This window comes from Lontra canadensis, unplaced genomic scaffold (genome assembly GCF_010015895.1).
Source record: "Lontra canadensis isolate GAN:19392208 unplaced genomic scaffold, GSC_riverotter_1.0 scaffold116, whole genome shotgun sequence".
NCBI lineage: Eukaryota > Metazoa > Chordata > Mammalia > Carnivora > Mustelidae > Lontra > Lontra canadensis.
Genome location: NW_022631110.1, coordinates 2,865,861 through 3,154,218, shown reverse-complemented (window position 1 = coordinate 3,154,218; position 288,358 = coordinate 2,865,861). Strand labels below are relative to the sequence as shown.

General features: G+C 44.6%; 3 protein-coding genes across 13 annotated transcripts; all 3 read left to right on the top strand.

Moving 5' to 3' along the window:
* The first annotated feature begins 36,458 nt into the window (after positions 1 to 36,458).
* LOC116857009 (hsc70-interacting protein-like) lies at positions 36,459 to 37,731 on the top strand. Its single transcript, XM_032840821.1, has one exon. The coding sequence runs from the start codon at positions 36,494 to 36,496 to the stop codon at positions 37,601 to 37,603; it is 1,110 nt and encodes a 369-aa protein (XP_032696712.1). The 5' UTR covers positions 36,459 to 36,493; the 3' UTR covers positions 37,604 to 37,731.
* A 29,515-nt stretch (positions 37,732 to 67,246) lies between these two features.
* ADGRG2 (adhesion G protein-coupled receptor G2) lies at positions 67,247 to 199,537 on the top strand. Of its 7 annotated transcripts, none has more exons than XM_032840803.1 (29): positions 67,247 to 67,290; positions 116,250 to 116,296; positions 129,472 to 129,590; positions 152,714 to 152,749; positions 155,330 to 155,368; positions 155,482 to 155,505; positions 157,006 to 157,044; positions 158,959 to 159,000; positions 161,225 to 161,278; positions 164,730 to 164,782; positions 165,622 to 165,677; positions 168,601 to 168,640; positions 169,136 to 169,173; positions 170,448 to 170,542; positions 171,045 to 171,111; positions 177,476 to 177,864; positions 179,588 to 179,759; positions 179,959 to 180,115; positions 180,999 to 181,142; positions 182,150 to 182,272; positions 182,921 to 182,966; positions 183,087 to 183,190; positions 184,732 to 184,853; positions 186,414 to 186,682; positions 189,321 to 189,420; positions 189,972 to 190,255; positions 192,429 to 192,530; positions 194,132 to 194,284; positions 197,789 to 199,537. In XM_032840803.1, exons 3-29 carry the CDS (start codon positions 129,473 to 129,475, stop codon positions 197,971 to 197,973), a joined length of 3,051 nt encoding a protein of 1,016 aa, XP_032696694.1. In that variant the 5' UTR covers positions 67,247 to 67,290; positions 116,250 to 116,296; position 129,472; the 3' UTR covers positions 197,974 to 199,537. The 7 variants fall into 7 exon arrangements, with proteins under 7 accessions (XP_032696694.1, XP_032696696.1, XP_032696700.1 ...); XM_032840805.1 differs by lacking the exon at positions 67,247 to 67,290 and adding an exon at positions 113,105 to 113,138; XM_032840809.1 differs by lacking the exon at positions 67,247 to 67,290 and having other exon boundaries at positions 116,242 to 116,296; positions 177,476 to 177,581; positions 177,681 to 177,864.
* Positions 199,538 to 204,137: 4,600 nt separating this feature from the next.
* Positions 204,138 to 279,454, top strand: PHKA2 (phosphorylase kinase regulatory subunit alpha 2). 5 transcript variants are annotated; one of them, XM_032840734.1, is made up of 33 exons: positions 204,138 to 204,596; positions 228,198 to 228,356; positions 231,551 to 231,598; positions 232,476 to 232,644; positions 234,564 to 234,646; positions 237,140 to 237,220; positions 238,359 to 238,457; positions 240,434 to 240,580; positions 242,067 to 242,120; positions 242,722 to 242,844; positions 245,821 to 245,916; positions 247,756 to 247,863; positions 249,627 to 249,705; positions 252,834 to 252,968; positions 253,625 to 253,734; positions 254,873 to 255,017; positions 255,273 to 255,351; positions 259,304 to 259,467; positions 260,251 to 260,430; positions 263,924 to 264,012; positions 265,202 to 265,335; positions 265,748 to 265,904; positions 266,692 to 266,771; positions 267,198 to 267,276; positions 267,383 to 267,512; positions 268,057 to 268,158; positions 270,325 to 270,443; positions 271,634 to 271,663; positions 273,232 to 273,285; positions 275,112 to 275,282; positions 277,295 to 277,348; positions 277,903 to 278,103; positions 278,904 to 279,454. In XM_032840734.1, the coding sequence occupies exons 1-33, from the start codon at positions 204,519 to 204,521 to the stop codon at positions 279,285 to 279,287; spliced, it is 3,921 nt and encodes a 1,306-aa protein (XP_032696625.1). In that variant the 5' UTR covers positions 204,138 to 204,518; the 3' UTR covers positions 279,288 to 279,454. The 5 variants fall into 5 exon arrangements, with proteins under 5 accessions (XP_032696625.1, XP_032696628.1, XP_032696629.1 ...); XM_032840737.1 differs by having other exon boundaries at positions 278,670 to 279,017; XM_032840738.1 differs by having other exon boundaries at positions 277,903 to 278,107; positions 278,674 to 279,017.
* Positions 279,455 to 288,358: the final 8,904 nt, after the last annotated feature.

Genomic DNA, 288,358 nt, shown 5'->3' with positions numbered 1-288,358 from the left:
AGCTTTGCAAAGCATTTTTTTTTTATTTTTTTTAAGACTTTATTTATTTATTTGACAGAGATCACAAGTAGGCAGAGAGAGAGAGAGAGAAAGAGAACCAGGCTCCCCACTGAGCAGAGAGCCCGATGTGGAACTCGATCCCAGGATCCTGGGATCATGATCCTGACCAGAGCTGAAGGCAGAGGCTTTAACCCACTGAGCCACCCAGGTGCCCCTGCAAAGCATTTTTATCACTTCTGTTCTCACTCAAGCCCTCATGGGCTGGGAGGGTGGGTAAAAACAATACATTTGCTAAAAACAAAACAAAACAAAACAGCAACAAAAAACAATACATTTGCTATCCTCTGATGTTGTAGGCACACATGACTGTGTTGTCACACCACCAAGCCATGGGACTGACTTAAAGCAGACAACTGATCAGCTGGTTTCAGAACCACATGGAGAGAACCCAGTGGTAGGTTATGCAGCAATGATCCATGTTGGGCATTTTGCAGTTAATCAAGCTGAATGGGACTAAAACAATAGGTAACTTTCATCAAGCAGTTTTACTGTGTCAGCTAGTATTCTTTCAGACTCCCTTTAAAGTCTTTACTATCCCCATTTTTCAGGTGAGCAAACTGAGGTTAAATGACTTACATCATCTTAAGTCAAGGTCAGATAGTTAGAGATGAAGCAATGTTAGGGTCTGAAACCAGGTGATGTGGTACCTCAAGTTTCTCTATCTAAGGTTAAAGTAGCAGAAAGGGAGCTACTACTTTTTGTTTTTTAATAAAAGTAAGGGAAATGGTGAACTATGAAATTACAATTCAAAGAAAGTCAGGTACACCTGGATGGCTCAGTCCGTTAAGCGTCTGACTCTTCAGCCCAGGTCTTGACCTCAGTGTTGTAAGTTTGAGCCCTGCATTAGGCTCCACGCTGGGTGTGGAGCCTGTTTAAAAACAAAAATAAAAATGAAACAAAGAAAGTCACCTACAGATCTCCCGTATTAGAGTAATGAAAACACTAAATGTTCTAGATCTGCCAAGACACTGGAATGACTTAGGTGAAAATTGTGAAGTTGTATTATTTCTGTCTTGGGTCTACAAGATCTTGGCAAAAAAACGTAATCCAAGAGAGAGATTCAGTGGGAACCATTTGCTTTTCCCTCTCTGCAGACGCCACATTCTTTAAGTGACAAGAAAGATCTAAAAGGGAGCGGACTCCACAAAACTAAATAGTGGATGTCAATCTGAATGTGACCAGTCTTTTGGAATCGCCTGAAACTCTCCAATGAATAGGAACGGGAATTTTCTTCTTGCCTGCTAGTCCTCCACCAGCTGATGCCTTATCCCCAGTCTCTCTTAGCCAGTGTGCTTCTAGGAGCTGGATGGAGCACCCTTAAAGAAATGGGGTTCCTCTACCTCACTACTTCCGATTATTAATATTAATCAACAAATTTGGGAAGGTTTCTGTAATCTGTAAAACATGGGCCAATTATAAGAGAGAAACTGAGAGAAAGACAGAGAGAGTGAGAGAGAGAGAAGATATGAAGTGACCTTGAAGGTCCTTGGGAGTGTACCACCATTAGAAAGGCTTTTAAAAACCAATCACTAATTCAATATGATTAATTCTTTTAAAGCAGCTTGTAGAGTGTTTCCTGAGCAGAACTGGAGGTAACTTGAAACGAAGTAAATAAACCACAGCTCTTGTGCTGACATTTTAAAGAGAAAAAAACAATTGCTAAAAATGTCCATCCAATTTCCAGTACTTATTCCAGTCATTAGAAACAGGGAATGTGTTTATTGATCTAAAGTTGCTCAAACAGTATTTTCTTTATTCAAACGGATTTAGTCGGAGGGAAATTCAAGAGTTTGTCTCACAAGAGAGAAAGAGGAGGAGAGAAGGATTCTTCAGGTGAGAAGCTGTTGTTGTGTCTCAACCCTAGGAGCAGCCCGCTTCAAGGGGATAACGGGTGTTCTAATTGCAGCCAAGCCAGTTTGCCTCTAATCATGACTAGTGCAGCTTTTAGGTCCTTGAGACTCAAAGTAGATCTGGAATTTGCTACACCAGCATCATCTGGACACGCTTCCTAAACGTAGACTCTCAGGCCACACCCCAGATCTAAATGAATCAGAATCTGCATTTAAACAAGACGTTCCACGATCCCCCTCCATATTAGTGTTCGAGAAGCTCTGGTGGAGGCAAACACGAATGGTTATTGACACATCTGATAGAGAAGAGAGCTGGTTAAGCAAAGGAGAAAATGCTACGTGATGAAAGCATCATTCTTCAAAGATGTATTGGCGGTGATAAACTTACCCGCAGTCCACTAATCCAGCCTTGAAGTAGAAACCCAGGGGGCCCTATGGCCACAGGGTCCAATGGATGAACACAAAAGCTGCGTGTGAGCTTGTTAAGTGATACCCAAAATGCCAAGTAGAGGAGGACTTCAAAGGACAAATCTTAATCTAATTATTATACAGAAATGATTTAAAAGCATTTTTAACGGCTACGGTTACCAGCCACACGGAGCTTGCCAAGGCGGTAGGAACCCTAAGGACTACGATGGATTTGGTCTCGGAGGGACAGAGTTTGGGGAAATTCAGCTAGAGTAAACAGCGAGTTTCTGTCAGCCTAGGCAAAGATGCCATCTCAGAAGACTGATGTGACACATCTGGACCAGCTTTGGCAGCCACGGTGCTAAACTGTTCTGGGTGGGTGGGGGGAAGGCTGTGTGAAAACGTTCACACCCACAGCATAATTGGGATAATTTCCCTCCACTCGTCTTTATTTGGTATCAAGTGGCCCCATTTCATTTCTCTCTTTCGAGAGTTTTGTTCAACTGCCCTGTAAGAGAAAAATTGTTCTTCCCACCTTGCCGTGTGCGCTCCCCTCCAACACCCAATTGCTTATTTCGAGGCTTTATCTGGAATTGGCGAGAAGGGACTCCTCCCGCAGGATGAAGCAGGGCAGGCACTGGCTGAGGCTGCAGAAATACTGGGCAAAAAATTGACAAAGGAGGAGCAGCAGGTGGCTCTGTCCGTTAAGCGTGGGGCTTTTGATATCACCGGGGGGTCGTGGGCGCAGGGTCGGGGGATAGGGCTCAGCGTCTGCCCAGCAAGGCGTCTGCGGAGATCTTCTCCCTCTGCCCCGCCCCCTGCCTGCTCACGCATGCGCACACGCGTGCTCTCCTCTCTCGAATCTTTTAAAAAATAATAAAAATAAAAATAGACAAAGGACCCATATCTCTAACCCTTCAGTTGACCATACAGGCTTGCCAACTGGAAAATCCTCCACAGGGGGCCCCTTTTGCCTCCGGCAAACTCAGCACAAATCTCTGCAGCAAATTCACTTTAGAAATTTTTTTATGAAAGAGAAAGCGTGCGTGTTTTAAAACCAAGGGGGAAAAATATTTTCCTTTCCTGAAGCAAATGCACATTTTATTCTTTGGAAAACACTGAGCACTTTCATTTAAAAATTCCTGACTATAGTGACACTTTGCTTGTCTTTTCAGGCCATCTTAGAACAAGGGTTTAAAATAAAACGGACTACGCGAGGCAATACTTTTTTTAAATGCTGAAACTGGTGTTTAGTTTTGCGGGGTTGATGGAGACGGGCTTGGGCTTGAGAAATACAAACCTAACTTTCATTCTAGTCGAGGGACAACCTCGAAGAGGCAAACAAAAACTGCCTCAAGGTAATTCATTGGCGCCAACCTGGGATCTTCCTGGTGCAAAGGTAGTTGTCGTTACCGTCCATTTACCTGCTGGAGTGCCCTTTGCATTTGAGGAGCAAAGAAGTGATAGTGTTACCATGTTTGCAAAACTATGAGGGAAACGCAGATAAATTAATTTATAGCCACCTTCACAGCAAAGAGCACATTTGTGGGAGCATCTGGAGGCTGCTGTTTGCACAGTCGGTTAACAATTCACAAGGTATGGTAGGTTGCCTCCGGGAGGGTCCCCAGGAATCCCCCGATATTGTGCAATCCTTTCCCCTGGAGTGGTGGCCTGCCTGAGCAGTGACTTGCTTCTGATGAACAGAGTAGTGCTCAATAGATGATGACTTGAGACTTGGTGGTAAAGGGCAGTGAGGCCTCTCTCTCTGCTTCCTCCCTCTCCCCCTCTCTCCCTCATTCACCATCACCATTACCATCATCTGCTGGCTCGGGGGCTGCCAGGTGTGAGCGGCCCTGTGGAGAGGTCTGCACAACTGGCCAACTGCCTGGTAAGTGTTCTTGGAAGAGGCTTCTCTGGCCTCCTCAAGTCTCAGATGCCTGTTGTCCCAGCTGACAACCCGAGGGTAGCCTTGTGAGAGACCATGAGCCGGAACCATGCAGCCAAACCATCCATTTGCTGATTCTTTACTCACAGGAACTGTGAGATAATAAATGTTCACTGTTTTAAGATGCTAACTTTTGGGGTGACTGGCTACACAGCGGTGCATAACTAACACATAGGGGTATTAGTTTTTTTCTAGATGATTCAGCTTGTTATTTATTGAGAAACTAGCACAGGCCAGACACTGCCTAAGCAGAGGTTAAAGATCCACTGAACATAAGAAACCTATATTAAGGCACTCTTTGTTTCTGGGCATTATATACAAGCATACAGAGAAGGATTTTACCCTTGGAAATGTGTGTTTGTGGTAGTTATCTTTGGAAATTCAACCTACCACCTATGGTTACTACTATCAATTTGCTATTTATATATTCATGGCTCAATAAATACTCGTAGATTGAATGCTTCTCTATAAATTGTGCGTACTTATGTGCTTTGAAAATGGAGATGACACTACAAGCCTCTGTCCCTGCCATGGACTGAATACTTGTGTCTCTACCCCCCCCACCCTCCCCGATTAATATAGTGAAACCTAACTGCCAAGATGATGCTATAAGGAGACAGGGCCATGAGAGGCAATTAGGTCACGAGGGTGGGAGCCCTGGTGCATGGGATTAATGCCAGTATAATAGAAACCCCAGAGAGCTCCTTAACCTCTTCTACCGTGGGAGGGCACAGGGAGAAGACAGCCATTATGACCTAGGAAGTGGGTTCTCACCAGATACCGAATCTGCTGGCACCTCGATGTCAGACTTCACAGCCTCCAGAACTGTACGAAATAAATTCCTGCTGTTTATAAGCCACCCTGTCTAGACTATTGTGTTATAGCAGCCTGAATGGATCAAGACACTCCTTTACCTCATATAGCCACTCAATCACTAGGTCTTTCCAAATTCTCCTTTCTGAGCATCATTCATGTTCTTTCCTCTTCGCCGTCTCTTTTCCACTGTTTTAAATCAGACCATTTCACGAGCAGCAGTGCCTTACTTTCTTGGTACCCCTGACTCTAGTCTTGCTGCCGTCCCCTCACAGTCTCCCCACACTGCCAACGAAGGCATTTTTCTAATATTCAAATCCTATTCTGTTTTCATCCTTCTTAGAACCACTAGATAGTTCTTAAATTTTTGTATGGATTTGTGAGAGCTCCCTGTCCTGATATCTGCTTTTATCTCCCACCATTTCTCCTATTGCCCTTTATACTTCAGGAATATGGAATGATTTATAATCTCCTGAATGTGTTCATCAGGCCTCTGTGTTTTAGTCCATGCTATTTCTATTGCCTAGAACATTGGTTTGTCTACTGTTAGTGGAGAACTCTCATTCCCTACTACTGAGTTTCCTTTCCATGTGAAGGGACTTTTTAAAAAATATATGTTGTTTATTTATTCGAGAGAGACACAAGCTGGGGGTGGGGCAGAAGGACAGGGAAGAGCAGGGAGCAGGGGGCCCAACATGGGGCTCGATCCCAGACCCTGAGATCATGACCTGAGCCAAAGTCAGATGCTTAACGGACTGAGCCGCCCAGGAGCCCCTCCGTGTAAAGGAACTTCTATTAGTATAACACTCCTGTGCTCTCTCCACCCCTGGGGTTGGGGAGGAGTTATTTACCTGATTAATGAGTTTGGGAAGGATGAATTGAACTGACCCAAGCCAATCTGACCTTTTTTTTTTTTTTAAGATTCTATTTATTTATTTGACAGAGAGAGATCACAAGTAGGCAGAGAGGCAGGCAGAGAGAGAGGGGGAAGCAGAGAGCAGAGAGCCGGATGCGGGGCTCGATCCCAGGACCCTGAGATCATGCCCTGAGCTGAAGGCAGCGGCTTTAACCCACTGAGCCACCCAGGTGCCCCCAATCAGGCCATTCTTTAGTGGTCAGGTTCCTTTGGTTCTAGCTGAGAGAAGTAGAAAGGTGAAATATACATCACTGCCACCACAACTTAGCTACTACATGGCCTATTATAATGAAAGCAAGTCTTGGGACACCTAAGTGGCTCCGTCAGTTAAGTGTCTGCCTTTGACTCAGGTCATGATCTCAGGGTGGTGGAATCGAGCCCCAAGTTGGGCTCCCTGCTGGGCGGGGAAATCTGTTCTCCCTTTTCCCCCACTTGTGCTCTCTCTCTCTCAAACAAATAAATTAAATCGTTATTTAAAAAAAGTCTTACACCAAATCCTAGCAGATGTCTATGTATCAGCAAGTAGACACAAAAACAGTCATGCCTCATGTTCTTGTAAACTTGTGCGGAAGTTCCATTCTCGGTCCTTACACATTCCAACAAGCACCTCACAGGAAAGACTCACTCTTAAGATGAATACAACAAAATTCTGAGGATGGGACTGGCCAGTCCTACGGTTTATCTCCAACTGAGTTCTCAGTGAAAAGGTGGGCATAGAACCAAGGAGGCTTTAGACCCAGGGCACTGTTCTAACAATATCAGACTGCTCGGCTTGCCAGATTCTTATACCTCATTTGTGCAAAAGCAGAAAAGCAGTTGGGCCAGTATCATCTTTCTAATCTGTCATATAAATATCTACAATCAGTCATTTCATCGATGAAAAATTATTTCTAATGTATTTGTTAACAAATCCTCTGGATATAGCTTTAGATAACAATATTTGTAGTACTTAAACCTGTTAGGAATGTGCATTCCTGAATAGGTGTTTTTTTTTTTAAGATCTTATTTATTTATTTGACAGACAGAGATTACAAGTAGGCAGAGAGGCAGGCAGAGAGAGAGGAGGAAGCAGGCTCCCTGCTGAGCAGAGAGCCCGATGTGGGGCTCGATCCCAGGACTCTGAGATCATGACCTGAGCTGAAGGCAGAGGCTTTAACCCACTGAGCCACCCAGGCGCCCCCTGAATAGGTGTTTAAATGTAACCAGCCACCTCTAGGGATTACAGTTCATTTATGCATCTCTCTGTTTATACCATATAGGCAATAATGGACATGCTTCATCCAATCACTACTTCTTGGAAGCAAGCTGCTCCCAGGGAGCCCCCATTCTCTTCCAAACTCCAGAGGCAAGCTCTGTCCCTGCAGCGGGCAGGTCTGCCTTGGTCCAGGGATGCTGGGTGGGTGGGTCCGTCTAATTCTGGGATTCAGCATTGGGAAGGCTGCTTGTTGGCAGGTGTAAGCCACATTCTCCAACATCCATTGTGCCAGGGATAAAGTTAATATTTTGGTCTTTAACTGCCAACTTCTTTGTCTTACTTTACAAGGAATTCAGATCTTAAGCTGGGGGAAATTATTGACTGGCCTCTTTCAAACACTCTAACTCCAAACTGACGTGCTCCTGGCCCCCTCTGAGAAGCCTTTCATGAGTCCTCCGGGGAAACCTATGATCTCCTGCCTATCGACTTTCTTCTACCTCCATTCCACCTGAAAAAGCAGGCCCTGCCTCCACATTTCTGTATCCCCAGCGTCTGACAGAAACCTGCTACAGGGTAGGTACTCAGTGAATGTTTGTTTAATGAATGAGTCATTGTTAGCGGCTCCTCAAGGGGCTTTTTAAGAGGATTGGTCAATGGCTGTGACCTCATTAACAACCTGCTTGAAACAACTGAGATAGCCAACCTCCGATGATTCAGACAAACACAAAGAATTTCCTAGAAACAATGTCTCCCACAACTTTAGGCTTTGTTGATTTAACGTTTGTTTCCATATTTGTCTTTTCCATTATTCATTTAATAACAACTATATATATTTTTTCACCTGCAAAAGGTAGATACAGCATGTGAACTTAACCATTTATTCAATTGTGCCTGGGGCCTGGACGAGGATGAGGCCAGTGAGGCACTCACCTCAGGAGGGAAATTTAAGGGAGAGGGGAGGAGACACCAAAAAATTCAATAATCAAGAAAAATATATTTTAATGTAATAATCTTAAGAAATCAAATTAACGCAAAAAATCCATGATGATTACTAAAATATTTGTTTGTTTACTTATTTATTTTTTTTAGAGATTGCACATGCATGAGTGGGGAGTGGTGTGGAAGGGGCAGAGGGAGAGGGAGAGAAAGAATCTTAAGCAGGCTCCCCGCCCAGTACAGAGCCAGATGTAGGGCTCAGTCTCACAACCTTGAGATCATGACCTGAGTTGAAATCAAGAGTCAGACCCTCATCCAACTGAGCCACGCAGGCGTCCTAAAATATCAATATTTTCAAGTCTGGATCACTACCTCTGATCTTTCCTTTTGCCTCAGGCGCCAACATTGCTCGGCAGGGCATTGCTACTGACCTTGATTTTAATTTTTCAAAAACCATTGCATTAAAGTATTATCCATCTTGATTGTTGAGGCTTTTTTTTTTTTTTTTGAGCCCTCTTAAATTTTGCTCTGTGGGTGAGTGCCTCCATCTCCTCACCTAAGCCCTGGTCCTGTCACATACATTGAGTGAATGTCTGTCCTTTGCTAGATACACACTGTCAGGACATAGCAGCCTTTTCTTTCAAGGAGCTCACAGCTTCGTTTGGAAAAACAAGAGAGTAAGCAGAAATTAATTCGGACTGTGTGAAAGTGTTGGGACAGAGCTACACAATGAAAGCAATGAGATCAGATGCGATCATATGTACAAAAATCCCAGCATCTCCTCCCAAGCTAGATGCCCTGGGTTCAAGCCCTGAGTCTGCCGGCTATAACTAGCCACGTAATCTTGCACAACCTATCCTCGAACTTCCGTGTCCTTTGCTTTCCTCATTTGTAAGAGCGAGAATAATAATCATGCCTACTTCCTAGGGCTGTGGGGACGAACTAAGCTAAGCCACCTTGAGTCCTGAGAATGGAACCTGGCATGTGATGAAAAGTCAACCTTATTAGCTATAACTAGAAAAGGCTCGTTTTGCAGCATGGAGAAGCTGTAACAGATAAAAATGAAAGCACAATCTCTTCTAGGCAAGCTGGTAGGGATTATGGTGATTTTTATCTTTGTCTGACTGATCACTTCCTGTCCCAAACCACTTTTCGTTAGTGCCAGGTGAGCAGGAAAAGCTCCTTTCATCTTTGGCAGTTCTTCCAAATTCAGTAGACTATGACTGGATAATTTGGAAAGTTAATGGACAATTTCTGGCTTAAGTACAAATATACAAGTCCTCATCATTTTTTTCCCTGAGCCTTTGATACAAAGAACAACAGGTGGACGCTGTAATATTCCCCTCTTAGAATATACAAGGAGAGGCATCTGGGTGGCTCAGTGGGTTAAGGCCTCTGCCTTTGGCTCAGGTCACGATCTCAGGGTCCTGGGATCGAGCCCCGCATTGGGCTCTCTGCTCAGCGGGGGGCCTGCCCCCCCCCCACGCCTGCCTCTCTGCCTACTTGTGATCTCTCTCTGTCAAATAAATGAATAAAATCTCTCTCTAAAAAAAAAGAATATACAAGGAGTCTTTTATTCACATTGTTTCAGAGGGAGACTGATATGAGCCCTTTGAGGTGGGTAGAAGTGGCTTTCTAGCACCTTACGAAATCCTGTGAACAGAAACACAAAGTCAAACTGTGAAGAACACTTCTACTTTTTATTGAACTGAAGAAGTACAAGAAGATAATTTGCTTTTTCAGCTTATCAAGACTCCACAACCTCTAGTTTGGGCCAACTGGATGTTCTGAGGGGGTCTAAAAAGGCACAATTTCTGCTTCCCAAATTTTTTACTATAAGCCTGTCTACTCTGGTGTTGTAAAAAGGTCCCACTATCTAAAAAGTACTTCTGTTTTCCCAATTATCTAGAAATCTAAATAGGGACTGAGTGATAGATAAGGTTTATGAATTGTTATTAATATTATTAACTGTGATAATAGCATTGTGGGATATAAGACAATCTTTTCCTTCCTTCCTTCCTTTTGAGATGCACATTAAAGTGAAAGGACGCGAGATATGCTTTAGAGAAAACTTGGTGGAAAAAAGAAAAGGTGTGGGGTACTGGATAAAACAAGAATAGCAAAATATTGGTTGTTGAATCTGGGGTAAGTACAAAGTGACCACTTGTAGTCTCCACTTGTATGTAGTTTTGGAATTTTTCCCAATAAAAAGCACATTTTTCTGTTTTTAGGCACTGGTTTTCAATCTTGCCTTGGCCAGCTGGGCAACAGGCTGGCACTCTCTCTTCCTCAAAGGTGTAAGGTGGTTTCTCCTGACTGTGGAGGACAGGTGTGGCTGAGATAAGGACCCCTCCGCCCAGGAAGCGACCAGCGGGGCCCTAGGCAGAGGAAGGGGCTCTCAGAGTGGCCAGAATTCCTGCACGGGTAACCTACCACCCCGAGCAGTCTTATCTATCTACCCTAGGGTGCTGTTCAGATCATCACCTCGTCTTTGAGAACCCAGTGGAGAAAAAACACCGGTTCCAGATTGTTCCCATTAAGATGTAAATATCTCCTGGGAGCGGTTAACTCAGGAACTATTATGAACACTTAACACCTCAGGTGTTTCAGTAATGAGCTCTGGTGACTCTGACAGCTCAGTGACACCTCCCTCAGCTGCTGAGTGAGTTTTAGACCCTGGCTGAGACAGGGAGACAGACAGAGGGCGGTAAGGCCCTGGGGGGGGGGGGGGTGGGGGGATGGGTGTGGGGGGGCAGCCAGGAAGCTGGTTGCTGGGCTCCAGAATGAGGAGGTCTGAAAGGAAGAGGGAAGAAAGAAACCCAGAAGTTAGAGCCTGGTGGTGGTAGTGGGAGGATTCATGGGCAGGGGTGTCCCTGGGAAACCCAAAAGGAAAAAGTCACACCTCTGATCTGCCTCAGAAGCAAGCTTCTTCTAGGCACCACATAGCTCTGTGGTGTAATAGTTCCAAACGTAGAAGGGATTTGTTGAAAACCTGCCTAGGGCTTCTTTATATACACCTGAAATTAACCAAGTTGTAAAAGAACTGTGCTCAGGGGAATAGTTACTTTGAATCAAATACCCCAGGTGAATTTTTACCCCTTTGTCATAATTTCACTGAGACCCACAGGTGGTGGGAGGCACACCAGCTCTGGACTGATCTCCTTTAGAGATTTTCTTTTGATATAAGGAAGGAATACACTTCTAGCCCTTCAAGCCCCCGTTGTTTTTTATTTCAGTAATTCACTACTGAGCTGGATCCTAACTGATTCAGAATTCTACCAAGACTGGGAAGATCCTGGGGTTGAGTCCAGCTCTGAGGCTGCACCAGACACTTTGAAGTGAGTCAGGGAAGCTGAGGTCTTTCTAAGCCAAAGGACACAAACAAAGTCCACAAGGTCTCGGGAATTGGAATGAGCCCAAAAGGAGCAAACGGAAGGTTGGGGGGTAAGCTAAGAGTCCCTTCTATACCTTGCCTTATTAAGCACAGTGCATGAAGGTAGTTTGCCTTAAAGGTAGAGAGGGTAGGAAAGAGATTAGAAGGTAGGATTGTAAAGACTTTATGACCAATTAGGCCTCAGAGGTGAGGAGAAGGAAGAGTGAAGGAAGGATCACCCTAGATTTCTGGCTTGGGAACCTGGATGGATAATGCGCCATTTTGAGGGAGGGCACTCAGGGGAGAGAGAAATTTAGAGAGAAGATAATGTTTGGAGAGGTAAGTTTTGGACCTGTTGGGTTAATGTGCTCGGGAGACCCAAGTGGAGATGTTCATTAAGCTGTTGGGTCTAGAATGCACCAAAAAAATAGCAGGACTAGAAAAGTCAATCCAGATTAGTCCGTGGTGGCTGGGATTTGGTGGCCAGGGTGTGTTGAGGTTGATTAGGAGATTGTGTGGGATGAGAAGACCCCAGCTGACAGATTACCAATATCTAAGTATAGGAAAAAAGACGAGAAATAGAATGGGAAGAAGTGGCAAGAGAAGAGGACAGAAGACAAGTGGGATGGTATGTTCTAGAATCCAAGGGAAAAAAGAATTTCAAAAAGAGTCACAAGTAATGTGAGACAACCCACACAAATGTCTAATATAGCAAATGCTGTTCACGCCAAGCCCATATTCCCATAGCCCTTACTAGTATAAGCAGCCACACTTCCAAGTACCAGACCCGCATCCCTTTGATTCTGGACTTCTTCTGGCTTCCAGAGCCCGCTCTGCCCACTGACAGCAGGCTGGGAGTGCCAGGGAGTTAAGGCACACCGCTCCCCCTAAGCAACCTTCCACCCATGATTGACAGAAGTTGGTGTATGACTTACTCCATCATCTTGACCTGTGGGCGACAGAACTCTGAGATGCATGTTCTATGCCATTTCCCAGAGTTCCCTGGAGGGAGAGTAAACTCTGGCTGCCCATAGCACTAACTGGTGTGATAACGCACACTCTTGTTGAAGCCCTTCCCTTATATTTTCACTTCTTTGCTCCTTTACCTATATTTCCTGGGCTCATCTCCCAAATAAACTACTTATGCTGAAATTCTTGTCTCAGAATTTGCTGCCAGGGAACCCAAAATAAGATATCTAGAAAGATAAGGCCTGAGAAACATCCACTGGATCAGACAGTCCATTTGATTGGTGACTTGAATGAGGTATTTGCAAAGGGGCCTGATGCCGCATTTCAGGGAGGTAAGAAATTAATGGGAGAAGAATGGTGAAGAAAGCAAGCCAGAAGCTAAGTTACCAACAGAAGACGCATAGTCATGACATTGTTTCAGTTCAATATGATTTCATCCCCCTCCCTAACAGGACCCTCATAGTTTGGGGGCTGTCCTTTCTCCCACTCTGTCTTGTATTGGAGAGCGGTCGTGCCTGGCTGCCCCAGTAGAAGTTAACAGGCCAGCTCCCTCACCCTGATTTAGGCTAGACCTAGGCTAGATCATGGGATACCCTCACCCGGGTCTTTGAAACCTCAAGAATTTGAAGACTGGTTAGGGACCGCTCAGTGTTAACCAGGGTTTTCCAAGCCTTCTTTTTGTCTCCCAAATCCTTGCAACAAATTAACTTTTGTTCAAGATTGCCAGAGGCAGTCTCCACCGCCAAGAATCCTGATTAATACAAGAGGGCTCTAAACTTTGGCACAGTGAGAGCAATTTGTTCCTACTCTGATTTTTTCTTTTTTTATGATTTATAATCTAAAGCTAGTTTTGTTGTACTTTAGTGTTTTTCTCTTTTTTCCAGCTTTATTGAGAGATGATTGACATGTAATGTTGTGTGAATATATATTGTGAAATGATGATCACAATAAGGTTAGTTAACACAACCGTCACCTCTCCCGATTACCTTTTGTGTTGTCTGTGTGTGTGTGTGTCTGTGTGTGGTGAGAATATTTGTGATTTACTCTTAGCAACTTTTAAGTATATAATACAGTATTATTAACTATAGTCACTAGGCTCTGATTAGAGCCCCAGAAATTATTTATCTTATACCTGTAAGTTTGTACCCCTTGACCAACATCTCCCCATTTCTCCCACCCTCCGTAGCCCTTGGCAACCACCATGCTATACTGTTTCTGTGAGGTCAGCTTTTTTAGATTCCACGCGTAAGTGAAGTCATACAGTATGTGTCTTTCATTGTCTGATACATTTCACTTAGCATAATGCCCTCAAGGTCCATCCGTGTTGTCACAAATCGTAGTATTTCATATATATATATATATAAAATCACATCTTCTTTACCCATTCACCATCCATCAGTGGACACTTAGGTTATTTCCATATCTTAGTTATTATTAACACTGTTGCCTGAACATGGGGTGCAGATATCTCTTTGAGATAGTGATTTAATTTCCTTTAGATAGATACCCAAATGTCAGATTGCTGGGTCATAGGGTAGTTACTTTTTTTTAATATCTTGAGGATCCTCCATATTGTTTGCCATAGTGGCTCTACGAATTTACATTCCTACCAGTATTGCAAAAGGGTTCCCTCTTCATATCCTGGAAACACTGTTATCTCTGGTCTTTTTGATAATAGTCATTCTGACATGTGTGACGTAATATCTCATTGTGGCTTTGATTTGCATTTCCCTGATGATTTATGATGTTGAGCATCTTTTCATGTACCTGTCTTCTTTGGGAAAATATCTGTTTGGGTATTTTGCCCATTTTTAAATCAGATTATTTGTTTTTTTATGCAATTGAATTGTATGAATTACTTATATATTTTGCATGTTGACCCCTTATCAGATATTTTGCAAATATTTTCTCCCATTCCACAGGTTGTCTTACCATTTTGTTGCTTCTTTCTTTCTTTTTTTAAGATTTTATTTATTTGGGGCGCCTGAGTGGCTCAGTGGGTTAAAGCCTCTGCCTCCAGCTCAGGTCCTGATCCCAGGGTCCTGGGATAGAGGCCCGCATCTGGCTCTCTGCTCGGCAGGGAGCCTGCTTCCTCCCTCTCTCTCTCTATACCTGCCTCTCCGCCTACTTGTGATCTCTGTCTTTCAAAGAAATAAATAAAATCTTAAAAAAAAAGATTTTATTTATTTATTTAACAGAGAGAGAGATCTCAAGTAGGCGGAGAGGCAGGCAGAGAGAGAGAGGAAGGGAAGCAGGCCCCCTGCCGAGCAGAGAGCCTGATACGGGACTCGATCCCAAGACCGTGAGATCAGGACTTGAGCCGAAGGCAGAGGCTTAACCCACTGAGTCACCCAGGTGCCCCTATTTCTTTTGCTGTGCAGAAGTTTTATAGTTTGATATAGTCCCACTTGTTTATTTTTGTTTTTTATCCTGTTGTTTTGTTGCCTATACTTTTGGTGTTCTATCCAAAAAATTCCTTGCTAAGGCCAATGTCAAGGAGGTTTTCCCCTATGTTTTCTTCTAGGAGTTTTGTGGTTTCAGGTCTTACATTTAAGTCCTTAATCCATTTTAAATTAGTTTTTGTGTATGGCATAAGATAGGGGTATAATTTCATTCTTTTGCATGTGAATATCCAGTTTTCCCAACACCACTTATTGAAGAGACTACTCAGATTTTTTTTCTTTTTCTTTTTTAAAGATTTTATTTATTTATTTGACAGAGAGAGAGAAAAAGAGAGAGTACAAGCAGGCGAAGTGTCAGGCAGAGGGAGAGGGTGAAGCAGACTTCCCACTGAGCAGGGAGCCCGATGTGAAACTCAATCCCAGGACACTGGGATCATGACCTGAACTGAAGGCAGACACTTAACGACTGAGCTACCCAGGCCCCCTTCTATTTAATTTTTCATATGATGGTTGAAGTTCATGGAACCGACTTCATAATCCACTACTGGACTCCAGTGTGCCATTTGAAAACACTGAATGAGGAACTGTACGAAGCCATGTGGTTTGAGAGTTGGAGAGAAGAGGGGTGATGTGGGAGTGCCAGGCTTCAGACACAGGCAGAGATGAAGGCTGTATCAGTCCTCTCGGGCTGCTTTAACAAAGTACCACAGACTGGGTAGCTTAAACGACAGGAATTTATTTTCTCACAGTTCTGGAGGCTGAAAGTCCACATCAAGGTGCCAACGGGGTTGTTTCCTGCCAAGACCTTTCTCCTTGGCTTGCAGATGACTGCCATCTTGCTGTCTATTCATAGGGTTGCCCATCTGGTACCTCTTCCTCTTATAATGATACCAGTCATAAGGGAGGAGGGCCCCACCCTAACAGCATCATTTAAACTTAATCACCTCCTTAAAGACCTTAACTACAGTTTAATATGGTCACATTCTGAGGTACAAGTGGTTGGGATTTTAACAGGCATTAACTGGGAACCCAATTCAACGCATAACAGAGAGAGGACAGGAGGGCATGAGCCTCGATGGTCTTCAAGGCGTAGAGTAACGGTGAGGCTGTGAGTGTTGGAGGAGGAGGGTGGCTCTTGTTGGCGGCACTCAGAGTTTGGGGGCCCCTCTTCTCTCCCACTCTTGGAGATTTAAAGGCCAGCAATGTACTTGCCCTTGGCTTATCAATATCTGGTCTCCATTTCAAGCTGGAAGTGTTTTGTTGTAGTGTTGTTTTAAGATGGTAGAAGCATGAATGTGTTTATGTGCTGGCGTAAGGAGCCTATGAGAATTTTAAAAAATTGCTTTTTTGGAGGATTTTAATGATTTTATTAACACAAATGTGACGTGCACAGAAGTTGTCTGTTTATTCGTTTTCTTTACTGCGCTGTTGGCATTGGGACTGGTGACTCGGATGGCCAGCTGGGCTACTCTTTCCACAATGGCTTTGTGGTTCTTACAGGAGACACTGTGAGCAATCTCCGCACAGTGAGATTTGTCACACGCCAGTGGCACCTCAAGCTCCTTGACATGGTGGACTAGGGACTTCCAGAAGCCACTGGGCCTCATGTGCTTTGCTTTCTTGTCACTCCCATAACCACTTTTGGGCATCGAGATCTGGCCCTTGACTCTTTTGCATACCCTGTTGTCGATGCCTCTTGTTTTCACCTGTTGCACTTAATTTTGACACATTGGTCACGGTGGTGCCAGATAACTTCTTGGTCCTCATATATATATATATATATATATACATATACATACACACACATATATATGTATATGTATGTATATATATATTTTTAAAAGATTTTATTTATTTATTTGACAGACAGAGATCACAAGTAGGCAGAGAGGCAGGCAGAGAGAGAGGAAGGGAAGCAGGCTCCCCGCTGAGCAGAGACCCCAATGCGGGGCTTGATCCCAGGACGCTGGGATCATGACCTGAGCGGAAGGCAGAGGCTTTAACCCACTGAGCCACCCAGGCGCCCCTTGGTCCTCTTTTTTAATGATCTTGGGCTTCACCAGCGGTCTGAGGGCAGCCATGATGCTGAATAGGAGACGGCTGCCACCTCTGTAGGCAGCGCCAAGGAAGACAAAAATTACTTTTCTTTGTTAGCTATTCAAGCTACAGCAAATGAAACAATTTGGGGATTGGGAGATGAAGGGAAACAAAAATTCAGGGAGGAGAAATTGTACCATAAAGCTGGAGATGCTGATGGCTGTGCCCCAAATCTTTTGGTTCTTATATATTTAATAAGTACCTATGAGATACACTGTACCTTTATGTTTAGGCAGAGGGGAAGAAGTGAATGCAATTAAAACCATAATTGTGGGTGCCTGGGTGGCTCAGTGGGTTAAAGCCTCTGCCTTCAGCTCAGATCGTGATCCCAGGGTCCTGGCATCGAGCCCCGCATCAGGCTCTCTGCTCAGCACGGAGCCTGCTTCCCTTCCTCTCTCTCTGCCTGCCTCTCTGCCTACTTGTGATCTCTGTCTGTCAAATAAATAAATAAAATCCTTTAAAAAAAAAAAAACCATAATTGCAATAATAGTTGAATGGAAAAAACATGCATTATTTTGACTTTGTGCAAAGCAACAATACAAAACTTAATATGTGTGTGGTAATGGTTTTTAGATGAAAGAAAAAATGAGAGCATAAATATGTTACAAATAAATTACTGCTTTAGAGTGAGAAGAAGTTGATTAGGTTCAAGTAGCAGATTCTGAATTTAGACTCTAAATGTATATGCTTGCTTATACTCATATCTAACAAAATCCTCACAGTTGCACTTGGCTTATAGATCAATGTTTGATTCAAGGTTCACTTCCAAATGAGAACTGAAAGTTCTTTTGCAACTGGACAGGGAGGCTGTCTAGTCTCAATAAGCTATTTTGAGAACATTTGAAGACCAGAACAGCATTTTCTTTGCAAACATTAATTTGCCACATCATGCAAAATTATTCCTCTTGGACCACCTGTATCAGGATGGTACCATCTCAGTTTTCCAGATACAAAACAGCTCAATTCTCTCTCTGAGGCTGCATAAAAGCACCAGTGGCCCAAGCTGGTGCCAAATTAAGCAGTCCACTGGTTCTCATCCAACACAGCTAAACCAGATGGGCCACTTCAGTGACTTCCAGGCCAATTCCATCTATTTTTCAACCACATTTAATAGATTTGTGCATTGCCTGCCTTTTAGGAGGGAGAAAAAGAGCACATTTTAAATACCTCCCTTTTGTAAGTATAAAATAATACCTCCAAGTTCATAGAAAATGGAAAAGAAATAAAAATGAAATATAGGGCATTCATAACCCTGCTTTAAGGCTCTGACATATTTTTTTTTCCAAAATCTGGAAGGCATTTTTTTTAAGGATTTTATTTATTTATTTGACAGACAGAGATCACCAAGTAGGCAGAGAGGCAGGCAGAGAGAGGAGGAAGCAGGCTCCCTGCTGAGCAGAGAGCCCTATGCGGGGCTCAATCCCAGGACCCCGGGATCATGACCTGAGCCGAAGCAGAGGCTTTAACCCACTCTAATGAAAATCGTCTTCTGTATACACAGATTTTTTTCATCCTTCATTACTTGATTAAGATTATATCCAACACAATTCCTATTCTACTTTAAACTCTTCCCAAGCATTACTTTCATGGCTACTAGATATTTCTTTGTATGAATCCAGTAGAAAGAGGGAGACAGCTCCCTCTTTCTTAAGCTGAGAAGGTAGTCCAAAAACAAGCCAAGGTAGATGAGTGATATGTCAAAAGGCCAAGATGGTCATCAGGACAAGAGCCCAAGAGAAGGTCCAAAGCTGGTGGTTGATAAGCCATGGTGAAGAATGTCAGGGAGGAGAGACTTTGTTCTACTTCTCTCAGAATCTCTCTCTCTCTCTCTTTTTTTTTTTTTTAGATTTTTAATTATTTGTCAGAGAGAGAGAGATTGAGCACAAACATAAATTGAGAAATTGAATGGCAGGCAAAGGGAGAAGCAGGCTCCCCGCTGACCAAGGAGCCCAATGGAGGGCTCCATCCCAGGACCCCAGGATCCTGACCAAAGCCAAAGACAGATGCTTAACCAACTGAGCCACCCAGGCACCCCTTCTCTCTTGGAATCTCAAGCTATGTTGCTGAAGCCACTTTATCACACCAAGTGCTTTCTTCTCTAGGATCAATTATTTTTCAGGGGCCTTATGATCTCTCCCTACAAGCTGGCTTATGTTGGCATCCTCTTTCTCCCTACCAAGTCTTCCTGTATAATCTAAACTCCAGCTGTGGGCTTGAGTTAATGCTTTTTCTGCTCCAGTACCCATGTGTATGAGTAAATTCAGACCTATACTCCAAGGATGGGAACATGCCACATATTTGCATTTCTATTCTGGCCCAACCAGGGCCTCTGCTGCAATGATTTAGCTGTTCTCCTGGAAAGGGAGTTTAGAGCATTTCATGATTATAAATAATACTGTAATAGCATCTTTTTTAAAAAAGATTTTATTTATTTATTTGAGAGAGAATGAGTGAGACAGAGCATGAGAGAGGAGAATGTCAGAGGGAGAAGCAGACTCCCCAAGAAGCTGGGAGCCCGATGCGGGACTTGATCCTGGAAGTCCGGGATCATGACCTGAGCCGAAGGCAGTCGCTCAACCAACTGAGCCACCCAGGTGCCCCTGTAATAGCATCTTTTTGCATTAATCTCTGGTAGTCACCCACATCTCAGGTAATTTCTTTCAGGAAGATTCCTAAAAGTGGAATCTCACAGTCCAAAGGTATAAACTTTATTTTTTTTAGACAGATAGAGGGAGAGTGCATGTGCACATGAGCAGGGGTTAGGGGAGTGGGGCAGAGAGAGAGAGGGAGAGAATCTTAAGCAGACCCCGATGCCCAGCTCAGAGCCTGCTCCAGGGCTCGATCTCACCACCCTGAGATCATGACCTGAGCTGAAATCAAGAGTTGGACACTTAACCAACTGAGCCACCAAGGCACCCCCAAAGGTATAAACATCTTAAAGGGTCTTGATACATAACACTAATTGCTTTCCACCAAGGTGGTTCCAGCATTCACTCCCACCTGCCACATGGGACAGAAGAAAAGGCACATCTTGGAATACGTTCCTGTGTTTCTTAGGGTAGGAAGTGTGGTGGCTGTACTGACTGCTGGAGGTACAGGCAGAAGCCTTGGTTTAAATTCTGACTTGCCAACTATGTGACCTTGGTGGGTCACTCACTAAGACCTGGTTTCTTCATATGTTTACCAGGACTTATGACACCTTCCCAAAGACGATTGGAATGAATATGTGAGAAACTGCACATAGAAGGCTTAATTGACATCCCCTTTCATCTCCGCTTGGAGACTAATCCTGGAACAGAATGAGAGTTTAGAATTTAATGGCCAATAATGGTCTAATGGACAACGTTTCCCAGTCACTTTCACCAGAGCTAGGTAAGTGAGAACAGTTCTCTTCCTTCCTTTCCTGTTTTTTTCTTTGTGACTGACCAGGCATGGAGGGTGGAAGTGGGGGCTTACTCAGAACCCCCAGACAACACGGCCCCAACACTGCCGGCCCTGCTTCCCAGATGTGGAGGGCCTTGCCAACCCACCTTGGTAGAATAATAAGCCACATGGCGAATGCAAAACTTTGGACTAATATTTCTATTTTACAAATGGTTCCACAGTTTTGAATTCAGCTGAACACCACACTTGCCAACAATAGCAAAGTAAGAATACAATTCAGCACCTCATTAATCCCAACATTATTACGTGTGTGGTTTTCATTTCACATTAATATTTATTTATCTCGAAAGAAAGCCAGAACCAAGTTAGGCATGTTATAGTCATCCAGCCTTAAGGTCAGGAAGGAAGGGAAGAGACAGGAGTTTCTGGGGGAAGCAAAGACTACAGCTGACTTTAGTCCATGTCCTGTTGGGTAACACTCATTGATCATTTTTTAAGGCCTTAAAAAATTAGGTGAATTTTTGGACCAACTAAACTAAAATTATGAGCTGCTTGAACAAATTTAGAGTAGCCTCTGAGCCTTCGAATCTACCTACCTATTCATTCCCAGCAAGTACAACTTCAAATCATGATAGCTTGTTAGTAGCATCTTAGCTCTAGAGTGGATCTCAGGCACAACCTTCTGGTTTTTCAGATAAGGAAGCTGAGACTCAGAGAAGTTTCCTGACTTGTTCAATGTCACCTGAGCTCTTAAAGGCAGAGCCAGGCTACAGCTGAGGCCTGTTACGTTGCTCAGTCCAACATAACATACTCCTTCCTTCTGTCTCTGCATCTGTGAAATATTTATTATTACAGTTCCTATTGTGACTTCAAAACAGAAGAGCGATTGGAAAATCAGGGGTTTAATTTTCCTGGAATTAAAGTTAATTCCAGTATAAGAAAGTGCAGTAGGGCTCACTCAGTAGAGCATGCAACTCTTGATCCCATGTTGGGTGTACAGCCTACAAGAAGGGAAAAAAAAGGAAGGAAGGAAGGAAGGAAGGAAGGAAGGAAGGAAGGAAGGAAGGAAAAAGAAAAGAAGGAAGGGAGGGAAGGAAGGAAGGAACTACAGTAGGGCATTCACATGCAACGTTTCCTTCTAACGGAACTGATAGGAGCCCTGTATCTGGAATGAGAGAACTGGGGGAGGGGAGGGAAAGCTGTTGCTAATCTATTTACAGAAAATGTGTAAATGCAAAAAGTACTTTGAAGTTCTTTTAAGTAGGATAAAGATACAAATATAATACCCAGCTGACTGTTCTCACCTTCCCTTAAGCTTTTGGATTCTACAAATAATTAGAATCTACGAGCAGGATAGGTCAGCAGAGCCCCCTACACATTTAAGGGTTTGTGGGTCAAAGGCTAGGAAGGGGTATGGGCCAGATAAGGAGAGGGGTATGGATTTTGTTGTTCCTACTCAGAACATGGGGTAATAGTAGAGGATTTGGAGCAGGGGGAGCAATACATCTGCCCATTGCTTTAGGAGGAAGGAAGATCTAAGAGCAATGTGTGGTAACAAAGGGGGAGAAGAGATTGCAAGCCCAAACCAGTTGGCAGATGTATAAAACCATCAAAGAGAGAAGCAGGAAAGACCTCACCTGACTTGCAGAACTAGGAATTATCTTAGTTTGGGATCCTTCCAGAAGCAGACCCGGAGGATTTAAGTACAAATAGTTTCTTTGAGAGGTGATCCCAGGGAACACTGGTTGAGGAGAGGAGAAACAGGGAAAGAAACGAAGACAGTAATGGGTGTGTTAGCAAGCCAGTTTCTAGTGTGGGTGACTAGAGCTCAATCAAACTGTGAAACTCTGGAAGACAGAAGAGAGCATGCACCAGAGTTTTACCCTCAAGGAACCAGAACAAGGATTTACTCACCAATTCCCCAACCGCCCTTGCTTTAGAACTGCTTCCAGAAACACTAACTGGGGCTTGCCTTGCCTATAAGCCCAATGTACTCCAACAAAAAAGATGTTCTCAGGAACAGAGTCACTGGAATCCATGGGGGAAGGGTCAATGTCAAGGGAACATGGGTAGAGCACTAACAGTCTGATATGCAGACACTTGTTTCTCTCTGGAGCTACTCAAGCAGTCCTGGATCCTGTCAACAGGACTTAGTACTCTACGAGTAACTGGGTGGGAAGACCTCTGACCCTACCTCTGAGCACCTTGTGCATTGTTGCCTGTGCCTGATTAGAGTTTTTAACCAATGCCCCTTTTAAAATTCTCCTCCACAGTACAAATTTACTTGAGGAACTAATGATGAGTGTGCTATGCATCTTTTAGGCAATTATATTTTTAAAACACTTCTCTAATGAGATTACAGAAGACTGGGAATTATAGTAATGAAAGTATTAGGCATGTGATACCCAAGGTAGGAAAGAAAAACATATGAACTCAACTTGTCTTAACTTACTTCAGTGAAGCTGGCAACAAGCAAGCTATCCATCTCCATCATTTACTAGAATTAATACGAAGTCCGTCTAGGGTTCTATCCAGAATAGACATTTGCCAGGACTTCAAATTGGAAGCCATTTTGAAATCAAAACCAGCATGACATATTTTCTTTTCAGAACTACATGACTCAAAATTGAAGAAATTTGAGGAATTTCTGGAAAATTCCATAATGGGTTAGTGACGATTTCCTTCAAGAAGAGAGAAGCAACTTTCTTAGGGAAATGATAAGTGGCTTACATTTGCGAACCTTAAAACTGATCTTTTTGTCCTCTTTCAGTTAGTTTATTAAGGGGATAGGGGTGGGAAAGTGCTAACGGCTCCCAGGATAGATTTTTGAGTGCTGAGGTCCACCCAGTGAACTCCAGAGCCAAGTAACCAACCCTTGAAAATACATTTACATCATGGAAGTAGAAACGCCAAACCCCAGATGGCCTTCATGAGAGGGAATAAACGTAAAGCCCAGGATGAAAACGTGGCATCTCTGGGTGAGACAGCTTTTCCTTCATTTTCCTTTGCCCCTTTGCTTTGATCACAGACCTTTGCATACCTCAGGATTTGGTCTAGAAGGCAGGAGGCAGCTCCAGTTACTTGTACACCCAGTTGGAGGTGCTGAGGGGCTGACCCAGATCTGAACGAATCCATTTCCTTGAAACTAGTGGATATTCATGGAGCCCCTAGTAAGAGCAGGGAACCGAGTCAGAGCTTATGCAGTTTGTAAATATGTCTGCCCTGGAAGACCTTAGAATCTGGTAGGGGAAATTAGACTCACAGATAAGACGAGGATTAAATGCTTCCCCCCTGTTTCAATTTCCCTTCATACTTCTAATGGTTTAAACGATTATAACAGGAACTCATTTGCAGAACACGCTCAGTAGTCTAGACTCTATGAGGTAATTATTATTACTATCCTATTTTAGAGATGTAGAAACCAAGGCATTGGCTCAAGTTCACACAGCCAGTTAGTGGTGGAGCTGGGATTCAAATCCAAGCAATCTGGGGTCAGAGTCCACATTCTTAACAACTGTACTATCTACCACACAGCAATTTTTTAATATTAAATTGTTCGTGTACACAGCTGTTTCCCAGTTACTCCAGAAAATTCTATGAGGTAAGAGACTTGTGTTTTTATTCTTGTGTTCTAGCACTTGGCACAGAATCTGGTCCTGGAAGATTCTCGATAAATACTTATTGAACGAATGAATGAATGATCTGGAAGCACAGGTGAGACTGTGGCTGTTTAGAGAAGGAAAAAAATGACATTTATTCACAGGTATGAAGGAAGGCGGCGCGGAAGAAGTAGCATTTAGTCTACCTCAACTGGTCGGTAGGACCCAGGGTGGTGGAGAGATGTTTTTCAATTCTATGAGGAAAATGCAGACCTTTGGTCACTTGGGAAGTAACTGGCTGGTTGGAGGGTCTGAGGCGTGTGACCTAACAGGCCTGCTCACAGGAAGGAATGGAGATCCCATTGCCAAGTGCCTAGAGTCATGGGTCCGTCTGTCATGTTGGATGTAGAGATTTCTTAAAAAAAAAAAAAAAGAGCCTGGTTTAGGGATTTACAACTCTGTAAGGTTGATACAGGGGGTGGGGGGACTATTGGGGTTCTGCTTGGTTGTTTACCACTCTGGTGCCAAATGTGGATTGTGTGAGCTCCTGTGGAGAGCTGACTCTCTCAGTGTTAAATGGCTGGCCGTGTGTGCGTAGGAAGCGGCAGGGAAAGGAACTGGAAAATCCCAGGCACAGAACATAGGCTACCTAGTTTGAATTCCCTATTTGATGACATCCCAGCTTGGCAGGATCTGTAAACCCAGGCTGGGTAGCTGGAGAGAACTAGAGGCACTTACCCAGAATCTTAAAATCTTCACCTCCACGGTCCCACTGTCCGACAGCATCCTCCCTCCCCCGCCATCCACAGCAACCCTTTCAGAACTTCACAGCACCCTTTGAGTCGTCTACACCGGTAGGTGACATCCCCACACAGCTCAGGGAATACAGATGCCCAGCAGAAAGCCCTCTCCTTCGCGCTTCCCGCCCAGGTCCCACACATTCCCTCTCTCCCTCCCTCCCAGCCTTCCCTCCATTTCTGACAGGGGATGTCCACCTTCCATCCACCTGGGCAGGGGTACGCCCCCCCTTCCAGTGCTTCAGTCACCGAATTCTCCTGAATTTTCAACCCCCACAGCTCCCCCTGCCTTTTCTTGTCTAGGGTTAAACACTTTCCAATCGAGCCCTCTTATCAATCCCTTTCTTATCTCACCACTGCCCATTTGTTTCCTTCTCACCTCCCATCCATTATTCAAATCACTGTGATTTTTCTTCAGTCCCCCAGCAAGCACTCACCCTAAGGCAGTGAAGGGCCTCCTGGCCAAACCCAATTCACACCACTGCACTGGCAACTGCCTCCTTTTCAGAGCTCTCCTCCCTTGACTCTCCTCCTGTCCCTCCAGATCTTTGCTTGCTCTTTCTTTGTCTTCTTCATGGGCTTCCTGTGGTAGCCTCCTCTCTCCTTAAATATTGCTGTTCCCGAGGGCCCTGCCCTCAATCTTTCCCTCACTCTCCTCCTCTCACTTCTGCTCCTTTCTCTGCATGCCCCCACCCCTGACTTCCTTGCCTCCACTTTCCTCTTTCCCTCCCTCTCCCCACCCAGTCTTTTCTCCATAGATCTTGAGTCCATTCCCAAGATTTCAACTACCAGCCATATTTATTTTTTGTTTTGTTTTGTTTTGTCTTTAACTACCACCCATATTTAAGGGGCCCGCTCTCTGGAAATCTATATTCTCCTGCCTGGAACACTCTCCTGAAGTCCAGACCCATGGAGTCCAGATCCATCTGGACGTTCTCCATGGATATACCCATGCTCAGCATGTCTGACACTGAACTGAACTTCCACAAAATTCTCTCTCTCCTCCTCAGTCTCCCTTCTTGAGGAATAGTGCTAGTGCCCAGCCAGTACCCCAGGCCAGAAAACCCAGAAACCTGGCAGTCTTTCTTGATGACTCCCTCTCTTTCCCACCTACGTACATTGAGCCACCAATGTCTAGAGGGTCTACCAGTCCCCTCTGTCATTTTGACCCCCACTCTCCATAGCTTCTTTTCTGGCCTGGATCCCAGCATTGATCATTGAGCCGGCTGTCAAGGACTCTTGGAAATGGACATCTGGTTATATCATTCCTCTGCTTTCCATCTTTATGTGGTCCCAAATGGCCCTCACGATGAAATCCAAACCTCTCACTATGACCTCTGAGGCCTCTCGTCTCTGCCTAGCCCAAAGAGGCCACACTTGCCTGCTTCCCTCCTCACTCCCCTGCCATTGTTTCTACCTGAAATGCTCTCACTCCTTTTCTTCCTCACTTCCCATTCTTCAAACTTGATATCCTCTGGGAAGTCTTCTCCAGCCTTTCTCTCCTTCCCCCCTCCCCAACTAGGCCAGGGGCTCCCCATCCTGCCTACAGCATCCATGCCCATTTCCAGGGTGATACTCAGCACCCCGCACAGTTCCCTTGTCTGTCCTCCACCATCGGTCTATGTGTAACTTGACTTTCTTAACTTGTGTACTGTAGCGGCAAGTACAACACTTGACACATACCCCATTGTTAGATCCATGCAAGAAAAATCCCAGACACCGTGCTTAGACACCACTGTCAGGAGGAATCCAGGGCTCAGCCTGGCACAGCGTGCTCTGTGACCGAAAACATTTACTCTCATGACTCATCCTGTTCAGGCTCCAGGGAAATGCTTCTGCACACCTCTCACCCCACGTCCTTCACATAAAAGGCATCTGTGTCCCACCGCTGGAAGAGTTCGTGGTTGTGCAGCAATCTACCTAGAAAAACAGCTATAGCATTGGAGTACGGAGAAGATTTCAGTTGTGGAAGTGCTTGGATAAGAGAAAACCCAAGTCAATCCATTCACGTTTTTGTCACGTGGAATGAATGTACTAGATCCTTTCGTAACGAGGTATCTCTCCCAGTACATCCCAGGCATCCACTTTTCCCCTTCCCTTCTTGTTACAAGTTGGAGTTGCAAAGATACTCATGAATTACTGGTTGTACACAGTAGCTGGCAGACATTTTGCAATATTGAACAATTCATTAGTCTTAACTTTGTGTGTGTGTGCGCGTGTGTGTATAGGCAGATGAAAAATGTGTGAAGCATGAATCATACTGAGTCCTTATATTGGCAAGGCTGAATTGCACTTTCTTTGTGGAGCACTCTGTTCTTTAGAAAAACCATTATTTTATTATTATCCTCAAATCACTTAGTTGCAATGACTTCTAAATAATTCCATTCATGTGCTGGTTTGTTATTAGTACATTTTTTAAAAAAATCTTATTTATTTATTTGACAGAGAGAGACAGCGAGAGAGAGAACACAAGCAGGAGGAGTGGGAGAGGGAGAAGCAGGCTTCCCGCTGAGTGGCAGGAAGCCCGATGTGGGGCTCAATGAGGGGCTTGGTGCAGGGCTCGATCCCAGGACCCTGGGATCATGACCTGAGCCGAAGGCAGATGCTTAACTGAGCCACCCAGGCGCCCCTTGTTGTTAGTACATTGTAACGTGCATGTGGTTAGTGTGCAATGTGTTGATATTAATAAATTCAAGAGTTTTTAGAGAATGGAGAAACAATAAAATCTGGTAAGTTTCTTAATGTTCTTTTAAAACATCTTCAACATGAATCTTTTTGAATCTGAAAGAAAACAAAGAAACAATTTCAATAATGAACTACAGCTTGTTACATCTTCTAGTAGTGATGAAAATCACAAACAGCCTGAAACATCCTTTGATATCGTGCAAGAATCCCAAGTTCAAAGTAAAATAATTTGTAATTCTACAATTAAAAACCAGCTTGACTGGACGCCTGGGTAGCTCAGTTGGTTAAGCATCTGCCTTAGGCTCAGATCATGATCACAGGGATAGAGTCCAGCTTCCAACCACTTCTCTCTCTGCCTGCTGCACTCACACCCTCCCCCCCTCGGCTTGTGCTCTCTCTCTGTGGCAAATAAATAAATAAAATCTTCAAAACAAAAAAACCAGCTTGACTATTTCAACAAAAAATACCAGTAGCCTATTATTTCTAATGACATAAATGTTAGATGCAAATGGACTCAAAGTTGTATCGCTAAAATCTGAAAGCGCCAAACATGTGTTTTTGTCAAAATGGCAGTCATGCTCTATTCAAACTCATGGTTCAGGAGAAAAGTTCGTCATTATCAATGAGGAAAATTTTGAAATAATATCAAGAATTATTCCCTAAATAAAGCTTTTGAAATAGTAAAAGTGTCCCCCAAATATTCTATCAAAATATCAAAAAAGCAAATGAAAAACATCTGGGAAACACCATGAGAATTTTAAACAATGTTACTGTGTAGTTAAAAGTAATCAAGCTTTTTCAGGAAGGGAACTTTTATGAGAACCTCAAGGAAAGAATAATATTGATATGAGCATATCAATGCAATCAAGGCTCTAAGCTCTTCTTATTATAAAACTGATCTAGTAAAATGAGGAAATAATTCTCAAGAAAACATATGAAACAGAGACATAAATCTCAATAATCATCTAAGAAAAAAAAATCATCTAAGATTCTCCAACTATTTTTCATAAAAGCATTTTAATAATGTATTTAAATTATAAAATTCAAGTCTGAATAGAGTTTAATGTGTATTGTTGATATTATAGAACCAAAAGGAGTAATAATATTAAACTCTATTGTTGGTGCTTCCGAAGAATGATTTAAATGACAACTATTTACCAAAAAAAGCTTATTGCCTGATAAAAAGAAAGGAGCTTCAGCTAAAATTTTAAGAAACTTTCTGGATATTTTAATTTGGAAGTAAGTCACTGCATTCAGTTATCTTTGAATGTTGCAATAAAAACATAAATCGGTAAAATCTGGCTGATTTTGTATGGCCTACGAACTACAGAAGAAAAATATTTTGTAACACATGAAAATCACATAAAATTCAAATTCCCATGTTTATAAATAAAGTTTTATTGGAACCCAGCTACACCCATTTATTTACATGTTATCCAAGGCTGTTTTCCCGCTACAAAGCAGAGCTGAATATTTACTACTGACGCTCTGTGTCCTGCAAAGCCTAAAATATTTATCATTTGGCTCAGTACAGAAGAAGCTTAACAACCTCTGAAGCAGAACATTTAAAATCCTTTCTCCATAAATTTTATAATGTACTACCATACCAAAAATAATAATTGAAAAGAATTAAATGAAACAGCTGAAAATCTGGGGGTGCCTGGCTGGCTCAGTTGGTGAAATGTGCTACTCTTAATCTCAGGGTTGTGAGTTCAAGCCCCATGTTGGATATAGAGATTACTTAAAAATAAAAATTGGGGGTGCCTGGGTGACTCAGTCCTTTAAGTGTCTGCCTTTGGTTCTGGTCATGGTCCTGGGGTTCTGGGATCGAGTCCTACATTGGGCTCCCCGCTCAGTGGGGAGCCTGCTTCTCTCTCTCCTACTTCCCCTGCTTGTGTTCTCTGTCTCTGTCTCTGTCTCTCTCTCTCTCTCTCTGTCAAATAAATAAATAAATTCCTTAAAAATAAATAATAAAAATAAAAATTGGGTCACGTGGGTGGCTCAGTCAGTTAAGCATCCAACTCTTAATTTTAGCTCAGATCATGATCTCAGTGTCATGAGATCAAGCCCCTCAGTGTGTCGGGCTCCCGGCTTAGCAGGGAATCTGCTTTAATATTCTGTCTCTCCCTCTCCCTTTGCCTCCCCAGTCCATGTTCCTGTTTTCTCTCTCTTTAAAATAAAACGAAAGCTTTAAAAATAAATAAATTTTAAAAATTAAAATTAATATATAAATTTTTTTTAATCAGCTGAAAATCTGGAAATTGAAGTAATGAACATAAGAATATTTGGATCTCCTGAAGCAGTCTGTAGGATTAGAAGCTGTAAAAGCAGTTTGGGGACAATATCTAGCCTTGTACAGTCACTTTCATAGAAATTATTAAATAGGATTAATTAAATATTTGGAAAATATAACATTTTTAAGAGATTTGGCTTAATCAATGGTATTCTTCCTAAGATGTCAATAACTTTTATCAGCTCTCCAAGAAAGAAATATTTTGATATTAAAGCTGGCACATTAATATGATGAAGGCAAAAAGTTACTGAGTATATAAAACAAAATAAATCAGGGGCACCTGGGTGGCTCAGTGGGTTAAAGCCTCTGCCTTCAGCTCAGTGGGTTAAAGCCTCTGCCTTCAGCTCAGGTCATGATCTCAAGGTCCTGGGATGGAGCCCTGCATTGGGCTTTCTGCTCAGCAGGGAGCCTGCTTCCTCTCTCCCTGCCTGCCTCTCTGCCTACTTGTGATCTCTGTCTGCCAAATAAATAAATAAACTATTAAAAAAAAACAAAATAAAGTATTAAAAGATATTATTAGAAATGGAGAATAAGAACATACCCTTTGCAACTAAACAATGATGAATTCCAAGAAGTAATACTATTCATGTGCTTTAAAAATTATTTAAAAATTGATTTGTTGCTCAATGACAAACACGAAGGAAAAAAACACATAATATTGAAATCGAAAATTTGACCAAACAATGTCTGTGAATGTCTTTGGATTGAAGGAGAACAAAATTTTAAAAAATAAAACAGCCAGGGCGCCTGGGTGGCTCAGTGGGTTAAGCCTCTGCCTTCGGCTCAGGTCATGATCTCAGGGTCCTGGGATCGAGCCCCACATCGGGCTCTCTGCTTAGCGGAGAGCCTGCTTCCCCCTCTCTCTCTGCCTGCCTCTCTGCCTACTTGTGATCTCTGTCCGTCAACTAAATAAAATCTTCAAAAAATAAAAAAGAATAAAACAACCAATTTTATATAAAATTACAATAAGTGATTTTCAGCACTCAGTCATGAAGACAAGAAAGACGTTGAATCTATAAAATTCTCAAACAGAGCAATAAGAGCCAGGAAGTCTTCCAATGTCAATGCTATAGGTTCAGCACAAGCTGAAAGAAGCATCAGCACTATGACAAATATGATATTAAGATAAATTATCTATGAATTGAGACTACAAGCTACCTAATGACTCTCAAGTTAATGGCGTAGCTGTTAGCCGAATTTGATGTTTCTCCCTGCACCAAATCACCACTCCCTTGGAGGCACTATTTGGCAGTAACAGACCATGTGAAACAAAAGATGACATAAAGATTTTCTAAAACTCAACAAATAACAGAAACTGTTAAAACTATTTGACAAATGATTTTTTTAAAAGATTTATTTATTTGAGAAAGAATGAGCGAGGGAGCACTGGATCGACAGAGGGGCAGAGAGAGAGAATCTCTAACAGACTCCCCATTTCCTGCAGAGCCCGACACTGGGGCTCCCTCTCGCCACCCCGAGGTCACCATCGGAGCCAAAATCAAGAGCCAGATGCTCAACCAACCGAGCCCCTCAGGTGCCCCTTGATGAATGATTTAGAAAGAAGTTTTATAATATATAAACATATAGAGTTAGAGAATAAAAGGATTATATACAGTTAATTTTTGATTAATATATAGTATGTATCAATATATCCAAATGTCTCTATCTCCATCTACAGATGTTGTATTTCTGTATCTGCATCTCTATATTACATACCTGTTGTTAAGTATTCTGACCATTGCCCTTGGGCATGACTCACATTTCATGCTGGTGTTCTGTCCTGGCTTCACCTTTTGGATGGCACACATGGAATTGACTTCCCAGCTCTGACCTTGGCTCCAGGAAGGAACTATTCTGGTTCTCCCCAGCAGCTGGCTGCACTGCCTCAGACTGCCTTGAGTCACACCCCTTTTAGTTCAGCCCAGGCCTGGGGAAGCTTCCTTCCCTGGCACAGCCAGTGGCGAGCATTACCACTTATCTTGCCTCTGTCAGTCTCAGCACGGCCTGGGTAGTTCAAGGGAGACCGTTCACTCTCATTCTGCATCTATCAAAACTTGCTGCCCGGGAAGCAGCCAGACTCCTGGCCAATATGCTCTTTTCCCTAGGGCCATTTTTATTTCATGTCTTGACTTCAGTTGCAGAAGGAAAAGCTTTATTCCTTTGCAGAAGAATTTCAGGCATCAGAGGCAGCTGGGGAAGAATTTTGGGAGCTGAAGAATTTCGAATGCTAATGTTTTATGAGTCCTTCTGCAAATCAAAAGAGAAAAAACTTGGACTTTTAACATATGATTTTTCCAGAGGGGGAAAGAAAAGTTCCCCTGCCTTCTTTGGTTTCTGTTTTATCACTGAATGGATCATGTGAGTACACAGGCTTAGATGAGATGAAGTTACTGTCTGATACATCACTTGTTATGTTATAAGATATAAAGTTATGAAGTTTCATAGCAAAAGACAGCTCATGGATGCCTGGGCGGTTCAGTTGATTAAGCCTCTGCCTTTGACTCAGGTCATGATCTCTGGATCCTGGGATCCAGTCCTGCATTTGGCTCCCTGCTCAGCTGGGAGCCTACTTCTCCCTCTCTCTCTCTGCGCCTCCCTCTGCTTGTGCTCTCGCACACGTGCTATCGCCCTATAAAACAAAAAGATAAAATATTAAGGAAAAAAAATGAGAGCTTAAAAAGATATCTGTGTAAGCCAGTTCTCAGAATCACGTTCAAGAGGTCTTAGATCTTTTTTTTTTTTTAATTAAGCTCTATCCCAACATGGGGCTCAAACTCAGAACCCTAAGATCAAGAGTTGCGTGGTGTACCTACTGAGCCAGCCAGGCACCGCAGGAGGTTTTAAATCTTTTTTTAAAGATTTTATTTATTCATTTGCCAGAGAAAGACACAGTGAGAAAGGGAACAGAAGCAGGGGGACTGGGAGAGGGAGAAGCAGGGGGACTGGGAGAGGGAGAAGCAGGCTTCCCACAGAACAGGGAGCCCCATGCGGGTCTTGATCCCAGGACCCCGGAATCATGACCTGAGCAGAAGAGAGATGCTTAATGAGCCACCCATGTGCCCCAGGAGGTTTTAAATCTTAACATCCATTGATCAACTGAATTTGATGATGAATTTGATGCTACCTCTATGCCAGGTATTGTATTGAGAATTACACACTCGGGGCGCCTGGGTGGTTCAGTGGGTTAAGCCTCTGCCTTCAGCTCAGGTCATGATCTCAGGGTCCTGAGATGGAGCCCTGCATCAGGCTCTCGCACTGCAGGGACCCTGCTTCCTCCTCTCTCTCTCTGCCTGCCTCTCTGCCTACTTGTGATCTCTCGCTGTCGAATAAAGAAAAATCTTTATTTAAAAAAAAAAAAAAAGAATTACACAAGCGCTGGAGTGGAATGCCGCTGCCTCCCTTGCCAATGACAGCCTCTGTAAGTCATCCCCTCGCCCGACTCCAGCTCTCACTGGGAGCTGGAAACACCACTTGTTTCTCCTCTTCTTTCCAGCCCAGGAGTCCTAAGAGCTTCCCACTGCTGCTGGTCTCTGTGTGTCCTGACATCTCTTGCTGGTTCCTTCAACCCTGTCCACACTTATATAAATGCGTCTTCCTTGAATTATCTCCACAGATACCAGCCCAGTGCGCTTTCTGTTTCCTGCTGGAACTCTGACTAATACTTTAAATCTGCCAAAGATCCTGGTCCATTTAATTTCTTTACTTAATACCTTCTAAATGCTATGTTTTTGTTTGTTTTGAAATGGCTGTTTGGCTTTGTTTGAAGAGAACTAACTGGTCTTAACGCATGAAGTTACCTGTTTCTCAGGTGGGCATGGATTCATTTGACCTTCAGGTGTAGAAACCGTCTCCTATAGCCATATACACATATTTAGGGATCTCAACCCTCTTCATGGGATTACTACTTCTTATTCACAAAGGTGTAATTAAAAAGTCTCAAGGTCTGGTGTTCCGTGTGACACAGCACACATTATAGTAACTGGCAAGTGATTTTTATCCCTTTATTTTATTTTTTTAAGATTTTATTTATTTGGGGCGCCTGGTAGCTCAGTCAGTTAAGCAGCTGGCTGCCTTCGGCTCAGGTCTTGATCCCAGGGTCCTGGGATCAAGCCCCACATTGGGCTCCCTGCTCAGTGGGAAGCCTGCTTCTCCTTCTCCCTCTCTCTGCCTGCCACTCCCCCGCTTGTGTGCTTTCTCTGTCTGTCAAATAAATAAAATCTTTAAAAAAACAAAGATTTTACTTATTTGTCAGAGAGACAGAGAGCAGAAGCAGGGGGAGTGGCAGGCAGAGCTGGGGGAGGGGGGAGCAGGGTCCCCACTGAGCAAGGAGCCCAGAACCCTGAGAACATGACCTGAGCGGAAGGCAGCCACTTAACAGACTGAGCCTCTCAGTTGTCCCAATTTTTATCCCGTTAAACCAAAATAAACATTTGGGGGCATTTCTGGAAAATGTGATTAGGCAACTTACAGCAAGATGCTAGTCATGGCTTTAGCAAGGTCTGTGTGGAGAAGAACTTTCTTTATTGGCAGCTCAAAGGGTTCAACAGCTCAGTTGCATTCTTGGGAAAACGTGACTATTTATGATATAATTTCATATCATATATGGATAAATGTTCTTCTTCTTAAAAAAAATTTTTTTAAGTAATCTCTACTCTCTATGTGGGGCTTGAACTCCCAACCCAGAGAATAAAGTCACATGCTATAAGGTCTGAGGCCTGCCAGGTGCCCCAGGGATAAATGTTCTTGGGTTTAGGCAAATTAATATGATTTTAAAGTAAGAGCAGATATTGGAAATAGAGACTCAAGTTGCAGCTTCGCACTGGCTCCCAATTTCTTAGAGGTTAAGTAGGAAAATATATTTAGAAGCTTGTCCTGGTATCTGTCAATATCCTTGGGCATAACTTGATATCAAATGATGTGTAAGACAACCACACATAATAGATTTTAAATATCACATAAACGTAATCCAATTTTCCTTTTCCCAACCCTCATGATTCATATTTTCTTAGCCACTGGAATTCTTACGTATAGTTTCCAAGTTGATAGGGTTGTCTTTTTCTTAATGGTAGTGTGACTAAGCAGAGATAGTTTGTGGGTAGAACTCTGTTGCTCCAGGCACCAACTTAGCACCTGGACATGCTCGGCCCTGGGAATGCACATGTGAAGATAGCTGTGACTTTATCAAAGTCCAATTCTAGGTTCTAATTTCCGCAGCTCAAGCCCAGGAAACAAACAGATAACACAGGTTGTAAAAAGGCATAAGTCTGTGTTGTATTTTTAGAAAAGTATGGGATTTTTATCCAAACCAATCAACTTGTTAATTAAACATCTATATACTTATTTTAGAGTATTCTTTTTTATTTTTTGCACTTAATCATTTAAATAAATGATTGCCTAAGACAGTAGCATTTTAGGGGCGCCTGGTGGCTCAGTAGGTTAAAGCCTCTGCCTTCGGCTCAGGTCATGATCCCAGGGTCCTGGGATCGAGCCCCGAATCAGGCTGTCTGCTCAACAGGGAGCAGCCCCCTCCGCACCCTCCACCTCTCTGCCTACTTGTGATCTCTGTCTGTCAAATAAATAAATAAAATCTTTAAAAAAAAAAAGTAGGATTTTAAATGTTATCTTACAGGTCAAAGAACATTGCAGAGTTGCTAAGGTAGAAAATAATTACAGGGGCGCCTGGGTGGCTCAGTGGGTTAAGGCCGCTGCCTTCGGCTCTGGTCATGATCCCAGGGTCCTGGGATTGAGCCCCGCATCAGGCTCTCTGCTCAGCGGGGGGCCTGCTTTCCTTCCTCCTCTCTCTCTGCCTGCCTCTCTGCCTACTTGTGATCTCTGTCTGTCAAATAAATAAATAGAATCTTAAAAAAAAAAGAAAATAATTATAAAACACAGCTGTTAATTTTATAGATATTAGGTTACATTAGAGAGGGGATCTCAAAGTCTCAAAGAAAATCTAAGACCTCAAAATCCTATCTGCTGATTTCTGCCTGAAACTTTGGGATAGAATCTCCTTTTAGGTTAAACTCTCAATGCCTATTGAAATGCAAATACCATCATGGGAAGGTGGTAGTTTGTACTAGATTTGGCTGCAAGTAACAGAAAACCCAAAATAGCAGTGCTCAAACACAGGAGTTGACTTTTACCTCATATATAATACTTTTTGAAGGAGGTAGTTCATTTTTTTTTTAAGATTTTTAAATTTATTCATTAAAGAGAGAGACTGAGCATAAGCAAGGGGTTAGGGTCAGAGGGAGAGGGAGAAGCAGACTCTCTGCTAAGCGGGGAGCTAGACTTGGGGCTCCATCCCGGGACTCTGGGATCATGACCTGAGCTTAACCAACTGAGCCACCCAGGAGCCTAAAGAAGGTAGTTCAGTGTTGGGAAGGAAGTCCTGTGGTCATCAAGAACCCAGTCTCCTTTAGTCTTTTTACTTCACCATCTTAAGCACATGCATTCTGCCTCCAAGTTCCACTCAGGGTCCAAGATGGCTGCTGGAGCTCAAGCCTTATATGCACCTGCGTGGCTCAGTTGGCTCAAGCATCTGCCTTCAGCTCAGGTCATGATCCCCCACTCCGCAGGAAGTCTGCTTCTCCCTCTCCCTCTGCTGCTCCCCCTGCTTGTGCTTTCTCTCTGGCTCTCTCTCAAGTAAATAAATAAATCTTTAAAAAATAAAAAATAAAAATAAAAAAGACAAAATTCGGAGCTAGTACCCGCGCCTGGAATCCGGTCACAACCTCAGCCGCGCCTGCCGCCTGCCACTGCCTCCGGACCATGGACCCCCGCAAAGTGAGCGAGCTTCGGGCTTTCGTGAAAATGTGTAAGCAGGATCCGAGCGTTCTGCACACCGAGGAAATGCGTTTCCTGCGGGAGTGGGTGGAGAGCATGGGGGGTAAAATACCACCTGCCACTCATAAAACTAAATCAGAAGACAGTATCAAGGAAGAAAAACCAGATAGTAAGAAGGCGGAGGAAAACATAAAGACAGATGAACCATCAAGTGAGGAGAGTGATCTAGAAATTGACAATGAAGGTGTGATTGAACCAGATACCGATGCCCCTCAAGAAATGGGAGATGAAAATGTAGAGATAACCGAGGAAATGATGGATCAGGCAAATGATAAAAAAGTGGCTGCCATTGATGCCCTAAATGATGGTGAACTACAGAAAGCCATTGACTTGTTCACAGATGCCATCAAACTAAATCCTCGCTTGGCCATTCTGTATGCCAAGAGAGCCAGTGTCTTCATCAAATTACAGAAGCCAAATGCTGCCATTCGAGACTGTGACAGAGCTATTGAAATAAACCCCGATTCAGCTCAGCCTTATAAGTGGCGTGGGAAAGCACATAGACTTCTGGGCCATTGGGAAGAAGCAGCACATGATCTTGCCCTTGCTTGTAAACTGGATTATGATGAAGATGCTAGTGCAATGCTGAAAGAAGTTCAACCGAGGGCCCAGAAAATTGCTGAACATCGGAGAAAATATGAGCGAAAACGTGAAGAGCGAGAGATCAAAGAAAGAATAGAAAGGGTTAAGAAGGCTCGGGAAGAACATGAGAGAGCCCAGAGGGAGGAAGAAGCCAGACGACAATCAGGAGCTCAGTATGGCTCTTTCCCAGGTGGCTTTCCTGGGGGAATGCCTGGTAATTTTCCTGGAGGAATGCCTGGAATGGCAGGGGGGATGCCTGGAATGGCAGGAATGCCTGGGCTCAATGAAATTCTTAGTGATCCGGAAGTTCTTGCAGCCATGCAGGATCCAGAAGTTATGGTGGCCTTCCAGGATGTGGCCCAGAACCCAGCGAATATGTCAAAATATCAGAGCAACCCAAAGGTTATGAATCTCATCAGTAAATTATCAGCCAAATTTGGAGGTCAAGCATAATGCCCTCATGACAAATAAAGCCCTTGCTGAAGGAAAAGCAACTTCGATCACCTAATGGATGTCGCAATAATACAAACCAGTGTACCTCCAACCTTCTCATGAAGAAAGCTGGGGTGCTGTGAAGAGAATCCCTACCCCTCTGCTCCCCATGCAACTGAAACATTCTGCAATTGTTGCCATTAGGGTATTCATTCAGATAATGTTTTCCTACTAGGAACTACAAACTTTAAACACTTTTTAAACCTTAAAAATATTTAAAAACATATTAAAAGGGTGTGTTAGTCCCTACATTTTTCTTTAAAAAAAAAAAAAAAGACAAAATTCACAAAGCATACAGTTCACCTATTAAAGTGTAAAACTCCTTGTTTTTACATATTCACAGAATTGTGCAACTGGTCACCATTATAAATTTTAGAACATATCATCACGGTAAAAACTAAACTGCATACCCACTAGCAATTAGTTCCCGTTTTCCCTCTTTGCTTCTCTCAGCCCTAAGCAACCACTAATCTACTTTCTGTCTCTATAGATTTGCCTATTCTAGACATTTTGGATAAATGAAAATATGCAATATACAGTATGTAGCCTTTTACGACTGACTTTCTTCACTTAGCGTCATGTTTTCAGGGATCATCCATGTTGTAGCATGTCCTAGTCCCCTGTACCTTTTCATGGCCAAGTAATGCTTTATCCACTCATTTTGTTTATCCACTCATCAGTTGATGGACATCCGGGCCCTTTCTACTTTTGGGCTATTATTAATAATGCTACTATAAACATTCATGTGCAAGTTATTGTGTGGATTTATGTTTTCATTTCTCTTAGGTATATACCAAAGAGTAAAACTGCCTGATCATATGATAACTCTACATGAAACTTTTTGAGAAACTGCTGCACTAGTTTTCCAAAACAGCTGCGCCATTTGCCATTCCCACCGGTGGTATAGGAGGGTTCCAGTTACTTGATATTCTACTCACAGTTATTATTATCTATCCTATTAAGTTGAGCCATCCTATGTGAGTGTGAAATGGTATCTCATTGGGGTTTCAATTTCCATTTCCTTGGTGACTAAGGATGATGGGCAAATTTTTATGTGCTTATCATTGGTCATTTGTGTATCTTTGGAAAGATGTCTATTCAGATCATTTTTTAATTGGGTTATCTTTTTATTATTGGGTTTAAGAGTTTTATATATTTGGGGCGCCTGGGTGGCTCAGTGGGTTAAAGCCTCTGCCTTCGGCTCAGGTCATGATCCTAGGGTCCTGGGATCAAGCCCCACATCAGGCTCTCTGCTAAGCGGGGACCCTCCCTCTCCCTCACTCTCTGCTTGCCTCTCTGCCTGCTTGTGGTCTCTGTCAAATAAATAAATTTTTTTAAAAAGGAGTTTTCTGTATCTTCTAGATACAAATCTCTTGTCAGATTGAGGGGACCAGGATTTGCCATCCCAAAATATGCATCTTTGACATACTGATTATTTGGGGCTGATTATTTTTGAGAGACTGCAGACCTAGGAGAACATCTGGAATCAGAGTGGAAGTTGCCTTTTTTTCTTTTTTCAAAGATTTTATTTATTTATTTGACAGAGAGAGAGAGAGCACGAGTGAGAGTGCACAAACTGGGGGTGGGGGCGGCAGGCAGAGGGAGAGGGAGAAGCAGGCTCCCAGCTGAGCAGAGAGCCCAGTTGGGTGGGGGGGTGGATCCGGGGACTCTGGGATCCTGACCTGAATGGAAGGCAGACACTTAACTGACTGAGCCACCCTGGGGCCCTGGAAATTGCCCTTTTATAAGAAACATTTACATGTATAAGGGAAATCTCCATCTGTAAGGGTGTTTCCTTCTCTGTACCAGGAAGAGAAGGATGACTAAATCTCTAGAAACTCTTATCATCGGACAAGGTAAGGACTTGGGTCTGCATAACAACATTACCCTTGTTTACTGTGCTTTTCCTGGTCACCTCCCATTACCGCATCTTCCCACTGACAGCCCTCCCCCACCAACATCTTTTGTCTTTAGCTGAAGATGTTATTTATTTTAAGGTGGTTGATCCAGCCATTTCTAGGAGTTACTCAGTTGTCTTGGGTTTCTCCTATGTGTACAGGAGGCATAAATGTTATTAAATGTCTGTTTGTTTTCCTCCTGTTAATCTATTTTTTATTACAGAGGGGTCTCAGCCCTCTGTAGAAGGGTAGAGGGAAAATTATTTTTCCTCCCCTACACAAATATTTTCTATTGCTCTGTAAGTTGTCTTATTATTTTCTTTCTTTCCTTTTTTTTAAAGATTTGTTTATTTGTATTTGAGAGAGAGAGAGAGCACGAGCAGGGAGAGAAGCAGAGGGAGAAGCAGGCTCCCCACAGAGCAGGGAGCCTGATGAGGGACTTGATCCCAGGACTCTGGGATCATGACCTGAGCTGAAGGCAGACACTTAACAGACTGAGCCACCCAGATGCTCCTCAATTTGTTCTTCTGTTGCTTTTGCTTTTAGTATCATAACTAAGAGCCATTGCTTAATCCAAGATAAGAAAGATTTAGGCCTATGAATTCTTCCCGAGTTTTATAGTTTTTGCTCTTATATTTATGTCTTTCATCATTTTCAGTTAGTTTTTGTATATAGTGCAGAGTAGGGATACAACTTAATTCTTTTGCGTGTGGGTATCCAGCAGTCTTGGCACCACTGATTGAAAAGACTATTCCTTTTTTTTTTTTTAAGATTTTATTTATTTATTTGACAGAGATCACAAGTAGGCAGAGAGGCAGACCAGGGTGAGGGGGGAGCAGGCTCCCTGCTGAGCAGAGAGGCCCACGTGGGGACTCGATCCCAGGACCTTGAGATCATGACCTGAGCTGAAGGCAGAGGCTTAACCCACTGAGCCACCCAGGCTCCCGTGAAAAGACTATTCTTGCTCTGTTGAGTTATTTTGGCACCTTTATTGAAAACCAGTTGACTATAAATGTGAGAATTTATTTCTGGTCTCAAATTAATTCTATTCCATGAATCTATACATCTGTCCTTATGCCAGCACCACACTATCTTGATTAATGAAGCTTCGTAGTAGGTTTTGAAATTGGTAAGTTTGAGTGTAAATTCATTGTTCTTTTGTTTCTTATGCTTTTTTCAAGATGGTGTTATCTATTCTGAGTCCCTTTCATGTCCATATGAATTTTAGGAACAGCTTGTCAATTTCTCTAAAAAAAGGCAGCTTAGATTTTGGTAAGAGTGCATTGAATCTGTTTGGAAACTACAGCCATCATAACAATATTGGTTCTTCTGAATAAGGATATCTGCCCATTTATTTGGGTCTTTAACTTCTTTCTACAATGTTTTGCATTTTAGAATATAAATTTTGAATCTTTAATTTTATTCCTGTGTTTTATTCTATTTGATGCTATTGTAAAAGAAGTTTCTTATTAAATTTCATTTTCTGATTGTTCATTTTTTTTAAAGATTTTATTTATTTATTTGACAGATAGAGATCACAAGTGGGTAGAGAGAAAAGCAGAAAGATTGGGGGTGGGAAGCAGGCTCCCTTTTGAGCAGAGAGCCGGATGCGGGACTTGATCCCAGGACCCTGAGAACACGACCCGAGCTGAAGGCAGAGGCTTAACCCACTGAGCCACCCAGGTGCCCCTGATTGTTCATTGTAAGTATACAGAATTACAACTCATTCAGGGTGCCTGGGTGTGTCAGTTGTTAAGTGTCTGCCTTTGGCTCAGGTCGTGGTCTCGAGGTCCTGGGATTAAGCCCCGTGTGGGGCTCCCTGCTTGACGGGAAGCCCACTTCTCCCTCTCCCACTCCCCCTCTTGTGTTCCCTCTCTTGCTGTGTCTCTCTCTGTCAAATAGATAAAGTCTCAAAAAAAAAGAAATATAACTTATTTTTGTATATTGATTTTATATTATGAAACCTTTTAAAATTTTTCATTTTATTATTTATTTATTTATTTGAAAAAAGATTTTATTTATTTATTTGGCAGAGATCACAAGTAAGCAGAGAGGCAGGCAGAGAGAGAGAGAGAGAGAGGAGGAAGCACACTCCCCACTTGAGCAGAGAGCTTGATGCATGGCTCTATCCGAGGCCCCTGAGACTATGACCCGGGCAGAAGACAGAGGCTTAACCCACTGAGCCACCCAGATGCCCCCATTTTATTTATTTTTTAAAGGCAAAGTTTTTTTTTTAAAGGCTTATTTATTTATTTATTTGAGAACGAGAAATCACTCGAGGAGGGGGAGGAGCAGAGGGGAAGAGAGAGATAGAATCTTAAGCAGACTCCCTGCTGACGGTGGAGCAGATGTGGAGCTTGATCCCATGACCCTGAGATCATAACCTGAGCCGAAATCAAGTCACATGCTTAACAGACTGAGCCACCCAGAAGCCCCAAACCTTTTTTTTTTTTAAGATTTTACTTTATTTTTGTGTTTCTTTTTTGTTTGTTATTGTTATTTGGTATGTTTTAAGTAAACTCTACCCCAGATATTGGGCTCAAGCTCAGTCTCATGATCCTGAAATTGAGTTTCATGCTGTATTGACTGAGCCAGCCAGGCGTCCCATATCCTAAAATCTTTTTAACTGGTTTATGGGTTCTAGCAGATTATAGAGGATTATTTGGAATTTTCTATATGTACGGTCATGTTTCTGTAAATAGAGACAGTTTACTACCTCTTTCCTGGTCTGGCTGCCTTTTATTTTTATTCATTTATTTTGCCTAAATTTCCATGGCTAGAACCTCCAGCGCAATGTTGAAGTATTGAGAGCAGATATCCTTGTCTTGTGCCTGATTTTAGGGGAAGCCATTAAGTATAATGTTAACTGTGGGTTTTCCACAGATGCTCTTTTTTTTTTTTAAAGATTTTATTATTAATTTGACAGAGACCACAAGTAGGCAGAGAGGCAGGCAGAGAGAGAGGAGGAAGCAGGCTCCCTGCGGAGCAGAGAGCCCGATTCGGGGCTCGATCCCTGGACCCTGAGATCCTGACCTGAGCCAAAGGCAGAGGCTCTAACTCACTGAGCCACCCAGGCGCCCCTCACATATGTTTTTTATCAGACTGAGAACATTCTCTTATATTCCTAGTTTGCTGAATGCTTGTATCATGAAGAGGTGTTGAATGATTTTGATGATTTTTCTGCCTCTTTTGAGATGATTATGTGGTTGTTTGTCATTATTTTATTAATATACTGGGTTAGAATAATTAATTTTTTAAAAAAGATTTTATTTATTTGACAGAGAGCACAAGCAGGGGAACAGCAGGCAGAGGGAGAGGGAGAAGCAGGCTCTGCACTGAGCAAGGAGCCTGACATGACGCTCCATCCCAGGACCCTGAGATCATGACCTGAGCTGAAGGCAGACCCTAACCAACTGGGTCATCCAGGTAACCCAGAGTAATTAATTTTTGCATGTTAATGAACCTGCATTCCTGTGATAAACTGCTCCTTGTTGTGGTAATATAATACCTTTTTTATGTTGCTGGATTTGTATTTTTTGATTTTTATGTCTGTATTTATGATAGATAGTACTCTGTACATTTTTTTTCCTTATGATTTTTTTTAAATTTTTTATTTCTTTTCAGCGTAACAGTATTCATTGTTTTTGCACCACACCCAGTGCTCCATGCAATCCGTGCCCTCTCCAATACCCACCACCTGGCTCCCCCAACCTCCCACCCCCCGCCCCTTCAAAACCCTCAGATTGTTTTTCAGAGTCCATAGTCTCTCATGGTTCACCTCCCCTTCCAATTTCCCTCAACTCTCTTCTCCTCTCCATCTCTCCTTGTTCTCCATGCTATTTGTTATGCTCCACAAATAAGTGAAACCATATGATAATTGACTCTCTCTGCTTGACTTATTTCACTCAGCATAATCTCTTCCAGTCCCGTCCATGTTGCTACAAAAGTTGGGTATTCATCCTTTCTGATGGAGGCATAATACTCCATAGTGTATATGGACCACATCTTCCTTATCCATTCGTCCGTTGAAGGGCATCTTGGTTCTTTCCACAGTTTGGCGACCGTGGCCATTGCTGCTATAAACATTGGGGTACAGATGGCCCTTCTTTTCACTACATCTGTATCTTTGGGGTAAATACCCAGTAGTGCAATGGCAGGGTCATAGGGAAGCTCTATTTTTAATTTCTTGAGGAATCTCCACATTGTTCTCCAAGGTGGCTGCACCAACTTGCATTCCCACCAACAGTGTAAGAGGGTTCCCCTTTCTCCACATCTTCTCCAACACATGTTGTTTCCTGTCTTGCTAATTTGGGCCATTCTAACTGGTGTAAGGTGGTATCTCAATGTGGTTTTAATTTGAATCTCCCTGATGGCTAGTGATGATGAACATTTTTTCATGTGTCTGATAGCCATTTGTATGTCTTCATTGGAGAAGTGTCTGTTCATTCCTTATGATATCTTAGTTTAATTTTGTTATCAGGGTAATTCTGGCTTCATATATTGAGTTGGGAATTTTTTGGAAGAGTGTGTGAAGAATTGGTATCAGTTCCTCTCTCAGTTCTTGGTAGAATTCACCAGTGAAACCATCTGGTCCTGGATTTTTCTTTGTGGGTAGGGTTTTTGTGTTTGATTTTTTGTTTCATTTTGTTTTACTTATTCAGCCTCATGTTATGAGTGGCTTACATTTTTTATTTCTTCTTTAAGCTGAAATGTAATTGACATCTAGTTCTTGAGTCAGTTTAAGCAGTTTGTGCCTTTCTACAAATTTGTCCATTTTACTTAAGTTATTAATTTGTTGGTATATAATTGTTTGTAGTATTCCTTTATAATCATCCTTATTTATTTAAAGTCGATATAATGTCCCCTCTTTTATTTCTGATTTCCTTAATTTTATTTTATTTTATTATTATTATTTTTAGCAATTTGATTTTTTTTAAAGATTTTATTTCTTTATTTGACAGAGAGAGAGAGACAGCGAGAGAGGAACATGAGTAGGGAGAGTGGGAGAAGGAGAAGCAGGCTTCCCGCTGAGCAGGGAGCCCAATGTGGGGCTCGATCGCAGGCCCCTAGGGTCATGACCTCAGCCGAAGGCAGATGCTTAACGACTGAGCCACCCAGGCGCCCCATGATTTCAGTAATTTGAGTCTCTTTTTTTCTTGGTCTATGTAACTAAAGATTAGTCAACTTTTGTTGATCTTGTCAAAGAACAAACTTTTATTTTCTCTATTGTTCTTCTATTTTATTAATTCATGCCCTAATATTTGTTATTTCAATGTTTTCTTTTATAGATGAAAAAACTGTGACTCTAAGAGACAAAGAGCTTTGTCCTAAAATATTAACTCATGGTGCCCCTGGGTGGCTCATCAGTTGGGTGTCTGCCTTCAGTTCAGGTCATGATTACAGGGTCCTGGGATGGAGCCCCAAATTGGGTTCTCTGCTTGGCAGGGAGCCTGCTTCTCCCTCTCCCTCTGCTGCTCCTCCTGCTTGTGCTCTCTGGATCTCTCTCTCTCTCTCTCTGTCAAATAAACACAGAACATCTTAAAAAGAGAAGAAAAGAAAAGAAATTAACTCGTACATTTCATCCTTCCTTTTAAACATAAGTCTTAAGCTTTGGAAGAATAAAATGCATCAAGTATCAAGGTTCAAGATGCACCATTAAGGGTTTTCATGTAACTCTGTCCACCATAGTTAATTAACCCTGTATGAATGAGTGTGTTAGAGAGTGACTAGTTGGTCACTAAAACTAGATCCTCTCCCTCCTGGGTGCCTAGGTAGAATACATTTCCCAGCCTCCCTGCAGTTAGGTGGCCATATAACACTAGCCTAGCCAATAAAATGCAAGCTAAAAGACAAATGCACCATTCAGACCTGTCCCAGAAATACCCAATCTCTTCTCTCCTTTCCTACCATCTGCAGGGTGGATGTTGCCCTCAGGGCATTCTTGAAAGTCCTAGATTGAAGATGGTAGAGTCTTTCTTACTGGTTGTGTCTACTTTATTCAACAATAGTCAAGAGACATGTAACCAAGTTCCTTGGGGATTTTTGTTATAAAGAAAGAATTGAAACTTTCTAGAATTCAATCTAGAATTTAGATGACTCTAAACACTGTAGATGCAAAGTCCTCACACTTGAGTCTGCTGTAGCTGCTGTGTGCCTGAATCTTTAAAATCTGCATGGTGTTTTAGGAGGTTTAAAGGGCTGTCATATATTATCTCATTTAATCCCAAAAGCAGTCTTAGAATATAACATCAGTGAAAATGGCAAATGTGTATGTGCTGGTCACCTTCTAATCCCCAGCATCTCCCACAGTATCTGGCACATTACGTACTCAGTAAAAACCTGCTGAATGAATGGATAGGCAAACTTGAGTAGGCTGAGAGCATGGAAAGAGAGGTTTACAAGAACCCATCAGCAGTTTAAACTACAGTTCTTATGTCTAGAGCAATATTGAATGTAAAATATTAGTGCCTTGTACATGTAGGCATTCAATAATATAAATCATTTATATATATATAATATGTATGTGTTATATATATCATACATTCCATATTATATATAATAATATTAAATAGTTTAATATAGTATAATTTTACTAAATTATTTACATAAATATATGTTTCTCATCATAATTGGCATTAGAATAACTTTAGAACTTGACTGTATAGCTAGAGTAAGCCTGACAAATACACAGAATCCAGTAAGAGGCATTTCAGTGTTTCAGCCTTCTGAGCTAGGATAACATTTGGTAGAAGAGTGAAGTTGTAACTAGATTGGGTAAATCCAATCAGATGCATCTCAGATTTTCTGACTTATCAGATGAAAAAGGCAAAAGCAGTTACATATGTAAGTAAACCTTGACTTGAATTTACTCAGGGGATTCTGAGAGCAAAACTAACCACACTTTTGGGATCTGAACTTGGAGTTGCCCACTGAGATAGCCACTATGAAAAACTATGTGTGTAGCAGGAGGCACTGTAAGGCAGCTTGGGTTGTAAGAAAGATGCCTCTGAACGTCTGTAGATCCAATTCTCACATTCTGATCAAATCTCAGCCAAGGTAACCTCAAAATTCACTTGGGGAGTAACTCCAAATCGCTTGTGACCATGTAATTCTCTTCTTCTTTTTCTTTCTTTCTTTTTTTTTTAAGATTTTATTTATTTATTTGACGGACAAAGATCACAAATAGGCAGAGAGGCAGGCAGAGAGAGGAGGAAGCAGGCTCCCTGCTGAACAGAGAGCCCCATGTGGGGCTCGATCCCAGGACCCCGGGATCATGACCTGAGCCGAAGGCAGAGGCTTCAACCCACTGAGCCACCCAGGTGCCCCTCTTCTTCTTTTTCTTCTTCTCTTAAATGGGAGTATAGTTGATATGTGATGTGTTATTAGTTTCAGGTGTACAGCATAGTGATTCAACAAGTTTATAGGTCACGCTGTGCTCACCACAAGGGTAGCTCCCACCTATCCTCAGGCAACATTATTACAAAACCATTGACGATAGTCCCTGTGCTGTACCTTTCATCTCCGTGATTTATTCATTCCATAACTGGAAGCCTGTACCTCCCACTCCCCTTCACCCCTTCTGTCCATCCCCCCACCTCTGGCAATAATCAGATTGCTCTCTGTATTTGTGGGTTTGTTTTTGCCTTTTCTTTGTTTATTTATTTGTTTTGTTTTTTACATTCCACATTTAAATAAAACCATGTGGTATTTGCCTGTCTCTGACTTATTTCACTCAGCCTAATACCCTCTAGGTCCATCTGTATTGTCACAAATGGCAAAATCTCATTCTTTGTAAAGGCTGAGTACTATTCCCTTGTGTGTGTGTGTGTGTGTGTGTGTGTGTGCATGCCACAGTTCTTTATCCATTCAATGATTGATGGACACTTGGTTGGGTTCATACTTGTATCCTTTTTTTTTTCTTTTTTAAGATTTTATCTATTTATTTGAGAGAGAGACAGCAAGAGAGAGCATGAGAGGGGAGAAGGCCAGAGGGAGAAGCAGACTCCCCGAGGAGCTGGGAGCTGCATGTGGGACTCAATCCAGGGGTTCCCGGATCATGACCTGAGCCAAAGGCAGTCGCCCAACCAACTGAGCCACCCAGGCACCCCATACTTGTATCCTTATATACTTGTCTCCTTGCCTTTAACCCAGGGTATCTCCCCCTTGGCACTATTGATACTTTGTACTGTGGGACTCTTCCTTGTGAGGGACTATCCTACACATTGTAGGATTATTTAGCAACATTCCTACTCCCTACCCACTAGATGCCAGCAGAACTCCTCCATCCCAGTTGTCACCAAAAAGATATATATTTCTGGACATCGGCAAATGTGCCCTGGGAGGCAAAAATCACCCTTTACTGAGAACCACTGCTTTAACCCTAAGAAGATTTATGGTTAAGTATAGAGATAGATGAATAAATCAAACCCATAGTATTAGTATTTTTGCATTATGTGTGGGAATTCTCCGTATGTATCTACTTGGAAATGTTTAAGGTAATTTTGAATATTTAATTATCGAATAGATTAGCTTTTATGTTTCTGATTTAAAGTATGTACAGGAGAAATTGATTTAGGCTTGAGATGATCAGCTTACCAAGTTTGCAAACAGTGTTAGTGATGAGGTGGTGGAATACAGGTGAGGTTCGGTGGGGTGGAGTCTGGAGCTGATGACCAAGAAAGAATTCTCGAGATGTATTTGGTGCAAAATGGTGGTTTATTAAAACATGGGAGCAAGACCCATAGGCAGAAAGAGCTGCTGCCCCAGGGTTGTGAGAGGTAGCTGATTGTATACTTGGGAGTTGGGGAAGATAAGGAAAAGGGAGGTTTCAAAAAGATTTTTGTATGCTAGAGAAGGCTCACAGGATACAGGAGGCCTTGCTATTGTCAAGTTAGGTTGTTTACCCCCTTGTAAGGCATTAACAGTGAGATGGTTGGGAGCTTCCAGGAGGAGCAGTACAGGCAGCTCGCATCAAGTATCTGTCAATGGGCTGCAGATTATAAGGTCATTAAACTGTATCTATGTTCTTTTCTGGAAGGAAGGCCCTTGATAGAAATGCTTTGTTCTTGTAAATTGCTAAGATTTGGGTAAACTGAGGGAGTCCCATGTCTTGTAGGATTGTGATCTCTATAAGTAAACTATTTGTTGGGGTGCCTGGGTGGCTCAGTGGGTTAAGCCTCTGCCGTGAGCTCAGGTCATGATTTCCCGGTCCTGGGATTGAACCCCAAGATGGGCTCTCTGCTCATCAGGGAACCTGCTTCCCACCACCCCACCCACCCACCCCCGCCTCTCTGCCTACTTGTGATCTCTTTCTCTCTGTCAAATAAATAAATAAATAAATAAAATCTTTTTTTTTTCTTTCAAAAAGTTAACTATTTGTTTTTCCTTTAAGATACCCAGGAGTGCCTGAGGAATGTCACATATATCCCATCTCGGGGGTAGGAGGTTGTGGGATGTCAGCTTCTGCTTTGTCCTCAGCTTGCCTTCTGTTCCCTCATCATTAGAACATTTGAAAGGACTTACTTAGAAGTTTTTTTTATTACATTTCTTAGAATCAGTGGCATTCATGAGGAACTTGTTTGGTAGGAAACAACTGATTCACTTAAACAGAAAATAAAATATGTTAGATGTATAAAATTGGTTTAAAAGTATTTAAAAGGACTTCATTAACAAATTGTAAAAGTCCCTGTAAAATTATTGATAAAAGGCCGTTATATTTATAAAGAAAACAAGATTTGTAAGTTTAACTTAAAAGCTTAAGAAAGGGGCACCTGGGTGGCTCAGTGGGTTAAAGTCTCTGCCTTTGGCTCAGGTCAAGATCCCAGGGTCCTGGGATCAAGCCCCACATCAGGCTCTCTGCTCAGCAGGGAACCTCCTTCCTCCTCCCTCTCTGCCTGCCTCTCTGCCTACTTGTGATCAGTCTGTCAAATAAATAAATATTTAAAAGCTTAAGAAAGATGTTTTTAAGTTTTAAATTTTGTTAATTTAATGTGAATGGACTATTAGTTCCAAGAACCAAATTAGCCTCTGAATAATGTTTTCTGTGTGCAAAAGCCGTCCTTGAGGACACAAAAAAACCTCACACTGACAGCAAGAAGTTAGTTGCCTCATAAGGGGTGTGACAGATGCTTTTATACATGGTCCCTGGTGGCTCTGAGGAACAGTCTTATGTCCTTGCAAGGACCTATTTAGAAACTGTCCCTGCTCCCCTTCCCCCAGGGGATTTACTTGGAGACAAGTCCCAGAAACCAGCTTCCGGTAACAAAGCCCAGATACAAAGGTAGGTCAGGCCAGGTGGAGACATCCGATGAGTGTGGGGGGGGATGCAGACTGTATCCCTGGTTACCAAGGAGTATGGGCCCCGCCCTTTGGGCACTAATCCCAATCAAGGTGTAATAGGCTGGTTCAAATGTCTACTAGGGTAAATTGTAACTCAATTGGTCCTAGCATCACTGTGGAGTTTCCTGTGTGTGTTACAATCTCATTGGCCACCTGTGCGTGGCCAGCCCGACCGCACGGCCTTTGCCCTTAAAAGCTAGTCTGTGAAACAGAGAAGGGTCGCCCTCTCTTGTAAGAGGTGTGTCCCCAAACGTTCAGTTAGATTCTTGATGCTTGGTCGAAATAAAGCTTTGCTTGACCTTCGCTTTATATCAGTCTCGCTCCTTTACTCATGGACCCATTATTGGGGCATAACATATGGGGGCTCGTCCGGGATTAAACGACGAGAACTGAGCCAGCATCAGAATTTCTGGGAAAAGCCTCGAGGTAAGATCTCACAGATTTTACTCAGTGGGATCTGCCGATCTGCAGATGCTCTGTGAGATCGGTCGGTCTGTCTGGGTGGAGCTCCGGGTATAGCCCACTGGGGTGAAGCTGGACGCGGCCATGCTCCCCAGGGCTGGAGAGGATGCGGGGACGCCCCTTCCCTCCACTGGTAGATCACCAGGGGGTTCGAGTCCCCCTAGACAGTCAGGGAGTTTGGGTCCCCCTAGGTGGTCACCTAGGTGGTCAGGGGGTTCGAGTCCCCCTAGGCAGCCATGGGGTTCGAGTCTCCCCAGGTGCTCACCGGGGGTTTGAGTCACCCTAGGCAGCCAGGGTTCGAGTCCCCCTGGACGGCCAGAAGTTCAAAAAGTCCCCTCCGGAGGCAGGTTCTGGGTAAGAACTGCTGGGCCTGCAGTTGTCTTTGTCTTGTCATTTTGTTATCTGCTGTGCTGTTTGTTGTGTTTGATGGAATGGGGCAAACAGAGAGTAAGTGGACTCTGACTCTTAATGGCTATAACTGGAGCCAACTAGGGGTAGTCTAACTCAAGACAGAGACTTTAAGGAATATTCCCAAGCAGCTGCCGAAACAACTTTGTTTCGGGGACATTCCTTGCCCTCTCTGTCCTGACGGAGACTGCCTAGCTCCTCCCCCTTGCTGGCGGGAAAGCATGGTGTGGGCTCCTCTCTTGGAGCTGGTGAGCCCTGGAACTGGGAACCCTTCCTCTGCCTTCTGGTGGCACCTTGTTCTGTTCTTCACTGTCAGGAAACAAGAAGAGCGCCCCCTGGACCTAACACCCCCCCCCAACTCCGGATCTTCCCACCTGGGTCTCAGGTAAATATTCGAAGTGGAGTGGGCCCAGGTGGAACGTAAATCAGTATTTGAACTAAGTTAAGTTTGTTGAGTTAATTAGGATAAACATGTCTTTTGAGTTAACAGTAGTAAATGTGAAACTTCAGAGTTTTTACTTAAGGTCAAAAAAGTCTGTGTTGAAATCTGTTAGCAAAGAGATGACTAGAACTGATGGCTAATTGTCTGTCTCAAAATTTTAATGGGTAATTGTTAAAGTAGCTTTCAAAGTCTTTGCTAACCTGAAACTTCAACCAAATGGGATAAAATGCTAGAGCGCTGGTTGCTGGAACTAGGTTTGTGCTTTTGAAACCGGTTGGTAAACATGTTTTGTGCTTAACTGATTGATAAATTTGCCATCTAAAGAATTCTGTTGTAACAGTTCACAATTGGTTTATATTTAATCTTCAGTAGAGGTTAAGGTATTTCTAAGAGTACAAAATTCTGCTAAGTGTAATTAAGGCTGATGGAAATAAGGGAAACAACTCTGTAGAAAAGTAGGAAATATGTAAAAAGGAGAGAAAAATACCAGATCCTGTTTGAATAAGAAAGAAAAACAGTCCCAGGGCCATTGTCTGATGAGCTAGATCCATTCCTAAAGAATGGAAGGGGAGACCCCGTAGGGGGAGGTGTCCAACCAGTTTAAATCTGAAGAGTGCCTGATCGTGTGAATGTGTCTGTATGGCTCCACCGCTTCAGCTACGGAGTCTGAGCAGGTTGCACCCTGAGTCTCACGGGGTGTCATATGGCATAACGGTCATCTACTCCACGGAATAGCCTGGTCCGGGGTTTATACGGACAGACATTAGCTAAGACGCTCCTAAGTTCCCATGAGGGACGCGAGCAGGACAGCATCTGAAAGATCCCCCTCCCTTTGTCTGCGACATCATTCATGATGGGAGGGAAACCCAGAAAACTCATATCTTAAGACTGCACGCTTAAAAATAAAAAATTAAAAAAAAAAAAAAAGGAAAGACACTGGTATAGAAAAGCTGGTTTTCTCTCTGTTTAAAAGGGCAAAGTTTTCTTCAGTTAATTGAAATGTAAATGGTTTTCTCTTTGCCTGCCCAGAGTTGTTAATGAGATCTCTTTGGCTCATAAGGCTTCCTTGATATGCTAAGTTACCCACGGAGTACTGCTAAACCAATGACAAACCTTGGGTTACATTTTGTAGCTACTCTAGAGGTTCTATACAGTTCCTAGAGTTTAATGTTTTGATAAGGGTCATCACTTGATTTTTAACCATATCTATTCTGAGTTTTTGTCATTTGTAACTGTTTTAATTCTCTTGTAAGATTAATTCCGCCTTAAAGAAAATTCATATGGGAAGACTTTGATATGTTAAAATCCTGGGAACTGAAATGGGTAAAGATTTACGGAAGTAAGGGCTACATTCAGACTAAACCAGAATTAGTAACATGGGACTAGATGAATTGAAAGGTTGTAATGTTGTGTCTCTTAATGTTTTAAACATGACTGGTTCTGTAATGTTTGCTCCTCTAGACTAGGGAAACTTTTTCTTAAGTTACCTGTAACTTATAGAGATGTAAAGGTGTTCATTTGTAAACGAATCAAGACATTCAACTTTTCTCTCTATCTGAACCCCCTGAAACCAAAAGGGCTCAATAAGTATTCTTCCTTGGCAATCGGTCATTTGCATAAGTTCAATAAGAATCTGTTCTCCTTGTAACAGGACAGCATTGGAAACACTGGTTATTTTACTAAGGCTTTGACTGGAACGTCATATTTGAAAAGACTCAGATATGAGCTTAAAGGAGCTAAGGTTGACTTTATAAAACCTGGAGCCGTAAAGCCCCTTGGAACTGTTGGCCTGATACCTTGCTTACAGAGTTCCCAGCAGCCTGACCAGGTGAGTAAAGAATGTCACACCCTGGTAGGAGGAGGAGCCTCAGATTACTTTGGGTACCTCAGGGAGAGGAATTCGCCCAAATCGACAGGTATTGCAGGCATGTCTGATGGCAAGTACATGGCTTGGCTTCTGGCCCAGAGAGGCTACTAAAAGTTCAACCTAGAGATTCCTTATAAAAAGTTCCAGCAAAGCAGATTCTAAAAGATCTATATGATTACTCACTGTTCTTGCTGACCTTACGTAAATAATTAGGCCAAGTTTGTTAAAACTGGACTTGTTTTTCAAACGAGTTAGTCCTGATTTGGCTATCTCTGGAAATGAGGGTTATTTTAGAGAGAAAAATTATGTTTTAATAACATGGCTTTATGGGTGTTAAATTCTAGATTATATTGTTATTACATGTTTATTTACCTAAGCTAGACAATTTAAGGTAAACTTCAGAGAAGTTGCACGATAACTCGTGTAAATGATCTTGCTTTTGCCAGTCAGTCAGCCCCAGATATAAGGAGGAAACTTCAGAAAATTGAAGGATTTGAAAGGAAGAATCTGACTGAGTTAGTGGGAATAGTAGAGATAGCTGCTGAGGACTATGGGTCTTGCTTGCAGGGGATGAGAGCTCTGTTACAGACTGCAGGGAAAAGGGTATCAGGTGTCAGCAATGAAAACACAGCTTTGTAAGAGCCATGCCACTTACTTAGGCTTTGGTCTCCATGAGGGAGTTTCTTGGGACGTTGGGCTACTGCAGGCTGTGGATACCGCAGTTCGCGGAGATGGCGCAACCTCTCTATGAACTGACTAAGGGAGGACTCACTATGGTAGAGTGGACAGCTGAGGCAGTAGTAGCATTTCGGGAATTACAAACAGCCTTACTGAGTGCCCCAGCATTGGCCATCCCAGACGTTACCAAGCCCTTCCACTTGTATGTGGATGGAAAGACAGGAGTGATTGAAGGAGTTTTGACTCAGACTCTGGAGCCTTGGCAAAGGCCAATAGCCTATCTTAGCAAGAAACTAGATCCAGTAGCAGCTGGGTTCCCCCTTGCCTCCGCAGAATTTCTGCCACGGCCTTCCTGGTCAAGGATGCAAGTATATTTACAGAAGTGGACTAAATTAGACTATAAAGGAGATTGGGCTAAGACTAGAAGAAAATTAGTAAGCCAAATACATCAGGGCACTCATTTGGAGACATGCAAGTTTAAAGAGCTTATGGGCAAGCAGTTCTAGGTTTCTAAATTTGGGCGTATAGCTCAAGATGTGGTTGATAGATGTGTTCAATGTCAGGTGGTAAATGTGGGAAAAACTAAAATGGGAAGAGAGAAAAGAGATAGAGGTTTGGGTTACCTCTTGCGATTGGGTCAGACAATGACCCTGCATTTGTGAGTTCAGTCTCACAGGTATTGGCCAAAGCCATGGGCACTAATTGGAAACTACATTGTGCCTACCAGCCCCGGAGCTCGGGGCAAGTAGAAAGAATGAATTGGACTCTTGAAGAGACCTTGACAAAGTTAATTCTGGAGACTGGTGGTGGATGGGTAGATCTTCCCTTCACCCTCCTCAGGGCGCGGTGTACACCCTACTTAAATAAGGTGACCCCATTTAAAATAATGTTCGGGAGACACCCCCCTCTGCCCTCGATTACAAGAGGTTGCTCTAGCAGAAATGACTGATCAGTCTGTATTCCAGTCACTGCAGGCATTACAGTCTGTCTTAAAGGGAGCCCATGCAGGGATCCGGACTCCCCACACTGGGCTGGAGACGGAGGTGGAACCACATCCTCGCCAACCTAGGGACTTAGTTTGGATGCGCTGCCGTCAAGTGGGAGGCATGGATCCTCGCTGGAAGGGACCGTTTACTGTCATCCTGACCACCCCCATGGCAATAAAAGTAGACGGCGTCAGGACCTGGATTCATGCGGGTCACATCAAATGAGCCAAGGACGAGATCGCCCCCCGAAAGGTGGATGCCGCTGCCCATGGACCCCGCTGATCATGGACTAAAACTGAGACTCAAAACACAATGTGTTCATTAAATTCATTGTTGGCCCTGCTGTTAAGATATAGGCGGGAGGTATAAGCAATTGCGAATAAAAAAGGGGGGCGCTTAACTTACTGTTTCTGATGAAAGGAGGAGGGGGGCTCTGCACAACCTTAGGAGAGAAATACTGTTTCTGGGTAAATCATACTGGAGTCATTAAAACAGTCTAGCAGCGGTTAAAAGGAGGGTATACAACTGGCTAAAAAGTCAAAGATTTGACTAGTCTCCAAAGAAAAGGGGGGAATGTAAGGACCTATTCAGAAACTGTCCCTGCTCCCCTTCCCCCAGGGGATTTACTTGGAGACAAGTCCCGGAAACCAGCTTCAGGTAACAAAGCCCAGATACAAAGGTGGGTCAGGCCAGATGGAGACATCCAATTAGGAAAGTACCTCCCTAACCACCCAAAATTGTGGGCCCTGCCTTTTGGGTGCCAGTTCTGACCAGAGTGATAGGCTAGTTCAAATAACTACTATAGGGTGAATTGTAATTCAACTGGCCACCTGTGTGTGGCCGGGCTCAACCACATGGCCTTTACTGTATAAAAGTTAGTCTGTGAGACTGGGAGGCGTCGCCTCTTTGCAAGAGACGGCCCTGGCTGGTCAGTTTGATTCTCGATGCTTGGCGTGAAATAAAGCTTTGCTTGACCTTCGCTTTGTATCAGTCTCGTCCTTTTGTCCACAGACCCTTTCACATAGGATCACCAATTTTGGAGATTCTGGGTTCCCTAAGAAAAGTTGACAATATTCATGAAATGATTCATCCATTTACTCAAACAAAATTTGTTCATCACCTGCCATGTGCTAGGTCCCAGATCCTGAGAATACAGCAATGAACATGACAGAGACAGCAGTTACATCTGAGAAAGGTGCTGCCCATCCTAACGCTCTAGATCTTAACTTCAAGAGAAGGCACATGACATAGGCTTAGCCAATCATAACACTTCATCCTCCTTACCATACAGTGGTCCAAGCCAGGCCAATGAGAACCTGTCCCTGGCATTATTATCTGCCAAACCGGAAGTTCTCTTTCTTCTCTGTGATTGTTACCTGGGCTGATGAAGGGTCTAGCCATGCCTCATGCCGCTTAATATGGAAGAAGTCCTGTGCAGAAAGATGAGATTGGAGCTATTGAGAGAGGGAGAGAACGAAAGGGAAAGAGAGAGGGACAGGGCACCTGGGTGGCTCAGTGGGTTAAGCCGCTGCCTTCGGCTCGGGTCATGATCTCAGGGTCCTGGGATCGAGCCCCACATTGGGCTCTCTGCTCAGCAGGGAGCCTGCTTCCCTCTCTCTCTCTCTCTGCCTGCCTCTCTGCCTGCTTGTGATCTCTGTCTGTCAGGTAGATGGATAGAATCTTTAAAAAAAAAAAAAAGGGAAAGAGAGAGGGGGCAGGGAAATCTGATGACATAATTTGAATTCCTGTATGCAGAATCCACTCCACCTCTGTCTTTCCCAGATATGTGAGCTGATAGATTCCCTTTTCTTTTTCATTTTTCCCCTTTTCTTACTTAAGCTAATTTGAGTCAAGTTTCTGTCATTTGCAACCAAGAGAGCCCTGACTCAGACTTACAGACTCATTATATGAACAAGTACATAAACCTCACAGTTCGTCTAATACTGTGACTCTCAAAGTGGGGTCCCTGAGCCAGAACCTTGGGGCCACTGACAACAGGTTAGAGATACAAATCCTGGAATTCTACCCCCACAACTTCCTCAATCAGTAAGTGTGAAGGGAGAGTCCAGCCATCAGTTTTAATAGGCCCTCCAGATAATTTTGATCCGTACTGAAATCTGAAAAACTCTGTCCTAATATGTCTCTTTCCATGAGATGGGAAAACAGAAGCTCAGAAATGGGAGGTAACTTGCTAAAGATTATCAAACTATTTAAAAGTGGCCTCATACCCTCATAGTAATCCAAGGGCTATAGGGTTTGGAAAAGGAAGGTCACTTGGAGTTTTGGGGGAAGTAACACATGGATTGGCAAATAGGAGGGGGAAAATATTTTGGGTCAAATAATACAGTACGGTTGGAAACACTTGCTGTGTGTTTCCACAGGAGTTTGGAGAATATTTTACTCATCTTGGCTCCCCAGCTGAGCCAACAACAATGTGTTAAAGCTCCATGGCCAATGGCAGGAATCCAGGAGAGTCCTTTTTATGTGCCAGCAAAGAGGAATTTCTTAGAAAAGCTACAGAAATTATGCTACTATCACATTTCACGTTGTGGAGTGAGGGAATGAAGAAGTTGAAGCAAAAAACAAGGGACGACAGTTTTTCCCCAGTCCCACCTCTCCAGATGGGAGAAAAGGGTTTTATCGTTATTCTGGCCAGGGAAGAAGTTCCTCGGAGGGAAACTGGGCACCTAACCTGGTGACTTGGAGAACAACTTGCGTTTCTTGAACTTTCTTTTTCAGGTGGAGGGAGAGATCAGCAGCGTTCCACAGTGTCCCTGGAAACTATTTAGTACCTTACTTTCCGATGATTTGTCCAGCCTGCCCTGGGGACTTGGTCTATCCAGAGGCAAACCTAAGAGAAGAAAGGCCTTGGCACCAATGTTTCTGAAGCCTTTCTTAGTCTCTCCTTTGCTACTCGTGAGTAGACAGATGGTCATAGAAGGTAGTAGAGCAAAGGATCAAGGGAGGTTGCTGGTACTAACAATTGTAGAGAGGACAAGCTTTTATAGTCACTATATACTTTTCCTTTGGTACATCTACTCGGGCAAGGCCAATGCCCTCTAGGAAGATACCTGTTAAAAAAAACAAAAGCATCACCTCCTCTCATATAAACCCGTGATTCACACATTCATTCCTCCATCCGTTCGCTTGTTCATTCATTATTTGTTGGATGCAACCACGTGCCAGGCAGAGGTCTAGGCACTGGAGACACAGCAACAGAAATAGTAACAAGCCAAGATGAAACATCCTTGACCTTATGGAGGTTGCTTTCTGTTTTTTGGGGGGAGACAGTTAATAAACAACACAAGAAAGTAACATAAGTTGGTTGGCAGGGCACCTGGGTGGCTCAGTGGGTTAAGCCTCTGCCTTCGGCTCAGGTCATGATCTCAGGGTTCTGGGATCGAGGCCCTCATCGGGCTCTCTGCTCAGCAGGGAGCCTGCCTCTCTGCCTACTTGTGATCTCTCTCTCTCTGTCAAATAAATAAATAAAATCTTTAAAAAAAAAGAAGTTGGTTAGCAATTAGGGCTATGGAGAAAAAAATAAAGCAGGGAAAGAGCAGAGAGAGAGAGGGAGAGAGCTGGGTGTGGTGAAAGAGGAAATTAAAAAATGTAAATAAATAAGGTAGTCAGGGAAGGCCTCACTGGAATCCAGTGTGGTCCTTGTCATCAGTCCTTGGGAAAGACCTCTTGAAGCTAGAAAAGACCCTGAGAAAAAGATTCAAACTATTAATTAAGAAATAACACGAGGGGCACCTGGGTGGCTCAGTGGATTAATGCCTCTGCCTTCGGCTCAGGTCATGATCTTAGGGTCCTGGGATCGAGCCCCGCATCGGGCTCTCCGCTCAGCGGGGAGCCTGCTTCCCTTCCTCTCTCTTTCTGCCTGCCTCTCTGCCTACTTGTGATCTCTGTCAAATAAATAAAATCTTAAAAAGAAAAGAAAAGAAATAACGGCGAGCGGCACCTGGCTGCTTCTGTCCATGGAGCATGTGATTCTTGATCTTAGGGTTGTAAGTTCAAGCCCCACGTTGGGTGTAGAGATGACTTGAGAATCTTAAAAAGAAAAGAAAGAAAAGAAATAACTACTGATAACTACTGTTGTATAGACAAATGTCACCAAATATTCCATACAGTTAGGCTGGAGTCATAGGACTAATACTGGTCAATGAATTATGAGCATCAATGACATGATCACTTCTGGGCTGTGGCATTTAAAAGCCCAGGTGCCTCCTTTCCCCTCTTCTTCCCTGCCTCTGCCATCTTGGTGACACATGTTCCTGACGGTTTCCCTTGAAGATGGAGGAGGGTATCCTGTCCTGCCTCAGACTTCACATGAGGGAGAAATACACCTTTATGAAGTTAAGCCATCGAATTTAGGGTTGTCACTGCGGCCCGGCCTAACTTCACCTGACAAACACATCTACTACACCCAGATTCAGAGGTGAACACTCTAGGAGAAAAAGGAAATACCAGGGCATGCTCTTAAGGAACTTCTATTCCAACTGGCAACTACAACTGCAACTTAGCTTCAAAGTTCAAGGCCATGAGTCATCAGAGCTTAATGAATGTGCAAACAATGAGGATTTGGGAATTCAGGGGAGGGAAGGACAGCTCAAGCTGCCTGGCACCCTGGGGATGGGCAAATAACTGTAGAATTCATAGAAGGAAGGGCAGGGGAGGCTTTGAAGAACTTGCTCTTGAGAGAAGAGTAGGATTCAAAGAAACAGAGCATGAGGAAAGACAATTTGGGGGAGAAGTAGAGCAAGTGCAAAGAAAAAGTTATGGAAATGGGGCAAGGCACATTCTAGGTGGAGTGTGCAGGGATTCTGATCAGAACTGAGGATTCACATAGAAGACCAAGGTTGAGGAAAGATCCCAACTGGGCTATGAATGACCAGTGAAGGATTCTGAGCTGGATTCTGCAGATGGTAGGGAATGCTGGGGACCGGTCTAAGGAGTCATTTGGGCTGTTCACAGTTGCAACAAAGGGGAGTCTGTTAGGATGTTCCATACATTGCATGTAGCTATGGGAGGTCTGAAACAGGGAAAGGGGGTGTACTGTCTTCTCCAGAGTGAGGTCCATGGACAAGCAGCATCAGCATTGCTTAGTAGAAGTGCAAACTCTCAGGTCCCACCCCAGACCTACTGAAATAGAATTTGCATTTTAACAAAATCCTCAAGCGATGCTTGCACATTAAAGTTGGAGGAACGATAGTTTGGCAGACAGCAGCTGATGATCCGCCCTCAACCCATTCTTCTCTCCGCCTAGTTTCTTTTAGGCATTCATCCGTCCTCCATGCAGCTCATGTGATTCAGGGTACACGGATCCTTCCCCCAGCTGTAGAGTTAGTCTTGTGGATCTACCCCTCGGTTCTCTAAGTGTGGTTCCCGGCATCATTTGGGAACTTGTTGGAAATGTACAATCAGAGAAGTAAATTCTCAGGCCCCATCCAAGATTACTGCATCAGAAATCCTGTGGCTGTCAGCCCTGCAATCTGTATTTTGGTAAGCTCTCCAGGTGATTCTGATTCAGGCTTATATTTGAGAACCGCTTGTCCTCACCAGTCATGCTGATCACATTCCCGACGAGAGTGATTGGTTCCTGAATTCAGGCTTAAGCCGATCAGTTTCTGGCGTTCTCCGGGCAGCTGAATCAGTCCAGAGACAGTCATATGACCTAAGCTGGCTCCATCGGACTAAAGAAAAGGCTATTTATGTTGTTGTTTTGTTTTTTGTTTTTGTTTTTTCCTTTCCTTCCTTCCCTTATGCCTCCTGATGGGCACAGGCGAGGTAGCCCGTTGCCGCCTTTGCTGCTGATTGCCAGCATACAACCACGAGAGAAACCAGGCTGAGGGCAGAGCTCAAAGGATCACAGCGAAGAGGAGCCAGAATCCTTGCACTGTGCATCTGATCTTCCTGTTTCCTGAAATAACACATTTTCTTATGGTTTTGTGGATTTGTGGTTTCTTATACTTACGGCCAAAAACGTTATAACTACAGGTAAGGTCAAGGAAGTATGGGGCCAATGGGCATACCAAAAATATTCTAGGATGAAGGATGTATTTACTTACAATTTTTTATTTTTGTATTTACTTGTATTTACTTACAATTTTTACAATTTACTTACAATTTTTTTTTCACTAAGTTCCCCAAAACTAGATCCAGGTAGATTAACTGTTGTAACCTGTGAACAGCAACTTAGGACAAATAAAATGGAGGATTACTTCATGCAGAGGATCTCCAACTGGAGAATTGGCTACAAATAAATAGTTATTTTTATTTTAATTTTTAATTTTAATTTTTAATTTTTTAAAAAAGATTTTACTTGTTTATTTGACAGACAGAGATCACAAGTAGGCAGAGAGGCAGGCAGAGGGGAGGAGGAAGCAGGCTCCCCGCTGAGCAAAGAGTCCGACTCGGGGCTTGATCCCAGGACCCTGGGATCATGACCTGAGTCGAAGACAGAGGCTTTAACCCACTGAGCCACCGAGGTGCCCCCAAACAGTTATTTTTAAATGGGAGGGGGACTTATGGTGTCTTCTTAGGTGAAATGAAAAAAAAAAAAAAAAGGAGTCATATACGAGATGAGCCTGAAACATACCGTGGTTCCAGAAAGGAAGGAAGTGCTCAAAAAAGGAATGGACACAGGAACCGACCTGAAAGAACTGACAAGTGATCGACAAGCCAAGAGAGTTTGACAACAAAATGGTAACATTGGATTATAACCCAAAGGCTAAAATAATTATCCATGAGTCCATAGTGATATAAATAAATTGAATAATTGAATACGTAAAGTAACAGGAGAGAAGGCATAGCTCTTCCCTATAGAAGAATCCCAGTGAATGCATGTAGACGCTATGGGGGAAAGAGGAAGCTACCATGAGCACACCACAGTGGTCACTCTCGTGAACATGACCCACGGATGGTTGTTAACATTAATAAGAGAAGGTTTGAGGAGAAACAGGGTATTGGCACAGTCTCAAAGTATCTTCCCCAAGAGGGAACATGGACGTGTAAGACAGACTAGGGGGCTCTAGGGGTGTGTCTGTCCTGAGTTTTCTCCTGAAATATGCCCTGTGGTTTCAGAGACAGGTAAACCAGAGACTCGGTTTAAAATTGCGTGGCTGGCAGGCACCTTGCTGGTTCAGGCTTGATCTCGGGCTTGGGGGTTCGAGCCCCACATTGGGTGTAGGGATAACAAAAATAAAACTGTTAAGAAAGAAAGAAATTGCACAGCCAGAACCTCATGCGTCCTTCCAAGAAACAAACAGGGCCATCTTTGTTCAGAGAACTTTAGTCACGGCTGAGCTGAAGGTGGCCTGGCCCAGAGACTTGTTCCCTGTGTCACTTCGGAAGAGATGGGCTCATTCCCATCCCCCTCCCCGGTCTCTACCCCAAGGCCCCGGATTGCTCATTGTTGCCAGGGCTGTGATGAGTTACACAAGCTAATGCCAGCGTGCAGATCTACTGGGGTGCGTTTAGTTTCCTCTTGATTCTGGGACTATTTGTGTTGGCACGGCGCCATGCTCAGCTCTTCCCAAGTTGGGACACATTCTCAGAAAGGGCTGGTCCCACCATCCTCATCTTGCTAGAGGCCAAAGTCTGGTTTCATTTTTCATTAAACTGCTATTTGTAACTTTCATCGAACAGAATGACAACATGTCCAACTGTCTTCATTCAGTATTCTCACAGGAGAGAGACTTTTGCCTCCCATGAGAACATGTGATTTATTTATCTCCTCCATTGTGCAATCGGTTCACCATCATGACAACTAACGCAATGTTCTAGAGAAAAATTTTGCTGTATCACATGGTGACATCACTCACATCGGCAGTGATTGGCTTTTCACCTAGATCCACCAAAGCCTACACTACAGGGATGGAATGGTGGGACCAGGGGCTTCTCTGCTTTGACTTTGAGTGCCTGGGGGCTGGGATCACGTCTTGCTCACCTTCATCTGCCCAGGGGTCAGCCATGGTAGGTATGGTAGTATTTCTACCTCTCCACTTCCTGGGTCCTTAAGAGACTACATGCCCGGCCTTTTGTGCCCGGGGTCAGCTCTGAGAACGGTTCCAGCTGATGAGTAGGGAGCAGAAGCGTTGCAGATCAAGCCTGGGCTGAAGCTTGTGGTCCAGGCGCTCTTACCCTTCTAACTGAGAAACCAGGAACATTTAAGAGAAGGCCCCTCAGTCAGCCTGGGTCCCTGAGCGACTGTGGTAAGTAGAGCTCTCCCTTCTAACTTATAATGAACACACAGCATGAGTAAGACATAAACGGTTGTTATGTGAACTGTGGAGATTTTGAGTTGTTTGTTACTGCAGCAAAACGTAGGCTACGCTCACTGACACTGTAGGCCTAAAATAGATATTTGTTACTGAATGGATGAATGATTTAAGCCAGAAAGGCCTTCTGAACAGTGGTAGCTCTAGAATTTCTAGAAAGGAGAAATTCAGTACTGGTAATCAGGTGACACTTGTGTGGGAAGTAGGGGCCATGTTGGCTAGAGGACTTTTCATGTTTCGTTCATATAGTACACTGGTTTTGTTAGATGCCTTTTATTTGGAGTGTTGGAATGTTGATGAGGTTATGAGGAGCCCAAAATACCCCAAAGCAGTCCTTGGCACTATCACTAGAGTTTAGACTGAACTTGTCACCTCCTATGTGTTTTATAGATGGGGAAACTGAGACCCAGACTCAGTGTGGTGTGGTTTCCCGATTCTCTATCTAGTGCTTTTTTTTTTAAGATTTTATTTATTTATTTGACAGAGAGAGATCACAAGTAGGCAGAGACGCAGGCAGAGAGAGAGGAGGCTCCCTAGAGAGCAGAGAGCCCGATGCGGGGCTCAATCCCAGGACCCCGGGATCATGACCTGAGCCAAAGGCAGAGACTTAACCCACTGAGCCACCCAGGTGCCCCTCTACCTAGTGTTTTTGCCACCCCAACATTGTACCTTTTGTACCTGGCCTTTAGACAGCAGGAGCTTGAGAGTCACACTCTGACTGGTTCTACTTCTGGCTCTACCACTTACTAGCTGTGGGTCTTGGGAGAGGCTGCTTAATCTCTCTGTGCCTCAGTTTCTTCAGCTAGACAATCCCGAGTGGGTTGCCATGAAGATTTGGTAACAAACTATAGAGTAGGGAAGGACCTGACATGCCTGGCATGTAGCAAGTATAACGTTCATCCCCATCAAGGCCATTATCGTTGTTGTGGTTTCTCATCCCACCATCTTGACTTACCCCCAAGTCCCATGTTCTCTTTGTGCTCATTTCCCTTGGAAAATAATAAATCTGTTAGAGACCATTGCGTGGTATCTTTGTAGACTATTTGGCCCCAGGGGAAGTTGCAATTGAAGTTTTTTTTTTAATAAAGATTTTATTTATTTATTTGACAGATAGAGATCACAAGTAGGCAGAGAGGCAGGCAGAGAGAGGAGGAAGCAGGCTCCCTGCTAAGCAGAGAGCCCCGATGTGGCGGGGGGGGGGGGGGGGGGGGCTCGATCCCAGGACGCTGGAATCATGACTGGAGCCAAAGACAGAGGCTTTAATACACTGAGCCACCCTGCAGTTGAAGTTCTAAGGAAAGAACTGGGCCTTGAGCCCTGGTGAGCTGTCCTTTTCTGCCACCTCCCTCTGCTGAGAGCCCATACTCCGGGGTCCACCAGAGGGAGGGGACAAGGAGAACGAGGACTTGTGCCCTCCCTACTCAGGCTCTGCCATGTCTCCTGAAGGACTGATGCTGGGGCTCAAACTCTATCACGGGCTCAAATATCCTGTGGGGCAAGATCCAAATCGCCCACTCTCCAGTCGCTGGGACGGCAGCCTCTGGGTTGTGCTCCCATAGATTTAAGATTGGACTGCAGATCGTGGGCACCCTCAGCCTTCCTCCTGTCACCAGAGAGTGCCCGCGGAGGTGTGTGACCAGGGCCCTTCTCACCGAAGGGGCAGAGTGCCCCTTGGCTGGAGCGCCGGCCACCTCTTCAGTCCCAGCCTCTTTCTTCTTCCTTCAGTCAGGATGGCAGAGTTATGTTGACCCGACAGCGTGTGCCAAGGGGAATAGAATTTCGGCTGAAAGTGCATCAAAATCTGAATTTTAATTTCAGGCAAAGGAGTCTCTTCTCTCATTTTTGTGTTTTAGACATACTTCCTTCGAGTGTCCTTTTTTTTTTTTTTTAAACAGCAAGGTTGTTTAAAGGAAAAGCATATTTATTCTGGCATCACACTTACTTTAGAAATTTAAGCATCTTTTAATATGATGTAGACAGACTTGAAGTCCTTTCTTGAAGTAAAACCTACATAGGGAAAGTGCGCATATCACAGGCGAGCAGCTCGATGAATTTTCACAAACCTAATACATCTACGGAAGTTAACACCGAGATAAAGAAACAAGACATCACCTTCTTATCCCTCTTGTAACTCCCGCCAGTCACTAACTTCTCCAAGTCCGCTAATCTGATTGTTGGTTTGGCCTGTTTTACACTTTGCATAAACGGAATCACATCATGTGCATGCTTTCATGTCTGATTTCCTCTGCTCAGTATCGTTTATGAATTCCGTCTGTCCTCAATCGTTCACGCTTTCTCCTCGCTGTTTGGCATTCCGTTTTGTGACTATACCACCGAAAATTTTCAATCCATTCTACTGCTGATGGACATTTGAGTAGCTTTCAATCTAGGGCTATTAAAAAGACCCTGCTTTGAACACTCTTGTTCATATCCTTTGGCAAACATACGCACTCCTTTCTGTTGGGTATACACCTAGAAGGGCAATTGCCGGCCGTGGGGTTAGTTGTATGCCCAGTTTCAATCGATTCTGCCAAATGGTAGTGTATGAGATTTTTGGCGGCTCTGCATAATATGAAGTCTATTTTCTAGTAAGTCGAAGATATACAAGTGTTAAGTTAATGCAAACAGAAACAATTAAGTCCTTTGGCATATCATTAAACCCGTTTATTTTTATTTTATTTTATTTTTTATAAACATATATTTTTTCCCCAGGGGTACAGGTCTGTGAATCGCCAGGTTTACACACTTCACAGCACTCACCATAGCACATACCCTCCCCAATGTCCATCACCCCACCCCCCTCTCCCAACCCCCTCCCCCCAGCATCCTAAACCCCTTTATTGAAACTGTTTCCCCCCTTATCATAATTGTGCCTCCGACTTGTCATGTAACCTGGGTGAGTTTCCTGACCTCTACTCTCTCTTAATCCAACCAGTCAAAAGTCTCTCTCAAAACACTTTCCATTCATTTATCCACCTAGAATGTTGTGAGTGTTAATAAGCTGGCGTTTGCAAAACAAATTCAACCCCTCCCGGAAACCTGAGTCCCTCTTAACCTGGGGCAGAGGATGTGTTCTGCAGACCTGCATTTTATAAACACCTTCTCCAGAGCTGTGAATGCAATTCAGACTAGAATCTTGTTTTGGTGGTAAAGAACAATGGAATATTCTCCTGCGGGTTTTAACAAAGGAGAATGGTACCTTTAAAGTGATAAAGCGTTTTGCAAATATAGGAACTATTTGACTATAAAGGGTAGGGTGGAAGTGAATGGTTGGGCAGCAGTGGAAGGAAGCAGGGAGGGAATTCAGAGTGCTTATTTCCACCCCCACCCCCACCCCTCCCAGTCTCTGTTTCTACAAGTAATTAGAATTGTACAACCGGGTCCAGGCCCTTAGTCCTCCATTTTCCCATCTGTAACATGGGGTACTTCGACAAGCTGGTTAGGTGATTTGTAAGTCCTATCTAGATTTAGTTCTTAACTCTGTGAACGTGCACAGGGAGAAGATGCTAACAGAAATGATAGAAGGGACCAGAGACAACTCACTCCATATACTCTCCAGCACACACGCACACACTCAGCAAGTAGAGTGCTGGGGATCCCAGTTTCTAGGTATCCGGTGTAACCTGTCATTCACCAAATAGCCGTGGACCTAAAACCTTTCCCAGAGAATTTTCCTTTTACGGATCTCTCCGAATCCCCCTCCAGTGGTTCGACATTATGATCTCTGCATTGGGAATCCTGTGGCAGAGGGGAGACCTGGGGCTCCCACCCATCACAGTGCACGGCGCCGATAACAGTGAACCAGGCATTTGGGTACCAGGGCGACCCCTAAAGGTGAGAGGATGGGTTTGGAGGTTTGGTGGGTCTCCAAGGAGCGCGCCGGACCCGCCGCCGGGCATCCGAGGGTCGCGCGGTCCGGGGAGTCTCGAAGCGTCGCGGGGGCCTCTGCAGGGGTGGGGTGGACCGCCCAGCCCGCGGGCCGCGATTCTCTCCCCGCCCCCCTGCCCCGAGCTCCCCGCCGGGCTTTGGCCGGCTGCGCCACTGGCTCACGCCCTCCTCCCCTCGGCGCCCCGCCCGCTCCCCACCTCCGAGTCCGGCCTCCGCGCCCAGCCTCGCCGCCGCCGAGCGCCGGACGCGCCACGCCGCGCTGGGCTGCTGGAGAGCAGGAGGGCGAGCGGTCCCGGAGCGGCGGGGGCGGCGCCCAGCCCGCGGGAAGGGGGAGGGACGCGGCCGGAGGGAAAAGGAGGGCCGGAGGGCGCCAGCGGCCAGCGGGTCTGCCGGGATTGGCAGGTAAGCGCGCAGCGCCGGGGTGAGGCTGTTCCTCGGGCTCCTGAGACCCAGCCCGGGAGCCGATGGCGGTTGCGGGCAGCTCGGGCGGAGCGCCTGGACCTGGAGGGCGACGGGACAGCGGGGCGAACGCTCCCTCCGCCCCGCTTCGGCTCTGAGTCGGAGCCGGGACCGCCCTGTGAGGCAGAGGCCGAGCCCCGGGGGCCGGCACCCCGACCGTGGGAGAGTGTGCGCCACGGGAGAAGGGGCTCCGGCGGCGCGTTCTCGGAGGGGTGAGGGGGACGGCGTGTGTATCTAAAAGCTTCAAACGGACTCCAACTCTCCCCGCCCATCCGGGAGACGGACTCACGCATCTCTTTCGCGCGGACGGCCCTCGAAACCAGACCCTTGGGGGACTCAGTTTACCGCTCCGGCCGTGGGGTGCGTTGGAGCTTGCGGAGCGCGAACGCGCCGCGGACCCCAGACGGCACAGCGCGGCGCGGCGCGGTCTGGCGGGACCCAGAGCAGGTGGCGGGGGCGGGGGGCGCGGCGGGATGCAGCTGCAGCTCGAATCCTGGGAGTGAGCATGGAGAGCAAGGAGGAGGCTGGAGGTCTCGGGCGAGCGCTTTCCGGCTGGGACTCGCCCTTTCGAGACTCCAGAACTATATACAAGGTGAGGAGGAGATGGGCTTTGCCCGCGTCAGATGAGGCAGGAGGCAGAGGTTTTCCGTGGCTGCCTGGATAGTGACACTTCTTAGTTTGTACTCTCCACGAATCCCTTGGGACTCTTGCTAAACTGCAGATTCTGATTCGGTAGGTCTGGGGTGGGACCCGACAGCCTGCATTTCTAACAAGCCCCCACGTGATGCTGATGCTTGGGCTCCATGGACCACATTTTCTACGGTAGGCACAGCAGAAGTACTTTCTGTCCAACAGGCTGAAAACCTAAGAAAGTGAGAGACGGGAGGAAGAAGTCCTAAGACTTTACCAGTACCAGCTCCACCCCAAACACACACATGAAAATTATTGCTACGCGTAAAGAAGCGAAGTGCTTTACTTACTAGCTTACTACCCAAATACATTATCTGTGGGTCGAGCTGGCTTCGTGGGCATGCAACCTGTATTTTGGTCTTCACGCTTTGCTGTCGCTGTTGAAATTCTTAGTCATTTTTTGAGCGAGGGGCTTCGCATTTTCATTCTGCCCTGGGGCTCACAAATTATGTAGTGAATCCTAATAGTCCCCGTTGGCAGAAGTAGCACCTGTTTCTTTGATCAGGGTTAGAAGCTGGTGGGTGATGGAGAGTGAAGGTTTATTAAGCCAAAGTCTAGCCGAATGTTGCCGTTCCTCCCGTCTTTCTTCCTTTCTCTTTGGCTATTTTAAGAGATAAGCCTGGGAGTGTAACCTCGGTTATACATGGTATGCCAATATGTATTGCTTTATTAATATTAATAACTAATGGTTTATTAAGAGCTTTGTTATTAATAGGCAATACAGTTTTAAGTTCGACCTCATAATTATGTAAATTAAGTGACAAAATATGTGTTATTCCCAAAGTATTTGGGGAGACCTGTTCAGTGTCTCAGAGTTTTGCTTAGTTAAGATCTGAAACGAGCTGGACATTGCTTGGTTTGGCTGCTTTTACAGCTCAAATGCAAATCTAGAAAACAAAAAGTGGCCAAATTTTGTAGCTGTTCAGGGGTATTGTTTTACAGGGCCTCAGCGCGATGCCAAGCCCTGATCGGATTCCCACCGCTTTTACATTCTCACATCCCTGCAAGGTGACTTTCCTTAAAAGGGGGATAGAGCAGATTCTGCTATAGAAAAACACTGAAGGAATGCAGCGTGTTTTCCGTGTGAGTAATTCTTGCCCACAGACTCCAGGTGTGTTTGATTTTCTAGAAAAAAAATGGTTGGAAACACAGAAAAGAAAAAGAAGCTGAACTTTAATTATGGATTTGATTTTGTTCAGGGGGAGAAAACATCTTGAGAACTGGAATTTCATTGGCAGGTTGGGCAGGGAAAGGAGAGCTGCTGTGTTTTTAGTACCATGAACAGCCTTCCAGAAATGGCAAAGTGAGTTTGCTCAGGTGTTAGGGAGCCGGTTAAGAAGCTGCTTTTGTGTGGCCTATGGGTTGGTTCCAGGGGCTCTGGTGTGGTTGTGGCGTGGCTGAGTCTGATTTGGGACTCAGAGGGGGACATCACTACATAGGTTCCTGGTGCTTTCACTGCTCACGAGAAACTGACAAACACATTTTTCCATTTTGCGACCTGAGAGTGCCAAGTCCCTTTCAAATACTCCCTACAAGTTGGGAAGAGCACCCTTAACAAAAAAAAAAAAAAAAAAAAAAAAAAGGTTATATGTTAATAATTTGGAAGCTAGAAATGAGATTCCACCTTTAGCAAAAACCTAGGAGCTGCTTTTGAGGCCTTGCTGAGAAAGGCCTTCCCTACCCCAGATAGAGGGCAAAAAATTCTTTTAAAATGTGTATGGTGGGGTGCTGGGTGGCTCAGTGGGTTAAAGCCTCTGCCTTCGGCTCAGGTCATGATCCCAGGGTCCTGGGATCGAGCCCTGCTTTGGGCTCTCTGCTCAGCGGGGAGCCTGCTTCCCCCTCTCTCTCTGCCTGCCTCTCAGCCTACTTGTGATCTGTCAAGTAAACAAATAAAATCTTAAAAATAAATAAATAAAATGTGTATGGTTTTAAAAATATGTGGGTCTTTAATCCACATGGAACTTGTTTTGGGAACATGGTATGAGGTGGGGGGGCACTGGAAATTAAGAAATGGGCTTAACATTTGGTAAAAATTAAAATAAATTCTCTCAATCAAATAAGAGTCTCTGAACACTCTGTTCCATTTTATAAATCTAGTTAATTAATTCTTGAGTTGACTCCATGTTTTTGAGATTGAGGCATAATTTATGTATAACAATATTCACCATCTTTGTGTACAGTTTTAAAAGTTTTGACAGATTCATATGGCCATCTAATGAGCACCACAGCAAGACAGAAGAATTTGGTCACTCCAGAAAATTCCTTTTTGACCCTCTGTAGTCAGCTGCCTCCACCACACTCAGCCCCTGGCAACCATTGATTTACTTTCTGTTGCTGTAACTTTATCTTTTCCAGAATGCCCAGCGACTGGATTCATACATGATGTGGCCTTCTGCGCGTGGCTTCTTTCACCTCACGTAATGCATTTGAGATTTCTCAGTGTCGCATGAATCAGTAATGTGTTCCTTTTTATTGCTGAGTACTATTCCACAGTTTATCCATTCCCTGACTTTCTGTGCTTATGGATAGGGCCACTGTGAACGTTCACAGACAGCTTCCTGTGTGAACATACACTTTCATTCAGGTAAATACCTCCAAATAGGATTGCCGCTGAGTTATATGGTAAATCTAACTTTGTAAGAAATGGCCAGACTTTCCCCAAGCGGCTACATGCCAGCGCACTGCCGCCGGCCATGTAGGAGAGGTCCAGCTACGTGGGCTGCCCCCCCGGCACTTGGTATTGTCAGTTTGATTTTTGTCTTAGCCGTTCCAGTGGGTTTGTGGTGGCCGCGCTCTGTGGTTTCAGTTTGCGCTTCCCTAATGACTAGTGATGTTGAGCATCTTTTCATGTGCTTTTTGGTCATTTGTATATCTTATGAAATGTCTGTTTTTCTAGATTGTATTGGCTGAGTGAGTCATGAGAGCTCTGCATATATCATATATCTGGATACAGGTCAGATATCTATTGCAAACATTTTCTTTAAGTCTGTGGCTTGCCTTTGCATTTTCTTTCTTTTTGTGATGTGAGAACTCTTAACTTGAGAGCTACTCTCTTAAATTTTTAAGTGTATAGTAGAGCACTGTTCACTATAGGTGTCATGTCAAGTGGCCAATCTAGTAGAATGGATTCATTGTGCACAGCTGAAGCTTTATGCCCATTGAATGCTAACTCCCCATTTCCCCCTCCCCCAGCCCCCGGCAACCACCATCCTACCCTTTGTTTCTATGAGTTTGACTATTTTATTTGACTTATACATCATAAAAGTGGAATTAATGATGTTTTTTGAAGAGTAGAAGATTTCTTTTTTTTAAATAAGAATAGCTTTGATCTTTTTTTTTAAGATTTTATTTATTTGACAGGTAGAGATCACAAGTAGGCAGAGAGGCAGGCCAAGAGAGAGAGAGGAGGAAGCAGGCTTCCCTGCTGAGCAGAGAGTCCGATGCGGGGCTCGATCCCAGGACCCTGAGATCATGACCTGAGCCAAAGGCAGAGGCTTTAACCCACTGAGCCACCCAGGTGCCCCAGAGTAGAAGATTTCAATTTGATAAAGTCTAATTTATCAGGTTTTGTTCCTTCTGTAGATAGCAGTTTTAGTAACCTGATAAATCTTTGTCTACTTCACCTTTACCAGGATTTTTTCTGGACATTTTATCGTTTTATCTTTTTATGGCTTCATTTCGGTTAACTTTTGTGAGGGTCAAGATTCACTTTTGTTCATATAGATAGCCGTCCTTCCAATACGATTTGTTGAAAAGACCATACTTACCTCCTTGTATTCCCTTGGTCCCTTTGTCAAAAATTAATTGACTGTATATGTGTGGGTTTGTTTATTTATTTATGTATTTATTTTAGAGACAGGGTGGGAGGGGGTATGGTGTGATAGAGAGGGGAGGAGAGAGAGGGAGAGAGGGAGAGAGAGAAGAGCATCTTAAGCAGGCTCCACGCCCAGTGCAGCCTGACATGGGGCTCGATCTCACAACCCTGAGATTATGACCTGAGCCAAAATCAAGAGTCGGACGCTTAACTGACTGAGCCCCCCAGGTGCCCCTGTGTGCATTTATTTTTTAATTCTTTTCTGTTCCATTCATCTGTATGTCTGGCCTCATGCCTATACTACATTGTAGGTCTTACACATTCTTGCAAGGTGAATTCCTAGATTGTTTTGTGGGTATACTTTTTATTGCTTTTAGAAATTGTATCATTTATTCCCATTTCATTTTATACTTCCAGTACTCTTGTGTAGAGTAGAAAGGTTATTTATTTTTTCGTAGGTCCATCCATATTCAAGCCATGCTACTGAATTTTTATTAGTTCAAAGTTCTTCTAGTGAGTTTTCTTGGATTTTTAAGGTAGACAATCAAACTTTCTGGAAATGAAACAATATAGGGATTTCCCCTCCTCACTCCCCATATTTTCTCTCATTTTACTTGCTTGCCTTAGTGGCTAGGCTTCCTTCTAGGGCACTGTTGAGGAGTATCTGATTTGGGTGGGAATGAGTCTGACGCTTTCCTACTGGGTATTGTGCTTGCTCTAACGTTCTGGTCCTTATTCTTACTATTGTCAGGAAGTTTCTTTGCATTTGGAGCTTCTAAACGTCTCAAGTTTTTTTTTTTTTTTTAAAGATTTTATTTATTTATTTGACAGACAGAGATGACAAGTAGGCGGCGCAACAGGCAGAGAGAGGGGGGGAAGCCGGCTCCCTGCTGAGCAGAGAGCCTGAAGTGGAGCTCGATCCCAGGACCCTGGGATCATGACCTGGGCGGAAGGCAGAGGCTTAACCCACTGAGCCACCCAGGCGCCCCTAAACATCTCAAGTTTAATTTTAAAATTTCGTGTTCTGCTTAGATTCTTTTTTTCCATTGAAAAAGCCTAACAGTTTAGAGGTGAGTCACTCTTCCCAGCTTCTACAGAGGGTCATATTTTGATCTCCCTGGAGGTGAAGGTTAAAGTGTAATACAAGTCAGTTGTTTCATTTAGACTATGAAGATACTACCTTTGGAGCTTTTTATAATGTCCTCATTTGGGAGGATGCCAGGTACAGCAAGAAAGGGAGAAAATAAAGGGACAGATTATATAACCTACTTATGAATAAATAAGCTAACTTTTGGTAGTGTTTTCAAACTTTCTTGCCCGCCATCCATAGTGAGAAGTATGTTTTACATCTCAGCCTAGTATGAACCTACCTATATAAGATTGAAATAGGATCTTACAAAGTCTTATGCATTTTTGGCTTTGTGCAGTGTCCTCTGGACAGTTTCATTTTCCTTCCGTCTGTTCTATTTCATCTAAAAATGATGATCATTTCCCTGTAAGTGGATGCAACACTCTTTCATAAAACACTGGTTTATAAACCTGTCCCTTTAGTGTCTAAGCCCCCCGACTGCTGCCCGATGTCCTAGACAGATTTATTTCATATCAGGTCCTGCTGTGCTGCAAAGTGAGACATTTCACTCTTGAATTACTGCGTTACCTCTAAACCAGCGTCCACCCTTCACCCCAAAGAACAGCTTGCAAATGCAGCCTCTGGAAACCCACTGCCCCAAACCCTCTAATAACCTCTACCACACTTCAAATAAGACCCCGGTTCCTTACTGTAGCCTCTGAGGCCCTATGTGGCCTTCACCCTCATTCTCACACTTCCCCCAAACAGACGGGCGCGTCTGCTGTGCTGCCCTTACAGAGCACCATTTCGTCAAATGTTCACATAACTTGTTGCCATCCTTCCAAAACAACATTCCCTGCTAACCGCTGTGAATGGTCTGTTAATGGCCATCCCCACATCCTGCTTTTGTTTTCTGCCTAACGACTTGTTATCTGCAATTGTATCATTTAATTATTGGTTCACGGATTCCTTGTCTTCTTTCCCCTGCTGAAATATAAATTCCCAGAGAGCGAGGATTTTGTGTGTCTTGCTCAGTGCTGTGTTCTCAGGACCTAGAATGGGGGATATGGTAGGTGCTCAATAAGTATTGGTCAACCGGATGAATGAGGCTGCCTGGAATCTAGAAGAAATCAGGCCACTAATCCTAAGAGAATTTCAATGTACTCTCTGCTTTTCTGTTCCATTTTAGTATAGCACTTTCTGTTGGTTAAGGATGGAGTATATTCTAATATAAGCTGTTCGTTAATCAACAGACATCTGGTGTCTACTGCATTTCTGATTCTTCGATGGTAATAAGGATAGTTTAATAGCTAATATTTAATGAGCAGGCACTGGTCTTCCTGCTTTACACATATTCACTCATTTAATCCTTCCAACTTCTTGAGGCACGTGCGCTATCATTTTACAGATGAGGAAACCGAGGCATAAGAGGTTAAGTAATGTGGCCAAGGACATAAGAAAGGTAACTAATGGATCTAGGCTTTGAACACAAACCACGTGATTTCAGAGCCTACACAGTGCTCATGGCAACAGGGAGCATACACAGTTCCTAACTTTTATCAACACGTCATGTTTATGGCCTTTATTCTCTTACAGAGCGTTTTTTTTTTTTTTCCTAAAGATTTTTATTTATTTATTTGACAGACAGAGATCACAAGTAGGCAGAGAGGGGTGGGGGAAGCAGACTCCCTGCTGAGCAGAGAGCCCGATGCGGGGCTTGATCCCAGGACCCTGGGATCATGACCTGAGCTGAAGGCAGAGGCTTTTACCCACTGAGCCACCCAGGCGCCCCATTACGGAGTGGTTCTTCACCAGGGCCAATTTTGCCTTACTGGAGACATTTTGCGAATTTTGCCTGTTGTGACTGGCAGAGGTGGGGGTGCTACCGACATCTAGTGGGTAGGGGCCAGGATGTTGTTAAACATCCCATGATGCACGGGACCCCCGCCCCCCATAATCCCCCACCGAGAATGATCTGCCCCCAAAGCCCACAGTGTTGGACTTGAGAAATCCTGCCTTAACACAGTAGTTCTGAAAGCTGGCTGCCCGCTCATATCACTTGGGGAGTTTTCAGAATCCATACGGATGTCTAGGTCCAGGTCCCAACCTTAGCAAACCTCGACGGCGCTTTCAGCAATGCCCAGCAAGCCTACTCTGCCTGGGTGGTAGGTTTCCTTGTCTCTTCGCCAAAACAGCTGTTTGGCCCCTTTTATTGTGTCAGTCCTCCTACACCAGCTGTTGACCCAGCCTCCTTAGATCCTCCGCCCAAACTCCCAACATGCCCACATTCGTACAGATGGTAACTACTCATGGTGCTCCCCACTGGTGCTGTGAAACCGAATGAAACTTGCCTGGTGTGTCAGAGACTGGCTGCTTTTCTGGGCTCTAGACCTCTTACCCTCTTTGCCTTCTCAAGGACATATTCTTCCCCTCCCACCTTTTAAAAGCTTCTTATGTGGAAGGGCACAGGACTGGCTGAGTCAGTAGAGTAGAGCACTCGACTCTTAATCTCAAGGTCATGAGTTCAAGCCCCACTTCGAGTGTGGCACCTACTTAAATAAATCAAAGCTTTTTATTTGGAAATAATTTCAAACCTTGTAAGTCAGTTGCAGAAATAAAAATTGTACAGCGAACACCCATGTGCCCCTTGTCCAGATTCCTCTCTTCTTACCCAGTTGCTCTCTCCTCTGCACTCCTGCGCGCCCACATCCCCTGTCTGAGCTGTTTGATGGTGTTAAATGCAGCGTGGCCTTTACTCCTAGGCCCTCCGGAATGGGTTTCTGAAGAATAAGAATATTTGCTTACATAAGCACAGCTCTGCTGTCAACTTCGGTAAACTTAACATGGATATTATGCTGTTACCTAATCTGCTATTTATTTTTGTCTGTTTGTTTACCTACTCTGCTGTTGATCTTCCAAGTTAGACAATGGACAGGATAACATCCTTTATAGCATTTTTTTCCTTCTGGCACAGGATTTGCCCGAGGGGTGTTGACAGTGGTCTCCTCTCTTAGCATCTTTTAGTCTGGAATGTTTCCACAGCCTTTCTTTGTCTTTTATGACATTGGCAGTGTGGGGAAGGAAAAGTAATTTTTCCTCTACAAACCCCCCCTCCCTTCCAATACAAGGCAGATTAACAAGAGAAAAACAAAGAACTTGAATAACATGTGCACCTGGGACAGCTGAGTAACTCTGTGAAATGGCCCAAGTCACCACCTTAAACACCATCTCCAACTAAGGCCCAGAGGAAATTTGGGGGCGGAGGGCGGAGAGGTGGTTGTGGGAGGTGAGCAGGCAAAGCCCAGTAAACAGGAGTAGGACTGTGATGCAGATTTAAGTCCTGCCTTCTCCGTTGGGGAGAGATCCTAGAGATCTAGAGTCACCCCCCTCTTCCTGGGGCAGAGAGGAAGACACCCTTAAAGATGGACATTTCCCTTATACGTGTAAATGTCTCCTACAAAAGGGTAATGTTGGTGGGTTTTCTGAGCTTCTCTTGCATCTGCTTTTCTTAGAAATAATCAGTTTAAAATCATCCTTAGGCCAAAGAAGCCCGTTTTGGGGGTGGCAGATGCTTCTCCCCTTCAGCATTTAGGATGCATGCAGACCATCTCCCTGTATTTTTAAGAAACATTGGTCGATTTGGGTTTGTTTGATGTTTCTTGTGGTTAGATACAGATGATGCATCTTGGGTCAGAATACCACATAGGTGATATTATGTCCTCAGGGTATCACATCTGGAGGCCCACAGTCCCCAGAATCTGGTGCCTAAATGGGGTATCTCGATCGAATGGGGGCTGGCCAATGTGGGGCCACAATCAGGTGGAGGCCAATGGTGCAGGAGGTGAAAGGGTTCACTTGAGGCAGAGCGAAGGAGATAGAAGTTTACTGGCTACACCCAGGGGGTGGTGGGCAGGACAGCAGAGGGGAGGCTGTCTGCAGTGAGGCAGTGGGTGGGGGCTGTTTTTAAAGGGGGAAGATGACGAGGTATGGAGACATATGGAACTTTCCCCTCTTCTGGGAACTGTGCCTAGTTGTAAGTAGCCCATTGGCTAGTTAGGGCCTAGGGGTATTTTGAGGTGCGTGGCCTGATGGGCCTGTTGCATGCAGCGAGGACGTCACTGTGGCCCTGTCTGCATCCTGTTGCTCAAGCCTCTTTGCCTAAAAGTGGCCTCCACGCAGATGTCCCTCTTCCTCTTTGGCGATGTTAATTTTGATCACCTGGTCAAGGTGTTGTCTAATTTCTCCAGTGTGTGGTTACTCTTAGTCATCTGGGGGAAGACACAGATAGCCCGCTTCTCATCAGTATTTCTCTCTAGATTTAGCATTCAGTGGTGATTTTTGCCTGATCCAATCCTTAATATGCCTGAAAATAATGAGTTTCCAACTCTGATATTCTCTCCATATTTACCAGTTGGCCCTCACCAAGACCCCTTCCTCCCTTCCCCATTTATTTTTTATTTATGTATTTATTATTGGTATAGACTCCAGAATTCCTATTTTTTCAGTGATTTGTAATTCATTACTGTACTTAATTGTTTTTGTTCTCATGTTGTTAAGGATGTAATTCTTAATCCTGTCCCCCTCATTCTTTCCTGCTTCAGTGCACCCCTCTCTCTTGTCTGGATCATTTCCATTAGCTCACAGTCATGTTCTAATAGAGAATATCTCTTTTGTCTCCACAGCCCCGTCCTGTCGTCTCCCCATTACTAGTCACCCCTTCTCAGAGGAGCCTCTTAAAAAACTGTACATACTTCATCACCACACATTCATCCCCTGTCTGATCTAATCAGGGTCCTGTCCTGATTCTCAGTGGACGCCATGTTGCCAAATACGGCAGCCGCCATTTCTCTGACTGACTGTGCTTGACTCTGCAGTGGCATTTGAGAAGTCGGTCATCCCCTCCTTCCATGAACACCTCCTCCTTGTGGCTTCCATCGTTCTACATTGTCTTGTACTACACTTTCCACTCTATCTGGTAACTCATTCTAAGCCTTCATTTCAGACTCCTCCTCCTCTGCTCAACCTACAAAGGCTGGTGTCCCTCTAGGGCTGGGGACGCCTTTTCTTCTCTTTACAGCCTCTCCTTAGATGACCCCACCAGTCTCATGGCTTTGCATTTCATCCAGGTGCCAGTGCCTGCAGCCATGACCTTTCCTACCACTCAAGGGTCACTGATCCATATTTTTAAAAACGTTGTATATACTCTTCCCCTCTCCCAACTTCACTGACGTATGATTGCCGAATAGGAATTGTGCACGCTTAAGGTGTATAATTTGCTGTTTTGTTGTAGGTATACATTGTGAAGTAATCACCACACTCAAGTTAACTAACATCCACCACCATACACCTTTGTTTTAGTGTGTGTGTGAACAGTTAGGATCTACCCTTTTAGCAGACTTCAAGTATACAGTACATAGTGTTATCTGGAGTCACCACGCTGTACACTGGACTCCGGAACTCATTCATTTGCACTGATTTTAGAACGTGAACTCCAGCCTTCTTAGCATGGCATTCATCCCGCACTAACCTCTGTGAGATTAAAATGTAGAGTCGATCTCATTGTCTCAGAAAATATCTGCGATTTTTATACTGGCTCAAAAATATCATTGAGAAATATTACAAAACAATGATGATAAATTGACCAGTTCTAAGAATGTTGAAAGTTTTGGGGGTAACTTAAAACATGAAAAGGCTCAGAAATGAGAAATGGGAGCTGTAGAAATGAAAAAGGGGGAAGAAAGCACAGAAAAAGTTATGCCTTAAACACCTTGTGTTTTTGAAATATTAAAATTTAAAAAAAATCTTGAAACAAAAAGACTTACTAATCCACATGGATATCTAATTGTAGTCCCGAACTCCATGTTTCCTCAAACTCCTCCTTTCCAAAGCAAAATCCTGATTCTCTACCACCACCCCCCCCCCCGCCACCAGCGCTCCAGACCAAACCTGATTCTCTCCCCATGTCTGTCTATGGCACCACCATCCACCCACTTGCCCAAGCCCCAAGCCTACAAATTTCATGCCCCACATCCAAAGCTCATCAGCAAATCTTGTCAATTTGGCTCCCAAAGTATATCCCAGGTGTTCCGGCTTCTTTCTGCCTTCACTCTGTGTCAGTCTGCTACCATCTCGTTCTTGGATAATTGCAGTGGCTTCCTATAATCCATTTTCCATACAGCAGCTAGAGAATCTTTTTAGAAGCATTAAGTGGCTGTCACTCCCTTACTGTTCACCTGTCTGTGTTGAGGACCACTATCCTTTTCATTCGTCCAGCCCATCAAGCTCCTTTTGGTCTTTTGTACTAACTCTTGGCCCTGGAATGTTCTCTTTGTCCCCTCCCCAATCTTTCTATGGCTGGTTTCTCATCATTTATATCTCAGTTTAAATATCACCTATGATCACTTGATCTAGAATAGCCAACATGTTACCCTCTGTATCCTTCTCCTCTTACTTTAATTCTCAACATTGCACTTTATCATTCTATTCGTTTTCTTATTCGTGTATTTCCCTCTCCTTTTCTCCTTCAGCTAGAATGTGAGCAGGAATGACACTTTATCTGTAGTGCCTAGAACAGTATTTGGTATATAGTAGGTATTCAATAAATATTTGATGTATGAATGATACACTGAAATTGCCTAACATAATTTCCAACACTTTGAAGACAGAAAATGTTCTTTTTCTAACATGAGTGTCCATCTTCTTCTGGGGCTAAGTCCAGAAGCTTCTGGTGAGAACAGTGATTTGATAAACAGATGCATATGTGTTAGGATCCTAATTATTAGAGTTTCCAGACAAAGGGGAATTACATTTTACCAAGGAGGGGGAACAAAACAGTGCTAGAATTCCAGGAATCAACAGTGTCAACATTTTTCAGTGTGGGACTTTCCTGGCCTTCCTCACTGTAAGACTAGGTCTCAGATTTTTAAGTTGACGTGTTTGGGGTGCCTCAGTAGCCCAGTCAGTTAAGCATCTGACTCTTGATTTTAGCTCAGGTCATGATCTCAGGGTGGTGAGACAGAGCCCCGTGTTGGGCTCTGCGCTCAGTGTGGAATCTGCTGGCGATTCTCTCTCTCCCTCCCCATCCTCTTTCTCTCTCTCTCTCAAATAATAAATAAAACAGATCTTTGAAGAATTGACATGTTTACCTTGGCATTTAGACCTGTGAATTTTCTAAACCCTCTGGATATTCGTGAATTGAATATGTGGGAGAGGGAGAGAAAGATTGGGAGGATATGTGCTGAAGTAGTTTCCCTTTTAGGCATTGTTTGAAGATTCGCTGTGGGTCTTTTGTAAACTCTTGTAGTTCTGTATGGTACTAAAGGTTCCAGGAAAAATCAGTACCAATAAACTCTACTAGTGATTTTGTTATACAGATGATTAAATTTTTGATAGAATGTATCACATATTTTAGGCTATTTGGAGAAACCATTACCCTTGACCCAGTAGGATTTACATTCTTTAAGTGAATCGATGCTCATTGTCCTCATTGTTCATACATGAGTCTGCAGCTGTGTACCGTTAGTCACTCTTGTGATATTTGTCACCTATGCATCATTATTAGTCATTTTCTTTGACTCATCAGCATCCATCTTTAGTGAGAGGAGACAAGTGTGTCAGGTACCATTTCATGGATATGGATATATTGGGTCTTACCTTTTTTTTTTTTTTTCTGACTCATTTGTGAAAATGGATTAAGTGTATATACATATATTTTTAATTTGTTATTATTTTTAAAGATTTATTTATTTTAGAGAGAGAGAACAAGAGAGGACACAAACGGGGAGGACCAGAGAGAGAGAATCTCAAGGAGACTCCCCGCTGAGCATAGAGCTGGATGCAGGATTTGATCGCATAGCCCTGAGATCATCATAACCTGAACCGAAGTCAAGAGTTGGCTGCTAAACTGACTGAGCCACCCAGGCACCCTTACATATATTTTTAAAATTCAACTTTTTTTTTAAGATTTTATTTTTTTTTTAAGATTTTATTTATTTATTTGACAGACAGAGATCACAAGTAGGCAGAGAGGCAGGCAGAGAGAGAGGAGGAAGCGGGCTCCCCGCTGAGCAGAGAGCCCAATGCGGGGCTCGATCCCAGGACACTGGGATCATGACCTGAGCCGAAGGCAGAGGCTTTATCCCACCGAGCCACCCAGGTGCCCCTAAAATTCAACTTTAAATTGAAACACACATTATATGTATTATAAATGAGCAGCTCAGTGACTTTTCACAAACTGCACACACCTGCTACCAGCCCCCCACATGAAGAATTAGTACATGAGCAGCAACGGAAAGCCCCCTTCCATGTCTCCTTCTGGTCACTGCATCCCCAAATTAACTGCTCTTCTCATTCAGATGTTACAGATTGATTTTGCCCATTCTCGAATTTCATATATATGGTACCACCCAGAACATCTGACTGTCTTCACTCAGTGATTGTGAGATTCATCTGTATTGTTGTGTGCACTCAAGTTGCCATATTCTGTTATGACTGTACCACGATTTATCCTTCCTGCTGTCAGTGGACCATTGACTTGTTTGGTCTTAGGCTTTTATAAATAGTGCTGTGAGAAACACTCTTGGACATATCTTTTGATGAACACATGTGTGCATTACTATCTAGTAAATACCATAGGGGAGGAAAATAATTTCCTGTCTACACTTTGAGGAGAGACTGAGACCTCCCCTGCTCCTCACTGGAGTAAAAGACAGATTAACAGGAGAAAAACAAATTTAGTAACATGTATACCTCCTGCCTGCATGGCAGAAACACAGGAAAACTGAGTAACTCCCCCAAATTGTGCAAGACATCATCTTAAATGCCATCTCCAGCTAAAGACAAAAGAAGATGTTGGGGTGGTGGGGAGTCAGTTATGGGGGGTTACCAAGAAAACCACAATGGACAAGGGTAAGGTTGTTATGCAGCTCTAAGTCCTTACCTTCTCCATTGATAAGAGTTTCTAGAGATTGGGGTATATTCCTGGTACTGGAAGGGAAACTCCCTTACAAATTGATATTGCCTTTATAAATGTAGATGTGTCTTACAAAAGGGTAACTTGGGTTTTCAGAACTCCTCCTGTGTCTGCTGTTTCTTAAAAATAATCAGCCTTGGGGCGCCTGGGTGGCTCAGTGGGTTAAAGCCTCTGCCTTCGGCTCAGGTTATGATCCCAGGGTCCTGGGATCGAGCCCCACATCGGGTTCTCTGCTCAGCAGGGAGCCTGCTTCTCTCTCTCTGCCTGCCTCTCTGCCTACTTGTGATCTCTCTCTGTCAAATAAATAAATAAAATCTTTAAAAAAAAAATCAGCCTCAAAGTAATCCTTATGCCAAACAGGCACATTTTGGGGTGTCCTATTCTGCTTCCCTTAAATACATAAAAGAATGCTTTAAATACATAGTTAACCCTTGAACAATGTGGGTTTTTGAACTGTGCATGTCCACTTAATATGTGGGTTTTTTACAATATAGTACTGCAAATGTGTTTTCCTTTTGATTTTCTTTCTTTTTTTTTTTTTAAAGATTTTATTTATTTATTTGAGAGAGAGAGAGAGAGAGAGAGAGTGAGAGACCATGAACAGGGGAAGAGGTAGAGGGAGAAACAGGCTCCCTACCGAGCAGGGAGCCCAACATGGGCTCATTCCCAGGATCCTGGGATCATGACCCCAGCTGACGGGAGATGTTTAACTTGCTGGGTCTCCCAGGTGCCCTGATTTTCTTTTCTTTTCTTTTTTTTTTTTTTTTAAAGATTGATTTATTTATTTGAGAAAGCGGGAGCAGGGGGAGGGGTGCCGTGGGGAAAAGAGAGAGAGAGAGAGAATGAATATCCAGCAGACTGCTGGCTGGGTTCACAGCCTGACACAGGGCTCGATCCCACAACCCAGACCTCATGAAATCCAGCTCTGAAATCAAGAGCTGGATGCTTAACCAACTGAGCCACCCAGGCATACCACCACCCCCTTATCATTTTCTTAATTTTTTTTTCTCAGCCCACTTTATTGTAAGAATACAGTATATAATTCAATATAGCATACAAAATATGTGCTAATTGACCGCTTATGTTATTGGTAAAGTTTTGGATCAACAGCTAGCTATTAGTCATTAAATTTTGGGATAGTCAAAAAATTATATGCAGACTATCAGCTGTGTGTGTGGGGGGGAGAGGAGGGCCAAATACCCCTAAGCCAGGCATTATTCAAGGGGTAACCATTTCTAATCATTTTCACAGTTGTCAGTTATTTTTTCCTCTGCATGCTGTTAGGATTAGTAGCCACCTTTGGACATACACGTCTGTATCCGTATACAATATTGAAGCTTTTTATTTGTAACTTGAATTCAGTTTTGGCATCAGTTGTTTTTCTTCTTTTTTTTTTCTAAGAAGCCTGTTTCTGTGCTCACTTATTCCCTTACTATCTATATGCAGTGTCATTTAAAAAAAAATCCCAAGAATTTTTGGCGTGCTCTTTCTTTTCCTAATGCACGCGCGCACACACACACACACACACACACACACACATTTTGAAATGAAAAACACTCCTGAAACTGTTGAACGTGTTTTGCAAATGTTGAGGCAAAGGTTTACCCACTTGAATAGACTTGGAATGGTACAGGCTTATTAAGCACTGATTCCTAATTTTGCCAAGAATAAAAAAGGAAGGATGAGCAGAAAGAAGTAATTGAAAGTTTTTGGAAAACTAAAGTTTGCTTTATTTTGTTGCAATTACACCCAGGTCGGCAGGTTTTGCCCCGAGTTTCTTCCACTGTCCCAAGTTGCATTAACTTCCTCCCTTCAGCAGATCTGAAGTTTATTCCACAAATTGGAGAGAGCGAATATAGACTGAAGGCACTTGCCTTCTACTTGATTTTGGCGGGAGACACAGACATTGAATGAGCTCTGTACGGAGAAGTGTTCGCGAACAGTGTTATCTGTAGCAGTGCTTTCCAAACGTACAAACTAATCACCTGCAGATGCTGATTCTGTAGCTCTGGGATGGGGCTGGAGATTTGGGGGAGAGAGGACCACACTGAATAGCGAGGCTTTGGAGCACAGTTGGGGATTATGTGGAACCTTTGTCCATTGCCCATTTGCAGATGATGAACATGCTGGCCCAAGTGCCTCTCGGCTAGTCCTTACAGTGCTGGCCCGAGAACCAGCTCTGCACAGTCCCTTTCAGAGGGGTAGACAAAGCCAGTGCTCTTTGAATGCTTCTTTTATCCTCCAGTAGAAATTAACCTCCCTCATCTGGTCTCTTCTCAAATGTTCCAGACACCCAAAGAGAAACTGCTGAATGCCTCAAACACACACCAAACCAAAACACACACACACACACACACAGTCACGCACACTCGAAATCCCAGCTGCCGACCTGAAGAGAGGTGTGAAGCAGGGCAGGCATAAAACCAAGCTCTTCTCTCCTGGCTTCAACATCTCGTACTTCCTCATTCGTTCCCCAGAGACCGGGTGTCTATGTCGACATCCCCGGCCCCCCAGCTGCTTTGGTGCACAGCAGCCCCCTTCCAGGTGGCAGCTGTGCATTTCCCTGCCCCAAGCGCACTCTGCCTGCCCCTGGGGGTGGGGGTGGGGGCCTTGGGAGAGCCAGGGAATTAACACTCCCCATCCCACTCCTCGAGCCACCTTCCACCCATGCCTGATGACAGTCGTAGATAAACAGTCCAGCTCCTTCGCCCGTAGGTGGGATAACGGAGACAGAAGCGCGTTCTCCACTGGCCCCCCGAGTTTGCCAGGATTGAGGTTCAGTTGACCCAGACAGTAACAGGAAATGCACCCGTATTCCCGGATTCCTGCTCCCGTCTCACTTCCCCATTCTCCTGTTCACTGGGATCACATCCTAAGTCAACTAACTACATGCCCTCGAATCCTTCCGCAGTCACCTCCTGGAGGAACCCCAACTATGGCAAGGTTCTTCGAGGCCAGGAGTCAGGAAGTACTTTCGTTTGTTTTAATAAAACTCCCATTACAAGAAGACAGCATGGGAACCCCATGGGGTTCACTCAAGGAGGTTTCACCAGGGCCTAGTTCTTTTGTTGGCCTGGCACTAACCATTTCCATGGCTGGAAATACACCCAATCATGGAGAGAATGCGTCTGTGTTTCTGGGCTGGTTGGGGATCATGTCTGCAGAGCTCTTGACTACATCATATGGCCCCCACAAACCTCATCCTAGCTGTATCCTCCTCCATGCTCCTCTCCCTGTGATTTTCTGTTGTGGGCTCTCTCTCCAGTCCCTTGGACAAGAAACTCTTTTTTGGACCTTCCTTTTACCGTGAGGGCCCTGGATGTTAAATTTCAAGGATGTACCCACACCTGTTTCCCAAGCTTTGCATCAAGGATCTGTGTTCCTTCTAGCCACGCCTTCAGCTGCTCCCCCCGCTCCCCAAACTGGATTTGGGTCTGAGCCTTAGTGTAATTCAATCTCACAAGGTATGTGATGACCCGGCCTTTCCCCCTCAAGACCTTGTAAGCAGAATCTCCCTTTCTGTGGCTCCTTGCCTCGTTGGAACTCACAACGTGCAGGGATGCTCGGGAGGGTAGCCTGACTGCCGCTCTGGACTGGATTTCTCAAAATCTTGCTGTACCTCTGCCAGGGGCTGCTGCCTACCAGGGGAACACCCTGTATTTGTTTGGGCCTCCTGGGGTTCCCTTAGTCCTTTAGATTTAATATTTTAAGGGTACATGCTACATCAACAGGGCTAGCTTTGTTTGTTTATATAAGTAATTTTTAAGATTTTTTTTAATTAAAAAAATTTTTTTAAAGATTTTACTTATTTATTTGACAGAGGAAGATCACAAGTAGACAGAGAGAGAGAGAGAAGCAGGCTCCCCGCTGAGCAAAGAGCCCGATACGGGGCTTGATCCCAGGACCCCGAGACCATGACCTGAGCTGAAGGCAGCGGCTTAACCCACTGAGCCACCCAGGTGCCCCTAATTAAAAATTTAAAAAAAAAAAATTTTTATTGTGTTCAGGTAGCCAACATAGAGTACATCATTAGTTTTTGATGTAGTGTTCAGTGATTCATGAGTTGCATGTAATACCCAGTGCTCATCACCACACTGTGCCCTCCTTAATGCCCATCACCCAGTTGCCCCATCCCACCCACCCCCTTCTGTAACCCTCAGTTTATTTCCTGGAGTCTAGAGTCTCTCATGGTTTCTCTCCCTCTCTGATTTCTGTCTATTTTTAAGATTTTTATTTATTAGAGAGACAGAGAGAAGAACATGAACAGGGGGAGGAGAGGGAGAAACAGGCTCCTCAGGAGCAGGGAACCTGACATGGGGCTCGATCCCAGGACCTTGGCATCATGACCTGAGCCAAAGCAGACGGATGCCTAACTGACTGAGCCACTTGGGAGCAGGGCTCCCTTTAACATAAACATTTGTAAAAACATCAAGGAAGGATGGCTAGGCGACTACTTCCCTGTGACTTTAGGCTCTCTTCTTGGCTTGCCAACTGCCACCTTCTTGCTGTACCCTCACATGGTGGTGGGGGAGGTGGAAGTTTGAGAGAAAGAGAGATCTTTCTCTCATAAAGCCACACCCAACTGGGTTAGGGCCCCACCCTTATGAGTTCATTTAACATAATTATCTCCTAAAGAGCCTATCTTCAGATACAGTCACGGGGGGGGGTGGGGGAGGAGGGGGGGGGGGGGGTTGGGGCTTCAACATAAGAATTTTGAAGGTACACAGTCCAGTCCGTAGCAAAAACTGTGCCCAGCTCCACCCATCCCCGCCACCTCAGCATTTCTCCTATTCATCTCAAAGGATCCTGAAATTTCACAATTAGGGAGTCTTTCTTTGGTTTAAAGAATTGTTAAAATGTAAATGGACATAGCATTTGATTTATGTGCTTTGCTGTGAAGTCTTCTAAGAGCAGGTAGGGGCTCAAAAAGTATGAGGTCACAGGACACCTATAGACTAGGGATGGGCCCCACCGAGAGGACAGAAAGGGTACTAAAAATGAAGTTGGTTTTCTCCAAGCAGTGTCTGTCCATTGATTTTTGCCAAGGCTTGTTCAAGTCCTCAGAATTATTTTCTTATTGGTTCCTGTAAAATAACCTTAAGATAAGAGAATTGAGTATTTGACCCTGCTTTCTTGGATGTGTGAGTGATTTGATAGATACTGACTTTTATTTATTTATATATTATTATTTTTTAATTTAGAGAGAGAGAGAGAGAGAGTGAGAATGTGGGAGGGGCCTGAGAAGCAGAGGGAGAGAGAGAGAAAGAGAATGTTAAGTAGTCTACTTCCCCAGTGTGGAGCTAGACTTGGGGCTCAACACAGGGCTCGATCTCAAGACCTTGAGATCATGACCTGAGCCAAAGTCGAGCATCAGTCGCCTGACTGAGCTACTCAGGTGCCCCAAAAGACACTGTCTTTTAAAGAAGGAGTTCTATTGACTCTGTGCAAAGGGAGAAGTGGAAGTACAACTTGGCATTGGCTTATCCAGCCTTCTATCAACACGGACATTCTATTAGCCAGAAAATTATGTCTGATGACAATAGATGTTTTCATAAGGCCTCTTACGTGCTCCTGGAGTCTAAAGTACTTTTTGAGTTATTGAAGATTAAATTATGTATGGGATGATTGTCATATTAACTGTGGTTTTGATGATCTTTGTTAATGTTTGTTACTAAATGGTAATCCTTTATTTATTTTTTAAAAGATTTTATTTATTTATTTATTTAAGAGAGCGAGAAAGCACAAGGGCAGAGGGAGAAGCAGGCTCCCCACAGAACAGGGAGCCCAATGTGGGGATCCATCCCAGGACCCTGGGATCATGACCTGAGCTGAAGGCAGACAATTAACCAACTGAGCCACCCAGGTGGCCCTAAATGGTAACCCTTTATTAACCAGGATATTTCCACTTCGATAGTCCAGTTTCCTCCCTGGCTAGAACCAAAATGGTACCTGAGGTGAACTTCCCTTCTTTTGGGTTATTGCTGGGGTCAGCTGCTTATGGAAAATTGGCTCAGGTCCTCAGAACACTGTGTATATCAGTCAGGCACATGGCTGTGACTGCTATGTGGCCTTTGCTCCTTTGGGGACCCACTGGGGCGGGTCAGTGCTGGTTCAATTCTGCTGAGGAAACTGCATAGAATTCTATCTCCTTTGGACCTGCTCCATCAATGGTGTCATCAGGAGGTCCTCAACCCTGGCCATCCACTAGTCTTAAAAAAGTGCACAGAAGTCAGCACTATCCTGAAATTGGTGTTTATCTTCTCATCATATATTTCCTCACACTTATCCTACATAGGTATACTTCCCTAAACAAAAGAGAATGCTACTTGTGTGCTTTTAAGCTTTATTTTTTAAAAAATGTTTTATTTATTTATTTGATATAGACACAGCAAGAGAGGGAACGCAAGTGGGGGGTGGGGTGGGAGAGGGAGAAGCAAGCCTCTCGCTGAGCAGGGAACCTGACACAGGGCTCGATCCCAAGACCCCAGGATTAGGACCTGATCCGAAGGCAGATGCTTAACAAATGAGCCACCCAGGCACCCCACTTTTTTTTTTTTAAAGATTTTATTTATTTATTTGACAGACAGAGATCACAGGTAGGCAGAGAGGCAGGCAGAGAGAGGAAGTGAAGCAGGCTCCCTGCTGAGCAGAGAGCCTGATGCGGGGCTCTATCCCAGGACCCTGGGACCATGACCTGAGCCGAAGGCAGAGGCTTTAACCCACTGAGCTACCCAGGCGCCCCCAGGCACCCCACTTTTAAACTTTATATTTTGGTATTTTTTTTACTGTCCCATTCTCTGCAGTTTTCATTTTCAAACATGTTTTGTGAGCTATATCCTCATTATGTGTAGCTCTAGGTCATTTCTGTTTCTCTGCTCTGTGTTACTCTGTTATGTAAATATGTATTGATACATTCTTCTATTGATGGTCATTTAGGTTGTTTCAGATTTTGTTATTAAAAATGAAGCTGCTGGAGCACCTGGGTGACTCAGTGGGTTAACCCTCTGCCTTCGGCTCAGGTCATGATCTCGGGGTCCTGGGATCGAGCCCTGCGTCGGGCTCTCTGCTCATCGGGGAACCTGCTTCCTCCTCTCTCTCTGCCTGCCTCTCTGCCTACTTGTGATCTCTCTCTGTCAAATAAATGAATAAAATATTTTTTAAAAATGAAGCTACTATGAACAGCCTTGAACATATTTCCTTGTATTGATATATGAATGTTTCTCTAGACATTATATTTAGAAATGGAAGTTCTGGATGGTAGGATATATGCCTCTTCACCTGTACTAGATATTGCCAGATTACTTTCCTAAGCAACAGAATCCTTGCCAACACTTAGCATAGTTAGACTTTTGAATATTGCTAAGATGTAGGTACGATATTGTATATCTTTTGGGTTTTTTTTTTAAAGATTTTATTTATTTATTTGACAGACAGAGATCACAAGTAGGCAGAGAAGCAGGCAGAGAGGAGGAAGCGGGCTCCCTGCTGAGCAGAGAGCCCGATGCGGGGCTCGATCCCAGGACCCCAGGATCATGACCTGAGCCGAAAGCGGAGGCTTTAACCCACTGAGCCACCCAGGCGCCCCTGTCTTTTGGTTTTGATTTGCATTTCTTTTTTCTAAATATTTTATTTATTTCTTTGACTAAGAGAGAGAAAGAGAAAGAATAAGCAGAGGGAGAGGGAGCCTGTTATGGGGCTCGATCCCAGAACCCTGGGATCATGACCTGAGCTGAAGGTAGACACTTAGCCAACTGAGCCACCCAGGTGCCCCTTAATTTGTATTTCTTGAGTACCATTGTTCACTGGCTGTTTCAGCTTCATCTTTATGAAATTTTGGTTCCAGTTTTTTTGCCTATGTTCTATCAGGTTGTTAGTATTTTTTGTATTGATCTGTAGACGGTCTTTATTCTGGAAATTAATTTTTTGTGATATGTGTAATTGACAGTGACCCCCAGGCTGTGGCTTATTTTGTCACTTTTTATGGTGTGTTCTGATAAAGTTCTTACTTTTAATGTAGTTTCTGCTTTTTTTTTCTTTTATGATTGATTTGCTCTTTTTCTTTTCTTTTTTTTTTTTTAAAGATTTTATTTATTTATTTGACAGACAGATCACAAGCAGGCAGAGAGGCAGGCAGAGAGAGAGGAGGAAGCAGGCTCCCTGCTGAGCAGAGAGCCGGATGCGGGACTCGATCCCGGGATCCCGGGACCATGACCTGAGCCGAAGGCAGAGGCTTTAACCCACTGAGCCACCCAGGCGCCCCTGATTTGCTCTTTCTGTGTTCCTCTCCTGAATATCTAAATATATTGTTCTGTATTGTCTACTAAAAGTTTTAAATGTTGGCTTTTACACTGCACTGTCTAACTGAAATTGAGGGACGAATCTGGATTGTTCTTCATTTGGAAACCAGTTGTTCCAGGATCCTTGCCCTCCTGAGCTGCTTTTACCCTCGTACTTCCTTTATTAACCAAGTGCCCTTATATGTGTGAATCTGCTTCTGGGTTTGCCCAAATTTGCCTTCCCTGCTGTATTTGTCTAATTGTGAGAGAATACTACACTGCCTTGATTGCTACAGCTTTCTAATGAGTCTTGGTGTCTGGTAGTTGAAGGCTTCCTTTCTTGTTCTTCTTTGTTAAGTCGTCTTGGGCATGCTTTTATGTATACACCTTAGAATCACCATAGAGTTCCATGAAGAACCTCATTAAGATGTGAGTGAAACTGCCTTGAATTTGTAGCATTATACATTTTTTTAAAAGATTTTATGTTTTTTTAATTCATTTTTGATAGAGAGAGACACAGCAAGAGAGGAAACACAAGCATGGGAGCAGCAGAGGGAGAGGGAGAAGCAGGCTTCCCACCTTCCAGGGAGCCCAACGTGGGGCTCGATCCCTGGACCCTGGGATCATGACCTGAGCTCAAGGCAGACACTGAGCCACCCAGGCGCCCAAGATTTTATCTTTAAGTCGTCTGCACACCAAAATTGGGGCTCAAACTTACAACCCTGAGATCAAGAGTCACACGCCCACATGCCTCTGTGGCATTAGACGTTTTTTCCAAAATTACTTTGACATAGATAATCTCATCTGCACCTTGCAACCACTTGGGAGGTAGGTTAATATTATCCCCATTTCTCAGAAGAGGAAACATACTACAGAAATTAAATGCCTTGGCCACGGCTCACAAAGATTGTCAACAGCAGAGCCAGGGCTTTTTTTTTTTTTTTTAAGATTTTATTTTATTTATTTGACAGACAGAGATCACAAGTAGGCAGAGAGAGGAAGAAGCAGGCTCCCTGTTGAGCAGAGAGCCTGATGCGGGGCTTGATCTCAGGACCCTGGGATCATGACCTGAGCCGAAAGCAGAGGCTTTAATCCACTGAGCCACCCAGGCGCCCCTTTTTTTTTTAACTTTTTCTTTTTGTCTCCCCTTTTTTGGTTGAGAAATAATTCATATACCATAAAATTCACCCTTTTAAAGTGTATCATTCAATGATACTTTTTTATCATTCAATGAACTTTTTTAAAGTTCTATTTTGTAAGTAATTTCTACACCCAACATGGGGCTCGAACTCACAGCTCTGAGATCGAGTCGCATGCTCTTCCGAATGAGCCAGCCAGGTCCCTGCAATTCAGTCTTTTTTAAGTGTATTCACAGGGTTGTGTAACTCTCACCACCATCTAATTCCAGAACATTTTCATTACCTTAAAGAGAAGCCCTGACTCATTAGCAAGCACTCTCCATACCCTGCCCGCCCCCGCCCCAATTCTCCCGCCTCAGCCCCTGGCAATCACTCATCTACTTTTTGTCTCTAAGGATTTGCCTATTCTGGACATTTCAGATCAGTGGAGTCATGCAGCGTATGGCCTTCTGTGTCTGGCTTCTTTTCTCTTCGCAGCATGTTTTCTAGGGTCCTCCCTGTCATGAATCAGAACCTCATTCCTTGTTCTTTTCCTTCTTCAGTTTTTCCTTTCCTTATTCTCATCTTCTTCTTTTTTTTTTTTTAAAGATTTTATTTATTTATTTGACAGAGAGAGATCACAAGTAGGCAGAGAGGCAGGCAGAGAGAGAGGGGGAAGCAGGCTCCCCGCTGAGCAGAGAGCCCGATGCGGGGCTCGATCCCAGGACCCTGGGATCATGACCTGAGCCGAAGGCAGAGGCTTTAACCCACTGAGCCCCCCAGGCGCCCCATCTCATTCTCATCTTCTTTCCTTTTTCTTTCTATTCCTTTCCTTCATTCCTTCAGTCCTTCAGCCAAGTCCTTTGACTCTGGGTGCAGCTCCTTTCACAGTTGCCATATTAAACCAATCAGTAAGTGGAAATTTATTTCTTCAAGAAGTTAAAGGCCACAGTGAAGTGATCACTCATGAGCCGAACAGCAGAGTCCTTTAGCCTCCCCGTGTGCTTGCAGGGTGCGCCAGAGTAGGGGGTCAGCGGCAGAGCTCTTTTAGAAGCATCTTGCCAGTTTGTTTGCTCTTTGCCAGGCCACACTTTCGCTAAACAGCGTGCCTGGGCAGCTGAATACTCTTCGGGTCGTGAGCTGTGCACGAGACACGCACACTTGCTTTGGGCGCTGCGCAGTAGCACTTTCTTCCCGAGAACATCGGGTATCGCCTTCAGTGCTGCCGTAGAGCTTGGTTCGAAATTCAGGTGTGAAGCGCCTCCTGCAAATAATCCTCTCTGTAGGGGCTCCTGGGTGGCTCAGTGGGTTAAGCCTCTGCCTTCGGCTCGGGTCACGATCTCAGGGTCCTGGGATCGAGCCCTGCATCGGGCTCTCTGCTCATCAGGGAACCTGCTTCACTTTCCCTCTCTGCCTGCCTCTGCCTACTTGTGATCTCTGTCTGTCAAATAAATAAATAAAATCTTAAAAAATATATATTAAAAAAAAAGAATCTTCTCTGTAAAAACGTGCCTGTTCAGTGAAGCGGCATTTTGCTGTTAACTGGAACCATGAGCTTGAACTGAACTATGAAGAACAAGCAGAACAGATGACAGCACCACTTGCCAAGACCTGAGCCAAGCTAAGGACAAATGTGTGTGTTTCCTTGCACGGTCCGCTGAAGCGATTGCTCACTGCTCCCGAGATGGCTCCCTGTGAGCAACTGACGTGCATTTGCTAGGGTTGGGGGAGAGGAGGGTTTACACACACACACACACTCACAATCAGTTGAGCTCCAACAAACCTCCAGCTATTCTCTTAACTAAACCTAAATCAAGCCAAGAATTCATTCAGATTTTAACTAGCTGTTTTGGAGATCCTTCTGGAAGGCTTCAGTTCCTCCAAATGTTCACAACCCACAAAACTGGTTTTGGAAGTACAGGTTTCTCGTGCTGTCCGAAAGCAGAGCATGCCCGTGAAACCTTTTATACGTCAAAGTGGTGTAAAGCCGAAAGGGGAAAAGCAGCTAGCATGACAGAAAGTGAAGTGGTGGAACTTTCTTGGAAACCGGAATCCTGTTATTTCCTTTTGCCTGCGAGGAACAGCAAACGAGTTGGAGTTGAGTTACAGTAGTTTTTCTTCCCCTAGGCTTTCAGATATTCCTTATTTCTTTTTTTTCACTTGCCGTGGATTTGCCCTTTCCCCCAATAATATGTCCAACTTCTTCAAAATCGCTGTGTTCCTTCATCCATGCTTTCTTTCAACAAATACTGATAAAGTTCCTACTATGTGCCAGGTACTGGGGACTCAACAGTGAGCCAAGCAGACAAAACCTCTGCCTTCAAAAAGCTTATTTTCTAGTGGGGGACGCAGATAATAAATAAGTAAAATAGACATTATGTTAGATGGTGGAGGAAAATGAATCAGAAAAGAGGCACAAGGAGCATGAGGGATTGCAGTTGTAAATAGCATTTCTCTAGATCAGGGGTTGGCTAATTATAATGGCCTGTGGCCCTCTACATGTTTCTGTAAATAAAGTTTTATTGGCACCAGCCACACCCATTCATTTACGGCTTGTCGTGACTGCTCTCTTGCTACAGGAGTAGAGTTCAGTAGTTGCAAATAGAGACCAGATGGACTGCAAAGCTTAAAATATTTACTATCCGGACTTTTAGAGAAAATATGTACTATCTGGCCTTTTAGAGAAAATATTTACTATCTGGCCCTTTGCAGAAAAGATGCTATTTTTATATGTTACAACTTTTTAGAATTCATGTCCATGGTGTGCTCTTTAGCTTCCAAACATTTCCACAAATGCTGCCTCATCTGCGCATTGCACTGGTGTCGTGAGGTGCGTGTCAGTAGCTTTGTTTTATGGGTGACTGACCCGTGCTTGGGGAGGTTACTGCAGTTGTCTGGGGCTGCAGACCTTGTCAGGTGATGGTGTTTGACTCTAAAAGCTGGTGCTTTTTCCGGCTTAATTTCCTGCTCCTGATGATAAACACGACCTAGGTTTTAAACACCAAGAGCTTCCTAGCTTACAAAACACAGAAAGGCGATACAGAAAGGGCATGAAGAATGAGGGCTCTGCAGATTGGCCATCCAGATTCAAATCCTCACTCTACAACTTACCTCTGTGGCCGTTACTTACCTTTTTTAGATTTTAGTTATTTGACAGAGCTTGAGAGCACAAGCAGGGGGAGTGGAAGAGGGAGAAGCAGGCTCCCCACTAAGCAGGGAGCCCGGTGTGGGCTCGATCCCAGGGTCCAGGAACATGACCTGAGCCGAAGGCCCACGCTTAACCAACTGAGCCACCCAGACAAGTTATTTAACTTCTCTGTGCTTTGCCTCAGTTTCCTTTTCTATAAAGCAGTTATAATTAATTGTATGCCTTCTGGGTGGCATAGTGATACCTTTGCCTGAAGCAGCCCTGATTTAGGCCTGTTTTCTCTGCATTAATAGCATCTCCTTTTCCTCGTCAGCACCCCAGTGTGGACAGTAAATTATGTATGTTCCCTTACTAGGATTGCTGCAGGGATTGAGTTAGTACGGACACAGCACTTAGGATCCTGCATTCACTAGACGCTGGCTGTTGTGTATTTCAGCGCCGTGCCAACCCATCACTTCATTTTCCTGGGACTCTCTTGGCTCCCTTAGGTCCAGGCTGATTCGGGTCAGAAGTAATGCTGCGTGTCTGGGGAGATCACCACGCAGGGAGCCTGCTTCCAGGGCCCCGGGAATTCTGTCTGCAGCGCTCAGCCCCCAGCGAGCCTCCAGGCATCTTTTGCAGTCCACCTCTCAAAAACTGTCTTCCCTGCCGCATCCACTTTATACCCCTCCCTGGCTTTGATTTTCTACTTGAGACTTACTCCTAATAACGTGTAGATTTAAATGAACAGTTAATAATGTTTTTAGTGTAGTTTCGTTTTGCTGTTACTGGGATAAGACCCCCTCCCCTGAAATACACTATTCCTGGTTTGTTTGTTTTTAAGATTTTATTTATTTATTTGACAGAGAGAGGGAGACAGTGAGAGAGGGAACACAAGCAGTGGGAGTGGGAGAGGGAGAAGCAGACTTTCGGCTGAGCAGGGAGCCCGACGCGGGACCTGATCCCAGGACCCTGGGATCATGACCCGAGCGAAGGCAGATGCTTAACTGATGGAGCCACCCAGGTGCTCTGACTTTCTTTATAATATGGAGCAAGTTGCACATTCTCTTGCTGTCCCCATCTCCTCTAGGACTGTGATCCATCTGCTGTGTTGGTTCGCAGTGCTCTTTAAAACCTGTCATTGTTGCATATATTTGTCTATTTCCATTTTTATTTGAGTGCCCCACTGGCATGTAACTTCCAGAAGGGCACAGTTGTATCTGTCTTGCTTACTGGTGTGTTCCTAGTGTGTCAGGGAGTGCCCGGCATGTGATATTTACTCACTAAATATTTGTTGAATGGGAAGGCTCCTGAGGAGGGCCTTGCACACTTGCCCTCCGTGCAGTGTGGCTGTCCTCCACCAGCATCAGGGTGGGGACGACCCCATGGGCTGTGCAAGAGTGAAGCCCCCCACAGTGGCCCTGGCCCCTCAAATACACTTCTCTTCTAGTCTCCGAATGTCTTTAGCGAATGACAAAGTCCACAATTCGACCATCAGAGTGGGTTTAAAGTGCCAGTGCCTTTGGAGTCGGGCAGCTCGTTAGGCTTTCACACTCGGGGTGGAGAGTGGATGTCGGCTACGTTCTGGGGGGGGGTGGGGGAGGGGGGGCGGGGGGGGGGGGGATGGTCCGGGAGGAAAGCGTGCAGACAGGGCAGCGGGCCCACCGCTGACAGCCTCTTCTGGAGAAGCACATGTGCTTTCCCCCAAGCCCAGGCGTGTGACGCAGTTCGCGGGGTGCCGACACACCCCAGCAGTTACAGCCCTTTCGCACCCTGAGCTGATATCCTTGAGCACGTGCTGTGAGCCGGGTTCTACGCTGAGCGCTTTTCCTGTATTTACTCACTCTTGCATACGAGGACTTCAGGACACAAATACAGTGATTATCCCTGGTTTACGGGTAAGGAATCCGAGGTAGAGAGGCGTTGCCTATCCGTGACCACTGCGTCCTGCGACTTGAGATAGGCTGACATTAAATACTGAGCATCCTTCTCATGACGCAGTGAAAGCATCTTGCTGTCTCCCTGTACCTCCCTTTTTACTGCAATATCCTACATGTGAAAATGCTTTGTCAAGTTTGTCCGTAATTTGGCATTATTACTATAGAATAACTAAAGGCAGCTTATAATACTTCTGAACGTGAGTTTTAACAGCGTACACATGTTTTTACTTGCATGAGCATACTACCTCTTTATTCAGGCAAGATCATTTTTTATATCAAGTGTTACTTTTCAATCCATTTTTTTTAAAGATTTTATTTATTTATTTATTTTAGAGAGAGAATGAGCAGGGGGAGGGTAGGAACAGAGGGAGAGGGAGAAGCAGACTTCCCGCTGAGCAGAGAGCCCAGTGTGGGGCTCGATCCCAGGACCCTGGGATCATGACCTGAGCCGAAGGCAGACACTTAATGACTGAGCCACCCAGGCGCCCCTCAATCTATATTTCTAACTATAACGACAGTAACTACTCTTTATTGAACAATTGTTATGTGTTAGGGGTTGTTTTAGCTGTTTTTCTTTTTTTAAGACATATGGCCTTAGAACATGAGCACAGGAGCAGGAGTACAGAGGGAGAGGGAAGGAGACTGTCAAGCAGATGCAGCGCTTGCTCTCACCACCCTGCAATCAGGACCTGAGAGGAGTGAAACCAGGAGCCCCCTAGCCGTTGTTTATGTGTTTATACATTTATGTGTCCCAGCAAGTGTGAGATGAGCACTACTGGTAGTCTCTCCGTTGTACAGATGTGGAAACTGAGGTGTAGAGAGAGACTGACTGACTTGCCTGTTCTAGGGGCAGCCACGGTGGCATCTTGAGAATTCAAAGGCAGAGGCTCATGTCCCTTGAAACGACTGCCATTTACTTCATGAGTGGGCATGGTGACCTTTTTTCACTATGGTTAACATTTCTTGACAGTTTACAGGGAGTTAGTAAGTTAGTGAATATTCCTGATGAAGCCCACCAGCTATAAACTGACTTTGCCGTTTTGGTCCATTTCCTTTCAACCTGACCCTTTCCAAGAAGAACCTGGGAGACTGTCTGAAATACTGTTTTGTATTCACCCTGAACTATTTTTACTGTAAGATTTTCCATCCACCTCCGAGACTAACCTGGGTGACTGTTACACTTCAGATGAGAGAAATAATGTTTGCTTTTCCCCTCTGCATCGTATTCATCTCTCTTGTTGAGTCACTACTTTTACCAGTAGAAGGTTTTTGGCATTCCATATGCTGACGAGCAAAGTGTGGATTATTATTGGTCAACGTCTGGATGCAGAAGGACTTGGAATTGCTTCCTTTGGAGAGTGGCCTTTCTGCAGTCAAGTTTACCGACCCCTCCTAAGAGTTCAAGGTCAATTGGGGAGCCTGGGTGGCTCAGTTGTTCAGCATCTGCCTTCGGCTTACGTCATGATCCTGGGGTCCTGGGATCGAGCCCTACATCAGGCTCCCTGATCTCTGGGGCACCTGCTTCTTCCTCTCCCAGTCCCCCTGCTTGGGTTCCTTCTCTCGCAGTCTCTGTCAAATAAATAAATAAAATCTTAAAAAAAAAAAGGGGGGAGTTCGAGGTCAAACTAGATGGCACATCTGTTACCACACTGCTTTCTCTGCAGTGTATTAAAGTGACTTACAGACCTTTTAACCAGTGGGCTCAGTGCATCTCACATTTCATGGAGACTTTGGGGTCTCTCTGGTGGTAGGTGATTAACTTTGAAAGTCGCTTCATTCATGACTTACGCTCCCATTTTCCCCAAATATCTGGGGAGTTTAGACTCGTACTGCAAGGGAAAAAAAGTAATACTCCCACTTGGAACACCTCAGTTTTGGAAAAATCATTAAAAAAATACTGTGAAGCCACCCATGCTGCATCAGTGCTGGAGGGTCATTTGGGAAAAGGCAGTGTTCAGACACTTGTGGGAGGTAGGATTTTTATGGGCTATTTGTGTGTCCAGTTTCGCAGTCTAGAGAGGACTCCATTGGGGCTGTCAATGAAAACCATTGAACCTGTCAAGTTGTTTGCCAGCTCTCCTGGAAAAACACACCGACAAAATCACAGCACTGGGTGGGTCAAAGAGGATAGTACTAAAAAAAGAAGAAAATGGATGGCCTGCTCTGGTGTGAGGCCAGGGCTTGGTGCCACAGCCAAGTTCACTGGTGAGAGAGGAGTTTCCACCATCGCCGGCTTTCCCCACCCTATCTTACACCATCCAGTCTGCAAAAATAACTCCACTTCCGGAAGAGCCAAGTAGTCATTTGAGGGCCCCATGAGCAAAAGGTAGTGTTGATGCTTTGAGAGACATCCTGATGAGGGAGGAAACAAAATAAAACTAGAAGGCCAGTCTCAAATGGGAGATTTTCCTGGATGGGCAAGAGCTGCTTGACTTCCAGTTTCTTTTTTTTTTTTTAAAGATTTTATTTATTTATTTGACAGAGATCACAAGTAGGCAGAGCAGCAGACAGAGAGAGAGGGGGAAGCAGGCTCCCCGCTGAGCAGAGAGCCCGATGTGGGGCTCAATCCCAGGACCCTGGGATCATGACCTGAGTCGAAGGCAGAGGCTTTAACCCACTGAGCCACCCAGGCTCCCCGACTTCCAGTTTCTAAGGAGCAGCCAAGCAGACCTGTACTATAGGCAAGGCCCCTCCTTGGGAATCTCTTCCCCATCCCTCTTCTTTTGCCCTCTCCACGTCAACAGGATGTTCCCATTTCAATGCTCCTGTGTTGTCCATGGCTAACCCTGCTGGGCCCTCCCCAATCATTGGTGCCTGTGGTATCCCTAGTCACCATCGAAGCTGACATGATCAGATGAGTCACACTTACCTGTTGGTGACCATAGTAGTTGAGATTAGTGTTCTGTAATGGGTTGCAAGGCCTTACAAAAGAGTCCTTGAGAGGTGGTGTTTCAGACAGCAGTTAAGAACTAAGAACTTTTAGGGTAGGAGAGGAGTCCTGCTCCAGGCAGTATTTTACACACCTTCCAGATCGCTGTCATCTTCAGTCTCTCTGATATGTACATCTTGGCGTCCTCACAGCAGTGTTCCTGTGACTGTGAGCATGTGGTATGACACCATTGATCCATGCGGAGGAGCTGCCTAGAGATGTTTCTTCCCTTCTCAGAACATGTCCCTCTGTCCTTTCCCTGTGCAAACACACACTAGCCTCCATTTTGAAGAGTCTTAACTGGAAGCCACAATTAACTGCAGATGATGTGATCAGCTGTCCAAGGCAGCTGAAAGGACAAGTGGAGGGGTGACGGCTGGGGTTGGTGAGGTGGAAGTCATGGGTGACCTTCATAGGAGTGGCCCAGAAGCCTGACTGAAATCCATTCAAGAGATGCTGGAGGAGAGAAGTGGGGAGACTGAGTATGGCCCCTAAGTGGGTTCTGTTTAAGGACTAGCTTAGGAAAATCTTCGCTTCCTTGAAGGACTTAAATTTTTTTTTTTATTTTTGAATAATCTCTATACCCAATGTGGGGCTCGAACTCACAACCCTGAGATCAAGAGTTGCATGCTCTACCGACTGAGTCAGCCAGGTGATTCTTTTGTTTTCTTGAAGGATTCTTTTGTTTTCTTCTCTTCATGGATAAGAATTCAGAGTGGAATATGATTGATTTCTTTTTTTCTATCTGGGCACCAAAGAGCCACCATTTGCGGTTTGATAATACAAGGAGGAAGGGCTTAGGACCTAGTTATCTGTTTTCTAGTTCCCCTCCTTGGTTGACCTCCTTCTCTGATTTTTTTTTTAAATTTTATTTATTGAGAGAGAGCAAGCCAGAGAGCAAGTGGGGGAGGGAGAGCGACAAACAGACTCTGCAACGAGCACGAAGCCCAAGGAGGGGCTCTATCCCAGGACACTGAGATCATGACCCTGAGATCATGACCCAACCTGAAATCAAGAGTTGGATGCCCAACCAGTTGAGCCACACAGGCACCCCCTCCTTCTCTGATTCATATATTCTCCTTGAAGCTGCTCTTCTTTTTGGGGGGTGGGGCATACAGAGAGCCATTTTGTCATCTGTGGTCTTGGTTGTTAATTACCATCACCACCACCACCTTCCTTGGCCAAACTAGCATCTCTCTTCTCAGATACAACCATCCCTTCCTCATCGGTATAGAGCTGGACCAACTACCGCCTCTGGGCCAGATCCCATTAGTCCCTTGGTTTTGAAACTAAATATTTGTGTAATTATTTTAAATCTTCCTCTTTTTCTGATCTCTTAATTCCGTTTGTGTGTGTGTGTGTGTGTTTATGACATAAATCTGTAGTTTCCATTTCCTTGATTATACATCTTACTTTGGACTTTTGTTTTATTGGATTGTTCAGACCTTTAGAACAGTGTTGGAGATGGAGAGCAGAAATCCCAACCTGGAACCCCCACTTCCACTCTGCCCCCCTGTAATCCATTTTCCACTCAAAAGCCACAACAGTCTTGTCAATATGTGAACATAGCATCCTCAGTTTAAAATCCTTAAGTGCCTTTCCATTGCTCTGAGAACGAGACACAAATCCTCACCTTGGCCACCAAGAGCCACTCTAAGCTGAGTCCTGCCTGCTCCTTCAGCCTCATCCCTGAGTGCGCCCTCGGCCCTCTGTGTCCTGGCCTCTCTGACATGGTCTTAGTTCCTCGCATGGGTTGTATTCTCTCCAGCTGCAGTGCCTTTGCACAACTGCTTTTACTTAAATGTTCATTTCCTGACTCTTTTCTGGGTTAAGTCCTCCCAGTTATCCTTCAGGTTTTAGCATCACTTCCTCAGGGAAGCCTCCCTCACCCCCTAGGTCAAATCCTACTGTCTTCACTCAGAGAGCCACAGGCTTTTCTTGGTGGCACTTACCACAATTGCAGTTTTGCATTTCTTGGTGTTAATTTTTTTTAAAAAGAGTTTGTTTATTTATTTGACGGACAGAGAGCACAAGTAGGCAGAGAGGCAGACAGAGAAAGGGAGGGGGAAGCAGGCTCCCCGCTGAGCAGGGAGCCCAATGCGGGGCTCGATCCCAGGACCCTGGAATCATGAGCTGAAGGCAGAGGCTTTAACCCACTGATCCACCCAGGTGCCCCCTTGGTGTTAATTTTTGGTATCACATCTTTGTTTCCCTACCGGACAGTACACTTCTTGAAGGCAGGACTTAACTTAGCTTTGCAGTGTACCCCCACTACCTAGCATGGGGCTAGGAGTTTGCCTGGCATCTACTCCGTAAATGTCTATGGGTCAGTTGGAATAATGTATGTAAAAGCAGCTTCCTTATCATGAACCACCGTACAGATGGAAGAGGTTATTACTATTAGCAGATGTAAAGGAGCAAAACTAATTCTCTCTAAACGGGAAGGCTCTATAGACAGTTTTAGAACATAGGAAGGGAAATACTGCAAGACGTTTGAGGCAGCAATATTCCTCGGCTCTGCCAACAGCAGCATTAAGAAATTAAGAAAAATCTTAGAAATCTGTACCGGAGGGTCTGCTTCCAATTTACACTCATGGATGGAAACCGTTAAAATTCCCATCCACCTGACATTTTGGTGCTCAATTCAGAAGTACATTCATGCATGCACCTAGAGAAGAACAGAACTCCAGGGAATCCTAAGGGAGAGAGTTCCATTGAAAACATCTCTCTCTCTCTCTCTCTCTCTCTCTCTCTCAAACACACATACACACACGCACACACACGAATATTCATCCAACCTGACATCTGATTTGACCTTTCTAAACATTAATGTTGGACCCACAAACAAATGGTAGGTTCCAGGCCCACAGGGAAAAGAAAGCTTTTTAAAAGTCTGAAAAAACATCATTCAGGGGAAAAATAAGTTAGAAAGGGAATAAAGTGCACACTATAAATATGGAAGTGGAAAAAAAAAGCATTTTAAGAAATGACCTTCTGGCTTCTGGGTTGTACTGAGTGCTTTGATGTCATTAGCAAGATGATCCTATTGATTGTCTTTTATTCTTGTAGTAAACAAATGGAAATCTAAGCATTTTACCACTCACAATGCGGTGTTTCCTGTAGTTATAAATATATTTTCTGCTTACTTAGCCTGAGCAGCCATTTCGGAGAAGGGGTCTTGGGCTATGCGTGTCTGTAACCGTTGCGTGTCTGGCTTGAAAGGTCCGTTTTCCTTCTTTCTTTCGTTCTTCCTTCCTTCCTTTCTTTCTTTCTTTCTCTTTTTTTTCCTTAAAGATATTCATGAATTTATTAGAGAGAGAGCAAGGGGAGGGGCAGAGGGGGAAGGAGAGGGACAAACAGACTCCATGATGATCTGTGGAGCCCAGCGTGGGACTCGATCCCACGACCCTGAGATCATGACCTGAGCCGAAACCAAGAGTCGGATGCCCAACACACTGAGCCACCCCAGCACCCTGAAATGTCCAGTTTCTTATGACACTTCCACTCTGGTGGGTAGAGGGGAGGGCTAGAACTGAACCTCCATAGCCTACTCAACAGGTCACAGTGACAGATGACTCCTGCAGGGAGATTATCATCAGCAAGTGTTCAGAGATAGGCTGGAGACTCTGCCAAGGGTCTGCATTATGGTCTGCTGGTCCCTAGAAACATCTTGCTGAATCACTTTCTGAGAGAGTAGGGCCATCAACCTTGCAGGGTCTATGGAGTCGGCTTGGTGGGCTTCAAAAGGAGTGAGTTAGAGGAAAAAAGGAGGCAGACTGTGAATTAGAACTAGCCCAGGCCAGTGGCTAGTACCAATGGGTCCGAAATGGGTACTTTGTAGTACTTGTATCAGGAAAAGAAGAAAGCAAGAAGCGTGGGGGGAAATAATGAAAGGAAGGAATGGTAGAGAAAGGAAAGAAAGAATGAAGAGGAAGGAGAGGAAGAGAGGATAGGTACATAAATTAGCTTTTCCTGTGTAACAAAATGCCCCCAAATTTGGTGGCTCAATAGAGCCAGGTTTCAGGAGCAGCAAGACAGCGCAAACTTCCATGCTCAAGCACTTTTCAAGCTCTTGCTTGTATCACATTTGCTAATGTCCCATTGGGCATAGCAAGTGGCAAGGCCAGCCCATGTTCTTCAGGGGCTGAAGCAAAAGACTCCACCTTTTGATAGCCGGACCTGTGAAGTCACTTTGCAAATGGACAAGCATACTGAGATAGCAAGAATGCATGGCTAGTTTTATAACCTACCACCAAAGGGAAGGACTAGAAATTTCTTTCGTGGCCATGGTTGGCAGAGACACAACAGCATAGAGGTTGAATGTGAGGCTCTTGCACTGGATTGAAAATTGATATATTTTTTAAAGATTTTATTTATTTATTTGACAGACAGAAATCACAAGTAGGCAGAGAGAGAGATTGGAGGAAGCAGGCTCCCCGCTGAGCAGAGAGCCCGATGGAGGGCCCGATCCCAGGACCCTGAGACCACGACCTGAGCTGAAGGCAGAGGCCTAACCCACTGAGCCACCCAGGTGCCCCGAAAAAAGATATTAATGAATCACCAGGTTCCTATTTTCCACACTTTATATGTCAATTAGGGCTGGATAATAATGTATATTCTTACTCATTTCAAGTGGGAACAATGAAATCTTTATGGGCAAAAAGTTTCTTTGTCTTTTACTCCCTGAAATTGGACTAAGGAACAGTTAAGTGTTTAGTGCCTCTCATGTGGCAAATATTTTTGGAAACAGAAAGATTTTAATGCACTAGACTTTATTTCTAGCCCCAATGTAGTATCAAGTGTACAACAACTTAACAAAGGAGAAATTGATGTGATAGTTTTCTTAGTTGCTTGGTGGAATCCCTCCTACGGGCACAATTATTTTGTTTTTATCCTCATTTATGTATGTTTTTGTTGTATTTTATTTCATTACTGAAAATACAATATCAAAACTTAGTTTAAGTAGAGAAAAATGCCCAGCATTTGTCACTTGCCAGTGGGAAGAAAAGTGAAGAGAAAATATCAGGTATGACAACTGAGATTGATTTAAGGCTGTGATAGTTACCTAATTTCAGTTTTCATGGTGACATGTTTTCAAAGAAAGGGATTGCATTAAATGTGTAGATTGCTCTAGGTGCTGTAGACATTTTCACAATATTTGTTCTTGGAGTCCATGAGCATTGAATATTTTTCTATTTCTTTGGGTCTTCCTCAATTTCGTGAGTATTCTATAGTTCTCTGAGTATAGATTCTTTGCCTCTTTGGTTAGGTTTATTCCTTGGTATCTTATGGTTTTGGGTGCAATTGTAAATGGGATCGACTCCTTAATTTCTCTTTCTTCTGTCTTGTTGTTGGTGTAAAGAAATGCAACTGATTTCTGTGCATTGATTTTATATCCTGACACTACTGAATTCCTGTACAAGTTCTAGCAGTTTTGGAGGGGAGTCTTTTGGGTTTTCCACACAAAGTATCATATCATCTGCAGAGAGTGAGAGTTTGACTTCTTTGCTGATTTGGATGCCTTTTATTTCTTTTTGTTGTTTGATTGCTGAGGCTAGGACTTGTAGTACTATGTTGAATAGCAGTGGTGATAGTGGACATCCCTGCCGTGTTCCTGACCTTAGGGGAAAAGCTCTCAGTTTTTCCCCCTTTGAGAATGATACTCGCTGTGGTTTTTTCATAGATGGCTTTGATGATATTGAGGTATGTACCCTCTATCCCTACACTTTGAACAGTTTTGATCAAGAAAGAATGCTGTACTTTCGTCAAATGCTTTTTCAGCATCTATTGAGAGTATCATATGGTTCTTGTTCTTTCTTTTATTAATGTATTATATCACATTGATTGATTTGCAGGTGTCAAACCAACCTTGCAGTCCAGGAATAAATCCCACTTGGTCATGGTGAATAATCCTTTTTTTTTTTTAAGATTTTATTTATTTATATGACAGACAGAGATCACAAGTAGGTACAGAGGCAGACAGAGAGAGTGGGGGGAAAGCAGGCTCCCCACTGAGCAGAGAGCATGATGCGGGGCTCCATCCCAGGACCTTGAGATCATGACCCAAGCTGAAGGCAGAGGCTTAACCCACTGAGCCACCCAGGCGCCCCGAATAATCCTTTTAATGTACTGTTGGATTCTATTGGCTAGTATTTTGGTGAGAATTTTTGCATCTCTGTTCATAAAGGATATTGGTCTGTAATTCTCCTTTTTGGTGGGGTCTTTGTCTGGTTTTGGGATCAATGTAATGCTTGCCTCATAAAATGAGTTTGGAAATTTTCCTTCCATTTCTATTTTTTGGAACAGTTTCAGGAGAATAGGTATTAATTCTTCTTTAAATGTTTGGTAGAATTCCCCTGGGAAACCATCTGGCCCTGGGCTCTTGTTTGTTGGAACATTTTTTTTTTAGGATTTTATTTATTTATTTGACAGAGATCACAAGTAGGCAGAGAGGCAGGCAGAGAGAAGAGAAGGGAAGCAGGCTCCCTGCCGAGCAGAGAGCCCGATGTGGGGCTCGATCCCAGGACCCTGGAGTCATGACCTGAGCTGAAGGCAGAGGCTTTAACCCACTGAGCCACCCAGGTGCCCCTGTTGGAACTTTTTTTTTTTTTAATTTATTTGACAGATCACAAGTAGGCAGAGAGGCAGGCAGAGAGAGAGAGGAGGAGGAAGCAGGCTCCCTGCTGAGCAGAGAGCCCAATGCGGGACTCAATCCCAGGACCCCGGGATCATGACCTGAGCCGAAGGCAGAGGCTTTAACCACTGAGCCACCCAGGCGCCCCCTGTTGAAATATTTTTGATGACTGCTTCAGACTCCTTACTGGTTATGGGTCTGTTCAGGTTTTCTGTTTCTTCCTGGTTCAGTTTTGGTAGTTTATACATCTCTAGGAATGCATCCAGTTCTTCCAGATTGTCAAATTTGCTGGCGTATAGTTGCTCATAATATGTTCTTAATAATTGTTTGTATTTCTTTGGTGTTGGTTGTAATCTCTCCTCTTTCATTCATGATTTTATGAATTTTCATTCATGATTTTGCGTCCTTTCTCTTTTCTTTTTGAAAGTCTGGCCAGGGGTTTACCAATCTTATTAATTCTTTCAAAGAAACAGCTCCTAGTTTCATTGATTTATGCTACTTCTCTTTTGGTTTCTATTTCATTGATTTCTGCTCTGATCTTTATTATTTCTCTTCTTCTGCGGGGTTTAGGCTTTCTTTGCTGTTCTTTCTCCAGCTCCTTTAGGTATAGGGATAGGTTGTGTACTTGAGACCCTTCTTGTTTCTTGAGAAAAGCTTGTATTGCTATGTACTTTCCTCAGGACTGCTTTTGCTGTGTCCCACAGATTTTGAACAGTTGTGTTTTCATTATCATTTGTTTCCATGAATTTTTTCAGTTCTTCTTTAATTTCCTGGTTGACCCATTCATTCTTTAGTAGGATGCTCTTTAGCCTCCATGTACTTGGGTTCTTTCCAACTTTCCTCTTGTGATTGAGTTCTAGCTTCAGAGCATTGTGGTCTGAAAATATGCAGGGAATCATCCCAGTCTTTGGGCACTGGTTGAGACCTGATTTGTGACCCAGGATGTGGTCTATTCTGGAGAATGTTCCATGTGCACTAGAGAAGAATGTGTATTCTGTTGCTTTGGGATGGAATGTTCTGAATGTATCTGTGATATCCATCTGGTCCAGTATGTCATTTAAGGCCTTTATTTCCTTGTTGATCTTTTGCTTGGATGATCTGTCCATTTCAGTGAGGGGGTGTTAAAGTCCCCTACTATTATTGTATTATTGTCGATGTGTTTCTTTGATTTTGTTATTAATTGGTTTATATAGTTGGCTGCTCCCATGTTAGGGGCATAGATATTTAAAATGGTTAGATCTTCTTGTTGGACAGACCCTTTAAGTATGTTATAGTGTCCTTCCTCATCTCTTATTATAGTCTTTGGCTTAAAATCTAATTTATCTGATATAAGGATTGCCACCCCAGCTTTCTTTTGATGTCTATTAGCATGGTAAATTGTTTTCCACCCCCTCACCTTAAATCTGGAGGTGTCTTTGGGTCTAAAATGAGTTTCTTGTAGACAGCATATTGAAGGATTTTATTTTTTTATCCATTCTAAAACCTTGTGTCTTTTGATTGGGGCATTTAGCCCATTTACATTCAGGGTAACTATTGAAAAGATATGAATCTAGTGCCATTGTATTGCCTGTAAGGTGGCTGTTACTACATATTGTCTCTGTTCCTTTCTGGTCTACTACTTTTAGGCTTTCTCCTTGCTTAGAGGACCCCTTTTTCCTTGCTCAGAGGGTGCAATATTTCCTATCGGGCTGGTTTGGTGTTTGCAAATTCTTTTAATTTTTGTTTTTTTATCTCTCCTTCTATTTTCAGTGATAGCCTAGCTGGATATAGTATTCTTGGTTGCATATTTTTCTCATTTAGTGCTCTGAATATATCATGCTAGTTCTTTCTGGCCTGCCAGGTCTCTGTGGATAAGTCTGCTGCCAATCTAATATTTCTACCATTGTATGTTACAGACTTCTTGTCCTGAGCTGCTTTCAGGATTTTCTCTTTGTCACAAGGACTTGTAAGTTTTACTGTTAGATAATGGGGTATGGATCTACTTTTATTGATTTTTGGGGGGGGGGTTCTCTGTGCCTCCTGCATTTTGATGCTTGTTCCCTTTGCCATATTTGGGAAATTCTCTACTAGAATTTGCTCCAGTACCTTCTGCCCCTCTCTCTTTCTTCTACTGGGATCCCAATTGTTCTAAATATTGTTTTGTCTTATGGTATCACTTCTCTCTCGAGTTCTCCCCTCATGGCCCAGTAGTTGTTTGTCTCTCTTTTGCTCAGCTTCCATATTCTCTGTCATGTGGTCTTCTATATTAATTCTCTCTTCTGCTTCATTTGTCCTAGCAGTACAAGCCTCCATTTTTTAATTATATCTCATTAATAGCTTTTTTGATTTCAGCTTTGTTAGATTTTAGTTCTTTTATTTCTCCAGAAAGGGATTTTATTTCTCCAGAAAGGGTTTCTCTAATATCTTCCACGCCTTTTACAACCCTACTAGCTAGCACCTTGAGAATCATCATTCTGAACTCTAGTTCTGACATATTACCAATGTCCATATTGATTAGGTCCCTAGCCATTGGTACTGCCTCTTGTTCTTTTTTTGTGTGTGTGTGTTGAGTTTTTCTGCCTTGTCATTTTATCCAGATAAGAATATATGAAGGAGAGAATAAAATACTAAAAGGGTGGCAAAGACCCCAGAAAAATGTACGCTAACCAAATCAGAAGAGACCCAAAACCAGGGGAGAAAAAAGGAGGGGAAAAGAAATTAAAAAAAATTTGTATGTGTGTGTATATATATATATGTATATATATACACACATACATACATACATACATATACATATACATATACACACACATATAGGTGCATAGAACAGAGCCACCCACTTGATTTTGGGTGTATTCTGGTCTCTTAGAAGAAACTACCTCCCAAAATTTTAAAGAGAGAAAAACTTATATACATACAAAAACAAGGGTAAACATGATAAAGGGATGGAATATGACTGTAAAGATGAAAATTAAAAAGAAACTCTAAACAAGGAATTGATAAGTTGGTTGGAAAAAGAAAAAAAAAAGACGAGAATGTGCTCAGGCTGGAGAGTAGAACAAAGCCATGTGCCAGATTTAGGGTATATTTTGATCTATTAGAAGAAATTGTATCCCAAAATTTTTTAGGGGTAAAAAAAACTATATAAAAAACAAGGTTAAATACAATGAAGAGATAAAATATGACTATAACAGTAAAGGTTAAAAAAGTTTTTTTAGAAAGGTATTGTTAAGATAAACTAGTTAGAAAATGTTAAAAGAGGAAAGAGGGAAAGTTAAAAAATAGAATAAGAAAAAAATTAAATTAAAAAAAATTTTACTTTGCAAGAATAAAGGATCCTGGGGGGAAAGCCATGAATTCTATGCGTTGCTTTCCCCTAGCTCTGGAGTACCACTGTTTTCCTTGGTTGGTGTGGTTGGTCTTGGCTGGATGTTCTTGTTGATCTTCGGGGGTAGGATCTGTTGCCGTGATTCTCAAATGTCTTTGCCCGAGGTGGAATTGCGCCACGCCACCCTTGCCAGGGGCTAGACTGAGTAATCTGCTCGGGTTCGCTCTTAGGGAGCTTTTGTTCCCTGAACGCTTTCCCTATGGCTTTGGAGGATGGGAATGAAGATGGTGGCCTTCCAGTCTCCGGCCAGAGGAACCAAGAGCTTGGGGCCCCACTCTGCAGTGCGCTGTCAGAGAAAAACAGTCAATCCCTCCTGTCTCCCTGGTCTCCAGCCACACTCCGAGCTCACCTGGCCTGTGACCGAGCATTTCTGTCTCTGGCACACAGCCCCGTTTGGAGTCTCCAAGCCCAGCAATTTCTTGCCACACTGCTCCTCCCGGAGATGGAAGGTGCGTCTCCTCAGATCTGCCACTTGTGGGGTCCCTGCTCAAAGACCTGTGCCTTAGATCATGGTTTAAGGTAACCCCAAGCTGAGAGCTCACTTCTCGGCTCCATCTCTGTAGCTGGCTTCCCCACTCTGATACCTGGCAGCTCTGCCACACTCAGACACCCCCGATTCTTCTGTGACCCCGTGGGTACTGAGACCACACTGTCCCCACAAGGGTTCCACTCCTGCTTAGCCTCTGGAGTGATGTCCCTCAGCGGAGCTGACTTCTAAAAGTTCGGATTTTGTGCTCTGCTGCTCTACTGCTTGCCAGGATCCGGCCCCTTCCCCCACAGTCTATCTTCTGTGGTTTTGGATTCCCTTCTCTGCATATCCTACCTTCTGGAAAGTGGTCGATTTTCTGTTCCTAGAGTTGCTGCTCTTCTTCTCTTCTATCTCCTGTTGAGTTTGTAGGTGTTCAGAATGGTTTGATAACTAGCTGACCTCCTGGGACCTGATGTCATTTCAATGTACTACTCCTCTGCCATCTTGCTTTTTACCAAGTTGTGCCCTTTTTGAAACACCTTTACTCCACCATGTTTGGTGGAGGTCTGTGGGCATGTCCCTCAGCAGGTTGAGTCTGGTTATCGGGGAGTCATTCCAAGGTGGGTCTCTCATCATGTGGTCTTCAGTACTATTTCTCCAGCTCTGGACAGAAGTAACCATCCACATTCTAGGCCCTGGGATAGTTGGGCAAGTGTCAACCTAGGTAAGGGGAGAGAAGGAAAAGAGGGAAAACCATAGGATGAAGGAGAGAGAGAGTACGGGTATACATCAGAGATACTGTGGGTTTGGTTCCAGACCCCCACAACAAAGCAAGTCAAGTGAAGTTTTTGGTTTCCCAGCACATACGGACGTTATGTTTCTACTATAGTGTATTCTATTAAGTATACATTAGTGTTATGTCTTAAGAAACAATGTATATACCTAATTCCACAATACTTTATTGCAAAAAATGCTAACCATCATGTGAGCTTTAAGCAACTTGTAATCACTGATCACTATAAAAAATACAATAATAGAGAACAAGTTTGAAATATTATGGAAATTACCAAAATGGGACATAAAGACACAAAGTGAGCAGATGCAGCTGGGAAAATGATGCCGAGAGACCTGCTTGTTGCAGGGTTGCCACAACCCTTCCATGTGTTAAAAAAACAAAAAACAAGGGCGCCTGGGTGGCTCAGTGGGTTAAGCCGCTGCCTTCGGCTCAGGTCATGATCTCAGGGTCCTGGGATTGAGCCCCACATCGGGCTCTCTGCTCAGCGGGGAGCCTGCTTCCTCCTCTCTCTCTCTCTGCCTGCCTTTCTGCCTACTGGTGATCTCTGTCTGTCAAATAAATAAATAAAAAATCTAAAACAACAACAACAACAACAACAAAACAAAAAACAAAAAACAAAATCCACCAAAACAAAACCAAAAAACCACAAAAGACTCCCACCAAACCCCATTGTATCTCTGAAGCACAATAAAGAAAAGTGCAATAAAACAAGTTATGCCGGTAGAAGGGATGAGCAGAAGAGAACAGTGGGGGAGAGGGGAGGAGAGAAAAGAAAGCCCTAGCGCTGCAGAGAAAAGTGGCCCAGTGCTGGTGGTTGCAGGAGGCCCACCAGGTACTTTTCCTGGCCTGGTTTGTTCCATCTCAGCACGAGGCCTCACCGCAGGGACTACGAGGTCATCTTTTTAGATGTTTCAGAAAGCAATTCCAAAAGTGCTCTCATAGTCACTTCTACAGTAGAACAGTGATCAATACGAGGACATTCTTCCTCCTGATTATTTTACATCTGGGGTTACGGTTTAAGCCACCTTTTCGACATCCTCTCTGCCCGTGATAGATCTGGAGAACACCTTGCCGCCATTTTCTTTCTGTGAGGGCCCTGTGTACTTAGCAGCTGTTTTCATAATCCACCACAACCTCCATGTGGATGTGCAGTATGACTTTCCCCCAGCCTGGCCAGATTATATTTTTAATACGTTCCATTGCTTTTCTGCTCCATCTCTCCTGGTCCTTCCTGGCCATCCTCTCCGCTTCGCTCTTCATGCTTCACCCACATCCAATGGATTCCAAGTCCTGCCCACTCATGCCGGTTGTTGGCTCTGTGTCTTGGTTTAAGCTATTTTTTCTCTGGAATGCTCTTTCCCATTTCATCACATAAAGGGCATTGTGTATCCTTTGGGATGCAGCGTGACTGTTACCTCCTTGAGGAAATGCTCCTAGATCCATTTCCCTGCACTGGTTTACTGCCCTTCCTCAGAGCTCCTGCAGTGTCTGTGACAGAGCCCACAGCTGTTCATGTGGCACTTCCAGAAAACTTGACATTCTGGATTCAGGCTCTGTTGATTCTCTTGGCCACGGTGCAGGCTGCACAGCCATACGGATTGGCCCTGTTATGGGCATGTAGTAGGCGTTCAGTAAATATTCACTGAGTGAAGTATCTTTAGAATTTCCCAAAGCCAAATGGTGGCATCCAGAGTGGAACACATCAGTCTGTGTAGGTAACGATCTTACTAGGTTGGGTCTGACTAGCAATGGGGCCACCAGAAAGTTCTAGAATCACTCCTGTTTGTTCTTTGAGGGTAATACGTACTACTCTACAGTCAAGAACCTGCATATCCCTGACTTTCTCCTGTATATGCCCGCAAGCCTAACCTTCACCATCATCTCTATCCACACAATTTGCTTTTCCTACTAGCATGGAGAAGGTTCTCTTTGTTTCTTTCTGCCCTTGTTCCCAAATTATCAAAGCCTCTTTGTTCTCTGGTTGTTTCTTCCATGGTGGTGTGAACACCAGGAACTGTTGGCCACTCTGCCCCTCAGTCTGGGCCACTCGTTCGTTAATCATTAGGCTTCAGATGAAGTGCTGAGTCTTTTAGGACGCTGTATGTCATCAGCATTTTCTTTTTGTTTCATTTTTTTAATTGATCCTTGGACCAGCATCGTATTACCCCAGAGGGCAGGGGTACAACTGCCTGGGGCTGGCTGGCCATTACCTGTGTACTTGGCCTGTTTTGCTGATTATCCACAGGATGCTTGGGCCCTGTGGCCAGCACCGGGGCCTCTGAGGAGTGTCCAAGCACAAGAGTCCTGGTTCTTGGGGAGCAAGGCTTGAACTGCACACAGAGACCATTTACTTCCCACCCAAACCACCTGTACGGTCTGCTTGCCCTTTTTCCCCCCTCCGCTCGCTCTGGTGTTACCCTGGCTTTTAGCCAGCTTGATAAATAGAGGAAGTTGGATGCCTTTCCAGCCTCCCTGATGTCATGGTTTGGGGCAGTCTGCAACTGGGGGAGGTTTCAGTTAATCCTAGCAGTTGGTGAATTTGCTGTTCTCCTCTGAGCAATTTCTCTGTTCTGTGCCATGTCTTACAATAAGTCGATACAGTTCCTTTTACGACTTGCCCTTTCCTTTCAATGATGTAAGAAGCTCGAACATTGGAGTCACTAATGTTTTGTTCCCAGAGGCCGGCGCTCTTTGGGTCCTGATTCCTGTTTAATTTCTGTGGGAGATAAAGGATGGTGCGTGTGTGGTGACAGTGCCCAGGAGGGACCCCAGGGGCTGGAGCTCTTTCATTAAGTGTAGGCCTCTCTGTCCATCAGGCCTTGCACAGCATTGCTTTTGACATTCTTTTCCACAACTTGCTCAAGTGAGTTCCTGCTCCCCCGCTGGGAAGCTGGTTTCTTGGCTCTGTGACCGGAAGGCTTCGTGCTTTCTTTGGGGCCTTTCTAATTGGATTAGGGCAGGGCCAGGGGAGATGGCCTCCCGCTGAGCCAGGGAAGGCTTTACCTCCTAGTTAGTTTCCTTCTGACCTCAACTTGGGAGCTCCTTTTGGAGAACCTGGATCGCGTGGCCCACTTTCTGACTTCTGCTTTTCTTTGCTATAACAAATATATTTAATTACACAAGTAAATACACAGATATGTGTCTTGTGTTCTCTTGGGCTTCATATCCAACCCCCACAAACCTCCAATCACCGCCCCCCTCCTCGCTTTTTTGTGGAGACTTGTGGATTTCCTTCTAGGCTTTTTTGTGTGCATTCTTACTTGTCACTACATACACCGGCATGCATATGTATAGCTTTGCTTGTTTCTTAACAGATCTTACTATACTATTATTAAGAAACTTGATTTTTTCTTTTGGGTTACATGTATTCACAATCTCCATGTCAGTACATATAGATCAACTTCATTTTCTTAAGCATTGCGTAATGGTCCATAATATGGCTGGACCATCATTTATTTAACTATTCATTTACTGATGGAGACTTGGGCTTTTTCCCCAGTCATACAAAGCTGCAATTATAGCTTTTTTGGTGTGTATTTCTGTGGGGACAACTTCTGGAATAATTTCTGGATCAAAAGGTATGCACACCTAACATTTCAAAACCTAAACTATTCTCTCAAGGTTGAGGTTTCTGTACTTTTCTTTCTTTCTTTCTCTCTCTCTCTCTCTTTCTTTCTTCTTCTTCTTCTTCTTCTTCTTCTTCTTCTTCTTCTTCTTCTTCTTTTTTAAGATTTTATTTATTTATTTGACAGAGCAAGTGTGAGAGCACAAGCAGAGAGAGCGGAAGAGGGAGAGGGAGAAATAGACTCCCCACTGAGCAGGGAGCCTGATGTGGGTCTTGATCCCAGAACCCCGGAATCATGACCTGAGCTGAAGGCAGATGCTTAACCAACTGACCCCCCGGGTACCCCAAAACTGATGTTTCCACCAACAGTGTATGTGGGTGTTCATTTCCCCACATGCTCTACAGCTTTGGATATTACTAGCGTTTTACATTTCTTTATCCAGTGGGCAAAACAAATTTTATTGTGGTTTGACTTCTTTTTCTACCTGAAAGTACTCCAAAGGAGCAAAGAGAGCCTCGTGTTGTTTATTAATAAACTTGGTGACCAGGAACCATGAAGTGTGCTTCATTGTGGCTGTCAGGTTTTGAAAAAGTAATGTGTTTGAAGTGTGAAATTTCATCAAAAATCCCTAGGTAGAAAATCTTTGTTTGCACAAATATGAACTGAAATTATTTCCATACTCGTCACAATCAATTTGTATCTTTGATTATTTGGATGTTTTTCAGTTGTTAATCCTACATTCATTCCACATTGAGCTTTGGGCCATATGTTTGTAATTTGTTCATCCTAGGACAGGACAACTTAGTTGGCCTTCATTTTTGTCTTCTTTAAACATTGGTTAATGAAGTTTTTCTGACATATCAGCTTTATTAGGAACTTTTTAAAAGATTTTATGTTTAAGTACTTTCTACACCCAGTGTGGGGATTAAGCTTACAACCCCAAGATCAAGAGTCACATGCTCCAACCGAGCCACTCAGATGCCCCAAGAACTTTTTTTTTTTTTTTTGTAAAGAACATATCAGGGTGTCTAGGTGGCTCAGTGGGTTGAGCATCTGCCTTCCTCTCAGGTCATGGTCCCAGGGTCCTGGGATCGAGCCCTATGTCCCAGCTCCCTGCTCAGCAGGGAGTCAGCTCCTACCTCTGCCTCTGCCTCCCTCCTCATGTGCTGTCTCGTGCTCTCTCTGAATAAATAATCTTAAAAAAAACCAAAAGGACCTATCATAATCAATAGAAACTCATCATGACTTATTTCTTCTTTGAATTCGTATCTTAGATTCCTCCTTGAGAATTGACCTTCTGTGTATTGACTGAAGCCAGAAGTAGGTCATTTGGTTCCAAAATCCCCTATGGACTGTTTTCTTTTGCAAGTCTTGATTTGAAAATCGTTATGCCTGTATTTCACATTAGGGGATACCATTGTGTGACGGGACTGTCCTCTTCGAGTTAATAGCTATGCCAGTGTTTCGGTTTTGAAGTAAAGCACAGTGGAATATTCTCAAAGATCCAAGTCGGGTTGTCTCCTCCGGTGGGTGGGGTCTTCCTTTTCACCCGTACGTACCCGCCTTGCCCCTCACTCTTGTCATGCCGGTACCCCCACCATCTCCTTGCAACTCTGAGCCAAACTTAACACTCATTAGAGTTATTTATTTGTCCCCTCTGTGGAGAAAGAATTCTGCCTTTGGTTTTAGGGGCATAAGAGACATAAATGACCCGATTGTTGCTATCAAGGAGTTTAGGTTCTAGGGAAGTTAAGTCCCAAAACCATGTAGAAGTGTCTAACAAAGCATGGTCTCTCAAATGGTCTACCTCGTCCCCAGATCCGATCATTGCACTGTCCAGTGTCGCTGTCGTGCTATGAACGCGCCCTGAGACTGAGCAGTGGTACACGCTCCTAAAACACGAACACCGTCAGCCCCGACACCGGCTTCGGACTGGCCTTCCGGTTTAAAATGAGTTCCTGAGGAGCAGGGTTTGCTTCCAGCATTTCTTTTCTTATCTCTGCTTCCACGTTTAAGTCCTCGTATCTAGCTGGGGGGTCTGCAGGCCATAGTCAACAGGCTGACAGTAGCTAGAAACATTATGGTACCAAGAAGGGCCACTTTCCATTAATCTGATTTTCTTTTTCTCATTTTCAGATTTGTACAGAGTCCCTCCATCTTCTCTTTTGAATTTCCTGCTGCAGGTGAGTGAGGCTTTTTTTTTTTTTAACATGATAATGTAGCAATAACATGTTTGGTTGTCCCCCCACCCCCACAATGTCTCTTCCTTTCAGACCCCTATCCCCTGTATGTTTTGTTTCTTTTCGTGTTGAACTCCTCACAACTATTGGAGCCTTCTTTCTTCTTTAGACATTTTCTTTTCCTTGGCGATTCTATCGTGGACCCATTTCTTCTTGCTAATCCAATTGTTTAAGAAATTTCAGAAATGGTTACACATTTTGAAGTGCAGTAAAATCTGGGGAAGGAGAGTGATCGTTTCCAGAGAACACTTTGAGATTTGGTTTCACTCTTCTTCTTTCCTTCTTTCTCCCTTGACTGGCTTCCCTGTCTCCAACAGCTTTTCTCATGCTTTGAAATGGACTATTTAACACACACACACACACACACACACACACACACACACTCTCTCTCTCTCTCTCTCTTTTTTTTTTTTAACACATTTGGGTTCTTTTTTTTTTAAAGATTTTATTCATTTGAGAGAGAGAGAGAGAGCACAAGCAGGGGGAGTGGCAGACAGGGGAAGAGGGAGAAGCAGGCTCCCCGCGGAGCAGAGAGCCCGATGTGGGGCTCGATCCCAGGACCCTGGGACCATGACCGGAGCCAAAGGCAGACGCTGAATTGACTGAGCCACCCAGGGGCCCCTGAATGGTCTCTTTTTTACCTAAAGTGCTGTGCCTGTGCAGCTTCCAAAGTCTGCTCCTAACCAGATTTCTGCTCCCAACTCTTCTACACAGAAATTTTTAAACCACTACTAACTTACACTTCTCTTTCCTTTGAGACTCATAAATATTGGCTATTTCTGAACTTCACTGGTATAAACAATAGAAATCTTGCAACCAATGCAAGTACTTATTGCAATTACTACAAATTATAAGAATCCTATCATAATTTAAATGACAAATAACAACATAGTTATTAAGTTAAATGTCGACACATTATTATTATAGGTAAGGTTAAAATATCAGAGCAGTGTCATGCAGCTAGTAAATGGCCAAGCTGGGACTTGAAGCAAGAGTTGACATGGTGCGGGCGTCTGGGTGGCTCAGTGGGTTAAGCCGCTGCCTTCAGCTCAGGTCATGATCCCAGGGTCCTGGGATCGAGCCCCGCATTGGGCTCTCTGCTCAGCGGGGAGCCTGCTTCCCTCTCTCTCTCTCTCTGCCTGCCTCTCTGCCCACTTGTGATCTCTGTCTGTCAAATAAATAAATAAAATCTTTAAAAAAAAAAAGTTGACATGATGCAATGACAAAAGCAAGGAAGGGCACAGAATATTGGTGGGCAGTTTGCTTTTCTTTATACCTCACTTTTAATCAAATATGATCATCTAATTTCACAAACCATGTACTTCTTCTGCCCCATCCCTGTCCCCATCCCCCAGTGTAGATCACCACCTTGAGGATGCTTTTAAGGAGTTTCCTATTTTTCTCCTCTACATATTGATGGAATTATCCTGCAGCAAGAGATTCCAGACCAAATCAATTAAAAAAAATCTTTTTTGAGTGCCTGCTGTGGGTGGAGTTGCATGCTGCTGGGCTTGGGGTGAGGCAGAGACCAAGTCCATAGAGGCGAGGATACTGTGTTCCTTTGCCTTGATTTTGTTTTTAGGCTGAGTTGAGTCTCGTGGACCATGAAGTTCAAAAGCTAAAAAAAAGTCACTATTTATTTGGCTACACCAATGACCAATGAATCTAAGGACATAGTGGCTGTAAGTTCTCGAGGGCAGGAAAGATACCTGTCTTATTCATTGTATCCTAAGTCCCAAGCATAGTACCTTGCATGTAACAGAACCTCAACACAGTTTTGTCAACTAGGTGAATGAATGTGGGAACTAATTCTCAAATCTGTTTACATTTAGCATCAGAGTATACTGTAAACTTGTCTTATAATTCTGCTTAGAACACCTAACACTTGCTGACTATACTAAGACCTTCATTATAGTACTTCCTTTCATTTCTGCAGAACCCTATGAGGTAGATGCTGTCATGACCTCCAATTTTTAGATGATCCAGAGAGCGTAAGGGACAGATGAAGGTTACACTGTAAGTGGTAGAGCCTGGGTTCGAAGGCAGGCAGATGGCTCTACCAGGCATGTTCTTATCCAACATATTTACCATGCACTGGGAAAGGAGCCTGAAGAATGAGGGGAGAGATGAAGCGGGCTTCCACTTGGCCTTGAGTATTCACACGCTGGGGAATTAAGAGGCTGGTCAATTGCAGGTAGGACAGGAGAGGAGTTTGGACATGAGTGATGGAGTTGGAAAATATCAGACCTTCCACAGAGTTTTGTGAGTATTTGTTTACTTTAAGTGCATGATTTATTTCTAATCTTGCACATCTGATATTGATTCTCTTGTTTTATTGAATAAAGCTTTCCCCACCCCTGCATTAGAAAGCACTTAATGCTTATTAAGAAAATGATTTTGCCCTGCAAAGACCAAACAAATCAGGTCCTTCCATTTGCTTCCAGAGACATGAAAGCTTCATATTACCATCATGCTGGATGGTTCCCCGTTGACCTGACCTTGTGCTATGACAAATGATACACAAAGCTGCCATTTTGGAGTTCATATGCAGCACTTACCACTTAACCCAGTTTGTCTTGTTGTTAGGACATGGGCTTTTTGGGGCATATGAGATGTCATTCTCTTACTACAGCACTGCTGGCTTTAGTTCTTGCTGACTTCATCTTCAAAAAATTTTGTTGCTGAGGTTCAGAATGGTTCCTTTTGTCCTATATTTATTCATATTACCCCCGTTTACAAGATTTGAAATTGCTGCTAGACATTTCTGTGGGCAGTCCAGAGACTTCTGTAAATAGTTTCATTTGATTTATAAAATGGGTAAAATGTGAGGATTTTACTTGTTAGGTTTTGGCACCATGGTTATCCTAGCTGGTAAAAATGAGTTAGGTTGTGCTCTCTTTCTCTATTCTTGGAGTTTTTGTGAGACTGGAATTCCTGTTTTTTAAATATTTGATGGAATCACCAGTGAAAACATCTGGGACTGCACTTTCCTTTGTCTTTGGGAAAATTTTTGAGACTTTTAATGATTATACATCTATTCCTGTTCAGGATTTCTTCTTGATTCCTTTTTGGTTAAGTTTTGTGTTTTGCATAGGGATTTGCCCATTTCTATCTAGATTTTCAAAATTATTGAATAAAATTATCCCTAAGATCCTTTTATCTTGTATGCTTATAGCATTTTCATTTATGTTGCTTTTTAAATTCTTTCCATTGGTTAATTGCTGGGATTCTCTCTCTTTTCCTCCCCCTTCCCCTCCTCCTCCCCTCCTCTTAGTTTTGCCAGAATTGTCTCTCCAAAGAACACCCTTGACTATGTTAATAACTTTTATTTTATGTCTTTTTCCTATATCCTTATTTTATGTTTTTGTCTTTATTATTTCCTTTTTATTTTTGTAAAGATTTTACTTATCTTGAGAGAGAGAATGAGTAGGGGTGGGGTTGGGTGAGTAGGGGCGGGTTGGGTGAGTAGGGGTGGGGTTGGGTGAGTAGGGGCAGGTTGGGTGAGTAGGGGCGGGTTGGGTGAGTAGGGGTGGGGTTGGCTGAGTAGGGGTGGGTTGGGTGAGTAGGGGCAGAGACAGAGGGAGAGAATCTCAAGCACACTCCCTACTGAGTGTGGAGCCCGATACGGGGCTCCATCCATCGTATGACCCTGAGATAATGACCGGAGCTAAAATCAAGAGTCCATTGCTTACCCAGGCACTCCTAAAAGATTTTATTTTTAAAGTAATCTCTACACCCAATGTGGGGCTCAAACCCACAACTCCAAGATCAAGAGTTATATGCTCTATTGACTGAACCAGCCAGGCACTCCTCTAATGTGTGCATTTAAAACGTAAATTTCACTCTAAAGATCTTTAGTTCTATCCTACATGCTTTGCAATACAGTCTTTATTATTGATCAAGTCAAACATGTTTTAATATATGTTATGACTTCTTCTAAATGTAAATTGTTAAATAACAATTTACCTTTTTATTATGGTTAAATTATCTTGTGGTCAGAGAACATGCTCCTTTTCCCTTCTCTAATTCTGTAAAATATTTTTGAGACTTGTTGCATGACTTGGTTTGAATAAGCACTCCCAAGTGGAATGGAGGGATTATGCCTGATCTCTAGGTTGGGTTGGTTAAATGTGTCATTCAAATATTCTGTATCCTTAGTGACTTTCTTATTTGAATTTTACCAGTTGACGATAGAGATATTAATTTGTCATCTTCCTGTTGAACTTAACCTTTTATGAATGAACCATTTTATTTACAGGTAATGCTTTTTGCTTTAAAGTATAATTTGTCTGATATTAGTATAAACATATTTTCTTTTGATTAGTATTGACATTGCATATCTTTCCCATCCTTTTTTAAAAGTTTTTTTAAATTAATTATTTTAATTAACATGTAATGTATTATTTACCCCAGGGGTACAGGTCTGTGAATCATCAGGCTTACACATTTCATAGCACTCACCACAGCACATACCCTCCCCAATGTCCATCACCCAGCCACTCTCTCTATACCCCCCTCCCCACAGCAACCCTCAGTTTGTTTTGTGAGATTAAGAGTCTCTTATGGTTTGTCTCCCTCTTGATCCCATCTTGTTTCATTTTTTCCCTCTTTACCCCCCAAACCCCCCACCCTGCCTCTCAAATTCCTCATATCAGGTAGATCATATGATAATTGTCTTTCTCTGATTGACTTATTTCGTTCTGCTTAATACCCTCTAGTTCTTTCCATGTTGTTGCAAATGGCATGATATCATTTCTTTTGATGGCTGCATAGTATTCCATTGTATATATGTACCCCATCTTCTTTATTCATTCGTCTGTTGATGGACATCTAGGTTCTTTCCATAGTTTGGCTATTGTGGAGATTGCTGCTATAAACATTTGGGTGCATGTGCCCCTTTGGATCACTACATTTGTATCTTTAGGGTAAATACCCAGTCGTGCGATTGCTGTGTCATAGGGTACCTCTATTTTCTACTTTTTTTTTTTTAAAGATTTTATTTATTTATTTGACAGAGATCACAAGTAGGCAGAGAGGTAGACAGAGAGAGAGGAGGAAGCAGGTTCCCCACTGAGCAGAGAGCCCGATGCGGGGCTTGATCCCAGGACCCTGGGATCATGACCTGAGCTGAAGGCAGAGGCTTAACCCACTGAGCCACCCAGGTGCCCCTATTTTCAACTTTTTGAGGAACCAAGATCAAAAACTTTTGCACAACAAAGGAAACAGTCAACAAAACCAAAAGAAAACTGACAGAATGGGAGAAGATATTTGCAAATAACATATCAGATAAAGGGCTAGTATCCAAAATCTATTAAAGAACTTACCAAACTCAACACCCAAAGAACAAATAATCCAATCAAGAAATGGGCAGAAGACATGAACAGACATTTCGGCAAAGAAGACATCCAGATGGCCAACAGACACATGAAAAAGTGCTGAACATCACTTGGCATCAGGGAAATACAAATCAAAACCACAGTGAGATACCACCTCACACCAGTCAGAATGGCTAAAATTAACAAGTCAGGAAATGACAGATGTTGGTGAGGACACGGAGAAAGGGGAACCCTCCTACACTGTTTGTGGGAATGCAAGCTGGTGCAGCCACTCTTTCCCATCCTTTTACTTTCAAATTTATTGTATCATTATGTTCTAGGTGTGTCTTTATAAATAGCATATTTGGATTTTGCTTTTTTTTCTTTTTTCAGTCTGATGATCGTTGCCTTTTCATTGAATCATTTAGTCCATTTATATTTAATGAATCATTTATTCATGTGTGTTTACATTTACTACCTTCTATTCTTCCTAATCATTTTTGTTTCTTTTTCTCCCTTTTGGAGCCTCCTTTCAAATTGACTGAATATTCTAAACACCCCCCCCCCACTTATTAGGAAGTTACATACCCCACTTCTATTTTTTAGTAGCTGCTATAAAAATCACAATGTCTACCCAACTTTTCAATGTCTATAGATAATTCATACCTTTAGACTCCTCTAATACAAGGACTTTGGAAGACTTTAATTTCTTAATTTCGTTTCCTAATTGAGATATATATATATATATATCTCCTATATTATATAATGTATATGTAAATAATATAGTTGTCATTTTTGTTTTGTCTCACTTATCCCTGCAAGATATTATTATTAATGTTTTATGTAATCAACATTCATTTGTTATGCTAAGTAAAATAATTCAATCAGAGCAAGACAATTATATGATCTCACTCATGTGGAATTTAAGAAACAAAACAGGATCGTAAGGGGAAGAGAGGAAAAAATAAAACAAGATGAAATCAGAGAGGGAGAGAAACCATGAGAGACTCTTAATAGGAAACAAACTGAGGGTTGCTAGAGGGGAGGGACCCAGGTGGGTCTTCGGGATGGGGTAACTGGGTGATGGGTATTAAGGATGGCACGTGATGTAATGAGCACTGGGTGTTATATGCAACTGATGAGTAACTGAACTCTATATCTGAAACTAATGATATACTATATATTAATTGAATTTAAATAAAATGAGATAATTAGAAAAAAACATTAGTTTGAATTTACCAATATAGAGTGCCACCCTTAGCTCTGGCAGTTGGGGCCTTTGGCCTGTGTCTCATGCTTTAGAGGTCCTCTCTCTGGCCTTTCTCTAGTCATACCCTTCTCTAAGGGTGAGAAGTTTATGACACAAAGAACTGATGCCCGCCTGGAACCTGCCTCACTCTGCCCCCAACCCTTACTCCTAGATCTTGCTATGGGACCCTGGGACCCTGTAATTCCCTACTCAGGCATTGTGTGCCTATTTCCAGGACCTGAGCAGGCCTCTTCCCCACAGGCAAGTCATGCTGCAGGTGTCCTCACCTTTAGACCTAAACGATGACCAAGGGGTAGCTGCTTGCAGGAAGAGAGGGTGGTTTGGATGTACAGGCTGGGCTGTCCACATACTTGTGCACAAAACCTCTTGTATTTTGAGATGGAGTCTTAGTGGAAGAATAAGGGCAAATTGTTCCTCCTTTTATTTATTTATTTTTTATTTAAAACATTTTTGGGTACCCGTGGGCCTCCTTTTAAACTCTTAACCTGTATATCACAAATGTTAAGGATAGGGCTGATCACAGGCGAACCACTTTCTTTGTTCTTCATTCCTTGTTGCATCTCAGAGCTTACATCTTTTGCCTGAGTACATCTTTCAGGATTTGCTTAGGGAGGATTTGCAGTTAGTGAACAATATCACAGTTTTTGTAGGTCTTCTGGCTTCCACTGTTGATTCTGAGAAGATAGCTGTCAGTCTATCATGTGCTCCTTTGAAGGTTAACTGTCTTGTTCTCTCTGGTTACTTGTAAGGTTTTCTCTTCGTCTTTGGTTTTCTTCAGTTTCACTATTTTGTGTCTAGGTGTAGATTTCCTCTTATTTATTGTAGAGAGTCTTTAGGTTTCTTAAATCTGTGGATAGATGGTTTTCACCAGTTTGGGGTCGTTGAGTCATTCCATTTAAAACCTGACTCTTTCTTCCTTTTTGAATTTAAAAAAAAATTTTTTTTTAAATTTATTTGTCAAAGAGGGAGAGAGAGAGAGGGAGAGCAGAAGCAGGAGGAACAGCAGGCAGAGGGAGAAGCAGGCTCCTTGCTGAGCAGGGAGCCCAGTGCAGGGCTCGATTCCAGGACCCCGGAATTATGACCTGAGCCAAAGGCAGACGCTTAACTGACTGAGCCACCCGGGCATCCCTCCTTTTTTAATTTTTTTAAAAAGATTTATTTACTTATTTATTTGACAGACAAAGATTACAAGTAGGCAGAGAGGCAGGCAGAGAGAGAGGAAGGGAAGCAGGCTCCCCGCTGAGCAGAGAGCCCAATGTGGGGCTCGATCCCAGGACCCTGGGGTCATGACCTGAGCTGAAGGCAGAGGCTTTAGCCCACTGAGCCACCCAGGCACCCCCTCCTTTTTGAATTTTAAGTGTATGTTAGACCTTGTATTTTTTTTCTCCATGTCTCTGAACTTTTCTTTTGTATTTCATATTTGGAGCTTAGGTTTACTTCAATTAGGCCCATTACCTCAGGCATAAGTGGTTCCTTTGTTTATATTACCTCCCTGAGTTCCTGCTTTCACTTTACCTTTGGCCTGGTGATTCTTTTCTATCTTGTCAGCTCTTTGATATATGTAAGAAAATCCTCTTAATATTTCACTTGTAATTTTTGATTGTCTTCAGCAGAAGGTTTGGTCTGAATAACTGAACCCAACATATTCTTGGAACACTGAAGAAATTTTTTTTTCTGAGGTGTTTGCTTTATCAGGGTCTTTTAGTAGAGTTCAAGTAAAATTTAATTATGCAAAAAATTTAATTATGCTTTTACTAACAGTTTCTCGATTCCTTTTTTAGAATAGTTAAACACATAACCAGAGATTCCAGGGGGGAAATAAAAGCAACCTTGGGATTCTCTGACTTCTTTGACAGTTGAATGTTCTAAGTCAATTGTTTTATTTGCACTGAGAACCTCTTCAGTACCTCCTTTTTAAATTTCCCCTTGTGCAAGTCTGGTTAACCAACACTTAGACTCAATGTAAATGTCTCAAAATCATAAAGTTTTCAATGAGACCTAGGGAACAATTACCACAACTCTTGTTACTTTGGTCAAAAATATTGATCATTGCATATATCCCAGCTGCCCTGGTAAAATCAAATTATGCCAGTTAATCAGAGGTAATAGAGAATAACCTTTACCCAGACCTGCCCTGAAGTGATACCACGCTATTACCCCCCCCTTTTAAATTATTCTTTAATTATTCTATATTTAGATAATGATAAATTTATTGTGTATTGCCATTCAGGTTTGCACTGATGACCTATGTGTCTTCAAAAATATGATAAGTGATAGTATATCTAAAGAAATTGAAGAGATCTAGAACAACTTCTTGGAGGGTTACAAGCAAGGCCATGGACTACAGTCGTGTTGCTTGTGTACCATACAACCCCAGAGGTTGCCAGGTACATCAGAGTTCGCAACCATAAAAGGGGGCCCAGAGCCATGATGAACCTTGGGAAAATCCTCTGTGAGAGGTTGTGTAGCATCAAGGGCTAGGCTTTACTGTTCAAATGCTTGCAGATGGTTTTCTTTGTAATTGATGTGATCTTACCAACCATCCTCAGCACTTTGGAAATTTGCTAAGAATCAGTGGCTGTTTAAGTCCTCTTTCTTGATAACCTGGTGAGCATTGAGCTAACCCAAGTTACCCTGGAAGGTGAGGAAAATTTCCAGCTCAGAAAGGTAGAAAGGACTTTCATGGATAATGAATAAGGCTTTCAACAAAATCCACTGCTCTCCCTCTTTGATCAGTGATGGTAGGACTTTAAGGCTTAGCAGGATGTCCTCTAGCTTATACAGAAGCAGTGGGAGCTGTGTTATTTTAAATACCATAAAACTTCTCCTATTAGGAAATATATATTCAGTCTTTTTTTTTTTTAAAGATTTTATTTATTTATTTGAGAGAAACAGTGAGAGAGCATGAGAGGGGAGAAGGTCAGAGGGAGAAGCAGACTCCCCATGGAACTGGGAGCCCGATGCGGACTCGATCCCGGGACTCCGTGATCATGATCTGAGCCCAAGGCAGTCGTCCAACCAACTGAGCCACCCAGGCACCCCTCAGTCTTAAGGAAAGACACATCAGGCTTGATAACCTAAAGGTCAGTGGCACCTGGTTTGTAGTAAGTCCTTCTTGATCCATACTCTCTTTCCAAGATGACTGCTTGCATCGCCCTTCATTCTGGCCTTTCCTCCTCTCATTTGGGAGTTGAGTACAAGCTCTCTTCAGTGAAAAGGCATGGTTTATTTTGATCAGAGGCCCAAGTTACAGCACATAATAACCAGTCACTATATACCGTGACTAATTTAACTTTGACCATATCTTATATACTACTCAGGAAGTCTTGCCCTAGGAGTTAGCAAAGCTTAAGAATGAGTTTGCAGAAATTTTGATATTATTTTTTAGCATTTTGAATTTGTTGATTTATTTCACCTGATGGACTTAGAAGTTTCCTCCTAAGGAGACACATTCTCAGGAGGCCAGCACTGTGGCCTGGTAGAAAGAGAAGAAGTCCCACCAAACAGCCAAATGACCTTGACCCATCTCTTGGAGCATGTTGGACCTCTTTCTTCGTGTGTAGAATGAGGGTTTGAAGAATGAGGGTTTGAAGCTAGGTGAATTCTGAGTTCCTTTTCAAAGCTAAACTGCTCTGATACTCTTTCCAGATCTAAAATTAGGTACTTGTACAGTCAATCTTCTAAATCAGTTCTGCAAATTCCAGGTAGAGTTGAGTCAACGCGTTTGTATAGGAGAGAGGTTTATTTTGTTTGTTTGGTTGGTTGGTTTTTGTTTGTAGAGGTCTGGTTCACTAGATATAGATTTAACAAAAAAATAACAGTGCTTTTGGAGGGGGAACTGAGTTCAGAAATAAAAAAATAGATTGAGTTTTAAACTTTTAAATGAAACTTCTTGTGGCATACACTCACTTGTATAATAAGATGAGTTTCAGAAACCAAACACACCTGTGGAACCAGCACACAGAATGTTACCTGTACCTCAGAAACCCCTTCATGCCCCCTTCTAATTATTATTATTATTATTATTATTATTAAAGATTTTATTTGATCCCAGGACCCTGAGATCACGACCCGAGCCGAAGGCAGGGGCCTAACCCACTGAGCCACCCAGGCACCCCCCTTCTAATTATTACACCTGCACCCCCTTCCAAGGATAACCACTTTCCCTACTCCTCGCTCCATCGATTGATTTTGTCTGCTTTTATACCTCGTATGAATGGAATTCTGTGCACTATGCTTTCTTTCATGTCTGGCTGCTTTCTCTGACTTTATGTCTCAGAGATTCATCAATATTGTGGTAAGTAGCTGTAGCAGATGCTTATATTTTCCTCCAGAGACATTGTTACATCTTTGCATTCTGGTTTGAGTGACTCATTTGGGAGGGTCGATAATCCGCCATTATGAACAGAGAATAAAAGTGCTGAAGAGGAGAGCCAAACCAGAGGCATGTGATAACTTATTAACGTACTGTATTATTAATATATAATACAGTTTATTGATTGAGAAAAAAGAAGCCCTCTTTGGAAGGAGAAGGACTTACCTCCTGCCTAAGACATTATCACGCCACGTCCAAGGAAAGAATTCCCAGGTGATGGTGCTGGTGATGGTTGTTAAGTTATAGGATCCTTAAAGATTGCCAGTTTTTCCTTGAGGCTGAGAAATTGTGTTTTATCCCCATCTTCCTGTGCCCTTGTCCCCATAGTCCCTGCTCTGTTCTACCCTGCACGTGCTGGGTGCAAAAGACTGTCTGTCTACCGAAGGAAGGAAGAGTACAGCTAGCGTTCACAGTGGCTTCACAGGGCTCTCTCACCACAGCCACACCCTCTGGTTGGTGCTGTTGTCACGGTTTGCTAGATGCGGAATCCTGGCCATTGGAAAGAACTTGTCCCAAGTCACTCAGACATTGCACGGCAGAGCCAGAACCTGGCAGCGCCTGCTCGCTAGTCTTTGCCACTGGGCATGCGCACTTGATCGTTCTGAGGCTGGCAGAAGCCACAGTGATGGCTGGGTTCGTGGGTGCTCTGTGGTCAGGAGTTCTGCCAGCTGAAAACATACAGTCTGGTCTGCCTTGGCCGCTCGCCCTGGGGCTGTGCAGGGGGAGCCTGCTTCGTGGGATCTCCCTTCCCCATGCTTGTGCCTGCGCCCGTGGGCTGATTGTGATTTCCTGGCTGGCTTGTCCTCCCTTGGCATCCCGTGCCAGCCACTGCTGCTGGTGCTGACTGGCTGTCATGGGGTTCTGTTGGCCAGTTCCTCCACCATGAGAGGAACAGACACAGCTTCAGGATTTGCCATTCTCTCTGGGTGCCGGGCTCCCTCCTCATTTTTTTTTATTGCCTCTCAAGAAATATTTGTTGAATGAATGAATCCATGAATGGCGAATGGGGCTTTGAAATTCAGTTTTGATGCGAACTTTGCTTTTTAAAAAATGTTGACTCTGTTGTCCTGACCACTCAAGATCAAGCAATGATAATGGATTTGTGTGTGATAAAGAGGAAATTCTTCTGCAGAATAAGACAGAAACAGGAGTAGAATGATTTATGGGATTCTCTGACGCCTTCTGGTTCTTAGTATAGTTTTGAACCAGGCTTTATATAGTGGTAATAATTATATGTGCAGCGTTCACATTTTTCATTTCTTCTCTTGATATTTTGCATGTATTGATGTTTTCCGTAAATTCACAGGGACCACCTTGCTTATCTTTTTATTTATTTTTATTTATTTATTTATTTAAAAATTATTTATTTATTTATTTAAAAATTTATTTATTTATTTATTTGACAGCGAGAGAGAGAGAGAGAGAGAGAGAGAGAGAGAGATCACAAGTAGGCAGAGACAGGTAGAGTGGCGGGGGGGAGCCGGCTCCCCGCCGAGCAGAAAGCCCGATGCGGGGCTCGATCCCAGGACCCTGAGATCATGACCCGGGCCGAAGTCAGAGGCCCAAACCACTGAGCCACCTAGGCACCCCCTTGCTTATCTTTTTAAAAAAATTTAATTTTAAGTGAAGTATAGTTGACATACAGTATTACATTAGTTTCAGGCATACAACAAAGCAATTTGACAATTCTGTATGTTACGAAATGCTCACCACGATAAGCATAGCTGCCATCAGATGTCATATGAATTTAATGCAATATTACTGACTGTATTTTTGATGCTGTACTTTTCATCCCTGTGACTTACTTGTTTTGTAACTGGAAGTTTGTACCTCTTAATCCCGGCCACCTGTTTTTCCTGTCTCCTCCTTTCGCAACCGCTAATTCGTTCTTTGTATTTGTGAGTTTGTTTCTGTTTTTTTAAAAAATAATTTTCAATGTAATATGATACCCTACTGGGTGGTCCTCCCATAATAAACAGAGGTTTTGCTTTTAGTAAACACCCGTGTCCCATCTGGCATTGCCAATTCTCTGGAACCAGAGTAATTTAAAGGAAGCAGGAGTGCAGGTTGCCTTGGTAAAGTGACTGACCTCTTGGGTTTTGCTGTGTTGTGATTATGGCGTGCCATGATGATATGTTTTCGCCTTATTTTATTCCAGGATGTTTTTCTCTGGCAGACAGTGTGGCCATGTTGGCAGACCTGAAGAAGTTTTGCCGCTGTTCAAGATACTTCTTATCATCATTTTTCTTCATGTTGTCCTGGTTACATCCTTGGAAGGTAAGGTGCCTGTGTTTTGTCTTGTCTTGTTTTTTTCATTCTTTCCCCTGTTTTATCTCTGTGTACATGTGTTTATTTAGGATTTTTTTTTTAAACACTGTGAAATAAACATAACACAAAACTTACCATTTTAACCATTGAACTGCTGGCATTAAATATATCCCCAATTATGTACAACTATCACCACTATCCATTTCTAGGATATTTCATCATCTCAAATAGAAACTCTGTACATGTTAAACAGTAGCTCCCCATTCCCTCTTCCCCCTAGTCCGTGGTATACTCTCTGCTTTCTGTCTTTATGAATTTGCCATTCCAGGTACCTCATATAAGTGGAATCATACAGTATTTGTCCTTTTGTGTCTGGCTTCTTTCACTTAGCATGTTTTCAGGGTTCATCCATGTTATAGTATGTATCAGCATTTCATTCCTTTTTCAGGCTGAATAATACTCCATGGCGTGTATAGACCACATTGTTTATCCATTCAGTGTTGATAGACGTGTGAGGTATTTCCACCTTTTGGCTATTGTAAATAATGCTGCTGTGGATATTGGTGTACAAGTTCAAGTCCGCGCTTTCAGTTCTTTTGGGCACATATGCCTGGGAGTGGAATTGCTAGATCACATGGTGACTCTGTGGTTAACTGCTTGAGGATCTGCCACACTGTTTCCCACAGTGGCAGCACCATTTTACATCCTACCAGCAGGGCACAAGGATTCCAGTTTCTCACCAAGACTTCTTCTTCTTCTTCTTTTTTTTTTTTAAAGATTTTATTTATTTATTTGACAAACATAGATCACAAGTAGGCAGAGAGGCAGGCAGAGAGAGGGGGAAGCAGGCTTCCTGCTGAGCAGAGAGCCCAATGCGGGACTCCATTCCAAGATCCTGGGATCATGACCTGAGTTGAAGGCAGAGGCTTTAACCCACTGAGCCACCCAGGCGCCCGTCACCAAGACTTCTTATTTTCTGTTGTTTTGATAATGGGTGTGAATTGGTACCTCGTAGTGGTTTTGATTTACATTTCCTTAATGATTAGTGTTGTGGAGCATCTTTCATGGACTTATTGGACATGTTTGTCTTTTTTTTAGAGATGTGTCTACTCAAACCTTTGGCCTATTTTTGAATTGGGTTGTTTGGGTGTTTTTGTTGTTGTTGTTGAGTTTAAGAGTTCTTTATATATTCTGGATATATTAAATCCTTTACCAGTTAATGTGATTTGCAAATATTTTCTCCAATTTTATGTTGTCTTTTCACTATCTTAATAGTGCGCTTTGACGCACCCAAGTTTTTATGTTTGAAGAAGTCCAATTTATCTGTTTTTACTTTTTTGCCTGTGCTTTTCCTGTCTTATCCAAGAAACCACTGCCAAATCTGATGTCATGAAGACTTCTCCCACATTTTCTTCAAAGAGTTGTAGAGTTTTAGCTCTTGTGGTCAGGTGCTTTGATGCATTTTGAGTTCATTTTTGTATATGGTGTGAGGTAAGGGCCCAGCATCATTCTTTTACGTGTGGACTTCCACTTTTCACAGTGTTATTTGTTGAAAAGACTGTCCTTTCCCCATTGAGTCGTCTTGGCACCTTTGTCAGAAATCAATTAACCACATATGTGAGGGTCTATTTCTGGTGTTTATTTGTTCATAAAAGCATCCATTGAAGGTACTTCTGCATGGAAACGTTAAGGGAGGTAGAGAATCAGCCAAATGAAGCAGCATGGTTTTCACAAGAGAGGATCTTTAGAATGAAATAAAGAGAAAAGTTACCTAAGGAAGGCAGCAAAAAGGCCAGTTATCCTGGCAGCAAAATCTGTAGGTACAACTGCCAAAAAAAAAATACAGTGCTATCCAAAGGGTAAGAATCCTCACCAGGAATGTTATTTAAGAAGAATTATCAAGGACACACAGAGAAATGCCTTTCTTACTTGGAGGAGAGTGGCAGGATCAAGGAATCTTTGGATAAAGCAAATACCTACTTACAGCCAACAATGACATGTAAACAAAACAGACACACACGAACTAAATGGAAAACTTCCCAACAGGTTAAAACCCGATTGGCAGTCCTTCAAAAAGCAGGCACCGGGGCCTGTCAAGAAGCCACAATACTTTACAAAAAGAAGTGGTAAGAGTCAAACGTGTCCTGACTGCTTATGATGGGCCGGGTCCTTCCTGCTTTACACATAGTCACTCTCTTCAGTTTCTCAACCACATCTGTGAAGGAGAGGTCCTAAAGTTAGCCTCATTTCCCAGGTCAAGAAACTGAGTCTCCGAGAGATAAGTAAGTTGTTCAAGGAAGTGGCTGACTGGAATTTGTAGCCAGCTCCGAATTTTGTGGTCATAACCCGCAAACCAGAGTTCTCAAACTCTGAAAACCTCAGTTCTCAAAATATAAGAATCCCCTGGAGGGCTTGTTAAAACACAGATTTCTGGGTCCCTCCCCGAGAGGCTTCATTAGGTATAGGGCTGGACCTGAGAATGGACATTTCTAAGAAGATCCCAGGTGCTATTGTTGTGACAGACCCAGAGACTACACTTTGAAGACCACTGCCCACAGTGTGAGTCTTCAAAGACCACAATGGGCAGAAGGCAGAAGTAGGGAGAGAAAACTTCTCTAGATAACTATCACGGGGTATAGAGTCTGCTGTGGTTCTGTGATGTTACTGTCAACTGTGCTCGCACGTCATCTTCTTGGGGCATGAAAATATCACTGTGGGATCAGCAGAGCAGAAATCAAATGTCCCCACTCTACTGATGACTAAATGTCTCCAGGGGCATGATGGGTTGGGAAGTGGTGGAGTCAGACTAGATACTAGATCTTCAGTCTCACGTTCCAGTGCCTTTTCCACTGCGGGGGTTGCTGAGGAAGGAAAGTGAAACATAAGGGGAAAAAAGTCATCAAAATGAAAGCAGCTCGGGAGAAATACGTCTTTGTGAAAAATATATTTAAGAGCGATGAAAATGGGGCAGGTAAACAGGAAAGTGCCTGCGTGCTGATGGCTCCCATGTCCCTCTGATTGCAGATGATCTGTGCCTAGACGACCGAGCATGGCCTGTCCTTGGAACAAGCCAGAAGTGCCAGGGAGTTAACACTCCAAAAGAGTGAGGGATGAGAGTCGGTGTTGACCTATGCCAGCTTCCTTGTCCCTTGGTGGGCTGTGTTCTACACACCTAGTAGATAGTTGGGTTGTGCCCCAGTTGCCCCCCGGTAGTAATCCACTCATCAATGTACCCATTATTGGCTTTACTCACTTCCCTATCTTACTTCCCTACTCCCTCCCTCTGCTTTCTGGGGTCTCCCCACTTGCAACCGTATGAACTGTCCAAGGTCCAGCCCAATATTACTACCTCTATAAAACCTGCCCTGATCTCTTCAGAAGAAAGAAATCTCTCTCCCCGGAGCTCCTTTTTCTCTTTATCCATGTCTTTTTATTCCTGAACCCTTCTGTTACAGCGTTAGGCATTTCCTTTGCATCACAAGTCCTTTCAGCACATTGTCAGTGCCAGGTGAGAAGGCAGAAGGAGGGTTTGTGAGGCGGATGGGAAACGAATGGGTGGAAACGTAATGAGGACAGGGAACTTGCTCTGGGCCACGCCCTGCTAAGTGCTTGCTGTATAGCATCTCATTTAATCCTCACAAAAACTCATCATGATAGATAATTTTAGTCTCAGTTTACAGATGAAGAAATGGAGGGTCAAAGAGATTAAGTCATTTGTGCAGAGTCTCACAGCTCAGAGGATTCCCTTCAGCACATAGCTTGTTTTGTTCATACTCGACCAGGCTGCCTGGTAGGTATCTGAAGACTGAATGAACAGGTCACTGAGGCGAGGGGAGAAGATAGAGAAGGAGTCGGGCTGTGCTGCTAGAGAGCAGCCATTCCCCCAGACTCTGGGGGATCTGGACTGCAAACACAGTAGCTTTACCCTGGAAGCCTGAGAGATGACTCAGTAGCTCTTGACAGTAAGGAGACGTAGGTCTGACACTCTCTTGTTAGGCCACTGGCCAACAGAGAGAACTCTTAGACCTTAATACTTTCAGTTGTGTAATTTGGCAATGCGTGAGGGAATCATTCTTGGTCTACCAGAAGCCCACATGAGCTTTGGTAGGTGACTATACTTCTCTCTAACCTCTAGATCTCCTGGCCCATGCCAATGCCTTTTTTCTTTACTTTTTTTTTTTTTTTTTTTGGCTTTGAAGGAGGTCTTCTTTTAGGTACAACTGTTTTCCAGAGGGTGAGATGACACAATAGTGGAAGATGGTTATAATTTCATCCTTGTAGAGTTGTCTGTCTTCCCCATTTGGAAACAATTACACATTTGAGCCAGTTTGGTGAGCTCATGAGCTATAATCCCCCAACCTTCTCTCTGGTCTGGACCTAGATCTTTCTGTGCCGCAGGCATTTCCAGTGATAGACTCCTCTATAATTCCTGTCTCCCAAGGCCTCACTCTCTTGTTTCCTCTTACACTCTCATGCTTTGTCCATCCAAGTCTTTGTTCCTCCTTGTACAGCTCATGGTAAAGCTGTAGGAGGGTAGACCGTAACTCTCCTGAAAGGCAGGGAACCTGTCTTGTTTGACTTTGTCCTCCAGTACCAAACCACTTGTGCACTCCTTCTCTCTCAACTTTCTGTCTGTGCAAATGAAATTATGAATACCATGACATTGACCTGATGCTCAGCCAGTCTTACAGCCTCCCCAATTCCTGCTACCCCCAGACAGGCATTAGTTCACTGCTAGTAGACCCTGACTCTTTCCCTGACAGATCAAAGTTCTGACGGGGAATGGTAGAGGCTCTGAGTAGGTGGAGGAGGAAACTGAAAGCAGAGGACATTGTGTCCCACTTAGTGCTTAGAACTCCTGGTCAGAACTCATAGCAGCCTGTACATCAACAGGGAGGCCATGGTACAGATGAAAGATGGTGGCATAGTGTGTCTAGGCAGAGAGAAGACTGGAGATTGTGTCTTTTTCAAGTCTTTCTTGTCTCTTGTGGGCAGGGGATGGATTCTAAGTGGCCCTCATGTTCCTTGTGGGTGACTGTGTTGTGAGCCAGGAGCAGGGACATGGCTGCAAAAGCGATGGTGTGGACAATTTAGACTAGGGGTCTGATGAAGGATGTGACAGACACTCAGAGGTGAGACCTGAGGAGACCTGGGTCAGCAAGAGAGGGACCCCCCAGGCCAGGGAGAGCTACTGAGAGCATAGACCATGGGGGCCAGTGGGCACAGTCTTCAGTGGTGGATGCCAGCTGGATGCTCAGGAACCCCACAGGGGGAGGGAGATCTCTGGAGAGGCCATTGAGAACCCAGTGTTCAACACAGGGTGGGCTCACAGAGCTGGACCCCTTCTCCCTGCTGCCAGAAGGAAACTAGCGCCCCATTCTCAACCTGGAAGCCATCTTGACTACCAAATGGAAGATGAGGCAAAACAGAGATGGTGCATTTATCCAAAAGACATTGATTTAGCTGGAGATCATTTCAGAGCAAATGAAAGAGCCACCTTAAATCATTGGGTCTAGGGATCCCTTTCCTGTACCTCTGGAGTGGAGGCTGCAAAATAACGTGGAAGCTCAGGTAGTTTCTTTTTAATGTGTTTGTTTATTGTTGCTATTATTTGTACATCTAAATTCTATTTATAAATTTTAAACTAACTGTAAAACGAATACATATTAAGATGTGTTAGGGCACTCTGCTAGGGATTGTTGAAGGTGATCATTATAACCTGAATTCCGCTCCTCCTCCTGGTTTTATCTTTTCAGGTATGAAGAAATACCTAGTCAGGTCCTTGAGGGTAAGGGGGACAACCCTTTCCTCTCTGTATCCTCCATAGCCCAGCATATAGTAAGTGCTCAGTAAACTGGTTGTTTGACTCGCTTTGATTTTTGACTCTAGTGTAAAGCCTAGAGATACTCTAAAATGCAGGCCTCTGCCTTCAGCTGACTTACATCACCAGCAATACCCTCATCTGGACCCAGTGATTTCTTATACAACATCCGTTACTCCTCTAACATTTTGCATAGACCTCAATGAAGTGGCTGTCGGTTGGCTAGATTACCTTTAAAGAATGGCTTCCTCTCCTCCATATGATGAAGGGGCTCAGCTGATCGCCTATTAGGATTCCTTCACACACTCACATTCTGTGAGTTCAATTACCCAGCAGGGAGAGTCTTCGGATTCCTAATTCATTATCATGGGTGACCAGAGGTCCTTGGGGTCTTCTTCAAAGTGAGAACCACTCTTCTTTGCCATTCCATTTTACGACTGCTCTCCTATTCAAAATTTTTTTTAAAAAATTCTTTATTTATTTTGGGGGCAGGGAGAGAGAGAGAGAGAAGGAGAGAGATCCTCTAGCAGACTCCCTGCTGAGCGCAGAGCCCGATGCGGGGCTCTGTCCCAGGACCCCGAGATCCTGACCCGAGCTGAACTCGTTGGACGCTTAACCAGCTGAGCCATCTAGGCGCCCCTCCTATTCAAAATTCTTAATGTGAAATTGGAAACAATTGAAAATACTTTTTTAAACCACTTTTTTTTTTTAAACATAATGTGATTTCAGAGGCTCTTCAAGTTACAGAGAAGCCAGTGAATCTCTTTGTTTGCTAAATTGATAAAAGTTCCAGAAGTGGCTTTTGCTAACTGGTCAATCAACAGGTCACTGGTGCTATCCTTGCCTTGCCCTTCATGGAAAAGTCCAGGGCTTCTTGTTAGGATCCAGTAGCAACAGCTCATAGGACTGAGCATGAAAAACAGCAGTGGCTGAGAAGCAGTAGCTTCACTGATTTAGTCTATTAGGGAGTAAGTTGATAGTCCAAGAGAACATGCTGTTGTGGGCGCCTGGGTGGCTCAGTGGGTTAAGCATCTGTCTTCAGCTCAGGTCACCATCCCAGGGTCCTGCTCAGCGGGAAGCCTCCTCCCTCCCCCACTTCCCCTGCTTGTGTTCTCTCTCTTTCCGTGTCTCTGTCAAATAAATAAATAAAATATTAAAAAAACAAACAAACCACGCTGTTGAAATGTACCTTGATGCAGGTGTATTCTTACTCAAGGAAGTCATAAGAAACACATTGATCTTGGCAAGAAGTCTTGTGTTCATAAGATCACAGTGCTGTAAAAAAGCATCAGTATAAATCGCAGATGCTTTTACGGTGACGTCTGTGGCAGTTGTGTTATTTTCTTTTAGGAGTACACAAAGCTGAAAGGAGAAGTTTCTCTCTTGTTGTTGTAGTATTCATAATAGTGTAAAATTTTGTTAAAGAAGAGGGAAGTGGAAAATATGAAATCAGCAATAGTCTTGCTTTGGTGAATAAATTAGAATTGCTTATAATTATCTCACTAATTGAATGAGTAAGAACTGAGCACATGGCTCTTCTTATACTGTGTTGTATTACACCTATATAGTCTTTCTCCTAATATAATACATGACTTGTTATTACACTGATTTGGATCCACAGTAAAGTCTAACATTCTGGGTTTTAGTGGGCAGACAGGAGAGGATGTATTTGAATTAGCAAAAAATTTTCAGTTATAGAATTTTAAAACTTTCAAGCGGGTTGCATAACATCACTAGAATGTAAACTCTGTTTGAGGCCAGGGGCTTTGTGTTATTCTCTGCTGTAACCCCAGTCCCTGGCATACACAGTAGGCCTTAAAAAGTTGTAACAAATGGTGGTGCCTGGGTGGCACAGTCAGTTAGGTGTCGGACTCCTCATTTCTGCTTAGGTCGTAATCTCAGGGTCTTGAGGTCAAGCCCTGCATTGTGCTCCACGCTCTGCATGTAGTCTGCTGCTCATGCTTTCTCTCTCAAATAAAATGAATAAATCATTAAAAATAATTGTAACAAATGAATAAACTTTGGGCAAATCCCTTCATGTTTCTGAGCTTGCTTCCTCACAGCCCGCCGGGGATGGACTAGTTTGGTTTCTAGTCTTTTCCATATTCCAAATATTCCAAAATATTTCCATGATATATTTTGTAATTCTTTTCTTCCAATGAACTCCCAACTCCTAAAAGATACTATCTTTCAAATGATTTATTTAAGAAAGAAATTTTTGGGTTGCCTGGGTGGCTCAGTTCAGGAGGTGCCTTCAGCTCGGGTCAGGATTCCAGGATCCTGGGATCGAGTCCTGCATCGGGCTCCCTGCTCTGGGGTAGGGGGACTTGCTTCTCCCTCTGCCTGCCACTCCCCCTGCTAGTTCTCACTCTCTCTCTCTCTCTCTCTCTCTCTGACAAATAAATACAAGAAAAAAAAATTTTCCCCATTTTTGTGTTTAGCAAAGACATATATAATTGTATCCAGTTTTTGTGATCAGCAGTAGACAAGCAATATGGATATAATTTTTGAAAAAATCACACTCTGTTTTTCTCATGTGGCCTATCGTGGATAAGTAAACAGTTTTTGAAATAATTTTATATAGTCCAAGTGACTACCTAGGCCCGGTTTCTAGATTTACAAAATTGTACTAGGTCGTTCTTCAAGTCTCCTTCACCTCTGAGATGGGTTTCTATGAACTTCTGTTTCCTGACATGAAATGCAGAGATGGAACCCCATGATCTTTCTAGAAGATGCCTTCCTATGGTCCTAAGCTATGGAAAGTTGACAGTGTTGTAATAGATAGTCCCGCTAATTAAGCATTAGTGAATAGAGAAGAATGTTTTATGGTTAGGTGAAAATCACATATGTGCAAATTTTGGACAAAAACCAGCTTCACGATTTTTTAAAAAAGATTTTGTTTATTTATTTGAGAAAGAGAGCCAGGGTTGGGGAGGGGCAGAAGAAGAAGGAGAAGCAGACTGTGCTGAGCACAGAGCCCGACCCTGTGTTCCATCCCGTGACCCTGAGATCATGACCTGAGCCCAAATCAAGAGTTGGAGGCTCAGCCCAGCTTCATGATTTTTTAAGTTCCCCTCTGTGAGTTATTGATCTATTGTTTGCATTAAGGGGGGAAAAAAAACCAACTAGATTATTACATAAAAGTGAACTTTATCCAAGAGCACAGAATCATAAAATCTGTATTAGTAACAATTACGATTTATTGCTGAACTATGATAAAATACTTTATAAGTATAACTTTATGCAAAGTAATCACCCCCATTTTACCGATGCACAAATACAAGCAGGGAAACGTTAAAAACTTACTTAAGGCAGAGCCAGGATTTGAACGCAATTAAGTCTCCCTCAAGAGCCCAGTCTCTCTCTGCCTCTCTCTTCTTTTTAAGATTTTATTTATTTATTTATTTGACACAGAGCAAGTGAGCACAAGGAGGGGGAGTGGCAGGCAGACAGAGAGGGAGAAGCAGGCTTCCTGTTGAGAAAGGATTTGCCCGATGCTGGACTCGATCCCATGCACGTGAGATCGTGCCCTGAGCCAAAGGCAGATGCTTAACAACTGAGCCACCCAGGTGTCCCAGGAGCCCCGTCTCTTAATCACATTTAAAGCTTGGTTAAGGAGGCATGCTCATTCATCCATTGGAAATAAAGGGACGTGAGCACTTTATTCATATGGAGATTACCGCCAAATCAGTCTTTCAAAGCTCATGACAAGCCACAGAAAATACATGGTGAGGACATTAGAACACGAGCCATTAATGTACACAGGCCAAAAGCCCTGCTGAGAGATTTCTATCCGGGAGTGCTACAGCAAAGGGTAAGGTTTACACAGCCTCAAAATAGAGGCAACTCAAAAATACAACTTTTTTTTTTCTTTGATTTTTAAAAAAATGTCCTTAAGTAATCTCTCTGCCCAACATGGGGCTTGAACTCACAATCTGGAGATCAAGAGTTGCATGCTCCACCAACTAAGCTACCCAGGTGCCCCCAAAATGCAGCTTTTCTAACTTAGGCTACAACAGGAATATCCGTACTTCCAGCCTTTGTTGGTGGCTTTTACTAGTATGTGGCTGTTTACAGAGATGATTTGTCATATGGGAGTCCTACTCTTGAGTGTGATGAAAAAAATCATGATATGGAGGTTCGCTGGGAGCAAAACTAGGGAGGCGAGGCATGAAGAAGGGAATTCATTGATTTAGCTGCAAAGCGGCAGGGACCCCTCCTCTTCCAATTCCTCTTGATTCCTTGACTTTTGACTTGTCAATATCATGGCAAAGGAAAAGGAAATAGTGGTTGGGGAGAGTAATTTTAGCATTAATTTTGTCCCATCATTAGTTTAATGGATATTAATTACTCCACAGCACTCAAATTAAATCGATGTGGCAGAGACTGGCTGGCAGCTCACCAAACTTTAATTTTTTTTCTTCGTTACCACACAGCTAGACTCCCATCACCCAGCCTCCCTTGCCATGAGTTCTGGTTAATAGGTGTCGGCGGAAACAGTGTTTGCCACTTCCAGGCTTAGCCATAAAACTCTCCCACCCGATTTCCCTCACTCTCCCTTCCCCTGTTTGCCGGCTGGATATTGCTGTCCAGAGCAGACTTGGAATTTTCATGTTGAACATAGCAGTGCCTCTGTCTTCCTGGGCCCCTCAATGACTGCATGGAGTAGATACCCCTCTCTCTGCCCTACCCTTCTCTCTACTCTAGGTGGCCGATTGGACTTTACACATGGAAAAGAAACTACTATTTTTTTTGAGCCCCTGAGATTTTAGAATTTAATTATTGCAGCAGTCTGCCTTACCTTAACTAATACATCTGTGACCCTGCTCGCCAGGGTTGTTGGTACATCTCGTTCTGCCATTGGAAGGTGTGGTGGAGTGGGGTAGGCATCTCTTCTTTCATAATTTCTTTTTTTTTTAGTATTTTATTTATTTGAGAGAGAGAGGGGAAAAGCACAGAGGAAGAATGAGAGGTCGAAAGTAGGCAGAGTGGCAGGCAGAGGAACAGAGAGGGAGAAGCAGACTCCCCACTGAGCAGGGAGCCCGATGTGGGGCTTGATCCAGGACCCTGAGATCGTGACCTGAGTTGATGGCAGACGCTTAACCGACTGAACCACCCAGGTGCCCCTTCTTTCTTGAGATCATTTAAGAACCCAGGTCCGAGCTGGGGGAGGCTGTGATGGTCGCTACTGAGAGGCTCCTCATCCAATCACGAGAGAGTACTTTGAGTGCAGGAGGCCCACCAGAGCCATCCACTTCCTTTGCTCCAACCTGGGCCACTGGGACTTTCACAGTTGGCATATGGTGAAAACTACAGTTTCTGGATTTTCTGGGGTCAGATCTTAGCTGTACCATTTATTAACTCTGACTCTAACACGGTATTTACTCACTGTGGTTCAATCTCCTTATCTGTAAAGTAGCAGTATCTCTCAAGAATGTCTCACAGATGGGGCATCTGCATGGCTCAGTGGGTTAAGCCTCTGCCTTTGGCTCAGGTCATGATCTCAGGGTCCTGGGATCGAGCCCTGCATCGGGCTCTCTGCTCAGCAGGGAGCCTGCTTCCCCCTCTCTGTTCCTCTGCCTGCCACTCTGCCTACTTTCGATCTCTCTCTGTCAAATAAATAAATAAAATCTTAAAAAAAAAAAAAAAGAATGACTCGCAGATTAAAGGAGGTGATGCCTGCGGAGATGCCTGTAATGCATCTGACACCATGTGGGAACTCTGTGAATACCAGCCAGTATCCCTAGAGACCAACACAGTGATGGAGATTTTTCCAGCAATGGCAGGGTTCTGTATCTGTGCTGCCCTATACAGTAGCCACCAACGCCATGGGGCTGTTGAGCGCTTGAAACATGACTGAGGAACTGGATTTTAATTTTATTTAACTTGAATTAACGTAAATTGAAGTAACCACGTGTGGCTAGTGGCTGTGGTAGTGAACAGTGTAGCTTAGACCATTTGTTCTAATTGCTTCGGAATTTTTCTCCTTTATATGGAGTAAGTCAAGGTTCAGTCACAGGAGGAGAGTCACTAGGGAGGGACACACACACACACACTCTCTCTCTAAGGAATTTGTCACAGGGATTTGACCTTATACGACCACGGGAGCTGGCTGAGCGGCCTCTGTAAAGCTGTTGTCTTCACATCTGGTGCCAGAACTTGCCATGCATGATGGGTGGGCAGGAGGGAGGCAAGAAGAAGGGTGACAACGGGAACAGGTTGGAACCCATGGGCGTGAGTTGTAGTCATGAAACAGACTGAAACTCACGTCCGTTCTTGTTACCTGTGACCTTGGTGGTATGGTTGTCCCGCAGAAGCTGGGCCCTTAGCACAAAATTAAATGTCCACCCCACCCGGGAGTTGAAGAAGCTGAAGCAGATGTGGGGGGCGGGGGGCGGCTGGAGCAGTTGCAGGCTGGCAGTGCCCTCACACGGATGCAGGGAGGCACCTGCTGCTCCGCTCCTGTCCACGTGTCCCACAGGAAGCGCTCTCATGAACTATGCTCTCCAGAAACCTACAGAAAAGGGGATTCTGGGAATTGCAGCTTAGCCTCTTCATGATGCTCCATTACGGAGATACCGCACATACTGGAACGCTAACGAGCTCAATTTTGTATCTGCTAATAGTTCTAAGTAAAACATGATGCTAACATCTCCCAAGGCTCTATTTAATTGTTTCTGTTCTGCAGCTGGCCCGAAGATATTCCGAAGAGCCTTACAGCCAGCCAACATTATCTTTGAGTAGAAAGAGTATGAGTTTTTTTTTTTAAGATTTTATTTTATTTATTTGACACAGAGAGAGAGAGAGAGATCACAACTAGGCAGAGAGGCAGGCAGAGAGAGGAGGAAGCAGGCTCCCTGCTGAGCAGAGAGCCCGATGCGGGGCTTGATCCCAGGACCCTGGGACCATGACCTGAGCCCAAGGCAGAGGCTTAACCCACTGAGCCACCCAGGCGCCCCGAGTATGAGTATTTTTAAAAAGTTTTTCTTTCCACTTTTCTGTGGTTTAGAATTTTCTCCACATAAACCCACATTATTATTGTTATAATTAGAAAAGAAACTAATGTTAATTTTCAGAAGCCTGTCAGTGACCCCTGGGGAGACCGGGCATCCCACTAGAGGGCACTCTAATAACATCACGATTGGATGTGCCCTTCACTTTGGGCCTGAAACTGTGCGGGGTCTAGACTTTGTGCAAGAACTTAAGAAACCGGGGCGCCTGGGTGGCTCAGTGGGTTAAAGCCTCTGCCTTCGGCTCAAGTCATGATATTGGGGTCCTGGGATCGAGCCCCACGTCGGGCTCTCTGCTCAGTGGGGAGCCTGCTTCCTCCTCTCTCTGCCTGCCTCTCTGCCTACTTGTGATTTCTCTCTGTCAAATAAATAAAATCTTAAAAAAGAACTTAAGAAACCAAAGATACAGTCACCTGATCTCCTGAAACCCTTTGACTGCTTCTTTCCTTATATTTCCAAAGAGATTCCAAGGGTATTTGATAATCAGAAGGAAAGGGTAGAAAACGGAAAGAAAGTGAAGCGGAGCTCTTGCTCAATAGAAGGGAGAAACCATTTTTAGAAAGGTCACTAGGAAAACGAGGAACAGAGAGCACAATCCTGTTAATTACAGACATGAGCAGGGTTTTCTGTGTGCTCTCCTCATACATACCGATGAAGTATGTCCTATTGTGATTATTGTCATCCCTGTTTTCCAAAGGGGAAGCTGAAGTGCAGGTGGGTTAATGATGTTGTCCAGAGTTACGTAGTGGTAGATTACAAAAGTTGTGCGGAATTAACAAGTGGTGTCTTTGGACTTAGGTTGTCTGGGCTTCACAGTCTATTTTCGTTCATGACCTACTTACCACACCTGAGGGATTCAGGGCAAAGTCACATGGACTGCTGGAGTTGACTCCTGTTTCCCCCACACCCCGACATCCAGGGGAACCCCCCCATCCTCTCATCTTACCTTAGAATGTCTGTTGAACCTCTTTTCATGCCAGCTTCCCAAGCACAAGTTCAGGTCCTCATCACGTCCTGCCTGGCCAGTCTCCTGCAGCAGCCTCCTCTCCGGCCACGGTGTTTATTTCAGAGCTGTGTAAAACAATACATATCGTTCTGTGGTAGGGGCTGGGGAGAGTGGGGAGGGTGTTTTGCACCCAAGTCCTTATTTTAGCCTCTGTACCCCCAGAGAACGTAAACCAAGATGCTAAGTGGATCACTGCTCGATTGTGAGCTGGCATAGAGTGGTGTGATCTAAAGGAGACTAGGGGCGCCTGGGTGGCTTGGTTGGCTAAGCATCTTCCTTTGGCTTGGGTTGTGATCTCAGGGTCCTGGGATTGAGTCTCGAGTCGGGGGTTGGGGGGGGGGGGTCCCTGCTCAGCAGGGAGTCTGCTTCTCCCTCTCCCTCTGCTGCTTCCTTGCTTGTCCTCTCTTTCAACACCCCACACCCCCGTCAAATAAATAAGCAAAGTCATAAAAAAAAGAATAAAATTTAGAGGAGACTAGAAAAAACTCTGTGCCCTAGCCAGTAGCGCCCCCACCCTGCATTTCCAGGTACTTCTGCACTTAAAACTACAAGAAACTCTTGCTAACCCATAAAGTAGAGTTGCTTTGGCGCGAAAGAGTATGTCAACTGCTCACAGTAGAATTACCCTAGGCGGGAGTGGGAATCAGGAGAAGGGCAGCCAAGCGAATGTTGTTTTCCTTAAGCCACATCTCTCCTGGGAATAAGTGGAGATAAGCGTTGAACATGCATTCTCTCCCGGGACAGTATTGCCCCCAGGGGAGTGAACATTGGCTTTCGGAGGCTGAAAAAAAGTCTTAACCAATTACACAGGCCTGGGACTACGATGAGGCAAGTGAAGGGTCTGGAGCACAAAATATTAGGAGATAGATGCCCACTCTTAGCGCCACCTATGTGAGTGTGCACAAATAGAAAAACACACGCATACATAAATGTGTACATACTCGTTAGATAGAACGAGAAAGAGATTGGAAGGGTCAGGCAAACGGGGAAAAATGTGGGGATTTTAAATCGAGTGGTCTGGATCAGCTTCTCAGCGAAGCTGATGGGCACAATTCCAAGGAAGCACCAGGGCACAAAGCAGGGGGCTCCTGGGAGGACAAGTGTTCCGGGCAGAGGGAACAGTAAGTGCGAAGTGTGGATATGGCCCGTGTGTTGGCAGAATAGCAGGGAGCACCCTGCGGCTGAGTGAGGGGACAGTCAGAGTCAGAGATGAGGTCTGGCTAGAAGGGCATCTGTTCCATGGGAATGCGGGGAGACTCCGTGAAGAAGCAAGGGTACTGTCCGTCTCAGAAGCGTTCACTAAAGGCCAAGGCCCACCAAGAACTGCTGATTCGTTGCCCTTGGGGAAGTTGCACCAGCTCGCAGCTGAAGTCTTCTCTAATGATGTCATTATTAATCGTTTAATAAAAACGTATGTCAGAGACCTTCCTGCGCAGCGTGACGTGAGATGGTCACAGCTCGAGTAAACACTTCGGGCTGTGCCAGAGGAGAAATGTTTTCGTTCATTTTGTTGGTTATGTAGTAAAATCTGAAAATACAGTTCTTGGAAGAGTATCTGTTGTTCCAAGCCCTGAAGAGCCAATGTAATAACAAAACAATATTGTTTTGTTTGGGGTTCCCATATAGGAGTGCCTAGGCGTGGCGCCTAGTTTTGAATCATTTCTCTATGGAATAGTAATTCAATCCAGGGAAGGAAGGCCACCAGATTACAAATTTCAGCTGGGTCTAGAATATTCCTGCAAGGAGGGGGCTGGTTTTGTCTGTTTCAGATGCACTAATCAGAGATTAAGCCTTAATCTTTCCCATTCAACTTGGGGCACGTGTGTTGGAAGGAAATCTTCATTCGTGTTCCTGTAGTCACAGGTCTGAGACAAGCAGCCGCCTCCTATTTTAAGTTGTACGGGCCCCCACGGCATCCAAGAGTAGGCAGAAGAATGAAAACATCAGAAACGGTCAGCCGTGACCTCACCTGACTTGCATGCAGGTCGTTTGCTGGGAAGGTGATTTCAGGAATCAGGAGTGAAGGAACAGGAAGAAGGCATTAGAAGAAATAGAAAAGCCAATAAAGGGTATGTAACTGAGGTCATTGTTGTAGGCAGTGAAAGCTCAGGGTCATTGAATTTTTTCTGTTGTTCATGATATGTATTTGAATGGCCATTTTAGCACACATTTGTAAGATCTGTCTGCTGTGATTGGTAATTATGATTACTATTCCAAACTTCAGATTCTGAATAATAATTGTCCAAGAAATACTTTGAAGTCTTTCCTTCATAGACTCTGCCTCATGGCTCTCAGATCCATTCCCTGTCTTTCCTCTGCTGTGACTTGTACCCCCAGGGTCCTGACTCCTTGCACTATTTATGTTAAATTCCTGCTTTTGTACTACCTACCACTCATGGGTTCCAGACTGATCCCTGACTGAGGGAGACTCCTTAATGATGTCATCAGTCTGAAAATATATTTTTTTAAGATTTTATTTATTTGAGAGAGCGAGAGCTTGAGAGCGGGGAGAGTCAGAGGGAGAAGCAGACTCCCTGCCGAGCAGAGAGCCTCACTCCAGCAGATGCTTAAGTGACTTGAGTCACCCAGGTGCCCCAGTCCCAAAATATTTTTGAACATCTACCAGATTCAGGGCCCTGGACTGTCGGATTCCTAGAGGATAATAAAGCATCAAGCTGCTTAGCGTCTAGCTGGGAAAATGAGATATACAGTAGAAAAGTTAAATAACAGTGCCCCATAGTGTGTGTCCGACAAGTAGCAGTGAGTGCTGTAGTCAAGGAATAAACCTTAAGATAAAAAGGAGAGAGCCACCTCCACTGACTTTTGCGGCCAGAGCATGCTCTAAGGGGCCAGAGGGCTGACCCAAGGAGGTTATCTTCTAAAACTCCCAATTTGGAAGAGGTGAAAATTTGGAATTCCATTTGAAATCACTTGATTTCTAAATGTTGGTAAGTAATTCAAACTTTCAAAAAATTTAGTGTGATTTCCACTTGCCTGGCCAGTGGGATAGAGCTTGTCTGGCAGCTAAACTGGAATCGTGAGCCAGTGGTATGCATGTGTTGAATGGATTACTGCAATGGGCAAGAAGGTAAATGTCAAGAACCTTTGATCCTTTCCAATGAGAAGACTCTGGAGTTCTCATATTTCACTCACATATGAGGTGATCAAGGCCTGGGCTTAGAAGGGGACAACAGCCATGGGAAGAAGGGACAGATAAGAGAGCAATTAGGGAATATTAGTAATGCCCTACATTTATATACTAATTTATGGTCAAGAGAGTTTGTGTTTGGAAGCAGGATAGAATAGAGATGCAGGGTTGGCTCTGAAATTGGACTGGCTGCGTTCAAATGTCAGCTGTACAGTGAGTTACTGAAGGGGCCCAGGGCACCTTGCCCAGACTGTTTCTCAAGCACTCAAATGGACTGATGGTGATGAATTCACGTATCTCATGGAGTTGTAGGCTCATTAAATAATAAGTGCATATTGAGGCATTAAGGCTGGCTCATAGGAAGCACCAGCCACTGCTTATCACATGGACAACATCTCACTTTAGTCCTTTGCAATAGCCCCATGTTATGGGGAAAAGAGTACTGGGGGCGGGGAGGGAGGAGTCAGGTAAGGATCCAAGAGTGAGCGTGTGATTTATACACTCAGCTCTACCGCTGAGACGAACTCTAGGTTTCCAGGCCCTTCACCTGGGGGATTTTTCCCCCCCATAGAGGGTGGTTTCTTGCACCTCATACTTTCTTTTTAAAAAAAAAGATTTTATTTATTTATTTGACAGAGAGAGAGAGAGACAGCAAGAGAGGGAACACAAGCAGGGGGAGTGGGAGAGGGAGAAGCAGGCTTCCCTCTGAGCAGGGAGCCCAATGTGGGGCTCCATCCCAGGACCCTGGAATCATGGCAGATGCTTAACGACTGAGCCACCCAGGTGCCCTACATATTTTGTTTCTTTTCTTTTCTTTTTTTTTTTTTTAATTTTATTTATTTATTTAAGAGACAGTGAGAGAGAGCGTGAGAGGGGAGAAGGTCAGAGGGAGAAGCAGACTCCCTGTGGAGCTGGGAGCCCTATGTAGTACTTGATTCCAGGACTCTGGGATCATGACCTGAGCCAAAGGCAGTTGCCTGACCACCTGTGCCACCCAGGTACCCTGCATATTTTCTATAATAATAATTAAAAAAACAGTTGGGTTTCTGAGTACGATAGGAAGAATAATGGCTCCTCAATGATGTCCCTGTCCTAATGCCTAGGATCTGCAAATACCTTACCTTATATAACAAAAGGGACTTTGCAGGTGTGATGGAAGTTAAGTAGTGTGAGATTATCATGGATTACCTGGGTGGGTAGGATCTAATCCTGGGAGTTCTTAAAAGTGGAAGAAGAAGACAGAGGAGTGAGTGAGAAGGATGCCCCAGGTGAAGGAGTCTCCCCTTCCACCCCATTCCACTGTTGCTCTCTTTGAAGATGGAAGAATGAGGCATGATCAAAGAAATGTGGGTAGCTTCTAGAATCTGGGAATGGCTCTCAATTTCCAGCCAGCAAGTAAATGAGTTACCTTGGTCTTACAACTGCAAGGAACTGAATTCTGTAGTGACCCAGATAAGCAGGACTCAGTCCCTCCTAGAGCCTCCAGAAAGGAATGCAGCCTGTTGATACCTTGATTTTCATCTGGTGAGACCCATATTGGACTCCTGACACGGAACTCTAACATCACACATTTGTGTTGTCTTAAACTACTAAGCTCATGGTAATATGTTACAGCAGCAACAGGAAGCTAATGCACTGAGATTTCCATCTTAAATTATTTGGCAGATGTTACCAGTAACACCATCAAATTCGAGAACTCAAAAGGTATAGAAATGATGCCTGGTGATAAAGGAGTTCTGAGATATATGGAGTTGGAGAGGCAAAGACAATAAGGCGTTCACTTGGCAGTGCATAGACCACACTTGGCCTCATGGGATTGGGGTTGAGGAAAGAAAGTGCCAGGGAGGTGACGGAGGGTAATAGACTACTGAGGGGTTCGGTTTCTTGAGATTCCAGTTCCTGTCTTTGGCTTTCATTGTAAGCATATGCATGGACATCATAATTGGAATATATGCACTTGGTTTAAAAAAAAATCACTAGAGTCATACTGAGTAAATTTTATAGACAGATCATAATAATTTTATTTATTAATTTAAAAAAAGATTTATTTATTAGAGAGAGGGAGCACGGTGGGGAGGTGAAGAGGGCAAGGGAGAGAGAAATTCAAGAAGACTCCCCACTGAGCGTGGAGCCCCAACTGGATCCCACAACCCTGGGATCATGACCTGAGCAGACACCAAGAGTGGGACATTCGACTGATGAGCCGCCCAGGCGCCCCCAAGAATCTTATTTATTGACTTAAAATGAGAGCTTAATAAATGAATAATGCTTTAAAATGTGCTCTTTGTAAGTTTCCAAAGGAAAATCTGAAAAATTTAAATGTTTTTCTTTTCTTTGTTTATGAATCCTTGTAACAATGGAAATGTTTTGTCTCCTAAGAATGGCATGGAGCTCAAGTATATGACTCAGTGGAAATGACGACCACCTCTTTGGTTGTAACAAATGGGAAGTGAGTTAGGAGAGAGCCCAAGAGAAACAGGCTGATAGTCAGGAAAATGCAAGGCCTATGGGGGCGTCTCTATTTTGGACTAGAAGGCGTGATGTGGAGAATTGTAATGAGAGACAGAAAAAAGTGAATAAAATGTTAGTCACTAAGCAATCAGGCCCCTAGAAGAAAAAAAAATGCTAAAAGAAAAAAAAAGGACAATAACAGTTTAAAAATCTCTGGCTTTTATTAGCCAGATTTCCTCCCTTCATCAGTGTAGATCGTTGCTGGGAACCCTTCACAGTTCCAAGATGGAAGAGGCCAGCTCTGCCTACGGGTCAGGGGATTTGGCAGTGAAGGAGGCTGGAACCATTGGCAGCTATGGTCAGCCCCTGGGCAAAATTGTAGAGGCAGCAGTATAAGCCTCTGCTGGCCTCAGACATCACTCTCCACCCCGCTTTCCTGTTACTGAACTCTTCTCAGTGCCCTCATGCTCTTCCCGGCCTGTGCCACATTCCCGGCCCACTCCACCTCCCCTGCCCACACTGGTAAGTGTCACTCTCAGAGGAGCCCATACTTGAATGTTGATTCTTCCCAGTACTTTTCAGCATGGCCCAGTATGGTAGGTCTTTACTACACGATCAGAAGAATTCAGCCAACTGGAGGTAATTCATACCAAGGTGTGAACAAGTGATTTTCCCTTAGTGCTCCCAAGAGTATTTAAAAAATTAAGCTCTGGTTAACTTGACAGACTGTTTAAAGATTTTATTTATTTATTTGACAGAGATCACAAGTAGGCAGAGAGGCAGACAGAGAGAGAGGGGAGGAAGCAGGCTCCCCGTGGAGCAGAGAGCCCGATGTGGAGCTCGATCCCAGGACCCTGGGACCATGAACCGAGCCGAAGGCAGAGGCTTTAACCCACTGAGCCACCCAGGCGCCCCTCAACTGACTCTTTAATTGGTGGAATATTAAAGTAGCCTGAGGGAGATACTGAAGGACAGAGAACTAAGAGGAGGTGCTTCCAATTAATTTGGGGCATCGAGGCACTAACCACTGCATACATTTGCCTTGTTGGCTGCAGCGCAGTTGGGAACTTGAACACTCAATCGGTCTTGCTTTTAAGCCAAATTGTGTTTTAATGATCCCAGTACCCTACCACCACTTTGGAAAAATAGGCTTGTGGAGCCTACCAGGTATGTTTCACTGTGCAATTTTAGTTTCCAAACATACATATTCTTTTTTTTTTAAGATTTTATTTATTTATTTGACAGAGATCACAGGTAGGCAGAGAGGCAGGCGGGGGTGGGGGTGGGAAGCAGGCTCCCTGCTGAGCAGAGAGCCCAATGCAGAGCTTGATCCCAGCACCCTGGGATCATGACCTGAGCCCAAGGCAGAGGCTTAACCCACTGAGCCACCCAGGCGCCCCCCACCCTTTTTTTAAAGATCAACTTATTTCTCTTAGCGAGAGCACTTTTGAGCAGGGCAAAGGGACAAGGAAAGAGATCTCAAGCAGTCTCTCTACTGAGCGGGCATGGGGCTTGATCCCACAACTCCAAGATTATGACCCGAGCCGAAATCAAGAGTCAGATGCCCAGCCTAGTGAGCCACCCCAGCACCCCCCAAACATACATATTATTTTTAAAATTGTATTTCAAGATACCTCTGTAGAAATAATCTTTCCTCCCTCTGTAATTAAAAAAATTTAAAACTTTCAAGGTAATACCGCATATGGATGAGAGTTCGGGAGAGTAGCATTCATGGCTGCAGAGAGCTGTCTAAATTGGTTTGTTTCCTGTAGGGCATTTTGGAAGCCAAAATCAAGGAATTCCTTTTTTTTTTAAATTTTTAAATTTTTTATTAACATATAAAATCAAGGAATTTCTGAGGGATGCAGCCAAGTATGTATTGCAAAAATTTAGCCAAAAATATATTTTTTAAAGATTTTATTTATTTATTTGACAGAGGAAAGCACAGCAAGAGAGGGAACACAAGCAGGGGGAGTGGGAAAGGGAGAAGCAGACTCCCCGCCAAGCAGAGAGCCCGATTCGGGGCTCAATCGCAGCACCCTGGGGTCATGACCTGAGCTGAAGGCAGATGCTTAACAACTGAGCCACCCGGGTGCCCCTAGCCAAAAGTATTTATTACAACATTGTTGATAATCATGGAAAACTCTACCACTAAAATGAAATTTGTGGTATAAATTAATGGTATATCCAGTCACTAAAATGCTATACAGTGACCACAAGTTACGTATTGTGGAAAATTGTTTAATGATAGAGAAGAATGTTCGGGATATACTGTCATGAGAAAAATTGTGATACAAATCGTTGATGTGATATGAACTTTCTCATACATATAAACACATATATACACATATATCCATAAATCTATATATGTATGTAGATATACATATAAACATAGAGCAAAGCATATATGCCAAAATATTAATGTCATTTAAATTTGGGTGGTGAAATTATAGGTGGTTTTAATTTTCTTTTTTGTTTATTATCTGTAATTTATCTCGGGTTGTGCTAGTAAGTGTGTGTTGTTTTTCAGAGAGGAAAAAATAGAATTCTTTTTAAGGGACCTGAGCATCCTCTGAAAGTAGATAACAGCAGTTCTTGTAGTTTATAAACCCAGAGGCATCTGATGGGGTTTAACTCCTAAGAAAGAAGTAGCGTCTTGCTAGGTGTAACAGGAAGGCTGTGCAGATAGGCATACAAGGAAGCACAGTTAATGGAAGTTTCATTTATGCATATATATATATACCTTTACTTTTTTTTTTTAAAGATTTTATTTATTTATTTGACAGATAGAGATCACAAGCAGGCAGAGAGAGGGGAGGAAGCAGGCTCCCTGCCGAGCAGAGAGCCCGATGCGGGGCTTGATCCCAGGACCCTGGAATCATGACCTGAGCCAAAGGCAGAGGCTTTAACCCACCGAGCCACCCAGGTGCCCCTATACCTTTACTTTCACAAATTGTTTTTCGAAAAAGATTTTTTTTTTAAGATTTTACTTATTTATTTGACAGATAGAGATCACAGGTAGGCAGAGAGGCAGGCAGAAAGAGAGGGGAGGAAGCAGGCTCCCCGCCGAGCAGAGAGCCCGACACGGGGCTCGATCCTAGGACCCCGAGATCATGACCTGAGCTGAAGGCAGAGGCTTTAACCCACTGAGCCACCCAGGTGCCCCTCGAAAAAGATTTTTTTTAAACTTTTTTTTGTTTTAGAGAGACGGAGAGCCCAAGAGGGGAGGAGCAGAGGGAGAGGGAGAGAGAGCATCTTAAGCGGACTCCCCGCTGAGGGGGTTGGGATTGATCCCACTACCCTGAGATCATGACCTGAGTGGAAACATAGTTTGACGCTTCAGTGACTGAACCATCCGGACGCCCCTTTACTTTTACAAATTTTAATGAATACCAGCCAACAACTGAAGTTCTCAGTCATCATTTTCAGTTTCAAATATACTAAATCATTATATGACAGAATACAGAGAGCACTGTCACAGGTTAAATTGGAAGAATTGCTTCACCAGAGATGTGTCTGGAGAGAATGGAGTCGAGAAGTACTGACGACAGGCCATTGGAAATAATCGTACGGTCATACAGTGCCCTCTTTTGGTAGCTATTTGCGATTCATTTTCCATTTGCTCCTGTTAAAGCTGTTCATCTGCAAATTCATGCACAAACTAAACTAACTTTAAATCACCTTTTTCCTCAACAGAGAATGCCGATAATTCCAGTCTGTTATCACCATCTGGTAAGACTGTTATTTCATGGCTTTGGGGAATTTCAGGAAAATAGTCTCAATGTTCCTCACGCAATAGGGCATGAGGTCAGGTACAGCAAAATTGCTTTTCTCCACACAGGTTGATTTAATTCTGTCACTAAACCTACACCTGAAAAGTCAATAGTACACACAGACAAGAGGACAGGCAAATTGGTGCCCCCACACTTATGGATGAAGCTGAGGAATAAATTGTGGGTTTTCGTTTGGGGGACTGCTTAAGTTCTTCAACGTTATTTTTAGTATTCTCGTTCATAGGTCTCCTGTAGAGTATTAAGAACATAAACCTGCCCAGTGTTCCTGTATATTTGAGGCATGAGATGTTCTCTTCAATATATTTCCTCAGTCACTTCTGAACAAATTTTTTTCAAAGGATTTCTGAGGGCTTAGCCTTCCTGAGAATGGGAAGGCAATCAAGAGAAATTTTTCACTAGGACCCTGTTGGCGGGAACCAGGACTAGAACCCACATTCACAACTGCTAGCTGGAACCAGAACCGGAAGTCAGGGATAAAGTGTTCTAGCCCCATATGGTGAGAGCCGATGGGATAGTGAAGCCCCAGTAACTTACCCAAGGTCACACAACTCCCTGCCCCCATCAGGCACAGGCAGCACGTGGCTTTTTTGCCTCCTCCTTCTGCGTTCTTCCTGCTATACCATATATCGTAGAACAATCTTTTACGGTAAGGAGCCAGTCAATTCACATTGTATCCTTAGTTGTATCAAAATGAGCTTCTGCTGTTAATTCATTTAAATGAAATTAGTAACAATAGCTGTTAACTTCTTGTGGACATACCACATGCTTAGGAGTCTCCAGACATCTCGTTCAGCTTCCAGTCTTGCAGTATAGGAATTACTATATCCACATTCTAGACGAGGAAACTGAGGGTCAGAGAGGATAAAACTTGCTCATGTTCACACATTCTGTGGAAGCAAACTACTTGTGTTTGAGCTTGGACACCACCCTCCACATCCCACTGCTTAGCTGTGTGACTTTGGGCAAGTTTCTTCACCTTTCTGGGCCCCAGTTGCTTCATGTATAAATCGGGGAATATAATAGTATCTGCTTCATAAGTAGTCATGAAGGTGAAAGGAGATGACCTATGCACCTGGCCCAGAGTAAACCCTCAAGAAGTAATAACGATCATTATTCTGAGTGATAAGGGGATGGGGTGAAGATTCAAACCAGGACTGCAAGCCTCCGAAGTCCAAGCTTTTTGGACTGTGCCAATTTGCCCCCTTGCTGTTAAAGGTTCCTAGGGTGCAACGAACCACTGTATTTTTCTCCTAGTACAGTAGCCATCATCTGGCTTAATCATGGTGATATCTTAGCAAAATCCTGTTTGCATGGAAATAGAGGATATGGAGATTTGAAGGCAGCCACTGGTTCCAGTCAAAGCGTGGGTCCTGGGTTCCCCGGGGGAGAGCCACACTAACTGGAACAGAATAGCCGGAACACATCCAGGGACCAGCAGGGGGTTGTGCATACTGGCCTCTTCTCACCACTCATCACCTTTCAGAAGAGCAGATACTCATTCATTAAAAAACCAGCTTTGGCCAGTTATTTTGTTTTGTCCCAACAGCAAAGGATTCCATACCCACACTTTGAATCTTACTGCTCAGAAACCGTCTGATTTCTTAAGAAATATCCTTGGTGATTAAAAAAAAAAAATGTAGTCAATGACAAAATATGAAAGCAATAATGTAAGACAGGGTGTGTGTGTTTCAGCCAACGCATGAGCAGTCTAAGGCAGGCCAGCCAAGCGCCTTGACACACCCAAATGTTGTCGTTACCCACTGAATATATCAGTCTGCCTCCTGTGGCAGAGCTTGTGTTACTTGTAAAATGTTTGCATTTACTTTTGCTGTGTATATGTAGAAGTCAAGCCATAGGATCTTTTTAATACTTAAACATGCAAAATGTGTGTAGTAGATTGACCTCTTAGCGTAAGTGTATTTACTCCATGGGAAACTTAGAACTTGATTGTCTTAATAGCAGCTATATTTTAAAACAACTTACCAGGAAAATGTGTTAGGTGGTACTGTACTGAGTGATAGCAAAGTTTTTTGTTTTTTGTTTTTTAAATCAATTCACAATGGGAAGAGTGCCAGGCATTACTAAAACAGAGTGGAGCCAATGTGCTCATATATTTCATAATTGTAGTTTGACAATTATTCAAAGTATAAAACGTTTTCTTGTATTCTCTGGCTGAAAAAATTTGGAAGTGGTATGTCACATATTTTGCTGTGGTTCCAAAACTTATTTCCGTAATATTCCATAGGTAGGAGCAGGCTTTGAGGGATGAGTCTCAAGTTCTTTGTCCGTAAAATGAGACAGCTGTGTTCATTTCATTTCTTGGGGTTCTTTCTCTGCAATTCTCTGGTTAAGTGTATAGTCTCTGAGAGATTATGGGGCTTGGAGGTTCATATTGGTCTGATAACGTGTTGTCTACTTCTTTTTATAATTCTATCTCAAAAGTTTTAACTCCTTAGAATTCAATAAATAATTGTTTCAAAATATTAATTTGAAAATTTTTTGTTTTTTCCTCTTGCAGTTGAATCGTCTTTTGTTGGTTTTGTCCCCTACACCAATGGTACTCCAGGCAAGATTTTGAAAAAAATTCAAACCTAGTTTTAGCCCAATTTGTTAAGTTTTGGATTTAATTATGCCTTTTATTTGTTCCCCCCCCCCCCCCCGGGACAAAAGAGGTTGAAACTACAAGCCTAAATGGTAAGAATTTTTCTGAAGCAAGTGAAAATTGATAACCCTTAATATGAATATAAGTATAATGAGTGGTGTCGAAGGTTTTCATATTCAAATATGCTGAAGGAAAAACACCCCAAATCAAACAAATCCCCAAATTTGTTGACTCTGGAGAGTACCCTGAAGTTCTTGGTTAAATGAAAACATTCTTATGGAAGGAGGCCAGCCCCCCACCATGCTAAGTGTTCTGTGAAAAAGAAGAAATGCTGATCCCATTCTGAGTACCCTATTTCTCTTGCTTTCCAACACAATGCCAGCACATTTTATATGACAGATGGTTTAAATGTGGAAAGCACATCCAGTGACTTCAATGATTCGGCATAGAGTGTTCAAAGGCCACCCCCCCCTTTTTTTTAAAGATTTTATTTATTTATTTGACAGACAGAATCACAAGTAGGCAGAGAGGCAGGCAGAGAGAGAGAGAGAGGAGGAAGCAGGCTCCCCGCTAAGCAGAGAGCCCGATGTGGGGCTTGATCCCAGGACCCTGGGATCATGACCTGAGCCGAAGGCAGAGGCTTAACCCACTGAGCCACCCAGGTGCCCCTACATTTAATTACTTTTTAAAGGGAAAGAACATCTTCAAAATAGCTTTGGCAGTAGTTTTTAGATCCATTGTATGTGGATTTTTAAGTGTGATAATATGTGCCTTTCCCCCTTAAGGTTTCATCCAGAATAATAAATGATACCATGATTTCTATTTAAAGAAATAGCAGTTAGAATAGATTTTCAATGGAATTTTAAGGGAAATAAGATCGAAATGAGTTTTTTTTTCTAAAAGTCAGTTAAATATAATGTTTAAGAAGTTTAATTTTAAGCTAGAGCTACTTGAAGATTGCTTTGTAGGAGTGTACCATCAGGCATCCGCAGGGCTGTATGTTAAAGTTGGTATTAACTGGAAATATATCCCTTAGGGACTTATACTATAATGGAGTATAGAAGGGATAAAATATTAAACAACATAAATGAATTTATTTAAATCTAATAATCATAGAAGTGTTGCTGTATTTTAGACATATCACCTGTGTTTGGAAAACACATTTTAAAAGAGTGAATACTTGGGGCACCTGGGTGGCTCAGTGGGTTAAGCCACTGCCTTCGGCTTGGGTCATGATCTCAGGGTCCTGGGATCGAGCCCCACATCGGGCTCTCTGCTCAGCAGGGAGCCTGCTTCCCCCTGCCTCTCTGCCTGCCTCTCTGCCTGCTTGTGATCTCTCTCCCTCTGTCAAATAAATAAATAAAATCTTTAAAGAAAAAAAAAAGAATGAATACTTGTGTCTGGGGTTTGGAGAATGGTTAGTGTGTGGCGGGATGGGCAGCAAATACATTCGATAGTGTCAGCTGGCTTTTGCAAAACTCTCTAGCTTCTCTAGGATTTGGGGAAAAGTGAAATGTTTAAGGAATCTAGAAGATGCATGTGTTTGTTAAGCGTATCAATAATTAGGCTTAATTTTCATTATTTTATTTCAGATGCTACTTCGAGTGTATTATCCACTTTAAACAAAACAGGTAATACCAAGTTCTTTCTAAATATAATAGCTCGTCCTCTGCCTTCTTGGGTTTCTCACTTGTGTGGTCAGCCTTCTGGGTTGTTAAATGTTGTCTCCTTGCCTACTTCCTGTGCCTTCAATTGTTGATTTACTACTCATTTCACTTTGATAGTGTCATTCTGGTGTTATCATTTTCTTGAACTCCCTCCATTTAAAATAACATTAAAAAAGTGTAATTTTTAATTATTTTGTTATCTTATTTTTGTTATCTTCGCTCATAACAAATGGAGAATATAGAAAAATATAGTGAAAAAAATAGAAATCATCTCTAATGTTACTTTTCTAAGACTGTTACTGTTAATCATTTGGTATATTTCCATTCATGATCATATATACATATGCAGTATGTGTGTGTGTGTGTCTTTTATGCAATAGTCATAGTGCATATAGATTTTTATGTTTTGCCCTTTTGATTTCATATTAAATTATAAGTATTTTCTGCTGTCCACTACTATTAATGACTTGATAATATTCCATTGTGTACCATATGTTGAACATCCTTAAAGCTGTTTCTACTTTTTTAATAGAAATTGTTGCAATGAACATCCTTGTGCGAACATTTTGCGTTCATTCCCGATTTCCGTAGGAAGCATTCTAAGGATTGGATGTAATGGGTTAGCAGTTGGCGAGTATTTTAAGGTCCTTGATAGATATACTGCTCAGTTACCCTCTTGAAAGCTTGTACCCAGCAACATTCCTGTCAGCAGTGAATGAGGATATCCGTGTCACCGTACCTTTGCTGAGAGCTGAGACTATTTCACATATTATCAGAGCTTTCAATTCTGTAGGTTGTGTTTTACATTCTCGATTAGTGAGGTTGAACATTTTTCCCCAAAAGCACTTTTGTTTCTAGAACCAGAAGTTCATTTCATAGATGTGTTTTGTTTGCTCTGGGAAGGACAGTATCAGGGCAAACCAAATACTATATGATAATGCAAAATACTGTCAGCATCTGTAATTACCACCAGCCATTACCCATGAGTCAGTCGCACACTAAAACGGGAACTCATCGGTCACACATAACACAATCGAGGTTTCAGAAGCTGGTAGTGTAACGTTATCATTCTTAAGTGCTTCTCTAAGATCTGAGCTTTGTGTTCTCTTCAGAATTTGCCACTCACCCAGGCAGACAGACCTTTGCAAATCTGTGCCCCTATCACAGCCTCTTCTAATTGGCCATCCTTAGGGCAAGGATTTCTAAACCTGTTCTCCGTTATCTGAGAAATGAACCCAACATACTCTGGGGAAGCCATTTCTAAGGTTTGCTTCTTCAGAGCGTGTTCCTATTAGCCTGCAGTTTGAACAGTTCTGTCCTGGTTCTGCTGTGAGCTTATTGTACAACCGTAGTCGAGTGTTTCAGCCTCTTTGAGAATAATTATATCTACGGATGTAATAGCGATAATATTATGTTAGCTCCTAGAGAAAATAGCAGGGCATTTTCTTGATTATAGAGTATGCAGTATTTTAGATCTTGTGTTTCCATTAAGTTTTATTCTGAACCACCTTTTCTTTGCAACCTGTCACCTGAAGGTCCTGAGAGTGGCTTAATTCTACATATTTGAAGTGTAATTCCACATTAATTTGTCTAGCAGCAGCACGTGGAAATCGCAGTAGAATGGCACAAACAGTGGGGTGTGTAATGGGTGGGAGAGAACTGGGTAAACATGGGAATCCAAAGCCCACACCCACCCTATTTCAATGCTATAGGATCTGGGTATGTGATTTCCCTTTATTCTGCTGCCGGGAAGAGCCATAGTGGCCAAAAGGTGTCAGTATGATTTTCTTAGCACTTCACTAAAATGCTACTCATGGCAAATTGTTTTTTAAAAACAAGCAACAGTTCTGCTCTAATATTTAAATTGCTTCTTTGCAGAAAAAACTAAAATCACTATAGTAAAAACCTTCAATGCATCAGGTATGATTTATTATCAATATCAAGACTTTTTTCTTTTTTATAACTAAAGTAAAATGAAACAAATGGCTGGTTTTGATGTTTTCTTTCTCTTTTCTCCTACCTTTTAAAATGAAATCTGTTCTTAATGAATAGATGTTTATGCACTGGGTACCTGAAGTTGTACTAAGTGTCTGGGGCTATATACTCACGATGTTACATAGTGCCCACCCTTCAGAATCTTCTAGTTTGGGGAGAGATTAGGCAGATAAAGAGATAATTAACACAAACATGTATGCAGATAAAGGCAAATGATAACACAGGTGTTTCTGACATGGTTAAGAAGCGTGGGAAATAAAAGGGCTGGTGCTAGTGGTTATCGATGGGATGTAATTTATGAGGGAAGGTTTCTTAGAGGAGTCAATCTCAAACTCTTTTGAAATCAAATAAAGGGATGTACTTTTAAGTACCTAGTGCAAGAGTAGGAATACGCGATTTGCTTAACAAAGGCTTCTGGTTGATTTCAAATAGGGGTTGGCAAACTGTGGCCTGCTGGGCAAATATGGCCCACTGCCTGTTTTTGTAAATAAAGTTTTATTAGGACACTGCCATGCCTGTTTGTTTACATGTTATCTATGGCTACTTTTCCGGTACAATGAACAGGAGAGTCGAGTAGTTGTGACAGAGACTATATGGCCCACAAAGCCTAAAATATTTATTTTTGACCCTTCATAAAGTTTTCTTACTCACGATTTAAAGGATGACCTGTGGCCATGTACTCGGGGGAGATTACAGATAAGCCCTAAGAATGGGAAAAAAAATTCTCAGGGTTCTTGAGCAGCAAAAGACGCACATCGCTGGAAACAAAGGTGCCAAAAATTTAGAGAAAGATGAGAGATGGAAGGTAACACTGAGTGAACAGTAGACCAAGGATTGTAGAGAACATTTAAAGCATTACTACCCACCATCTAAAGCAGGTATATTCAAAATGAAATTTCTCTTTTGGCGTGGGTAACATTGCTGTGAAACAATATAGAATTCTACATGTCGGGTACCTTGTGGCACCTAAATTTAGTTTGTTCACAGAATCAAAACTCTTAGCTGAAGCACGATACCTATACAACAAACGTCACCCAGATCGTTCTCGCAGAAACCATTTCACATGCACTAACACAAGTTCTAATTTTAGTTTGTGTCCAAACTCGTTCTCTTAAGAAAAAAATTATGCACTCCTAAAGTACAATGGAAATAAAATAGCAATCGGGCATTGCATACATAATTCTGACCAAGCCAGACCTCACAAGGACAGCAAAATATTCCTTAACTTAAAGTCTTTTCCCCTTGGCACTTTGCTTAATGTGTTATCAGCATTTGCCCCTCATTTACTATAGATTTCATATACTTCACCAAAAGGATGAAATTAAGGCAAGATTTTTAGGGGAGTAAACCTTGAGCTCTCTTCAAGTCAAAAGAAGAGATGTACTTCTCTTTTCACCAAAGGATGCAGTGTTTTTTAGGTGACTATGTAGGAAGTTTTTGGTTCTAACATGGCTTATTTCATCTCCCATTCGTCTCTCCCTCCTTTGTATGCCTGTGTGGTCTCTTGTCCTGGCCTTCCCTCCATTTTGCCCTCACTATAACTTTTTATTTACCGGCCACCATCACTTACTAGATTGTACGCTCGTTGAGGGCAGGGTCTGTATCTGCAACCTTCCAAAACCTGTAGAATATGGTGGTTGTTGAGCAAATAGTTTTGAATTTCGTGGTTTTTGCCTAGGTGTGATGACATCATGACACTGCTGTTATTTCTTAATATATTTGCATAGGGAAATAAGACCAGCATTAGAGTGTTCAAGGACTCCCCTACCCAGGAAAGGAAGGAGGATCTATGAGTAAGGGCTATTGCATTTAAAGTCTCCATGCTCGATTTGCCTTCATACTGTTCTTTTTATGTCAGACGGGAGAGGGATTAATTGGGAACAGGACAACAAAAATTTTGAGGGAGGAGTTTGGGAATTAGACAGTGACATACTAAGGAATAGTAAAGAGTCAAGCTGTATAGCTGGGCAGCTACGAAACGAAAAGTCTCTTGTTCCTCTAGTCTTTGTGGAATTCATCCAGCCAATGATACCCAACTTACAATATTTTTGGTCCACATTTGATGCCTAAATTTGTGAATTCTCTTGACAATGTAGGATGTAAGTGTACGTGTTGACATATTTAACCGGCTGGATTGTTTTCTTTGCAGGAGTCAAACCCCAGAGAAATATCTGCAATTTGTCGTCTATTTGCAATGACTCAGGTTAGTTCTTGTGTACATTACATATTACCAGATAAATGAGCTCCAGAGAGAGAAAAGGTTTGTTTTTCTCCTGTTGAGGATGTGATGCGTATCTCTTTGATCTCTCTCTTTTCACATCGTCTGGCTAGTAAGAAGTCCCAAATGAAAACAAAAGTGAATTTTAGATCTGCCTGAAATGATCTCCCTGTTGCTTAGTGAGATGGCGATGAATTTCCTTAATATGAGAACATGAAGCTCTACACCAAATATTTTTCTCCATAGCTTTAAATCCATAACTAATATCCTTAGAGTTGATCTGTGAATATTAACTAGTAATGAACTTAATTATTGAAAGCCACTTCTGGTATATAAATCCCTCAAGTTTTTCCATAGACCCTTAAGTATTATAGCTTAGAAAGAGGGTGTTGTCTTTTGCTAAAAGTAAAATAAACCGCTGTACCGGAATGTTGAAAACCTCATGTATACCTAGTTTAATTGGATGCTAATTCCAGTAGTGCCCACAGTGTACTTTGCCATCCTTAACCCAGACTGTGCCCACTATTTTTTGAATTGAAGATGGAAATCTCTTGAGAACACACTGTTTTTGAAATGGGAATATTTTCCCTTCTGCCATGGGCCAGAAGGAATGAAACAGCCATTTTTCTCACGTTGGTTTGGCTCTCTGGGTTTCTTTCCTTATTAAAACCAATGAAAGCAGATGTGAAAAACATAAAAACATGGTGTGGCAGGTCAGAACTGGATCACGGGAAGAGAGAGGAGGAAGGTAGTGAAGTATTTTGTAATATTAAAGTCTTAAAAAATAATCCTTATAGGAATATTTCCCGTTTTTTTTGGTTCCTTTTGTTCTGTTTCCTTTAATAATTTGTTTTAAAAACATAGGAAACAACTTCAAGTAAAAGAATTTAAGGTTGGATAGTATTAGAAAAGAAGAAAACTTTGTATTCAAAGAATGGTCCCCAAAACTTTTCTGCTTGTGTGAATGTGAGATTTACGTATATGAACTTTCTGCTGATAGAATGCACCAGGTAGAGTGTAGTAGGCAGATATTAGCTGGTTTGATTAAATAGAAAAAAGACTGGTTAGATATATTTCACTTTCACATATGTTGTAATTCTTCCTCTTCTTCCCTCCCTCTTTTCTTACCCTTCTCTTACTGAATTCTCCATCATTTCATTATTTTTACGCTTCATCTGTGTTTTGGACTGGTGACTAATGTCTAGTTTAGTGTTGTGTCTACATGATGTTTGATAACTTTGCAAATTGAACATTTAGTTTAAAAAAAAATGGTCATCTTGAATAACAGATGCCAGGAAGCTGGTTGGAGTAATGTTTTCCCCAATTAAGTGACTGAATTGACCATTTGTTTTAGTGTCTGGTGAAAACAACAACGTCATCAGGGAACCAACTCTTTTGGCCCCAGAAATCCCATGGTATCCTGCCAGAAACTAGAAACCTTCACTTCTCTCAGGTTCCAATCTGAGATCATTAAGGGAAACGGAGGCTGGTGAAAAAACTGGGAGCTGACCAGGCAGAGTTAGGCTGAGGGTCAGAAGCTTCCCAGTTGCTCTGCTACCTCTGGGCTCTGGGCACGCTTCTGAAATTCAGCGTGCGTTCCACAAGACTGAAGGATGAACTTGGAGAATCAAGGGGGGTGAGGGAGAGAAACTGTGGGTGTTGGCATGCACTCACTAAATACATTTTTAATAGCTAAGGTTTTTTCCCCCCAAATTTAGAAGTAATTCTATGCATATATCAAGTATCTTTACTTTTAATAATTGTATGCTGCATTAATTGAGATTTCGGTATCAATACGCCAAAGTTGAGGTTCTCAGGAGGGAAGTTGCTAAAAGAGATAAATCCTGTTAGTTACTGGGCTTGTGGCTTTGTCGGCCATTTTAAGTGGAAGTGGACCATTGGGTTCTTGGCTGTGGGCATCAGTGGTACTTTGGGTTGCTGTAAGAGATGGCTGAGAAGGCATTTAAGCCTCCAGCTCAGGAGTTGACAAACGACTGCGCATAGTCTAAATAATGCCTGCCACCTGTTTTTGTAAATAAAGTTTTATTGGGACATAGCCATGTCATTTGTGTACATATTGTTTGGCATCTCATGCTACAACTACGAAGTTGAGTAGTTCTGACAGAATGTATGGCCCACAAAACCTTAAATGTCTGATCGGATACCAGAAAAATGGCTGACACCTGCCCTAGTTTGTATGACCTCTTTGCCTTCTGCTCAAGAGGCCGGTTTTCGGTCTCTGTAGATTATGAAGTGCACACAGTGTACTTGTGTTAAGCAGTCTCTATTTTTTTTCTCTCTCTCTCTCTTTCTTTCTTTTTTGATCGACTCGGAGCCCCTCCAAGTATACCCTGTAGGAAACAGGTTGACTGAAATTGAGTTCTGTATTTTCCCGAAGTGCGCATTTTAAGAACAGAGTTTTCTGGCATTTCTGGGACGAAAGACACAGTGAGTTGTTCAACTGAAGAAAGGATTTTCCCAGCATACTATTCAGGTTTCAAAAGCAAAATCTTAACTTTGTTCTTGGGGAGAGATTGCACTTGGTAGCTCTATTTCTAAAAGGAAGAAAAAGGGGTGCCCAGGTGGCTTATCCGTTAAGCGGCTGCCTTTGGCTCAGGTCATGACCCCAGGGTGCTGGGACCGAGCCCCGCATCGGGTTCCCTGCTCAGGGGGAAGCCTGCTTCTCCCTCACACACTCCTGCTTGTGTTCCCTCTCTTGCTGTGTCTCTCTCTGTCAAATAAATAAATAAAATCTTAAAAAAAAAAAAAAAGGTCAAATGACAAGGAATAATTAGACTGTTATACGGCTGCTTAATTTCTGAGAAATGCTTTTTCTCTCCCTCCTTTTTGTATGTAACTACAACCAGAAAACCCCCAAAAGATTATTTTTTAAAGATTTTTATTTTATTCATTTGAGAGAAGACAAACAGAGTACAAGCACAAGCAGGGGCAGAGGGAGAGGAAGAAGCAGGCTCCCCACCGAGCAGGGAGCCTGGGTACAGGGCTCCATCCAAGGACCCTGGGATCATGACCTGAGCCAAAGGCAGAAGCTTAACTAACTGAGTCACCCTGGTGCCCCCCAAAGTATTTTGTATGTTAGAGCCAGTTCCCCAAGTTAGCATCTTTATGGGAAATGAGGCTCTGATGAGCAGCATGTAGGATTAAAATTTCTTGACCAGGAGACAAGGTTTTTCTCTTTCCACATTCCCACACAGAATTTATTGTTCACATTTTCTGAAAATTGTACTGATGGTCATTGAGTATGGTTCTGACAGAAAAGACGGTAAATGTGAGTAACTGCGAAGAATTTGACGAAACCATTTATTTTATTAGTTTGATTATTCATTATTAATCTGATAATCTTTTCCTGTGTTGTATTAATCCTTAAGCTCTAAGGATGCAAGTCTCAAATTTTATTTTCCAAATTTATTTTTAGCATTCTTTAGAGGTGAAATAATGTTTCCATATGAAGAAAGCAATGGTACCCAGGTAGGTTTTAAAAGATTTTTTTTTTAATTGTAATTTTAAAAAGCAAGTGCTTGTGCATTTAAAGATTTGTTTAAGGTTCAGATTATTCGTGGTATTTGGCATATTTACTTTTAGGACCAAATTTAAATAAAAACGTGTTGTTGAATCACTAGCTTTGTCAAGAGGGTTTGTCTTCATAATAATCACAGTACTTTGTTAATAAGCATATTTCAGTTTTCACTAAGCTTGCTGCTGAATGTTTATATGATGGAATCCTATTGCCTTTAAAAAAAATTTTAAATTATAGTAGAAACTTCTGGCAATAAGAAATATATTGAGTCTAAGAGGAGTCTTATGAATCTGATTCTGTTTCAGCCCACGGGGGATTTAGAGACGGTAGTGTCAGTCTTCCCATGACCTAGATCGGGTCAGAGGATCCCAGCCAAATGTGGTTTGTTCTTTTAGTGACTATTTCCTGAGCACCCACTATGCGCCAGGTGAGGAATAAGGTGCTAGAAATGCAGTGGAGTCTGCTACCAAGTTCCCTCTTTACACTGGGATCTTTACTTATGTCTGGGACCTTTTAATGTGGAGAGCTTTAACATGTTCTTTTTGGGGAACCCTTGGAACAATGAAATCAGTGAGCACATTGGACTTGCTGATTCAGAATATTTTTTAAAGGAAATATAAAAACAGAAACCAGCTCAGTCAATAGGATTTGATCTTTGGTTAGCATTCCGTTTTAGGGTGTATTTCTTTGGGTGGCCAATGAAACTGAAGAACAACTTCTTGTTAGAGTGTAAAAAAAAAAACCCACAACAGTATTTGTTATATTCTTAATGATTTTGTGCCCCTAACAGAATCAAAATGCGGCTAATGGCACCTTATTGGGCATCCTGTCTCTAAGGGAATCGAGGTGAGTAATCTGCTGCTTGATTTAAAAGTTAAGACATCAGTCACGGAAAGATGCTTGTTGAGTGGTCTTTACTTTTGGAAACTGAGAAGGGGAAATAGACCCAAAGCTTATAAAGAATTGGTTCTTGACTTCTTAGCGGATAGACGGTAGTCACCCGTCATCAGATAGCCCTGTGAGGCTCTTCTCCTTGACACTCCGTAGATACGTTAAGAGGTCAGTTTGAATTGGTATTTGAGCTTTAATATGATTTGGTAGAAAGGTTGGAAGAGGAGTTCAAGGTGGGATGCTATGTGTTCCATTTGTTCGTGCTTTCATGAAGCCTTAGTCATTCAAAAGTCAGAGAGGTCTTCATGAAGTAGGTACCAGCTTCCAGGTTTAAGCATGGACAGTGAGAAATACATTACAAATACAGGTGCTCCCAGTCAGACATGAGGTCAAAATATCAGTCTAGGCCTGGAGTCAGTCTTACCTGAGCGTCACTGGGAGCAGAAACATCCTGTCTTCATCCCTGTGCTTGGAAGCAGCATCGAAGATAAAATTTACCTGCTCTCAACCTTGCTACTACCCCTCAAATGAGGTTTGCATCAAATTTTGAACTAAATCCAAAATGTCCGGGGAGTATCTGTGATGATATTGAACTAGGTCAAAAACAAAATAACACGAAACAAAACAAAACAAAAAAGAACACTCTTTCAGGGTCATCCTTTCAATTAGCATTTTGACCTGGCTGCTTCCCCTGGGTTAGCAGTGCGGAGGTGGAGGGGAGCCTTATATCTCTTATATCTGATATCTGGGGGCTATCAGACATCTGTAGGGCTCCCCTAGTGAGAGTGGTGAGAACTGGGTGAGAACTGGGATGGACAGGAGTGGTGTTTCTGTCCTTTATTCCTATTTTTTGAACTCCTAATAAAAACGTAGCTTTCCTAGCTATTCAGAGTATATGTATGAAATAAAAAGCAGAAAATCTCAATGTCCTAGAAGTATCTTAAACTTTAGATGGGAAACAATGTGGATAAGATACATTTTTTAATTTTTTAATTTTTTCAACTTTTAAAAAAGATTTCATTTATTTTATTTGAGAGAGAGAAAGAGTGAGAGAGAGAGAGAGAGAGCACGAGAGGGAGGAGAATCAGAGGGAGACTCGGACTCCCCAGTGAGCAGAAAGCCTGGTGCTGGACTCCAGGATCGTGACCTGAGCTGAAGGGAGACACTTAATTGACTGAGCCACCCAGGCACCCCAAGATACATTTTTTAAACTCACAAATTTGTAAATAAAACACAAATTTGCATATTTACAATTCATCTGAATTATTAGATTTGAAATACAGAGGAATTCATTTAAAGCCACAAAGCATTTGTTGGGTACCTACTATGGGTTTGGCCTTTGGGATAAACCCAACTCTCAGGATGGAAAACTGTTCTAGAACAATGGTTCTCTACCCTGGCCACATATTAAAATCACCTGGGGGAGCTTTTAAAAATCCTGATGTCCAGGCACACTATAACAATTAGATCAGTATTTGGGGGCTGGGACACAGAAGTTGGTACTTTTGAAAGCCCCCTGGTGGTTCTAGCCTGAGGCCAATTTTTAGAACCAGGAGTCTAGAGTCCGGTAGAATATACCTAGGATGCAAACAAACAATGATACAGTACAATCCCTACAATGAATGCGATATGTCTAGGGCACCGAAGGATGTTCTACATATCTAAATACAGAACAGGCAGAGTGGATGGACTTGAACCCAGGGACCAGGGAGATCCCCGGGAAGGTACCCTCTGAGCACAGTTAAGGAGGAGCGGCTCCTGCCAGATAGAAAAGCTAGCTGATTACTTATTGTTGTCACAATTGTTCTCTTCTTTCCTCTAGACCTTCCCTGGAGCCACCTAGAACTATCGCCCATTCCGTGGAGCTGGGTTTCTTAGCCTTGGCACTATTGCCATTTTGGACCTGATTGTCCTCTAGTATGTGGGGCTGTGTTTGCACTGTAGGATCTGTAACAGATCTATGACCTCTACCCACTAGGTGCCAGTAACACCCAGCCCCCAACTGTGACAATCAAAAACATCTCCAGATATTGCCTAATGTCCTCTGCGGGACAGAGTCTGTCTCCCCCCGCCCCCAGTTGAGAATGGTTGCCTTAGAGTGAATTCTCCTCCCCCTCCTCCTTTCCCCTCTCCTCCTCCTCCTCCTCTTCTTCTTCATTTATTTGAGAGAGAAGGGCAGAGGAGGGAGAAGCAGGCTCCCCCTGAGCAAGAAGCCTGACATAGCCCATCCCAGGACCTCAAAATCATGACCCTAGTTGAAGGTAGATGCTTAACTTACTGAGCCACCCAGGCACTCCTAGAGTGAATTCTTTAACTAGGTTTCTTTTATCCTAACCTCTCGTGAAACTCTTCCACATTGAAGAAATAAAGGTGTTGTTTGAGAGGGATTGGAGGAAAGGAATGAGGGAGATTCTGGAAGAGGAGTGGTGAGGAGGGGAATGGGGGCTGGAGAGTGCTAGAGGGTGGTGGGGTCAGGTGGAGAGGGAGTGAGGAAGAAATCAGGGGTGCAGGGCCCCACGGTGATTGGTGAGCCCCTCTCAGAAATTTCGCCTTGGGCTGGCTGTCCCTTGGGCCCTCTGCCAGAAGAAGCTGCCTGGGGGTTGCAGGAGCCTAATGAATAACAAGATCGTTCAACCATAATTTATATCTTGCTGTTGGCTAGAACTGATACAGCTTCTGTCTGGTTAGTTTCCCTTGTCATATAAATAATTTATTTTTCTCACATAGGAATCTCTTAGTATACCCAGTGTTACTTCAAAGTGAACACCGGAAACAGTAAATACCATAGGCTTAATTTAATTGCTAAAAATCTAACTTGTTTTGAATTTAACGTCACCAGTGATCTCCTTCATGTCAATTTCTCTTGTTTTATTAACAGACGATCAGAGCTAAACAAAATCCTGCAAACCTTAAGTGAGGTAATCAGAGAACATCCTATGCCTTGTTTATCATTACTGTTTCTGTTTGGGGGAAAGCATGGAGTTCTGCGTTCCTGAGGAGAAATGTATTCAAACTTCCCCAAATCTGTCATAGAGAAAGATTGACTAGACTAATTCCGTTGCCCCAGAAATCCGAACTGGATGGATCCAGAGTCAGAGCTGGAAATAACCATGGGTGGATGTTACAGGGAAAGTTTCCTAAAACGAGGGCCCCAGATTGAGCTCCCTTGTGTGGTAGTGAGTTCTTGACGGTAGCAGGATGCAGGCAAACCTTGTTTGCCCCAGTAGCTTTGAAAGTTGGGCGGAAATCCAACAGCAATGTGAATTGGATCATCCCTAGGGGTTATTGTGATTCTAAGGTTCTGTGAGGCTGTGATAAGTGCTGGGTTATTTTGTCTGACATTTACAACTGTCAAAGGAACCTATGTGTGTGTGTGTATATATATATATATATATGTATGTATTTTTTTCCAGACTTATTTTACCGTGTGTGCCACAGCAGAGGCCCAAAGGTTAGTCATTTTTAATACTTTTATCCATATTATTTCGCTACTTATGAGAAATAAGGTATTGAGGGGTTTTAAATGTGTTCCTCTAAAATAAATAATATTAAAAAAATAAATGCATACATATTCATACATTTTGGATATATGTTTTTGGTCTCTGAAACACTCATCGCTCTGTCACCTGCGTCTTCCCGTTTCTTTGTGGATTGCAAAGGGGTGGGTAGGATTGTGCCATTTGCCTCTGGTGCTGTGATGCTAAGAACTGTCAGTATCCTTAGCCCCAAGGGCCACCAGTATAACCAAGAAATGGCTCCCAGTGGTCCAGTCTGGTGAAGGCGAGACAGAGAAGGAGGAACATAATATGGTGCTTGGGAGAAGGAGAGAAGGGAGGAAAAGACGGGAATGCAGGAGAAGAGAAGAAATTAAAAAGAGGTGCAGGGGTGAATCAGAGATTGCCGGACAATTATTTGAAGTTGCACAGATGATCATGTTACATGGTGTCCATCAACTGTCCTGGCTGCATAAGCTAATGGCTCACATGGGTCAGTAATGTCGTCACCTGAATCCTGAGCATTCTGTGATAGCACAGGTCCCAGAAAGTGACCGTTTCTGCTCATCAAGCTGTTCATTGGTACAGATAATGGCAATTCCTCATAAAACTGTAGATTGAATCCCTATCTACTAAATATATATATATGTATATTTACATATATATATATATATTGAGTTCATGTCATTTACCACTTTTGGTTATTTACAACATTAACATTTTTTCACGTAAATCAAGACTAAAGAAAAAAAATAAGCGATAATGTCTTAAATTGCTAGTTATCAGATGATCTAGATTGAATTGCCAGAGAGGTTTTGGATTTAAGAGACCTCGATGTTCATCCAGGCTGGTATGTGACAGGGCTCTCATGATGGAAATTCAAACACCGACAGATAATAGACAAGTAGCCAGCTAGGGGTAAGACTCTAGATGTTAAGATGCTTGTCTTTGCAAGCAAGTTGCACCCCTGCCACTTCCTAGTTCCTGCAGGCAAAATGAATCAACAGTTGTGTGTGGTCACAGGGTCTCTGGTTTGCAACCTCTGTGACCGTAAACCTCTATAAATGTCTCATGGTCAAAGTGGTGGGTGTTCGCAAGCTCATTGGGGTGTCACCAAGTTCACAGCATCAGTGTCTCCTTTCCTCACTCCCAAGTTTGAAAAAGCATTTACAAATCTGTGGGTAGATTTCCAGTTTAGTAACATTCTGATTATCTATATTTCTCTTCACAGCACATTAAATTGTACATTCACAATAAAAATGAATAAAACAATGAACATATGTGCTGTAATGGTTGCTTTGAAAAGAGCAAAGATTCATCCGATGGGTAAGTTGTCTCTATCTTTATTGCTGTGTTCTTTTTCACATGACTTTGATGTGTTCTTCTTAAAACTGAAAATATAATAAATTAGGTATGTGATAGCTTTCCATTTTGACTCTTGGACAGTTTTTAGTGAGCTCTAAAAGGTGATTCTCCCCTACCCTTCAGTAAAGTTTCAGTATACTGTATTTGAAAATAAGATAGAAAAAAAACCCTACTGAGAGGGACTTCTGTCTGGAGTGTTTGATGCATTGCTGCTGGGTGTGTTTACTTCAGAATTTTTAGGAGCTGCTGAAGAGTAATTGCTATAAATATTTTTGAGCACCTGTTATGTACATGTATGATTGTTAGTATAATAGTATCCAGGGTTTTTTTTTAATCACCTGTTTTAGACAAGACTTTATAAAATGTAGCCACTGTAGAAACCATAATACTTGATGGATCTGAGCTTCTGCCTCGCCTTGTTCTTGACCATGTGTTTTCTTCTTTCTTTTACTGCTGTCTCCAGAACAGTGCTGCTATTCTGTCAGGATACCATGCCCTTCCTCGCCGGAAGAGTTAGGAAAACTGCAGTGGTACGTAGCAAACAGGATGACCTTTTTCCTAAAAGTAATAATGATAATAATAATAACAATAATAATATTTAATCGCCATGTTGGCTAAGGAATTCTGGAATTTTGGCCGTGAAGAAGGGCTTTCAGTTTTAGGGGAAATGCAGTTTTTTGTTGTATCAAGTTTCCACTTGGACCATTACTTTGAAATAATGGTTTGCAATCTTGGTTGCATATCAGAATCTCCTGGGGAGTATTAGAAATATCCTGGCCACCTCCCTCCAACCTTCCAGCCTCACCAACTGAATGTCATCATATTTTTAAATTCTTCCAGTGTGGTAGTTGAGAAAGGGCAACTCAGTGGTGTTTTAATTTGCACTTCTCTGATGAGGACTGTTTGAACATTTTTCATGTATTTGGGGTCATTTTTGTATCTTTCTTGTTAATTGTGCATTCATGTCTTTCCCACCTTTTCTACTGGATTTTTTTTAAGATTTTATTTATGTATTTGATAGAGAGTGCACGTAAGTAGGCAGAGCGGCTGGCAGAAGGAGAGGGAGAAGCGGTCTTTCCGTGGCGTGGGGAACGTGATGTGGGGCTCGATCTCAGGACCCTTGGGATCATGATTTGAGCCAAAGGCAGAGGCTTTAACCCACTGAGCCACCTAGGCACCCTGATTTTTTTTTTAAGATTTTATTTATTTGATAGAGAGAGAGAGAGCAGGTGGAGGAGCAGAGAGAGAGAGGCAGAGAGAGAACATCTGGCAGATTCCCACTGAGCACAAAGCCCAACACAGGACCCCATCTCACGACCCTAAGATCCTGACCTGAGCCAAAAGGAGGAATGAATGTTTATAACCCACCCACCACCCAGGCGCCCCTGATCACCTGATCAGTTTTTAAGAGTCCTTTATATAGTGGGGGATATTAACCCTTTGTGGTATATGTTGCAAATATTTTCTCCCAGTTTGTCAGTTATCTTTTGATTTCATGTTTTTGTCACGCGAATTAAATTTTTAAAAAATGTAGTTAAGGGGCTCCTACCTGGTGGTTTAGTTGGTAAAGCATCTGCCTTCCATTCAGGTCATGATCTTGGGCTCTTGGGATCCAGTCCTGCACCCCAAGCTCCCAGCTTGGCGGGGATCCTGCTTCTTCCTCTTCCTCTATCTGCCTGCCACTCCCCTTGCTTGTCCTCAAATTAATAAATAAAATCTTTTTTAAAAACTGTAGTTAGGGGTGGCTGAGTGGCTCAATGGGTTAAAGCCTCTGCCTTTGGCTCAGGTCATGGTCCCAGAGTCCTGGGATCGAGCCCCGCATCAGGCTCTCTGCTCAGCACGGAGCTTCTCTCTGCCTGCCTCTCTGCCTACTTGTGATCTCTGTCTGTCAAATAAATAAATAAAATCTTTAAAAAAATTGTAGTTAAATTTGCCAGTCTTTTCTTTTACTGCCTGTGGATTTGAAGTCATCGTTAGAAAGCCTTTTCCAATGCCCAGGTTATAGGGGAATTCACCCTTGAGTTTTTTTAGTATTTATTTGGTTTCCTTCTTTCTTTCCTTTTTTTTTTTTTTTTACATTAAATACACTTAGAATTTATTCTTATGTGTGGGAAGAAGTATTGATTTAACTTAATCCTTTCCAAAATGTCTAGCCAGGGGTCCTGCACCATTTATTAAAAAGTCTGTCTTTTCCTCAGTGATTTGAGATGCCATCTTTGGAATATGTTAAACATTGATAGCTGTTTGGTTCCAATTCCAGACATTAGATGTTAACATCGAGGGAAGCTGAGTGAGGGGTATAAGGAACTCTGTGTTATTTTTGCAGGGTTTCTATAAGCCTCAAATTAATTCCACTGAAGAATTTTTTGAAAATCCTGATTTCCAGTCTCCCACCCTCGGCGATTCTGATTTAATTTGTCTGGAACACAGTCCAGGTATCCAGGGTTTTAAAAGCCCCCTCGGTGATTCTAATGTGCAACCAATGTTGACAATGACTGCCTTAAACTCAGCCCTGTGATGGAGGGAAGCTGGGAGGCAGATGACCCCAAAGTCATGGATGATGTGATCATGGGTGTATATAAATATACACAGAAAAAACTCAGAAGTGAATCAATGAAAATAGTCACGGGGTTCTCAGTGACTGGCCTGCCAACTGTCATCATGGGTGATTTTTGCTTACTATTCCTTTTTTTTTCTTTGTAGGGTTTTCTGTACTTTCTTACAATTGGGTAAAATTTGTATTTGAACAAAAGGACATACATTTTTCAACTTAAACCTTTTCATATGGGAACAAAAGGCAAATTGTGGCCTGTCTGCCCGGTGTGGGCTATATTTCTGGGATATAATAAAACATTGGACTCAAGGAATAGCTAAAGGACTCGAGTTTAGGATTTATAGCACTTTCTGTAATAAATAGTAAAGAATATGTAAGTTTTAGCTTAAAATGCACCATGAAGCTGGAGGGTTGAGGCCCATTCGAGGGATGGAATTTCTAGAAGTACTAGATCAGATGAAGAAATCATAACTCTTTTGAGGAAGCCCCACAGACTGCTGGGGGTTGTCCATTCAAATTGCTGTGAGGAAGAAGCCCCAGGACACAGAGAAGGGGGCAGAGCATGAGCTCATTTTCTGGCTAGGGCTCTGTCCTCAGCTCACTGTGTATCCAGTGGTTGCTTCTTTATCCGTAGAAATAAGCCTCAGGTTCCTCCTCTGGAAAATGAGGAAGTGAGCCCTGTCAGCACTTCTCAGAGGTTACTGTGCGTGTCAGTCACAGAGGATCTTGTTAAAATTCTGATCCAGGAGGTCTGGGAAAGACCTGAGATGCTGCATTTCTAACAAGTCCCCAGGTGAAGCCAGTGCTGCTGGTTCGGGGACCTAACTTTGCCTTGTGGGGTCGAGCCCACAGAGCAGTGCTTCTCAGCCCTGGATGCACCTTGGAATCATTGGAGGAATTTTAAAAACGCCCCTGCCTGCCTCCCACTCTCAGTAATGATGTTATTATTGGTCTGGGGTATAGTCCAGGTTTGTGGATTATTTTCAGGATTCCTCGGTGGGGTGATTTTTTTTTTTTTTTTTTTGAGAGCAACTGAGAGCATGAGGGGTGGGGGAGGGGAGCAGAGAGGGAGAAGCAGACTCCCTGCTGAACACAGAGCCTGATGTAGGGCTTGATCTCACAACCCTGAGATCATGCCCTGAGCCGAAGTCAGACGTGTAGCCAACTGAGCCACCCAGGTGCCCCATTTTTATATTTTTTTAACAAGATTTTATTTATTTGAGAGCAAGCACACAAGCAGGGGGAGGGGCAGAGGGAGAGGGACAAGCAGACTCCCCTGTGAGTGGGGATCCTGTCGTGGGGTTCAAGCTGAGGACCCCGAGATCACGACCTGAGTGTAAGGCAGACACTTAACTGACTGAGCCACTTTGAGTCCTTTTAAAACCTACTGATATGTCAGGGTGGCCTTCCTGGGTGCTGGAAATGCTCTCTTTTCATCTGGGTGGTGACGATGTGGGTGTATATGTGTAAGAATTCTTCAAGACGAGCACAGTGTATCGTATGGAGGCTGCATGTTGGAGGAGAAGCATGTTGCAGCAAACATGGATACCCGCAGCCCCCCCACCCCAGAGAGTCCACCCTAGTGGGCTGGGGAAGGGAGCCCCGCCCCGGGGCTGCGGTGCTCTGAGGTTCCTAACGTGTAGCGGGCATTGCCTGCCACCGTTCTGCCCCTCCCGGTGTGCCTCTCTCCACGGAGCCAGGGCTCCGAGTAGCCCAAGTGCCAAGAGCATCAGAGAGAGAGGGTAGCCTCTTCCTGGCAGAGCCCGGTGAATGGGAGCGCTCGTGCTGGGGGATTGGGTTGCTGCAGACCCCCAGACATAAGAAGAAAATGTCATTTATACTTTGCAAAGCACCTTTGCCATGACTTGGCCCCGTCAGTGGCTGCAGTATACGGTTCAGAGAACGGAGTCTCAGGGAACTGGGGTGGATCGCCTAGAGGACTAATGAGAGCCGGAGCCTCAGCCAAGGCTTCTCGACACATCAGTTCTGTGTCTGTCTGGCGCCCTTTCGTCCACACTGCCGCCCTTAACCTCAGGCTGCGTTGAGAGGCCTCCTGCGGGTGTTGGGCCAGACGAGACCAAGCCAGCATTTTTTGCTAAGGGTAGGACCCGCCTCAGGTTCCTCAACACAGTATTCCTGCCTCATCTCACCCCAGAGAAGCTCTGAGGACACGTTCTAGTGGGTGCTCCTAAGTCACCACCTAAAACTGGATCCGTCAGAGGCTTCCCTAGGTAATAGTTTGTGGCCCCCTCTGATTGCTCTTACCCCCCCACCCCCCAGGACCGGTGGATCTGAAGAGTATATGAGTTCTTCTCAACCTTGCATGCCATGAAAATATATGGGCCTGGGGGCCTCAACCCCTGCACCAAGACAAGCTGAAGCAGCCGCTGAGGAGTAGGCCATGGAAATCTCTGTATATTTTTTAAAAGTCTCCTGGGTTTTCTCATGCATGGCCTAGGTTGAGAACCACTGAGCTAAAGCAATACTGAGGCATAGCTGATTTTATAAGCTGTGGATTCTGTGGCCCCTGCTTAATTCTTGTTTTTTTTTTTTAAGATTTATTTATTTATTTGACAGAGAGAGAGAGAGACAGACAGACAGACAGTGGAGAGGGAACACAAGCAAGGGGAGTGGAAGAGGGAGAAGCAGGCTTCCCACTGAGCAGGGAGCCTGATGTAGGCTCGTTCCAGAGACCCTGGGATCATGACCTGAGCTGACACTTAATGACCAAACCACCCTGCCACCCCCTTAATCCATTTTTTATTCAACGAACATTTCCTGGCCACTCACTATGTGCCAGTTAGCCTCACACTGCTCTATAGTGGTATAAGATCAATTCAGACAGATTCCTCTCTTCATCGGCTTCACAAAAGTTTATGTATTATTAACTTCAGTTTAAGATTTTCTTGAAACGAGGGGCACCTGGGTGGCTCAGTGGGTTAAGCCTCTGCCTTTGGCTCAGGTTATGATCCCAGGGTCCTGGGATCGAGCCCTGCATCAGGCTCTCTGCTCAGCGGGGGAGCCTGTTTCCTCCTCTCTCTCTGCCTGCCTCTCTGCCTACTTGTGATCTCTGTCTGTCAAATAAATAAATAAATAATCTTAAAAAAAAAAAGATTTTCTTGAAACAAATCAGTAGGTCTAAGGAAAAAAAAAAAGGCAGTGTGATTTACCGATCCCAGCCAATATCACACCGCATGTGAGTGAGCTAACTTAGAGGTTTCGTGGCAAAGAAAGGCTTACTTGTGACTCACTAGGACCAGTATGAGAAGTTGCTGAAATAAAAAAGTCCATTATCCAAATCAATAATAATTATTTTTGCACATTTTTCTAATATGGGTCAATACACAGAAGATTGTAAGTGTAAGCGACAGAATTATGTACTTTGCAAAAACTACGGGAAAAATCTGAAAAACATTTTATGGTTATTGGTAAATTTGGAGCTGGCTTTTCAATTTATGCCATACCCTTTTGTACCCTGTGTTAATACTGAGTTGACATAAGAGTTTGTGAATTTATTATGGACAGATATGGTTTTGAAATGGAGATGCTTTCACTTCAAAGTAAACTCAATTGTTCGAAAAATGATGAGTCAGTTTTATTAATGTAGATTCAAATAGTCAAGGAAAATAATATTTTGGTATTTAAGTTTTTAGAAAACTTTTTTAAAGATTTTATTTATTTATTTATTTGACAGAAAGCAGGGGTAACAGCGAGGGAGAGAGGGAGAAGCAGGCTCCCTGCTGAGCAGGGAGCCCGATGCAGGGCTTGATCCCAGGACCCTGGGATCATGAGCGGAGCAGAAAACAGACCCTTAACTGACTGAGCCACCCAACCACCTAGTTTTTAGAAAACTTTCCAGTATGTTAAGAACAGTTTGGGCGTGTGATTCTATTTTTTTGAGAATACATTTTGTAAAATCTAAAAAAAAAAAAAAACCCTAAGACAAGTTCCTAATACATGAACATCAACTAGGTTGGTAATAGCATGTAAGAGCTCCCCTCCCCCAGAAGCACATAGAATTGTTGTTACAAGATCTCTTCAACTGAGTGATAAGTAATAAAGGATAAGAGCCTGAGAGCAGTGGTGAATGAGTCATCCAGAACTGGAAATTCATAAAACAGCATCCCTCCTGGCTAATTCCTCTCTCAGGGAGGAAGTGGTGGACGCGGGCAGGGGCAGGGGGCCAGTGGCAAGGGCACAGAAAGTATGCTGGGCAGAGGCTGGGAATGGCAGGTCCCTGGCAAAGCCAAGTCACCATGGTGGTGTCAGATGGTTGCTAGAGGAGATCAGCCTCTCACTCTTCTGTCTCTCATGTGCCTCTCTCTGATTCTTTCTTTTAGTGACCTGCAGGATCCCGTTGTATGTCTTGCTGGTCATCCAGATGGCTCACCATTTTCTTCTAGCAATTCCATCCCTGTTGTTCCTCAGGCCACCATTCTGTCCCAGGTCTCCAGTGCCTTCTCTTTTCCTGAACCTCTAAATCATCCACCTATAACCCAAAGCTCTCCTTCTCCAACACAAGTGATTTACCTTCCTTCTCCCCAGCCTTCAGCTCCCCTAGCTTCGAGCTCTGCCATTGATACGCCCCCCAGTTCTGGAACTATCTCTTCCCCTACGCCCCAAACTGATCTTTCCCACACACTGCCACCTATGAAATCCTCACTTTCCTCTCCCACCGCGTCTGCCCCTGTGGATATCATCACGGCCACCTCACCTCCTGACAAGACAGGTAAGTATGGCGGAGCCAGGCTGCTGCGGTTTGTTACAATCTGGCTTCTGGAAACGCAGGAGCTAGCCTGCCTAATCAAGATACCTGTAATAAGACCAGGTTGACCCTTTCTTTTTATGATGTCTGCTTGATTTTGAGAGCTTTCCTCCAGACATTCATAGAACATAGATATGGCTGAGTTTGATTGTTTTGAGCAAGAGAGTGGAGAAATAGCTCTGAGGCATACATACCCCATTTTATCAAGATGAGTTAGTTTACAGGTTTGTTTCTTCCACAAAAGGTTATGAGGTCACTGTTTCCAACATTCTGAAGAGGAAAATTTTGAACTTTATTTACTGTTTTTTAAAGATTGTATTTATTTATCTGACAGACAGCGAGGGAGGGAACACAAGCAGGGATAGTGGGAGAGAGAAGCAGGCTTCCCACTGAGCAGGGAGCCTGATGCGGGGCTCGATCCCAGGACCCCGGGATCCTGACCTGAGCCGAAGACCAATGCTTAACCAATTGAGCCACCCAGTCACCCCTCTTTTATTTTTTTAAAGATTTTATTTTTACATAATCTCTACATCCAATGTGGGGTTTGAAGTCGTGACCCTGAGATCAAGACTCGCATGCTCTTTTATTTTTTTTTAATTTTTAAATTTTTAATTTTATTTTATTTTAAGATTTTATTTATTTATTTGACAGAGAGAGAGGAGATCACAAGTAGGCAGAGAAGCAGGCAGAGGGGGAGGGGGAAGCAGGCTCCCCACTGAGCAGAGAGCCCGATGCAGGGCTCAATCCCAGGACCCTGACATCATGACCTGAGCTGAAGGCAGAGGCTTAATACACTGAGCCATCCAAGCGCCCCTCGCATGCTCTTTTAGACTGAGCCACCTGGGTGCCTCTGTTGGGTTTTTTGAAGTATAATTTACATACAATAAAATTCATCCAGATCTGTGGATAGATGAAATTTTTATAGTTCCATGAGGTTGGATTAAATACCCAGACCCGCTCAACCACCATCATGATATGTAACATTTTCACCACCCCCAAAGTTCCTTGATGTTCCTTTGTAGTCAACTCCTATCCACTACCCCCAGCCCCTGGCCACCACTGACTGATCTGTTTTGTTTTCCTATACTTTTGATTTTTCTAAAATGTCTTATGAAGAGAATCCTACAATATGCAGCCTTTTGGGTCTGGCTGCTTTCAGTTGACATAATATATTGGAGAATTGGAGATCTGTCTACATTGTTGCAATTATCAGTGTCTCCTACCTTTTAATTACTGAATAATAGTCCATTGTAGAGAGGTATCACAGTTTGTTTATCCATTCTTTCTTTTTTTTTTAAGATTTTATTTATTTATTTGACATTCAGAGATCACAAGTAGCAGAGAGGCAGGCAGAGAGAGAGGAGGAAGCAGGCTCCCTGCTGAGCAGAGAGCCCAATGCGGGGCTCGATTCCAGGACCCTGGGATCATGACCTGAGCTGAAGGCAGAGGCTTTAACCCACTGAGCTACCCAGGTGCCCCCATCCATTCTTCAGTTGATAGATACTTGGGTTGTTTCCAGCTTGGCGGTATAATGAAAAGCCTCTATAAACATTCACAAACAAGTCTTCTTGAGACATGTTTTTCTTTCCCTGGGGCAAATACCTAGGAGTCGTGGAGTCTGTCGTGTTTCTTTATTAGTGATTTTTCCAGTACGTGTTCATAGAATGATTTGGCTTCTCTGTCGCAGAAATGGTTTATACCAGCAGCATCAGTGATTCTGATCTTGAGAGTCAAGTGTTCCAGATGGAAAAGGCTCTGTCCTCGGGTAGCTTGGAGCCTAACCTCGCGGGAGAAATGATAAACCATGTCAGCAAACTCCTTCATTCCCCACCTGCCTTGCTGGCTCCTCTGGCCCAGAGGTAGGTATTAGCAAACTGATGTGTGCAGGAGAGGGGACCCTCTAATGACAATGATACTTCTTATCAGGATTAATTACAGCCAAGTATTTTTCTGCCACAGAAAAGGTTCATAATGTTTTGTTACATTGCTACTGCATATTCTGCTTCGAGTGGGGAAGACAAAGTGGGAGTGTTGAATTTGAACCACTTGTCTTTACAGATTGCTAAAAATAGTGGATGACATTGGCTTACAGCTGAATTTTTCCACCAAGACCGTAACTCTCACCTCCCCTTCCTTGGCTCTGGCCGTAATCAGAGTGAATGCTAGTAATTTCGACACAACTACCTTCGCTGCCCAAAACCCTGCAAATCTTCAGGTACATCCTAATTCTTTGTGAAAAAACCCTTTTCTTGTCTATGATTATAGCCTCCATGTACTTCGTACTAGAGGCAATTACTGCTTATAGTCAGGGGTGATACTCAAAATATTTAACATCTAGAACAGTGCGGCACCGCAGAATCAGAAACAGGACATTGGTCTTGGCTGAAGCAGGATCTGAGAGGTCCTTGGGCCCAGTGTTAACCTTCTGGCACCTAGATTATGGAAGTTTTGCAGGGAGGTGGGGGGCTCAGGTGGGGAGAAGTGTCCAGTAGAGGGTTCTGGGCAGTTGCAAGAGAGCAGGGACATCAGCTACTTACCAACCCATTTCAATATTTTAACAAGCATTTGGACTGCACTGGTGTCAGTAGCGGAGCTGAGTATCAATCCTGTTTCTAGCATTTTCTATCCACCTATTAGAGGGATTAGGGGCTGGAAAAGCCCAAGTCAGACCAAGTCTTGCCCTTTTTGCCTTTTAACTTGATTTGTATAGTTTTCCCTTTTCAAGTTTAGTGCATGCGGTTCTGCAAAGACTTTGCCCTAACAGGCGGCCAGTTGGTGTGTCTGGAGTTAACGGTTTTCAGCACTGCCCCCCTCCGACCCAGCCCCAGTTTTGTTGAGCTCTAATTGACACAGAGCATCCTACACTTTCCGATGGTTTCTGTATATCTTTAAAATGTTTCCTTTCCTGCTCTGAGGACTTGTCTCTCTATTATACATCCTCCAGTTTCATAGCGATCAGAGAGACAACAACCGATTTGACAGAGGTTACCACAAATAAATGCCTTTACAGGATCCTCCTCCTTAATTAGTCCTTACGTTTTCCATCTATTCATTATACTAGCCCCAGGCATTTTTATTATCTCTTACTTGATTTTCAGGTTTCTCTGGAAACCCGGCCTCCTGAGAACAGTATTGGTGTTATTACACTGCCATCATCACTGATGAGTAATTTACCAGCTAGTGATGTGGAGCTCGCTTCCAGGGTTCAGTTTAACTTCTTTGAAACACCTGCCCTGTTTCAGGTAAGGTTAATGCTAACTGCTTTGGGTTTAGGTTTTATTTTGGTGGGGGGCAGTTTCGTTTCTTTTTCATTCTCCATGAAAGCAGCATTTTTTTTTTATTTATTTATGGTGTTCTGCAGCTTATTTTGATTTATTTATTTCAGAGGGTTATTTATTTATTTGAGAGAGAGAGAGCGTGCAGTGGGGAGGAGCCGAGGGGGAAGGAGAGAGAAACTCTCAGCAGACTCCCCGCTGAGCACAGAGTCCAACACAGGGCTCGATCTCCTGACTCTGAGATCATGACTTGACCGGAAACCAGGAGTCAGGCGCTTAACCACCCGCCGTCACCCAAGTGCCCTTCCAGTTTGTTTTTAAACAGAACCTAAGGATAAATAATGATAACTAATGTTAGCCTGCTACTGTGCACTCAGAAATGTTAACTTTTTTTTTTTAAGATTTTATTTATTTATTTGACAGAGATCACAAGCAGGCAGAGAGGCAGAGAGGGGGGGGGGAGGCAGGCTCCCTGCTGAGCAGAGAGCCCGATGCGGGGCTCGATCCCAGCACCCTGAGATCATGACCTGAGCGAAGGGCAGAGGCTTTAACCCACTGAGCCACCCAGGCGCCCCGGAAATGTTAACTTTAATCCTCCCAACGACCCTGTGAGGGAGGAACTATTCAACCACTATGCCAACTTTGCTGATGAGGGCAAGGAAGTGCAGAGAGCTTAACTGGCTCGAGAACACACAGTTTAAGCAGCTTCGTGTTCGATTCTCTTGACAGTTCCTAAGGGTCCTGTTCTGTCGGTCTGTGAAATTTCCGTCAGTAGCTAGAGCACGGTATGGCGGAGCAGGCTCTGTTTCTAATCATGGGCCCACCAAGGAGTAAAGGGACTTTCCCAAGGGTTACTCCTTGACCCTCAATTTCAGTTTCTCACTTGGATTATAAAATCAACCGTGTGAACTTAACTGTTCTTTAGGGTCCCTTCCTGCTCTAAAAGCCATCTTGTTGATTCTTTGGTGTGCTAGGACCCTGCCCTGGAGAACCTCTCTCTGATCAGCTACGTCATATCGTCCAGCGTGGCAAACCTGACGGTCAAGAACTTGGCAAGAAACGTGACGGTCACCTTAAAGCACATCACCCCAAGCCAGGTGCGGGAGGCCCGTCTGGTCTCTCCTTGGACCAGATGCACTTGCGCAAACCACGTCTGTCAGACTTGGCCTGAAAGAAGGAGATGGAGAGGAACCTCACACTCGGTTTAGGCAGTGTGTGAGGCTAGGATCATAGGGTCGCTCTGCTGGGTTTTAGCGTGCCTAATAACTGATCGCCTCATTTCCAAGAAGGTGCAGCGCAAAAGCCAGCTACTATCCAGTTTAGTGCATTGAGATCTGCGGCTACAGGTCTGATTCTCACCCGCCAAGGGAAAACATCTCTCACTTCCGTTCAGATTGAGCAGCACCTGTGACCATACTACTCAAAGTCCGGTCTGCAGGCCTGTACCTTTGGCATCCGCTGGGCACTTGTGAGAAATGCCCACTTTGAGGCCCCACGCTGATCCCCGGAATCAGAACGTGAATTTCAGCAAGGCCTCAAGGTGGTTCCTGTGCACAACCGCTGAGTTTAAGGAGTGCTGACCTATGAGGGACTCACTTGCTGCTAGGGACTAGAATAAAATAAGAATTCTCCCAATATCAAGAATGAGATTCTGAAATTTGAAAATTTCATGTTGTTTTTCCAATTGCTTTTCAGTTTTTTCAGTTCCGTGAATTGATTATTTGTCACTTATCTTTCCACGGCAGGATGAATTAACCGTGAGATGTGTATTTTGGGACTTGGGCAGAAATGGTAGGTACCAGCTGTACCTTTTTCAGTCTCGAGTGGGCAGGGGTGGAGAAGAGGAAGAAGGGGCAATCGTTGAGACCGCGGCCTTGCTGACGGGACAGATACTCTTCCCAATACCACCAGGGGGCCGAGGAGGCTGGTCGTCGGATGGCTGCTCTGTGAAAGACAGGAAGCAGAATGAGACCGTCTGTACGTGCAGCCACCTTACAAGCTTTGGCGTCCTACTGGTAACGACCCCACGCTACATGGCTTTTGACTCTGGGTCTGCGGGGCAGCTGGGCGTCCCGACATGATGTCTAATGTGATGGATGAATTTGATCAGCAGATAGGATATCGTAGCAAACTTACAGAACAATGAAATTACTCCTCCAATGAGCAAATGCACTTGAAAGATAATACTTGGGGTACTGGGATGGCTCAGTCAGTTTAGCGTCTGCTCTCAGGTCAGGTCATGATTCCAGGGTCCTGGGATCGAGCCCCATGTCAGCCTCCCTGCTCAGCGGGGAGCCTGCTTTTCCCTCTGTGGCTCCCCCTGCTTGTGCTCTCTTTCTCTCAAATAAATAAAATCTTTAAGAAAAGGAAAAGAAAGATAGTATTTGACAGTGGAATGTTTCCCCCCCCCCAGTCTATTTTTACACATAAATTTTCCTCTTTTAAATAACAGGGCCTAGGGGATTCAGATTAAAATGGGTAAGAAAAATTGTTTAGTTTGCATTGCCCTTTAAACCCTCCTTTTAAAAAAAAAAAGATTTTATTTATTTATTTGAGAGAGAGAGAAAGAGAGAGAGCAGGAGCGGACAGGAGAGGGAGAAGCAGGCTCCCTGCCCAGCAGGGAACACGACACAGGACTGGATCTAAGACCCTGAGATCATGACCAGAGCCAAAGGCAGACGCTTCACCAACTGAGCCACCCAGGCACTGCACACTTTAAAATTTTCATAAAGGGCGCCCGGGTGGCTCAGTCATTAAGCATCTGCCTTGGCTCTGGTCATGATCCCAGGGTCCTGGGATTGAGCCCCACATCCGGCTCCCTGTTTGGCAAGAATCCTGCTTCTCCCTCTCCCACTCCCCCTGCTTATGTTCCCTTGCTTGCTGTGTCTCTGTCAAATAAACAAAATCTTTAAAAAAAGTTCTTTTTTCATAAAATGCTCTGTCATCAGTTTTCTTATGTAATCTCTCCAACAGTCCTACGAGACAGGTGGAATGGGGTGTTGTTACTGTTATTTTAGGAAGTTGGAATTTAGACTTTGGATGGCCAGTGTCCTAGTAATAGAACTAAGAAGTGTAAGAGTCTGAAGCCAAATTCAGGTCTTTAGGCTCCTAGCCCAGTGCTTTTCCAGTGCATCATAATGCCGCCGCCTCACTGACTGGGCAGATTCTCTTCCCAACGCTGACAGCTGGCCAAGGAGGCTGGTCGGGTGGCTGCTCTGGGAAAGACGGGAAGTAGAACGAAACCGCCTGTACCTATCACGTACATGGGCTTTGGAGTCCACCAGACCAGAATTTGGGTCCTGGCTTCTCCATTTCATACTTGGGTGCCCTTGGGCAAATTGACCCTCTCTGGGCCTCGGTTTCACTATTTTTATGTGGTGATAATAACTGGGTCTACCTTGTAGGTTTGTTGACTAAACTATGGATGGGCACTTTGAACACTCTAATAATAATAATATTATTATTGGTTATTATTGGTTTACAATAATAAATGTAAACCATGGCTCTTTAATATATTGAAAATATTTGGTCTTGAAAGCAGTGTTTTATTTTGCAGGATCTATCTCGGACATCCTTGCCACCTTCTCAGATGATGGCTCTGACGTTTATTACCTATATTGGTTGTGGGCTTTCATCCATTTTTCTGTCAGTTACTCTGGTAACCTACTTAGCCTTTGAGTAAGTATCCACACCGGACACTTGGGGTATAGGATGCAGTACCCGTCTCCACTGCCAAAATGTATTAATTATGTGTGCTCTTTGGCCTACATTATCCTATATACCATCCATTGGTGCCACCTGTATGCGAAACTTCGTGGGACTTTTTGGTTAAAATGCTCACTTCCTTCTACTAGTTTGTACACTTACTGAAGGCAGAGGTTGTGTCTTTTTTTTTTTTTTAAGATTTTATTTATTTATTTGACAGACAGAGATCACAAGTAGACAGAGAGGCAGGCAGAGGGAGAGGGAGAAGCAGGCTCCCCGCTGAGTGGAGAGCCCGATGTGGGGCTCGATCCCAGGACCCTGGGATCATGACCTGAGCCGAAGGCAGAGGCTTTAACCCACTGAGCCACCCAGGTGCCGCAGAGGTTGTGTCTTAATCATCTTTTTACCCTAGAATGATGCCTGCTGTCTAGCCGACATTAGGTGTAAAATGAAAGATGGAGGCAGATTTGAAACTCAAAAGCTTCTGATCTGATGATAGACCATAGCTTTGCATACAGCATAAGAGCTCTCTTTAAGTTACTGAGTTTCTAAGTTATACTGAGTAAACAAAAGATTAAAAACAGTAGCAGGTATGGGGATAAAGAAGAATAAGAGGCATAAGACCTCCCTGAAAAAGATCGATATTTCATGAGTGCAGTTTTGTAAGTGCAACCAGAATGCATTACAAATAATGGCATCTCCTTCTTGGTTTACGTGAAGGGTCCCTTTGGTCATTTTGGGATGGGGGAGTGTGGGGGGGCGGATTCCAACAAATTCTGTTGGGAAAAAAAATAGGCACTTTCATTACATTAACTAAATTAAAGAGTATGTAAGTTCTGGGGTTTAGATTTTGGACACTGCTTAGAAAATGTAGAAATTTACTTGCAGTGCCAAACTTAGGGTCCAGCTATAACTATAGATCTTCTAGTGGACCTTTGGAAATATGATTAATGAGACTAAATGACTATCAGGCCAGCCATGACTCAGAATGATTTCACCAGGTCCAATTTCTCACACATAGACATGCACATGTTATCAGCTCACTCTGATTTCCTCTGCCTCTTTCATTTAGCTATAGTTTAAACTCTTCTCTCCATGATCTCATTTTAACTAATAACATAATAGGGGATCTGGCTCGGTTTTGAAGATCTGAATGTAGGAGCCTGTTGTAGGAGAAGCAACAGCAGTGCTTCTCGAAGTCATTTGGAGAGAAATGAGGGTTGGCGCTCGGTCGATTCCACTACAAATTACTTAAAAGGACGGGTCAGCCGTCAGCACGTGAAAGGTTCCCCAGAACTGTGAATAGAGATTTTCCATATTGTTAAGATAGCAGATACTCTGTTTCGAGTTTTCCTTTGTTGCTGTTTGGGTTGCTGATTTTTAATGCCTGCCCCCAGCCCCACCAGGACACACACAGGGAAGAAATTGAGGCTTATAGACATTGACCAAAGAACACAAATACATTTCTTAGATATGCTCACATAAGGCTGGTCAGATTACGGTGCTAATTCTTTTCTCGTCCTCTCCTTTTAGGAAGCTTCGAAGGGATTACCCTTCCAAAATCCTCATTCAGCTGTGTGCAGCTCTGCTCCTGCTGAACCTGGTGTTCCTCTTGGACTCGTGGATAGCTCTGTACGACATGCGAGGCCTCTGCATCTCCGTGGCTGTATTTCTGCACTATTTTCTGTTGGTCTCATTCACCTGGATGGGCCTGGAAGCATTCCATATGTACCTGGCCCTTGTGAAAGTGTTTAATACTTACATCCGGAAATACATCCTCAAATTCTGCATTGTTGGTTGGGGTATGTATAATTTGGCTTGCACATAGCCTGGGCTTTCTCCAAAGCTCTTGCTCTGCTATTCTGGTTTTTCATCAGGTAGAGACAATGGTAAAGCAGGTCATACTTAGCAGGTTTCTTAAACAGCTGTATTGTCCTTACATGGTGCCCTGCCCAAAGGGCAAACTTGTCCAGTCTCTCTCTCTCTCTTTTTTTTTTTTTTCAGGATTTGTTTATTTGTTTTAGAGGGGCGGGCAGAGGGAGAGGGAAAGAGAACCTTGAGCAGACTCTGTGCTGAGTGCGGAGCCCAGTGTGGGGCTCGATGTCATAACCCCGACAGGTAATCTAACCTGTGCTTGAACACTTCTGTTATTAGGGAGCTCGTTATCTTTGTTTAAAAAAGAAAAAAATTCAACTGACTAAATTTTAAAGATCTTATTGGCTCTATTCAGGGAATTCATGAATCAACAGCATCCAGTCTAGCAGACAGAAAGGAGCTGTACAGGGGCGCCTGGGTGGCTCAGTGGGTTAAAGCCTCTGCCTTCGGCTCAGGTCATGATCCCAGGGTCCTGGTATTGAGCCCCGCATGGGGGGGTGGTGTCTCTGCTCAGCAGGGAGCCTGCTTCCTCCTCTCTCTCTGCATGACTCTCTGCCTATTTGTAATCTCTGTCAAACAAATAAAATAAAGAAATAAAATCTTTAAAAAAAAAAGGAGTTGTACAAAAGGAAAGATGTTGATAGGCAAAAGGAAACAGGAATAACCAAGTTATGCTAGGCAAAAAAGCAAGTTCGTTATGGCCAGGTTCCTTTCCCTTAGGGGATGACAGAAGTGTCCATCAGGCAGATTACCTAACTAGTGCTAATAATGTGATTCCCGGTTTAAGATTCCATTTCTGGGAGAGCTGAAATTGTAATTAAGTCAAGTCTCAGTTTCATGACCTGGGGCTTACCATAAGTGACTCAATTCTAGGTCTGTTGTCTGGTTTTTAATACCTTACGAAGCAGCCAATAACCATTTTCTAAAGCCCTACAGCTCTGATTTCCCATTAAGTTCACTTGTCTCTCTAGCGGCACTCACCCAGTGGTCTTATTTTTGCTTTGTAAGGCAAAAAAATAATAAGCTGACACCTCTCTGCCAAAGAGCCCTTTAGATAATCTACAAGTAATATATAACACTGTGAAAAATGCCCTGTTTTTCCATGTATTTTCATACAAGTAACCCCATGAAAGACAAGCCGGTGAGGTTATCACAAGGCAGTTTATTGCTAACACCAGGTAAGGAAACCGGCTTAAAGCGATGACGTGATTTACCCAATTCATATAGTTTGAGAGCAGCCCTGCCTGGCTTTCTGATTTCTCATGTGTGTCTAGAGCCGCCATCCCTCCCTGTCTTCTTTTTCAGGCTAAATATTCCTTCAGCTATTCTCTACACAGCAGTACCGCAGACCTTTTACCACCCTTGTCACCCACCTGTCATTATATCTCTGTCGAGAATAACAGAACACCTTTCCAGAGAGATGAGTCGCTTCTTCCTAGAAAAATCAACCACTGCTTCTGACATTGGGCATGGATTCAGTCTTTGTGGAATACCAAACGGCCACATTCTCGGTCCTAGACAAGCTCCACAACCCCAATATTTTATTTTTAGGAAAGTGTTTCATTTAGGAAGTCACTGTATATTAGTGTCTCTGTAAGGTACAAATACAAAAAAATTCAATGAAATTTTATGTTACACTGTACCAGGCGCCCCAACTTATGAGGAGGAATTGTTTTTTTATTTACCAGAGACTTGAGATTGGATGTCAGGCTGGTCTTTGTGCCCAGAGTGTGAGCTGTCTGCATGGAGTTGGCTGAGGGGTGACGGGATGGGGGGTGAGAGGGACTCCTTCTCAACCAAATGCCATTTTAAACTGGGAAGAGCCTTCTCATCGTGCTGCTGCTTTGTGGAAGCACCAGTAAGTCCTTGAAAGAGCCAGTATGGCGGCAGTCAGCACCCCCAGATCAACCGGACCTGCTCCCCAGTCCGTCAGTGGGTTCCAGGTAATCAGTGGAGGATTTGGGGTTCATAATGGAAGATTAGCCAGGAGTGGCTGATAACCCTACTCTGTTGTTTACATTTTCGAGTACTTTACTTTGCTGGCCACCTGAGCCTCAAAATTACATTCCAGGTGTGTGTAAGTTAAGGGTAACTCTAGCTACTGTAGCCGACCAAAAACAACAACAACAAAAAACCTTAGAAGAAGATAATTTCTCACACACAGTCCAGTTAGCAGGACCGGAGAGGTCTGTGGTCTCAAGGTTAGTCAGGATCCAAGCTATTGGAAACTCTCCCTCAGGATAGGGCTTCCAAAGTTGCTGTGAATTTGAGAGACGAAAGAGTGGAGGATCTCATATAGGAAGTTTCTGTGGGACAAGCATAGAAGTAGAGCAGATCACTTCTGTCAATATCCCATTGGCCACAACCTGGTCACATGGCCACATACATCGAGCTGCAAAGCAGGCTGGGAGAGGTCCAGCCACGTGCCAAGGAGAAGAAGAAGCAGGGTTTGCCGAACAGCTCACCAGTCTGCTACCTGAAGAAAATAGAATGTGATTTCCAGTCTTTCTTTTCAACACCTTGGTTACTAGAACTCAGTGTGACTGATGTTTTCCCATCTCCCAGGGGTACCAGCTGTGGTCGTGACCATCGTCTTGGCTATATCCCCGAATAACTATGGCCTCGGATCCTATGGGAAATTCCCCAATGGCTCACCCGATGACTTGTGAGTACAAAGCCCCTGAGGGAATGTTAAGTGAACTGGAAAACAGAATTCTCCAAGAAAGTGGAGTATGTAATCAGCGTATCGACTCCGACTCTCATCCTAATAAAATCTAGTCTTCTCAGTTATGTGTGTAATGAGATAAGCTAGTCAGAAATGCCACGCTCCTACTCAAGTATAAAAAAAACGAATTGGAAGTATTTTGAAAATACTTTTCTAAGCCTCTGATAAAAAGGAAATACCAGCTACATTATATTAGTAAAGACTCATGGATAGAGTTGCTAAGATTTAAAGGGGGTAAAATCCTGAATGTTTCCAAAGAATAGTTTTTAAATACTTCTAATCAGCAAGCATCCTAAAATAAACTCCTAGTATTTTGGTTTTATTTTTCCTTTGAGCTTTAAGTGGTTGTTGGAGGGCAGTCGGTTTTATCTTTTTGTTCTCTTATACTTTTAGGAGATGTCTCAGTAAAACGATAAAGATTCATTTTATCATATTGAACCATATTTCAGCACTGTAATATGTTCCCCATTGTTTTTCCCCCCAAATTCCAGTTGCTGGATCAACAGCAATGCTGTATTCTATATTACAGTTGTGGGATATTTCTGTGTGATATTTTTGCTGAACGTCAGCATGTTCATCGTGGTCCTGGTTCAGCTCTGTCGAATTAAAAAGAAGAAACAACTGGGAGCCCAGCGGAAAACCAGTATTCAAGACCTCAGGAGCGTTGCCGGCCTTACGTTTTTACTGGGCATTACTTGGGGTTTTGCCTTCTTTGCCTGGGGTCCAGTTAACGTCACTTTCATGTATCTCTTCGCCATCTTTAACACCTTACAAGGTGAGCTCTAGAGTGCCAACCGGGCATGAATGATCCCAGTGGAGCTAAAAATGTCTTAAGAGTTAGAGTATCTGTGAAGTGGCTAATTTCGGAGCTTAACACTTCCTTGTTGAAAACAGATTCATCTCCGAAAAAGGGGGCTTGGAGATCCTTGGAAGAAACGGGTACTTTTTTCCTCCTCCTCCATAACCACAAATTTCCCAGTGACTTCTGGCTGCGCCTGCCTTCTAGGTCTGTTTGATATGAAGACAATGAGAAACCTGAAGTCAAAAGATAGAGCCAAGTGGCCACAGCCTGGCCCCAGCGACTCTTATTAACTGTATAAAAGACTTGTCAGCTCTAATTAATTTTCAATGGAGGTACTTGGGCATTAAATGCTAAGCAGGCTAATAGGTTTACATAACAATAACTATAATTCATGTCCCTTGGTTTCCTTTTATTCCAAATCTGCTGGGATGCCTTTCCATTCATCCTGGTCTCCCAGTTTCATCCTTTCCTTCCTGTTGTTTTTAGCTCCCACAGGGTCCTCCCCGCCCTCCCAGTAGTTCTTTCCAGCAGTAGATGGTTTTGCCGGTTTTCAAAGAAATTCCAAGCTGAGATTGAATTCAAATGCCTAATTTGGAGGAAGCCACTTAATATACTTGTTGGTTACATGGTTTGTTAGATTTTTTTAAAAAAAGATTTTGTGTATTTAGAGATTTATTTCTTTATTATTTGAGAGAGAGAGAGAGAGAGCGCGCGAGCGCGGCCGAGGCAGAGGGAGAGGAAGGAGAGGAGAGGAGTGGAGCACGATGTGGTGTTTGATCACGGGATCCTGAGATCAAGACCTGAGCCAACATCAAGAGTCGACGCTTAACTGACTGAACCACCCAGGAGCCCCTGTTAATTTTAAGTCACAATGTATCAGTTCCTGAATAAGTACATCCAGGTGTTATACTACATAGTATTAAACAGGAAAGTTTTATGTGCCATAATGGCGTGCAAAAAAAAAAAAGGAAAAAGAAATATGCCCAAATCACACTAATCACAAACACAAAAGCAAGGTACCTATCCTCATGTTTGTTGCGGAAACCAATCCTGCCTCTCCCTCTTCATTTCCCCCAGAATGTCTTCTCATTAGAATAGGAATAGATGAAAAGAACGTGTCCCTTCATTTACAAAAGGGAACTGAAGCCTAATTCACTGGGCTTTGGGGTTAAGGAAAGCTGAGTGTAGGTTCTGAGTTGGGACTTAGGTAGGCCCATCTGGATCTCTCTCATACCTGCCATTTCTCCTCTTACGCAGCCATCGGGGGCTGCCCAAGGGTGGCTGATAAACAGGGGTGAGCAGTAATCAAGATGGCAGGTTTCAGGATGGGCACGTGTAGTGTACTGGAAGGAAACCTGACACTTAAAAGGAAGATTTTACAAGATCAGTTGGGGTTTCAGGAGAGGGAGAATTCAGAAGTTGTCCATTCATTCGGCAAATATTTATGGGCAAAAGCCTTGAGACGTGGTAGTAGCTTGGGACCCTGTGTTGCAGGACCAGGAACAAGGTGGGTTAGGAGGCAAAACCCGAGTTCTTCTTCACATTTGTAGTGTTACTCTCTTTGTGGCCAGGACAGCAGTGGAGAATTTCCTTGAACAGATTAGAGGGAGGCTGGAAAGCAGACAGGGACATCACTGTGCGGTACTGGGCTTGGGAGAAAGAGGTAAGGGCCCAGGCAAAGGACTCTGCCGAGGGCTGGAGAAGAAGAGCTGGGGCTTTGAGACCAAGGAGGATGTGGCACTTGACAGGGCATGAAGACGGATCATAAATACGGAAGCATGAGAAGGAGGAGCCTAGGTCTGAGCTGGCATCCTGAGGGGAGTAGAGGACTTGTACTTGGAAAGATCGGGAATGCCAAGGATGGGATATGAGAGGAGAGACAGTTGAATTTTGGAAACAGGGAGTTATCGTTCCTCTCATAAGTATTTTTTATCTTACAAAGAGAGTCCCTTCAGGGTGCCTTCCAATAGCAGATTTTCTAAACGCTTTGGACTTTCTTTTTTTTTTTTTTTTTTTTTCCAATTTGCAAAATTTCACTTTGCCTATGGCTGCCAAAGATTTTATCTTTGTGCTAAGGAAGCTCCTGACATTCAGGTCTCAGTCTGGGATTACGTTACAGGTTTGTTTGTTTGTTTTTCCTCCATAGGATTTTTCATATTCGTCTTTTACTGCGTAGCAAAAGAGAACGTCAGAAAGCAATGGAGGCGGTATCTTTGTTGTGGAAAGCTTCGGCTGGCTGAAAATTCTGGTAAAGATTGACCTTTTTCTCCTCTTAAATCTTGAGGAAAAGACATAAATTAAGGTCTAAAGCAATGCATGCCAAAGGGCTGTCGGATCAGGAAATCAATGAATGGATTCCAATTGTGAACATTAGGGGGAAAAGCCGTGGTGAATTAAAAAATAATTGCTTATAATCTGGGAATTTTGTGAACAATAGGATTAACGGGCTCATTGTTCTTAAATGAAACAAGAGGTCAATTTTTCCTTTTGAGCTCAGGTTTTCCATTTGTCCTGAAGTCATTTGTCCTATTTCCCTTCAGAACTTGGTAAGCCTTGGCTCAACCTGGGGGGTGGGGGGAGGGGGTGAAACAGATGATGGGGACTCTGGAGGGCACGTGTCCGTGATGAGCTCTCAGCACGTGTGGAAGGGCTGAGTCACTATGGCGTACCCCTGAAACTAATAGTGCACTATATGTAAACGAACTGGACTTAAAAGCATTACAAGAATTCTATAATTCTTTAATAAAGCATATTAGTTTCTTATTTAAAAAGAGAAAAAAAAAGCACCTTTGGCTCAAATGTTTTTTCTACAGGTCCTGGTTGTCTGTTGCTTAATTTGTTAGTGGGCCAGACGTCGTGTAGGAATTTTAGCATACCTTGGTTATTTTGAAGTTATTTTCAGGCGTGCCCTGTGTTGCAGAGCAAATGGCTCCTTTTCAAGAAGATAAGAAAACTGAAGTACTGTTTGAAAACATAAATCCCTTTTACATGAATACCACCTTTACCATATGGCAGAGGCCTGTTGGCAGGAGATCTGCCCTCAGAAAATGGCAGTACATATAGTCTGGTCCTTTTAAGTCATATAAGAGCCACCCGTCACCACAACACAGTTCTTGTGTTCTTTTTTTTAAGATTTTATTTATTCCTTTGAGAGAGAGAGTCAGGGCGAGCTGTACAGGGAGAGGGAGAAGCAGACTCCCCACTGAGCAGGGAGACTGATGCAGGACTCCGTCCCAGAACCCCGGGGTCATGACCCAAGCTGAAGGCAGATGCTTAACCCCCTGAGCCAGGCAGGCAGGAGCCCCATCTTGTGTTCTTCTTCTTCTTCTTTTTTTTTTTTTTTAAAGATTTTATTTATTTATTTGACAGACAGAGATCACAAGTAGGCAGAGAGGCAGGCAGAGAGAGATGGGGAAGCAGGCTGCCCGCTGAGCAGAGAGCCTGATGCGGGGCTGGATTCCAGGACCCTGGGATCATGACCTGAGCTGAAGGCAGAGGCTTTAATCCACTGAGCCACCCAGGCGCCCCTAATCTTGTGTTCTTCTTAAGACCGTCCTCAGCTCTGGGGCAGTGCCTAGTTCAGCGGATATCTATAGACACAATCAAATCAGCGTGGCCTGAATGTAGGCTACTTTTAACTAGGTGGTCCTTTAGAGGACAAAAAGGTGTAAATAGTCTTACATGCACACACAATTGATCACACAACTAGTGAAGTGTGTGACTCCTTTGTAAGAAGAGGGAGTGAGATCTGGGAGTGAGATCAGTTGCGAGAACGAGTTCCACTGTGTTCTCTTGCATTTGAGCTTCAACATTCCGCCCTATTTCTCTGAAATGCTTATTCTGCTGTAGACTGGAGTAAAACTGCTACTAATGGTTTAAAGAAGCAGACTGTAAACCAAGGAGTGTCCAGCTCTTCAAATTCCTTACAGTCAAACAGTAACTCCACGCACTCCACCACGCTGCTGGTGAATACCGATTGCTCGGGCCTTGCGAGCGGGAACGGTACGTATCCCTCAACGTAGTACTTCTCAAGCCAGGGTTTGTTTTATTAAAGTAGTTTTCTCCTTTCGTGGTATTTTTGCTAAGCAAAGAGGAAAAGTACCTATGACGAGGGGATCAAAATGTGGCTCCCTTACGGAACAGAAAGTTTACTAACTCAGATGTATTCAGTTGAGAGCAAATACCGGAAAAGCAGTTTTTTTAAGGTTTAGTTTTTCATGATGGGACTTAATGATGACCTAAAATGTTACACGTTGCAAACCCTAATTTAAGGGCTGTCCAGAAACCTCAGTGCTGTGCTCCTGCTGTATGAGCTGTACTGAAAATAGTTAAGACCATATTGATTTTTTTTAAAGATTTTATTTATTTATTTGACACAGAGAGAGAGATCACAAGCAGGCAGAGAGGCAGGCAGAGAGAGAGGAGGAAGCAGGCTCCCTGCTGAGCAGAGAGCCCGATGTGGGACTCGATCCCAGGACCCTGAGATCATGACCCGAGACGAAGGTAGAGGCTTAACCCACTGAGTCACCCAGGTGCCCAAGACCATACTGATTTTTATAGTACATCTGTAATCATACATATTTTCAATACTTTTAAACCTTCCTATTTTTTGCTTGTCGTGTTTGTCCATTCTTTTCCACAGCATGGCTGCCTTGTGGCAGTGCCCAGATCCCCATTAATGTATCAAACACTGCCAGGATGAATTGAGGCCAGTTCTGGGGACCATGTGTGTCACCAGTATACAAATAGATTTTTGCTGCAACGCCTCCTTATACTAATTCTGACATTTCTAGCTGAAACTTCCATTACATTTTCTTTCTTTCATACACTGGGGCTGTCCATTACTCATAAAGGCTTATGTACTTCATTCGTCTTTGGCTTCTTAATACATCTTTTGCATTTTCATAAAAACGTCTATTTCTGCTCATATACTTTCGCCTTCCCTGGAGAATTTGCCTTTATTCATTGTGTTAGGATATTAATTACTTAATTTAATTTAATATAATTATTTTAATTATATTCTAATCTCCTAAAGATGGGAGGTCCTGCTGGTTTATAGAGAATTTTAAAAGTACAATAGAATGCCTCTAAGTCGAGGTTTCTCAACCTTGGCACAGTTGACATTTGGAGCTAGGTAACTGTTTGGTTTTGGGAGGGGGGAGCCTGTCCCATGCGGTTGGGGTTTGGGGATGTTTAGCAACATCCCTGGTTTCCACCCACCAGATACCAGGAGTACCTGCTCCCTCACCTCCAGTTGTGACAACCAAAAATGTCTTCAGACATTGTGAAATGTCCCCTGGGGGGTAAAATCACCCACCTCCCCTTCACTGAGAACCATTACTGTAGAAGAGGAAAAACACCTACCATTTGGCCTTAGCTCCTTACTGTAGTTGTCAGGGTAAGAGCTCTGGGTTCTAAGACAAATGGCTCTATGGGGAATGACTGTAAGTAAAGAAAACAGAGGCAGTAGTGATTAAGACTGGCTGGTAAGTTAGCATGAAAAAGCAAGTTCAAAGCCGAGAACTCAAGAGGTGTGAGGTAAGCCATCATGAATCCTTACAATCACAACATGTTGGAAAGCCTGTTGGCTTGGACAGAAATGTTTGGTGCTCTTAAAGCCAGAGTTTTCCATATTCTAGAAACAACTCACAGATGAAGCCTCGCTTGCCTAGCCTGTGTTGCCATATTTCGGGCAGTCAGATTTGACGGAAGCAACACATTTTTGTGCAGCTGTTTGACATGGCTGATTTGACACAGCTGTTTTTGGTGGCCGACAGTGAGGTTGGGGGTAGATTTTTCACCACTGGAACGGCCGAGTTTTTAATACTGTGTAACAAGCTCATCAGATGGGCATCCCTGACTCCTGGGGCTGTACACCAGGATCTGCGATGGATGAGGAACGGGATGAACCACTCCAAAAAAGAAGGTGGAAGCTTAATGGTTTATTTCACCAGGTCAGATTGTCCCTGCACCAAAATGTCCTCAAACCAAAATGCCTAAAGCAGGACAGCTGGCCTCAGATGGTCACACACCCTATTTGGATCCATCACCTAGTTTGTGCGAATGCCACCTATCTGATTATGCGTGAGCAGCTATCTCATTCCACACGGCAGGGAGGGGGTCTGTCCACAAGCTCACATTTTGAAGGAAATGTCACATGTTGTTGACTCCATCAGTTCTGAGCCACACAAAACCTTGTACAAAACACTTGATTTCTGAAACCTTAGTTTCACTGTCTGTGGAATGGGGATAATAAAAGCACTCAGCGTGTAATGTAATGAGATATTACTTACACAGTTGTCAAAACTGTTAGTCATTATTGTGATGATTATAGCATGAACTAAAAAATGGGCTTCTTATTCAGCTTTCTGTTTTTAAGATTTATTTACTTATTTTAGAGATAGGGAGAGCGTACAAGTGGAAGGGACAGAGCCAGAGGGACAGAGAATCTCAAGCAGATTGCACTGAGCGTAGAGTCTGACATGGGACTCAATCTCAGAACCCTGAGATCACAGCTTGAGCCGAAACCAGGAGTCAGTCACTCAACTGACTACACCCCCCAGGCTTCCTGGTATTTGGTTTTCTACGTTATCTTCTAGTAGGATAATGTTCAGGAGGATAGTGCCAAGTAGCCGGAGGGTCTTAGCAGCTATGGTTCCGCGCTTCCTGCACACACACAGTTGAAGGCCTGCTTGCCGTGTGGGAGGCCCAGGTCAAAACTACGATGTCTCTAGAATGTCCAGCTGCACCCTAGCTTGGACTCTGAGGTTGTAATAAATTGGTCGTTTCCTCGTGGGAATCAGTCCTGACCTGGTTTAGTCAGAGGGGCTGATTTAGTCTACCAGAGCTAGTTTTGTCTTGCCCATGACTATTTTTGCTCTCAGTTTCTCTGGTACAAAGTTTTATTTTATAGAAATCTTTTTTTATTTAAGATTTTATTTATTTATTTGAGAGAGAGAGAGAGAGAGCATGAGCGAGGAGAAGGTGAGAGGAAGAAGCAGACTCCCCGTGGAGCTGGGAGCCCTATGTGGGACTTGATCCTGGGACCCCGGGATCATGACCTGAGCTGAAGGCAGTTGCTTAACCAGCTGAGCCACCCGGGCACCCTATTTTATAGGCATCTTAAGGAACCAAGAACTTCAAAAGGGGACATATGGGATCTCTGTTAACCTTAATCTTTGGGGGGAGACCAGAATATTTTATTAGGTCATGCTGTTCAGAAGCTACTTCTTGATAATATGATTAACCAGAGTTAGGAAATTGGCCTTTTCCAATCAAATACATTATTTTCCTTCATACTTGACCATTTCATTAAAAAAAAAAATTGCCATAGAGAACAGGTTTCTGACACATTCTCTAGTTTCTATATAATATAGTATTATATATTTAAAAAAGAAAACACGTACTACATGTGCCTACTTCAGAGCAAAGGGATTTAACTGTGTTTATTTTTTAATTGTTTTTTGTGGATACTTTGTGACCCCAGATTTGTTTTTCCTTCTATAGGGAATGCTTCAACAGAGAAGAATGGTGTTTCTTTCAGTGTTCAGAATGGAGATGTGTGCCTTCATGATTTCACTGGAAAACAGCACATGTTTACTGAGAAAGAAGATACGTGCAACGGTAAAAGCCGTATCGCTCTCAGAAGGACTTCAAAGCGGGGAAGTTTACACTTTATTGAGCAAATGTGATTCCTTTTTCTAAAAACAAAGCACGATGCTTGACAGTGTGAAAATGTCCAATTTTACCTTTTACACAATGTGAGATGTGTGAAAATCAACTAATTTTATACTCCGCAACCTCTGGAGGAACATATGCTAATTGAGGGCAATGGTTATTGGAAGAGGAAACCCAAGACATTATCCATGGTTTTTAGACATTTGCCATCCGGTTTTTAACCTTCATTTTAAAAGAAGGTTGGGTTTAAACGATACAGTAAGAATAAGACTCGTTTAAAATCAAAGTAGTTCATTTCTAACTGTATTCTAAAGAGGCCGAGTCATCTATGATAAGGTCCGATAAAGCAACTGTTGACTTCAACCTGTTGGTGAGTTCAGTTGTGCATGCCTTTGTTGTAAATAAGCTAAATTCTAGTGACCCCATGTCAAATATCTTCAACATTTCTTGTATTTATTTTCTACTGTGTAAATTAATTTCTTTGTAGAATCGTGGTTGTGTTATTGTGTCTAATGTGATAATTCAGAAAATCCTTGCTGGTTCAGTGAATTCTAAAGCTCCTTTTGGAGATTATATGGGATGTGAAATACAGAAGCTTCACTGAAATCAAGAAATAATGGTGCCAGCTCGACTGGAAAAAACGTACGCAGACAGTGCCACAATTAGCTCATTAGTGCCTTTGAGCAAGTTGGAAAAATGTGCCCCCCCTCCCCGGGCAGACACAGCCCCGAGCGCTCATGGTTTGGCAGACAAAGTGGGGGCCATATTTTAGCCCCACGTATACTCTTGGGTGCACCCTTGTGCAGGGCACCACGTGTACAACAAACATGGCAGCCAATCCCAGTGCCCGTCTCCTGACCTCATTCCTAGTAAGCAGATTATGGAACCTGCACCAAGATGTTTCACCTAGTACCTTGGCCACAGAGAGGGATAGAACCGTAATCTAGACCATCTGTCAGGAAAATTGTGAATGTGGAGGAGATCCGTACACTGCCACTTCTCACATCCCCAGAGCCTTTGAGACAAGGGGAGGAGAGTAGGATTGATTCCCTTTTAAAGGAGAGGTAGATGAGGAAAAAAAAATCCTATTGCTGTTCTTTAAAAGGCAACTGCATAGTACTTTAGTTGTCATGACTGGTACACTCTGGCCCAGCCAGACTTATGATTATTTTTTAAAAGGTGTCAAGTCTTGAAGAATGTATAGTGACAAGGGGGAGCAGCTGTTGGGAGCGTGAACTATCCTGCAATGCTGTCGTTTCCATATGTATCAAACCCTGATTGCTCCTAGTTAAGGAGGGTTTATCGTGCTTCCCGCCTATAGCTGCCTGAGCTACGCCTCGGGTGTGTCCTGATGAGGAACCTTGCAAAACCCCGTAGTTAGGTCTTTCACTGCGGTTCCCTTGCATATATTTCAAGGGACGGTCGTAGCCCCAGCTAACCACAGTAATAATGTAATACACATCTGTGAGTGCTGATTTGCCTTTGCGATATTTCTTCTCTGATTTATTTAATTGTCTTGTATTTATGTCAAAATCGACAAAAATGTTAAGATCGCCAAAATAAATTTGTAGTTCAGTCCTTTGAGTTTGAAAGCTTTCACTGAGAGAAGGCGACCGTGATCTCCTTCCCTGGCAGCGTGGTGTGTGAGTGGCCTGACACGGAGGAACGCGACGGGAACATCTTCTAGCAAACAGCAGACACACAGTGACTGTGAGGCTAGAGCAAGGTTCCTCCCCACGGGATCAGTTTCTGAGGTCTCTACAGTCTTTCAAGCCTCCCTTTTTAACACATGTTGCCATCGGCCTTCGCAGCCCCGGATTTAGATCCCCTCCCTCCACGTCTCCGCATCCTCAGCATTGAGCAGTAGGATTTCGAGAAGGGGAAGACAGGATTTGGGGCTTCTGGGGGAGCTGATGAGTATGGGGGAGCCACAGCTGGGGGAAGTTGGCCTTGATTCCGTAAGAGGTCTTTGAGCAGTCTCTCCTGTGATGCTCCACTGCCTCAAAGATGTTGAAGATTAAATTGTTGAGGAAGGTGGTGAGATACCTGAGATTTGGGTGTGAAATCTCAGAGACAGAATCTCAGGGAGAGGATGTAATCAAAGTGTATGCCAGAGGATGCCCAGTGGCCAGTGTTCTTTAGATTCTGTCCATGCCCCCTCATTTTCCCTCTTATGTTTTGTGTTTGGGCTGTGGTCCTTAAGCCAAATTCTCTTGTCTCTTTTTTTCCTTCACACGGATAAGGGGCAGGATAGAGAGAATGTTCCTGAGAAACAGCCTTCTTTGAGTTTAAAATTGGTCTCACAATCTGAGACTCCAATGAAGGAGACAGAAGTGCTAGTATGAGGAGGCAAGGCACGTCACAGCAGTGACCAGTATTTGAAGAATTTCCTCAGAACATTCGAGAAGTTTTTCCCCCAAACACACTGCAATCATTAATCCCACAGAGTAGCTCTTAACTTCAGGGAGCAGCATCAGGACTAGCCTCAGCAAAAATGGTGAAATGGCTTCCTTTGGGATACTGGGTTGTATCTAATGAGGTCATCTAGAAAGGAGGTTAGTTTGAAGGCCATTTTGACAAAGGGCTACTTTACTAAATGAACAGTTTTCTGAATGGACTAGTGTGTTAACATTTTTTTTCTCCATAATGGCGTTTTAGGGACTATTCAGTTTGTGCCTCAGTTTCAACTGATGTGGTTGGAGTCTGAAGGACAGGAAAAAGGAAGCACTGGATGGACATAAAAACATAATCTTGAATGGGCAGAATTCTTGTCAGTAGATTCTTTTTTTCTTTTCTCTAGGTACGGCATCAAAATGTTGGGGCAGACAAAAATTGTATACATTCTTCCAGAATATATTCTTTTAAATATGTCTGTGTATTCTTCACTGAGAAGAAATCTTACACTCCCTGGTGTTTCTACTCTTTACCTATTAGTCTCAAACTAGCTACAGGAATCTGGAACAGAGACAAATCGTACGTTCTTTAAAATACTACAATAAAGACGATTGCCAGTCAAAAAAGATTTGTCATAGAAATAACGAAATTCAGTACATTGGCTCTTTTCAGAAAATTCATTCAGAATGGACCCTCTCCTTTGTGTCAAAGATGGGGTGCTCTTCCTTAGGGTCAAAAATTTGAGCCTTCCAGAAGAAACCCTGGATAGTTTCTACCTTGGTCTGCTGACATGGGGCTCTCTGGGAACTTCGTAGACCTGAACCGCAATGGCAGGACAATGAGGCAGACCCTCTGGATGAGGTCAGAGAAGTCCTGTGTGGACCCTAGAGTCCACTTTTGGGCTTTCATATCTACAAAGATCATGAATCAGCTTCAGAAAGAAGAACTTAACCCCATCATGTTCCATATCTGATTCTTGATGAATATTTGAGAAATGACTTGGAGACAGGTTTCTGTCTATTGGATCACAGCCAGAGAAAGGGTTCATGAATACAGAAACCAAGAGATGGAAATTTTGCATCTTACGGACATAGGGATACTGAGATAGGACACTGTTGTTTATATAGTGCAGCTTATGGTCCAAAATATGCATGAAAATTTAAAAGCTAAAAATAGTAGCTTTCCTTCTTGGTTTTATCCTTAAATTTCAAGCTTATGGAAAAATGTAGCTGATATGATAATATTCATTAAAGCATAGACCAAAGCTTAAGAATGTAGGCTAGGTATTCATCAAAAGGGGGCATATGCGTGCATAGAAGAATTTACTAAGAATGGGATAAATGGAAAATGTTTCTATACTGGATGGAAATGCCAGGTAATGAGCAAAGGTTATCCGTCATTTCCCCCTATGGCTGCAAAATGGACTCTTGAAGAAGCACTCCGTGTGAACAAAAACAGTAATGAAGAAATGATCCCATTTCGGCTTTTTGATGCACAATATATGAATTCTAGTAAGATTACATACTCCCGAGTCCAAAAGAAATTCAATGGTCATAACTTAATGTCTAATTTTATTTACCCCTAGACTATTACAAATTCTGCATGGAGGCACATCACATAGATTGCTGAATAATTTAAGAGTCAATAGTAAGAAAGTATGTGACATGTGGTTTTGGGTGCTATAGTTGAGTGACAAATTTATGATATGGAATTTCTAAAGTGAATTCAGTTAAGGGGACCCAGTTAGCAGGACTGATTTTCTTTCATTCATTCAACACTGAGTTACAACTACATGCTCAACACTGCTTCAGACATGGCAGGAGATTTCAAAGCCTATTTATTTATTTATTTGAGAGAGCACAAGCAGGCAGAGGGAGAGGGAGAAGCAGGCTCCCCTCCAAGCAGAGGGCCCCACATGGGGCTGATCCCAGGACCTTGGGATCACAACCTGAGCCAAAGGCAGATGCTTAACCAACTGAGCTACCCAGGCGCCCCAAGACTTTTAAGATTTTTATTTATGGTTGGGGGCAAGAGGAGGAGGGAGAGACCATCCTAAACAGACTTCATGCTGAGCTCTGAGCCCTAGGGGGTGGGTGAGGGGGAGAGCCCTGGATCTTACCACCCTGAGATAACCACTGGAGTGAAAACCAAGCCTCAACCCTAAACCAACCAAACTACCCAGGCACCCCTCAAAAGGCTGTTTGAATGAGTATCTTAGAATCCAGTTACAAAAGCATGCCTCATCTGAAAACAAAAATAACACATGGAAATACTTTGTCAAATGACAGATGAAAATAGCTATGATTTATGAAATACTTTTCTATGAGCTAGGCATGGTGCTCAGTGCTTTTCATTCATCCCCTTGATGTTAGCCGCCTTTGGAAGTAGGTGGTATTATCCCCATTTTATAGATGAGAACGTGAATTTCAAACTGCTGCAGTGGCAATGCTGAAGCTCACACTTGTCAATGGCAAAACCGGAATTTGAATTTAATTTGCACTGACTCCGAAACCTAAGTTTTTACAAAGAAAATAGATGGCAATTCAGAGAATAGGGAGGGCTTCTAGGAGTGGGGAAGTGAGTTGACCCTTAAAGGATAGGCTTCAGGGGTGCCTGGGCCGCTCAGGCGGTTAAGCGGCTGCCTTCAGCTCAGGTCATGATCACAGGATTCCTGGATGGAGCCCCACAAGGGGCTCCCTGCTTAGCAAGGAGTCTGCTTCTCCCTCTATCTCTGCCTTTCCCCCTAGCTCATTCTGTCAAATAAATAAATAAATAAAATCTTAAAAAAAAAAAAAAAAGGATAGGCTTCAGATAGGCGAAGAGGAGGAGTGGCCTACTTGGTCAAGCTTACAGTAAATGCATGGAGACTAGCAGAGGGCTTCTGAAAATTACATTAGCCCAGCTGTCCAGTGGAACAGATTTTGTTGGAAAATGAACACTGGGTCAAAGACTGAACTGTAGGTAATCAGCCGCTGCAAAAATGCCAATTTCACGTTGTAGGCCTGTAGGAGGTGGACTGCAGGCCTGACTTGCAGAACGGTGATCTGGGGCAGGGCCTACAGGAAGCGAAAGAGGGAAGGGGGTGTGCCCCCTTTCCTGCCCTGAGGGGCCACACTACTCGGCTTGCGCTCAGTGATGGAGACTGCGGTGGAGACGCGGCCAGATAGATAACTATGATCCAGCCCAGGATCCAGCCCAGGTGGCCGCGGTGGGCGGGCATACTTCTCCGTCCTCCCGTGAGGTTGGCTGCCCATTCCCCGGGCCTCTCGGCAACTCGGGGAGGAACCCTGGAACCCGTCTTTCATCTCCCTGATTGCGCGGGCTCCGCTCCGCTGCGGGGGCGGGACTGGAAGGCGGGGTCGCAGATGCGGCTGCGAGCTCATCCCAGGACGGGGAGGGACCACAAGCGACCGTATTAGGGGCGTTCTGCGCCTCCGGCGAAGCGTCCCCCTTACCCTGTCCCTCAGGCCCGGCTCCGTGGGTTCCGCTTCGCGGCGGGGCGGAGCCGGAGGCGGGCCCAGGGCGTCCAGGTGGTCACCGCGGAAGGGCCTGTTTTCCTAGCCTCCCCCGGGGTCGACGGCCGGCGGGGAGGTAAGGGGCTCAGGGAGGCAATTTGGTTCCCGCCCGGAACATAGTAGTCCTGTACTCCTGTGGGCCTTCCCCTTTCCTTTCCCCCCTTGAACCGCGACTCGGAGGGTTGGGTTCCGCGGCGGGGGCGGGGCGGAACGTGGGCTGCGGCGGGCGGGTAGGCTAGCGCTGGCGGCCCGCCCCGGGGCCCCTGCAAAGCGCTCGAAGACGTAAAAGGCCCGCCGGGGTCTTCGTTGTTTCACGTCCAGAACCCAGTTCCTCGCGTCTTCCGCGGGGCTGTCCGGGACCAGCGGGTGTGGAGAGTGCGGCCGGCCTGGTCCGGGGAGGGTCCGCCTTAGCGCCAGCCCTCATCACCGCCCCCGCGCTTTGCAGAGGAGTGAAACTCTGGTTGGCTTGCTTTCCAATCATACTTTGGCTCTTTCATTTTAAAAACTCTCGACCGCCCACCGCCGGGCACTGTCCCGAGAACTAACCCAGGCTGTAGTGTTTGGGAACCAGGCCCGCTCGGCGGCCACAGTTTCGGGCGTCCCACCTCTGCACGGCCCGTCGGGCGCTGCGGCCCCGGCAGCACGCGGAGATGAGGAGCAGGAGCAATTCCGGGGTCCGCTTGGATGGCTACGCGCGGCTGGTCCAGCAAACCATCCTGTGCTACCAGGTAAGGAAGGACCACCCGAGCAGCCCTCTCATGGCACTAGTTCCCCTACCCAATCCCCTCCCGGTCCTGAGACTTCGCATTTAGGAGGTTTTCTTTCTTAAATCCGGTGCTTGCCGGCCAGTGATTACTCCCACCCCCGTTCCACCCCATTCTCTTTCAGGGGACCGAAGGGCTGTGCGGCCGCTCTTCACACAATTCTCTGACCTTTGTTGGGGTTCTAAGAGCCCCCCCCCCCCCCCCGCTCGGTGTCCTGGGTACAAAAATGCGTCTTTTTGCGTTGACTGTTTTTTGGGGCGGGTTGAGAGAGGAGGTGTGTATAGGATGGACAGAAGGACGGGGATGGTGAACTCAGGACTGCCAGGGTGGTAGACAGGCGTGAAGAACCTCCTGAGGTTTGCATCCTGCTCCTCCAGAGTGTGGGGCAACTGTTCTTGCCCCTCCCGTGAGTTACCTGTTAGAGACCCACATGCGAGGGCCGTTAAGGATTACTCTGGTTGATACTTTACAGATGAGGAAACTACAGGCCAAAAGGGTTAGGACATGTAGCAGGGTCAGAAGCAAATGCAGGTCTTCTGCCCCCAAGTTCAAGGGGGACCTGTGAGGCTGCCCATGTGGTCTGAGGTACGGATATGCCTGCTGTTCTGTATTACTGGGCTAAAGTTCTATGTGGGCCCATCATGTAAGACAACTGGACTATTTTTATTCCTAATGAAGACAGTGACTCTGTCCCTTTCCCTCAATCAGCAGCAACTATTAATAGGACCTTGCTGTCCGAGAAAGAGTGGCATTCCATAGTTAGAGGCTCAGCCTACACGATGAGAACCATTGTCATTCCCAGGCCACTGACCATTTTCCCTTCTTAGCCAATTTCTCAGTCTTATTTCCTCATTCATGAAATATTTATTGTGTACCTATTATATGCAAGACACTCTGTCAGGAGCTGGGCTTACAAAGAAGAATAAATGCTTGTAATGCAGTGAGATTTATGCGTAGGGTATAGTTCTGGAGTCTTTTGTCTGAGCTCTTTGGGGCCAGGTGTTGTTTGCAAGGCAGAAATGTTTGAATTTTAGAAAGGTATAATATACATATGTATTCTGTAATAACTGCAGTGGGCAGCATCCCTTAGTCAAACACATTTTTTTCACATCCAAATGTGAATATTCACACCGACTAGGAAAAGTAAAGACTTAAAATAGCCTCACGTCAGTTCAGGTCACCCTTTTGTCACCAAGCTTGCTGCAAACTTACGAAAACACTTTAGATTTTCAGAACTTGCTGGCTTTTAAAATTGCACATGAACGACTGTGGTCCTTACTAGGGGAGCTTAACCCAGTTTGGGGAGCAGGGATGGAGTCCTGGAAGAGATGACATTAAGTTGAAAATTAAAGAGTTAGGCAGGCAAATGGTGGTTAATTTTTGCCTTCCTGATTGGAGTATGTATTATAATCACATCTACAGACTATTTTAAAATTGAAGTTGGAAGGTTTTTCCCTGCCTTACTGTGAGGGAAGTGTCTGTAAGGAGAGCTGATGAAGCTTGGTTCTTGTGTCACACCTGTGTTTGTGTTCCCAGCTCTGCCTTGAATGACCTATTAGCATTTACTCAACCTCTCTTAAGTCCATGGACTCATCTGTAAAATGGGGACAGTAACACCTACCTCCATGGAGGTATTGTGAAGAAAAAATTAGTGCCTAGTACGTTGCCTGGCATCCAGTAGGCAATCAGTAAACAGCGCTATTGGTGGTGCTATGACTTTAATATAGGCCACAAATACCTATGCCACGTGTCCTCACCTCACCACCATGGGCCATGTTACTCCGTTTCCTGAAGGCCTTGGTACAACTACTAATTGCTTTTCAGTCTATAAACATAATTCTGTTTCCGCATCGATGCAGTGAGATCCTTAAGCACAGAGGCCTCATCACTTTTGTTCCTTTTGTGTTAAGCAGTGTTCCTGGCACATGAAAGGTACCGTGAAGTCCTTGTTGATGAAATACTTCCAGCAGGCTCTGAGCCATCCGAATGACCCAGCCATTGATCCAGGCTTGCCTTCTCTCAGGAGCAAAAGAACAGTCTTATTAAAGCAAATTTGCAGTGTTGGACTTTCCTCTCCAACATTTTAATGATTAAAAAAGAAAAAAAGGTGTTTCAGCTTTTAGTGGTATTTATTTTGGGGGTAGTTGGTGAGAAGCTCTGGTATTTGTCCTCTTTATGCTTGTGGCTAACCAGAGTCCTCCAGGTAGAATTCGGCTGGGAAATCCCGTGAGTCTGCTTTCACAGGCGGGCGCTCCTAACCCCCCCCCACCCCCGACCATCCTGTCCCCAACAGCTAGTCTTCACAGTTGTAGATCATTAATCTATTTAGCATCTCGTCTTTTCTGAGGTCACCTAACCACTCTAAAAACAAATAAGCCACTTAATGCATATTTTACCATAAAAAATGAACGAGCTGGACTAGTGGTTTCTAAAATTTATGCTCTATCTCCCCATTTCCCGTAGATATATGCGGATGTTTAAGAGGCATTTTTCAGTGTCAGCTGGTACAAGCTCTGAACTGTTTCTGATTTGCTTTTTATTTTTATTTTTTAAAGATTATTTATTTGAGAGAGATGGGGAGCATGAGCATGACTGGGGAGAAGGGTAGAGGGAGAGGGACAAACAGACTCCCCACTGCTGAGCAGGGAGCCAGCAGAGCGCAAGGGGCTCCATCCCAGGACCCTGAGATCATGACCTGAGCGCAAGTCAGACGCTTAACTGACTGAGCCGCCCAGGTGCCCCTGATTTGCTTTTTAAATTGATTTCACTTGTTAGAAATCATTCAGTGTTAAATATGTCAAACTCCTAATTATTCTTCAGTTTGAGGCAATAGGGTGTCAAACTAATTCCTTTTCCTGTATCTGTGCAAGGGAACAATTTTTTCATTGGTCATTTGTCAAATATATTTGCTACTAAATATTAATTAAATCTTAAAGGCAAAGAAGAAAAGAGCTATTTTTATGAAAGGGTCCTTTTGCAGGTATGATTTTGTGTATACAGAGAATATAATTGTACATTCCAGGGATTATCTTCAAATAATTATTTACTGAAAAAAAATTCCTAGATTTACTTTGGTCCAGATATTACTAATTTTATACATTTTTTGAATGTCAGTTCTGTTTGAAAGCTCATAACCAAAAGTGTTAGGTACAAAGTAGTGGTAAGAGAATATGGATCAGAAATGGTGATCAAGGCAGTAATTATAACTGCAGATTATTTGGTATAAAAAGCAGATAATTAAGGGAGCAGAAAAGTAAGTAAATATTGCTTATTCAGTACCAATGGAATTTAAAATGAAAAGAATGGGATAATTAAAAGATGGAGTAAGGAACAAATAGTATTAATAATAAAGACTAATTTGGGGCAAGTTTAAAAAAGATAAAATTAAATACTGTGAAATAACACGGCAGAAGAATGGAAACCGGGTTAAAGCAATCTTTGGCTTTTATCACGTTAAGAAAGAGAGAGGTATTACATATTTAAATCAAGAATTTCTATGTAATGCTTGAACGTGAAGGGAATATATAACCTTAAAAAAATTTTTTGCAAGTGTAACTTTTTTTTTAAACAGTATTAGTTTCAGTGTATAATACAGTGGTACAACACTTCCGTACATCACCTGGTGCTCACCATGACAGGTGCCCTCCCTAATCCCCATCACCTACATCACCCTCCCCCTCCCCCTACCCAGGAATATATAATTTTTCAAACACTGGAGGAATAAAGAAAATTTGATCACTGCAAGAGAAGGAAGGAAAAGAGTGCTTAGGGAGAGAGGGAAGTTAAAAAAAAAAAAAAGACGATACAAATAAGTACAATTATATTAGTGATCACAATAAATGTAAATGCTTAAATTAGCCAGGTAATAGAAATTATTTTTTTTAAGATTTTATTTATTTATTTGACAGATCACAAGTAGGCAGAGAGGCGGGCGGCAGGTGGGGGGCGGGGTTAGGGAGGGGGACAGGCTCCCTGCCAAGCAGAGAGCCTGATGCAATGTGGGGCTGGATCACAGAACCCTGGGATCGTGACCTGAGCCGAAGGTACAGGCTTTAACCCACTGAGCCACCCAGGCGCCCCGGTAATAGAAATTATTTAAAAAATTTTAAAGATCTATGTGGTTTTTATAAATGTGATTTTATTTGAGAGAGAGAAAGCTTGTATACAAGCAGGGCAGAAGGGGAGGGAGAAGCCAACTCTCCACTGAGCAGGGAGCCAGACCTGGGACTCCTTCCCAGGACCCTGGCATCATGACCTGAGCAGAAGGCAGACGATTAACCAACTGAGCCACCCAGGTGCCCCAAGATATATGTGGTTTATAAGAGATAAAACAGTTAAGCAGTTGGTTCTTGGTTTCGGCTCAGGTCATGATCTCTGGGTCATGAGATTGAGCCCTGTGTTAGACTCAACCTTTTTATTTATTTTTTTTTAAGGCGAGAGATACAACCTTAAACAGGATACTCAAAGGTTGAAAGTAGTTTCGGGGTTTTTTTTTTTTTTTTTTAAGATTTAAATAGTTTATTTATTTAGAGGAAGAAAGAAAGTGAGCAAGGAGAGAATCCCAGGCAGACTCCCCACTGAGTGTGGACACTTGGTGAGGCTCAATCTCACCACCCTGAGATCATTACCTAAACCAAAATCAAGAGTCAGACGCTTAACTGAGCCACCCATGTGCCCTCAAAGGTTGATTATAGTTTAGTTAGACAAGATATATAGGCAGATGTTAAAGAAGAAATTGGTGTGATCATACTAATGTCAAACAGTAGATCTTGAAATTTTAAAAAATTTCATTAGGGATAAAAAAATGTTATTATTAAGTGATAAAAGGATAATTCACCAAGAAAATAAAGCAATTTTAAATCAGCAGAGTATAACTGCTTCAAAATGATTGAAGCAAAACTTGACCCAACTGTAGAAGTTAACAAATCCATAATCATATTAAGAACTTTTATACTCCCCTAAGACACTAATAGATCAAGCAGAGAAATAATTAGGACATAGAAAATTGGAGCATCATGAGAAACAAACTCAGTCAAGTATACATACATAGAACTCTGCACCCCACCAATAGAAAATACATATTTGTTTCAAACTTGCAAAGGTTTTTAAAAATTCATGACAAATTAGGGTATGAGAAAGTCTCAAAAATATTTGAAGAATCAACTTCACGAACACCACAGTTTTTGCCAAAATGCAAGAAAGTTAGCAATAACAAGCAGCTGCTTAATCTCCGAGTATGTTTGGAATCTTACTAAGCCCACTTCTAAATATATCTCTATGGATCATGGATAGATATGTCATGGGGGGGTGTGTATCTCTAAGAAGAAATTATAATGGAAATTATGAAATACCTAGAACTGAGTGACAGCAGAAGCATTCCAAATACAAATGAGATACAGCTAACATGGGGTTTTAAATTTATGTTTTGAAATATCAGAAAAGAAGAAAGACTTGAAAGTTAAGGAACTCATTGAGAATAGGATAACAGTACAGCCAAGAAAACAGAAGAAAGGAAATAATACAGGAGCAAAAGTTAGTGTAAGATAACATAATAAGGGGACACCTGGGTGGCTCCATGGGTTAAAGCTTCTGCCTTCAGCTCAGGTCATGATCCCAGGGTCCTGGGATCGAGCCCCGCATCGGGCTCTCTGCTTGGCAGGGAGCCTGCTTCCCCGCCTCCCTGTCTGCCTCCCTCTCTGCCTACTTGTGATCTCTGTCTGTCAAATAAATAAATAAAATCTTAAAAAACACACACACAATAAGGATTGAGCAAACCAAAAGCTGTTTTTTAGTTTTTATTTTTTAAAAGATTTTATTTATTTATTAGAGAGCAAGAGAGCATGAGCAGGGGGAGGGGCAGAGGGAGAAGCAGACTCCCAGCTGAGCAGGGAGCCAGATGTGGGCCTTGATCCTGGGACTCTGGGGTCATGACCAGAGCCAAAGGCAGACACCCAACCAACTGAGCCACCTGGGTGCCCCCAAATTTCTTTTTTAGAAAAGACTAATAAATACATAAACTTCTGGCAGGACTGATGGGAGCCGGGGAGGAGGGACAAATAAACAATATTAGGAGAAAATGGGAAAGTGCTATAAATACTTTTTGTCAGCATATTTGGAGATGTTAAATGGCAGTTTTCTAGATCCATGTTAACAATGTTAAGAAAAAATGAAATCCTAATTCAACCTGTAACTATTAAAGAAATGTGTTGAGTCAGGAAAAAATCCTAGTCCAGGGTGGGTTTACAAGACAAGGAATGAGAAACATCCAGAAGCTTATTTATTCATTCATCTTCGAAGGTGAAGGAATATGGCTTTTATTCTAAGTGGGAAGGGAAGCCTTGAGAGGGTTTTGAGCAAATGAGTGACCTCTGAATAACGCTGGAAAAGAATCACTCCATCACCTGCATAGAATATGGTCTGTAAGGGGTCACGAGGCAAAGCAGGGTGGCCAGCGAGGAAGCTTCTGCAGCTGGAGCATGATCGCTCAGACAAGGGTGGTTGCAGTAGAGCCCGCTGGGAGTGGTGGAATCCGGGGGAAATTTTGCAGAGACAGAATTGCATGGATTGCATCTAAGGTGTGTGGAAAAAAGAGAAGTCAAGAATGACTCCAGGGTTTTGGCTTGAGCAACTAGTGGGATGGAATTAACGTTTGCTGAGACGGGGAAGGTTGCGGAAGAGGAAATTTGGGGAGAACGATAAGGAGTTTTTATCTAGTTTGAGGTGCCCATGAGGCATCCAAGTAGAAACAGTAAGTGGGCAATTGAATATTTGAATCTTGAAGTAAGGGAGAGGTCTGAGCTGGAGAGAAAAATCCGGGAGTTATATTGGTATCTATGTGGTGTTTAAAAGGTCATGAGGCTGCATGAGATCACAGGAGTGAGCGTACACAGAGAAAAGATGATGTTCAAAGAGGAGCTTTACACAAATGGAAAGATCCCAAAGGTCCAGAGCAGCTGCTAAGGAAGACTGAGCAGAGGCAGAGTGAGAACCACTGGAACAAAGTCCTAGAGTGAGCGAGAGGGCTGGAGTGTAGCCCACGTGTGCGGTGGGCGACCTTAAAGAGGAACACAGAAAGCTCATCCATCAAAACAAGAAGGAAGGTGGGGTACATGGGCACCATATTCTCTTTTGATTGTTTCCACTTTTTCAGTGAAACACAGGCACAGTCATCAGCTGAGAGTACAGATAGGAGTTATTGGAGGTTTGAAGAGCGAGGAGCGAGTATAAAATAGTCCTCCCTTCTGAAGGAAACCAAAGATTTTTAATATGATTAGGGGACAGCACTGCGGGCCATTCATTTCCAGTGAGTTCCATTGGCATGGTTGTGTTTTTCTCCAGCCCCAGTTAGCTGCACAGGTGCACCCCCAGAGTAAGGCAAAGAGTCGGATTTAACCGGTGCTGGGGCTTTGCCCAGTGACTGCAGTGGGGTGAGAGGGAGAGAAGGATTAACAGATAACCCTGATCTTCAACTGTTTCAGATAAAAGATAAAGAGGGATAACTCTTAACTCCAAGATATAATGAGAAATAATATTTGTGGAGGAAATTCATGTATGAATAGTGATGTGAAATACAAAGTAAAATACTAATAAAATAAATCCAGCAAAGTATTAAAAAAATGCATCATAATCAAGTGGAGTTTACCCAGGAATACAAGGAAATTTACTATAAGAAAATCTAATGCAATTTACCACATTAATAAAGGAAAATATAGTGTGATCATCTCAATAGGTATAGAAAAGCATTTGATAAGATTCAGCATCTAGGATGATTTTTTAAAAACACCTCTTGGCAAACTAGGCATTCTAGGAAGTTGTATTATCTTGATAAAGCATAATGTTTTAAAAAATCTACAAACGGGTGCCTGGGTGGTGCATTTGGTTAAGCGTCCAGCTCTCGGTTTCAGCTCTAGTCATGATCTCAGAGTTGGGAGATTGAGTCCCTTGACGGTTCTGTGCTCAGCTCGGGGTCTACTTGGGACTCTCTCTCCCTCCCTTTGTCCCTACCTATTTCCCTCTCCCATATAAATCAATAAATCTTTTTTTTAAATATCTACAAACATAACTAATGTATTGGCAAAAGATCAGAAACCATATCTTTAAAGTCAGGGACCTCAAGGGCCACCACTCTCACTCCTTCTATTCTGCATTGTAATTATGACCCACATAACAGACCTTTAAAAAAAAACGAGCGGGATAGAGATGATATTTGCAGATATAAATACCATAGAGAACCCGAAAGTACTGAAACTAGGTTCTCAATTTTTAGAGAAGGTTTTGGGGTGATCAATAAATAACAAATACAGAGGCTTAATCCTAAGAGTCTTTGGAGAACCAGCCACTTAGAGTTGATTGGATTTAAGTTTCAATTTGACTTGAGAGCTTGTTTCTATTTGATTAGATAGCAGGTGACATCACTCTTTAGCTTCTGGGTTTGTAAATAATCTCTTTTCAGTACTTCTCTTAATAGCAAAGAGAAGTGCCAGGATAACCAAAAGATATTTTCTGTCCAAGTGTCCTACTTTATTGTTTCCCTTTAATCAAGTTGACTCCCTTTCTCATTTATAGTAACTTTATATATTATATTTCTATGATTGTATTCTACAATATAGAGGAAATTAACAAACATGTGAAATGATGGCTTAACCTCACTATAGTAACCTGAGAAAGTAAAGCCGATCAAAACAATAAATTCAGACTGACAATTGGGGAGCAGTTTCAAAGCAGAATTCTCTAAGTGTTGACAAGGTTGTAGAAAAGGAGCAAATCTCATAAGCTATTCATGGGAAGAGGTATTAGTTAGCATAGGCTAACTGCTCAAAGTCCAAAATCTCACTGAATAAACACAGAAGTTTATTTCTGATTCCTACAACAGCCGGGTGTGTGTCCAGGTCAATAAGGGTGTCATCTAGAGATCTGGGCTACCAGTGGCTCTGCCATCTTCAACATGCAGCTCTGAAGGAAGGTCACCCTGGATGTAGACATCTAGCTGGGGGATCAGGGAAAGAGTATAGAAGATTGTTTATGGGAGAGTTTTATGGCCAAGGCACGGAAATTGGGTACTTCACTTTCATTCACATTCTTTTGGCTAGAGCTCAAACACATGGTCACATCTAACTGCAAGGGAGGATGGGAAATGTAGTATAGCTGAAGGCCTAAGAAGAAAAGGAAATTCAGTTAGTGATTAGCTAATAGTCTATGCCATAGAATGTAAGTTACCGACTGTTAACTGGTACAGTCACCTTGGAAAACAATTGGGAGATGTTGGTGAAATTGAAGCTATGTGTACCATATGACCTGTGAGGTCCCTGTGTAGTTCTATATACTAATGATGTGCTCTGGAGACATGTACATTACCCAAGGAGACACATACAAGGACATTTGTTGAAGCGTTGTTCGTAAAAGAGAAAAATTCAAAACACTCTAAATGTTCATCACTTTCGGAATGGACAGACAGAGATCTAGCCACACGATGGAATACTATATAGCAGTTAAAATGAGTGACCTGGACTTACATGCATCAAATTGGATAGCACTCAGAGATTTAAAGTTGAGTGAAAAAAGCAAGTTATAGAAGACTAAGTACAGTATGCTTTAAAAACACCCCAGATAATATTCTGCCTTGCTTAGGGACATATACTTGTAAGAATTTCTAACACGTGGACAGGAAAAATACACTCCAGCTTTTGAAGTAGTATAGCAGTTCTCAGGAGTGTGGTCCCCAGATCCCTTAGGATCCCGAAGCCCTTTCAGGGCTAAGAGATGGTTGCCTGCTCTGTGCGTTGATTGGAGAAAGCAACCACTGAATGGATAACATTTTTTCCTTCCTGATACAATTCAGTGCCCTGCCTTTTGCCACCACCTACTTCAACTCTTTTGGTTGCCAGGACAACCTTTTCAGGACAGCTTTTAAAAATTTGAGTGCCAGATGGAAACATTAGGGTAATTGAATGAAAAAGTCCTTGAATCTTCTACTTACAAATAGAGGACTGTAATAATGCGTACAAGGGAGAGATTTAGAATTCAGGTTTGGCAGGGATCCAAAAGATCATCTGATTCAATCACCTAGTTTCCTTTTACAGCTGAAGACTTCAGCCAAGAGAGTTGAGGGGACCTTTTTCAAGGTCATCCTTCTGGTGCACTGACAGCCCTGTGATAAGCACGGTGTCTTGGAAACAGGCCAGAGGAATGGAGAGAAATACTTAAGATACACCAGATTGCTGTAAAACACTGAATAAAGTTGTATTCTCCTGATTTTTGTCTGTTCAGTGAAATTTTAAATAGGCCCTTTCTTTAAATACTGTGATGCAGACGTGGTATTTATTTCACTCTATTAGTAAAAGTCACAGAGTGAAGTAAAGATCATGTCTGCCTCACAGTAGGTGGGGAGAACGTAATTTATGTTTATAACATACATGTGGAGTAGTGGCTCCTAATTAAATGAGTTACAGACCCATTTGAGAATTTGATGAAAGCTGAGTGTTTTATTGTCTCCTGAGAAAAATGCTCTCACAGAAATTCCAGGAGTCTCATGGATCTCTCCTCCCTCCTCCCCACCCCCCACCCTCACCAAAGCCCATTGGTGGCCTCCTCGTAGATCCTCTAGTGAGAGTCCGGATTCAGAGTGACATGTGTAGTCCTTTGGTGTTCTGAACCCAACAGAGTAAAAGTCAGTCTTAGAGTTGAAAATAAACAGGCCCACAGCTCTCCTGTTTGGGGAGACATTACTAGCATGGCAGCCAGTTATCCCTTGACACCTCAGACTTGAGGTGTTGGCCAGGAGGATCCTAGCAACCCCACCGAGTTTGTGTTCTGTCGGTTTTCACCACACCAGGCTAAGGACTAACATCTCCGTAATCCCCCACCTCACAACTGGGATTGGCAAGTGAGGCAAAGAAATAAAATGTCTTCCAACAGTGGTCAAGGGGTTTATATAGTTGATGGTACCTAAGGGGCCCACACGGTTTCTGTTAAGTTTCAGAAGTTTTAAGGTGAGTGCTGGGATCTGGGATGAAACTGGAAACAACTGCATTGAAGCAGATGCCCGCAGTACTTGGCTCCTGACCCACTTTGTTTCCCTGTGGAAATCCTTCAGTCCTATGAGATAGTGCAAAGGCCCAGGCCCAGGGCCCCTTGTAATTTGCGCATTATTTGTAAATGCAGAGGGGGGGGAATCAGATAAGCAGGAGTTTAGCAAAAGACATCATTCGGAAGTTGCACACCTGTGGTCTCCTTAGGTTAAAAGCGTATGGCTGTTGCATGTTAGAGCTTAAGTCTTAGCACTACTCTGAATGCCCAAGGTTTACATAACAAACTATACAAAACCTATCTTTAAATCTAATGGAAAAAGAAAGTGTGACGCAGCCCATTGTCTCAACTGCAGATAAAATCGTTTGATTTTATTTTTTTAACTTTTAAAAAATACTTTTTTTTTTTATTAACATATAATGTATAATTAGCCCCAGGGGTACAGGTCTGTGAATCGCCAGGTTTACACACTTCACAGTATTTTTTTTTAACATTTAAAACAAAATTTTATCTTAACTAAGTTCCACGCCTGATGTGGGACTTGAACTCATGACCAGGAGATTAAGAGTCACATGCTCTGCTGACTGAGCCAGCCAGCCACCCCAGGTGTAATCATTTTAAAACAGGTTTATTGGAATTCCCACTGTACAAAACCCTCTCAAGTCCAAGGCATTGCCCTTCCCTATCCCCTTTAATATTTTAAGTGGTAGTTGCCAGAATAAAATTTCAGCACAAAAAATGAATTTAACCGGTTTTTGGAGTTTTTATAACAGAATTTTCCACTTTCTGTTTTTTGCTTTACCAACATGGGGGTGGAGGGGGGTGATGGCGAGTAATCCTCTATTTTCAGCATTTGTCCTAGTCTCTTCTAGGTATTTCATTTGAATGATTGAGTTGTACTTTCCTCTCTTGGAGCTGAGCAAGGCAGTGACGTGTACTTAGCCATTCTTAATCTAAAGGAAAAAGGACTGAGGGTATGGGTCAGCTGGGCGCCTCTGACCTCTGTCTCCTGAAGTATAGGAGTATAGGGGAAGCCTCACAGAGGAGCAAACAGGTGGAGAGGTATTTGCCATGAGGTCACTATGGGCACCCAGGCCAGAAGTGTGAGAGCAGAGCCTGTGCAGGAAACTTGAATTCAGGTTTTGGGGCAGGGGCTAAGGAGGGCGTGTGTGTGAGGTGGTGAGGCTGGTTGTGAGAGGAAGAGCCCGCACCTGCTGAGCCCTGTAGGGCAATCTGAGAGACTCAGATTCTGTTTTATAGGATTGGAGCATTCTGAGCAGGGCAGTGAAGTCTTGAGATTCTACTTCTTTCTGTGACCTTCCTTTGTGGAGGATGGATTGGAAGGAACCAGTATTTTTTTTAAGATCTTATTTATTTATTTGACAGAGAGAGCATGGGTGGGGGGAAGCAGAAGGAGAGGGAGAAGCAGACTCCCTACTGATCAGAAAGCCCCATGCGGGGCCCGTTCCCAGGACCCTGAATCTCACAACCGTAACACTGAGCAAAAGCCAGACGTGAAAGAATATAGTTGTGATGTGATTTATATTAAGAAATATATATATATTTGGGGCACCTGGGTGGCTAGGTCAGTTAAGCATCCGCCTTCGGCTCGGGTCATGATCCTAGCGTCCTGGGATCAAGCCCAGCATCCGGCTCCTGGCTCAGCGGGAAGCCTGCTTCTCCCACTGCCACTCCCCCTGCTTGTGTTCCCTCTCTCGCTGTCTCTCTCTGTCAAATAAATAAATAAAATTTTTGTGGGTGGGGGAAGCTAACCGTAATGAAGAAGGTGCTGGCCTAAGGTTATAGACATACAGTTCAATGAAACAAAAGGGAACCGAATTGGGGATTCCAAAATAAACCACCACATTTATGGTCAGGTGATTCTCTACAAGGGTGTCCAGTCAGTTACATGGAGAAGGAATACTCTTCAGTAAACAGTACTGGGGCAATTAGATATCCACATGCAAAGCAATGAAGGGACCTCTTCCTTGTACCATATACAAAAATTAATTCAAAATGGATCATAGACCTAAATGTAAGAGCTAAAACTATAAAACCCTTAGAAGAAAACGCAGGAATAGTCTTCCTGACTTTAGGGAAAGCAAAGACTCCTTAGTACAATAACAAGAGCACAAGTGACAAAAGGAAAAAAATAGATAAATTGGACTTTATTAAAAAATGACTTTTGAGCCGCAAACCATACCATTAAAGTGAAAAGACAACCTACAGAATGGGAGAAAATTGTAAAGCGCGTGTATGTTAAGAGACTTGATTCAAGAATACATAAAGAGCTCTTAAAATTCAATATTAAAAGATGAATAACAATTTAGAAATTGGAAAAGTGTCTGAATAGACATTTCTCCAAAAGTGATATATGAATGACCAATACGCACATGAAAAGATGCTCTCACAAACTGTGCTAAGGAAATGCAAATCAGGACCACAATTGAGATGCCATTTCACACTACTAGGATCGATACAATGAGAAAGATAAATTTTTTATTATTATTAACCGATAATATATTTGTTTCAGGGGTACAGGTCTATGATTCATCAGTTTTTTTTTTAAGATTTTATTTATTTATTTAATAGCGATTACAAGTAGGCAGAGAGGCAGGCAGAGAGAGAGGAGGAAGCAGGCTCCCTGCCGAGCAGAGAGCCCGATGCGGGGCTCCATCCCAGGACCCTGAGATCATGACCTGAGCCAAAGGCAGAGGCCTTAACCCACTGAGCCACCCAGGCGCCCCTGATTCATCAGTCTTAAACAATACACGGCGCCCACCACAACACATATCCTCCCCAATGTCCATCACCCAACACCCCCTATCCCTCCCACCCTCCTCTCCCCTCCAGCAGCCCTCAGTTTGTTTCCTGAGATTGAGTCTCTTATGGTTTGTCTCCCGGTCCGGTCTTGTCTTGTTTCATTTAACAGATAAATTTTGACAAGATAAAGAGATATTGGAACCCTCGTACATTGCCAGTGGAAATTTAAAATGCTGTAGCCTCTTTGGAAAACAGTTTTGCAGTTCCTCAAAATGTTACACTTAGAGTTGCCATATAGCCCAGAAATTCCACTCCTAGGTATATATCCAAGAGAACTGAAAACACATGTCCACACAAAAACTTATAAATGAATATTCATAGCAGCATTATTTATAATATCCCCAAAGTGGAAACAACCAAAATGTTCATCAACTAATGAGTGAGAACACAAAATGTACTATGTTTATACAATGGAGTATTATTTGCAATAAGAAGGGATGTAGTACTACTACATCTACAACACTGACAGATCTTGAACACATTATGCTAATTGAAAGACCCTGAGCATATAAAATATCACATATGGTATGAGTCCATTTATACAAAATGTCCAGAACAGGCAAAACTATAGGACCGAAAGTAGATTAAGGGTTGCCTAGGCCTGGGGGATTGAGGGTTGGAGACAGATGGAAAATGACTTTTAACGGGTAGGTAGGGGCTTTCTTTTTGGAAGTGATGAAAATATCCTAAAATTAACCCTGATGTTTCTGTTAGTATGTGACTATAGCAAAAACCATTGAATTATATCCTTTAAATGGGTAAAGTGTATGTTGTACAAATTGTATCTCAGTAAAACTTTTTTTTTTTTTTTAAAGATTTTATTTATTTATTTGATAGAGAGATCACAAGCAGGCAGAGAGGCAGGCAGAGAGAGAGGAGGAAGCAGGCTCCCTGCTGAGCAGAGAGCCCGATGCGGGGCTCAATCCCAGGACTCCGAGATCATGACCTGAGCCGAAGGCAGCGGCTTAACCCACTGAGCCACCCAGGCGCCCCTCAGTAAAACTTTTTAAAAAAATAATGTGCTAGAAATCACAATACATTTCCTTTTATTATATATTTAGTGTATAGTTCTGTGAATTTTAAAACATGTAGGGTCATGTAACCATAACCATAATGAAGATACAAAGCAGTCCCTTCAAGCCCCCAAAATCTGCCTCCTGCTACCCCTTGGTCACACCTTCTCCCCGCCCCTAAGCCCTGGAGACTGCTGATCAGTTCTCCATCATTGTAGTTTTGTCTTTTGGAGAATGCCATATGAGTGGAATCATGTGATATGTAACCTCTAAGAGTGGCTTCTTTTATTTAGCATAAGGCCTGTGAGATTCACCCAAGTTGCTGTCTGTGTCAATAGTTTGTTCTTTTTCATTGCCGAGTAGTGTTCATTATAAGGACATGTCACTGTGTTTACCCATTTGCCTATTGAAGGACATTTGAGTTTGCAGTGTTTGGAAGGTAAGAATTGAGCTGCCTTACACATGCATGTAGAGTTTTTTATTTCTCTAGAGTAAATATTCAGGGACAGAATTACTGGGTTGTATGATAAGTGTTAAAGTTTATTAGAAATCGTCAAAGTGTTTTCTAGAGTGGCAGCACTGCTTTTGCATTCCCACCAGCAATGTATGGGGATTCTAGTGATTCTGCATCTCTGTCAACACTTGGTATTGGCAGTGTTTTTAATTTTAGCCATCTTAATAGGTATGTAGTGGTATCTCCTAGAGGTCTTAAATTTGCATTTACATAATAGCTAATGATGTTGAGCTTTTGATTTACTTATTTGTCAATCATATATCCTCTTTGGTGAAGTGTCCAAGTCTTTTTGTTTGTTTTTTACCAATTTTTAAATTAGGTTGTTTTCTTGCTGTTGCGTTTTGAGAGTTCTCCATATATTCTGGATTTCTCTTGCTGAGTATGCAACTCACAAGTAGTTTCTCCTAGTCTGTAGCTTGTCTTTTTATCTCTTAACAGTGTCCTGCACAGAGCAAAAGTTTTTACTTTTGCTAAAGTCCAATTTTTAATTTTTCTTCTGTGGATCGTATTTTTAGTATCATAGCTAATTCTGCCTGACTGTAAGTCATGAAGGTTTTTCTTCTATGTTTACTTACCAAAGTTTTATAAGTTTCCATTTAACATTTAGATCTGAGATTCCTTTTAATTTAACTTTTGTATAAGGTGTGAGATTTGGATTGAGATTCATATTTTTGCGTATGGACGTCCAGTTGTTCTAACACCATTTCTTAAATTTTTTCCATTATGTAGCTTTTATTTTGCTCATTACTTTTGGTATTTGCCTTGTTTTATAACCATGTCAACAACTATTTTGACATCTAAGTTTTACTGTTTTTGTTTACTCACCTAATATTTTAAAAGATACATCTTTTTATTATTTTTGTTCTTTCCTCCAGTGGCTGTAATATTTGAGTATTTATTGATATTTCGTGTATAGTATAATGGTTCAACAATGATGTACATTACTAAATGCTCACCACAATAAGTGTAGTTACCATCTGATGCCATATGAGGTTTTTATAGTATTGCTGACTATATTTCCTATGCTGTACTTTTCATCCCTGTGACTTATTTTGTAACTGGAAGTTTGTACCTCTTAATCCCTGCCACCTGTTTCATCCTCCCATGCCCGTGCCCCTCTGGCAACCACCATTTTGTTTTCTGTATTTATGAATCTATTTTCTACTTTTTTTTTTTATGTTCCACGCATAAGTGAAATCATACGGTATTTGTCTTTCTGTCTCTGACTTCACTTAGCACAGTACCCTCTAGGTCCATCCATATTGTCACAAATGGCACAATATCTTTTTTTTTTATGGATGAGTAGTATTCCATTGTATGTATGTGTGTATATATATATATATATATATATATACACACACACACACACACACATATACCATGTCTTCTTTACCCATTCACTTATCAGTGAATGAATGAATCACCTGGATTGCTTCCATATCTTGGCTGTTGTAGATAATGTTGCAGTAAACATGAGAGTGCAGATACCTTTTTTAATAAGTGTATTCATTTTCTTTGGATAAATACCTAGTAGTGGAATTACTGGATCATAGGGTATTTCCATTTTTAATATTTTGAGAACCCTCAATACTGTTTTCCACAGTGGCTGCACCAATTTGCATTCCCACCAACAGTGCACAGATGTTCCCTTTTCTCCACAACACTTGCTATTTCTTGTCTTTTTCATTTTAGCCATTTTAACAGGTGTAAGGTGATCTCATTGTGGTTTTGATTTGCATTTCCCTGATTAGTGGTGTTGAGCATTTTTCATGTGTCTATTGGTCTGTTTCTCTGGATAGAAAAATGTCTATTTAGATCTTCTTCCCATTTTTAAATCAGATTATTTGTTTTTTTTTATTGAGTTATATAAGTTCTTTATATATTTTGGATATAAACCCCTTATTGGATATATTATTTGCAAATATCTTCTCCCATTCAGTAGATTGTCTTTTATTTTGTTGGTGATTTCCTTCACTGTGCAAAAGCTTTTTATTTTGGTGTAGTCCCAATGGTTTATTTTTGCTTTTGTTTCCCTTGCCTGAGGAGACCTATCCATAAATATGATGCTAAGGTCAGTGTCCACGTGATTACAGCCTATGTTTTATTTTAGGAGTTTTATGGTTTCAGGTCTTGTGTGTAAGTCTTTAATCTGTTTCAAGCTAGTTTTTGTGTATGGTGTAAAAAAGTGGCCCACCTTCATTCTTTCGCATGTAGCTGTCCAGTTTTCCCAGCACCATTTATTGAATAGACTGTCTTTTCCACGTTGTATATTCTTGCCTCCTTTGTTGTAGATTAACTGACTATATAATCATGGGTTTATTTCTGGATTCTCTATTCTGTTATAGTGTGTCTATTTTTGTGCCAATACTGTATTGTTTTTGTTACTATAGCTTTGTAGTATATCTTAACTGGGGTTGTGATACCTCCGGCTTTGTTCTGCTTCCTCAAGATTGCTTTGTCTCTTTGGGGTCTTTTGTGGTTCTATAGAAATTTTAGGATTTTTTGTTCTAGATTTGTGAAAAATGCTATTGGTATTTTTTTAAAAGATTATTTGAGGGTGAGAGCGAGGACAAGTGAGCACAAGTGGGGGAAGGGGTAGAGGGAGAATCTTCAAGCAGACTCCCTGCTGACTGGGAATGCCAACGTGAGGCTCAATCTCATGACCCATGACATTGTGACCTAGGCCCGAAACCAAGAGTAGGATGCTTAATTGACTGAGCCACCCTGGTACCCCAAATGCTATTGGTGTTTTGGTAGAGATTGCATTGAATCTGTAGATTGCTTTGGTTAGTATGGGCATTTTAACAATTAATTTAATTCAATTAACTTAATAATTCTTCCAATCCGTGAGTATTGTGCATCTTTCCATTTGTGTGATTCAGTTCTGGAAAGTTGTGTGCTTCTAGGAATTTATTCATTTCTTCTTGGTTATCCAATTTTTTGGCATATAACTTTTCATAATGTTCTCTTATAACCCTTTATATTTTTGTATTCCAACACCATTTATAAAAAAGGCTATTCTTCAGGGCACCTGGCTCACTCAGTCAGTACAGCATGCGAGTCTTGATCTCAGGGTTGTAAGTTTGAGCCCTATGTTGGGTGTATAGATTATGTAAAAATAAAATCATAAAAAAAAAAAAAAGGCTGTCCTTTCCCTGTTTGTCTTTAGACTTTTATCAAAAACCAATTGGTGGTATTTGTGTGGATCTATTTCTGGATTCTCTATTCTAGCCACTGTGTATGTATCCCTTAGCTTCTTTATTTAGTTAGTTAGTTAGTTAGTTATTTGACAGAGATTACAAGTAGGCGGAGAGGCAGGCAGAGAGGAGGAGAAAGCAGGCTCCCTGCTGAGCAGAGAGCCCGATGCGGGGCTCGATCCCAGAACCCTGAGATCATGACCTGAACCGAAGGCAGAGGCTTTAACCTACTGAGCCACCCAGGCGCCCCTGTATCCCTTAGCTTCTTATTAGGTACAAACACATTTAGGATTGTTATGTCTTCATGGTGAGCTGACCCTATCATTTTTATAACATTTCTTCATTTCCCTGGTAATATTCTTTTCTGTGAAGTCTGTTTTGTCTGATTAATATCTCAATTCCTTTTTCCTCTTCCCCCGTCCTAAAGAGTAGGAATTTCATTTTATATAATAGCTTTTTCTAAGCCAAAAAGCAAAATGCAAGTTGTTCATTACATATTAAACTCTGATCACTTCAGATTCACTTATGGGTGGGCTGTGAGGATGGGGGTCCCAGCCCACCATGGCTAGCAGGTGAGGTCATCATGGCAACATAATTGTTCACATAATAGTTGTTCACAGTTATTTGCTTCTCATTTTTAGCGGAGGATTTTGCAGGTTTCACGTTGACCTCAGAAACAGCCGTGAGACTTGCTTTCACGGATGAGATAGGAGAAGTAATGTGTCCGTTCTGGCTGGCAGCCTGAAGAGGCAGCTCACAATTTGCTTTGTGTTTCTTCTCCTTTGCCACGAGCTGGGCAGTGCTGTGGGTACCGGCTGCTGCAGTTGCCTGGTTCCTAGAGGAAGCACAGCCGACCAGCGATGGACACAAGGTGTGGAGGAGGAATGTTCGTTGTTATAAGCCACCAAGATTTTAGTGGTGTTTGTTACCACAGCACAGAAGCCAAGCCCTGGGCCCAATGTATTCTAGGCCTTTCTCTCATAAACAGGAGCCAAAAAGGGCACCTTCTCTAAATTAAAAGTGAAGAAGTGGTGGAGAAGGTAGGCGGGGCTGACACATGACTGAACCTGAATGACAGAATGCCCAGCTCTTGGCCCCTTGCCCTCAGTGAGACACAATTTATGTTGGGCTTCTCTGTCTCAGGCCTCTTCTCCTCGAGCTTAAGGATGTCATTGCCAGTTCCCTTGCAGCAGGGGTCCTGAGTCCCCTGGCTCAGGCCTGTGCCATCTCCTCTAAGCCCACACTGGGCCACTTCCATTGACTCCTCACGGCTCTCCCAGTAGCTCGGTTGTCTGCAATCTGCCCCATCCTCTTCCGTCATGGCCCCACACCTGTCACCTCAGGAGATGGTTGTTGAGTGTTCTTGACGCTTATTACAGAATTTGTCACCAAGATTTATTTTTTTCAGGTGACGCACATAGAGAGTTTAGTAAAATAAACCGAAAGGGAAGATTTATTTGAATGAGCGAAAATCAGGGCTGAAGAAGAGGAAAGGCAAAGACCTGGAGAAGATATAGAGTCGCCAGGATTTTTGTGTCAAACATAACAATGGGATAAATCTATTCACGAGCAGTATTTACTATAAAAATAAAAGAAGGCACCAGGCTTTTTTATTCCCCCTAAAAAAACTAATGATGTTACATTAAGCTAACTTATAGATTTTCTCCCTAACTACCGTCTCTGATTTCCTAAAATAATTATATGAAAAAGTAACATAAATGAAATCTGTTCAAATAGGTTGATAATATAGTGAGCAGTTATCGAGCACTAATTTGTGCTAGACATAGTCCAAAATGCTTGATTTGAATTTACTCCTGTAATTCTCACAAACACCCCTGTGAGGTCTAGGTACTGTTCTAATCCCCGATGGGTAGACAGAGACACAGAAGTAATTTGTTCCAGGTCAGCTGGATGGTGGTAGAGCTTTTTACACAGCTATCTGTTTCCAGAACCTGTGCTCTTAAACACAATACACTGAAGGTTATGTGTGGGCATCCACAGAATTAGATTATATTTTTAAAAGACTGGAAGCAGCAGAAGGCTAAAATGATCCTGTCTGAGGCCACAGGCTTAGCCTGAGCAGATCTACCCGCTTTCCTCCTGTTGTCCACAGTTTGCTTGTTTCTGTTTAGCTTGTAAAATTTGCATCTGCTGCGGAGGCCTTTTGTTCCCCCTCCATTTAGATCGCTAAGGCAAGTAAAAGACCCAGAGCTTGAAGGAGATGGACCTGTGAGGTGGGTCACAGAAGCTGGTGAGCGAGAGGGCAGGTGGCACCGTGTAAGCCGCCTCCAGGTCGGGGAGGCGCCCACAGGGGAAACCACTGGCTTGGCCTGAGAAGGAGGGACAGCAGACCCCCCTTCACGCCAGACTGTCTCTCAGTCTGTGCTCTTTTCAGGTGTCCTGAATTACATCAAAATGGAACCTCCCACATCTTCTGGCACCACACATTATTTTTCATAGACTTTAAGAGAGAAGCAAATGTTAGCTACGGCTGCCATAACAAATACCACAGACCAGGGGCTTAAGCAACAGAGGTTTATTTCCCACAGTTCTGGAGGCTGGGAGGTCTGAGATCAGGGGGCCAGCGTGGTCAGGTTCTGGTGAGGGCCCTCTTCCGGTTGTAGACAGGTGGCTTCTTGTTGCATGAGTGCAGAGAGAGAGCAAGCTAGCATTCTGGCTTCCTCCTGTAAGGACACTAGGTCCCCTTTGTGAGGGCTCTATCCTCATGACCTAATCACCTCCCAAAGGCCCCACCTTCAAACAGCATCACATTGGGAATTCGATTTCAATGTACGAATATTGAGGAGACAGGGGCGCCCTGGTGGCTCAATCAGTTAACTGTCCGACTCTTGATTTCAGCTCAGGTCTTGATCTCAGGGCTGTGAGTTCAAGCCGTGCACTTAAAAAATAATAATAATCAAATAAAATGAATATGGGGAGACACAAATATTCATTCCATAACAGTAAGGATTCTTTCACTGAGTGCAGCAGCACCCCAAGTTAACACGGTTTGAGTATGGAGTTTTGAATGTGGGGATCTCCAAAACACCTAGACTGTGTCTCTGTAGTGGAATGAGGGGTTCAGACATTCTAGCTCTGGGTAGGGATAAACTAATCCACTTCAACAGTTAAGCCCAAAGTGAAGAATCAAAGAAGTAACTTTCAGTTAAGAGGACAGTGACATTTCATAATCCATACCACACTTGGCACTGTGTGTAAGCGGTCACTGCTGTGTCATTGGAAGGCTGTTTGTCTTTGTGGACTCACGGTTGATGGGTACGCCAGGAAAGGGCTGATTTCTTTCCCTGGATCTCCTGACTGGCTGCTGTCCTGGGATTAGCCAGCCGGCCTCAGAACAGTTCCAGTGGCTTATGTTGGAATAAGACTTGTACCTTCACTCAGCCATTTCTAGACTTAAGTTCTAGACTTTAAAATGATTGATTTGTAATTGTTGGCTATGAAACAGTGTTAAAATACAGAATGCTGTTGCCCCTGAGGGCAGTATCAGTTAAGCTTTAGATGTTTTTGAAGAGGGCATAGGTTAGTTAAAAGAGAAAGTTAAATATTTACTTCCTTATGTGGGACCATTTGAAACTATGCCAATTTTTTTTTTTTACCTAATATCCATGGTAATATCACTTTGAAAGGACCCAAATCTTTTCATGAGCCTTCTTGTAGATAATTAAGTACCCTTTTGATTAATTTTGTTTAAGCTGGCAAAGCTCTGTATTTTATTAGATGTATTTTATTAGGTACATATTTCTTTGCGTATTTTCAGGAAAGGTCAACAAGACTTTATCTTTATGTGACTCTTTTTCTACCTTACCGTTTTATTTCTAGGCACAGAGTTTATTAGCACTGGCTTTTAAGAAAAATAGCTTTATTGTGATATAATTTACTTATCATATAACTCATCTGTTTAAAATAAACAATGTAATGATTGGTAGTATATTTACAGAGTTGTATACCGTCACCACAATTTTGGAACAATTTGATCACCCCCAGAAAGGAAGAAACCTGTTATCAGTCACTCACTCCCCACTTCTCCCATCCTTCCCCCAACCCCAGCCCTAGACAACCACTAATCTACTTTCTATCTCTACAGATTTGCCTATTCTGGACATTTCTTATAAATGGAACCATGCATTATGCAGTCCTCTGTAACCAGATTTTTTACTTCTCATCATGTTTGCAAGGGTCACGCGTGCTGTAGCATATCTTAGCACTTCTCTCCTTTTTGTTGCTGAATAATATTTTGTTGTTTGTATAGACCACATTGTGTTCATTCATCAGTTGATAGGCATTTGGGTTCTTTCCACTTTTGGTTATTATGAATAATGCTGTCGGGAATATTGTGTATACTTTTTTGGTGTGAAGATCTGGCTTTTTAGTGACTCAGCTGTCCTTTTAAATATCGTAGCTAAGTAGGACCCCCGATGTCCTCTTGCCTAGTGCTTCCTTTTCAGGCACGTGAAGTGTCTAGATCACAGACAAGGCAGTGGAGGCCCAGTTAAGGTAGATGGCTTCCCCTGGTGCACAGAGCTAGACTGGTGGAGTGGGACCCTGCATCCGGGTCTCTTGCTCCCAGGGTTAGTGCTTCACCAACTGGTGTAGAAACACGAAGGCAGAAGAAGACTTAAGCCTTCAGTGCACAGATCTGTGAAAGTCTGTAGGCTTTTTCTGTTTGCTCTTTCTTCTATTTGTCACAACAGCAGATCTGGTTGGAAAGGAAAAGAATAAGAACATAAGAGTTAGAACATTCCTTAGAGACTTTCTTGTCTAATATTTCCATTATACAGATGAGGAAACCAAAGCCCAGAAAAGTGATGTCCCTTCTCACCTGAGATCATGCTGTTGGTGGCAGAGCAGGGACTAGAACTCCGATTTCTACTCCTCACCCCAGCCCTCATTGTGCCCCCGAAGGGTGAGCATTCGTTTGCCAAGAGCTGGGCGAGGGTGGTGCCGAGTCATTTTTGTGTCTCTTCTCTAATAGAATCCCGTCACAGGGCTGCTGTCGGCCAGTCATGAGCAGAAGGATGCCTGGGTGCGGGATAACATCTACAGCATTCTGGCCGTGTGGGGCCTGGGCATGGCCTACCGCAAGAATGCCGACCGTGATGAGGACAAGGCCAAAGCCTACGAGTTGGAGCAGGTAATACCGACCGGCAGCCATGTCTTGGCTGCTCAGTGCCTTTTCCTCAAATAAAAAAGCCCAGAAGTAGCTATGCAGAACAGTTCAGTGTAGGCATCGCCTCCATTTCTGCTGTAGAGTATTTTAGGGAGGCACGTAGGTGGTCTCCTTGGTCATTCTTGTTGAGATTTTTTTTTCCCCTGCTTTAAAAAATAGCCAAACCACACGATTCTGAAAAGGAAAGGAAAGCATCCAAATTTCTAACTAGCTACATTTCTCTCACACACCCTCTGTCAATTTTATATTTACTTATATACAAAATGTCCTTATAAACTAATACAATTGTATTTAAAGAGTCAGCCACTAGAAATATCCATTCCAAAGTGCGGTAGTCTAGAGTAGTCATGTTGAAAGGGTATTTCTCCAAATGGTATTGCTACTGCTTAAAACAATTTGGAATTTCCCTTAGAAATTCCCTTCTCGATGGAACCATTCCAAAGCAGTCTTATGAATTTATAGTCAGTCACCCTTTCATTTTGAACCACATCGGTGTTGTCCAGTATTCAGGCCTATGTGACCGTATGGCATGACGCAGTCCTTTTATTGGTTTCCCAAATGAGAAAGCGACATACTCACAAAGATCTGCCATCACTGAGTATGTAAGAAAAGAGTCTGCCCTTGAGCAGAGGAGGTGTTTTCAGAATATTTTGAGTGAGAGCGTTGAGGTGGGGAGCATTGACGAAGAACACTGTAGCTCTCTTAGCATGAGAGCCTTTGGGATTGATGTTTGATTCACATGTTCCTCATTGGCCCTCACAGCCAGTGGGTTATCAGGTCCCGGAAGAGTTCTTAGGGCTTCATCAGTGCTTGCTACAGCAGCCAAAATGGGCAGCAGTGGCAGGAACCTTGACGGCAGTAGAAACTTAACAGAGGAAGCCGGTCTGTGGGAGCAAGGGAAGGACTGTTTGGATTTGAATCATTCAAAAAAAAAAAAAAAAATCATTTGGAAGTGAATCATTCTTTAGCAGTATAATAATTTAATGTGGATGTTCATCAAACTTCCCATCCTCCTTTGAGACAAAATCACAGTAAAGCTTGCCTGCCTATACACACGAGCACACGCACACACCGGGTACCTGGGTACCTCTCCTCTGTCACGTTTCCTGATGCAGGCTAGAGCTGACTAGATTTGCTGCGCTGTGACTGACAGCGGTGAGACAAGAACAGGCCACATTGTTGTGCTGAGTGTTGTTAATAACTAAAGAGGGACCTTTCCCTTGATTATAGAGGATAACACAGAATCTTCCCATGATCCTCAGCAGGGCTGCTGTTGCCTTTGGGGTGTAGGAAGTATTCATTGTGTGAGACTGTCCCGCTCATTGAGAGATACTTGGGCTCCCTGGGCCCTACTCATTAGATGCCAGTAATCCCCACCTTCATCATGGTGACAACAAAAATGCCTCTAGCCCCACATATCAAGATGTTCCTCCACCCCTGGGGGATGGGAATATCACCCCCAGTTGGGAACTGCTGTGCTTCTTCGTAATGGAAAGAAACTTTATTTGAGGGGAAGTCAGTTGACAAATATTTGTGCTATACACATAGAAAATTTTAATTATAACATTGGTATTTCTACCTTATGAGGTAACATTTTTTGCCTCAGAAGAGTTTATATCCTCTTTAAAAAAAAAAAAAGATTTTATTTATTTTTTTGACAGAGAGGGACATCGAGAGAGGGAACACAAGCAGGGGGAGTGGGAGAGGGAGAAGCAGGCTTCCTGCTGAGCAGATAGCCCGATGCAGGGCTTGATCCCAGGACCCCAGGATCATGACCCAAGCCGATGGCAGATGCTTAACGACTGAACAACCCCAGGTGCCCTGAGTTTATGTCCTAAAATGAGATTGTATTCTAGAATCCTAGGATTTTATTTTATTTTATTTTATTTTATAAAGATCTTTTTTTTTAAGATTTTATTTATTTATTTGACAGACAGAGATCACAAGTAGGCAGAGAGGCTGGCAGAGAGAGAGGGGGAAGCAGGCTCCCTGCTGAGCAGAGAGCCCGATGCGGGGCTCCATCCCAGGACCCTGGGATCGTGACCTGAGCCGAAGGCAGAGGCTTTAACCTACTGAGCCACCCAGGCGCCCTAGAATCCTCAGATTTTAAAGGCAGAAGGATCTGAAGGATAATTCATTCCAGATTTTTCTCTGGTAATGAACTTTCATGGGCTTTCACTATATTCCTCCCCTGCAGACCATGTACATTCTACAAGAGAAGAGATGCTCATGGTCCTGGGGGAGGAACTTCTTTCAGCCAGGCTACTTCGACCTACAGAATATCCCATTCTGTAGCCACTTGTGAATTAGTTTTATATTATTTTTAACAGGAGGGATTAAGACCAGCCTTTTGATGGGTCTGAATTGTGGAGGAAGTGAGAGGCAATATAGCGTATTGACTAAGAGCTCAAACTCTGGAGTCAGACCCCTGGCTGTGGGCTCTGTCCTTGCTCCACCCCTTGCCCACTGGCAGACTTTAGCAACGTTGCCTCATCTCTCTCAGCCTCAGCTTCCTCATCTATAAAGTGGGGCAATAACAACACCCACCTCATAAGGTTGTTGCAAGAATTAGACCGAAGCCAATCCCGGTCAAGGCTTTTGTACAGTGCCTGGACAGAATGTCTGATTATCCTAGTACTAAGGCTATTGTTCATAATGATAGTGACAATAGTTGGTTGCATTACATATTATTAAGAAACTGTGGTAGCTACTTGCATTTTGTAAGAACTTTACTCAACAGTCCTGTGATGGCATCGCAGATGGCTCTTCTGGCGAAGCATCATTACTTCAGGGCAAGCGTGGTAGACTTAATTCATCTTTGGCATAACAAAAAAAAAAAATTACATCAGAATTTAGCATCAGGGTACCAGGCTTATAAAATTTGTCTTGCTAAAATACCGGTGAGGAGTCACTGGATTTCAGAACCGGAGGTACCATCCTGTCCAACCCCTTTATTTGAGCTAAGTCACTGCATCAAGATTTTCGTTCTCTGTGAGGGAGCGGAGATCGCCTCAACAGGCCAAACGCTTGTGTGTGCTCAGGACGCGCCTTCTCAGGGAGGTCTGGGGCAGCCCTGGCTGACGGGCCATGTGGTGAGGCGGTGGTTTTCATGGAGCAGGGAGGCCGACCCTGTCACTGATCCCACTTTATTTCCACAGAACGTGGTGAAACTGATGCGGGGTCTTCTCCAGTGCATGATGAGACAGGTAGGCAGAAAATGACAAGTGTGTTTTCAGGTCGTCTGAGTGGGTAGTCTGTCACTTTCGTGGTGACAGCTAACATTCCTAAAGTGTTTTGAGCTTTTCCTCTCAAGTGGAAGAGAAATCGAGAAGATTTTGCTTTGTCCTTTAAAATTATCTTCACTAATCTTATCCTCCTATAGAACCGCAGACTCCGAGGACCCTGTTTCTCGATCTCTTTTGAAGAGTTACTTGTATAGAAGGAGAACATGCCTTTTTTTAAAAATTGAGACGAAATCATTGTTTTCAAAAGCCACTCTCGGACAGCCATGTAGTAATGTTTATTCTGTTGAGTTTATAAAAGGGTTTCTTTTCATTTGAGTTGAAAATGCTTGAGTGTTTAAAACGTGGCATTTCAGGGAGGGGTAAATAAAATAATTCACTGAGTTCATACTATGCACAGAGCATCATACCAGGATCCGTAAGGATTCCAAAATGAATGATGCTGGCCCCACCCTTCAGCAGCATGTGCCTGGTTACTCTTCAAAGCCCTAGTAGGTCTTTTCCTTTGGACCCTGAAGTTTAAATAAGTCCTCTTTGTCCCCTCTCTCTCGCTGAGCACCTACCGGGTGTCACAGCTCCTGCTGGGCTTATGCAGACAAGGAAACCCTTTGGCTTGACCCCTTGTCCTGCAGAGCTTGTTAAAATCCCTCTGAGGTGGGCAGGGAGAATCCCCCACACAGCGCCCCGCGTGGTGCTCACTACTGGACATGTGCTGCCCTCCATCTCTCTGGCTCCCGGAGGTAGCAGCTAAGAGGTCTCGACCAAGAAATAGACCCCGGGTGAGGCCTGTGCCAGCCATAAGCCCCTTAACCATGTGGAGCTGGCCTGCTCTCTCCCTCAGGTGGATAAAGTGGAGAAGTTCAAGCACACTCAGAGTACCAAAGATAGCTTGCACGCCAAGTACAACACCGCCACCTGCAGCACCGTGGTGGGCGACGACCAGTGGGGCCACCTCCAGGTGGATGCCACCTCCCTCTTCCTCCTGTTCCTGGCCCAGATGACTGCCTCTGGTGAGCCCGGGCCCTTGGAGCCCATTGCACAGGGAGTGGCAATCCGGAAGCGGGTGGGGAGTGGCAGGCAGTGATCCAAATTCAAAATAAGTTATTTCTGTAAAGAAAAAGCGTGCATCTTTAGAATGTCATGTACGCGGACTCTGACCTGTCAGGCCAGCTCTGGTAGCATCTCTGGTTGATCTCAAAGCTGGCCTGGCCCCTTCACCTTTTCCTCTTACCCCCTCTTCTAGACACACCCTCATTTACCGGAATTATATTCAAACAACATAATTTCTAGAACCCGGCTGTCCACCCGGAGTGGTGAGTCAGTCCATAGCCTTCATCCTGGGAGTGAGCCAGAAACTCCCTGACTGTGAACATTGTTCCTCAGCCCAAGCTGTTGGCTTCCATGGCAGCTTGGACACCAGGCCCCCTGAGCTCCAGACCACAGCGTGTTTCTGCTAACCAAATGGTCTCTCCCACGATACAGTCTGCTGTAACCGTCTCCGGGGATTAGGTCATTTAGCTGCTGTGTCTCAGAGTTCTTATCCCCAGTCCAGTACACTGGCCTTCTGAGTTAGGGGCTTCCCATGAATTTCAGTCTGCAATTGTGAAACACTAAAGGTGGCAGAAATCAGTAAATAATACTGTTATAGCTTTGTGAATAAACCAGGCATTTATTTAAAAAAAATACTTTTTGGTTATGAAAATTAAGATGAGCTTGCTGTAAATAGTTTGGAAAATAGAAAAGAATTCCACTGCCAATTTTCATTTAAATGTGTCTCCTCTAAGTCTCCCCCCCCCCAATTTAGGGTCATATTGTTTACATAAATAGTAGCTGTTGTTATATAGCATTATAACTTAAGCATTTTCCCCATGATCTTACAAGCTCCTCATAAATATAATTTTAGTGACTTTATCAATGAACGTGCCATAATCAAACTATTCCTTTATTCCTTTTTTCCCCCTAGCGTAACTGATATTGTAATACCAACTTTTTTTTTTGGGAGATTTATTTACTTGAGAGAGAGAGGTTGGGGGAGACGGGCAGACGAGACAGGGAGAGAATCTTCAAGCAGACTCCCTGCTGAGCATGGAGCCTGACGTGGGGCTTGATCCCAGGACCCCAAGGTCATGACCCAAGCTGAAATCAAGAGTCGGCTGCTTAACTGACTGAGCCACCCAGCTGCCCCAAAATACCAACTTTGACCCCATCTCTACTTGCTTCCTTCTGTCGGATAGCCTTCAAAGGCTACTTATATTACCAAATCATTTGCAGAACAGTTTACTAGTTAAACTCCCCCTATTGATGTAAGAGTTCCCATCTTACCATATCCCTACCAGCCTCAAAAATCCATACTTTCAAAATACGTACATTAGCCATAATCACCTAAACATTCAAGGGCCCCAGCAAAAATCCAGCTCTTTCTATCACCACCTACTTCAGAGAGTCAGTGTAGTCCCCCCGGAGAGGTCTGGGGAGCTCACCTTTCCACAAGGTCAAAGGCTTTCTCTTGAAGTTGGGGGCTCTACTTTACCTGTCTGCTACAGGGGAAGGATACCCACCCTTGGGCTCACTCAATGATAAGAACCGTATCTGGTTGCTCTGGGCTAAAACTTGTGCTTTGTTGGAAACTTCTTTGTGCAAATCCAACACTAGCAGAAGGCCCCACACCCCTTTCAGCCTTTTCTACCCATAGGCACACCTGTCTGCCTTCCCTCCTTTCTCTTTCTGAGATTAGACATTAACAGTTTACTTCAGATTTAATTATTGATGTCTAGTAAGATAAATGAAAATAGAAGAAAAAAAAGAAAAATGAAAATAGGGGTACAAGAATTTCTTTCCTAGTGGGATATTTGTAATCTGGGATTGGCAGCACACCTCTCTCCTTCCACAACTTAACTCCGTAACTTCATTGTTTGTTTCTCTTTACTAGGTTTACGTATTATTTTTACCCTTGACGAAGTGGCCTTCATACAGAATCTTGTTTTTTACATAGAAGCTGCATATAAAGTTGCTGTAAGTATCCAACCTCGTAGTTTTTCAGGTGTCCCAGTTCAAAACAATAAAAATCATACAGGTCTCGGATGGCCAGGCTGTCTGGGCCTGATCAGAAGGTTAGCAAAATTTGAGCTCTAAGATTGTCACCTCTGCACACAAAGTACGCATTTTTGTCCTGGGATCCAATGGAGGAGTTGATATGTTTGGAAGGCACCACGTGCTCTGTTTGAATCCTTTATGCTTTTTAAAAAATTTTTTAAAAAAGATTTTTGTCTATGTATTTGCCAGAGAGAGAGAGAGAGAGAGAGAGAGGCGGGGAGAGAACTCAAGCAGGGGGAGCAGTGGGCAGAGGGGGAAGGGAGAAGCAGGCCCCCCGCTGAGCAACGAGCCCGATGCAGGGCTCCATCCAAGGACCCTGAGATCAGGACCTGAACCGAAGGCAGACGCTTAACTGACAGAGCCACTCAGGCGTCCCTGTGCTTGTTTTAGATAAGATCCTAACGTGTCTGATAGCAGGTGCACAGGCCAGCCGGAATCAGCATGAAGGGCAGCAGGGTCAGCTTGTCAGTAGGAGCTGCAGTGCAGAGGGGACCCCTCCAGGCAGCCCACAGGCAGAGGGGCCTGGGCCAGATGTGTGCCTCAGGCCAGGTGTGGGTGGCTGTAAATGTGTACAAAGCCCAGTGCCTCCAGGCTGCTCTCTGTTGGAGCTCGTGAAGCCTCATGCACTTCTGGTTGTTCTACAACAACTCATCTGTGCAAAGCTGACTATAACGGCAGTAAAGAAAGGGTAGAGTTTGGTTTTAAAAAAAAAAAAAAAAGCCACTATGGTCAAAAGCCAGGGTCAGCAAACATTTTCTGTAAAGGGCCCAACAGTAAATAGCTTTTTGGCCTCTGCGGTCCCTGTTGCTTCTCACCTCTGCCCTTGTCGCTAAAAGGCAACGCTAGACAACAGATGAACGTGAGCATAGCTGAGTCCCAGATAGCCCTTCTTTACATAAATAGGTGGCAGAAGACCAGGTTGGTCCAAGGGCTACCTAGGTCTAAAGAGGCAATTCTCAGTACAGGGCAGTCGTCCCCTCCCTGGGGACATTTGGCAATGTCTGGAGATGGTTTTTGCTTGTCACCCTGGGGAGGGAGCTACTGGCATCTAGCAAGCGTTGGTGGGGGATTCTGCTGGACAGCCTCACAACAAAGAATGGTCCGGCTCAAGATGCCAGTAGGGCCGAAATCTAAAGAAACCAAAGGGGACTGGAAAGGGTGGGACTTTAGTTGGACCTTGGAGGATGAGCCAGGTTTGGATGAGCGGAAGGGTGTGGAAAGACCGGAAGCAGGAATGGGCAGGAATGGGCTCTGAGTGTGGGAGGGGTCCTTGGGGAGAGGGAGTGCAGAGGGAAGTTGGAGACTTAGCAGAGACCAAAGTCTGCTTGTGGGCCTGCGGTGGGTGGAGGCCACATAACGGAGGTGTAGCCAGTGGCAGGGAGGTGCCCGGAGTCTCTGGGGGTTAAGGAGATTTTGGAGATTGGTCTTTGGAGATTCCTCTCTAGGGGAGTGAGCTGATCAGAGCAGTGTTTGAGGATGAGTCACTCGGTCTGGGCTTGGAAAGAGAATGGGTTGGAATGTGGAAAGGCCTGAATGTGAGGAACACTGATTTGAGTCCTGTGGCTCAGCTACCAGGCATGCCAGCAGAAAAGAGCCTAACGTCGTTCTGGTGTGCCTATGTCTAAATTTGCACATTTTAGAAATGTTCATCTTTGCAGATCAAATAATAAATACTGAAATTTTGGCACTGATTCTGTTCTTGTCGGCTTGTAATTTTTCAGTAGTGTGTAACACTATTTCAAAACAGTACCCAGCGCTTGCCTTTCTTCAGTGAAAATAGGAATTATAAGTTAGGCATGCATGTATCACAGCCTTTGTATGGCGTGTTCTGAGCCAATTCACAATAATTGGTTTTAAAAGACCAAAAACGTTCAGTATTCTGTACCTTAATTTTGATTTTGGCCTCTGTTATTTGCTCAGCATTTTCCCTCAAGAAGTAATATTAGAAATAGGTATTAAATTATATTAAATGATTTGGTTGGCTTCAAGCAGTTAGAATACATTTGTTAAAGTTTCTTTTTTCTATCTTACAATTTGATACAAGTTCAAAGGGATCAGTTCAATAGAGGGGCAGCATTTCATTTGATTTGAAGATAAAACATTTCGTTCTCTACAAATCGCGAGTTTCTTACAAATTGATAACTTTTAAGAATAAGAAAATTGAGAGTGTCTTTGCATGCATTTTTGTTCCACTTGAGTATTTACTTGCAAAATTCTGCACAGAGGTCAAATGGAGTGAAATTGAGGGCGAGCATGCCTGAGTATAGAAAGCCATGAATTCAGGAACCTTTGAGAAGAGATATTCATGTTTCTTTGTGCCTGTGGTAACATAAAGGAATTATTTTTCCATAGCACTGCTCCTGTACCTCTTTTTCCTGCTCTGATGACTACCTTTTTTTATTCCCTCTGCAGGATTATGGAATGTGGGAACGGGGAGATAAGACTAATCAGGGCATTCCAGAATTGAATGCAAGCTCTGTAGGAATGGCCAAGGTGACGCTCTTGACCTGTTTGTTCGTCCTTCTGTGCATTTCTACTGCTTTGATTTGGTTCTTATCTTTAGGAGTTGGGATTTAATCTGATTAGCATATTTTTCCCAAAATTTGGCAGCAGGTATGAAATTCAAGTGGCGTGTATACCACAGCCGGACTGAGATTATAGGTAAAGAATGTAGGTTTCCTACTCTGAAATGTGCATGAGCCAGAAATTAAGCGCCCTCCTTCCTTATTATCCATCATTATCACTCACAGGTCTAAGGTCTTGCTGTTGTCTGAGCACCTGGGTGTGTGATGTCCACTCTTCTTTTCTGGGTCATAAAAAAGGCCAAAGAATATTACTGCTTTGTAGGGCAAGGCTTACAAGTTCAAAAGTCTGTGAGGGTCAGGTCAGGCAAGTAACATAAACAAGTGAAGCTAGCCAGATAGAAAAATATTGAAGGGTACTGGGGACACTGGGAACTTTCTCGAAAGGTATTCCAATTCAAAATCAATTTTAAAAATTTCTTTAGGCCAAACAGAACACAGCTGTGGGCCAGAGTCAGTCCTCAGCCACTAATTTACATCTCTTGTCCTAGACATTTCACATGCCTCCCTTCCTGCCTCCCGCTCAAGACTGAAGTTTATCCTCAGATAGAAAAAAGACTCCAGAGCTAGAATTTTCAGAGCGACAGGAAATATGTTCTGTGAAGGCCAGCTGACCGAAAACATACTTAATACTGAAAGAATTAACCTTCTTTAAGTGGCAGGTGTGCTAACATTAGAATTAACATAAATAGGTGAATGAAAGAAAAGCTGTCCATGAGTTTAGTGCCCTCCCCCCACAACCCTGCCAATGTTGTGAACTTGTTCATATTTTATGTTTCGGTTGAATACTGATTTCATTTGGGGAAATGTTTGTCTATTTTCTCTTTCTTGTTTCTGCAAAGAGCAGCAATGTGTAGGAAAGGCCTGATTCCACTGAAAATAAGGATAGAACATGTCTATAGGACACCTTAGCTGAATTTTAAAGATGTGTGTTTCATCACCTTTGGGACAACATGTATGCTAGATTAGCTTAGTGGCAGAGGAGGAGCACTGGATACGGGAGTGTTTGTTTACTAGAAAGAAAAAGTGATTCATTCCTGTGCTTGTAGGCAGCCCTTGAGGCAATTGATGAACTGGACCTTTTTGGAGCGCACGGAGGACGCAAGTCTGTCATCCATGTCCTGCCTGATGATGTCGAACACTGCCAGGTAACAGCTCCAGCCTCTCAGGGTCTGGACAGGAGGGAAGGACGCTGACAGAGCAGAAGACCTGGGCTCCAGGTCACATCCTTATCTATCTATCTTCTTTCTTTCCTTTCTTTTTTTTTTAGATTTATTTTTAAGTAATCTTACCCCCAACATGGGGCTTGAACTCATGATCCTGAGATCAAGAGTTGTGTGCGCCACCATCCACCCCATACTCCTCACCTTTCTTGCTTGGTGACACTTGGCTTCTCTGAGCTTTAGTTCCCTCATCCATAAAATGGGCCTACTGGCACCTTCCCCTCCTGTCACACAGGGCAGTTATAAGGATCAGAGTAAATCAGCTTAGCTGGTCAGAGCGCTCTGTAAGCTGAGAAGTACTACATAAACCTGAGACACAATGACAGCGAGGTATATCTATGACGTCAACCATCACAGCAACCTTGTTTGGCTGGAGACAAAATCTGGTCTGCTTTTTGAGCATATAGGTGGTTTTCTCTCAAGTTTCTTTCATGAATCATCAAAGGACCAGCAAGCAGTAGTTCACTTGGGGAGGGGTTGAGATGGGCGGAAAGGATAGTGGAGGAGAGCTGAGATGGAAGAAATGGCAAATTAGTGGACCCTGCCTGAAATAAAGGTCAGAGGAAGCAGGGATTTGTTGCAGGTTAGGGGACTCCATCAAGCAGACAGTAGGTCCCCTGTTGCCGGTCAGTCAGCAAACTCTTACTTACCGAGGGCCCACTGTGTGCCACAGCCCGTGCCGGCGTTGTGGGGGTGAGAGCCATGCGGACTTGTTAGCAGAGAGCTTCTAGGGGGAGAGCGAGTTTCCAGGTAGAGAGCCTAAGGGAGGGCAGCTAAAGAACTGGGCTTGGGGGGTCAGTTCGCTTGAGAAAATGAAGCTTTATTCTGAAGCTGAAGCATTCCCCATCTTTACCCCCTTTGCAGCTCACTCCATTTTCTCGCATTAAGTTGTCCTTAATGGGAAATCTGCTGTTTCTTGGGGCATAGTTTAATAGAGTCGAGCTGGTATGCCCCTTAATAATGCGTGGTCCCTAGTGGAAGCTGTGTGAGCTCTGTAGCCAGCGGAGCCTGTCTTAGAATGCTTGTTCTGTCACATGAGTCTCTGTGTCTGCATTTCAGCCCTCGTGTGTGAACTGAACATAGTGTCCAAATTCCTTCTTTATAAAATGGAAAAAAGATTTTTTTAACATGACCAGATGGGATTTATTCTAGGAATGCAAAATTGGTTTAACATCTAAAAATCAGTTAATGTAGTATACCACGTTTATATGAAATTTAATACTCTTACATTTGCAGGGCTCTAGCCCCGTTTCTGTAACACTAGATCCCTATGTCCGCTGCCTTCTCTTCCCACACTTACCACTCGCCTACCTTTAGTTTACAGTGCCTGATCCAATCACCTTATAATTGAGGCTATATTATAGTGCCACTAAGTAACCCAAATTCTAGGACTACAGTAATTGTTATCTACCATTTTGCCCGAGTGTTCGTATGGTCTCTTGGTGTTGACCCCTTCACGTGGGTTCTGGATCACCCGGACATGTTCCACAGAAGTCAGACATTTCTCCGTGCTGTCCCTGTATGTGTGTGCTCCTCTGTCTTTGTCTTCACAGCCAGGACACCGTGGCCTGCTGACGGAGTAGTCCGTAATTCTTCCCCTGCACGTCCGAGAGATAGCAAAGTCAACAAAAGGCCCCCAAGGGAGGGAGACCAGCAGTTCTCAGCATGGGGTCCAGGTAGCACTGTGCCCTCCGATAACCCTGTCCTCTCCCGTAAGGAACAGAAATCATTGGCTGGGCAGGTGAGGTCCCCCAGCAGGGGTTGTACTGGTAGGAAAAAGCTCTACTGAAAATCAGCAGACTCATTCAAATGTTCCTTAGGGCTAAGGTCATGGTCTCTAGGTACTGTATGCACCAGTTCATGCTTCCCAGGTTCAGGCCACCTCTTTGTTTCTCGTTCAGTCTATTCTGTTCTCCATGCTGCCAAGAGCATCAACATCTAAGGAGATTGACGCTGGACTTCTTTCCATTATCTCTTTCCCGGCCTTTGCAGTGGAAGACGTGAACCTTGTGAATGTGACCAAAAATGAAATTATTTCCAAGCTCCAGGTAAGCATTACTCATGCTGGCGCCCTTCTGCTCTGTGTTACGTGCCCCTTTCATGATGACATGGAGCAGCTCACCCTGGCCTTGGTTCTCCATGAGGTCAGTGGCTTGGTTTGTCTAAGTGGACTCGGAGTGTGGGATCCAAGGCCAAGTGTATGGGGGAGAAAACAGTCTCAGAGTGATCCAGTGCCCTAGTTCTTTTCCTGACAGCAGAGCTTGAACTCAGGCTGGCACCTTTGAACTCCAGTTCATACCCTTTCTGTGCTTCTTAACCCTTTAGAGATCCATAGACCTCTTTGAGAATCTCTTGAAAGCTAGAAGGTCCCTGTCAGAAAAAAACACACACATCCCAGGTTTATACACAATGCCTGGGGACTTGGTGATCCCAAAGGTCAATTGAGCTTACAAAAATCCCTGCTCTGAGGTGAAATGCAGGAACTATGACGATATACCAAACTGATAATTTTATTAAATAGCCAAGGCAACAGAACTTCTCAGTAAAATGATCAAGTTGTAAGTTATCTTTAAAAAAAAAAAAAGAAAGAAAGAAAAGTAAGTTTCTTGAGCTGAAATCTTCATGTTGATGATCCTACTTAGATTCCGTAAAAAATGCTTTTAGCCCTTGGATATAGAGGGATTGAAAGGTCTCCAGTCACATCCCCAAAGAAGCTGTCTCACAGTTTAGTGGAGAAGAAGGAAGCTCTTTTAGCTTGTCCCAGTAGGCAGGGAGTCCGTGCAGGGAATGAAGTGTTTAAAGGGGAGCAGGTTCTTGGCTGGGCTTCCCCAGGACTCCGAGAACTCTCTGGGGCTGGCTGCTGGGCGTGTCTGGCCTCTGCAGCCTGTGCTAAAGGAGCCCCCAGACACTTAAGAAACTGAGGAATGGACACCCGACACTGCGTGCCAGGGACTAGGGAAGCAGATGGAGAGCTCTGTGCCACTGTCCCTCTTTCTCAACACCCAGGGAAACCAGCAACGAGAGCCCTAGGCCAAAGGAAGCCTCACTCACCCCATCCCACCCCTGCCCTGCCTCCACCTCACTGCTCTACTTCTTTGCATCTAGAGCCTACTTGTGAGGAGTCTGGAATGTCCTTTTGGCTGTCCAGTCTTTCAGGCAGAAGCAGTCCAATTCAAGTATCTGTCTTGGTGGGTTCTGGGAGCAGTAAGGGTCCCTCTGCATCTTTACGTGATACAGCCGATCAGAATGAAGGGCTGGCCCCTCTGGGAACTCTCAGTGATTACTGTCCCAGCCCTGATACTCTCACCGGAAGTTTCAGCGTTCCCTTCTCGGCCCTGATCAACCCTGAATTCACTTGGCTTATTACTTAAAAATAACCTTTTGTATTGATAACAAAGAGTACTTGGTACATGTTTCGTGACTAAAAGATTCATGGGAATGGGGGTGAATGGCCGACACGAACCAACATAAAAAGACAAAGACAAAGAAATTGTTCTCTTTCCTCAAATGCACTTTTTTTCTTTATCTTCCTAGGGGCGTTATGGATGCTGTCGCTTCCTTCGAGATGGTTATAAAACCCCAAGAGAGGTTGTATTTAAATATTGTTTCTTATGATTCCTTAACTGCTTCATATTTAAATCACCACTGTGGTGTTCTCCCTCTCTTGATTATAAAATTACACGTTAGAATATTGGATGGGGAAATCTTAATTTTGGAGACAGCAAGGCTGGAGTTAGGCGGTAGAATAATATCATCAGGAGGACAGCAAGCTGGTGGTTTAAAACGAGCCTGTAGACAAGGACAAACAGTTCTGTGGCTCACAATGTGTTCAAGAGCAACTGTGGCCTCCTTCTCGAGTTTCTTTGCCACAGTGACTGATAGAGTGATTTCCGCAAAGCAGATGGTCTGCTGAGCACTGCGATAGGCAAATTGCTATTTATTTGTTAGCAATCTAGGAAGCTTAATATAATAAACCACCAAGGAGTCTTGTGTACATTTCCGATAGACTTTTTGGAAATTTTATCATGGAAAGCTGCCAGTCATAGCATCTCTCCATTAGAGCGAACTCCTAATCCTAGCCGCCGCAGAGCTGTAGTGATTCAGCAAGCGAGGGGAACCCGGTGGGGTTCAGTGGTATTATATATGTAATCTGACAGCACCTTTCAGAAGGTTCCCTGTGTGGTTCCAGGACCCAAACCGATTGCATTATGACCCTGCGGAACTCAAGCTCTTTGAAAACATTGAATGTGAGTGGCCCGTGTTCTGGACGTATTTCATAATAGACGGGGTCTTCACCGGTGACGCCGTTCAGGTGAGAACATGCTGGGTGTGGTGTTCATAATCAGCATTTTCATTCCCTTAGTGTCCTGAGTGTTATTAGAACGTAAGCTTACACAAGACTTTAGGACCCCGTTTCAGTTATCTGTTGTCGCTCCACAAGTTTTCCCAAAATGTGGTGAATTAAGGTAATGGCTGTTTTGTTTATTTGCTCATGATTCTACAGTGTGGGCGGGACTCAGCAGGGACAGTTTGTCCCTGCTTCACTTGGTGTCAGCTGGTTCACTGGGGCTTGGAGGAGCGGCTTCCGACAGGGCGTCCCTCGTGGCTGGCCCTGCATGCTGGCTCTCTGCTGGGAGCTCGCCCGGGCTCTGGGCTCTTGGCTCTTGGCCCAGGCCTTGCTTCGCCTCCGTGTGGCTAGCTTGGGCTTCCACAGAACTGTGGTGTCTGATCAGTTAGGTCTTTCCCAGGATGGTCGTCGTGGCCCAGAATGCAACAGCAAGAGCTGCCAGACATTCTTAAGCTTTAGGCCCTGAGCTGGCAGTGTCCCTTCTGTTGCATTCTGTTGCTTAAAAGGTCATGCCATGTTCAAGCACAGAGGCCTGAGGACTGAGAGGTGGGGTTCATGGGGGACCACAGTGGAGCACAGACAGGTTTAGTCGTTCTCGTTTGTTGTTTTGTTTTGTTTGTTTGTTTGTTTTCCAGAACAGCCTCGGCTTTTGCTGTCTTCAGTTCTGGTAGAAGGGTACGCTCAGCTAGCATCTTATTTAATGTCACAGCATTCTAGTGGGTTCCCAACCTCCAGCCTTAATCCCTGCTGTTTCTCTATACAGGTTGCCAGGGGCATTTTATTAAAAGGCTAATTAGATTATGCTACTGCCTTGCTTAAAAGCTTTGAAAGGCTCCTGCTTGCCTTGGGACGAAGTACGAGCTCTTCTCCTGTTTTGTAGGACCTCATAAAATCTGGCCCAATTTCTTTCTGTTCACTTACTTCCTTGAGTTCTGTGTCGCAAACGCCCTGAAACCCTTTCAGCCCTCCGGACAGGCCACGCTGTCTCTCTTCTTCTCAAGTGCCCAGGCCCTGCTTTTCTCCCTCAGCTGTCTCTCCTTCATTTATTCGCTGGTAATGTCTCTCCTTTCAGAAAGTCTTCTCTGACTCTAAACGCTTGATTGATGCCCCTTTTTTATGTACCACGGCACTTAGCATAGTATAGCCCCTGTAGCTGTATTTAGTCTCCCACCTCCCTGCCAGAGCACCCTGCTAGACGTGGTCTCTGTCCAATTCACTAATACATTCCCTGTCCCTAGTGTATAGTAAGTGCCGAGTAAAGATGTGTTCCTGCAACATTCATTTGTTCAAAACAGATTTCTTTAGCCTTTGCTGCTGTGCATACGTTCGTTGGTAAGTAGAACAGACCCGTCCTCGTGAAGCTTATGTGTTTTCTTAACCTGTTCAGGCCGCATGTACTGGGGTGGGATGAGCAATCCAAGGTTTATTTTGGTTTTGAAAACTGCCTCTGCTCAGAAGTTCTGAGAGTGGTTTCAAAAGTGGCTATAGGGGTCAAGGGCAGGCCGCCCCAAGATGGGCCACTTTGGCATGAACACTGTTTTGAGTTAAAAGTAATCAAAACCCCAGTACATTTGGGAAACGCCCTTTACCTCCCCATTCAGCTGCTTGCCTAGACCAGTAAGAGAGTTACCAATACCAGACACTGATTCCTCTTAAGAAACCTATGTGCACGGCAGGGCCACCTTTGTTTTCCAAACATCTCCTCTCACCTTCCTGCAAATGCTCTTCCTTCCCTTTGTGTCCTGCGCCCCCCACCCCTCTCCTGAGCTCAGGCCCACCTCATGGTGCGTCATTGTCTTTGGAGTAGCCCATCTGTGGATTCCCTGTACATACGGAACTAAGTTCGATTTTCTCCTGTTCATCTGTCTCCTATCAATTTGATTCTTAGTCTAGCTAGAAGAACCTTGAGGGGCAGAGAAAATTCTTCCTCCCCAACATGGTAGTAAGCTTGAAATGTCGATGTTCCCCCATCGTTGATTCTTACTGTTATGCTTTAGCAATTATCTTAGGTCTTAGGTTTTCTGTCTCTTTATCCCAGAACTGAAAGGTCTCAAACGGATTGAGTTAGAATTTCAATTGTGAGGAACTTGACAGTTATTAGAAACAAAAAAGCTGAGAAGACAAAAAAGAATGTACTTAGGTCCTTATTTTCTAGGTCCCACAGAATTTATTGCTGTCAGGCCTATTCTATCTTTTCCACTTACTGCCCAATGACCTTTAAAAAATGACGCACCCCTGGTGAAATTTTGCTGTCCACAAATTTCAAAAGAAAAGGAAATGAGATCTAGAAGGTGTTTGACTAGGCTCTCCAAGATGAAATGTATTAAACAGCTGGGGGTCGGGTTAAGGGTTTTCCCTCTTTTGTCTGTTTCCTTTTTTGTTTTGTTTTGTTTTTTAATCACTGCTTTTTTAATTGAATGGAAATGTTTACATCAGCAGCTTTTAGTATATGGAGTGGTGTGTCCTAAGAATTGGGGTACAGGGATCATAGTACACACACTTCCTTTTCCTCACATCAGGTGCATTTTGCAAACATTTCCTGAGCAATAGGTGCTCGAATGAGGGCCTTTTAGGTGGAAAACTCGTGACAGGTAGAAACGCAATGCCCCGCTTAAGGTCTAGCCTCCACTCCAAGAAGCTTATATCGTCTAGCTAGGGAGACAACATTTACGGATGTGAGAAGTTAAGGTTGAAAGACTGATGTTGTGAGTTAAAGACAACACAGAAAAGTACAGTGCCTTCAGCGCTTTCAAACCTTCCCTGTCAGCGGGGGCCCTAGTTCCTCCTGCACACCTTAAGTGGAAGGTGTTCGTGCATTTCTCGACCCGGTGGCCTACTAATAATCCGTTGGTTGCCCAGAGAGGTGTTTTTCTATGATGCACTCCCGTGGCGGTATTGACGGCGCCTCTCTCCCGCTGTGGGGGTGGGGCTGTTTTCCAGGTGCAGGAGTACCGGGAGGCCCTGGAGGGAATATTAATCAGAGGCAAGAACGGGATCCACCTGGTGCCAGAACTGTACGCCATCCCGCCTAACAAGGTAACCACTCGCTGTGTATCTAGAACAAAGTGGGTTCACACTTGGCCTTTTGGGATTTTTTTAATCCCTCTTTCAGAGCTAACACTTTTTGTTCAGAAGTAGTTTCCAAAGCAGCAAGCTAGGTACGGGGCACCAAGGGGTTATAGTAGTGCCCGATGTGCCTCTGTGAGGTTGCGGGCTGGTGGGGGGTGGAGGAGCGGGTCTGGGGCGTGGAAGGCAGGCACAGGAGCGCTGCTGCCGAGGCCTAGTGTGTTAGGGGACCTGCCAGGGCATAAGGAGTACGGGGTGCGGGGGAGGAGACCCCAGCACCTCCACAGGGAGGCAGGAGCTGGCCCATGGGTCAGGGGAAGCCAGAATCAAGCTGTCTTTTTTTTTTTTTTAAGATTTTATTTATTTATTTGACAGAGATCACAAGTAGGCAGAGCAGCAGGCGGGGGGCGGAGGGGAGAGAAGCAGGCCCCCTGCTGAGCAGAGAACCCGATGTGGGGCTCGATTCCAGGACCCCGGGATCATGACCTGAGCCGAAGACAGAGGCTTAACCCACTGAGCCACCCAGGCTCCCCAAGCTGTCTTTCAATCCAGACACTTTGCCTTCTGTGCTACTTACCTTTCACCTAGCCTGAACACGCCGTCGAACTGTGAAAGCAGTCCTGTGCACTGCAAAACATCCAGGATTCTGTGGAAAAAAGAACCTATTTCTCTCTACTCTTACTACCCAAAGATAGCCAAACTTAGGCCCCAAGATAACTCTAACATTTTAGAGACCCTCCTGCCACACTGTTGTCCTATTGGATTGTTTGATTACTGACATGTTTTAATTCTGTTCAGTTTATGAGTTTAAGTTCTTCTTAACGTTTAACCACGGTAGCAAATTTCAACAATCTGTTATTAACATCGCTGGTTAATCCACAGGCAGAGTACAACTCCCCTCGTGTTGTGATTTTTCCCTCTTAGAGAAGGATTTCTTCAATTGCTTTGTTTTTCGGACGGAAAAAGTAGCCACTAACATTACCTCCAACCAACATTGTAATAATGGCAAAAACCCAACGGTCGGGGCCACCTGGCTGATTCAGTCAGTAGAGCAAGTGACTCTTGATCTCGGGCTTGTGAGTTTGAGCCCCACAATGGGGGTAGGGTTTATTTTTAAAAATAAATAAATAAATACAAAGGTCAGCATGGAGTTTGCAACAGAGAAAGTTGCAGACTGACTATTACAATGTGTAACCAGCACCATCCATCCAAAAAACAATTGTAGCTTATCTTGATGAGTCAGAAGCCCCCAATGGATCCCGCTTATTGAGTCCCTGATGGAAAATTAGGGATCTGAGCATACAATAGTGTTTTCCTCAATAAATAGTGCCACCTTCTGGTAATTTTCTTGTGTAGGCACACAGAGTTTTTTATGAGCCCCTGGGGACAAGACGGGAGAAGGCTGACTTCCGGCGATGCCCTGCCGTGGCTGTAGGGTGATGTTTTAGATCACTGTACCCATAATATAGACAAGTATAAGCACGAACTGTGAAACTTCTTGTTGCCCAGAGCTATGCTCAAAGGAGGCAGGCTTCACGTGCCTGCCTCTGCCTTCTGCCATCTGTGTGCTTGTGGACAGGGCACTGGCCTGGAGTCAGGCCTGGATTTGAGTTCCACTTCTGCTGTGTTGAGCCATGTGGCCTCCACACGAAGGCCTTAGTGCTGTGGCCTCCCTGTCACAGCTCTTGCACAGAACTGGCCTGGAGACTCGGGTGGGTGGCCTTTTGTAAATCCTCAGCGTGCTCCCCAATAGACAGTGACATTTTTATTCTCTGACATCCTGACTTTGGGTTTCTCTCTCTTTGTCAGGTTGATGAAGAGTATAAGAATCCCCATACAGTGGACAGAGTCCCTCTGGGGAAGCTGCCCCATCTGTGGGGTCAGTCTCTCTACATCCTCAGCTCGCTGTTGGCAGAGGTAAGGGACTTGGGGACTTCACAGACTGGAAACCATCTGATATGAGGTAGAGCTGACCCTGGAAGAGCACAGGGGCTCTCTGCCCCGGGTGGCTGTGAATGTCGTTGGCATCTCATAGCTTTACGGTCAGCTGGAGTGGGTCGGGTCTGAGGCCTGCCACCTGGGCTTGGGTGTCCATGTTTACACTAAACCACTTCAGAGTCAGCTGTGTGCCAAGCGCTCCCGTCACCTCCCACCCCAACCCCCGTATTCCTGGTCTGTGGCTGGAACCAGGTTGAGCTGATGGTCAGCAGGAGACTAGAACCTTCCCAGTTAGGCTCAGCACATGTGTGAAAGATCCAGGTTTGTGGAAGCTGCTAAGTCTGCTTCCGGCCACTGCTGGTGCAGTCCTGGCCACGGGCAGCCAACTGACTCTACGGTGCTGTCTCTCTCTGTGAAGGGGCAGTGGCTGGTTTGGCTGTGTTGAACTTTGGGTCAGATGTTCCCTCAGCCCACAGTACCCTCACATGGAAGGTCTATGACCTCTGACTCATTTCTTCTTGTTAAACATGTTCTTGCCCCCTGGCTTAAGTTTTTAAAATGCAAATGGTTTTATGCCAACTGAAAATGAATCCACCTCCCCAGTGGGGGCTGGGGGGGTGTGGGGGTGTGGAGGATGTGTCAGTGATGTTATCAGATGGGTTCATCTGTCCTCAGAGGCTCTGCCCAGCTTACTCCTCTGGGCCCCTGGGGAGAGGTGTGGATGAAAGAGTCCAGGAGAATTGCTGGGAGCTTGAGCCTGTGAGGCTGGTCCAGTCCTGTGTGTTCTGCCAGACTTTAGAAGTGGGGAGGGTGGGGGAGGGTGAGTCGCAAGTCTCATACCATTGGGGTTCCCAATGTAAAGTAAAGTAAAGCTGTCACAGTGGAAGTGGCCCTCAGGAGCTACGGGTGCTGAGGTGGGCCACTTGTTTCATGGCTGTGATTGCCATGGGGGTAGGGACTGTCTTCTACTTCTATCTTTATTAGTAGGGAAAACCGTGTCTATCTCTTAGAAAGCCAGCTCTGCCTCTGACTAGCTCCCTGACCTCGGGAGCCTCAGTTTCCTCATCTGTAAAGAGGCTGGGCTTAGTCATTTCTGCTGTTTCCAGCTCCGATTTCTGGGTCAGTGAGATGAGGAACAAACAACTCTGTTCCTGTTGCCTCCTCTTCATTGGAAACGCCTTCCTACACTCCCAGCATTAGGTCCCAGTCCTCCTCAGGACTCTCAGAGCACCTTGATGGCGCTCGCTGAGGACTCCGGTCATTCATAGGATCTGTGAGGGGACCCATGTTCAAACAGCCTCCGTGCAAGCAGGGAGGGGAGCTTTGTGTTTTGGGACAGTCAGCCCTTTCTGCCACCTACCTCAGTTTCCCCACCTGTAAAATGCTAATGGTAGTGCCTCCCTATCAGGAGGCCTGAATGTGACCTTGTACGTGTAGGAGCTCAGCACAGGGCCCAGCACAGAGTAAGGGCTCAGGAGGTAGGAGTCACCACTGTTCTCTTCAATCACACGAGGTGGCGAGTGTGACTGGCCCCGGAGAGCTGGGTGCCAAAGGCACAATACGTTTATCAGTGGCTATCTAAAGGGTGTACTGCGTTTTAGAGAAGGTAAGCAACTGACCTGAAAAACATCAAGGCATAAAATACTGAATACTTTGAGCCCCCAAACGTTTCATTTTCCAAGTTGGGTTTAAGGTGAAATTTCACTAAGTGTTTTTCAGTGCTGATGCTCCTCTTTTCCTAGGGGTTCCTTGCCACTGGGGAAATCGATCCCTTAAACAGAAGATTTTCCACTTCCGTCAAACCTGATGTTGTAGTACAAGGTTTGTGAGCACGTTTCCTCTTCATATTTAACTGTGTAAAGCCAATGTTATTTTTTAAGATTTTTGTTTATTTGTCAGAGATCGTAAGAGAGGGAACACAAGCAGGGGTAGTGGGAGAGGGAGAAGCAGACACCCCGCTGAGCAGGGAGTCCGATGCGGGGCTCGATCCCAGGACTCTGGGATCATGACCCAAGCCGAAGGCAGACGCTTAACGACTGAGCCACCCAGGCGCCCTGCCAATGTTATTTTTAATGTGAAAGATTTCCTAGTTTCCTGTTCTGTTTAAGAAGCACAGATGTGTGCTTTAGCGTCTGTTGCTTCTGTGCCATCCCTTCCATAACCCACTAGCTCCCAAAGGCAACAGTATTCGTCCCAACCACAATGTTACTTTCTACAAAGCATCTGTTTTCTCGAATCTAAATCTCGATGGCAATTGGGGCACCAGTGATTCACTGAGCACCATTTTTCGCTGCAGTTCTTTAAAAAGTACAACGTGACCATGGCCGAAACTCAAAACCCAAGTGGAGCTGCACTCATTCCTCCCTTTGAGGTCTGACTTCTCTCCAGAGTTGCAGGGCCCTGTTTTCAGCTGCCTCCCCTCCTGTCCCGCTGGCAGCCCCTCCAGAGAGGAGGGAGGCCAGCCTGGACGCTGCTGCAGAGCCAGCTCTGCCCAGCCTGGCTGTTTCACGTCTCTGTACCTCGGGCTCTTCATCATCTGCCCCCGCCCCCGCCCCCCCACGCTGGGTGGCCTTGAGATGCACTGCGATGGGCCTAAGGAGAGCCCTCAGTGCCGGTCCTCGCTCCCCACTTCCTCTCTCCCTTCCCTCCTGCTCACGTGCCTCATAGACCAACTGAGGCACCAGAGCACATTGCGTATGTTTCTTTATTGCCTCTCAGTTACACCGTATATTTCTTTTTTGCGGGGGGAGGGGAGAGGCAGAGAGAGAGAATCCTAAGCAGGCTCCATGCCCAGCACGGAGCCCGACATGGGGCTCGATCTCACTACCCCGAAATGGTGACCTGAGCTGGATGCTTAAGCGATGGAGCCATCCAAGTGCCCCGACACCATACATTTAAGGACAAGGCCTGTAGCATTCTCCTAGCTGCTGTGTTGATTGACACACACCCATTCAGTAGGTTAATAACAATGATTGAACAAATGCAAGGCAGTTCTCTGTGTGACTATGGACCCGTTCCCCGACCCCTGCCTGGGCTGCGGCCGGAGGCCGTGCAGGGATTATCCAGTCAGTATTGTGCTCCAGGCCCTCAGAGGCACGCGCAGTGGGCAAAACAGCTTGAGCAGATAGAAAGCGTGACCATTACGATGATCAACCCCATCTTACACGTGAGGCTTCGAAGTCAGCTCATGCAGGGACCCCGAGCCAGCGGGAGGCGCACACTCCGTGCTGATGTCCAGGCGGGGTGACCCAGCCTGACTCCGTCCACAGTGGGTGCTGACCTGCCACCCGCACTGCCCAGCAACCCCGTAAATCCCAAGGCTGCTTTTCCAAGCGCCGGCTGGGCCCCGTTTGGTGGGCCTTCCGCAGCAAGTGTCTTCACAGTGTGATAGACTAGAACAGAAGCAGAAGAGGAAATATAAGAAGGTCTGGCCCGGGGGAAGGAGAAGTGTAGTTTCAGGAACTTGCCCACATACGGCTGTATCAGATCAGAAGCTTACAGGTCTCGGGCAAACCACTTCTCTAGAAGAGTCACTTGTACAGAGAGTGACCACTAATCTCTGTGTGGTGTCGGAAGCTTCAGAAGACACTGACGTGAAGGGAAGCCACCCACACAGCCCTACGTGGCTGACGCTCCCATTTGCTGGGATGGGCTTCCCCACGGGACCTTGTTGCGAAGCTCAGATGAGATCATGGCTGTGAAAATACTTGGAAAAAGTATCACGTGGTATGTAAATGAGATGACCTGCAGGTCTCCATGGCATTTATGTGTATTGTACATTCAAGGTACAACGGTGGGGCTCAGTGGGCTACTGACAGTAACCGAGCTGTCGTCTAGCCTGACCCCACCACACTTCCCTGCAGCTCGTCTGCAGCCAAACGCACCACCACCCGCTCTCTGTGGCCAGAACTCCCCTCCACCAGTCCCCTTCCCAGGACTCCTGCCCTTTGCCAGAGCACCGTTGTTCTCTTAAAAGCCATATTCAGGGGGCACCTGGGTGGTTCAGTGGGTTAAAGCCTTTGCCTTCAGCTCGGGTCATGATCTCAGGGTCCTGGGATCGAGCCCCACATCGGGCTCTCTGCTCAGCGGGGAGCCTGCTTCCCCCCCACCCCGCCTGACTCTCTGCCTACTTGTGATCTCTCTTTCTCTGTTGAATACATAAATAAAATCTTAAAAAAAAAAAAAAAGCCACATTCAGAGTGGAACTGGTACAGGAGGTGCAGGGCTCGGAGTCCCCGCTCAGGCCCCCACATTCCAGGCATATGAGTTCCTTGCCTGCTGGAGAGCTAGCTGGCCAGCCGCACTCACTGGAGATGGGGTCCACGGCAGCCCATTTGGGGTGCGGGGCCCTGCTCCCAGGCAGCTCTTACCCACCAGCAAGAGCCTGTGCCGGGCTTCGGGCCCCAGCCAGGCTGCACCAGCACCCTCTAGCAGCCCTGCTTTCCCTTCTGTCTGGAGGGAGCGACCTCCCCCGCCCTCGGTCAGAGCACTCTCTTCGGCCCCACACCACAGTGTTGCTCTTTTTGGTTCCTTGAGAGCAGGAACTCTGGCTTCTCCCGACGTCTCCCCAGCCAGAGCTATCTCTGCTTCTCATCCCAAGGGACAAGAACACAAAACAGTTTAGAATAAATGCGCACCTACGGGGAGGCAAGAGATCATTCGAGATGGGGTAATTTGGCTCAGGACCTGTCAAAGACCGTTTCCAGAAGTCTCTTATCAGACCATCTGGTGCATTGAGGGCACTTAATAAAAACACATCTTGGGGGCTGGTGCAGTCAGAACCGGGAAGAATGGCAGGACAATTGCTGTCATTTTCAAAGCCCCCCAGTGCGTGGAGAGCATGCTGATGTGTATGGCACAGGCCAGAGGAAAGCTCGGTCGGTCACATGTTCTCCACGCGAGGAGGCGAAGGCCACGGTCTAATGCAGATGCTACGCTCTTGTTCGCAGTTACTGTTCTGGCCGAAAACAGCCACATTCAGGACTTGCTGAGGAAACACGGGGTAAACGTCCAGAGTATTGCTGACATTCATCCAATCCGGGTCCAGCCGGGCCGGATTCTTAGTCACATATATGCCAAGCTTGGTAGGTCTGGGGAGACAGTTGGGTGGTTTTGGCGAGGGGGGTATCTTGATTCTAGGTTTGGGGTCTGAGGGGGACCGAGAGATATAAATTGTGAAGAGCTGGGCAAGACACCAAAGCACGGGGTTCGGCCTCTTGGAGGTCAAGAGGAGCCGCACAATAGCGCGTTCTCACGCTCGCTCACTAGATATCGCCCCGGCGGGGCTGCGCCCTTTGCCCGATCTATTGTAAAAATAAGGCACCCTCTTTGAAAATTCACGATTGGAACAGCCTTTTGTGTCTTGATAACATTTCTGATTTTTATCCGTGGTTTCAGAAAATGCTCCTTGACCCATTAAAATGGGAGAGGCGTTCTCTTTTTCTAAAACCTAACGTAGTAGGCTCAATATGAAATTAGAAGTGAACATTAATAAAGTTCTATCAGTAGTTTTATTCCATAGGGATGTTGAACTGGGTGCTGGCTACACATGCATGAAGAGAAGGCAGTGGAATTTGTTTTTAATTCCTCCTTGTCCCATTTTAAAGAAGGGTCGACGGTATTAGGAAAACCAAACCCTAGAGTGGGTTAATGAAAATAATCCCGGTCTTAGCCAAAGATGCTTGGATTACATGTTACCGTATTGGTTCTATCTCTAATTTCTCTTTTATTTTTCAAATAGGACGGAATAAGAATATGAAATTGAGTGGGAGACCGTATCGGCACATTGGCGTCCTTGGAACATCTAAGCTATATGTGATTAGGAACCAAATCTTCACTTTCACACCCCAGGTGAGCAGAGGAGGCCGGAAGCAAAGCCACACACGTCCTCTGATTAAGTTCCCTTTCAGTGAGCTGCTGTGAATGTGGCAGAAGGAGGGTGTGCATGTGTTCAAATAGCAGTGGGTAGGGTGATTCCCAGTACCCGGTATAATTCTTTACTCACAGTAGATGCTCAGTAGGCGTGGCTTGAAGCAGACTTCATGTGCCATCACTTCCAGTCGCGAGGAGTAGAGAAGTTCACACTGCTTTCCAAATTTGCTAGTGACCTGGCCCTTGACTTGCCACCCTCATGCCCCGGGTAGCCGTAGTCCCTCACCCTTGCTTAGTCTGTCTGAACACGGTGGCACACAGCCTGTCTGATTTTCAGGCCCCGACCCGCTTGATGGCATCGCAAATATACCAATTATGGAATTTTTTTCAGAGTTTTTGTTTACAAAGGGAAGTAGCCCCATGGAACCCAAGAAAAATGTTTTCCATCCATTTGGCCAGCTGGAAAGATCAGCTTTGAGCTCACTTTGTCACCGTGGGCACAGCCCCCCACCACCCAGGCACACTGTCATCCATGGGGTCCCGGGTCAGTAGCCCATGTTGCTCGCTTTAATCTTGTGTTACTTCCCATTGTAACAAATTTCAGAGCAGAGCGGAGTGTGGCCTAGTCCAGAGGCCAGTAGAACGATTTGATTTTCATCGACACCGGGCGGTAGTGCCTTTAGTTTACATTAACCAGGCCATCAGTCGGGTAGACGCAGTCTCCACGTCTCGCCTGCTCCCAGCGCCCTCCCTTCCCTCACTTGGAAATCCTCTGAGCCCAGCAGCCTTAGAATGAGGAGGATTTAAGGAGTTATTGATTTCCTTTCAGGGACAGCGGTGTTGGGCCAGGTGCTTAAATCCTCATCGGAGGAGCTGTAACTAGATCTGGCCGTACACCTTTCCCTTGCATGCGAATGTAGCTGCGGCTCCTGGGCAAGCGACAGATTGATTTTTTGCCTGATGGCAAGGAGAGCCCCTTGATGGGGGAGGATGACAGCCAGGATTGAGCCTCTTCTCTGGGAACAAAATGCAAGGATTAGCATTGCCGTGAATGACAGCTGGGGTTGTGTCGAGGGAATGGAGGACAGCCTTTCACTGGGCCTGATCTGACTTGCAGTTCACCGACCAGCATCACTTCTACCTGGCCCTGGACAATGAGATGATCGTGGAGATGCTGAGGATCGAGCTGGCCTACCTCTGCACCTGCTGGCGAATGACAGGCAGACCCACGCTCACCTTCCCCATCACCCACACCATGCTCAGTAAGTCTCTGAACTTGATCTGCTTGATTCATGTCCCACTGTTGATTTGGGCCCCTTCCAAAATGTTTAAAATGAGTCAAAGCCAAGTACTGAAGGGGGTTCTTAGCAGATTGGTTTCTGAGCTCAGGAATCTTCCATAAGTATTCTAATTAGATTGTACTGAGGAAGACATTTCCACACATGTCCCCCAAACCAAAAAGTATTCCCAGATTAAGTAAACTCACTTGTCTTTTTTTATTTTCCTTTTTCCCTTAGCAAATGATGGCTCAGACATTCATTCTGCAGTTCTTTCTACGATTAGAAAACTAGAGGATGGATATTTTGGGGGAGCCAGGTAATTTGTGATTTTTTTTTTTTTTAATAAAGTATCAGTGACCTTTCTTAAAAGTCCTTTGCTGCCCTTCTCCCACTTTTCATATCAGTTGCTGAACGTAGAAGCGTGGAGCTTTAGACTAAAAAAGAAGTTAAACCTTACGCATTCACCCATGTGGAGCTGGAATTGTATCGAAAGCAGCTTTCGGGGGTGTTTGTCCAGCTTTTATGGCTGCCAGGAGGCCCGGGGCATAGAGAGGTGAATGTATGAGTCTGTCTGCAGGGGCATTCTGGGATCGCTCGTATGGGATGATTGATGCTGGGTCTGTTTCTGGTTAAAAGGCCTGGCAGAAAACACCCAGTGCCTAGGTCTGGTAGGTGCTCCGGAGACACTCCTTGAATTGACTTGAGTGTGCTGTCACCTGAAGAATAAATCACAGAACTTTATAAATTCCTTAGGTGGCCCTCAGAGCAGGGTGCCTGAATGGGCCTGCCTAGACCATTGCCCCTCATCCTCAGTGGAGCGATACGTACCCCGGTTTGCAGGCCCATGGTACCAGATGCTCCCCAGTAATATGGGTAAGCACCTCGAGTGACGGGGGGCTCACCTCCTGGAAAAACTGATTCCGTTCTTGTATGCTCTATCACAAGGCAGAGATTTTCTCAATAGCATCTGTGCCCCGATCTTTCCAAATCCCCTAGAATATGTGAGAAGGGTTCTAAGAGAACCTCACTGTAAAGCTGGCCACGTGTGAGGTATGACCCTTCCTGGGCCCTGTAGTCTTCCACTGGGTCCCTGCTAGAATGCCAGTTGCTAAGTGTTTGGGCATTGAAGTCAGCCCTTCTCAAGTCTTCCCGCCCTCGGGACCCTGCTGCCACTGTAATGTTTTTTAAAGCGGCGGTAAGATGCTCATAACATAAGATTTACCCTCTTGGCCATTTTAAAATGTACAGTCCAGTAATGTTAAGTACACTCACACGGTTGTGCAACCAATCTTCAGGACTCTTTTCATCTCGCAAAACTGAAACTCTCTCCCCATTATACAACAGCTCCCCCATTCTTGCCCCAGCCTCTGGCAGGTGCCCTTGTGTTTTCCGTCTCTAGGTGTCTCAACTGAGTGGATCCTTGCAGTATGGTTTTTTGTCCCTGGCCTTTTTGTCCCTTCCGAGTTGAGTTCCTGTACTTCTAAATGCTGGGATTGGCACCTCCGCTCCCAGAGCTTACTGGGGGGTTTTGCAGCAGAGGTGAATGGCCCTCATTCTGAGCTTCTCCTGGGATCGTCCGCGAGACTGTCCCCAGCATCCACACCTGCCATCCACATTTCTAGAGCTAGCACCATGACTGCACTTGGCCTGCACTTTTGTACGTTTCACGTCCAGTTTGGATAAGCTGCTACCTGGTGTGTGGCATCACGGCCCACAGAAAATACCATATGCCCGTAATTAACTGCTTTTCAGAATAAACTCTTGAACTGAAATCTAATCATTGTCCAAAGGAATACTGTCTGTAGTTAATGGCTCACTTGTGGTGTGCCCCGTGTTGGTTTGCACCATCTGATTGAATCTTCACTTTGTCGTGTGGGCTGTATTCCTCCTTTTTTTTTTTTTAAGATTTATTTATTTATTTATTTGACAGAGACCACAAGTAGGCAGAGAGGCAGGCAGAGAGAGAGGAGGAAACAGGCTCCATGCCAAGCAGAGAGCCCAATGCGGGGCTCGATCCCAGGATCTTGGGATCATGACCTGAGCTGAAGGCAGAGGCTTTAACCCACTGAGCCACCCAGGTGCCCCTATGCCTGTGTTTTTAATCTTAGCAATCTTACTGGGAAAATACAGTCTCTCTGTTGTAATATTTTTCATTTATTTATAATTTTGTTCACGTTTGACAGTTAAACATTTTTTTGTGTAAACTTTGTCGGTGTCTTGTTCCATTTTTCCATTTGTTCTTACTGGTTGTAAGAGCTGTTTGATATTATGAAAATTAGTCCTCTGTTTCCATATTATTACCACAAATGTTTTTTTCCAGTGTATCACTTGTCTTTTGACTTCATTTCATGCCGTATAGGTTTCTGATTTTTACGTTGTTAGACTGATATTTATCCTCATTGCTTCTAGGTTTTGTGCCATGTTTTGCAAAGGCCTTTCTTTAGAAATTATCCTTAAAAGATATAGAATGGAGAAAAGGATAATATTTTATTGTTTTTTAATTTTTTTTTTTAGGATTTTATTTATTTATTTGACGGAGATCACAAGTAGGCAGAGAGGCGGGGTGGGGGCAGGCTCCCCACTGAGCAGAGAGCCTGACGTGGGGCTCGATCCCAGGACTCTGGGATCATGACCTGAGCTGAAGGCAGAGGCTTTAACCCACTGAGCCACCCAGGCGCCCCTGTGTTCCTGTTGTACAGACAAGGGGCTGTAGGCTCAGAGAGCAAGGGCCACACAGTAAAGAGGTACAGGAGCTCTGTATGAACACGGAAACCAGGCTCTCATCTCCATGACGAGCTGGACGAGGGCTTAACAAAAATCAGGAGGGCCTCCTATTCACAGAGTATGGCAGATGACCCGAAGAGTCGTGGACAGGAGCAGGAATGCCTAGGCTCCGTGCGCTGCCTTTCCTAAGAAGTTCTTGATAATTAAAACTGAGTCTCATTATGACTTCTCCTTAGGTTTGAGGGTCTTTAAAAAGCTGAATTCACCCCCCCGTTGCCAGACTTTCCCTCCGGGCCCACCTGGGGTAGCTCGCTATCAGAAACCTTTGTGCATTGCAGGAATCCCACATTTGACCTGTCCTTTCCACTTCTTTCAGAGAGAAACTTTCCATTGTCTTTTTTTGCATACTCCACCGCCCCTCACCTCCTCCTGTCCCCAGTCTCAAGACAACAGAATCATTAGAACCTAGAAGGAAAAGATTTTACTCATTAACGGAAAGGCTTTTCTTTCCTTCCCTCGGGCCGTGTTTCTTGCTGTAGTCTGTTTGCCCACTGAAGCTCAGGCACCCACGAATTCATTTGCGTCACAGGCTTCACTGTGCTCCTTAAACTGTTTTCCTCAGCCTTTTCAACTAAGCCCTCATCTGATGCTGACAGCTCCGAGGAGCCTCTTGTCTTCTGCCTTCGGAGCTACTTTTTTTTTTTTTTTAAAGATTTTATTTATTTGAGAGAGAGAGAGTGAATGCGGGGAGGAGCAGAGGGAGAAGGACAAGCAAACTCTGCACTGAGCTCTGAGCCTGCCCCGGGGCTCGATCCCAGGACCCTGAGATCACAACCTGAGTGGAAATCAAAAGTCGGAGGCTTAACCTACGGAGCCACCCAGGCGCCCCCAGAGCTAATATTTTAAGAAGCGCACAGTGGCGGCTTTCTGTAGGCTGGCCCTCCCTCGTGCTTCCTGAACCCAGGACCCCACATTTTCAAACCCAGCTTGCGGTTTTCAGTGGAACTTTTCCCAGCCCGAAAATGTAGTAAGGCCACTCTGTGAACCTGCTCCAGTCTGGGGATGGCCCCATCGCATTCCTTCTAGAAAGAACTTTGCCTTTGAGACTGCCTCTCCTCTCAGAGACCTCTCATATACCTGTGGCTGGGTGACCATATTGCGTGCTAGGTTTTGTTCTGGGGCAGGAACCCACCCCCCCAACAGCCAAGGCTTAATTTGGTTCTAGTTAAAAGTGGTTTAGTCCATTTGTTTTGTAAAACTTTGGTTGGTTCAGTAAAATGGATTTCTGTTTGTGTTGGGTTTGGGAGGAGGAAATCAGCATGATTCATTTTAGCTTTTAATATGCTCCGTGCTCCCACTTTATACTTGGTATTGAATTTTCGTTTTAATTTCTTGGCCGACTCCTTAGGTGGGGCGCTCTGCAAAGTGACATATTTATCAATTCTGGCAGAAGCACCATCTGGTTGTTGAAAAGTCTCTCTCTGATTCACAGTGGAAGTTTGTCCACGTGCATCTGTATCTCTAACCTAGTGTCTCCTTGGCAGAGTAAAATTAGGGAGCCTTTCGGAATTTCTTACCACGTCTTTCTACACATATCTGACCTTCCTGGATCCAGACTGTGATGAGAAGTTGTTTGATGATGACAGCGAAGGGAGCTTCAGTCCCGATTCGGATCTGGGAGGGTACTTGGAAGACACCTATAATCAAGGTATGGCTCGGAATGCCTTTGCAGGTGGTTCACTGGATTTATTTAAACCTTGGCATTGTGATAAAATTGCCGGGAGACTCACGTACAGAAAATGATTGGTAATTAACATAACAAAAAGAGGCTTTGGAAACTCGCATCTATTAAAATGAATAAAATGCCATTTTATAAATCTACACTGCAGAAGTGGGGCTTTTTTTTTAAACCTAGAGGGACGAAGGGTTTCAGGAATGAGGATTCTTCACAAAATATACTCTGAAAACAAAACACATTGCTTGAATTTTCAAAGGAATGGTAGAGTCATCTAGGTTTGGTTGGATAATGGGGATAAAATCCTGTGTATATATTGTATTTCTCAAACTGAGCAAGGTTTTGGGTTGAAGTGACCGGTTTTTACTTTTGCGTAGCACATGGAATGGGGGCTGGGCATTCCACAGTGCTTAGCTCCCTGGTCGATTAAAACAAAAGATCAGATGTTTGCTGCTGGCCCTCAGGGTTTCATATGCTTTCGACTTCATCTTGGTACAATGTGTATCTATCTTGACCTGTATTTTCTTTTCCTAGGGTGAAGGGCTTCCAAAACAATAACTTTATAAGCATGTACGTTATCTTTGTAAATGTCTTTAGCCTCCAGCAGTGGGGACACAGGGATTTGTATCAGAATGTTGTCCCCCCATTGAAGCTCCTTAGCGCCGCCTACAGGATCAGCGCTACACGCGGTCATGGTGACAAGTTGACAGTATGTCTGCAGCTCATTTTCACTGGCTCTTTCTCTTGCTTGTCCAGTTACAGAAAGCGAAGATGAACTGGACCAGTATATCAACCACCTCCTACAAAGCACATCCCTGAAGTGCTATCTGCCCCCTCTTTGTAAGAAGACAGAAGACAGCCATGTTTTCAGTGCCATCCACTCCACTCGGGATATACTTTCCGTGATGGCAAAAGCCAAGGGTTTGGAAATTCCATGTACGTTATGAACTCTTCTCTGCCTGTTAAAGTAACTTCTCAGAGTAATGCATGAGCATAATCTAAAAGTCAGGATTCTAGAAGACAACAAAATGTAGACGTTTCCTGCCTCATCCCTCCCCTCCCCACTGACCCAGTCCTTCTACAGAGAGGCAACCGCTTTCAACTCTTCGTTGTTTCTCCTGGTGTTTGCATATCTCTGTTTTTCTAAAACAATCTGTGTATCTTGCCGTCTTTGGATGCGTCGACCTTATTCCGTGTCTGGTGGCCTTCTCTTATTGTGGATGAGGATTCAGCTGTCCTCAGTCACCGCTCCTCTATGTTGCTTCCCATAACCTAGTGATGTCATTGTATTAAAGCATTGTTAAATCCGTATTCGCTCTTTATATTATTACGTGCGCACAAGTATTATTCTCAGCTGAGCATTATAGTATCCTGTGATCGTACTACTCTTTTTATTTTTTGGTTTTTCTGAAGATAACACTAAAGTTAAAGTCAACTTTTAAAAGTCATTAATACTATTAACTTTATTGAAAGTTGCTCTATCTTTTCATTTTGGTTTTCCCCCTTTCTCTACCTCCCAGTGGCCCATGATACAAATTTCCACAGAGTTAGTCATATCCATGAGTCTGTCAGCTGTATACTTAGCGCCCACGAGTTTCCTTCTGTCTAGTTGATGGTCCTCTAGGCCTGTTGCACACCTGACATTCTGGGACTTCTCTTTAATCTTTGCAATAGTGGAACACATTCTAGAACTGTTTCAAAAGGTTAAAAAAAAAAAACTGGTACATAGCAGAAGGGCAGGCACAGCACTGCCAAGCCCTCAACCTGCTTGTTTCTGCAGTTCACGGCCCCTTTTGCCTGTTTGCCTCCGTGTCCGGGTTGTCAGCTTTATCCTGGGATCTTCCCACACCAGCATCCTGGAGAGTTTCTGGAGACTTCTTGTCTCCTGGGTGGCTCTCCTGTTTTCTGTGTCTCTGTTTTCCTGTGTCTCTGTTTTCCTGTTTCTTAGCTTACTCTCTTTTTCTGGTCAAGACATCCAGCACTTTCCTGAGAAACAGTACATGGTGAGAAGAATTGTCAAGACCTTTTGAGTCTGAAAACATCTACAAATATTCTATATATCCATTTGAGAGTTTGGGTAGAGAATTCTAGATTGAAAATGAATTTTTCATCAGGATTGTGAAAGCAGTGCTTTACTGTCCTTTTGCTACCAGTGTTGCTGTTGAGAAATCTAAACCCATTCTGATGTTTGCTCCTTCAATATAAACTGTTTCTCTCTTTGAAATTTTTTTGGATCTTCTCTGCTCCCAGGTTGTGAAATTTCAGTGATGTGCCTGGACCAGGGTCTATTTTCATCCACTGTGTGGAGGCTCAGTGCACCCATTCAATCTGGAAATTTGTTTTTCAGTCCTATAAAGGTTTTCTGAAAAAATTTTTTAAAAGATTATATTTATTTATTTGACAGAGTGCCCAAGTAGGCGGAGAGGCAGGCAGAGGGAGAGGGAAGCAGGCTCCCTGCCGAGCAGAGAGCCCGATGCGGGGCTCGATCCCAGGACTCTGAGATCATGACCTGAGCTGAAGGCAGAGGCTTTACCCACTGAGCCACCCAGGCGCCCCTGAAAAATTTCTTGACTCATGTCCTTCCCTACATTTACTCCGTTCTCTCTTGCTGGTACGCGTGGATTCCAATGTTGACCTCCCGGAGAAGGCTTTATCGTTTCTCTTCGGTCTTCCATTTCTCTTTTGCTCTGTTCTGAGGACCATTGCTTCAACTTTCAGTTCCATCCCCTCAGTTGAGTTTCTGTACTTTGGCTATTATGTTTTCAATCTTTGTTCTCCGAGTTGCGTCCATTCTTGTTCCATTCACGCAATTCAATTAACTACTCTAAGAATATTAACGGCAGGGGTTTGGGGTTTGGTTTTTACATTTTTCTTCTCTCTAAATGGTTTCCAGGTCCCCCAAGTCAACTTTTCCTGTTTTGGTTTCGGTCTTCCACGTTGGTCTTTCCTGGAATGCGGAGTGTTCTGTGCTTATCCTCTCACGCCTATCAGTATCTCAGGGCGGAGGAGCGGCACCTGGGGCATTAACCGGTGTAGGCCCTATAGACTTCCCACAGATACTCTACCGTCTCTTCTGCCGTCTCCTGACAGGTCAGGCTCTGGTCGCTTGGAGCTGTATAGTCTCTTATCCCACCACAGTCCCTCAGACCTGCCACGCGCCCCATCTTCGCTTTTACCGCTTCAAAGAGCCTTCTAGTCTTCTGTCCAGGGGAGCAAGGCAGTGGCTGAGCTGTGTGGGTTAGAGGAAGGTGTCTGGGGAGCTCACTGCTTCCACAGCTTCTGTCCAGTCTTCCTTATTTCTGGATACCCCTTCCAGAACCCCCAATTCCAGAGGTGTATAGTGCAGCAAGCTCCTAAGACTTCTAAGGATTCTCGGATCTAAATCTGGCTGGCTGTTGGTTGTTCCCACGGCAGACTTGGGGTTTGGTTGCCGTGTGTCTGCTAAGTCAGTTATCTTTCACTCATCAGCTTTCCCCCGCTCCCAAAATGTCATGACTACTGTCTTCTCTCCCGTTTTTCCCTATTCTTGAGGATTTGTCTTAAAAAAAAAAAAATTAGGGGCTGCTGGGTGGCTCAGTCGGTTGAGTGTCTGCCTAGGGTCATGATCCTGGGGTCCTGGGATCAAGCTTGTGGCAGGCTCCCTGCTCAGCCGGGAGCCTGCTCCTCCCCTCCGCTCATGCTCTCTCTCGCTACCTCTCTCTCTCAAATAAATGAATAAAATCTTTAAAAGACGTTTAAAAATTTTTTAAAAATTATTTTCTGCCGTGTTAGTGGGGGTTTGAGAGAAAGTAAAATTAGAATGTGTGTGTCCTTAACTAGTATAACCTGGAGGTCTATAAATGCCTTTTAAATATGCCCCATCTCTATCTTGAAAGCCCCCTATTTTCCCAAGATGTTATGATCTAGCCTGGAAGTCACGGATGGCTTGATGAATTAGTACTGATAATGACAGCATCTGAAGGTGCTGAAACACCAGAAGCTCCAGCACGGGGCCCTGGCCAAGTGAAATGCACACCAGACTCCCGGGAACTGGACGCCTTCCTTACAAGAAGGCCAGTTACCTTGCTCACATGCTCTTCCTTCCATTGTTTCCGGTCTCCTCGTCTGAAAGACAAAGGTCGGCCTCAGTCATTTCCAAGGCTCCTTTCAGCTCTTAGATGCTATGTCATTTCCTCGGAATTCCAGGAGAGAAGAACAAAATTCAGCCCCTTAAATTAAGCAAGACCCATGTCCTGCTCAGTTCTTGTTCCCAGATTTAACACATGATGTGGCTACATGGTAAATTCTTGCTGAAATTAATTAAACTAAGTAAGTACTCATTCCTTCAATTGGTTTGTATTGGATAAGGAGTAGCCCCCATGCCTCTCAAAAGAAGTATCTTATCATTCCTCCTCCTCAGAAGGGCTTCCTTTATGCTTTTGTTTTCTAGTTGTTCCCATGACTTTGCCAACTAAAGTTCTGAGTGCTCACCGGAAATCACTAAATCTTGTTGATTCTCCTCAGCCACTCCTAAAAAAGGTGAAGTATTTAGAATCACTTCTTTTTTTTTAAGTGTAATGTTTTTCGATGCTGGTATAGTCCTAAGAACTCTTTTACAAGGTTGAACTTGAAAGATCATATTTTTTGATATCTAGGACTTTGAGGACTGGAAGTTCTGGGTTTCAACGGGAACCCCCTTAGTTGGTGGCAATCTGCTTTGGGTCTGTATCCATAGTGCATTTGATGCAAACCTTTATATTTTGCATGGGGCAAAAGGCCTTTCTGCCCAGTCATTAGAGTCTGTCACACTGGAGGAGATAAGCCAGCTCACTACCTAACCCTGTCCTATCCATGCCAGCGAGCCAAGGCCAGGCCCCAATTTGCAGAGCAGGGAACAAACTAGAAAGAGATCCCCAAGGAGAAGAAAATCTCAGGGTGTTCTCCACCAGTTCCCATAATTTCTTTTATCTAGAAGTCTCCCTTAATTTTATCCCACATGAATAGAAAGATTCAGTGTCTACTGGAGAATCTTTTTTTTTTTTTTTTTTTTAAGATTCTACTCATTTTATTTGACAGGTAGAGATCACAAGTAGGCAGAGAGGCAGGCAGAGAGAGAGGAGGAAGCAGGCTCCCTGCCGAGCAGAGAGCCCGATGCGGGGCTCGATCCCAGAACCCTGAGATCATGACCTGAGCCCAAGGCAGAGGCTTAACCCAGTGAGCCACCCAGGCGCCCCTACTGGAGAAACTTTTAACCTAACCTCAGTTTTAGGTCATTTAAAGCTTACATGCTTTTTGTGTTTGTTTTGCTTTCAAAAAGATATTTTATTGTAGCACCAACTATATAAAGGCAGACCTGGCAGAAGCAGGAGACCGGGGTTGGGGGCTGCCCTTTGTGTTCTCCCAGCGGCCTCCTCCCCTCCACTCTGGTGGGAACCGCTAGCCTGAGTTCTAATACCAGGGGTTGGTTTTCACCTGTTTTTCAACTTTGCATAAATAAAACTTACCCATATTTTAACCCATTCGGCCTGATCGCTTGCAAACATCGAGTAACACAGTAATTCATGATCAGAAACAGTAAAACGTATAAATGAGAAGCTACAGGAGAGTCCCCGAGAGCCCGGAGCCCAACAGTGACAGAGTTCCAAGACCCCGCTGGTGTTACTTCCCGGTCTTCCGTGAGTTCACATGCTCAGCCCCTCGCCCTGCTTTTTGTCTCTTGTGTGGCCAGGCCTCTGAAGAGGACTTCCAGTGGCCCAGAGATGACCAGGGTGACGTGGACTGTGAGAAGCTCGTGGAGCAGCTGAAAGATTGCGCAAACCTCCAGGAACAAGCGGACATTCTGTACATTCTGTATGTGATAAAGTAAGTTCACGGTCTTCGCCAGCCCCAGCTCGCTCCATCCTCCTTGACTCTTTGTTCTAGTTTTCTTGGCCTTCCAGCACACCAGGTCACGATTCACCCGGATTATCCAGGATCACCACGAACAGACTTCTATCCCCTTCTCTGCCTACTAGCCCTGGCCTCCTGGGATGAGAAGGCTGAGCGAGGCCAGGATCTCACTGCTTCCTGATGTTAGGCTTCTGTTTCAAATAGAAGGGATGCTTTGGTAAGATGGAACCCTCTTGGTGAGACTCAGAGGCACCAGCAGGGCCCCCAGAGCTTGGCAGAATGTGTGGTGATTCATTTCCTTCCCTGCCAAGTGAGCTCTGCTGCGAGAGAATCCGGCCCGTAAGCATTGCAGGCCATACTTCCGGGGTTTTCTCTCTCTCAACAGGGGCCCCAGCTGGGACACAAATCTTTCCGGACAACACGGGGTCACGGTTCACAACCTCCTCAGCGAGCTCTACAGGAAAGCTGGCTTGAACCAGGAGTGGGGTTTGATCCGCTACATCTCCGGCCTGCTCAGGAAGAAAGTGGAGGTCCTGGCAGAGGTCAGAGCAAGCGCGCTCGGGCCTTCCGTGTGTTCTTTCCAGCCCCGTGCCCTCTTTCTGTTGAAAAGCTGGAAGCGAGCACCTCCTATTTGTAGAGAGAAGCAGTTATCAAAAACACGGATGGAACAGGCCCTCCTCTCCTGGCCTCCCACTGTTCTTGGAGGGCAAACAAAGGAAATGAAATTCAAGTTGATTAGTTTGGTTCCTTTTTAGCTGCAGAAGAAGGTTTACCAAGAAATAAAATGAAAATGCTCTGGGGCCTGGCAACCCTTCCACGCAGCGTTCTTAATTCTGCCCATCTGCAGTGCAATCGTGATTGACGTTTTAACCCCGAGGTCCTGCAAAACCCAGACCTGCTTTCTAAGACATTAGAGTGCAGGGTTACCGTTAAGGCAACAGGTGTTTATTATACGTGAATAATGGGGAGACTGACAACTGAAGACTTTTAACCCTTAACATTGGTATCTTTGGACTCACCGCAGCTCATCTCCCTTGTGGAATAGCTGAGTATGCAGTGTGTTTGCTCTGCTGGGTGGGCGCCAAATACCCTAGAGGGCCCTGCAGGGCCAGGCCCAGGCCACAGAGCTCACAGGGCCCCAGCCCTGCCTGGGTTGCTCAGTCTAGGGTCTATACATGAATTTTCAAATAAATGGCAACGTGGGTCATAAAGTTCGTCAAGGTAAATTTATGGTCTTATGAGTGGTGACACTTCCCTGTTGGCTTTGCTAACTTCCCCCCTCTCCCCCCACTGTCACCGTGGCCCTCACCCTTTTCCCTATGTGATTAGGCCTGCACAGACCTGCTGTCACACCAGAAGCAGCTCACGGTGGGCCTGCCGCCAGAGCCACGGGAGAAGACTATCTCTGCGTAAGCCTTCAGCCTGGTGACCTGACGTTTGTGGGGCCCTGTGGGACTGTGTTGAGAGCATCTGTGCCCTCCGCCACTCAGGAAGAGGGTCTTTTTTTGTTTGTTTTAAAGATTTACTTAGTTGAGAGAGAGTGAGAGCCCGAGCTGGGGGTGCGGGGAGCAGAAGGAGAGGGACAAGCAGACCCTGCGCTGAGCAGGGAGCCCTACGCGGGGCTTAGTCCCACCACCCCGAGACCATGACCTGAGCCGAAATCAAGAGTTGGATACTCACCTGACAGCCACGCAGGCGCCCCAGGAAGAGGGTCTTTTGAAAAACCCTGTCACTTGGGAGCCTCCCACGGGAAAATAAGGCTCTTCTGTGGAGGGCAGGGCGGCCCCCCTCCTAGGCATCTCTCACGGTGCTTGTGTCTTGATGCTTCTTCCTAGTCCCCTGCCCCCCGAGGAGCTCACAAAACTCATCTACGAAGCCAGTGGGCAGGACATCAGCATCGCTGTCCTCACACAGGTCCGGGGGCTGGGGAGGGGCAGGGTGGCTGCCTTCCTCCAGGCGCAGGGGCCTCTCCCCCTGCAACCGGTCTCCGCAACGCTGCCCGCGTGTGTGTCTGCCTCAGGAGATTGTGGTCTACCTGGCCATGTACGTCAGGGCGCAGCCCAGCCTCTTCGTGGAGATGCTCAGACTCCGGATCGGACTGATCATTCAGGTGATGGCCACGGAGCTGGCACGGAGCCTGAACTGCTCAGGTACGAGGTGTGCAACTGGACTCTCGGTGGGGGCGGGGGGGCTCCCTCCCCTCTCACCCTGCCCCACAGGGAGCCTGCCCAAGGGTTTTGGAAGCAGGGCTTCTGGGCCTTTGCTTGTGCTCATGCTTTCCCAGGTTCTGTCATGTAGACGCGGACTTTCTTGCATCAGGGAGTGAGGCACGAGGGTCTTGGGCCCTGCGTCTGTAGCTAAGTTCCTACTGTATGTCCTTGCGGCGGGAGGCCACCCCTCACTTCCTAGCACCTCTCCCCGGGAGTCACCCTGCCAATTTAGAGATGTAAGTGAACAGTGAGACGCGCTCCAACACTGGGAATCATCACAGTGTGAAAAATGACGTGTCCGAGTATTGAAACCGCAGGTTAGAATCACCGAGGAGCAGCCCCGTTCAGCCCTGAACTGGTAGTGAGGGCATCCCGAGCAGGGAGACCCGCCACAGTGGCCTTTGTCACCACCTCCCCCAGGCCCACCTGCCTCTACGTGCCACCAGCCCTGTGTCAGAGACACTTAAAAGGTGTGTATTTGTAGGAGAAGAAGCTTCTGAAAGTTTGATGAACCTCAGCCCTTTCGACATGAAAAGCCTCCTGCACCATATTCTCAGTGGAAAAGAGTTTGGCGTCGAGAGAAGCAGTAAGTAAATGCTCAGTTCACCATTTTGGGGGACCCGAGGGGGCCGGGCTGGCGGGCCCAGGGGCTCCTGAAACTGTGGTTGTAGACAGAACCTACAAGGGTCAGATTCCTACTTTACGGGGAGGTACAGTCCTAGGTTCCAGATTTCAGCTTGTCGGCCTCTATGACCTCTCACCGACCTGCTGCTAGTGCTGTTGTCTCGTGTGGGTGTGGCATGCGCCCTGGCCTGCCCCCTCCCTCCCTCCGCTGTCACTGTGCACATGTGTGAGGAGGGGGTGAGGTGACCCTCCCCTTGGTTTGGCTCGAAGCACTCTCAAGCAGACCCCCACTACCGTTCAGGGGAGCAGAGCCCTCCACTTCTAGCACCTTCTTGCTGAGGTTACTTCTCTCCATTTTGCTCACTCCATTCTGATCTGTACCAGAACCTTGTTTGCTGTGCTAGGAAGTATAATTGCCTGAGTCCTGGTGGAATTCTGTTCTCAAATGCTCCCTAATTATAATTGAAGTAATTATCATTTCTCCCCCTCATAATAAAGCAAAATGATTTGCAGACACATTGGCAAATTTATTTCATCAAGCCAAAGAAATGCCGTGTGGGCTGTCATTCTTTTTATTTAATAAGAAGGACATCGGGTACTTCATATTTTTTCCCCAGAGTGCACACCAGCCAGCAAACAAAGACGGCATCGTGCAATCAGATGTGTTTTGGTCTCTTTTCTCCTTTCCTGAAGGAGGAGTGCTTGAGATCCTTTTCCAAAAGTAATTTTCAGTTCTATTCAAATGCACAGTCCTTGAAATGTAAATATGCAAGATAAATATTTTATGTGTTCCTGCTCATGAAAATAATATATGGGGTTTGACACAGATAATTACGAAAACTTTGGTATTAGATCTAAAGCTATAGATGCTTACAAAATTGAGAACAGAGTAATGTCACTTGAAAGCTATAAATACGTCTAATTGCAAGCAAGGCTAATTGCCGTCTTTTTACACATAACATCATTTGTTAATTGTCTTCTGTCATTGTTCAATTTTTGTAAGTTAGGAAACTCAAACAGTCTCAGAATTTTGGTTAAAGCCTGAGATGTTGGAGATATCTCCAGCTCTGCCCACCCTATACAGGCCCTGCTGTAGCTTCTGGCTTCTGTGCTCTACCTTCCTGGTGTCCTTCCTCCCTGCTGTCCTTTAAATGTCGGTATCTGCTGGCTCCTTAGTCATCTACACTGTCCTAGACGGCACCCTTCACTCTGTGGCTTCAGTGGGCACCAGGTGGGAAGGCTGGGCGCTCAGGGGAAGCCGCTCTGAGGACGTGACCGTTGAGCTGGGTTTGTAGAGGAGCAGGTGGGATGGGAGGGGGCAGCACGTGCAAACGTGCAGCACCTTGTGGCTGGCCAGGAGTGCGGAGCTGGGGGGTGGGGGGCAGGTGGGACCAGCCCCGTGTAGCTGACCAGGAGTGCAGGGCTCGGGGCACTGGGGCGGGGGTGGCAGGTGGGACTCGGCAGGAGGGCTTCATCCTGAAGGCAGAGGTAGGCCTGGAAGGACTCCGAGTGTGTAGGACATGATCACACCTGCCTTCAGAATGATTGCTGCGGCCCAAGCACTGGGAAGTGGTACGCGGGGAGGGGCGGGGCGCACATAGCCCTGAGTCCAGAGGCTGCCACAGCAGGTTGAAAGGGAGGTGACTGATTGGAGCCACCCCGCCCCTCATGTGCCGGCAGGAGTGTGCCGGGCCTGGGGCAGCCAGGTCTCCTCCGCCTGCAGCCCTCCGTTGTCTTCTTCTCCGAGGACTTCCTCTCCAGCCCCCAAGGTCCCATAGTGGGGTGGTCTTACTTTTTCTACAAGGAAGGTGTGCTTTTGGAGAAGAAGTTAAAAAAAAAAAAAAAAAAACTAATTCATTAAAGGGTTTTATGGCCACTCTGTTTTTTTTCGTGCTGCTTAAGTGATGTGCACCTTTTCAGCCCTTGACTCCGGCACCCTTGGGGCCAGGGTCGTGTAGCAGGTGCCATGCCAGAGAGCACTGGCTGGGGCGGAGGAGGCTGTCTTCTTCTGGAGTTTTTCATCAAGTGGGAGAGCTAGAGGTGGATAAAAATAAGCACAGGGCATGTATTCCTCCCTTAGGGTGGACACTAGTAATTTCTAAGAGCCGTGTGTGTATTTCCCCTCCAGTGCGACCTATCCATTCCTCCACATCCAGCCCTGCCATCTCCATCCATGAAGTGGGACACACTGGGGTCACCAAAACCGAGAGGAGTGGCATTAACAGGCTGAGGAGCGAGATGAAACAGGTAAGACAGAACCCTTGGTGGCAGTGCTGGAAAAGAAGTGATTGTCATACATGGGTTCACCTCAGAAAGTGCTAGAAACCCAGGGCCTGCACAGTGCTCTTTGTAGAGGATATGCGATCCCTGCTGTCCTGAATCTGAACACGCTCTACCCAGATATCTAAGAATTCTGTGAACATTCCAGAAAACACCCTTACCCGTGTTGGTCTCTGTTGCCGAGAACCACACTTTCTCGGTGGAGGGCCACAGCTATTCCAAAAGTAGAGTCGTGCAAAATGTAACTGAATCATCTTGCCGTGAAATCTGTCCTTCAGATGACATAGCACGAAGAAGGTAGAAATAGAACGGGATGCTCATGCTCATGATACCTGGGTTTGCCACCATCCACTGGTGTCTCTCTTCTCGGTTCACTTTTTTTTTTTTTTTTTTTTTAAAGATTTTATTTATTTATTTGACAGAGATCACAAAGCAGGCAGAGAGGCAGGCAGAGAGAGAGGAGGAAGCAGGCTCCCCGCTGAGCAGAGAGCCCGACGCGGGGCTCGATCCCAGGACCCTGAGATCATGACCAGAGCCGAAGGCAGCGGCTTAACCCACTGAGCCACCCAGGTGCCCCTCGGTTCACTTTTTTACCTCACCAGAAATTCCTTCTTTTATTTTTTTATTTTTTATTTATTTATTTTTTTAAGATTTTATTTATTTGACAGACAGAGATCACAAGTAGGCAGAGAGGCAGAGAGAGAGAGAGGGAGGGAGGGGGAATCAGGCTCCCTGCTGAGCAGAGAGTCCGATGCGGGGCTCGATCCCAGGACCCTGGGATCATGACCTGATCCAAAGGCAGAGGCTCAACCCACTGAGCCACCTAGGTGTCCCCCAGAAATTCCTTCTGAAGTGACCCCCCAGGACCTTAAGGCCATAGCTCTTCAGTCCTCGTTTGCCAGGGACGGGGCTAGAACTTACCTGGTCTGTAAGAGGAAGCAGAGTGTCCTTCTGACCACGACCCGAGTGAGAAATGTACTCAGATTCTCTTCTCCGTGTCAGATGAGGACTCAGTAGATTGAGTCCCTGAGGCGCTCATGGGTCACACCCAGCAGCTGGGCCGGTACACTCCTGGATTTCCAAGAGGTTGATAGAAGTAGGGCATCCTTGATTTGAAACTGGCTTTTGTTTATGTCCTGACGTATTTTTACTTTCAGATGACTAGGCGATTTAGTGCTGACGACCAGGTGAAACATTGTCTTGTCCTGTCCTTCACATGTGTGCTTTGAGTGTGTTCAGATTTGTGTTCTTTCTGGCTTGAATGTGGAAAGCAAGGCCGCGAATATGGAGAGTGATTTTGCCCATCAGATCTGCTTGGGTGGAGGGGACTTCTCGGGCTGTGGCGGGCAGGCAGAGCAGGAGAGGTGGCCTTACCATAAATCCATTTACCAAGCTCTTGGGTTTAATAAGAGGCTTTGTGAGACGTGGTTCTGAGCTCTGCCTTGCCAGGAGTTTCTATGCAACAAAAGGGAAGTAGAAAAAAGTAAAACATGGTCATCGATTTTATGACTAGAAAGAATACCGCCATCCCTGTCCCCACACTGCCTGGGGGAATTTAACCCTGGAAGGAAAACAGTGTATGGATACCGTTCTTTCCAGGCACCTTTGGGACCCATTTCCTCCGCTTCCCTCCAGAAAGTCTGAAGCACATTCCCCATGATTCAGTGCCGTGTGAGCGAGCGAGCAAGCATCGAGGACTTGGAAAGTGACATGCACATTCTCCTCGTGGTCTCTGCTGTTACCTTAGGTGCTTCCCAAGTCAGGAACCCACTTTGCAGACACCTTCCCTTGCTAGCCACTCGGTGGCACCAGACCCCGACTGTGGCTCGCTGTGGGTGAATACGGCTGGCTCCCGCCTCCATTTAGTACTGTCCTTGTATCTTCTGGGACAAAATGATCGACGTTGCCAGTACAAGTTTTCTATTTGGCCGCTTACATCAAGGAAATACATTATTCTCTCTCCAAAATTTTATAGATGCCTTAACATTTTAAATTTTGACTCACTTTTGCAAGAACCCCACGGGTGCACGGTTTGTGCCCAGGCACTATCCCCATGCAAGTTAAGGATAGGTTATAGATTTTTAGATGAGGAAATATTTGTTTGGGCAAAGGTCATCAGCCTGCTCTTACCTGTTCATTTAATAAATATCGATTTAATGCCAGTAGGGCCAGATGCTAAGTGCTGGTTATGGGCAGATATTTTATTGATTTCTACAGATTTTCACAACTTTTTTTTTTTTTAAGATTTTTTTAATTGACAGAGGTCACAAGCAGGCAGAGAGGCAGACAGAGAGAGAGGGGGAAGCAGGCTCGCCGCTGAGAGCCCGATGCGGGGCTCGATCCCAGAACCCTGGGGTCATGACCTGAGCTGAAGGCAGAGGCTTAACCCACTGAGCCACCCAGGCGCCCCGATATTCACAACTCCTAAAGATTAATGCTTTGTGGCTGGGACTTTGGAAAATAAATTGTGTCCTAACTTGATAAGGCATCTCCTGCTAGGACTAGAATGGGTAACATTTCATCGTCCCGAGAAAGATAATTTCCAAAGTCCCCCGTGGCATGGAGCCCTGAGCTCTGCACGGGCTGGCATCTGGGGCTCTGGGCCTGGACGGTGAGTGGAAACTTCTGCCTGCCCGCCTGCCTCCTCTGCGCCTTCTTTCCGCGGGGGTTCTTGGTGGTGTTCTGTGTTCCTCCTGTCTGCTTGTGTCCTTCGGTGTCACTGCACACGACTGAGTGGACTCTCTTTGTTTTATAGCTGTTTTCTGTGAGCCAGGCCCTGTCCAGCAGAGCGCATTCCTCCAAGTGCGCGGTAAACCACGCATCCCGACTGTCCTCCTCACCGCCTCTGCGTTCGTGGTGTCTGAATGCTCTTGTTGTCCTTCTCGTGCACCCACCTCATCCCTAACTCCCACAGCTTTGAACAGGTTTAAGAGTTTTCATTTGAATGTCATTATGAAGAGGGTCTAGAAGGAAAGCCGAGAAGTTCTTGATTTGAGCTTTGTCCAGGAGCTTCTGGAACCTTCGGGGTACTAGTTCAATGCCTTTCTTCTGAGCTGTGGTGGTGAGCCAGGGCCTACACGTGTTGATGAGCACCTTGTACTTACAACACCCTGGCTTAGCCTGAGGAGTAGGAAATATTCTAATTGCAGAAGCGAGTCTTAATCTTCCTCTTGAAACTAGAAGGAGAAAACCAGCTGAGTCATTGATGAGTGTGGCTGTAATTACTTTTATTTGTATCTAATTGTTGCCGTATTTAAATGGCACTAATGAGCCCCATGGAATAACCCAGCCTCACAGCCTTTTCAAAATAAGATCCGATGAAGTCAGAATGAGTACATAGGGAAAACTGCCCCCTGGCCTGCTAGCATGCTCGCCATTTGGATTTCATTTTTAAACCTTTAACTTCGAGGTTGTGCATTGAGAAATGAAGGTACCAGCTAGGTCAGAGCAAGATAACACAGGAGGATGACAGTTAATCTCTGCTGCCCTGTAGATGGGCAAGTAAGACCCCATCCCCTGGCAGAAAGCAGGCTGTGAGCCTTGCCATGCTCCCCCCCCCCCGACCCCCCGCCTCCCTTCCCCCCCACCCCCAAGCCAGCACAGAAAGCCCCAGCTTCAGGCCCCTACTGGGTGCCTCCGGGCGCTGCATCTGCAGGCGTGGGCGGGCCTGCTGGCTCCTGAGGCCAGAAGCGGAAGTGCTGGCCCTGCCCCAGCGCTTGGCTCCCGAAGGCCAGAATAAGGCCAGCCTCCGGCGAGGAGGAGGGAATGGGAGGACATGCTCTCTCTGCTTTAGCAAAGCCCGGGTTCTGGCTCGGCGGCTGCCATGCTCCCCGGTTAGGGTAGAGCCCCGGGCCAAGAGCAGGCAAACAAAGGGATTCAAAGGGATGGGGTGGGGGTTGGGGGGAGAATATACCGTCATCTCAGAGGCCTCGCTACTAAATACGGATTCCCAGCCTTTACTCTTTCTCTTTGCCTCCAAAGCCACCCCTCTCCCCCTTCCCCCGTATGCTGTGTTGCCTTGTCTGCGGCACCTGCAGGACAGGGAGATGACCACTGCCTCTGTGGGGCACTGTGCACGTAAAGTGGCCACTTTTGGCCTTTACTGGCCTGGGCTCGCTCTCGCCTCCCTCGTGCAGTGATGCCAGAGGGCCTTGGCAGGGACAGCTGAGTCCCGTGTGCCCTTACCTCAAGACAGGTGCGCTTTCAGGGTTTTCTGTGTCTTCCTGCAGTGAGTGCTCACGGCTCCCCGCAGCAGGTGTGACTGTGACCCATTGGACAGGGGAGGCCAAGGCCCAGAGCGACTGGGTGGATGCAGCAGCATTGACTTGGGAGTCACAGTCTGACCCCAGGGGGTACACTCTGGCCTGCTTGGCCTCCCCGTGGTCAGGTCAGGGTCCTTTGGTGTTGTACCACCTCTCAGGGGCTGGGAGGAATTCACGAAAGGAGATCAGTAGCCAGCCTGTACAGGAAAGAATGAATCCAGCTGCAGGAAATAGCCAAACAAGGAACTATGTTCCTTCGGGGCCTCTGGTCTCTGTTTTGAAGAATCAGCAGAATCTTCCCTCACGAGGGCCAGTAGTCCTGTGGGGTTCCGGCTCTGCGGATTCTGAAGGCCACGCTCCCTGTGTCTTGCAGAGGTCCAGCACCCCATCCTCGCCCACTGGCACATCATCATCAGACTCGGGCGGGCACCACATTGGCTGGGGGGAGCGCCAGGGCCAGTGGCTCCGCAGGAGAAGGCTGGACGGAGCCATCAACAGGGTCCCTGTGGGATTCTACCAGAAGGTGTGGAAGATCCTTCAGAAGGTAAGCTTGGCCACTGGACTGCATTTCACCAGCCTTGTCACTGGGGACACACCCTCCCAGGGAAACGAGGCACCCCCCCCCCCTACTTCCTTTGTGAAGTATGGTGGCCCCTGCAGAGTGAGCGGACTTGGCCCCTGAGCTTGGGGAGCCCCCAGCCTAGAGCAGGGTTCCTTCCCCTCTGACGTTTGGCTCTGTTGACATTCGGGGCCGAGTAATTCTTTTTTTGTGGGAGTTCTTTGCATCGTGGGACATTAGGCAACATCCCTGGCCTCCATGCACTGGATGCCCCCCCACACCCACCCTCCAGTTGTGACAACCAAAACTATCTCTGGACATTGCCAAGTGTCCCCTGGGCAGCAGATCGTCCCGCCTGAGAATGGCCGGCTGAAACCACAGCATGTCAGATCAGGGGGCAGTGCAAGCTCTGTGGGACCACCTTTGACCTATTTCAGGAACATAGAAAAGTCAAGATAGACAAAAATGGGATAAGGTGGGGAAGGCTTTTGATGACAACACTGTGACACAGGTGACCTGCAGTGGCACCCCCAGGCCTTAGCCTCCCACGTGTGCCTGGTGGTGGCATTGTACCATTCAGCAACGTGATACACACATCTCCTGGGGCTGCAGGGTCCCATGTCAGGCCCCGGGTGTCCTGAAGCACAAACCCACCTCCCTGGGGCTGCCTCTGTTCCTAGAGGATGGGGACCCCAGCCCCACCCCATTGCACCAGCTGCCCCCATGCCTGCGGCCAGCTGACAAGGCTGCAGTTCTTGGGCTGCCCGAGGCCATGAAAATATCAGCGGAGGTCATCAGAAGCCACAGCCTGCCCTGCACACACTGGAACACAGCGGAGGCTGCACGCGTGCGTGACCAAGGAGGGGGCAGTGGTGGAAGCCACACCCCTTTGCTCTGCACACCCTCCCCCCAGTGTCCTGCCCCAGCTCGTCTTCCCTTGCACCCAGGCACATTAAAAGTTAAAAGCTCAGTTAAAAGCTTCGGTGCAAATTAAGAACCATGGGGAGGACTGGTGTTTTGTTTTTTTCTTTTTTTAAACTATTTTTGTTAGCTCATCACACCACAGGCGAGGAGAGGAAAGTCATCCCAAATGAGCACGTGCTACAATCCCCTTCCCAAAGGCACAGCACGTTTCAGCTGCTCTGTTGCTGGGGCAGCGGCCAGTAGGGAGCTTCAGTGTCTCTGTTTCGTGGGGACGGAGGCCTTCACGGTGCTGAGCACGGGGAGGTCCGAGTGGGCCCTGTCATCAGGCAGCTGGTCCGCACACAGCAGCAACGCCCTCAGAGCCCACAAGGGCCTCGGTTTCTCCTTCCTCCACCTCTGCTCCGGAGGCGTGGGCATTTGCTGCCCCCCCTGTCCTGGGCCTGCCGACCCCTGGCATTGAGAAGGCAGCCAATTCGAATTAGACTAGAATGAACTTCCTAGAAAAGCTCTGCACTCTTCCTGGGGCATCCTACGCTTCCACCCAGACCTCTCCTGGTTCAATACCAAGACACTTTTATTATGAAAAAGCATTTTGTGTTGAGCCGGCGCTGGCTATTTCTATACGAGGGTGTGTGTGTCTGTGCACGTGCTCGAGTCTTTTGTGATTGGTGCTTATTATAGTAATCTCAAAAATAGATGCCTGCAAAGGCACAGAAGTATCACTGTGCCAGCAGGAGCCATGAAAATCTCCCTTTATATGGCCCTGAAGGGGGCCTCGCCGCCGCCAGGGCCCAGTTGCCAAGTGAAACTCGGAGCTTCCAGAGGACCCAGCAGCTCCCTGGGGCATTGTTCGTGTGCGATCTGAACGCCGCCTGCTGCTTCCCTAGAATTGCTCCATCGAAAACACAGCCTGTGGGCAGTGAGAACAAGCACTCTAAAAATAACGCGAGCAGTCTGGCGTGTGCAGCCCGCGTGTGGGTTTCCAGAGCAGAGTGACTGGAGTGTGTGTGAACGTGTGTGCACACTTACCTGGCTCTGGAGCCTGACCGAACCGTCCTGTGTTCTGCCTCCAGTGCCACGGTCTGTCCATCGATGGGTACGTGCTGCCGTCGTCAACGACGAGAGAGGTAGGATGGGGAAAGCCCGGTGCCCACCTACGGCGGGTCTCCCCGCAGTGCGCAAGGGCGTGCTTCCCACGCCACAGATCTGTCAAGAGCTTTACCTTTGCCCTTGAAAGCACCATTGAGAGCAAAGCTGTGGCCCCACACACTGCAGCCCCGTGCAACCTTCTCCAGCCCCTTCTGCCGAGAACAGTCGGCTTCCTGCTTTCCTTTCCCCTATTCATTCTTTCACAAACTGAGTTTTTACCGGGCCCGAGACCCGGTGCTATGTGCCGGCAGGAGTGAGGAGGAAGAAAGGAATGAGCAGAGGGCCCTGTCCCCTGGACGTCCCAGTCTAGTGGGGTAGGTAAATCAAGTGAGGACAAGGCCAACTCCCCCGCACCGCGAAGTTGTCGGCCTCCCGTTCCAGAGGGTTCCGGCTGCCGGCATCAAGAATGTGGCCAGAAAGGAGGCAGCATTCGGGCCGAGCCCTGGAGGCCGCGGGTGCTGCGGCCCATGCAGGGAGCAGGGCTGGCTGTCCTCCGCTCCCTCCTGACCCCTCCCTCCTATCCCTTTGGCAGATGACCCCCCAGGAGATCAAGTTTGCCGTGCACGTGGAGTCGGTGCTGAACCGCGTGCCGCAGCCCGAGTACCGACAACTGCTGGTGGAGGCCATCATGGTGCTGACGCTGCTCTCGGACACCAACGTGAACAGCATCGGGGGCGTCATCCACGTGGACCAGATCGTGCGGACGGCCAACCAGCTGTTCCTGCACGACCAGGTGGGTATGCCCAGGCCTGCCCTGTCACCTCCCCCACCAAGCCCAGGTGGGGACAGAGGCAAGGTAGCAGCCGGGCTGGTATCTGTCTCTGTCAAGGCTGAGGCTTTTGTGTCCAGTAGAAAAGAATATTCTCAAAGAAAAGGTCATCACAGATGGTGGAAAAAAAAAGGTCAACTCGTTGGTTAGAAAATGGCACAGTGGCCACTCGGGAAGTCTAAAGATCTTTGGAAGTGGAGAGACTCGTTTGGGCCTAGGTTTTGGCAAAAACATGACTTGTTATGGGTGGGACCCTGGGTAAGCCAACTACTTACCCTGCAGCCGGAGTTGAGGTGGGAGGAGCCGTCCTGTCGTTATGGAGTCAGAGACGCGCTGCAGACGAGGGCACGCGGGAGCACAGTATAGTACCCAGAGGAGAGACTGGATGTCCCTTTCTGGGCACTCGTGGCTCCTGCCCTTGGGCTTAGAGCCCTTCTCTGGGGGCTGCTGGCTTCCAGCACATACGGTCCTCCCAGGGCCAGAGAGGGAAGGAAGTCTGTTCATTCTTTGCCTCGATCTTCCTGCTGCAGATGTCGATTGGAGCCGTGGACACCCTGGACAAAGACCAAGCCACGGGCATTTGCCACTTCTTTTATGACAGTGCTCCAAGTGGGGCCTATGGGACAATGACCTACCTAACGAAGGCAGTGGCTTCTCATTTGCAGGAACTGCTGCCCAATTCAGGCTGCCAGATGCAGTAGGGTCTTGGTGCCCTGAGACTGTCGCTTGCCCCCTAGCGTCGTTGGGAACCTTCTGTTCCCCAGGGTCCCCTGTGTTGGTGCAGAAGCATGTCCCATCAGAAACCCTGGCCAGGAGGAGATGGCAGCAGTGGACCTGAAACCAGTGTCTGTCCGAGCAGGAGTCCTGTGCTCCCTCCAGGAGTGCCACAGGATTCCCGTCTAGGTTCGCTTCGCTGTAACATTTGCTGCAATATCTGGTCTCGGAGTCTGAAGAGGAATTGGAAACTGGTCCCTTTTGAGTACAGTGTGAACGGAGAAGCCAGCTTCAACTGGCTCTCGCTGAGAGTCCTGCAATCAGTCGGTGGTGCTAGTGACACATGTAAAGATGGGAAGAGCCTTCCTGCAGCAGGAACGGACCTTGACAAGGGGAGCGTCTTACCAGGATGTAGTCTGTCCACTAATCTGTAGTGGACCAAACTGTTTACCAAATAGAGCAACTCTGTCGTTCTGTGGAAGTTTGGTTTCCTTGCGCCTTGTTGCTTTCTAGGGCTCTTGCTGTTTTGTTGGCAGAGCTACCTTTGTGTGACAGCATCCGGTCTTGCCGAGATTGAGAAAACTGCTTGCAGTTAACTCTGGCTTGTGGTCTCAAGGCTTTTATCCTGGCTCCTTATGAATTAGAGATTTCTTCTGCCTTATATAGAAAAAAAAATCTCACATCTTCTAGATGTAGTGCGCGCGCGCGCACACACACACACACACACACACAGGCAGGGGAGGTGCCAACTCTCCTTATAGCTGGGCCAACTATTGTTTGGGGATCAGAGCAGGAAGTCCCTCCGGAAGGCCTGGACCCCCTACCCCCACATGCGGTGACCACCTGCGGGTGGGCGGTATCTCCTCCCGCACCTGGGGCGGGGGGTGGGGGTGTTCCATGAGGAGCGCGCGGTGCCAGATGCCCGGGAGCCAAGTGGTGTGCCCTTGCACAGACAACGCTTCCATCTTAGTGCAGAGCTGGGTTGGCCACTTGAGCCCGTCCCCTGGAAGGCAGGCGTGCCTGGGGTCCTGGAATGTCAAGCAAGGGCAGATCCTCATAGGAGAGGGCCTTGCTGTCTTTGGCTGGTATTTGGTGAACAGAATTTTCTCTCTAGGCACTGTCTTACCTTTTGGGGGCCGGGGGGGCAACAAGGACCAGTCTCTGTGGGTGGCAGACTTTGGGGGACAAGCCACCCCCGGTGGTTAAATGGTGAGCTCCAGCTGCTGGAGGGTGACGGGTTACATTTGTGACGACTGCCTCTGAGGTGGGGAACATGGCCCCGGGATCGCTGGCTCAGAGGTTTATGTGAAGGGGGAGAAAGCGGATACTATCGCTGCTTTGAGGGGACACAGAGGTGCCCAGAGCCCCTCAGAGTCCAAACGCAGTACTGATCCTTATTCTCGATGCGGGAGAGCCGCTCTTCAGCTGGGCCCCAGGGAGAGAGAGTTGAGAAACACACGGCCCAGCGCTCCTAACCCAGGCTTGGTGGTGTCCACGCCCCATGCACGTGCGACTTGGGGACCTCGTTTGTAATTCTTGAAAGCGCAGTTCTTTCTTTGCTGAGGCCCGTGGTGGTTACATACAGAGCCACACCGGAATCTGTCCGTTCCGCTCCCACGGACTTCTCCCTGCTCCTCTCCCCCTTCCCCATTAATGTCAGCACATGCTGTACACTTTCCGCGCCAGGGGCGGGAACACAAAGCTACAGGAGGTGTGACTCGGCGCTCAAGGGCCTCAGCCGGGCTGGAAGGCTGGTGAGAAAAGCTGTGCGCGCTCGGTGGCACAGACCCAGCAGAGACCCAGCCGCTGCGGGGACCAGAAGGCGGGGCCCGCCCAGAGCACAGGCGGCGGCGTGGAGTGGCCGGCGGCTCCTGCCCACGCGGCACATGGCCTGCCCTGGCGCCACACTCCCCTGCGCTCCTGCGGTGCTCCCTGTCCGTGCCCCATCTTTCTGGGGAGGCATGTTTGGGCCCATGTGCCTCTGAGGGTCTGGGGCAGGGAGGTGGGCACAGCCAGCCTGACTTCAGAGTAGCATTTTCATAACCTTTGTTTTGGGGTCTTGAAAGACATGCCTAACGGGCATGAGGCTCACGCACTTCACGTGCTAGACTTCCCGGAGGGTCGTTTCCAAGGCAGGCAACGTAACAAAGGCACAAGCTGTGAAAGTCCCGGTGGCTTCTTCGGAAAGAAAGCTCCAGAAGAGTTACAGCCCTCCCCATTGAGCCAGATGCTAATTTAAAACATCACCTGCCCGTGGATGGTACGCAAAGCACAGACGCCGTGGCGGAGCTCGCCAGCCGAGGTGCGGGCCGGGGGGCAGAGCCATAATAAGCAATTCAGCAGCGCCTTCGGTTCCCTCTTTTGAAGCCTTTTTCAAATGAAATCCTGAAATAGTATCGCATTTCCACAGGCATCAAGCTGTCAGCTTCAAAGAAGGAGAACGGGCTTCGGAGGCTTGCTGCCTTTCATGAGCAGCTGAGGCCCATGCCGTGGAGAGGAACAGATGCTTGGGGATGGCAGAGGCCCTGTGTGGCCACTATCCCAGCCACGGCCCACTGGGCTTCCACGCCAGGTGAGCGTGGCCCGCGGCCCCTGCTGCTTGTCCCTCTGTCCTTCGCAGAGCAGAAAGGCCAGTTTTGACCTTTACTGGGCCTGGGAGATAGCATGTTCTTTTTCGGAGCCAGGAACAAACATTTAACATCCATTGAAAATCTGTCGGCCGCCGCCCCACCTGCTGCTCACCCTGGCTTTGACCCAGGTGAAGCCAGCAGCAAGGACGAAGTTTCTGTCTCGGAGTCAGACTGGCTTTCCAGCCCAGCTCTGTGACCTGGGGGTGAGTGATGTAGCCTCTGTGCACCCCAGTTTGCCCATCATCAATGGTACACCAAGGCCCACAGACCGGCACGGGGCTACGTGTGAGGGAATCACAGGGATCCCTTTCTGCTCCCCGCCTCTGGCAGTCGGAGCCTGGAATTCCCGGTTCACATGAATCCAGATTTGTCCGATGGCAGCCCCCAGCCAGGCCAAGGGCCAGAGGCAGACAGGTCTCCAGGTCTTGCCCGTGTCTCACGGGGTGGGCATCTGTCAAAAGGTCCGTTAGAGCTCCTGCCACTTTTCTGGGGCCTAGTGAATGGAAGGAGACTGTTATACATTAGCTGCCCAAATAGAACTTAAATGCTCCATGTGTTTTTAAAAAACAAAAAAGGAAAAGAAAAAAAGACCAGAAGATCAGGAGGCCAGAGAAACCGTTTGTCTGCTGATGCCATTTATTTCTGGACAGGACGACAGGAGGCTCAGCCTCCCTTGATGTAAATTATAGCAGAACCATCGCTCGGTTCGGTACGTACACGCGCAAGTCTGGCAAATAGCTTTTGTCTTCCCTGCTTCCTTGTTGTCAGAGGGTACAAAAGCCTCCCACCCCTTCCCTCGGCGCCATTATCTTTCAAGGTGACTCTTATGCTTTTGAAGTCCCTGCCATCTGTTGTGTGTGTCTCTGCACTTTGCCTAGTCCCAGAATGCCTTCTGTTCACCCGGACTTGGCCACTGATTCCACCACTTGCGAGGGGACGGTAAAGCCACGTTGTCGCCTCTTAGAGCCCAGTGCCCCCTTGCCTTCCTCAATACATTTAGGAAAAGCCACTTCTTTGAGTTACCAAGAGAGCTCTCGGAGGCATGAGAAGAACCGAAGCCGCAAGAGACTATTCTGGAGTCTAACACTCCGAGTGGTTGACGGTTTGGGAGAGGGAACAATTCCACCAGAAAACAACTGTGTTTTTAAGGAACATATGTGCAATTTTGGCAAAAACGCCTTCTCAGACAGAGTGGGATAATCGGAACCAATGAACTCTGAAGTCACGTGACGCCTCCCTCTGCCTTATCGCAATATGTCAGCTGTTCGGAGACATGAATTGCTCAGGAAGCAGTTTTTGTGGCCCGCTTCAGGCCCGGTGGGGCTCGGCCCACAGGAATATGGCCCAGCGGGGTGGGATGAAGAAATGCCTCTTAGTCGTGAAGGCCTCTGCGGAAGGACCCGGCCCAGCTCCTGGGAGGCAATCCCGGCGCAGACCTACCCATTCTGCCCCCACCGCCCCCCAGTTGTCAGTTCTGTCTCGGGACGTGTCTGCCAGAGAGGTTCGCTGGAGAGGGAAGCAGGGCCACAGGCCGTAGCTCAGGGCAGAGGAGGGAAGGGTTTCACCAGACAGCAGCTCTGGTGGGACTGTGTCTGGAAAGCAGAGGGAAGGAAGCAAGTACCTAGGGTGCCAGACCTTCATCAGCTGCTCCTGAGATGCCAGCGGGCTCCCCTGCTCTGCGCACCCCTGCTCTGCGGCGGTTCAGGGGCAAGAATCGGGTAGCGGCAAAGCGGGGGCCATCAGATGACTGAGCGGGGCCATTCCTGTCCCCCACTCGGACCGCTGCCCCATCTCGGGCCCCAGGCCATCTTCCAGCAAACACACACCAGGCACGCACACAACTGTCGGCCGGCCTCAGCCTGGCCGCTTCCCGCCCCTGGAACACCAGGCCCGCGACCACTGGGTGGCAGGGAGGCTGCAAACCGTCCCATTGCCCTGGGGCTCACCTTCAAGCAAGTCTTCTCCTACCCTTGTCTGCCCCTGCAGAGACGCTGCTCCCCTCCCGCTTCTCCTGTCCCCAACCCAGAGGGGACCGCAAGCACGCCCCGCCTTTCAAGTTGGGACCTTCGAAAGCTCGGGAAGACTGGGGCGGAGGCCTTTGGGTTCTGCACTCGCTCGAAGGCTTCTTCCTCTGCACTTTAAATAGATGTGCTGTGCGGAGTTTTAAATTTGACACATTTCTTTTTTTGAACTTAAAAAAAGCACAATGGAAAGCAAGCAAGCAACGTAGTGACTCATCCCGGGGAGGAAGGGAAGAGCTCCCTGATGAGAAGCAGTGGTCAGGGGAACATTCCAGGAGGCTGCCCCTGGGGTGTGCACCGCAAAGGGGAGAGTGTGGAAATACGCTGGGAACATGTGAGGCCCACAGGACGGGCTCTGAGGGGTCCCTGGAGTAAGGGTCTTCTGAGGGTCTTACTTCTGGGCCAGCCTCAGGTGTCTTAGAAAGACCGAGGGAGGCGGCCGAGATTTCCAACCCTACAGCCCTCAGATGTTGGTCGAGAGCAACCCGATCTTCAGCATACATTTGCTTAGTCACCTGAACACTAGTAGCACCAGGATTTTACAAATGGTGAAACTAAGGCTCATCGGGCACGTGGCTTGCATAAATTCTCCCACTGTAGATCCAGACTGAAGCCTGGGTCTCAAGACTCCATGTTCACCTAAATCTGGGCAAAGAACCCTGCGCTGCCTTTACAAATTTACCTCAGAAGAGAGACTCGTTTCCTTGGTTTACACAAGGTTTGGATGGTACATATGGAGAGAGTATTGCAGGGGACAGGAAGTCTCAGTTTAGCATACAGGGACTTAAAAAAAACCAGCTCAGCCTAAGCCGATCCAAATCCTCTTTGCAAATGGGCAGCCTGGTGTGGTGTGAAACGCTCCACCCAGCTCAGGAACGGGGCACACTCAGCTGGGAGGCGCTCAAGTGCCCGGAGTGCGCCGCAGGGTCAGGGGTGGACTAACAGTGCTATGGGCTTCGTCCGTGCCAGCCCCCCACCCCCCATCGCCCGTAGCTCCCGAGCTAAAGTAGGGAGGCCAGGTCCAGCTCCATTTTCTCTGAGGGTTCCCAATTGGAAGAAACATGGTCCGTGCGGTGGGAACTACAAATCTTTTTTTTTTTTTTTTTTAAAGATTTTATTTATTTGACAGACCACAAGTAGGCAGAGAGGCAGGCGGAGAGAGAGGGGAGGAAGCAGGCTCCCCGCAGAGAGCCCGATGTGGGGCTCAATCCCAGGACCCTGGGATCATGACCTGAGCCGAAGGCAGAAGCTTTAACCCACTGAGCCACCCAGGCGCCCCGGAACTACAAATCTCATAACAACTGGAATGACTATTCATGTAGTCACTGCTGCGCTAGAGACCTTGACCGACGGTCAGCCTTTGGCAGACTCTAATGGAGTCAGCGTCTGGCTTGCGGTGTCACACCTGGCCCCGCCCATCCCCTGGACGCCTGGGCCTTTTCCCGGCCGCGGGCCCTGGGGTCCGCCCAGCTGGAAGTCAGGTCTCCAGGCTGCTGCTTAGGGCCAGGTGCTCTCAGCTGGTACGCAGTCTCCTGGTGCTGCAGTTTGATCCTCTAGGAAATGGGGTGATGGTTATCTCAGCTGTTGTCACTGGGCGGTACCAAATACTGGACAGAGTAGGTAATAGGAATGTACACACAATCATGTCTGATAATGCATGTAAGCCACTGGCGACACCCCACTGAGGTCTGCACACTCCTGATCCCTATGGGAGGCAGCCCAGGTGCTTATGAATATGGACTTTGGACTCAGGCTACTTTGAAGCTGCGTGGCCACAGATGGCCATGGACATGATGTCGCTTTCTGAGCTGCGTTTCCTCATATGTCACATGGGGATAATAGTGCTCACCGTGTAAGGTTGTGGAGGACCACAAACAATTAGATAATGGGAATTAAAAAAAAAATTTTTGGAGCAGTGTCAGGACTGCAACCTGGCAACGCCTGCGTTGGCCCAATTCAGGCATCAATCACTACCACTCTAGAGAGGTCAAGGTTACTATCCTCTGCTCTGCCCTGAGCAGGGTTCTCTGTTGTGGACCAAGGATGAAGCAGGGCGAACGGAGAAAGAGGGTGGCGCTTTGAGGCAGAGGAATGGAGAGCTTCAAAGCCCTATTTTCATCAACCTCTGAATTCCTTCTTCCTCCTAGAACCTGTCTCCAAGGGCCTGGTGTGAAAAGAGAGGTCTGAGCCTGCTCCCCTAGTTGGGAGAGGTACTGAGGCCTTGGGAGAAGAAAGAGCCTGGCATGGGCACAGTCACGGGACAAGGCCATGCAGGTGGTCCAGTCCACCCCACCAGGACGGCAGCCCCAGAGGGTTTGGGGCCCAGAAGCAGACAGTGTAGGCAGGGGGCTGTTTGCTTGAAACCAAGAGAGCCGCCTTGCCTCCAGAACATCCAAGAGCGCTGGCCCGAGCAGGGGCTGGCATGCCAGGCCCGAATGCTCTGTAAGCTGGGGTTCATCATAGCGCTTCCAACTCATGTGGTTGTTGCAAGGGTTAAATATATTAATATATTTTTTTTAATCTTTATTTATTTGACACAGAGAGATCACAAGTAAGCAGAGAGCCAGGCAGAGAGAGAGAGAGAGAGAGGGGAAGCAGGCTCCCCAGTGAGCAGAGAGCCCGATGCGGGGCTTGATCCCAGGACCCTGAGATCATGACCCGAGCCGGAGGCAGAGGCTTAACCCACTGAGCCACCCAGGCGCCCCAATATATTAATATTCTTAAAGTGCTTGGATATCACTCAGCCCCAGAGTAAGAGCTACATAAGTGTTTGCTTATTAAAAAAATTAGATAGTAAAGGTCACCATTCAGTGAGTTCCTGTTTAAACACGACCCCCAAATGCCTCTGCTCCCCTTCTGTCCTCACTCTGAGCAAGGCTCCTCTGTCATCTGAGATGCTCCTTGCAGGCCCTTTTAGAGGCATTTGCATTTCCCATCCAGTTTTAGTCTTAGAGAAAGCTCTGACTTGTGGAATTCTCAGCCTCTGGCCTGGACAGTGTGACAGAGGACAGGGCCGAGGAGAGGAGAGGATAAAGGGCCCACAAGCTCTGCCCGGAGTGTTTTCTGCCTCAGTGTGGGCCGGCACCACCGGCCTGGATCTCGAAATGGCCGGATCCTACAAGTGGACAAATTCTTCAGGATTCTCGATACTTGGAGCTGTGCAGCAGAGACTACGCAGCCATCAGTGGCTCAAACGATAAAGACATGGCTCTATTTTGGCAAGGAGTCTGGCACTGGGAAGTTGCAGGGTTGGGACCCGGCTTCAACAATATCATGAAGGATCCACGCCTTTCCCATCTGCAGAGTCGGGGGCATCTTCTCCTGTGCTTGCAAAATGGCCGCCAACAGCTTAGGGCATCACACGTGGAAAACACAGCATCCTGACCAGGAAGGAGGGGCACAGCGTTCCCAAACTCCTCTCTCTCGCTTCTCTCTCTCTCCCACTCCTCTCTCTCTCTCACTCACCCCTCCCCACCCGCCTTCCTCCCCTTAGCAAACTTCCCCTTAATTCTTATTGGCCAGAACGGAGCCACATACCAATTTTAGACCAATCGCTGGCAAAGCCAGTAAGGATTAACAAGACAGCTTAAGGAACTATGGTAGTTGTAAATCTAGAACTATCGTTGACCTGAGGGGTAGAAGCCACATTCTGAGACCTCACCTGTCACAGATGACACAAAGTTGGGGTTCTGTTAATGAGGAAGAAAGGAGATGGCTGCTGGACCACCTGTCCAGTGCCTGTCATAAGCACTTAGCCCTCAGGTCATCGTCTTGGCCTCGGTCATGCTTCTTGAAATTTCTCATGCCTCATCCAGAGCCCTTTGCTGCTTGGGGAGAGCTGTTGTTTGCTAAATACTTTGGATTCTTCTACTTGTTTCCATCAACTCTAGCCCCCCCTCTTCCCACCACCTTCTCAACCTCCCTACACGACAGGATAAAGCATAGAAACAGACAAGGTGAGACAAGCCCCAGTCTAGGAGAAAAATTTAGAAACAAGCCACAGAGCATGAGGATTACACAATCCAGACTGCCAGTTAAAAGACATGCCCACTGGATTAATATAGAGAGATGTGTGCTGTTTATCAGCACGTGAACGTGAAGGAGGAACCATAAAAGGATGAAAAAGTCCTTGTCAGGCAGATGGTAACCAGAAGCAAGCTGTGGGGACATCAGCTAAAATAGACTTGAGGACAAAAAGTAGTATTAGGGATGAAAAGGCTGAAAACAGGAGGATAAAAGATGAAATTCATCAAGAAAAGATTTCCGTTTTAAATACGGACGTACCCAGTAGGATCGCTTCAGCATATGGAAAGGAAGCATGATGAGAACCAGGAGGAGGACAGTCTTCGTTACGGGAGACGCGAGCACACATCTTGACTACTGCTAAGTCGAGGGGCCCAACAGCAGCTCATCAAGGACAGAAGATCCAAATGACACAACAACCTTTGCCTAATGGACACGTACACAGGCCTATGCAACACTTCGAGAACGCAAATTTGGCTTCTGAGTACACCTGGAGCATTAAAATGGTGATTATACACTAAGCCATAAAGAAGGAACTAGTGAAATACAATACGCAGACCACGATCTCTGACCTTTTAAAAGGTAAATGATGCAAGTACATTTGGAAATGTTTAAATTGCTAAATAACTCCCAAGCGAAAGACGTCAACGAAACCTTTAAAATATCCAGAAGTCAATGAAAATGGAACAAAGCTTGTGAGATATGAAAAACCCAGGGCTTTGAAGGAATTTTATAACCTTAAATGCTTATGTTAGAAAAGATGAGAGCCTCCACAGTAATGAGCAAAGTTTCCCTTTTCAGAAATTAGACAAAGAACAAAGACAATAAAAA

Bases quoted from the DNA above. Each gene is read 5' to 3' on its own strand.
- LOC116857009 (XM_032840821.1), top strand. From the start codon at position 36,494: ATGGACCCCCGCAAAGTGAGCGAGCTTCGGGCTTTCGTGAAAATGTGT.
- ADGRG2 (XM_032840803.1), top strand. From the start codon at position 129,473: ATGTTTTTCTCTGGCAGACAGTGTGGCCATGTTGGCAGACCTGAAGAA. The intron at 168,641-169,135 runs GTAATCAGAGAA...ATTTTTTTCCAG, and splicing joins TCCTGCAAACCTTAAGTGAG to ACTTATTTTACCGTGTGTGC. The intron at 181,143-182,149 runs GTAAGGTTAATG...TTGGTGTGCTAG, and splicing joins AAACACCTGCCCTGTTTCAG to GACCCTGCCCTGGAGAACCT.
- PHKA2 (XM_032840734.1), top strand. From the start codon at position 204,519: ATGAGGAGCAGGAGCAATTCCGGGGTCCGCTTGGATGGCTACGCGCGG. The intron at 265,336-265,747 runs GTAAGTTCACGG...CTCTCTCAACAG, and splicing joins TACATTCTGTATGTGATAAA to GGGCCCCAGCTGGGACACAA. The intron at 271,664-273,231 runs GTGAAACATTGT...TTTGTTTTATAG, and splicing joins GATTTAGTGCTGACGACCAG to CTGTTTTCTGTGAGCCAGGC.